The 288,358-nt window shown below is 39.1% G+C and overlaps 1 protein-coding gene and 1 long non-coding RNA gene across 3 annotated transcripts; both read right to left on the minus strand.

Annotated features, from left to right (window-relative positions):
* Nucleotides 1–68,388: 68,388 nt before the first annotated feature.
* Nucleotides 68,389–192,545, minus strand: LOC135228707 (uncharacterized). Of its 2 annotated transcripts, none has more exons than XR_010319496.1 (4): nucleotides 192,128–192,544; nucleotides 174,945–175,092; nucleotides 167,636–167,810; nucleotides 68,389–68,578 (listed from the first exon to the last, which is right to left on the minus strand). It is a non-coding gene; the product is annotated as an uncharacterized LOC135228707 (long non-coding RNA). The 2 variants fall into 2 exon arrangements; XR_010319497.1 differs by lacking the exon at nucleotides 68,389–68,578 and adding an exon at nucleotides 151,288–153,084 and having other exon boundaries at nucleotides 192,128–192,545.
* Nucleotides 192,546–243,290: 50,745 nt separating this feature from the next.
* LOC100674698 (olfactory receptor 2T33-like) lies at nucleotides 243,291–245,379 on the minus strand. The gene has a single exon (XM_023542651.2). It carries the CDS (start codon nucleotides 244,377–244,379, stop codon nucleotides 243,447–243,449), a length of 933 nt encoding a protein of 310 aa, XP_023398419.2. The 5' UTR covers nucleotides 244,380–245,379; the 3' UTR covers nucleotides 243,291–243,446.
* Nucleotides 245,380–288,358: the final 42,979 nt, after the last annotated feature.

Below are 288,358 nucleotides of genomic sequence, written 5' to 3' on the forward strand. Positions count from 1 at the left end.
TATATTCTATAGTTCTCTATATTCTACATTCTTCTATATTCCATACTCTATATTCTACATTCTTCTATATTCTGTATTCTATATTCTACATTCTAAATTGTATATTCTATGTTCTTCTATATTCTTTTATATTCTATATTTTTCTATATTCTATGTTCCATCCTCTGAACTCTATATTTGATGTTCCATATTCTATGTTGAATATCCTATTTCTCTATGTACTATATTTTCTGTATTCTATATTCCATATTCTACACTCTACATTCTATATTCTTCTATATTCCATATTCTATATTCTTCCATATTCCATAATCTTCTATACTATATTCTATAGTCTAAATTCTATTCTGTATTTTTCTATATTCTGTATTCCATATTCTGTGTTTAGTATTCTATATTCTGCATTTTAATTCTATATTCTTCTTCTATATTTTTCTATTCTGTGTACTATATTTCATGCCCTGTATTCTATATTGTATAATCAGTGTTCTACCTTCTAAATTTTTCTATATACTATATTTTTCTGTATGCTATATTCTATGTTCCATATTCAATACTCTGTATTCTATATTCCTCTATATTCTGTATTCTATATTTTATGTTCTACATTCTATATTCCCTCATCTTCTATATTCTATAATCTGTATTCTTCTATATTCTATATCTTTATTCTATATTTTATATTCTATGTTCTAAATTCTATATTCTGTATTGTAGTCTTCTATCATCTATATTCTTCTATAACGTATATTCTATATTCTTCTGTATTCAATATTCTAATTCTATTTTCTGTATTCTTCAGTTTCCTGTATTTTATATTCTTCTATTTTTTTATATTCTATATTATCTATTCCTCTATATTCTATATTCTTTTTTATTCTGTGTTCTATGTTCTATATTCTGTATTCTTCTATGTACTATATTCTTGTGTATTCTATATTCTATATTCCACATTGTATATTCTATATTTTTCTATATTCTATAATCTATATTCTTCTATATTCTATATTTTGTATAATAAATTCTACATTCTATATTCTACAGTCTACATTCTATATTCTAAATTATTTAATATTCTTTATTCTTCTCTCTTGTATATTCTGTTCTATATTCTATATTCTACACTCTACAATCTATATTCTATATTGTCCTGTATTCCATATTATATATTCTACTTTGTATTGTCTATATTCTTCTATATTATATAATCTATATTCTTCTGTATTCTGTATCCTCTATTCTATTTTCTATATTCTAAATTCTATATTTTCTGTATTCCAAATTGTATATACTTCCACACTCTATATTCTGTACACTATATTCTGTATTCTACTATATTGTACATTTTACATATTATATTCTATATTTTATGTTCCATATTGGTCAATATCGTATATTCTGTATTCTATACTTTTCTATATTTTATATTTTACATTCTATATTCCATAATCTTCTAAATTCTATAATCTATATTCTATATTTATTATTATATATTCTGTAGTCTACATTTTACACTATATATTCTATACTCTTATACATTTTTATTCTATATTTTTCTATATTCTATATTCCATACTCTGTATTCTGCATTCCATATTTGATGTTCTATGCTCTGTATTTTTCTATATGCTATATTGTTTTTTATTTCATATTTCATATTCTATATTGTCCATTCTATTCTCTTTTCTTCTACATTCATTATTCTATATTTTACATTCTGTATTCTATAATCTTATATAATCTATATTTTTCTATATTCTTTAGTCTATATTTTATATTCTGTATTTTTTATTCTATATTCTATTCTTTATATTCTAGTCTACATTCTAAATTCTTGTATATTTTTTGTTCTCTATTCTTTATTCTATATTTTATAATCTACATTCTATCTTCTAAATTTGCCCATATTCTATATTATTTTCTATATTCTATAGTCTGAATTCTATATTCTTTATTCTATTTTCTGTCTAAACTCTACAGTCTATATTTTGCTATATTGTATATTTTTGTATATTCTATATTTTTCTACATTCTGTTTTGTATTCTTCTATACCATATATTCTATATCCTATTTCCTGTATTCTATAAACCATATTTTTCAACATTCTATATTCTATATTCAATTTTTTGCATTTTACATTCATATTCTTCTACATTCTATATTCTGTATTGTATAGTCTTCTATCATCTATATTCTATAATGTATCTTCTTTTTTCTTTATACTTCTATATAATATATTCTAATTCTTCTATATTCTATATCATTCTATATTCAATATTCTGTATTCTATATTCTATTTTCTTCTATATTCTATATCCTTCCATATTCTGAAATAGTCTGCATTCTATATTATTCTATATTCATCTATATTCTATATTCTTTTATATTCTGTGTTCTATGTTCTATATTCTTCCATATACTCTATTCTTTTGTGTTCTATATTCTATCTTCCATATTCTGTATTCTACATTCTATATTCTTCCATGTTCAGTATTCTATATTCCTCTATATTTTATATTTTACACTCTACATTCTGTATTCTACATTCTTCTATGTTCTATAATCTGTATTGTTCTATATTCTATATTCTACAGACTACATTTGATAATCTAAATTCTTTATATTCTTTATTCTTCTCTATTCTGTAATCTATATTCTACATTCTATATTTCATTTTCTTCTATATTCTATACTCCAAATTTTGCTATATTCTATTTTCTTCTATATTCTATGTTCTGTATTCTTTATTCTACATTCTAAACTCGATATTTTATATTGTTCTATAATCTACATTCTATATTCTGTTTTATATTCCATATTCTATATTTTTATATTCTATAATCTATATTCTTCTACATTCTATATTCTTCCATATTGTATATCCTATATATATTTGTCAATATTCTATATTCTATCTTCTGTCTATAGTCTACATTCTATTGTCTGTCATCTATATTCTATGTTCTTCTATGTTCTATATTCTAAATTTAGTCTATATTCTATATTATTCTATACTTTTATATTCTGTATTCTATATTCTTCTGTAATGTATATTCTATAATCTGTATTCTTCTATATTCTATATTCTTTTATGTTTTGTATTCTATCTTCCATATTCTGTGTTCTATGTTCTGTAATATAAATTTATTCTATAATTTATCCTATAAATACTATATTCTTCTATATTCTATATTTAATATTCTATATTCTAAATTCTTCTATATTCTACATTCTACAGTCTATATTCTATGTTCTTCTATATTCTATATTTTCCTATATTCTATACTCCATACTCTGTATTCTATACTCGATGTTCTATATTTTTCTATATACTGTATTTCTGTATTCTATATTCTGTATTCCATTTTTCATATTCCCTATACTATATTCTGCATTCTATATTCTATAATTTCCTGTATTCTATATTCTATTTTCTATTTTTGATATTTTTACATATACTATGTTTTTGTGTATTTTATATTTCATATTCTATATACCATATTCAACATTCTATATTCTTCCATATTCCATATTCTCCTATATTTTATATTTTACATTCTACATTCTGTATTCCATAATCTTCTATATTGTATAATTTATAATCTTTTATATTCTATAATCTATATTCTTCATTTTATATTCTGTATTCTATATTATACATTTTATATTCTTCTGTATTCTATATTCTAAATTTATATTCTATTTTCTTCTGTTCTGTGTTCTTTATGCTATATTCTTCTATAATGTGTATTCTATATTCTTCCTTATTCCAAATCCCTTATATACTATATTCTTCTATTTTTAAATTTCTTTTATATTCTGCAGTCTATCTTCAGTGTTCTATGTTCCATATTCTGTATTTTGAATTCTCTATATTCTATAATCTATGTTCTTGTGTATTCTATATTTTTGTATATTCTACATTCCATAGAATATATACAATAGAAGACTATATAATACAGAATATGGATTATACAAGAACATATAATACGGAATTTGGAATATAGAATGTAGAATACAGAATATAAAATATAGGATAAAGACTATAGAATACATATTACAGAATATAGAAAATTATGGAAGGTAGAATGTAAAATATAGAATACACTATATTCTTCAATTTTCAAAATTCTTTTATATTCTGTATTCTATCTTCAGTGTTCTATGTTCCATATTCTATATTTGAAATTCTCTATATTCTATAATCTATGTTCTTCTATATTCTAAATATATATTCTGTATTCTATATTCTTCATTCTTCCTTCTATATTCTACGTTTTTCTATAATCTGTATTCTCTATTCTTTTATACTGTATATTCTGTATTTTACATTCTATATTGACTTCTATTTTCTATATTGTGTTTTTATACTTTATTTTATATTCTATATTTTGTATTCTATTCTTGTGTATTCTATATTTTCTATATACTATATTCCATACTGTGTTCTATATTCAATGTTCTTTTTCTATATTCTATATTTTTGTATATAATTTTCTGTATTCTGTATTCTACATTCTATACACTATATTCTTCCATAGTCTGTATCATATATTTTTCTATATTGTATATTCCATAACCTTCTATATGCTATAATGTATATTCTATATATTATGTATTTTTATTCTATATTTTATATTGTATATTCTGTATTCTATATTCTAAATTCTGTATTTTTCTATATACCATTGTCTGTATTCTATATTCAATGTTTTTTTCTGTTTTATAGTTTTATAATTTCCTGTGTTCTATATTCCATATTGCGTATTCTGTATACTATATTCTACATTCTATATTCTCTTATATTCCATCTTCTATATTCTGTATTTAATTCTACATTCTATATTAGAGAATCTTCTATATTCTGTAATCTATATTCTTCTATATTCTATGTTCTTTATTCTATATTTTATATTCTGTATTCTACTTTGTACATACTCTATTCTATATTTATCTCTATTTTATATTTTTCTACGTTCTCTATTCCATACTGTATTCTATATTCCATATTGTTTTATAGTCTATATTTTTATATACAATATTCTTCTGTATCCTACATTCCATATTCTATATTCTGCATTCTATACTCTTCTACATTCTATATTCTTCTGTTATAATCTATATTCTTCTATCTGCTATATTCTATATTGTACATTCCAAATTCTATATTCAATATTCCAGTCTTCATTCTATATTCTAAATTTTTCAATATTCTTTTTTCTTCTCTATTCTCTATTCCATATTCTATGTTCTCCATTCTACATTCCATATTCCATTTTTTCTATATTCTACATTTTATATTCTAAATTTTTCTGAATTGTATATTCTTGTATATTTTTTATTGTATATTCTGCCTTCTAATCTCTATATTCTATATTCTTCAGTAATCTAATATTCTCTTGTATTCTCTATTCTACATTCTATATTCTTCTATAGTTTGTAATCTATATTCTTCTACTTTCTCTATACTCTTCAGTAGTGTCAAGATTCTATTCTACGTTCTATCTTCTGTAGTCTGTCATGTATATTCTTTATTCTTCTATATTCTTTATTCTATATCCTATATCATCTATATTCTAAATTTATGCTGTTTTTCTATATCCTGTATTCTATATTTTTCAATATTCTATTCTTCTATAATTATATTCTACAATCTCGTTTTCCATATTCCATAATCTTCTATAGTCTGTATTCTTCTATATTTTTTCTTTTATATTCTGTACTGTATCTTCTATGTTGTGTTCTTCTACCTACTATATTCCTCTATATTCTATAGTCCATATTCTCTAGTCTATGTTCTAAATTCTTCTATATTCTGTATTTTATCTTGTATTTTCTAAATTCTATATTCTATGTTCTATATTCTTTTATATTCTATTTCTACATTTTTCCATATTCTAGGTTCTATATTCCATATTTTTCAGTATGTTATATTCTATGTTCCATAATCTATATTCTATTCTATATTCTATATTTTACATTCTACATTCCATAATTTTCCATATTCTATAATCTGTATCCTATAGTCTTTATACTATATTTTATATTCTGTATTCTACTTTCTGTATTCTAAATTCTGTATTCTATGTTCTTCTCTAATCTATATTCTGTATTGTATAGTCTTCTACTGAGTATATTCTAGAATGTATAGTCTATATTCTTATGTATTCTATATTCTAATTCTTCTATATTCTCTATTCTTCCATATTCTGTGTTCTACATTCTACTATATTTTTTCTTGTATTTTCTATAGCCGTCTATATTCTAAATTTATATTTGATATTCTTCTATATTCCATGTTCTATATTCTTCTGTAATGTATATATTCTTCCATATTCCATATTCTTGTACATTGTATATTCTACTGTTTTCTATATTCTTTTATATTCTGTATAGTACCTTCTGTGTTCTGTGTTCTCTGTTCAATATTCTTCTGTATACTATATCCTTCTATATTCCATATTCTAAATTCTGTATTCTATATTTTCCTATATCCTATATTCCATACTCTCTATTCTATATTTGATGTTCTATATTATTCTCTATACTATATTCTTCTCTATTCTCTATTCCATATTCTATATTCTAAAATCTTCTATATTCTACATTCTATATTTTTCTATGTTCTATATTCAATCTTCTATTTTCTATATTTTTACATATATTTTTGGGTATCCTATATTCCATATTTTTTATACTGTATTCAACATTCTATATTCTTCTATATTCCATATTCTATATTTTCCTGTATTCTATATTTTACATTCTACATCCTATATTCCATAATCTTCCATATTGTCTAATGTATAATCTTCTATATTCTATAATCTATATTTCTCTTAATTCTTCACTCTATATTTTGCATTCTATATTCTGTATTCTACAATGTACATTTTATATTCTTGTGTTCTATATTCTAATTTGTATTGTTTTCTTCTATAGCCTGTATTCTGTATGCTATATTCTTCTATAATGTATATTCTATATTCTTCTTTATTCCAAATACTCTATACACTATATTCTTCTATTTTCAAAGTTCCTTTATATTGTGTATTCTATCCTCAGTGTTCTATGTTCCATATTCTATATTGTTTTAAATTCTCTAGATTCTATAATCTATGTTCTTCTATATTGTATATTTTTGTATATTCTGTAATCCATACTTTGTATTCTATATTCTTCTACATACAATTCTCCTATATACTATATTGTATTTTTCATATACCATATTCTATATTCTACATTCTGCAATCTATATTTTAAATTCTTCTATATTCTATATTCTCCATTCTAAATTCTATATTCTTCCTTATTCTATATTCTATATTTTTCTATATATTTTTCTGTATTCTATATTTCATATTCTACATTCTTCCTTCTATATTGTATATTCTTTCTTTTACACCCTATATTCTATATTCCATTATCTTCTATATGCTATAATCTATATTCTTCTATATTCTGTGTTCTTTATACTTTATTTTATATTCTATATTTTGTATTCTACATTCTGTGTTCTATATTTTTCTATACTCTACATTTTCTATATTCTACATTCCATACTGTGTTCTATATTCAATGTTCTTTGCTATATTCTATATTTTTCTATATAATTTTCTGTATTCTATATTCTACATTCTATACACTATAGTCTTCATAGTCTGTATCATATATTCTTCTATATTGTATATTCTGTATTTCACATTCTACATTCTATATTCCATAATCTTCCATATTCTATAATGTATACTCTCTACATGATGTACTTTTTATTCTATATTTTTCTATCTTCCATTGTCTGTATTCTATATTGAAAGTTTTCTATTTTTATAATTTTCTGTATTCTATATTTCATATTGCATATTCTGTAAACTATATGCTTATATTCCATCTTCTATATTCTATATTTAATTCTACATTCTATATTCCAGAATCTTCTTTATTCTATAATCTATATTCTTCTATATTCTTTGTTCTCTATTCTTTACTTTTTATTCTATAGTCTGTATTCTACGTTGTACGTACTCTATTCGATATTCTATATTTATCTGTTCTATATGTTCCTTTATTCTTTATTCCATACTCTGTATTCTATACTCCATATTCGATGTTCTGTATCCTATATTCTGTAGTTTTTATATCCAATATTCTTCTGTATTCTATATTCTATAGTCCATATTCTATATTCTACATTCTGCATTCTATATTCCATATTGTTCTATACTCTTCTACATTCTCTATTCTTCTGTTATAATCTATATTCTTTTATCTGCTATATTCTATGTTCTAAATTCTATACTCAATATTCTACAGTCCACATTCTATATTCTAAATTTTTCAATATTCTTTATTCTTCTCTATTCTCCATTCTACATTCCATTTCCTTGTATATTATATATTCTACATTTCTCTGAATTCTATATTCTATATTTTTTATTGTATATTCTACCTTCTAATCTCTATATTCTATATTCTTCTGTAATCCAATATTCTCTATTCCATATTCTCTATTCTACATTCTTCTATATTTTGTAATCTATATTCTTCTACTTTATTCTCTATTCTTCAATAGTGTATATCCTATACCCTATATTCCCTATTTGTCAATATTCTATTTTCTTCTCCATTCTATCTTCTATATTCTGTAGTCTGTCATCTCTTTGCTTTACTCTTCTATATTCTGTATTTTATATCCTGTATCTTCTATATTCTAAATATATACTGTTTTCCTATATTCTGTGTTCTATATTTTGCAATATTCTATATTCTTCTATAATTATATTCTACATTCTATTTTCCATATTCTTCTATACTCTATATTCTTCTATTTTCTTTTATATTCTCTATTGTACCTTCTATGTTCTGTGTTCTTCTATATACTATATTCCTCTATATTCTATAGTCCATATTCTATGTTCTACATTCTTCTACATTGTGTATTTTACATTCTACATTCTAAATTTTTATTCTTCTATGTTCTATATTCTTTTATATTCTATGTCTATATTTTTCCATATTCTAGGTTCTATATTCCGTACTCTGTATTCTATATTGTATATTCAAATTTCTATGTTCTATATTCTTTATATATTTTTCTGTATGTTTTTTTTATAGTCTATGCTCCATATTCTATATTCTACATTCTGTGTTCTATGTTCTTCTATATTCTGTATTCTTCTATATTTTACATTCTACAATTTTCTATATTCTATAATCTGTATGCTATAGTCTTTATTCTATATTTTATATTCTGTATTCTACATTCTATATTCTAAGTTCTTCTATAATCTATATTCTGTATTGTATACTCTTCTATTGTGTATATTCTTCTATAATGTATATTCTCTATTCTTCTGTATTCTATATTCTAATTCTTCTACATTCTCTATTCTTCCTTATTCTGTATTCTTCAATATTCTGTGTTCTGCACTCTACTATATTCTTTTTCTTGCATTTTCTATGGCCTTCTATATTCTTCTATTTTCTAAATTTATATTCGATATTCTTCTGTATTTTGTATTCTATATTCTGCAATGTATATTCTACAATCTATATTCTTGTTTGTATTCTTCTATATTCCATACTAAAAGCATATTCTTAGTATATTCTATATTCTACTATTTTCTATCTTCTGTGTTCTGTGTTCCATGTTTAATATTCTTCTGTTTTATATCTTTCTATATACTATATTCCATAATCTAAATTCTATATTCCATATTCTACATTTTAAATTCTATGTTCTTCTATATTCTATATTTTCCTATATCCTATATTCCATACTTTCTATTCTGTATTCGATGTTCCACGTTCTATATTCTATACTTTATACTATATTCTTCTGTATTCTATATTCCATACTGTACATTCTATATTCTAAAATCTTCTATATTCTACATTCTCTATTCTAGATGCTACGTTCTATATTCTTCTATATTCTTCTATATTTGTCTATACACTATGTTCTATATTAATTCTTCTATTTCCTATGTTTTTACATATACTACATTTTTGTGTATTCTGTATTCCATATTCTTTAACTGTATTCAACACTCTATATTCTTCTATATTCTATATTCCATAATCTTCTATATTGTGTAATTTATAATCTTCTATATTCTGTTATCTATATTCTCCTAAATTCTTCATTCTGTATTTTGCACTCTATATTCTACATTGTACGTTTTATATTCTTATGTATTCTATTTCAAAATTTATATTCTATTTTCTTCGATATTCTGTATTCTTTATGCTATATTCTTTTATAATGTATATTCTATAATTTTTTTATTCCAAATCCTCTATAAACTATACTCTTCTATTTTCAAAGTTCTTTTATATTCTGTATTCTATCTTCAGTGTTCTGTTAACCCTGACCCTAACCCTGACCCTAACAACCCTAACCCTAACCCCAACCTTAACCCTAAACTTGATCCTAAAACCCTGACCCTGAACTTGACCCCGACCCTGACCCCAAAACCCTGACCATGACCCTGACCCTGACCCTAAAACTCTGACCCTAAAACCCCGACACTGACCCTAAAACCCCGACCCTGACCCTAAAACCCCGACCCTGACCTGACCCTGACCCCTGACTCTGACCCCTAACCCTGACCCCTAAAACTGACCCTAACGCCTAACACTGTACCTAACCCCTAACCCTGACCGAACCCCTAACCCGGACCCTAAACCCTAACCACTAACTCTGACCCGAACCCCTAAACCTGACCCTAACCCCTAACAATGACTCTAACTCCTAACCCTGACCCTAACCCGGACCCTAACCTTGACTGAAACCCCTAACCCTGACCCAAACCCCTAACCCTGACCCTAACCCCAACCCTAACCCCTAACACTGACCCTAATCCCTGACCCTGAACCTAACCCCTAACCCTGACCCTAACAGTAACCCCTAGCCCTAACTGTAACCCCTAACCCTAACCCTAAAACCTAACACTAACCCTAACCCCTAACCGCTAACCCTAACACCCTAACCCAAACCTAACACCCTAACCCTATTCCTAACACCCTAACCCTAACCCTAACTCCCTAACCCTAACCGTAACCAACCCTAACCCTAACACCATAACCCTAACCAACCCTAAGCCTATACTGTTCATTATATTCTTCATTAATATACTTTATTATTATATTTTTCACTATCATATTCTTCATTATGATATTCTTTTATATTCTTCATTCTTACATCCTTCATTCTTACATCCTTCGTGATTACATCCTTCGCAATTACATCCTTTGTTATTAGATTCTTCATTGTTACATTCTTCATTATTATATTCTTCATTACTATTTTCTTCATTATTATATTGTTCATTATTACATTCTTCATTATTATATTGTTTATTATATTCTTCATTATTTTCTTAATTATATACTTCTTCATTGTTATAATCTTCATTATATTCTTCCTCATTATTATATTCTTTATTTTTATATTCTTCATTATTTTTTCATTATTAAATTCATTATTACGTTCTTCACTGTTACGTTCTTCACTTTTACATTCTTCACTATTATATTCTTGATTATATTCTTCATTATTTTCTTCATTATTATATTCTTGTTCATTACTATGCTCTTCATTATTATATTCTTCATTATTCTATTCTTCATTATTTTAATCCTCATTATTCTATTCTTCATTATTCTATTCTGCATTAATATATTCTTCACTATTACATTCTTCATTAATATATTCATTATTACATTCTTCATTATTACAGTCTTCATTACTAGTCTTCATCATTACATTCTTCACTATTATATTCTCCATTATTATATTCTTCATTACTATATTCATTAGTCTTCATTATATTCTTCTTCATTATTATATTCTTCATAACTATATTGTTCATTATTATATTCTTCATAATTATATTCCTCATTATTATTTCTTCTATATTGTAATATTCTTCATTATCTACTTTTTAATTATTTTGTTCTTCATTATTTTATCCTTCATTATTATATTCTTCATTATATTCTTCACTATTGTGTTCATTATTGTATTCTTCATTATTATATTTATTTTCTTCTTCATTATTACATTCTACATTATTATATACTTCTTTGTTATTATATTCTTCATTATTGTATCCTTCATTATTATTTTTCATTATTATATTCTTCATTATTATATACATCCTCATTATCATATTCTTCTTTATTGTATTCTTCATTATTACATTCTTCATAATTATGTTCTTAATTATATTCTTCATTATTGTATTCTGCATTATTATATTCTTCGTTATATTCGTCATTATTACAGTCTTCATTACTATATTTGTCTTTATATTCTTCATTATTAAATTCTGCATTATTGTATTCTTATATTCTTCATTATTATATTCATTTATATATTCTTCATTATTATATTCTTCATTATTATGTTCTTCATTAGTATATTCTTTGTTATTATATTCTTCATTATTGTATTCTTCATTATTATATTCTTTAATGTATTCTTCATTATGTTCTTCATTTTTATTGTCTTCATTATATTCTTCACTATTCTTTATTATAATATTCTACATATTATATTCTTCATTATTTTATTCTTCATTATTAAATACTTCATTACTAAATTCTTCATTATATTCATTATTATTCTTCATTATTATATACTTCTTTATTATATTCTTCATTATTTAATTCTTCATTACTGTATCCTTCATTACTATATACTTCATTTTTATGTTCTTCACTATTATATTCTTCATTATTATAGTCTTCATAATTATGTTCTTCATTATTATATTCTTCATTTTTACATTCTTCATTGTTATATTCTTTGATATTATATTCTACATAATTATATTCATTATTATATTCATTATTATATAATTCTTCATTATTATAATCTTCATTTTTGTATTCTTTATTATTGTATTCTTCATTATTGTATCCTTCCTTATGTTCTTCATTATTATGGTTTTCATTATTATATACTTCAACATTATATTCTTCATTATTATATACCTCATTATTATATTCTTTATTGTATTCTTCATTATGTTCTTCATAATTGTTCTTCATTATTATATTCTTTACTTTATAGTCTTCATTATATTCATTTTTATATTCTTCGTTATTATATTGTACATTATATTCTTCATTATTGTATTCTTCATTATTATATTCTTCATTTTTATCTTCATTATTGTATTCTTCATTGTTATATTCTTCATTATTATATTCTCCATTATAGCATTCTTCATTATTATACCCTTCATTATTATATTCTTCTTCATTGTTATATTCTCGTTGATTATCTTCTTCATTATTATATTCTTCATTTTTACATTCTTCATTATTATATTCTACATTATTCGTCATTAGTATATTCATTATATTCTTCATTGTTATATTCTTCATTATTATATTCTTCCTTACATTGTTCTTCATTATTATATTCTTCATAATTATATTCTTTATTATATTCTTCATTATCGTATTCTGCATTTGATATTCTTCATTATTGTTCTTCATTATTATATACTCCTTCATTCTATTGTTCTTCATTATTATATTCTTCATTATTGTATTCATTATATTATTATATTCTTCATTGTTATATTCTTCATTATTTTATTCTTCTTAGTATATTCTTCAGTATTATATTCCTCATTATTATATTCTTCATTATTATATACTTCCTCATTATTATATTCTTCATTATTATATTCCTCTTTATTATTCTTCCTTATTATGTTCATTATTATATTCTTCCTCATTATTTTTTATTCCTTATTATATACTTCATTATTCTTCATTTTTAGTCTTTCTTATATTCTTCATTATTATATTCTTCATAATATTTTTCATTATATATTTCTTCATTATATTATTCTTCATTTTTGAATACTTCATTACTATATTCATCATTATTATATTCTTCCTTTTATATTCTTTTCATTATTTTCTTGAATATTATATTCTTCATCTTTATATTCTTCATTATTATATTCCTCATCATTATATTCTTCATTATTTTATTCTACACTATTATATTCTTCATTATTTTATTCTACATTATTATATTATTCATTACTATATTCCTCATTATTAAATTCTTCATTATTACCTTCTTGACTATTATTTTTTCATTATTATATTCTTCATTATATACTTCAATACTATATTCTTCACTATTCTTCATTATTATATTCTTGTTCATTATTATATTGTGCTTCATTATTATAGTCTTCATTATTATATTCTTCATTATTTTCTTCATTTTCTTCTTCATTATTTTCTTTGTTATATTCTTCGTTAGTATATTCTTCATTAGTATATTCTTCTTCATTGTTATATTCTTATTCATTATTATATTGTTCTTCATTATTACATTCTTCATTCTTACATTCTTCATTATTATATTCTACATTATTCATCATTATTTTTTCTTCATTATATTGTTCATTGTTATATTCTTCCTTATATTCTTCATAATTATGTTTTTCATTATTATATTCTTTATTATTATAGTATTCATTGTATTCTTCATTATATTATTATATTCTGCTTCATTATTATATTCTTCTGCATTATTATATTCTTTATTTTTATGTTCTTCCTAGTTATATACTTCATTCTATTCTTTCTTATAATATTCTTCATTATTATATTCTTCATTATTGTATTCTTCATTATGTTTATATTCTTCATTTTTATATTCATCTTCGTTAGTATATTCTTCATTATTATCTTTATTATATTCTTCATTATTATATTCTTCATTATCTTCATTATATTCTTCCTCATTATTATATTCATTATTATATTCTTCACTATTATATACTTCATTATTATATTCTTCATTGTTTTATTCTTCATTATTGTATCCTTCATTATTACATTCCTCATTATATTCTTCATTATTGTATTTTTCATCATTATTACATTCTTCATTAATATATTCTTGATTATTATATACTTCATTATTATATTCTTTATTATATCCTTCATTATTATGTTCATTATTATATTCTTCCTCAATATTATATTTTTCTTCATTATATTCTTCATTATCATATACTTCATTTACTATTCTTCTAAATTATATTCTTCACTGCTATATCCTTCATCATATTCTTCATTATTATATTCTTCATTAATGTATTCTTCATTATTATATTCTACATTATTATGTTCATTATATTCATTATATTATTCTTTATTATTATGTTCTTCATTATTATATTATTCATTGTTATCTTCTTCATTATTATATTCTTCTTCATTAATGTATTCTTCATTATATTCTACATTATTTTCTTCATTATTATTGTCTTCATTGTTATATCCTTCATTATTATGTTCATTATATTCTTCATTATTATATTCTTCATTACTATATTCATCATTATTACATTCTTCATTATTATATTCTTCTTCATTACATTCTTATCATATTCTTCATGATTATATTCTTCAGTATTTTAGTCGTCATTATTGTATTCTTCATTATTATATTCTCTTTCATTAATGTATTCTTCATTATATTCCACATTATTTTTTTATATTCTTCATTATTATATACATCTTTATTATATTCTTCATTATTATATTGTTCATCATTACATTCTTCATTACATTTTTCATTATTATGTTCTTCATTACTATATTCTTTTTCTATATTCTATATTTTTATACAATTTTCTGTATTCTTTATTCTACATCCTATACTCTATATTCTTCTGTAGTATATGTTCTTATATATTGTATTATTTTTTACTTTCTACGTTCTATATTCCATAATATTCTGTATTCTATAATGTATATTCTCTATATTATGTATTTTTATTCTATATTTTGTAGTCTATATTCGGTATTCTACATTGTATATTTTAAATTCTATATTGTTCTATATTCTATTGTCTGTATTCTATATTTAATGTTTTCTATATTGTATATTTTTATAATTTTGTCATCTCTTCCATTTTGCATATTCTGTAAACTATATTCTACATTCTATATTCTCTTATATTCCATCTTTTATTTCCTGTATTTAATTCTACTTTATTCCAGAATATTCTATATTCGATGATCTATATTCTATGTTCTTTATTCTATATTTTATATTCTATATTCTACTTTGTACATACTCTATTCTATATTTATCTCTATTCTATATTTTTCTGTATTCTATATTCCATACTCTGTATTCTATATTCTATGTTGTATATTCTATAATTTTTATATCCTATATTTTTCTGTATTCTACATTCTATATTCTACATTTTGCATTCTATATTCTTCTATGTTCTGTATTCTATACTCTTCTACATTTTTATTCTACATTCTATATTCTGTTATAATCTATATTCTTCTTTCTGCTATATTGTCTATTGTAATTCTATATTCAATATTCTACAGTCTACATTCTATATTTTAAACTTTTCAATATTCTTTATTCTTCTCTATTCTCTATTCCATATTCTATGTTCTCCATTCTACATTCCATTTTCTTCTATGTTCTATATTCTACATTTTATATTCTAAATTTTCTTGAATTCTATATTCTTCTATATTCTATATTTTTAGCGTATATTCTACCTTCTTATCTCTATATTCTATATTCTTCTGTAATCTAATATTTTCTTATATTCTATTCTACATTCTATATTCTTCTATATTTTGTAATCTATATTCTTCTACTTTATTCTCTATTCTTCAATAGTGTATATCCTATACCCTATATTCCCTATTTGTCAGTATTCTGTTTTCTGCTACTTTCTGTCTTCTATATTCTGTAGTCTGTCATCTATATTCTTTATTCTTCTATATTCTGCATTCTATACCCTATATCTTCTATATTTATGCTCTATGTTTTCCTATAATCTGTATTCTATATTTTTCAATATTTTATATTCTTCTATAATTATATTCTACATTCACCTATTTTCCATATTCTATATTCTTCTATAATCTATTTTCTTTTGTTATTTTATGTTCTATGTTCTTCTATATACTATATTCCTCTATATTCTATAGTTCATATTATATACTCTACGTTCTAAATTCTCCTATATTCTACATTCTAAATTTTATATTCTTCTATGTTCTATATTCTTCTATATTCTCTTTCTATATTTTTCCATATTCTAGGTTCTATATTCCATACTCTGTATTCTATATTGTACATTCAAAGTTCTATGTTCTATATTCTTTATTTTTCTGTATACTATATTTTTCTGTATGGTATATTCTATGTCCCCTATTCTATATTCTATATGCTATATTCTACATTCTATATTCTGTATTCTTCTATATTTTATTCTACATTCCATACTTTTCTATATTCTATACTCTGTATTCTATAGTCTTTATTCTATTCTGTATTCTACTGTCTATATTCTAAATTCTGTATTCTATGTTCTTCTATAATCTATATTCTGTACTGTATAGTCTTCTATTGTGTATATTCTTCTATAATGTATATTCTATATTCTAATTCTTCTATATTCTCTGTTCTTTTCATATTCTGTATTCTACCTTCTACTATATTCTTTTTCTTGTATTATCTATAGCCTTGTATATTCTATATTCTTCTATATTCTAAATTTATATTCGATATTCTTCTGTAATATATATTCTATAATCTATATTTTTGTTTATATTCTTCTCTGTTACATATTCTCGTATATAACATATTCTACTATTTTCTGTATTCTTTTACAGTCTGTTTTCTATCTTCTGTTCCAGGTTCAATATTCTTCTATATAGAATATCCTTCTATATTCTATATTTGATATTCCACATTCTAAATTCTATGTTCTATTCTCCTAAATTCTTCATTCTATATTTTGCATTCTACATTCTGTATTCTACGTTGTACCTTTTATATTCTTCTGTATTCTATATTCTAAATTTATATTTTATATTCTTCTATATTCTGTATTATTTATGCTATATTCTTCTGTAATTTATATTCTATCTTCTTTATTCCAAATCCTCTATACACTATATTCTTCTATTTTCAAAGTTCTTTTATATTCTGTATTCTATCTTCAGTGTTCTATGTTCCATATTTTATATTCTATATTTTAAATTCTCTTTATTCTATAATCTATATTCTATATTTTTGTATATTCTATAATCCATACTCTGTATTCTATATTCGATGTTCTGTATTCTTCTACATACAATATTCTTCTATATTAAATATTTTATATTTTAAATTCTTCTACATTCTATGTTCTGTATTTTATATTCTACATTCAAAATTTTATGTTCTGTTCTTCCATACTCTATATTTTCTATATACTATATTTTTCTCTATTCTATATTCCATATTCTACATTCTTCCTTCTATATTCAATATTCTTCTATATTCTCTATTGTATATTCTTCTATATTGTATATTCTATATTTTACATTCTATATTCCATTATCTTCTATATTCTATAATCTATATTCTTCTGTATTCTGTGTTCTTTATACTTCATTTTATATTCTATATTTTGTAATCTACATTGTATATTCTATATTTTTCTATACTCTATATTTCCTATATTCCGTTTTCCATACTCTGTGTTCTATGTTCAATGTTTTTTTCTATATTCTATATTTTCCCATACAATTTTCTGTATTCTATATTCTACATTCTATACTCTATATTCTTCTATGGTCTGTATCATATATTCTTCTATATTGTATATTCTCTTTTTTACATTCTACATTCTATATTCCATAATCTATATTCTGTAATGTATATTCTCTATATTATGTATTTTTATGCTATATTTTATATTCTATATTCTAAATTCTATATTTTTCTATATCCCATTCTCTGTATTCTATATTCAATGCCTCTATTCTATATTTTTAATAATTTTCCATATTCTATATTCCATATTGCATATTCTGTAAACTATATTCTACATTCTATATTCTCTTATATTCCATCTTCTATATCCTATATTTAATTCTACATTCTATATTCCAGAATATTCTATATTCTTCCATATTCTATATTCTATATTTTGTATTCAAAATTCTGCATTCTACTTTGTACATACTCGTCTATATTCTGTATTTATCTCTATTCTATATTTTTCTATATTCTCTATTCCATATTCAATGTTCTATATTCTATATTTTTTATATCCTATATTCTTCTGTATTCTAGATTCTATATTCCATATTCTATATTTTTCTATGTTCTGTATTCTATACTCTTCTACATTCTTATGCTACATTCTATATTCTTCTGTTATAATCTATATTCTTCTTTCTGCTATGTTCTATATTGTACATTCTAAATTCTATATTCAATATTCTACAGTCTACATTCTATATTCTCAATTTTTCAAAATTGTTTATTCTTCTCTATTCTCTATTCCATATTCTATGTTGTCCCTTCTCCATTCTCCATTCCTTTTTCTTCTATATTCTATATTTTTTACTGTATATTCTACCTTCTAATCTCTATAGTCTACACTCTTCTGTAATCTAATATTCTATTCTCTATTCTACATTCTATATTCTTCTATATTTTGTAATCTATATTCTTCTACTTTATTCTCTATTCTTCAATAGTGTATGTCCTATGCCATATATTCCCTATTTGTCAATATTCTGTTTTCTTCTACTTCTTCTCTTCTATATTCTGTAGTCTGTCATCTATGTTCTTTATTCTTCTATATTTTGCATTCTATATCCTATATCTTCTATATTCTAAATTTATGCTGTTTTCCTATATTCTGTATTCTGCTTTTCAATATTTTATATTCTTCTATAATTATATTCTACATTCTCCTATTTTCCATATTCCATATTCTTCTATACTCTATATTATTTTTTCTTTTAAATTCTCTATTGTATCTTCTATGTTCTGTGTTCTATATACTATAGTCCTCTTTATTCTATAGTCAATATTCTATATTCTATGTCCTAAATTCTTCTATATTCTATATTCTGTATTTTATGTTCTATATTCTACATTCTAAATTGTATATTCCTCTATGTTCTATATTCGTTTATATTCTATTTCTATATTTTTCCATATTCTAGGTTCTATATTCCATTTTCTGTATTCTATATCGTACATTCAAATTTCTGCTCTATATATTCTTTATTTTTCTATAGGGTATATTTTTCTGTATTGTATAATCTATGTTCTATATTCTATATGCTATATTCTACATTCTGTATTCATGAACAGGCCCGAATAGTGGAGCCCCGCACGCACGAACAGGCCCAAATAGCAGAGCTCCTCAGGCTCGAACAAACCCGAATAACGGAGCTCCGTAGGCACGAACAGGCCCGAATAGAGGGCCCCCGCAGGCAAGACGAGGCCCGAAAGGACACTGCCGCAGTCAAGATTAGGTCTGAATGGAGAATTCCGCAGGTAAGAATAGTCCCGGATGGAGGGTCCCGCAGGCTAGAATAGACCTGAATGGAGATTCCTGCAGGCAAGAATAGGCCAGAATAGGGGAGCCCCGCAGGCAACAATAGGCCTGAACAGAGTTCCGCAGGGAAGAATAGGCCTGATCGAAGAGTATCGCAGGCAAGAATAGGCTCCAAAAGAGAGTCCCGCAGGGAAGAATAGGTCCAAACGGAGAGTGCCGCAGGCGAGAATAGGCCAGAACGAAGAGTCCCCCAGGCCTGATAGGCCCGAACAGAGTCCAGCAGGCAAAAATAGGCCTGAATAGAGGAGCCCTGCAGGCAAGATTAGGCCCGAAGAGAGTCCAGCAGGCAAGAATACGCCTGAACGGAGAGTCCCGAAGGCAAGAACAGGCCCGACCAGAGTCCCGCAGGCAAAAATAGGCCCTAATAGAGAAGCCCCGCAGGCAAGAATAGGCCCGAATAGAGTCCCGCAGGCAAGAAGAGGCACAAACGGAGAGTCCTGCAGGCAAGAATAGGCCTGGAGTGTGCTGCACGCAAGAATAGGCCTGAACGGAGATTCCCGCAGGCGAGAATAGGCCCAGAGTCCAGCAGGAAGTATATAGGACCAAACAGAGGAGCCCTGCAGGCAAGAATAGGCCCAAACACAGTCCCATAGGCAATAATAGGCCCAAAAAGAGGAGCTCCGCAGGCAAGATTAGGCCCGAACAGAGAGACCCGAAGGCAAGAATAGGCCCGAGTACAGGAGCCACACAGGCAAGAATAGGCCAGACCAGAGTCGCACAGGGAATAGGCCCAAATAGCGGAGCCCCGCAAGCACGAACAGGACCGAATACCGAAGACCCGTATGCATGAACAGGCCGGAATAGAGGAGCCACGTATGCACGAACAGGCCCAAATAGCAGAGCTCTGCAGGCTCGATAAGGCCTGAAAAACGGAGCTCCATAGGCACTAACACTACCGAATAGAGGACTCCCACAGGAAAGAGGAGGCCCGAAAGGAGACTCCTGCAGCCGAGAATAATAAAGAACAGAGAGTTCCATAGGTGAGAATAGGCCCGAACGGAGAGTCCCGAAGGCAAGAATAGGCCCAGAGAGTCCCGTAAGAAAAGACCCAAATGGAGAGTCCCGCAGCAAGAATAGGCCCGAATAGAGGAGCCCCGCAGGCAAGAATAGGCCTGAAAAGGGGCACTCCTCAGGCAAGATTAGGTCCGAAAGAGAGTCCAGCAGGCAAGAATAGGTACGAATGGAGTGTCCCGCACGCCAGAATAGGCCCGAACGGAGATTTCCGGAGGGAAGAATAGGCCCGAAAAAGAGTCCCGGAGGCAAGAATAGTCCTGAGTAGAGAAGCCGTGCAGGCAAGCGTATGCCCAAACAGAGTCTGGCAGGCCATAATACGCCCGAACGGAGAGTCCCGCAGGCAAGAATAGGCCCAAATAGAGGAACCCTGTAGGCAAGATGAGGGCCGAGTAGAGTTCTGCTCGCAAGAATAGGCCCGAGCAGAGAGTCCCGCAGGCCAGAAAGGCCCAAACGGAGAGTCTCGCAGGCAAGAATAAGCCCAGAGAGTCCCGCAGGCCAGAATATGAAAGAATGGAGAGTCCCCCGTCCAGAACAGACCCGAAGAGAAGTCACGCTGGCGAGAATACTCCCAAACTGAGAATCCCACAGGCCAGCATAGGCCCAGAGAGTGTTGCAGGCAAGAATAGACCTGAACGGAGAGTCCTGCAGGCCAGAATTGCCTGAAAGGAGACTCCCGCAGGTCAGAATAGGCCCAAACTGAGATACCCGCAGGCAAGCCTAGGCCCAAAAAGGGGAGCCCTGCAGGCAAGAACAGGCCTGAACAGAGTTCCGCAGGCAAGAATAGGCCCAGAGTCCCGCAGCCAGAATAGGCACAAATAGAGGAGCCCCGCAGGCAAGAATAAGCCCAAACAGAGTCCTGAAGGCAAGAATAGGCACGAGTAGAGGAGCCGTGCAGGCAAGAAGAGGCCCGAACAGAGTCCGGTAGGCGAGAATAGGTCCGAACGGAGAGTCCCGCAGGCCAGAATAGGGCCGAAGAGAAGTCACGTAGGCGAGAATACTCCCAAACTGAGAATTCCACAGGCCAGCATAGGCCCAAAGAGTCCCGCAGGCAAGAATAGACCTGAATGGAGAGTCCCGCAGGCCAGAATTGCCCAAAAGGAGAGTCCTGCAGGTCAGAATAGGCCCAAACTGAGATTCCCGCAGGCAAGCATAGGCCCAAAAAGGGGAGCCCCGCAGGCAAGAACAGGCCTGAACAGAGTTCCACAGGCAAGAATAGGCTCGAACGGAGAGTCCCGCAATCAAGAATAGGCCCGAACGGAGATTCCTGCAGGCAAGAATAGGCACGAGTAGGGGAGCCGTGCAGGCAAGAAGAGGCCCGAACAGAGTCCGGTAGGTGAGAATAGGCCTGAATGGAGAGTCCTGCAGGCCAGAATAGGGCCGAAGAGAAGTCACATAGGCGAGAATACTCCCAAACTGCGAATCCCGCAGGCCAGCATAGGACCGAACAGAGAGTCCTGCAGGCAAGAATAGACCTCAATGGAGAGTCCCGCAGGCTAGAAAGGCCCGAACGGAGAGTCCCGCAGGCCAGAATAGGGCCGAAGAGAAGTCACGCAGGCGAGAATACTCCCAAACTGAGAAACCTGCAGGCCAGAATAGTCCCAAATGGAGAAACCCACAGGCCAGAATAGGCCCAAATGGAGATTCCCGCAGGCAAGCATAGGTCCGAACAGAGTCCCGCAGGCCCAAATAGGCCCAAACGGAGATTCCCAGAGCAAGAATAGGCCTGAACAGAGTCCCGCAGTGAAGAATAGGCCCGAGTAGAGGAGCCGTGCAGGTAAGAAGAGGACCGAACAGAGTCTACAGGCAAGAATAGGCCCAAATGGAGAGTCCCGCAGGCAAGAATAGGCCCGAACGGAGATTCCTGCAGGTAAGAATAGGCATGTACGGAGTCCCATAGGCAAGAATACGCCCGAGTAGAGGAGACGTGCATGCAAGAAGAGACCTGAACAGAGTCCCGCAGGCAAGAATTGACTCGAACGGAGAGTCCCGTAGGCAAAAATAGGCCCAAATGGAGATTCCTGCAGGCAAGAATCGACCCGAACAGAGTCCCGCAGGCAAGAATAGGCCAGAATAGAGGAGCCCCGTAGACAAGAATGGACATGAATAGAGTCCCGCTGGCAAGAATAGGCCCAAACGGAGTGTCCCGCAGGCAAGAAAATCCAAATGGAGAGTCCCGCAGGCGAGAATAGACCCGAACGGAGAGTCCCGCAGGCAAGAATAGGCCCGAGTAGAGGAGCCGTGCAGGCAAAAAGAAGCCATAACAGAGTCCCGCAGGCCAGAATAGCCCCAAACGGAGAGGCCTGCAGGCAAGAATAGGCCCGAACGGAGAGTGCCGAAGGCCAGAAAGGCCCGAACGAAGAGTCCCGCAGGAGAGAATAGGCCCGAACGGAGAGTCCGCAGGCAAGCATAGGCCTGCACAGAGTCCTGCAGGCCAGAATAGGCCCGAACGGAGATTCCCAGAGGCAAGAATACGCCCAGAGTCCCGCAGACAAGAATAGGCCCAAGTAGAGGAGCCGTGCAGGCTAGAAGAGGCCCAAAAAGAGTCCCACAGGCAAGAGTACGCTTGAACGGAGAGTCGTGCAGGCGAGAATAAGCCCGAACGGAGAGTCCTCCAAGCCAGAATAGGCCCGAACGGAGATTCCCACAGGCAAGAATAGACTCGGAGAGTCCCGTAGGCAAAAATAGGCCCAAATATAGATTTCTGCAGGCAAGAATAGGCCCGAACAGAGTCCCGCAGGCAAGAATAGGCCCAAATAGAGGAGCCCCGTAGACAAGAATAGGCCCAAACAGAGTCCCGCTGACAAGAATAGGCCCGAACGGAGAGTCCCCCAGGCAAGAATAGGCTCGAACGGAGAGTCCCGCAGTCAAGAATAGGCCCGAACGGAGATTCCTGCAGGCAAGAATAGGCACGAACAGAGTCCCGCGGGCAAAAACAGACCCGAGTAGAGGAGCCATGCAGGCAAGAAGAGTCCTGAATAGAGTCCCGTTGGCAAGAATAAGCCCGAACGGAGTGTCCCGCAGGCAAGGAAATCCTAACGGAGACTCCCGCAGACGAGAATAGGCCCTAATGGAGAGTCCCGCAGTCCAAAATAGGCCCTAACGGAGATTCCCGCAGGCAAACCTCGGCCCGAACAGAGTCAGGAAGACCAAAATAGGCCCGAACAGAGATTCTGGAGCAAGAAGAGGCCCGAACAGAGTCCCCCAGGCAAGAATAGGCCCGAACGGAGAGTCCTGCAGGGAAGAATAGGCCCGAACAGAGGAGCCCCGTAGGCAAGAATAGGCCCGAGTAGAGTTCCACCGGCAAGAAAAGGTCCAAAAGGAGAGTCCCGCAGGCCAGAGAGGCCCGAAGAGTCTCGCAAGTGAGAATAGGCCTGAACAGAGAGTCCTGCAGGTCAGAATAGGCCCGAGAGTCCCGCAGGTGAGAATAGGCCGGAAGGGAAGTCCGGCAGGCGAGAATACTCCCAAACTGAGAATCCCACAGGCCAGCATATACCTGAACAGAGAGTCCTTCCTGCAGGCAAGAATAGACCTGAACGGAGAGTCCCATAGGCCAGAAAGGCCTGAAGAGCGAGTCCTGCAGGCGAGAATAAGCCCGAACGGAGAGTCCCACAGGCCAGAATAGTCCCAAACGGAGAGTCCCGCAGGGGAGAATAGGCCCGAAGGAAGTCTCGCAGGTGAGAATACGCCCAAACTGAGAATCCCGCAGGCCAGCATAGGCCCGAAAAGAGTCCTGCAGGCAAGAATAGACCTGAACGGAGAGTCCCAAAGGCCAGAATAGGCCAGAATAGAGATTCCCGCAGGCAAGCACAGGCCCAAACAGAGTCCTGCAGGCTAGGATAGGCCCGAACGGAGATTCCCGGAGGCAAGAATACGGCTGAAAAACAGTCCCGGAGGCAAGAACAGGCCCAAGTGGAGGAGCCATGCAGGCAGAAGAGGCCCGAACAGATTCCTGCAGGCAAGAATAAGCCCGAATGGAGGAGCCCCATAGGAAAGAATAGGCCCGAATAGAGTCCCGCTGGCAAAAATAGGCCCGAGTAGAGGAGCCATGCAGGCAGAAGAGGCCCGAACAGAGTCCCCAGGCAAGAATAGGCCCGAACGGAGAGTCCCGCAGGCAAGAACAGGCTCAAACGGAGAGTCTTGCAGGTAAGAATAGGCTCGAATGGAAATTCCCGCAGGCAAGATTAGGCCCGAATAGAGATTGCTGCAGGCAAGAATAGGCCCAAACAGAGTCCCGCAGGCCAGCATTGGCCCGAACGGAGAGACCTGCAGGCAAGAATAGACTCGAACGGAGAGTCCCGCAGGCAAAAATAGGCCTATATAGGGATTGCTGCAGGCAAGAATAGGCCCAAACAGAGTCCCGCAGGACAGAATAGGCCCGAACGGAGAGACCCGCAGGCGAGAACAGACCTGAACAGAGAACCCGCAGGCAAGAACAGGCTCGAACAGAGAGTCCCGCAGGCAAGAATAGGCTGTACGGAGATTCCTGCAGGCAAGAATAGGCACGAACACAGTCCGGCAGGCAAGAATAGGCCCGAGTAGAGGAGCCGTGCAGGCAAGAAGAGGCCCAAACAGAGTCCCGCAGGCAAGAATATGCCTGAATGGGGATTCCTGCAGGCAAGAATAGGCCCGAATAGAGGAGCCCCGTAGGCAAGAATAGGCCGGAATAGAGGAGCCGTGCAAGAAAGAAGAGGCCCGAACAGAGTCGAATAGGCCCGAATGGAGAGTCCCCCAGGCAAGAATAGGCTCGAACGGAGATTCCCGCAGGCAAGAATAGGCCCGCACGGAGATTCCTGGAGGCAAGAATAGGCCCGAATAAAGGAGCCCCGCAGGCAAGAATGGGCCCGAACAGAGTCCCGCAGGCAAGAATAGGCCTGAATGCAGAGTCCCGCAGGGAAGAATAGTCCTTAATAGAGTCCCGCATGCACGAACAGGCCCGAATAGCAGAGCTCCACAGGCTAAAACAGGACCAAATAAAGGAGCTGCATAAGCTCAAGAGGCCCAGATAGAGGAGCCCCGGATGCAAGAGGAGACCCGAAAGGAGACTCCCACAGGCAAGATTAGGTCCGAACGGAGAGTACAGCAGTCAAGAATAGTCCAGAACGGTGAGTCCCGCAGGCGAGAATAGGCCCGAAGGCAAGTCCCGCAGGCGAGAGTAGACCCGAACAGAGAATCCCGCAGGCAAGAATAGGCTCGAATGGAGAGTCCCGCAGGCAAGAATGGGCCCGTACGGAGATTCCTGCAGGCAAAAATAGGCACGAACAGAGTCCGGCAGGCAAGAATAGGCCCGAGTAGAGGAGCCGTGCAGGCAAGAAGAGGCCCAAACAGAGTCCTGCAGGCGAGAATACGCACAACCTGAGAAACCCGCAGGCCAGCATAGGCCCGAACGGAGAGTCCTGCAGGCAAGAATAGACCTGATCGGACAGTCCCGATGGCCAGAAAGGCCAGAACAGAGAGTCCCGCAGGCGAGGAAAGACCTGAACGGTGAGTCCCGCAGGCGAGAACAGGCCCGAACGGAGAGTCCCGCAGGCCAGAATAGGCCCGAACGGAGATTCCTGCAGGCAAAAATAGGCCCGAACAGAGTCCCGCAAGCAAGATTAGGCCCGAGTAGAGGACCCGTGCAGGCAAGAAGAGGCCCGAACAGAGTCTCACAGGCGAGAGTAGGCCCGACCGAAGAGTCCCACAGGCAAGAATAGGCCCAAATGGAGAGTCCCGCATGTAAGTATAGGTCCGAACAGAAAGTTGCAAAAGCAAGAATAGGCACGAAAGGAGAAACCTCTAGGCAACAATAGGCCCGAACAGAATCCTGCAGGAAAGAAGAGGCCCGAACAGAGTCCAGCCGTCAAGAATAGGCCCGAATGGAGAGTCCCGCAGGCAAGAATAGGCCCGAACTGAGATTTCTGCAGGCAAGAATAGGCCCCAAAAGAGTCCCGCGGGCAAGAATAGGCCTGAATAGAGGAGTCCCGCAGGCAAGAATAGGCTCGAACCGGGAGTCCCGCAGGCAAGAACAGGCCCAAATGGAGATTCCTGCAGGCAAGAATAAGCCCGAATAGAGGAGCCCCGAAGGAAAGAATAGGCCCGAATAGAGTCCCGCTGGAAAAAATAGGCCTGAGAAAAGGAGCCATGTAGGCAAGAAGAGGCCCGAACAGAGTCCCCAGGCAAGAATAGGCCTGAACGGAGAGTCCTGCAGGCAAGAATAGGTTCGATCGGAGAGTCTCGCAGGCAAGAATAGGCTCGAACGGAGATTCCCGCAGGCAAGAATAGGTCCAAACGGAAATTTCTACAGGTTAGAATAGGCCCAAACAGAGTCCCGCAAGCAAGAATAGACTCGAACGGAGAGTCCCGCAGGCAAAAATAGGCCTGAATAGAGATTGCTGCAGGCAAGAATAGGCCCAGAGTCCCGCAGGCCAGAACAGGCCCGAACGGAGAGACCCGCAGGCACGAATAGGCCCGAAGGGAAGTCTCGCAGGCAAAAATACGCCCAAACTGAGAATCCCGCAGGCCAGCCTAGGCCTGAACGGAGATTCCCGCAGGCAAGGATAGGATTGAACAGAGTCCCGCAGGCAAGAATAGGCCCAAGTAGAGGAGCCGTGCAGGAAAGAAGAGGCCCGAACAGAGTCCCGCAGGCAAGAATAGACCCAAATGGAGAGTATCGCAGGCAAGAATAGGCTCAAACGGAGAGTCCCGCAGGCAAGAATAGGCCCGTACGGAGATTCCTGCAGGCAAGAACAAGCATGAACAGAGTCCAGCAGGCAAGAATAGGCCCGAGTAGAGGAGCCATGCAAGCAAGAAGAGGATCAAACAGAGTCCCGTAGGCAAGAATAGGCCCGAATGGAGATTCCTTCAGGCAAGAATAGGCCTGAATAGAGGAGCCCCTTAGGCAAGAATAGGCCCGAGTAAAGTCCCACTGGCAAGAAAACGTCCAGAGAGTCCCGCAGGCCAGAAAGACCCAAACGGAGAGTCCCGCCAGTGAGAATAGGCCCGAACGGAGAGTCCTGCAGGTCAGAATAGACCAGAAAGGAGAATCCCGCAGGCGAGAATAGGCCCAAAGGGAAGTCCCACAGGCGAGAACACGCCCAAACTGAGAATCCCACAGGCCAGCATAGGCCGGAACGGAGAGTCCTGCAGGCAAGAATAGACCTGATCAGACAGTCCTGGTGGCCAGAAAGGCCTGAACAGAGAGTTCCTCAGGCGAGGAAAGACCCGAACTGGCGAGTCCCGCAGGCGAGAATAGGCCTGAACGGAGAGTCCCGCAGGCCAGAATAGGCCTGAACGGAGATTTCTGCTGGCAAGCATAAGCTCTAACAGAGTCCCGCAAGCAAGAATAGGCCAGAGTAGAGTCCCGCTATCAAGAATAGGCCCAAACGGATAGTCCCGCAGGCCAGAACAGCAAAGAATGGAGAATCCCGTAGGCCACAACAGGCCCGAATAAAGGAGCCCCACAGGCAAGAATAGGCCTGAACAGAGTCTCACAGGCAAGACCAGGCCCGAATAGAGGAGCTCCGCACTAACGAACAGGCCCGAGTAGCAGAACTGGGCACGCATGAACAGACCGTGTAGCGCAGCCCTGCACGTACGCTCTGGCCCGAGTAGAGAGGGCATGCACGCATGAACAGGCCCGAATAGCAGAGCTCTGCAGGCTAGAACAGAACCAAATAAAGAAGCTCCGTAAGCACAAAAGGGTCTAATAGAGGAGCCCCGCATGGAAGAGGAGACCTGAAAGGAGACTCCCGGAAGCAAGATTAGGTCCGAACGGAGAGTTCAACAGGGAAGAATAGTCCTGAACGGAGAGTCCCACATTCAAGAATAGGCCCGAATGGAGAGACATGCAAGCAAGAACAGGCCCGAACAGAGATTCCTGCAGGCAATACTAGGAATCCTCCGGTGGCACACTGCATGTACGTCACTTCTCCGAAGACAAGGCCGAAATCAGGACATCCAGAGCCCAAGCAGTCCAGAGTCTGCAGATGGCAGCATAGGGATCACCTCTTTGCCACGTACAGGAGGGAGGCCTGGGCCCTAGACTGGCTCCACTAGAGCTCCATGACCTCAGCTAGTTTCCCTGACCTTTGGCCCGTGCCTTCGTGAGTGTGTGATCCCTAGATACACTTCTCCTTCAACCACTCTGAATCCGCTACCCGCGGATACCTGAGCGTGGGCATTAACATCTATCACTGCCTGGAGTGTCACAGGTCACTAGGTGTCTAGGTTCAGGATGACCTTGGCTGTCTTCTGCCCAAGCAAGGAGCCTAATCATTCAAAGGCAATGAGGACACGTGGTCACTGGGCGATATCCTGTCTTTCATCTGAACACTGGTCCACATGAGGGTAAAGTGGCCAGGTAGGCCAGGTGAAGGCTGAGTGCGGGGCCTAAGGCTTCTTTCCCAATCACCATGGAGACAGCCACCGGAAGGCTGGGCGGAACTTCTGACAGGGACGTGTCACAAACACTGAGCCAAAGGAGAGGTCCAGCCTAACAGGCCAGTTTCCCAGAGCCCTCCATTTTACCCATGGACGCACAACGGCCTCTTCTGTTTTGGGCCACAAAATCAAGGGCACCCAGGGAATCATTCACAGTAGGCAACCACTGATGTGGACATGTTCAACCCACTGAGACAGCAGGCAGGTACCTCTTTTCGACTTACGCTAGGATATCAGTAGGCAAGGTGCCCTTCCTCAGCATCTATGGCCCCTCTCTGTATGTTATCATTCAGAGAAATCTCTTCGTTCTACCCCTGAGACACATCACAAGTATGAGGGGCCAGAGAGAGAGCCTGGAGATGAAACGGGGGAGGCTTCTGGCTGGACCGCTTCCCCGTGGGTAGACAATAGCAGGTAGTCTCTCTGGAAGCTCTCAGCTTCTGTTGATTGACATGGGCAATACAGTAGGGGCGGACCCTGGCCAGGTGGAGCTTGTGGGCAGATTTAACCTCTCCGGCGACGAATAATTCTGCTGCAGCTTTGTTTGGTGAAAACCTCCCCCCGCCACCTCGGAAGGGCAGAGAACATTGACTCACACCTGCCAGGGGCCTTTCCTGGGACTAAAGATCCCAAACTGGTCTCGATGTCGTCACCCTCTCAGCACACACCTTTCCTGCACACATAATCCTGCCTTTCTCCGTCAGTGCCTTATCCTACTCGGAAACAAAGAATGCCACTCAAAAAGGCCGGTGCCGGGGGGTGGAGCCAAGATGGCGGACTAGGCAGACGCTACCTCGGATCCCTCTTACAACAAAGACACGGAAAAACAAGTGAATCGATCACATACATAACAAGCTACGAACCCTGAACAACAAACACAGATTTAGAGACGGAGAACGAACTAATACGGGGAAGCAGCGATTGTTTCCAGAGCCTGGAGCCAGCGTACCAGTCAGGTACGGCACAAGCACAGAGAGCGGCTCCACCCCCCTGAACTAACCCTGGGAGGGGGACCAGCCGGTTCCACAGGCGGCGTGGGACGCAGCCGGTAGGAGAAGTCCCCGGGAGGCAGTGACTGGTCTTGGAGCAGAAAGAGCAGCGTCCGAGCCAGGGAACCGTCCCGCAGGGATTTGGACTGGACGCAGGTACGGCATAAGCACAGAGAGTTGCTCCACCCCCCTGAACTAACCCTGGGAAGGGGACCAGCCGGGTCACGCAGGCGGCGTGGGACGCAGCTGGTAGGAGAAGTCCCTGGGAGGCAGCGACTGGTATTGGAGCGGGGATAACAGCGTCCCAGCCGGAACACTCGGTCACGGCACAAGCACGGGGACCTGCTCCACCCATCTGAACTAACCCCGGGAGGAGGCCCAACTGGTTCTCGGGGGCGGCACGGCCACGCGGCTGGAGGGACAAGAAGTCCCCGGGAGGCAGCGACTGATTTTGGAGTCGAGGGTGCACCGTCCCAGTAGGGGAACCTTGACGCTGGGCGTGGGGCTGGAAGCGGAGGATCTGACCATGACTCCAGCGGGCCAGACCCCCCAGGGGCAATCTCCACACAGCCAGCACACATAGGCGACGCGCCCCACGGGAGTCGCAGATATAATAGTCATTCCAAGCAAGACAAGCAACTCCGGCTATATTCTGAGGTGCTACTCTCCTATCTCTCTGTTCCCTCCCCCACCCTCCCCAGGCGGCTTCATTAACATCTGAATAGCCTGAGCCAGAGGGAGAACTCTGATAGGGATCTGACTGCATTTTTTTTTTAGCGAATTTTCTGGAAAAACTAGTTTCCCAGTGATGGCTCGGAGACAACAATCCATATCAAACCACTTAAAGAAGCAGACCATGACAGCTTTTCCAACCCCCCAAACAAAAGAATCAAAATCTTTCCCAAATGAAGATACAATCTTGGAATTATCAGATACAGAATATAAAAAACTAATTTACAGAATGCTTAATGATATCACAAATGAAATTAGGATAACTGCAGAAAAAGCCAAGGAACACACTGATAAAACTGTTGAAGAACTCAAAAAGATTATTCAAGAACATACTGGAAAAATTAATAAGTTGCAAGAATCCATAGAGAGACAACATGTAGAAATCCAAAAGATTAACAATAAAATAACAGAATTAGACAACGCACTAGGAAGTCAGAGGAGCAGACTCGAGCAATTAGAATGCAGACTGGGACATCTGGAGGACCAGGGAATCAACACCAACATAGCTGAAAAAAAATCAGATAAAAGAATTAAAAAAAATGAAGAAACCCTAAGAATTATGTGGGACTCTATCAAGAAGGATAACCTGCGGGTGATTGGAGTCCCAGAACAGGGAGGGGGGACAGAAAACACAGAGAAAATAGTTGAAGAACTCCTGACAGAAAACTTCCCTGACATTATGAAAGACGAAAGGATATCTATCCAAGATGCTCATCGAACCCCATTTAAGATTGATCCAAAAAGAAAAACACCAAGACATATTATCATCAAACTCACCAAAACCAAAGATAAACAGAAAATTTTAAAACCAGCCAGAGAGAAAAGAAAGGTTTCCTTCAAGGGAGAATCAGTAAGAATATGTTCTGACTACTCAGCAGAAACCATGCAGGCAAGAAGGGAATGGGACCACACATACAGAACACTGAAGGAGAAAAACTGCCAGCCAAGGATCATATATCCAGCAAAACTCTCTCTGAAATATGAAGGCGAAATTAAGGTATTTACAGACAAACACAAGTTTAGAGAATTTGCAAAAACCAAACCAAAGCTACAAGAAATACTAAAGGATATTGTTTGGTCAGAGAACCAATAATATCAGATATCATCACAACACAAGGTCACAAAACAGAACGTCCTGATATCAACTCAAATAGGGAAATCACAAAAACAAATTAAGATTAATTAAAAAAAAATACACATAACAGGGAATCATGGAAGTCAATAGGTAAAAGATCACAATAATCAAAAAGAGGGACTAAATACAGGAGGCATTGAACTGCCAGATGGAGAGTGACACAAGGCGATATAGAACAATACAAGTTAGGTTTTTACTTAGAAAAATAGGGGTAAATAATAAGGTAACCACAAAAAGGTATAACAACTCTATAACTCAAGATAAAAACCAAGAAAAACGTAACGACTCAACTAACATAAAGTCAAGCACTATGAAAATGAAGATCTCACAATTTACTAAGAAAAACGCCTCAGCACAAAAAAGTATGTGGAAAAATGAAATTGTCAACAACACACATAAAAAGGCATCAAAATGACAGCACTAAAAACTTATTTATCTATAATTACCCTGAATGTAAATGGACTAAATGCACCAATAAAGAGACAGAGAGTCACAGACTGGATAAAGAAACACGATCCATCTATATGCTGCCTACAAGAGACGCACCTTAGACTTAGAGACACAAACAAACTAAAACTAAAAGGATGGAAAAAAGTATATCAAGCAAACAATAAGCAAAAAAGAAGAGGAGTAGCAATATTAATTTCTGACAAAATAGACTTTAGACTTAAATCCACCACAAAGGATAAAGAAGGACACTATATAATGAGAAAAGGGACAATTGATCAGGAAGACATAACCATATTAAACATTTATGCACCAAATGACAGGGCTGCAAGATACATAAATCAAATTTTAACAGAATTGAAAAGCGAGATAGATACCTCCACAATTATAGTAGGAGACTTCAACAGACCACTTTCGGAGAAGGACAGGACATCCAGTAAGAAGCTCAACAGAGACACGGAAGATCTAATTACAACAATCAACCAACTTGACCTCATTGACTTATACAGAACTCTCCACCCAACTGCTGCAAAATATACTTTTTTTTCTAGCGCACATGGAACATTCTCTAGAATAGACCACATATTAGGTCATAAAACAAACCTTTGCAGACTCCAAAACATCGAAATATTACAAAGCATCTTCTCGGACCACAAGGCAATAAAACTAGAGATCAATAACAGAAAAACTAGGGAAAAGAAATCAAATACTTGGAAAATGAACAACACCCTTCTGAAAAAAGACTGGGTTATAGAAGACATTAAGGAGGGAATAAGGAAATTCATAGAAAGCAACGAGAATGAAAATACTTCCTATCAAAACCTCTGGGACACAGCAAAAGCAGTGCTCAGAGGCCAGTTTATATCGATAAATGCACACATACAAAAAGAAGAAAGAGCCAAAATCAGAGAACTGTCCCTACAACTTGAACAAATAGAAAGTGAGCAACAAAAGAATCCATCAGGCACCAGAAGAAAACAAATAATAAAAATTAGAGCTGAACTAAATGAATTAGAGAACAGAAAAACAATTGAAAGAATTAACAAAGCCAAAGGCTGGTTCTTTGAAAAAATTAACAAAATTGATAAACCATTGGCTAGACTGACTAAAGAAATACAGGAAAGGAAACAAATAACCCGAATAAGAAATGAGAAGGACCACATCACAACAGAACCAAATGAAATTAAAAGAATCATTTCAGATTATTATGAAAAATTGTACTCTAACAAATTTGAAAACCTAGAAGAAATGGATGAATTCCTGGAAAAACACTACCTACCTAAACTAACACATTCAGAAGTAGAACAACTAAATAGACCCATAACAAAAAAAAGAGATTGAAACGGTAATCAAAAAACTCCCAACAAAAAAAAGCCCTGGCCCGGACGGCTTCACTGCAGAGTTCTACCATACTTTCAGAGAAGAGTTAACACCACTACTACTAAAGGTATTCCAAAGCATAGAAAATGACGGAATACTACCCAACTCATTCTATGAAGCCACCATCTCCCTGATACCAAAACCAGGTAAAGACATTACAAAGAAAGAAAATTATAGACCTATATCCCTCATGAACATTGATGCAAAAATCCTCAACAAAATTCTAGCCAATAGAATCCAACAACACATCAAAAAAATAATTCACCCTGATCAAGTGGGATTTATACCAGGTATGCAAGGCTGGTTTAATATCAGAAAAACCATTAATGTAATCCATCACATAAATAAAACAAAAGACAAAAACCACATGATCTTATCAATTGATGCAGAAAAGGCATTTGACAAAGTCCAACACCCATTTATGATAAAAACTCTTACCAAAATAGGAATTGAAGGAAAATTCCTCAACATAATAAAGGACATCTATGCAAAGCCAACAGCCAATATCACTCTAAGTGGAGAGAACCTGAAAGCATTTCCCTTGAGAACGGGAACCAGACAAGGATGCCCTTTATCACCGCTCTTATTCAACATCGTGTTGGAAGTCCTAGCCAGGGCAATTAGGCTAGACAAAGAAATAAAAGGTATCCGGATTGGCAAGGAAGAAGTAAAGTTATCACTATTTGCAGATGACATGATTATATACACAGAAAACCCTAAGGAATCCTCCAGAAAACTACTGAAACTAATAGAATAGTTTGGCAGAGTCTCAGGTTATAAAATAAACATACAAAAATCACTTGGATTCCTCTACATCAACAAAAAGAACACCGAAGAGGAAATAACCAAATCAATACCATTCACAGTAGCCCCCAAGAAAATAAGATACTTAGGAATAAATCTTACCAAGAATGTAAAAGACCTATACAAAGAAAACTACAAAGCTCTACTACAAGAAATTCAAAAGGACATACTTAAGTGGAAAAACATACCCTGCTCATGGATAGGAAGACTTAACATAGTAAAAATGTCTATTCTACCAACAGCCATCTATACATTTAACGCACTTACGATCCAAATTCCAATGTCATATTTTAAGGGGATAGAGAAACAAATCACCAATTTCATATGGAAGGGAAAGAAGCCCCAGATAAGCAAAGCACTACTGAAAAAGAAGAAGAAAGTGGGAGGCCTCACCTTACCTGACTTCAGAACCTATTATACAGCCACAGTAGTCAAAACAGCCTGGTAGTGGTACAACAACAGGCACATAGACCAATGGAACAGAATTGAGAACCCAGACATAGATCCATCCACGTATGAGCAGCTGATATTTGACAAAGGACCAGTGTCAATTAACTGGGGAAAAGATAGCCTTTTTAACAAATGGTGCTGGCATAACTGGATATCCATTTGCAAAAAAGTGAAACAGAACCCATACCTCACACCATGCACAAAAACTAACTCCAAGTGGATCAAAGACCTAAACATAAAGACTAAAACGATAAAGATCATGGAAGAAAAAATTGGGACAACCCTAGGAGCCCTAATACAAGGTATAAACAGAATACAAAACATTACCAAAAATGATGAAGAGAAACCCGATAACTGGGAGCTCCTAAAAATCAAACACCTATGCTCATCTAAAGACTTCTCCAAAAGAGTAAAAAGACCACCTACAGATTGGGAAAGAATTTTCAGCTATGACATCTCTGACCAGAGCCTGATCTCTAAAATCTACATGATTCTGTCAAAACTCAACCACAAAAAGACAAACAACCCAATCAAGAAGTGGGCAAAGGATATGAACACACATTTCACTAAAGAAGATATTCAGGCAGCCAACAGATACATGAGAAAATGCTCTCGATCATTAGCCATTAGAGAAATGCAAATTAAAACTACGATGAGATTCCATCTCACACCAACAAGGCTGGCATTAATCCAAAAAACACAAAATAATAAATGTTGGAGAGGCTGCGGAGAGATTGGAACTCTCATACACTGCTGGTGGGAATGTAAAATGGTACAACCACTTTGGAAATCTATCTGGCGTTATCTTAAACAGTTAGAAATAGAACTACCATACAACCCAGAAATCCCACTCCTACGAATATACCCTAGAGATACAAGAGCCTTCATACAAACAGATATATGCACACCCATGTTTATTGCAGCTCTGTTTACAATAGCAAAAAGTTGGAAGCAACCAAGGTGTCCATCAACGGATGAATGGGTAAATAAATTGTGGTATATTCACACAATGGAATACTACGCATCGATAAAGAACAGTGACGAATCTCTGAAACATTTCATAACATGGAGGAACCTGGAAGGCATTATGCTGAGCAAAATGAGTCAGAGGCAAAAGGACAAATATTGTATAAGACCACTATTATAAGATCTTGAGAAATAGTAAACCTGAGAAGAACACATACTTTTGTGGTTACGAGGGGGGGAGGGAGGGAGGGTGGGAGAGGGTTTTTTATTGATTAATCAGTAGATAAGAACTGCTTTAGGTGAAGGGAAAGACAACACTCAATACATGGAAGGTCAGCTCAATTGGACTGGACCAAAAGCAAAGAAGTTTCCGGGATAAAATGAATGCGTCAAAGGTCAGCGGAGCAAGTGCGGGGGTCTGGGGAACATGGTCTGCGGAGACTTCTAAGTCAATTGGCAAAATAATTCTATTATGAAATCATTCTGTATCCCACTTTGAAATGTGGCGTCTGGGGTCTTAAATGCTAACAAGCGGCCATCTAAGATGCAGCAATTGGTCTCAACCCACCTGGAGCAAAGGAAAATGAAGAACACCAAGGCCACACGACAACTAAGAGCCCAAGAGACAGAAAGGGCTACATGAACCAGCGACCTACATCATCCTGAGACCAGAAGAACTAGTTGGTGCCCAGCCACAATCGATGACTGCCCTGACAGGGAGCACAACAGAGGACCCCTGAGGGAGCAGGAGATCAGTGGGGTGCAGACCCCAAATTCTCATAAAAAGACCAAACTTAATGGTCTGACTGAGACTGGAGGAACCCCGGCGGCCATGCTCCCCAGACCTTCAGTTGACACAGGACAGGAACCATCCCCGAAGACAACTCATCAGAAATGAAAGGGACTGGTCAGCGGGTGGGAGAGAGACGCTGATGAAGAGTGAGCTAATTATATCAGGTGGACACTTGAGATTGTGTTGGCAACTCTTGTCTGGAGGGGGGATGGGAGGATAGAGAGAGAGGGAAGCCGGCAAAATTGTCAAGAAAGGAGAGACTGAAAGGGCTGACTCAAGAGGGGGAGAGCAAGTGGGAGTAGGGAGTGAGATGTATGTAAACTTATATGTGACAGACTGATTGGATTTGTAAACGTTCACTTGAAGCTTAATAAAAGTTATTAAAAAAAAAAAAAAAGGCCGATGCCAGGGAAATCGAGGAGACACTGCCATTTTGCAAATGTTTGCTGTCTACATGTCCCCGCCTCCAGTGCAAGGCTGCATATGCGGCCGGGCTCCGAAGGCAAGGCTGAAATCCTGGCAGCCTGGGCCCCAGCAGTCCAATGGTTTATGGACGTGGGGACACGGATGACCTGTTTGCCACATACAGGAGAAATCCTTGGGCCCTTCACTGGCTCGCCATTCAGCTCCACGACGTCCACTACTGGCCCTGGCCTTTGGCCGGTACCCCATTGAACGTGTGATCCGGAGCGATGTTTCTCCATCCATCACAATCATTCTGCCACCAGGGGATATGTGAGTGTGGGAGTCACCATTTGTCACTGGCAGCAGCGTCACAAATCACTAGACTTCCAGGTACCCGCAGACCTAGGCTGCCTTCTGCCTCAGGCAAGGTCCCGAATCCTATATCCCAGAGGCTGACCCCTGGGCACTGGCAGACATTCATTTTGATCAACACAGAGGTCTGAGTGAGGGTCAGCAGGCCAGGTAGGTGAAATGAAGGCCAGGTGGGTGGGACTAAGGCTTCTTTGCCATCACCATGGAGATAGTCCCCCCACCGCAAGAGTGGGCGCAGCTTATGATGGGCCTGGTGACAAGACTCAGCCAATGGCAGAGATCCAGCCCGCCAGGTAGATGACACAGGGCCCTCCATTGTGACCTATGACACCTAGTGGCCACAGGATTTGAGCACACCCTGGGAAAGGCTACGCAGGCACAAGGGAGCCCCTGGTGCGGACTGCTTCAGGGCATTGGCAGAGCAGGCCAGGGTCCAATTTTCCCACTTTCCTCAGGATATCAGTACGCAAGACATCCCCACTCAGCATCTCTTGCCTCTCTCTCTGTGTCTCTCTCTGTATGTGTTCATTCTACGAAATCTGTTCCTTCTCCCCCCCAGTCATCTCACAGCTTGGAGTGCCTGACAGAGTGCCTAGAGACGAAGGAGGAAAGGGGGAAGGCCTCTGGCTCTACTGGTTGCCCATGGGCAGAGAAGATCTGGTAGTCTATCTGGAAGGTCTAGAGAGTAGTGATTGACTGGGGAGCTTACATCACGGTTGGACTGTGGCCGGGTGAACCTTGGTGACCTGTGGCAGCCTCTCCGGAGACTACTAATTCCGCTGATAACATTGTATTCAAATACCCGGCTGAGTGCCATGGGCAGAAAACATTGACACATACCTGCCAGAGGCCTGTCCTGGGTGTGAAGAGTCCACCCTGGTCTCCAGCGACTCATCATCTCAGCACACACTTTGCCTGCACACATGGAATCCGCCTCTCTCCACGAATGCCTTCTCCTGCTAGGAAACACAGGATGTCACTCAGCCAAAGGAGAGCACAGGCAAAGTCAAATGAAGCCCCCATTGTCAAGATCTTGCTTCTGCTGGGCCACAGCCCCCGGTGGCACACTGCATGCGCGTCACTTCTCCAAAGAGAAGGCCGACATGCAGGCATCCAGGACCCCGGCAGTCCAGAGTCTGCGGATGGCAGCATACTCTGCGGATGGTGGCACCTCTTTGCCACGTACAGGAGGGAGGCCTGGGCCCTAGACTGGCTCCGCTAGAGCTCCACGACCTCAGCTATTTTCCCTGACCTTTGGCCCGTGCCCTCGTGAGAGTGTGATCTCTAGTTACACTTCTCCTCCGACCACTCTCGATCCGCCACCTGTGGATACCTGAGCGTGGAAATCAACATCTATCACTGGCTGCAGTGTCACAGGTCACTAGGTGTCTAGGCTCAGGCTGACCTTGGCTGTCTTCTGTCCAGGCAAGGAGCCTAATCCTTCAAAGGAAATGAGGACACGTGGTCACTGGCCGACATCCTTTCTTTCATCCACACAGCGGTCTAGATGAGGGTCGAGAGGCCAGGTAGGCCAGGTGAAGGCTGAGTGCGGGGCCTAAGGATTCTTTCCCAATCACCATGGAGACAGCCACCAGAAGGCTGGCCGGAACTTCTGACACGGACGGGTCACAAACACTGAGCCAATAGGAGAAGTCCAGCCTAACCGGCCAGTTCCGCACAGCCCTCCATTGTACCCATGGACACACAACGGCCCCTTGTGTCTTTGGCCACAAAATCGAGGGCACCCAGGGAATAACTTCACAGTAGGCAACCCCTGATGTGGACATGTTCCACACACTGGGACAGCAGGCAGGTACCTCTTTTCCACTTACTCTAGGATATCAGTAGGCAAGGCACCCTTCCTCAGCATCTATGGCCCCTCTCTGTATGTGTTCGTTCAGAGAAATCTCTTCGTTCTACCCCTGAGACACATCACAAGTATGAGGGGCCAGAGAGAGAGCCTGGAGATGAAACGGGGGAGGCTTCCGGCTGGACCGCTTCCCCGTGGGTAGACAATAGCAGGTAGTCTCTCTGGAAGGTGTGAGCTTGTGTTGATTGACATGCGCAATACAGTAGGGGCGGACCCTGGCTAGCTGGAGCTTGTGGGCAGATGCAACCTCTCCGGCAACGATTACTTCCACTGCTGCTTTGTTTGGTGAAAACCTCCCCCCCCCCTCCGCCAACTCGGATAGGCAGAGAACATTGACCCACACCTGCCAGGGGCCTTTCCTGGGACTAAAGATCCCAACCTGGTCTCAACGTCGTCACCGTCTCAGCACACACCTTTCCTGCACACATAAAATCCTGCCTTTCTCCGTCAGGGCCTTATCCTACTAGGAAACAAAGCATGCAGCTAAAAAAGGCCGATGCCAGGGAAATCGAGGAGACACCGCCATTTTCCAAATTTTTGCTGTCTACATGTCCCCGCCTCCGGTGCCAGGCTGCATATGTGGCCGGGCCTTCAAAGGAAATGAGGACATGTGGTCACTGGCCGACATCCTTTAACCAGCACTGAGTCCCTGGTCAGCATCCTGGAGTCCTGGCAAGAAGAGCCAGGCACCTCCAGGAGCATCTGGAGGAGGAGACAGGGGCTGAAGAGGCTACCACACCTACTGGTGCTGCTACACATGTGGGAGACCTGGCTGCAGAGGGTGCAGGCATGGCCTCAAGGTCAAAGGAGAAAGCACCTGAAGACGTGCTAGGACTCTTAGACTGAGAGAAGCAGGGTGTCTGGACTGCAAAATATGCACCCTTCAGGGAAGAACTTCATTCAGGCTTCTTAAACCCACCTCACCTGGAAGATCCATCCTTTTAGCCTTGTGCCCCTTCCATACCCCATCTAGTACATGGACAGATCCAGCCCTAGAGCACCAGGGTGGAACAAGCCCCAGGATAGCTGTCCGAAGACATGAGGTCCACTCCAAATCTCCCCCCGCCAAGGAGAGAAGAGGACAAGATTCATCTGCAGATGAGGTCTCAGGGCCCTGGGAATGAGCACAATGTTTGTAAGGAAAGAGAAATGGGATTTCAGGGAGACATGGAAGTCTGAGAAAGAGCCTCTGTAAAGATAACTCTAAGGGAGGTGTGATTGTCAAGGTGGGCTGGGCACTGAGTTCTTTGTAGTAGAAGGTACCAGACAGAAGCCAGACTCTGGGGGGAACCTGCCTGCCGGTGAGCAGTGAGCATAAAACCCTAAACCAATGAGAATCGAATCCCTTCCCAGCAGCTTCTGCACAGATCAGTGATGTTTACTTGGTCTTTCTCTTTTCTGTGGTCTAACCTGATCTGTCCTGAGATCAGACAGTTGGAATAGAAAAGCCTGACTGAGATGAAACGAGCAAAGAGAGGACCAGGCTTCCTAAATCTGCTGAAGACAGAACACAGATAACCAAAGGTGAGGATGGAAAGAAACAGATTGAGTTCCAAGTCCCATCCACAGTATCCCAGGGCCTGGGAATCCCTGGAAGTGCCAGAGGTGTGTACTCCCTGGGAGATGCGACCCCAAGTGTCAGAGAAAGCCCTATGGAGCAAGGAAGGGAGGGCAGGGCCTCTAGGATGGGCACTTCCATACAGGCTGCCCATGTGAATTTCTCAGAGTGACCGTGACAGATCCTGAGAGGGACAGTTTGAGGCAAAGGAAAGTAAGTTTTCTGAAGAGGGGTGAATTCCACAGTCTCCTGATAATGAAAGAGAAATCCCGTCCTGCTCAGAGGTACTGAGTAGGAGGGATTGTGAATTCCCATCCTGCACAGAGGTTGGCTGGGAAGTTCAACTGTCTAAAGACAATGTGGCCAAAGTCTTCTTTATCTTTCAAAGATATATCTTTAACTTCCTGCAAATTCAATCCTGGAAAAAAGCCTAGAATATACAAGCGTGGGTTTTTCAGGAGAGCAACAAGGGGAGAAGGTGATAGTGGCATATCAGAGAAGGAGAACAATAGTCTAATGGTCCCTGTGTCACTTAATGAACCAAACATGGTGTCCAGCATTCTTCCTTATCTGTAGACATGTAAATGCAGTAGATGTTTTAGCAATAACTGAATTAATCCTCACAGAATTCTTTTTGGCCATTTCGAGGTATAGAGACCAGAAGAAGTCATTAGTTACAAGAGCAAGCAATAATTCGCTGGTCTGAATTTTGTTCAATTTCTGTGTTTGCCCTTCATAGATTCATAAAAGTCTCTGAATCTGGCATTGAAGACAGTGTTTTCTCTATTGTTATGGATTGAATAGTGTCCCCCAAAATGTGTGTCAACCTGGCCAGACCATGATTCCCAGTATTGTGTGGTTGTCCTGTATTTTGTGATCTGATGTGATTACTTATGTGTTGTAAATTCTAACCTCTGTGATGTTAACGAGGCGGGATTACAGGCAGTTAGGTTAATGAGGGAGGACACAATCTACAGGATTAGGGTGAGTCTTGAGTCAGTCTCTTTTGAGATACAAAGAGAAAAGTGAGCAGAAATGAGAGGGACCTCATATCACCAAGGAAGAAGTGCCTGGAGTGGAGCACGTCTTTTTGACCCAGCGTCCACGCGCTGAGCATTTCCTAGGCCAGGGGAAGATAGATGACAAGGACCTTCCCCCAGAGCCACAAAGAGAGAAAGCTTTCTCCTAGACCTGGTGCCCTGACTTCAAACTTCTTGCTTCTTAAACTGTGAGAGAACGAGTTTCTGTTTGTTAAAGCCATCCACTTCTGGTATCTCTGCTATAGCCACACTAGATAACTAAAAAACATATATATAAAATAGTAAAAAAAAAAAGTTTCAAATACACACACATACACGTATGATGTTACTAAACTTTAAAAGGTTTTACATTCTTATAACAAATTTAACAATAGAGATTTGTATACAGAAGTTGTAATAAGAGCCATCCCCACATAAGTATATTGTACCTGCTCCCCCAAAGTGTCCAGTGTCCAAAGATACATATGTACCCTTTTACACACTTCTTTTTGTCGGGACACATCTAAGTACATTCATTTGTGTCTTTTTATGGAAATTAGGTCACACTCTACCCATGTTTTTCTCTGAATCACTCTTCACTTGACAATTTTTCATGGTTCCTCTAAAGCAGCAGACATGGAAGAAGCACTCTTTTTGGTTCTTCTCATTTTTAACTCCCACCACTCTTCTGTCAGTTTGTTGTAGTGTGGTGGCTTGCATGTTGCTGTGATGTTGGAAGCTATGCCACCGGTATTTCAAATACCACCAGGTTCACCCATGGTAGACAGCTTTGAGTGGAGCTCTGGATTTAGACAGACTAGGAAAAAGGACCTAGTGATCTATTTCTAAAAGAAACTGGCCAGTGAAATCTTACAAATAGTACTGGAACACTGTCTGATTGAATGACAGAGGATAACCCCTTAGGTTGGAAAGCACTCAAAATATGAGTAGGGAAGAGCTACCTCCTCAAAGCAGATCCCACTTTAATGATATTTGCTGATGGGGCACAACTCATAATGAGAAGAAACTGACGCAAATATCCTTTAATAATCAGAATGTGGAATGAAGGAAGTATGAATCTAGAGAAATTGGAAGTCATCAAAAATGAAATGGAATGCATAAAGGTCAGTGATCCAAGGCATTAGTGAGCTGAAAGAGCTTGGTTTTGGACATTTTAAACTAGACAATGATATGTTCTACTATGCCAGGATTGAGATACTGAAGAGAACGGCATCATATTCATTGATAAAAAGAACATTTCAAGATCTGTTCTGAAGTACAACACTACAAGCAATAGGATAATATCCACAGGCCTACCAGGAAGACCAGTTAATAAGACTATTATTCAAATTCACACACAAATCATGAATGTGAAAGATGAAGAAGTTGAAGGTTTTTACCAAGTTCCGCAGTTTGAAACTGATCAAACGTGATGCATTGATCAATCAAGATGTACTGATAATTACGTAACTGGAATGCGAAGTTGAAAACAAAGCAGACAAATCAGCAGTTGGAAAATAAGGTATTGATGATAGAAATGACAATGAAGCTTACATGATAGAATTTGGCAAGACCAATGACTTATTCATTGCACATACCTTTCATCAGGAACATAAACGGTGACTATACTCGTGAACCATTCCAGGCAGAATAGACAGGAATCAAATTTGTGGAAGGTGATGATGGAGAAGGTTAATATCATGAGTCAGAATCAGGCCAGGGGCTGACTGCAGAACAGATGATCAGTTGCTCATATTCATGTTCAAGTTGAAGCTGAAGAAAATTAAAACAAGTCCATGAGTCAAAGTATGCCCTTGAGTATATCAAACCTGAATTTAGAGACCATCTCAAGAATAGATTTGATGCACTGCACACTAATGATCGAAGACAGATTAGTTGTGGGATGATAGCAAGGACATCCTATATGAAAAAACAAAAAGTCATTAGAAAGACAGGAAAGAAAGCAAACACCAAAGAGGATGTCACAAGAGACTCTGAATCTTGCTCTTGAATGTACAGTAGCTAAAGAGAATGGAAGGAAAAATAAAGTAAAAGAGCTCAATAGAATACCTGAAAGGGAAGCTGGAGAAGACAAAGTATGATAATATAATGTGAACAGATCTGGAGTTAGAAAACCAAAAGGGAAGAAAACACCTGGCATTTATCTCAAGCTGAAAGAACTGAAGGAAATATTCAAGCCTCTAGGTGCAATACTGAAGGGTTCTATGGGCAAAATATCGAACAACAGAGGAAACATCAAAAGAAGATGGAAGGAATACACAGACTCAGTACACGAAAAAGAATTGGTCGACGTTCAACCATACCAGGCGGTAGCATAGGATCAAGAGCTGATGGTACTGAAGGTAGAACTCCAAGCTGCACTGAAGGCATTGGCAAAAAACATGGCTCCAGGAATTGATGGCGTACCAAATGAGATGTTTCAACACAGGGACGCAGTGCTGGAGGCGCTCACTTCACTATTTCAATATATGTGGAAGACAGCTACCTGACCAAATGACTGAAAGAGATCTATATGTGTGCCCATTCCAAAGAGAGGTGGTCCAACGCAATGCGGAAATTATCGAGCAATGTCATTAACATCACACGCAAGAAAACTTTTGCTGAATATAATTTAAAAACAGTTGCAGCAGTACACAGACACGGAACTACCAAAAATTCAAGTTGGATTCAGAGGAAGACATAGAACGTGGGATATCATTTCTGATGTCTGATGGAAATTGGCTGAAAGTAGAAAATATCAGTAAGATGTTTACCTATTTTTGTTTACTATACAAGCACACTCAGCTGTGTGGCTCATGACAAATTGTGGATAGCTTAGCAAAGAATGGGAATTCCAGAACACTTAACTGTATTCATGCAGAATATCTACATAGACCAAGAGGCAGTCATTTGAGTAGAACAAGGGGATACTGTGTGGTTTAAAATCAGAAAGTTATGTGTCATGGTGGTATCCTTTCACCATACTTACTCAATCTGTATGCTGAGCAAGTAATCTGAGAAGCTCGTCTGTAAGAAGAACATGGCATTAGTTTTGGAGAAAGATTCACTAACAGCCTATGATATGCAGCTGATACGACCTTGCTTGCTGAAACTAAAGAGGACTTGAAGCAGTTACTGATGAAGAGCAACCACTACAGCCTTCAGTATGGATTACACCTCAACATAAAGAAAACAAAAATTCTCACAACTGGACCAGTAAGCAACACCATGATAAACAGAGAAAATACTGAAGTCATCAAGCATTTCATTTAACTTGAATCCATAATCAATGCCCACAGAAGCAGCAGTCAAGAATTCAAACAATGTATTGCACCGGGCAAATCTATTGCAAAAGACCTCCTTAAAGTGTTGAGAAAGAAAGAAGTCACTTTGAGGACTAAGGTGTGCCTGAGCAAAGCCATGATATTTTCTATCACCTCACATGCTTGAGCAAGTTAGACAATGAACACGGAAAAACAAAGAAGTGATTCATTTAAAATATGGTGTTGGCAAAGAATACTGAATATACCATGGACTGCCAGAAGAATAAACAAATCCATCTTGGAAGAAGTACACCCAGAAGGCACCTTAGAAGCAAGAATGGCGAGACTTCGTCTCACGTGCCTTGGACATATTTTCAGGAGGGACCTGTCCCAGGAGAGGCTCATCATGCTTGGAAAAGCTGAAGGTCAGAAAAAAAGAGGAAGGCGCTCAACAACATGAACTGACGCAATGGCTGCAAGAATGGGCTCAAACATAGCAATGATTGTGAGGATGGTTCAGGATCAGGCGGTGTTTCATTCTGTTTTACACAGGATCGATGGCATCTAACAGCCACAACTAACATATGTATGCATATATATATGCATGTGTGTGTGTGTGTGTGTGTATACCCATTGCTGTCGAGTCGGTTCCAACTCAGAGTGACCCTACAGGACAGAGTAGAACTGCCCCACAGAATTCCCAAGGAGCGCCTGGTGGATTCGAACTGCTAACCTTTTGGTTAGCAGCTATAGCTATTAACCATTATGTGACTAGGGTTTCCATATATATATATATATATATACACACACACACATACGCACACTCATATATATGTGTGTATATATATATATTCTCTTCACTAGTTTTGCACCTCTAGAGATCCCAGGCGAAGACATTTGGTACCTACAGTGGTTCTAGAGGAACCGAATCTTAAGGATGAGTTTTCTGAATTGATTCTCAAGTCTGGCTAGTCTTAAAGACACTGATGACTGTCTCCAGGAGTAAACAGGCTATTGCTAATCCGTGGTGGGAGGTGACAATAGAAATACGCAAAATACTACTACCACTGGATCAAATATTTGTGAGAGACAAGGCTCTGCCTGATTACATATTTGATACTTTTCTATAATTTTGTCAGAATAAGAATAAGGAAGCTGCTTGGTTGGTCCTGCTTTTGCTAGCCACACTGGTGAATGAAAGAAATGGACTCAAAGCTCAAGCACCACATACAAGATCTGAAAGCTGCCACTTGTGCCCAGAAAGAAAACCGTATTTCTTATAGTAACAAGGCTAATGCTGCCAAAAATAAACTCAGCTTCTTATCATAAGAGTGACTGAATTAAAGCGCCAGTGGAATATCCAACCTCAAATGGTGTCTGAAGTTAGAGTGAGGGCACTGATTGGGAAGAAATGGGATCCTTAAACTTGGGATGAGGACATATGGGCAGACAGTCACGAAGCGGGGGACGACAAACCTCCAATTTCTGTTGAATCGGTCTTCCTAACAGAACCAGACCTCTTACTCCCATCTGAAGAGATTCTCTAACTTTTGCCTGTTAAGGCACCCTTCCCAGTAAAACAATTATCCCTTCCACCTCCATCTGATGAGATTCTCCCAGCTGTGCCTAAAGTGTCTTGTTTGAGTTGTCTCCTGGGGTGGTGTCTGGGGCATTGCCTGGGGCATTACCTTGGGCAGATGCCTTATAAGACACGGCTGAACATCCCACTGCCACCACCCATTTTTGCTTCTAGACCTATACCTAGACTTCAGTCCCAATAAGCCCCAAAAGGTGAACTATAAAGTGTGACCCAGGAGAAGGTATGCTAAACTCCAAAAGAACTGCTTGATTTTTCTAATACATACATACAGAAACCTGGTGAATATGTGTGGGAATGGCTATTATGGGTGTGGGATAATGGTGCAAGCAACATAAAGGTGGATTAGTCTGAGTTTATTGATATAGACCCAGGAAGCATAGATCTTCATTCAGTGTTTCAGCTTGAGAGGTTAGAAAACAATCTCAGTTTATTTGGCTGGTTTACTGAAGCATGGATTAAGTGGTGGCCTACAATAAATCAAGTAGAAATGGCAGATCTACCATTGTATAATCTAGGAGAAGGTATCCAAAGGATGAGGGAAATTGGCATGTTAGAATGGATTTATTAGGCTGGACCCTCAGACCCACACACGGAGTGCCCAGAGGGCTCTCTTTTTACCATAGCAGTGAGGTAAAACTTTGTGCAGCAAGCCCCAGGTTTATTGAAGACTTCTGTGGTTGCTTTTTTATGTAAGTAAGAGTCCACAGTGAGAACTGCCCTAACTGAATTAAGACACCTAACTACAATGCAGTTGACTGGAACCCATGGTGGTAGCAGCCAAGTGGTGGCACTCAATCAACAAAGACAAGGTGGGTGTGGTTACCATAACAGACAGTAGAGTCAAAGCAGTACTCAGAATAGTCTGCTCACATGGATTTATGGCATTGGCTACTTAGTCATAGTGTCCCTGGGAGTGGAAGAGCTGGGAAATGTACATCTCCTGGTACCTAGTGTCTTAGATATCTAGTGCTCCTGTAACAGAAATACCACAAATGAATGACTTTGACAAAGAAAATTATTCCCTCACAGTCTAGGAGGCTCTATAAGTCCAAATTCACGGTGCCAATTCCAGGGGAAGGCTTTTTCTCTCTGTCACTCCTAGGGGAAGGTCTTTGTCACCAATCTTCCCCTGGACAAGAAGGTTCTCAGCACAGGGATCCTAGTTCCAAGGGATGCACTGCTCCTGACACTTCTTTCTTGGTGGTACTGAGATCCCCCTCTCTCTCTGCTCTTTTCTCTTTTGTATCTCAAAAGAGATTGACTTAAAACACAACTTAATCTTGTAGATTGAGCCCTGCCTCCTTAACATAACTGCTTCAAATCTTCGCTCATTAACATCATAGAGGTAGGATTTACAATACATTGGAAAATCGCATCAGCTGACAAAATGGTGGATAATCGCACAATACTGGGAAGCATGGCCTAGACAAGCTGATATATACATTTTGGGAAGACAGAATTTAATCCGTAACACCTAATATGCAGCTATCGACCTGTTAATGCCTTTTTCTCCATACCTGTTTCGAAGTATCACCAGAAACAGTGTGCCTTCTCTCTGACCTAAGTATATAAGGACCAAATAATGTAGAGGAATCTCTGTTACATTTTCTCCATCTTACCGTTATTTGGCCTCATAGGCAGACCCAGTCACTTAATTGCACGGCAGAAGGAAGAGATTAAAGCCCCAACATTCTTGCCAGTGGACCAGGAAGGTAGCTGCTCAGACATCAGAGAGCCTCAGAGAGACAGAGACCAGGCGGCTCAAGAGAGGGATACCATAAAGTTGTTTTTCATACCCCCCTCCCACTCCCACAGTTGCATATGCTTTGCTGTGACCCTAAGAAGTAGATCAATCCTTTGAGAACTGCATTATGGGTTAGAACACCAACAAGGTCCCAGACTGAGTGACACTCCCATAGATTACATCCAAATATCACTGCAAAGTCTTCAAAATCTGAACTGACATCTGAGCCACAGCATACAGAAGTTGGGAAAGAACCTGCAGCCTGAACATAACTGGGTCAAGTGATTGCTAAAATAAACATCAACATCTTCTGTAAGATTGAAGTAAGACACAGGCTTGGAATCATAGCAAAAACTTTAAAAAGCCACTTTAACCATGCTCAAAGAAGTAACAGGCACACCTTAGAAAAATAGAAAAATACATAGAAACCATTCACAAATGAAAATTTTAGACAGGAAAAATAGAAAAATAGAGATAAAAAATTCACTTGATCAGCTCTACAGCGGAATGCTGCTCACAGACAAAAGGATCAATGAGATGAAAATAGTTAAATTGAAAATATCCAATCTGAAAACAGAGAACAAATATTGAAAAAAAAAATGAACAGAGCCTCAAAATAATCCAAAAATATCTAACATTTATTTATTGGAATTCCATAAGGTATAGAGAAAATATGTGGTGTAGAAAAAAGTATCTGAAGAAATACTGGCTCAACACTTTCCCAATTTGTTGAAAGACATAAACTTACAGATTCAACAAGCTATGCAAACTCCAACAAGTTAAACTCACATAATTTTATGCCCAAATGCCTTACTGTCAATTGTGGAATAACAAGGACCAAGAAAATATCTTCAAAGAAGCTAGAGAGAAAACAACTCATTTCACACAGGAAAAACAATTGGAATGACTCTGTATTCATCATCAGAAGCCATGGAGGCCAAAAGGCTCTGAAAACAATATTTTTTCAACACTGAAAGAAAAGAAACATTAACCCAGTGTTCTATAGGCCGTTATTTCCTTCATGAGTAAAGGAAAAATACTGACATTCTCAGGTGAAGGACGCTTAAGAGAATTCATCGCCACCAGACTTGTTGTAAATGAAACACTAAAGGAAGTTCTTCAGGTGGTAGACTTGGAATTTCAGGAATTATGGAAAGCAACAAAGTGGAAAGTACCTTCTGAAGTTCGACCTTCAGCCAAAGATTAGACAGTTCTATACAACAAACAATAACACATGTGAAGAAAGTGTTTCTTAGTTCAATCACGTGTATGAGACCAAAAGTGCAAAAACGGCCCAAAAGCACATAAAAGAGGGCAGGATGGAACAGGAATCATGGCGGATGGAAACGGGGAACTGGAGCATAGAAGAAGAGAATATTGACACATCATGAATATTGCAACCAATGTCACAAAACAATTGTGTATAAATGGTTGAACAAGAAAGTAATTTGCTCTGTAAAGTTTCAAATAAAGTACAATAAAAAATTTAAAAAAAGTGGTAGGTATCTGGGTAAACATATTATGCCAACCCTGCTGTCACTGCACAACATGGCGCAGGAGTCCCCTCTTTGGAAAGACTTTCTAGCCTATTGGAAACACTTTGTAATATACTCTTGGTGGTAAATTAGTATTAGAGGATGGGATTAATTTTGAAAATATGAGATGTCTGTACTCATGTCTGGTGAATAAACTGGATAATAACATTTTCAGAGCGAAATGAGATGTTCTAAAGAAAAATTGGCCTGAATTCCCACGTGGGCCATGAGCCTAATCTGAAGGCCTTTCCCAGAGAGGCATTTCAGGCACTTCTAGAGCAGCAGGAGCACTGGGGAATGCATGTATCAACCTCCCCCAGGGCCTTCTCTGAGGGGTAAGTACCTGCTTTAGTACTAAGCTTAAAAAAGCTTAGTGGTTCATAAATAGTCATTCTGCATAAGGTCTTCAGGTTCAAGTCTGTAATCCAGCTGGGATTCAGTGTGTGTTGCATCTCTGCATCAAAAGAACATGCTTCTAGAAGCAGAATGCCAGGAGAGAGGCGGTTGGGCAGTTGGAGGTGGGGGGTGCTGCGCAGACAGGGGTGCTGGAGGGAGGCACAATATAGTCATTCTGCAGGAGGTCTAGTCATTCTGCATAAGAATTAGGATGCTTCTGTCAATGCACAATAGTTTACATGCCGGACATAAACAAAGTTACTGAAGGACAAACTTGAATAGTAAACCCAGCCACGTCCTGTCAATCCTTACCTGAGAGGGTCTTCATGAGGACTTCCGGGGATGGAGAAGGACTCAGTAAACGCTGATTTATTTTACCTCTTCCTAAAAAAAAAAAAAAAAAAAAATTTAGTTTTTTTCCTCAAGAAACAGGAACTGGTGTTAAGATGTCAGGTGTCAAACCCCAAACTCCTCTGCTGGTCTGTATCTAAAGTGTATAATAAAACTGGGAACCAGGCAATCAGCCGTGAGCAGACAGACCCAGGAGTATTCCCAGTGCCCCACATCTTTGAGCTCTAGTGAGATCCTGTTCTTAGTCACCACATCAGCAGAGAAGCTGAAAGACTGAAATTCCGTGTTTTAAGGCAACTTGGGCTTCAAAAAAAAAAAAAAGCAGGCACTTATTGCTAAAGTCGTATTTCTCTGTGTTAATTTATGATCCTTAACTCAAATCTGGAGTTTGGAGCTCATTTTGATAACTCCTCATTAGTCTGCATAGACTAGAGTCTGCTCACAGTCAGTGATGACAATGGATGAAACAAAGTCCCTAGCCCAGAGGAGGGACTGCTCCCCATATTTGGGGCAATGCCCCTGGGGAGCATCGGCGAGGTGCACTGTGGCCTCTGTGGCTTTGCCTTCTGCTCCTGGAATTGCACACTGGGGGCCTCCATATATGGACCCAGAGTCCGTGGGTGGCCACAACTCCCACCCTTCGGGGTCATCGTCCGGACGCACGTTGCGATATGCTTCCTGCCCTCCTTTCCAGCATAAGCGCTGTGATCAGGCGTGGCAGAACCAGTTCCCAGGTCCAGACACTAGGCCTTGCCCTACATGGCCTTAGGCTTCCCCTAGTCCTGGGGGAACCCGAAACCTGGCGGGACCTGGCTGGGTGGGCTTGGGCCTGTCTCAAAAGGCTCATGGCGCACGCAGTTTCCGCCTCCTTGGAGCCTGCGGGCTTGCGGTGGGCAGCCCGGCATCTCCTGCCTCCCTCGGGCGCCCTCTCTGAGCAGCAGCTCCCCTCCCCCCACCCCGCCAACCGCCCAACAGTCACACTGCCTGCTTTCTGCTTCTAGAAGCCTGTTCTTTTGACGCACACATGCAGCACACACAAAATCCCAGTGGGATTACAGACTTGAACCTGAAACGCACAACTTTAAAACTACTAGATGGGGGGGGGCGGGTATTGGCAGTGAAAAAAGGAAAAAAAAATAAGAAAAAGAGCAATTACAAAAAAAGTATTAGAAGACCGTATCCTCACATTATGGACTCAAGAAGGCTGCGGATACACAACTGTGTAGATAGCATACTGTTGTCTCTTTCTTTGCAAATAAGTCTTAAATGAGGGAATTTGGTACCGGGAATAGTTGCAGAGCCTGACTTTGGGGAAATCTGGGATTGATGAATTGCCTTGCATGAGGCTACAAGCCCTGATAATCAATATTTAAAGATGAGATTCGAGCAACCTAGAACATGCATCAGAATTTTTTCTAAGTAAATTAGCACCAGAAGACGCCTTTAACCACTAAATAAAATGGGTCAGTAGTTCAAGATCTCCCTACAAAGAATATGGCAGACCTAGATCGTTTCCAGTCAGGTTCCAGCAAACATGCAAGAAACAGTAATTTTAATCTTGTACATAGTCAACAGAGATTAGAAAACCATGAGATACTCCCCTAACTTGATCCTTAAGGCTAGTTTAAAAATGATAACAAATTAGAGAAGGAAGGTAGAAGAAGAGTTAGAGGACAAGCACACTCAGTAACTGAGATGCAAAACCCTACGTAAGATGCCAGCAAAGGAAATCCAGCAAAGGATAAACCACGTAACATGCCATGATCAAGGTGGTTTATTGTAGGCGTACAAATTTGAGTGAACATTAAAGATTTAGTAATTTCATTCACCACATGCACAGGTGAAAGAAGAGAAGACATATGCTCACCTCAAGAGATGGGGACAAAGCAGGCTGATAAAATCCAATCACACGGAGAGATAAGGACTAGGAGCAAACATGGAACAGAAAAGGAGTTCCCGAACGTGGAAAACTACAACTAGCATGATAGTTCATGGTGACGTGTGGGACATTCTCTTTAAAATTAACAAACAATAAAATATGGATGCTTTCTATCATTATTTGTGTTAAACATTTAACACTGGAAGTGTAAGCTAGTACAAAAAGAGAAAAAGTATAACTGCTATTCATAGATTATAAGACTGTCTCCTTTGAAAACCGTAGAAAATACTGGAATTAATAGTAATCATAAATAAAAAATAAATTGAAATTTCAATGCATCAGCATCAAGCTGACTCTGTCATAGCTCTTAGGTGAAAGCAAAGGACACTGATAGGGAAAGAGCAGGTTCGGGTGGGCTAGACCAAGAAGGGAAGAAAATTATTCTGCACTGGGCTGAACTTATAAGCACGGGTGTGTGTGTTAGTTACCTAGTCCCTCCATAACAAAAAATATCACAACTGGATGGCTTTAAAGAACAGAAATTTATTTTCTCACAGTTTAGCAGGCAGTAGTTCGAATTCAGGGCATGGCTGTAGTGGGAAGTCCTTCCTTGTCTACCTCAGCTTCTAGTAGATGCCAGCAATCATTTGTGTTCCTGGCCTTCTGGAAGCATCTGCTTTCTTTGTCTGTATTCCTTTTCACCTGTTTGTGTCTGTGTGTATTCTGCTCCTTTTATAACTAAGAAGAGTTAGGCTTAGGACCCACCCTACATTGGTATGACCTCATTCACATAATAAAAGCAGGTCCCCTATTTCCAAACAAGGTAAGATTTATGGGTACAGGGGTTAGGATTTCCACATACATTTTGGAGGGACACAATTCAATCCCTAACAGTCGACTTACCAGATATTCTGGATTGAGAGTACTCGCATGAACAGCTGAGAGTGGTTCCAATTCTTTGCTACATTCGTTGGCTGAAACTTGTCTCAATGGTCACCCATAGGAATGCTGGAGCAATTTATTGTGTAGGACCTGGCCAACCATTCCTAATCATGTCCATTGTGTGGAAAACACACACTCCCATCACCGAAGCCTTGAGAAATTCATCGATAGAAACGGAATGGTGGTTGGAACCAAGAATTCTTTCATAGCCTAGATAACAAGGTGTAGCTGTTAGATATCCACATGGAGATGTCAGGTAATAAAACTTCACCCCACATGGAGATGTCAAGAATAATACCAACAGCTAATGTTCATTGAGTACCTACACTGGTGCCAGGCACTCCTGTGCTTTTTCTTTCATGTTTGCTTTTCATGATGGCCATATGAGGAATGTACCGTTATAATGCATAAAGAGGTCAATACAGAGAGTTACGGTGACATTTGAATACATGAGTCTGGACCCAGGAGGAGTTTGAATGGATGGAGGTATAAACCTCACGTCCTTAGCTACAAATAGACAGCAGTAAACTCACTGAGGCATCCTAGAGAGAGGGTGTCAGTAGAGAGAGGAGCAGGCACCAAGCCCAAGGGTACTCGGGTATCTAGAAGCCTGCCAGGTGAACAGCAGCCAACAAGCCTCTCTGAAGTCCAGTGTGGTTCCTGGAGGGCTGTCTGTACTTGCTCTCAGCTGCATTTCCCCAGTGCTCCTCCCTCCTGCACTGGGTTGTCCCCTTCATGACGACAGGGACAGTGTGTACCTTTCACCACTGTATCTGCATAACATAGACTACTTCTGGCCCATGGAATATACTGACTGAATGAAAAATAAACAAACGATAAGGACATAAAATCCTTCGTAGTTGATACCTTGGAATACATTAAGGGGCTTCATGAGTAAGAGGGAGAAAAACTGATCAGGGCTGCTTCTGAGACCATCTCTTAGGTGTAAAGAGTGTTAAACAATAATTAAACAAAGAGATTTAATGGCAGAGATGTATGTTAAAAAAAATGTAAGTATAGGTTAAAGATTACTAGAAACACGCACATTTATTATTGCAACTATAGTTAAATCGTTAAAAAACATATACTACATCCACACAGAATATTATAAAGTATTTAACGCCCTCACTAAAAAAAAACAAAAAAAATTTATCATGAGAAAAGACTAATGAAGAACAAAAGTATCAGGATATAATATCTGTGTTAATGCACATAACTGTGTGTGCTAATACACACATAAAACCAGTTGCCATTGAGTAGTCAGTTCTGATTCATGATGACACCAGTGTGCCAGGGTAGAACTGTACTCCATAGGGGTTTCAGTGGCTGAGTTTTCGGAAGTAGACTGCCAGACCTCTCTTTCATAGCAATTCTGGGTGGCCCTGAACTCCAACTTTCTCTCAGCAGCTCAAGATATTAACTATTTGCATCAACCAGAGACTCTAATACACATACATGCCAATGTAAGTAAGATAATAGACATATCAGAACGTTAATAATTTATTCTATGCATTACGTATGTTTTCTTGTTATTTATTGCATACTTTCCCATTGCTTCCAAGTTTTTGAGGAATAGAATGTACTTCTGGAAAAATTCATGAGAGATTTTTAAGTAATGAAATAATCAACAGAAACAGAATGAGTAAATCTGTGGCAAGGCAGCCCATGAACCCAAGATTACTGTAACACTGGTATGAAAAGCAGAATTGTGGAGTCCTGAAGCTCAGTGGTCCCATGCATCCATCAGGAAAGAGGGAAGAGCAAATAAACAAGGAGAAAATACAGTGAGCCAGAGGAGTGGGAGCCCTCTGTTGTGGGCACAGTTTTCTCATGAAACTTTAGATGGACACAATGGGTGGGATTATCCACTTCCATCATACAAACATTTTTATTACCCTTGATTTTAACAGAACTATGTTATAAAAACAAATGATAAAATAAAGTATAATAAAAGAATAAATCTCATCAGTGGACTACTATCATTTTCCCCAGCCACTGAGGAGGGCAGGAGACACACAAGGGAAAGAAGATAGAGCAGTGTGAAGAATCATGCTATGTGGGGAGGAGAGTGTTTCCGAGACAGGCCTTAGCTGCTACCACCTAGGGAAGTAGGCAGCCGTGCATAACCAACTGGAAGAAATGGCACATTATTTCTGAGACCTACTCCAGCTCATAAGCAATTATGGATAACATGGGGAAGAATGAGATTTCCAGGACACTTAATTGTTCTCATGAGAAACCTGTACATAGAAAAAGAGGCAGTCATCTAAACAGAACAAGGAATACTGCATGGTTTAAAGTCAAGAAAGGTGTGCATCACTGTTGTATCCTTTCACCATACCTATTCAACCTGTATGCTGAGCAAATAATCCGAGAAGCTGGACTGTCTGAAGAAGAATAAGGCGTCAGGATTGGAAGAAGAGTCATTAATAACCTGAGATATGCAGATGATACAATCTTGCTTGCTGAAAGTGAAGAGGCCTTAAAGCATTTACTGATGAAGATCAAAGACTACAGACTAACAGCCTAACAACTGGACCAATAAGCAACATCATGATAAACGGAGAAAATGTTGACATCATTAAGGGCTTCATTTTACTTGGATCCACAATAAACACCCACTGAAGCAGCAGTCAAGAAATCAAACGACACATTGCATTGGACAAATCTGCTGCCAGGGACCTCTTTAAAGTGTTCAAACGCACAGATGTCACCTTGAAAACTAATGTGCGCCTGACTCAAGCCATGGTGTTTTCAGTCGCCTCATATGCACACGAAAGGTGGGCAACGAATAAGGAAGACCAAAGAAAAATTGAAGGCACTGGATTACGGTGTTTGCAAAGAATATTGAATATACCACGGACTGCCAAAAGAATGAACAAATCTGTCTTGAAAGAAGTACAGCCAGAATATTCCTTAGAAGCAAGAATGGCGAGGCTTCATCTCACATATTTTGGACACGTTGTCAGGAGAGATCAGTCCCTGGAGAAGAGAGTCATACTTGGTAGCAAGTGGCCACAACAATCGGCTCAAACATAACGTCGACTGTGAAGGCAACAATAGGTAGTTTAACATACATTTTGACCCATACGAATTAAAATTTAAACAATTATTTCATGCCTTTTTGTAGCGGTTTCAGAATTTACAATTAAAATAAATGTAAACAATTAATAGAAAAAATCTCTGAAAATAAAATTTAATTTTTTTAAGTCACTGCTCCATAGCCCAAATCTAAATGGCTTGATATAAAGCACTGGTCTTTGTGATTCACAAAAAGCAGGTGCCAATTCCTGAACAAGAACCGAAGTGACAGGAGAAACTCCCCATGCTGTTATAGCCCTGAGCATGGGCCCTAATCCAATAATCTGTCCTCATTAATTGCTTTTCATTTCATCTCTGTGAAAGGGGAGGGAGAAGGTGAGAGAGGGTTACATGTGCCTATTCTGTTCTTTAGCAAATAGATCACTGCCAGGAACAAGTATTCATAAGAGTCTACAAAACATTAAAGTACAAATAAGGAGGAAAACGTCCTAGTATGTATATGTATTAGGTGGCACAAAGAGTTAAGTGCTCAGCTACTAACTGAAAGGTTGGCAGTTTAAATCCACTCAGCTGCCTTGGAAGAAAGGCCTGGCAATCTACCTCCAAATGGTCACAGCTATTGAAAACCGCATGGAGGGCAGTCCTACTCTGAAAACTCACCGGATCGTCATGAGTGAAAATCTACTCAACGGCAACTGGATTGGTAATCTATATATGGCATAAATGTTAGGAAAATTAGTTTCTGAACATATACACGGCATATAGAATACACTGCACATTAGTATTATGTGCCAAAACCCACTGTCATCAAGTCGATTCTAACTCATAGTGACCCCAAAGGACAGAGTAAAACTGCCCCATAGGGTTTCCAAGGCTGTAAGTCTTCACTGAAGCAGACTGCCACATCTGTCTCCTACAGAGAGGCTGGTGGGTTCGAAACACTGACCTTTCAGTTAGCAGCCAAGGTCTTTAACCACAGAGCCACTAGGGCTCACTGCTATCATGTACAGTGATTACATAAGCAAATTCTGAAACAAACTGCCTGGGTTTAAATCCTAACTCAATTTATCAGCTGGGTGATCTGGGCACATTACTTTACCTCTCACTGCCTCAGTTTCCCGTTTCTAAAACGGGTCTTATTCAAAAGGTTGTCACGCAGGTTAAATAAAACACACAAGGCACTTAGAAAAAGGCCTTACACACAGAATGAACACAATAAATGTTAGCTTTCATAATTATTAAGGGAATACAAACAGCTTAGTTGAAGAAACTTCCATTGAGAAAGAGTTGTGTTCCAAAATTCATGTGTAAAGTCATTTACATCAACTGTTAAAGTTGTATGTTTAGATTCAAGTGATTACTGAGGTATGTTATGATCTTGAACAGAGTTCTGGGGACTATACAGGCTGACTCTGCATGCCCTTCTCCTGCACATCCATTCCATCTCCCTTGGAGCCCAGACATCATGTTATCAATTAAACCCCTCCCACACTGGTGGTGTACTGTTTAAGAGCTATGGCTGCTAACCAAAAGGTCATCAGTTCAAATCCACCATGCGCTCCTTGGAAAGTCTATGGCACAGTTCTGCTCTGCCCTACTGGGCTGCTATGAGTTGGAACAGACTCAGTGGCAATGGGTTTTTAATGGGTATGAGTCAACTCTTCAGTGCTTAAAGACATACCAAAAGCAACCACGAACACAAAAGTATAGTAAAAAGTTCTTATTTCAGAATAGCAAAACCTTTTTCTAACACAGTGGTGAATTAGGGTGGACTGTGGATCAAGAGGAGCCCTGGTGGCATAGTGGTTAAGAGCTCAGCTGCTAACCAAAAGGTCAGCAGTTCGAATCCACCAACTAGTCCTTGGAAACTCTATGGGGTAGTTCTACTCTATGCTATAGGGTCTCTATGAGTTCAAATCAACTAGGGTCTCTATGGGTTGGAATCAACTTGATGGTGACAAGTTTGGTTTGGTTTGGATTGAATTATGACCCTAAAAAACGTGTGTCTCAACTTGGTTAGGCCATGATTCCCACTATTGTTTAGTTGTCCTTCATTTTGTGATTGTAATTTTACTCTAAGAGGATTAGGGTGGGATTGTAACACCACCCTCACTCAGGTCACCTTTCCCTGGGGTGTGGCCTGCACCACCTTTTATCTCTCAAGAGATAAAACGAAAGGGAAGCAAGCAGAGAGTTGGGGGCCTCAGACTATCAAGAAAGCAGCACCAGGAGCAGAGCATGTCGTCTGGACCCAGGGTCCCTGCACCTGAGAAGCTCCTTGACCATGGGAAGGCTAAGGACAAGGACCTTCTTCCAGAGCCGAAAGAGAGAGAAAGCTTTCCCCTAGAGCTAATGCCTTGAATTTGGACTATTAGCCTACTTTAATGTGAGGTATTAAATTTCTCTTGGTTAAAGCCATCCACTCATGGTATTTCTGTTATGGCAGCACTAGATGATGAAGACAGTGGGTCAAGGTGGAAGGGGTGGATGAAGAACAAAAAAACAAAAATGGACAACAAGAGAAATATAAGAATTCAGAGAACTGTGAAAATTTAATTCCTGAATATACTTTCTTTCTCCTCCCTATAACTGGAAGGACTTTTCTCATATACAGCATATATAAGTAAATCCTTGCAATATTTAAAACACTTAGATTTTTGAAAACTCATTCTCTGAAAACTCATGGTGACCCCATTAATTTGTGGCTTAAAAACAACTCAGAACTAAAAAGAAGCATAAATAAATAAATAAAGGCACTGCTGTCATTTGCAGGTGATGTTCTTTTCTTGTTATCCACAACCCACACACTTGGGAGTTAATTTTCCAGGGTCAGTGTTCATAGACCATCCTCTTTCTCTTACCACCACCCCACCACCCTTAATTATTTAGAAAAGGCAGGGCCAGTCAGTGCTCCAAACATCAAGTTTTCTCTCCAAAATGCCAACTCACACTTGGGGAGCAGGCTACATTCTCAGCTATCAGCACTTCCACTAGCCCCTGCAGATAAGGAACATGTCTCCACTGAACTGTTCATTGTAATTAAAAAAAAAAAAAAATTAAAAAACTGTTTCTTAAAACAAACAAAAAAAAAAACCAGGCATTTCCCTATTACCCACCCACCCCACTCTCCCACACCCAGTGCTCCCCTCACCACACACACACTCAAATATTTCATACCAAGGGTGTGTCCCAAGCACGGGGTCTGGCTCCCCTCTTCTTTTACACCCCTTGGAGGCCTCTGGAGAAACCATACCTTTGGTTGGCAATTCCCTGAACCCTGCCTATTCAAGCTGGCACTTATTCAAAAAGGCAGGTGAGTCTTCAAGTCAGGTTTTTAAAAGGAGTTTAAGAGGAATCAGGTGATATGCCTACTCACCCTCAAGTTTCTCAAAGGTAATAATTTCTTGAGATGTTTACAATGTCTCAACTATGGGTTAATTAAATCCCTTAGGATGGTGGGCATAGGAAAATCCTCCATCTCAATGCCCCCCATTTTGAAAAAAAAGAGGGGGAATCTTCAAAATTACGAATTTGAATTTCTACATACTTGATTGAACTAAGGAGTAAGTTCCTCACGTGTGTTATTCTTGGTCTGAGCCCTGGTGGTGCAGTGGTTAAGAGCTCAGCTGCTAACCAAAAGGTCTGCTGTTTGAATCCAACAGCTGCTCCTTAGAAACCGTATGGGGTAGTTCTACTCCGTCCTATAGGGTTGCTAAGAGTCAGAATTCACTGGATGGCAATTGGTTTGTTTGTTTTTCAATCTTTGGCTGAAAGGTGGACTTTGTTATCAATTTATTAAATCAAATGGTAATTTGCTGGATATTTCTCATACAGGAACTTATGATGTCTTCAAATCCAGCCAATCAGGTTTAGGAACAGAGAAACTTCTCTACCTTAGCCTCCCTGCCACTCCCACACCTTTTTCATTGATTTCCATGCCCTGTTTAAGTAACATCATTCATCACTTCTCACTGTCTAGGTTATCTGAGCCAATTCATGGCAGTCAATTCCACCTGAGCCCTAGGATACCCTCATTTACATACTCTGCCCTGTTGTTCTTTCACCAATGGCTGTCTTCACATCTCCCCTTGACTGTCTACTAGGCATCTCAAACTTAATGTGGTTCAAATAAAATTCTTGGTCCAAGTGTCTTATCTACCTCCCAGTCTTCCTTATCTCAGCAAATGTTCACTATCCTCTGGTTGTTCAGGACAAAAACCTAGAAATCATCCTTGATTTCTCTCCTTTATTCAAATCTTGCATCCAGTCCATTGACACATATTCTGGACTCTTGGCTCTACCTTAACATAAATCCTGACTCTATCCACTTCTCACTACCTCCACCTTACAGCCACCATCATCTCTTGGTTAAAACTGGACTCCGTGCCACTGATCTTCCCTCTTACAGTCTACATAACAGCATCATCTCAGTGGCTTCTCATGGCAATTAGGAAAAATTCCCAAACTCTTCCCATGGTCTTTCATGATGCGGGGCTTGCCCACCACACTAACCTCATTTCCTAACAGTCTTCCCTCGGTTCACTCCACACTAGCCATGACTTATTTCCTGAGCTTCCTCAAAACATGCCAGAACACTTGGTTATTTAAGGGCCTCAGAAACAACTCTTTCCTTTATTGGCAATATCCTCCCTCCAGAACTTCATACAGCTATTCTCTCCTTTGATATAGGTCAGTTATCTCCTCAAATATCCTGCTCCCATAAGCCTTTACTATTAATCTAAAACAGCTCACCCCACTCATTCCCTCACATGCAACTCTGTCTTATTTTCAAAATATTTAGCTCTCCTTGACGTTTTTTGTTAATTATTACCTGTAAATGTATTTTTTGTGGTTGAGAATATATGCAGCAAAATGTACACCAACTCAACAGTTTCTACCTGTACAATTTAATGACATCGGTTACATTCAAGTTGTGCAACCATTCTTACCCTCCTTTTCTGAGTAGTTCCTCTGTCATTAGCATAAACCCACTGCTCCTTAAGGTTCCTATCTAATCTTTTCAGTAGCTGTTGTCAATCTGATGCCATATAGACAGTCCTTAAAAGAGCATATGCTCAAGGTAGACCATTTTTATTAGTTAAGTAGCTAATGTTCTGGAGCCCTCGTGGCACAGTGGTTAAGTGATACGGTAGCCAAGCAAAAGAAGAGCAGTTTGAATCCACCACCTGCACCTTGGAAACTCTATGGGGCAGTGCTATTCTGTCCTACAGGGTCTCTGAGTCGGAATCAACTCAACAGCAACATTATGGTGTTTTCTTTTTTTTACTTCAGTTTTAAGATGATTCAAGGGAATACTTTTGGTGTAATGTTTAAAGATTATCTCACGGCAATAGTTTCAGGAGTTCATTCACCCTCAATGGCTCCAAAAAGTCTAGGGTTCATGAGAATTTGAAATTCTGTTCTGCATTTTCCCCCTTTTCATCAGGGCTTTTCTATGGACTCTTTGATCCAAATGTTCAGCGACAGCAGCCGGGAACCTTCTGGTTCTTCTGGTCTCATGGCATGCTAGATGTTCTTTTAAAAAACATGAGTGGATGCTGGAGATTATCAAATACTTATTTTATTACACCTATTAATATAACCACATTTATTTTTCCTGTACATATGGCAAATTATACTGATTCATTTTTGACTGTTAAACTAACCTTGAATTCTTGGGATAGACCCAACTTGGTCATAATATATTCTTCTTTAGAGTATTGCTGGATTTGTTTTGCCTATTTATTTTTATATTTTGCATCTATGTTCATCAGTGACATTGGCCTGTAATTTTCCCATCTTGTGCTGCTCTTGTCAGGTTTCGGTATCAATATTCATTCTACAAGCTGTATAAAATGAGTTTGGGTATATGTTTCATTTTATATTGAAGAATTTGTGAAATATTTCTTGAATATTTGGCAGAATTTGCAGGAAAAGCCATCTGACATGAAGTTTTCTTTTTGAGAATAGTTTGAGCTCTAATTCAATTCTATGAACAGTTGTGGAATTACTTTTGCTTCCTGTTTCTTCTTGAATCGTTGTTATTAACTTACATGGTATGATACGTTTGCCTACTTTACCTAAATTTGCAAATTTATTGGCTAATACGGTTCATAACATTCTCACATTATCTTTAAGTTCTGCAAGATCTGTAGTCATTTTCTTTCTAATTCCTGATATTCGGTATTTATACCTTCATTCTTTTTCACTTGATCAATCTTGCCTAAAGTTTGTCAATTTTACCAGCATTTTCTAAGAATCAACTTTAGTCTTCGTTGATCGTCTGTTGCATGTATGCAATCATTAATAGAAACAAAAATTCCTATGAATGTTTGTTTCTGGTTTTTTTCCCAACATTTTGAATGGATGTTTAACTCACTTATTTTTCAAGATTTGTTCTTTCCAATTATATTTTTAAGGCTATAAGTTTCCTATATTATATTGTCTGTACTGCACCAATTTTTATATGCACTATGTTCATAATTGTTCACTTCAAAATATATTCTAATTTTCATTATGATGTCTTTTTTAACACATAGTATTTTAAAATATCCAAGCACATGGAGATTTTGTATTTTCTTTTTCTAAGATGTTTTTTTTTTTTTAATTATGGTGTACTTACATAGTATCCTCTATATTATTGCAGACTCTTGAAATTTGTTGAGACTTGCTTTATAACACAGTATACAGTCAATTTTTATAAACACTATGTATGTGCATGAGATGAATGTATATTCTTTAGTGGTTAGATAATGCACACACATACACATATATAAATTTGGTATTTTTATAGATGTTAAATCTTCTGTATCCTTGATAATTTATGGACTTCTATGTTTCTGAGGGGTGTGTTAAAAATCTATTATGATGCATGATGTCAAAAGGAGCCCCAGTAGTGCAGTGGTTAAGCCCTCAGCTGTTAAACCTTTTGATTTGATCCACCAACTACTCCACAGGAGAAAGATATGACACTTTCCTTCCATAAAGATTACAGCCTTAGAAACCCTTTGGAGAAGTTCTACTCCATCCTATAGTCACTATGACTCAGAATTGACTCAACAGCACACAAGAAAAAATGTACGCTGTGATGGAAACTGAGGAGTACGAAGCTCAAAGAATTGGTCCTACCTCCAGGGTCAAAGGATGAAGGACAGAGAAAACAGCAGAGACATCCAAAAGCTTGGAAAAAAGGAGGCTGAGAGGACGATGGTTAGTGGTTTAAGGGCTTTGAAGGGCTACCACATATACTGAGGAATCTGGAGTGCAATGTTCTTGCCTAAGGATGAAGACATGCTCATAAAGACCGACAAAGCTTTAGGCTTGCACCTCTGGCTGATCTTTGGGCTCCATGGGGGCAGGAAGTGAAGGCTAAGGCAGAGTTTTAGGCACTCTTGCTTAGCATTGAAAGGACACGCCAGTTCAGAGCCAATCTGCAAAGACTGGGATAATGTTACTTTTTCTTTTTGGCTACAAGCATTTAAAGAAAGCACTGTCAAGTCACGAACTGACTGCTGAGATAACAGAACAGAACCTCGGTGTCCACACATGAGAAGACATACAATCTTTCCAGAAATAGTTTGGAAACATCACTAAGCAAATGGATGACTGGCCCTCAAGAACTAAAAAAAAAAAAGCAAACCCTAATGACTGGAGAGAATCTGATTTCCAGAGTTACATTATAATATTTAAGATATCCAGTTTTCAACACACTATTTTAAGTCATAAAAAGAAAAAGAAAAGGATGGTTCATTTGCTAAGAAGAAAGAAAGAAGAGAAATGAACAGAAAGCATCCCTAAGGAAACACAGATATTGGGATTACTAGACAAAAATTTTAAACCAATTGTCTTAAATTTCCTCAAAGACCTAAAGAAACCATAGACAAAAAAAAAAGGAAACCAAGAGAAGAATGTATGAACAAGTAGAAAATATTAATAAAGAAATATTATACAAAAGAACCAAATAGAAATTATAGAGGTGAAAAGTAGAATACCTGAAATAAAATTTTCGTTAGAGGAGCTCAACAGCAGATTTGTGCGAGAAAGCAGGAAAATGTGAACTTGAAAAAGCACAACTGAAATTGTTCTAACTGAGGAGCATAAGGGAAAAGAATGAAGAAAATGAACAGAGCCTAAGGGACCTGCGGGACAACATCAAGCATACCAATATACTCATTAAGGGAGTCCCAGAAAGGAAAGAAAGATGAAAGGACAGAAAGAATATTTGAAAATGTAATGACTGGAAGTTTCCCAAATGTCATCTAGATATCCAAGAAGCTCAATGAACTCAAAGGACAATAAATACATAGATATCCACAGACAGACATAATCAAAATGTCAAAAGATGGAGACAGAAACTTGAAAGCAGCAAGAAATAAACGGCTCCTAATGTACAAGAGAGTCTCAACAAGTTTAACTGTTGATTTTTCATCAGAAACCATTGAGACAAGAAAATAGCGGGATGATATATTTGAGATACTGGAAAAAAAATACAGAAACAAAACTATGAACCAAGATGTCAATATCTAGCAAAACTATCTTTCAAAAATGAAGGGGAAATTAAGACATGCCCAGATACACAAAACCTGAGGGAGTGTGTTAGCAGCAGAACTGCCTTATGAGAAATGCTACAGGGAATCATTCTGGCTGGCATGGAAGGTCACTAGACAGTAACTGGAAGCCATAAAAAGAAACAAAGACTCCGTAAAGGTAACTACTTAGATAAAACAAAGTCAGTAATATTTTTATATCACGCCTCTCTTTTTTTCATATATGATTTAAAGCACGAATGCATAAAAATACTTACACATCTCTCTTAATGGACACACAATGTATAAAGATGCAATTTTTGTAACAGCAACGTAAGTAGCGCAGGTAACTGAGCTGAATAAAAGCAGAATTTTCTATACTGTTGAAGCTAAATTTGTATTAATTAAAAGAAGATTGTTATAAATATAAGATATTAACTGTAATCCTCATGGTCACCACTAAGAAGTTAAAAAAAATATAAGGAAAGGAAATAAGGAGAGGATCAAAATTGTACACATGAAAAAAATCAGTCAAACACAAAAGTGGACAGTAGTGAAGAAAATGAGAAACAAAATACATATATGACCTACTACAAAGTAGAAGATATAAGTCCTTCCTTACCATTAATTGCTTTAAATATAAATAGATTAAATTCACAATTGGGATCATTAAATTCACAATTGGGAACTTTGTTGGACCATGATTCTCAGTGCTTTGGCAGTTATGATGTAGTTTAGTAGTCGTATAACGATGCAATCACTTCCATGATGAGATGTGATATAATGTGATTACCTCCATGATGGGATCTGCTGTGAGTAGCCAATCAGATGTAAGGGAGTTTCCTCGGGGGTGTGGACTGCATCCAATATAGGTGGACTTTCTGGCAAGGCTCTTGAGCTTTTGCTCACTCTGAATCCTGCAGCTGGCTCCTCTTCATCTGATCTCCAGTTTTTGGGACTTGAACTCTCAGCTTACCTTCCAATTTTGGGATTCATCAGCCTCCACAGTCTGTGAGCCGCGGCCTGCCAGCTTACCTGCCGATCTTGAGATTTGTCAGCCTTTGCAGCCTGTGAGCCACAGACCTGTTGTATGACCTGCAGATCTTGAGTTCTGCAGTCCCTGCATCTATGTGAGTCAGGAGAAGCCACCAGCCTGACCCATGGACTTGAGACATACCAGCCTCTACAATCTCGTGAGCCATTTCCTTGATATAAATCTATTTATATATGAATACATATATATATATATCTCACTGGTTTTGCTTCTCTAAAGAACCCAGCCTAAGATACCAATTAAAAGACAAACACTGGCAGAATGAATAAAAAAATCATTCAATTGCTATCAAGCTGATCTGACTCATGGTGACCCCTCCCTCCATGTGTGTCAGAGTAGTACTGACACACAAGTGTGTCAGTTCAATGGCTAATTTTTCAAAAGTAGATCGCCAAACCTTTCTTCCGAAGTGTCTCTGGGTGGACTTAAACCTCCAACATTTTGGTTCGCAGCTGAATGCATTAACCGTTTGCACCTCCCAAGGACTCTATGTTTATTTCTTTATTACTTGTCTTTATACTATATACATACATACACACATACACACACATACATACACAGACACATAGACATCCATGAGTGGTTCATACAGACGCCTTGGACTTCAACTAGCAGGGCTCTAGTAATTATTCATAGAAAAGTACTGATACCAATTACAAATGCATATTTGTCCATTTCCCCTTTCAGATTTATTAGTTTTTGTATTTTGGAGCCCTGTTGTTAAATATGTACACATTTAGGATTGTTGTATCTTTTTGGAGAATTGAACCTTTATTATGTTATGTCCCTACTTATTCCCAGTAATACTCCTTTTTCTGAAGTATAATTTGTCTGATATTAATATAGTACTGCAGTAGAACTGGATAATTTTCAACCATTTCAAGAGGTAGCATAAGATCAAGAACTGATGGTATAAAAGGAAGAAATCGAAGCTGCATTGAAGGCATTGGTGAAAAAACTATCCTCTCTCCACCATCTTCACTAACTTTGACACCAACTGTCCCTCACACAGCACTCCCTACTTCTCTGCTGGGTTCAATAATTCATTGCAATGGCCACACAGAGCTCACAGTCCATATTCATGATTATGGGGTTTATTAGGGAAGTAACAGTTATAACTCAGGCTCAAAGACACTCAGAATACAGTTCTTCTATCAGGACAGCCTCTTCCCTCCTGTGCTCATAGGTGTGCCTCTGCCTGGCCTTGGGCCTCTCTCCAAAGGCACTCAGCTTTCCTTCTCCCTGGGCCATCATCTCCTATAGCTGGGTCCCTGTTGCTCGGTCTCTCCTGCCATGGCATCTTACCGTCTTCAGGATTCCAGCTTCCTCTCTCTATCTCAGTCTCCTGCTTCTAGGAGCTTCTCAGTGCAGGGATCTCAGGTCCATAATATATGCTCAGCTCCTGGCTGTTCTTCCTTGATGGGAGTTGAATCCTCCTCTTTGCTCTGGAACTGGTTCTCTTTGAAGGGAAAACTAAACAATCCCCTTGGTGAGCCACAATTACCCTATCACACAGTCCTGCCCAAGTACCAGGGTAGATGTTATAAGACCATGGCTAGAAAGGCCACACAAAGTAAACAATCACATCACAGTACCTTGGACTCATTTTTCAAGTGAACTATCAAAAAACCCATCGGAACGGATTGGTAAAGAACATAATCAATAGCAAGAACATTTTCATAATTATGTTTTCTGTATTTGGAAGAAATCTATACCACTATTCTTATTTTGCCAATTCACAGGGATCACAGAGATTAGTGGTAGATATTGCAGTACCAGAAAACTCTCTGGTGAAACAGTCTGTGAGCAGTCTTACAAACATGGATATTCCACCAGAGTCAAAAGAGTGACGTTACATTAATCATCAAAGAGAATATTTCAAGATCTAGCCTGAAGTACAATGTTGTCACTGATAGGCTAATATCCATACACTTACAAGGAAGACCAGTTTATATGACTCTTCAAATTTATGCACCAACCACCAATGCCAAAGACAAAGAAATTGAAGATTTTAAACAACTTCTGCAGCCTGAAATTGATCAAACATGCAATCAAGATGCATTGATAATTACTGGTCATTAGAATGTTAAAGTTGGAAACAAAGAAGGAAAAGTAGTTGGAAAATACAGCATTGCTGATAGAAATGATGCCAGAAATCTCATGAAAGAATTTTGCAAGACAAGTGACTCATCCACTGCAAATATTTTTTTTCACCAACATAAACGGCAGCTATACACATGGACTTTACCAGATGGAATACACGGGAATCAAACTGACTACATCTGTGGAAAGAGAAGATGGGAAAACTCATATCATCAGTCAGAACAAGGCCAGGGATCGATTGTGAAACAGACTGTCAATTGCTCATATGGGAGTTCAAGTTGAAACTGAAGAAAAGTAGAATAAGTCAAAAGGGCCAAAGTATGACCTTGAGTATATCTCACCTGTATTTAGAGACCACCTCAAGAATACATTTTATGTGGTAAACACTAATGACTGAAGACCAGGTGAGTTGTGGAATGACATCAAGGACATCACACATGAAGAAAGCAAGAGGTCCTTTAAAAGACAGGAAAGAAAGAAAAGACCATAATGGATGTCGGAACAGACTCTGAACGTTGCTCTTGAATGTCGAGTAGCTAAAGTGAAAGGAAGAAATGATGAAGTAATAGAGCTGAACAGATGATTTCAAAGGGTGGCTTGAGAAGAAAAAGTATTATAATGACGTGTGAAGATCTAGAGATGGATAACCAAAAGGGAAGAACACACTCAGCATTTCTCAAGCTGAAAGAACTGAAGAAAAAATTCAACCCTTGAGTTGCCATTAATATCAAATGACGCAGGAAGCATCAAAAGAAGATGAAAGTAATACCCACAGTCACTAAGCCAAAAAAAATTCGTCGACCTTCAACCATTTCAGGAAGTAGCATATGATCAGAAACCGATGATACTGAAGGAAGAAGTCCGTGCTGCACTGAAGGAATTGGTGAGAAAAAAAAGCCTCCAAGAATTGATGGAATACCAACTGAGATGTTTCACCAAATGGATGCAGCACTGGAATCGCTCACTTGTCTGATCTCAAGAAATTTGGAATACAGCTACCTGGCCTATGAACTGGCAAGGATCCATATTTACGCCTATTCCTAAGAAAGGTGATCCAACCAAATGTGGAAATTGTCAAACAATATCATTAATATCACATGCAAGTAATATTCTGCTAAAAATCATGCAAAAGTAGCTGCAGCAGTACACTGACAGGGAACTGCCAGAAATTTAAGCAGGATTCAGAAGAGGACATGGAAGGAGGAATATCACAGCTGATGTCATATTGATTCTGGCCGAAAGCAGAGAATACCAGAAAGATGTTTAAACCTGTGTTTTATTGACTATGCAAAGGCATTTGACTGCTTGGATCATAACAAACTATGGATAACATTGCGAAGAGTGGGAATTCCAGAACACTGAATTGTGCTGATGAGGAACCTGATCAAGAGGTAGACGTTCAAACAGAAAAAGGTGATACTGCGTGGTTTAAAGTCAGGAAAGGTGTGTGTCAGGGTTGTATCCTTTTACAATACTTATTTAATCTGCAAATAATCTGAGAAGCTGGACTATACAAAGAACACGACATCAGGATTGGAGGAAGACTCATTAACAACCCGCATTTTGCAGATGACACAACCCTGCTTGCTAAAAGATGAGAGGACTTGAAGCACTTACTGATTAAGATCAAAGACCGCGGCCTTCAGTAGAGATTGCACCTCAACATAAAGAAAACAAAAATCCTCACAACTGGACCAATGAGCAACATCATGATCAACGAAGAAAAGATTGAAGTTGTCAAGGATTTCATTTTATTTGGATCCACAATCAACACCCATGGAAACAGCAGTTAAGAAATCAAAAGATGCATTGCCATCAGGCAAATCGGCGCAAAAGACCTCCAGAGTGTTGAAAAGCAAAGACATCACCTTGAAAACTAAGATGCAACTGATCCAAGCCACAGTGTTTTCAGTGGCCTCGTATGTGTGGGAAAGCTGGCCGATGAATAAGGAAGACCGTAGAAGAACTGATGCCTTTTAATTGTGTTGGTGAAGAATTCTGAATATACCATGAACTGCCAAAAGAACGAAAAAATCTATCCTGAAAGAAGTATAACCAGAATGTACCCTAGCCTAGAAGCAAAGATGGCTAGACTACATCCTACATACTTTGGACCTGTTTTCAGAAGGAATTAGTCCATGGAGAAGGATATCATGTACTATTTCTTTGGACTATCTAAGACGTCAAGAATAAAATCTCATGGTCCAAATTAACGTTTTTACTTACTAATTTTCAAATGTAGCCCTGGTGGAACAGTGGTTAAGAGCCTGGCTGAAACTAAAAGGTCTCAACCAGCCTCTCCTTAGAAACCCTACTGTGCAGTTCTATTCTGTCCAATAGGGTCACTGTTAGTTAAAATTTAATCCACAGCAATGAGTTATTTAATTTTCAAATATAAATTTTTTTGTGTTAATGTCTAAATTCTAAAGTAAATTTTATTTTATAAACTTCCGGTTTTATAAATTTATTTTTTATTATTCAAATTTATTGTTATGGCAGAATCAAATTTAAAAAGTGACATAATTTTCAATCCAGGCAAAATGAAATGGCAATAACTAAGTGCAGTGCAAAAATGGAAGCCTGCAGAAGATAAAAAGAAAATGATTTGTGAATCCCTGAACACTATTCCAAAATTCGTTTTTAGAATGTAATAAATCAGAAGAGACTTTTTCCATTAAAGGTACGTGCTTAATGGGTGGGAATCATCCTACTAGTACCACTAGTGCTGAAATTAACGATGGCAATACAAATATAACAGAATTTGTTCCAAATTCTGAAACTATTTCTTGCTGTAGTAAAAAAAAAAAAAATTAGTAATGATCTAGAAAGTGAAACTAAGAATATTAAATTGTCACATCTGCAGACCCCATAAATAACAGGAATGCAGATCCTGCCTTGTGGAATAATTTTCTTCCAATGAAGTAAATTACTGGATCAAAAGAGGCCCAAGTGATTGTCAACATCACAGTTGTCCTCTTGTAAATTTGTGTTGAAAATTCCTGGATGGTAAACAAAGTTCTGTAGCCAGAATTTTTTCCAGAGTGCAAAGTTAATGATGAAAATTATAAGAGGGAGTGGCTGCTGAAATCTCCATCAGTCAGCTCCCTGTATTGTTTTGTTTGCAAACCTACCAACCAAACAAACCTGTCATCCTCATTTAATTCTTGAATTGTTACAGATGAATTTAGCAATTGGTGCAAATTGAATAGGATCAGTAAACATGAAAATAGTTCAATTCACAGAGATCATGTTGTCATATTTAAACCAAACACATTGTTCTGGCTTAATTTATGAACTGGAATCACAAATTAATGAACATCAGTATTGAAAAGCCATTTTGTAATGTGTCGTTGTTGTCATAACAATCACTGAATGGGGACTATCTTCGTGAAAAAGAAATGAAGTCTTTGGGTCCCCACGAAATGGAAAATTTTAAAGTTGGCTTCAACTTGTTGCTCATTTGATCTATTTTTAGCAAGTCACATCTCAAAATACGGTAACACAGGAAAGGGCAATCCATCCTATAATTCTAAAATAATGTGTAAAAATTTATAATCTTGATAAGTGATGAAGTTCAATCAACTACTGTCAGTGAAATAAGTATAGCTCGATATTTTATTTTGTCTGTGGATTCCGCTTCTGAGCCTTCTCATACAGGCCAGCTAAGTATTGTTTAAAGATCCGTATCTCCAACAAATAGAAAACCTGTGTGGTGATTTATCACATTTACTAGCTTAAAAAATCATACTGGTAAAGACATTGCAAAGCAAGTGTTTCACTAATTATGTGAAGTTTGCAAAATTGATTTTTCTAAGTGCAGAGACCAATCCTATGACAATGCTGCCATTACGTCACTGCATTATAAAGGCATACAACAGAAAATTCTGGAATGAAATTAATATGCCCTTTTCATACCAAGGTGCTGCACATTCACTTAATTTTGTAGGATGTTTTTTTATCACAATAGATTTTTTTTGTCTAAAAGCAATTGATGTTTTTTCTAATATTCAGTTACTTTACAAACTTTTTGCCAGCTCTACTCACTGATGAGCTATTCTTAAAACACATTCAGGCAATGATTGAGCATTAAAATGTCTAATACACATTGGGAAGCACATGCTATAGCAACAAGTACAATTCTAGGCGCCACACAGAATATTGCTGAAGACCAGATACAAAAAGGAAACACCAAAACAGAAGCTAAAATCATCGGTGCCTTAGTCATCTAGTGCTGCCATAACAGATACCATAAGTGGATGGCTTTAACAAAGAGAAATTTATTTTCTCACAGTCTAGTAGGTTACAAGTCCAAATTCAGGACGTCAGCTCCAGGGGAAGGCTTTCTCTCTCTGTTGATTCTGGAAGAAGGTCCTTGTCCTCCATCTTCCCATGGTCAAGGAGCTTCTCGGGCGCAGGGACCCCGGGTACAAAGGACATGCTCTGCTCTTGGTAGTATGAGGTCCCCAACTCTCTATCCTTCATCTCCTGAGAGATAAAAGGTGGTGCAGGCCACACCCTAGGGAAACTCCCTGTATCTCGGATCAGGGAGGTGTTAAAATCCCACCCTAATCCTCTCAACATAAAATTACCATCACAAAATGGAGGACAACCTCACATGGTCTATCCAAGTTGATACACACATTTTGGGGGGACATAATTCAATCCATGACATTCTACCCTTTGACTCCCCCAAAATCACATTCTTGCAAATGGAAAACATATTCATCCCATCACAAACCAAAACCAAACCCACTGCCGTCCAGTCGATTCTGACTCATAGCGACCCTATAGGACGGAGTAGAACTGCCCCATAGAGTTTCCAAGGAGCGCCTGGCAGATTCGAACTACCAACCTTTCGGTTACCAGCCGTAGCACTTAACCACTATGCCACCAGGGTTTCCTCATCCCGTCATAGCATAGAAAAAGTCTTAAATCAAGTCCAAGTCCAAAATTCAAAAATCTCTCTTCATCTGTGAAATCTAGGACACAAGTTATCTGCTTCCAAAGGTACAATGGCATAAAAGGAACAAGCTAGACACTTCCATTACAAATCGAAGAAACTTGAGGGAAAGAAGGCATAACATGCACCAAGCGAGTCAGGAGAACACATCGCATTAGCCCTCAAAGACATCGCAAACCAAGTGTTTCACTAATTAGGCGAAGTTTGCAAAATTGATTTTTCTAAGTGTGGAGACCAATCCTATGACAATGCTGGGAAATGTCACTGCATTATAAAGGCATGCAACAGAAAATTCTGGAATGTAACGAATACGCCATGTTCATACCAAGGTGCTGCATATTCACTTAATTTTGTAGGATGTATCACAATGGATTTTTGTCAAAAAAATGATTTTTTTCTTCTATTCAGATATTTTACAAATTTTTTGCCATCTCTATTCACCGATGAGCTGTTCATAGGCAATGATCAGCATTAAAATGTCTTTCTAATACCCACTGGGAAGCACGTGCTATAGCAACGAGTGCAATCCTGGAATCACACACTCAGATTCTAGGTGCCATAGAGAATATTGCTGAAGACCAGTCACAAAAAGGAGACACCAGAACAGAAGGTTAAAACGTCGTCAACAAAATGTGAACACAGACCATATATTTACGTTTGTTATGTATAATAACATATTGCATCATTTTCATTTGACGAGTCAATTCTCCAAGATTCAGTAGTAAATTTACAGACATGCATGGATCTCTACCAGCTATTAACAAGATATTTACATAAGAGAATATTTTGAAAACACAATAAAACAAACACTGCCAAATACTGATTATCAAGCAGTTTATTGTTGCAGAAGCATTAAAAAAAACAAGTAAATGACAGAAATGCTCCAGAAGTATTGAGTGCCAGGGATCAATTTCACATAACCATCATCACTGACACACTTGAATCTTGCATCCTTCTTAACGTGAATATAACTGATGAATAATTCCTGAAGGTACCCAATAAATTAGCACAGCCTTATCCTGATGAGGAAACCCTGGTGGCACAGAGGATAAGTGCTACGACTGCTAACCAAGAGGACGGCAGTTCAAATCCACCAGGCGCTCCTTGGAAACTCTATCAGGTAGTTCTACTCTGTCCTGTAGGGTCAGCATGAGTCAGAATTGACTCGACGGCAGTGGGTTTGGTTTTCATCCTGATGACTTAAGACAAACCTTTATGGAGAAGTGCTACAATTTCATTCTTACATTAGAATTAAGTTTAGAGATTCAAGACAAATTTTACTCATGTAGGTATGTAAACCAAAAAACCAAACCCATTGCTAGTGAATTGATTTCAACACATAGCAATGCTGTAGGACAGAGTAGAATTGCCCCCACAGGGTTTCCATGGAGCAGCTAATGTATTCGAACTGCCAAGCTTTTGGTTAGCAGCTGAGTTCTTAACCACTGCACCACCAGTGCTCCAAATATACTCTGGCCCAGTAGTTCAAATGCAACAGCTGCTCCTTGAAAACCCTATGAGGCAGTTCTACTCTGAACTATAGGGTCATTATGCATCAGAATCGACTCCAACCCAACGGGTTTGTTCTGCCTACTGCCTCATCCCTATTTCATTTTCTCAGAGATAAGTTTCTGTGATAGTGTCAGATTCAGGAATGTGATGAAAAATGTCTCTTGTAGAGGGTGGGGCCAAGATGGCAGAGTAGTCAGATGCTTTATGTAGCCCCTCTTATAACAAAGACCCAGAGAAGTAAATCGATTATATATGACAATCTAGGAGCCCTGAACATCAAAGGTGAAGTTACAGAATTGGACTTAGTGGCGGGGGAGGGGAATATGGTTCAGAAGCAGTGAGAGTTTGACAGACCGACCTGGCAGAAACCAGCACCCTGCAGGCTGGATCGGATGGCATGTGCGGTGACACAAGCAGTGACGCTCGGGACATGTTTTCCACATCAGAAGAGACCGAGTGGTGGAAAGTCTACACAAGCCTCCAGAACCAGTGAAAAGCAGTGCTAAGTTGGCAAAAGATAAGTACATGCATCTAAAATGCCACACAAATCAAAAATCATCCCCTTTGGGAAGAACATCTCTCCTATTTACCTGCTTCCTCCCTCTCTGTTTTTAGTCTTGGACCAGGTTCGGCTATTTCTGGGTCCTCTGGGCCAGAAGTAGGAACTATCACATGCCCTGGAGCAGGAACAAACAACAAAAAATAATCTGCCAGCTTTCCTAAGCCAGGAACTCAGGGAAGGCACAGACATAAGGGGTCCAAGGACTCTGAATGCCTTTCACCCTTGCATAGACCTGTGTGGGCCCATTTCAACAGCGTAGGCCCTCATTAGCACACTACAACAGGGTATATACCTGAAGCCTATTTTCAACTGTATCAGTTATAAAGTGGAGTGGCAGATTCGTGATATTTGACAACGTTCTGCCAATGAAGCAGGGTCCTCACCTACCCACATCAGTGACCTGAGGGTTGGTGGCTCCACCCATGCCACCTAGCCACCCAATTCAGGAGTCTGAGAATAAGTGGTGAATCCCAGTCCTTACAACCGACAGCATTGGGTGACCATGGTCTGGCTGCAAAACCCACCCACCTATGTGCTCTAGGGAACAGGGACAAGCTTTCCTCCCAGACACTCAGGGGCAGTCATTCCCCCCACAGTAGCCAGACACCTGTACCTACACCAATCAACCCTGTCTATGTAGGACTGTAGGTGAGAGCCTACACCACACACTTCGTGACCGACTACCTGGACACCTGAGCTGAATCCATACAAGAAAACTAAAAGGGCGCCTAGGCTCACATACTTAGTAACAGTTCTGATCACCTGGTGACAGGATGTAAGAGCTTCAAAGGTGCCAGTAATCAAACTAGCTCACCCAAGCAGCCTATTTGGGCATATCACAATGAAACAAGAAGCTAGGACGCAGTACACCAAAAAAGAAACAACAACAACAAAAAAAAACCAAACCCAGTGCCATCAAGTAGATTCCGACTCAGTAAGCAAACATAAAATAAATGAATATAATAACTTATTGATGGCTCAGAGACAAGTGTAAATATCAAATAACACAAAGAGGCAGACCATGATGGATTCAGGAAGCTCCCAAAACAACAAATCAAGAAATCTTCCAAATGAAGAGAAATTCCAGGAATTACCGGAGGTAGAATTTAAAAGATTAAGAGACTGAGCTCTTCAAGAGATCCAGGAGGAGATCAGGCAAAACGAAGAACAAGCCAAGGAACACACAGATAAGACAATAGAGGAACTTGAGAAGGTTATACAAGAGTATAATGACAAATGTAACAGGCTGCAAGAGTCCATAGAAAGATAGCAAGCAAATCCAAAAGAGTAACAATAAAATTTCAGAATTAGACAACTCAATAGAAAATGAGAGGAGCAGAATTGAGGCACTGGAAGTCAGAATTAGTGAGACTGAAGATAAAGCACTTGATGCCAACTTATTTGAGGAAAAATCACATAAAGTAATTTTTTTTTAATTGAAGAAACTCTAAGAATTATGCGGGACTCTATCAAGAGTGATTGGAACACCAGAATCGGGGCGGGTGGTGGAGGGATAACAGAAAACACAGTGAGAATTGTTGAAGACTTCTTGGCTAAAAACTTCACCAATCTTGTGAAAGATAAGAAGATATCTATCCAAGATGCTTACTGAACCCCACGCAAGGTAGATGCCAAGATAAAGTCACCAGGACATATTATAATCTTGCTTGCCAAAACCAAATATAAAGAGAGAATTTTAAGAGTAACTAAGAGTAGCTAGGGATAAACAAAAAGTCACCTATAAAGAAGGGTCAGTAAGACTAAGCTCGGACTACTCAGCAGAAACCATGCAGGCAAGAAGGAATATACAAAGCCCTGAAGGAAAAAAAAAAAAATTCCCTGCCAAGAATGATATATCCAGCAAAACTGTCTCTCAAATATGATGGTGAAATTAGGACATTTCCAGATAAGTAGAAGTTTAGGGAATTTTTAAAAACCTAACCAATATGACAAGAAATAATAAAGGGAATTCTCCAGTTAGAAAATCAATAACATCAGCTAACAACCCAAGACTAGAACACGGGACAGAACTACCAGATATCTAGCCACATAGGGACATCACAAATAAATCAAAGCTAAAACACTGAAAATATAGAAACCGAGACATTGATCTGTAAAAGATGACAACATTAAGACAAAAAAGAGGGACTAAATAATGTAGTCATAGATCTTTCATATGGAGAGGAAGTCAAGACGATATAAAGAAATAAAAGATTGGTTTAAATTTAGAAAAACAGAGGTAAATGTTAAGGTAACCCAAAGGAAACTAACAATCCTACACATTAAAATAAAAAAAAAACAAGGACAACAAAATTTTCGGCAAATACAAAAGCAACAACAAGGAAAAAGATGAAAGACTAAAAAGAAAAACGATTCAGCACAGAAAAAAATAAATTAGCAGTAAATACAAAGGCAACAAAAATGAAGAGGATGGAAAGAAAATGCACAAAGAACAACGACTTAACAGAGAAAATTAAGTGGAATAAGGAAAATGTCAACAAGACATACACAAAAAAGACGAAAATGACAGCACTAAACTCAAAACTATGAATAATTACAATAAATGTAAATGGTTTAATTGCACCAATAAGGAGACAGAGAGTAGCACAATGGATTAAAAAACATGATCCGTCTGTATGCAGACTGCAAGAGACACACCATAGACTCAAAGACATAAAAAAACTAAATCTCAAAGAATGGAAATATATATATATATTAATCTCTGATAAAACAGGCTTTAAAGTAAAATCTGCCAAAAAGGAAAAGGAAATACACTATATAATGATTAAAGGGTCAATAAAAAAAAATTTTTTTTTTATACCAGGAGGACAAAATCATAATGAATACTTATATACCCAAAGACAGGGCTCCAAAAGACATAAAACAAACTCAAACAGCATTGAAAAGAGAAATAGCTCCACAATAATAGTAGAAGACTTCAACATACCACTTCTGATGACAGACAGGATATCCATAAAGAAGCTCAATAAAGACGCGGAAGATCTAAATACCACAATCGGCCAACTTGATCTCATAGACTTAAACACAACACTTCACCCAATGGTAGTCAAGTAAACTTTCTTTTCTAACGCTCATGGAGCATTCTTGAGAATAGACCACGTATTAGGCCACAGAGCAAGCATTAACAGAATCCAAAACATCAAAATATTACACAGCATGTTTCCTGACCATAAAGCCATAAAAGTCAAAAGGCTGTAGTTATCATACATTTTAATTTCTTACATATTTTAAACCCAATAAAGTCTATTCTTATTATGTTATGCAGTCAGCAATCCTCTATTTTTACCCATTTCATTAACTTCCATTCCTTCTTGCATCTTAAGCCTTTCACCTTATTTTCTTTCTGCTTGAAGAATACCTTTGGAATTTTCTTTAATGTGGGCATGCTGATGTTAACTTATCTAGGTTTTGTTTGTCTGAAAACAAAAGGTCTTTGCTCATTCATGATGTTTTCCTCAGCATAGAGTTCTGGGTTGCCATGTATTTTCTCTCTATAATTTAAATATATCATCTTATTGTCTTAGGGTTTTCACTATTTCTGTAGAGAAGTTATCAGTCAGTTTTTTTGTCCTTTAAAGATAATCTCTTCCATTCTTTATTTGTTTTTTGTGGGTTTTTTTGTCTTTAGCTTCAGCAGTCCTACTATGAATTTCTTTGTATTTACCCTACATGGGTCTTATAAGGAAACCCTGGTGGCGTAGCGGTTAAGTGTTATGGCTGCTAAGCAAAACGTCAGCAGTTCGAATCCACCAGGCGCTCCTTGGAAACTCTGTGGAGCAGTTCTACTCTACCCTGTAGGGTCGCTTTGAGCCAGAATCGACTCGACGGCCGTGGGTTTTTTTTTTTTTTTTTTGGTTTGGGTTTTGTAAGTCTTCTAGGATCTGTGACTTGATATCTTTAATCATTTGAAGAAAATTCTCAGCCATAATCTCAGTTTTTCTGCCTCATTCTTTTTCTTCCTTCTTAAAGTATCTTATGCTAGATATTCTCTTTATATTCTCTGTATCTTATTCCTTTTTATATTATATCCATTTTTTCTTTTGTCTGTGCCTCTATTTTCTTCCAACATATCTTCCAGTTCACTAAATCTCTCTTCAGCATTTTTAATCTGCTGCTATATACATACATTAAGATTTTAACTTCAGCTATAGTTTTCAGATGACTTTCTAAGTTGATCTTTTTCGTAGTTTCTAGTTTTTTTGCCAAATTTCTAAGTCTTGCCTTTATTTCTATGAACATAATAGAGTTATTTCAGTGTCTTTGTCTGATAGCTCCAATATCTAGTTTTTCTGTGGATCTCATTCTGTTATTTGTTGTTTCTACAGGTTTCACTCTTTTTTTTTCTTTTTTAAAAAAATTGTTGATTATATTAGAGAGGCGAGGCCCAGATGGCAGAGTAGTGAGACGCTGCCAGTGATCCCTCTTACAAAAAAGACATGAAAAAACGAGTGAAGCGATTATATTTATGACAAGCTAGGAGCCCCGAACATAAAAGGCAAAGTTAGAAAACGGACTCAATGGCAGGGGGAGGGAGAGACTATTCAGAAGTGGAGAGGAGTTACTGGACCTGAATAGCCAGGAACTCTCAGGCACCATTCCCTGGAGTGACTGCAGTGGGGCTGGCAGTAGCGTTCCAGAGGTGTTTAGCTCAGGGAAAGACAGCAAGTTGCACAGACTACTCACACCTGCAGAACAAGAGAAGAACGGCACTCTCAGCAAAAGCTAATTACTTGTGCTTATTTTACCACGCCCCCAGCCCCCAAGCCGGCTTCAGTGGCTGTCAACTTCCCTGGGCCTGAGATAGGCCCTGGTACCACTCTGAGCCATTTTTCCATCCTTGAAGAAGGTATAAGTTCACAACTGGGGGAAAGATAATCTGCCAGCTCAATTAAGCTGGGGAGCTCAGGACAGAAGTATCTCTTGTTCAGGCACAAATAGTCCATGGGCTTTGAATACCTTTCACCCCAGCATGGACCTGTGTGGGCCCATTTCAGGAGAATAGGCCCTTGTTGCCAGACCGCAACTGTTTCAGCTGGATGGTGGAAAGATGGGTGTTTCATGTTTGACACTGCTATTCCTATTAAACAGGGTCTTCACCTACCCACATCAGGGGCCTAAGGACTGGTGGCTCCACCCATAATACCTAGCCACCTGTGACAGGGCTCCAGGGTTAAGTAGTACCACCCAGAACTTACAACCAAAAGCATTGGGTACCCATCGCCCTTCTGCAGAACCCACCCGTGTGCTCTACAGAACAGGGATGCACTTTCCTTACAGACACTCAGAGCACAGCTGTCAGCCCCCTGCCTTGATCAGAGCCTGAACCCCTACTGCAGCCAGATACTTCTGCCTACACCAATAACCCCTGCCCCTCTAAGACTGTAGGACAGAGCCTGTACCTTACACTTTATGACCAACTACCTGGGCACCTGAGTTGAATCCATACAAGAAAAGTAAATGAACTCCTAGGCTCATACACCTGGTAACAGTGCTAGCCATCTGGTGATAGTACATTAGAGCTTCAAAGGTGAAAGTAATCAACCTAGCGCACTCAAGCAGCTTATTTGGGTATACCAAAACTAAACAAAGCAAGAAGCTAGGATACAAAAAGCAAGCATAAAATAAACTAATACAATAACTTACAGATTGCTCAGAGACAACAGTCAATATCAAATCACATAAAGAGGCAGACACAGGAGCAGGACCAAGATGGCTGACTAGGTAGAAGCTTCCGCTTATCTCTCTTGAAACAAAGACTTGAAAAAACAAGTGAATCAATTACATAAAGGACAATCTACAAACCCTGACCATCAAACACAGAACTAAGGAGTTGACCTGAGTGACAGGGGAGCAAAAAGCCACACTGCAGCAGGGACCGCTTCCGGAGCCAGTGTCCCACGCCACAGCCTTGAGCCCTCACGGTTCCCTGGTCCCAGAATGGTGGGGCTGATTGTGGCTTACTGAGACAGGGAAGCACGGATGTAGGCCTAACCTCAGGAAGAACCTCGGAGGAGACCCAGGCAGCACACGCAGGCTCCACACAGACGCAGCTGACAGGGAAACGAAAAACCATGGGGAAGCAGCGACTGGTTTTGGAGCCTGGAGTGCAGCGTCCCAGAAAGGAAACCTTGGTGCTGGGCTTGGGACTAAGTGTGGGGGAGCTGATTGTGGCTTCCTGAGACGGTGTGAGCATGGATGCAGCCCTAATCCTCTGGGACAGTCTCATCAGGGATCCAGCCAGCACACACAAGCTACACAATGCTCTGGAATCTCAGAAAAAACAGTCCTCACCAAACAACATGAGTAAACTTTGTATATTTTGCCAGGCTACTCTCTTCTATATATCTGATTCCACCCCTCATTGCCCCAGCCAGCTTCATTAATATTGGAATTCTCTGTGCTAGAGAGTGAAGTGCACTGCTGGATTTTTTTTCTTCTTTCTTTTCTAACCCATTCCCCTGGCCTGAGAAAAGCAGCATTTAACAATCAAAGAAAAAATCCTTCCCTGACTTCCCTAAACTGGAATAACAATACAGAATCAACTCCATCCAGGCATTAAGAGACCCACAGTCTCTAGCTTTCACCCTACAGGCAACTAGGTGGCTATTATAATGCAAAGGCGATTCTGATAGAGATCTCACCATAATTATTTTAGCTCAGCACTGGAAAGACAAGTTTTGGAGGTCAGATACCTCTCTACCTACTAAACAGAGCCCTCGCTGATCCACACCAGCGAACTGAGGGCTGAGACTCCACCCACACCACCTAGCCACCTGCTAGAGGGGTCTGAGAATAGTGACGTCTACCCAAGCATTGGGTGCCTAAGATACAGCTGCAGAGCCCACCCACCAGAGCGCTCTAGAGAATACAACCACACCTACCTCACTGACACTTGAAGGAAGGCTGTCAGCATCCTGCCCTCCTCGAAATGTGACCCCCTGCCACTAACAGAAACTGGTGCATACAACCATCACCACTACTCCTCTAAGATAATAGGTGAGAGCCTACACTACACACTATGTGACCAGCTATCAGGACACCTGAGCTGATTCTATTCAAGAATAGAGAATGGACTCATACACTTATATACCTGGTAACAGCTCAGGAAAGCTGGTAACAGGATGTAAGTGGTTCAAAAGCTACAGCAATCACGATACCACAATCTAGTAGCCCATCTGGGTGTATTGTAACAAAACAAAACAAAAAGATAAGACTCAGTGAGCAAATACAAGAAAAAACACTACAATACCTTATAGATGGCTTTGAGACAGCAGTCGACATCAAATCACATGAAGAAGCAGACCATGATTGCCCCAAATCAAAGAATCAAAATCATTCCCGGATGTAGATACATTCCTAGAATTGCCAAATGTAGAATATAAAACAATTGTATACAGAATGCTTCAAGACATCAGGAATGACCGCAGAAATGAAATAAGGAAATCTACAGAAAAAGCCAAGGAATACACGGATAAAGCAGTTGAAGAAATCCAAAAGATTATTCAAGAACATAGTGAAAATATTAATAAGCTGTAAGAATCCATAGAGAGACAGCATTCAGAAATCCAAAAGATTAACAATAAAGTCACAGAATCAGAAAACTCAATAGGAAGTCAGAGGAGCAGAATCAAGGAACTGGAATACAGAGTGGGGGAGCTGGAGGATAAGGCAATTGACACAAATATAGTTGAAGAAAAATCAAATAGAATTTAAAACTATGAAGAAACCCTAAGAATCATGGGGGACTCTATCAAGAATAATTTGCGTGTGATTGGAGTTCCAGAACAGGGAGGGATAACAGAAAATACAGAGAGAATAGTGGAAGATCTGATGGCAGAAAAATTCCCTGGCATTGTGAAAGATGAAAAAATATCTACCCAAGATGCTCAACGAACCTCATACAAGATAGATCCCAAAAGAAAATCACCAAGACATATCATCAAACCTGCCAAAACCAAACATAAAGAGAAATTTCAAAAGCACCCAAGGATAAACGAAAAGTTACCTACAAAGGAGAATCAATAAGTTTGCACTACTCGGCAGAAACCATGCAGGCAAGAAGGCAATGGGATAACATTGAGCACTCAAAGAGGTAAAACTGTCAGCCAAGAATCATATATCCAGCAAAACTCTAAAACATGAAGGTGAAATTAAGATAGTTACAGACAAACACAAGCTTAGAGAATTTGCAAAAACCAAACCAAAACTGCAAGAATTACTAAAGGAAATTCTTTGGTCAGAAAATCAATATCAGATACCAACACAACACAACATCACAGAACAAAACATCCTGATATCAACTCAGATAGGGAAATCACAAAAACAAAATAAGATTAATTTAAAAAAATTGCTCAAAACATGGAATCATTGATGTGATTATGTAAAAGATTACAATAGTTAAAAAAGAGGGACTAAATACAGGAGGCAGAGATCTTACATATGGAGAGGAAACCAAGGCGATACAGGGTTAAACAACTTAGGTTTTTACTTAGTCAAACCGGGGTAAATATTAAGGTAACCACAACGAGGTCTAACAATTCCATACTTCAAAACAAAAACCAAGATAAACATAACGACTCACCAACATAAATTCAAATACTATAAAAAGGAGGAACACACATTCTACAAAGAAAAACTCAGCACAAAAAAGTAAATGGAAAAATGAAATTGTCAAAAACAGGCATCAAAATGACAGCACTAAACTCACACTTATCTCTAATTACACTTAATGTAAATGGGCTAAATTCACCAATAAACAGATAGAAAGTTGCAGACTGGATAAAAAAACACGATCAGTCTGTATGCTGCCTAAAAGAGACACGCTTTAGACTTAGAGACACAAATAAACTAAAACTGAAAGGATGGATAAAAATATATTAAGCAAACAACAATCAAGAAAGAGCAGGAGAGGCAATATTAATTTCCAACAAAATAGGATTTAAAGTTATATCCACCACAAAGGATAAAGAAGGACACTACATAATGATTAAAGGGACAATTTACCAGGAAGATATAACCGTATTAAATATTTATGCACCCAATGATAGGGCTGCAACATTCATAAAACAAATGTTAACAGAATTAAAAAGTGAGATAGACACATCCACAATTATAGTAGGACACTTCAACACAACATTCTCGGTGAAGCATAGGAAATGCAGTAAGAAACTCAGTAGAGACACGGAAGATCTAATTGCTACAATTAAACAACTTCACTTCATAGACTTATACAGAACACTCCACCCAACAGCTGCAAACTATAATTTCTTTTCTAGTGCACATGAAACATTCTCTAGAATAGATCACATATTAGGTCATAAAACAAGCCTTTGCAGAACCCAAAACATTGAAATATTACAAAACATCTTCTCTGAACAAAAGACCATAAAAGTAAAAATCAATAACAGAAAAACCAGGGAAAAGAAATCAAATGCTTGGAAACTGCACAATACCCTGCTCAAAAAAGACTGGGTTATGGAAGACCTTAAGGAGGGAATAAAGAAATTCACAGAATTCAACGAGACTGAAAACCTTAAGGAGGGAATAAAGAAATTCACAGAATTCAACAAGACTGAAAACACTTCCTATGAAAACCTTTGGGACATGGTGAAAGCAGTGCTCAGAGGTCAATTTATATCAATAAAGGCACACATATTAAAGAACAGCCAAAATGAAAGAACTGTCCCTACAACTTGAACAAACACAAAGAGAGCAACAAAAGAAACTGTCAGGCACCAGAAGAAAGCAAAAAATAAAAACTACAGCAAAATTAAATGAATTAGAGAATAGAAAAACAATTGAAAGAGTTAAGAAGGCCAAAAACTGCTTCTTCGAAAAAATTAACAAAATTGATAAACCATTGGCCAGACTGACTAAAAAAATACAGGAAAAGAAACCAAGAATCCAAATAAGAAATGGGATGGGCCATATCACAACAGATCCAACTGAAATTAAAACAATCATATCAGATTACTACAAAAAATTGTACTCTAACAAATTTGAAAACCTAGAAAAAAATGGATGAATTCCTAGAAACACACTACCTACCTAAACTAACACAAACTGAAGTAGAACAACTAAATAGACCCATAACAAAAAAAGAGACTGAAAAGGTAATCAAAACACTCCCAACAAAAAAAAGCCCTGGTCCTGATGGCTTCACTGCAAAGTTCTACGAAACTTTCAGGGAAGACTTACCACTACTACTGAAGGTATTTCAAAGCATAGAAAAGGACGGAATACTACCTAACTCCTTCTATGAAGCCAGCATAACCCTGATACCCAAACCAGCTAATGACAACAGAAAAAAAGAAGATTACAGACCTATATCCGTCATGAACATAGATGCAAAAATCCTCAAGAAAATTCTAGCCAACAGAATTCAACAATATACAAAAAAAATAATCCACCATAACAAAGTAGGATTTATACCAGGTATGCAAGGTTGGTTCAATATTAGAAAAACAATGAATGTAATCCACCACATTAAAAAAAAGACAAGAACCACATAATTTTATCAATTGATACAGAAAAGGCATTTGACAAAGTCCAACACCCAATCATGATAAAAACTCTCAGCAAAACAGAAATAGAAGGAAAATTCCTCAACATAATAAAGGGTATTGATACAAAGCCAATACCCAGCATCATCCTAAATGGAGAGAGCCTGAAAGCATTTCCCTTGAGAACGGGAAACAGACAAGGATCCCCTTTATCATCGCTCTTATTCAACATTGTGCTAGAGGTCCTAGCCAGAGCAACTAGACTAGACAAAGAATAAAGGGCATCCAGATTGGTAAGGAAGAAATAAAATTATCTCTATTCTCCAACGACATTATGTTATACACAGAAAACCCTGAGGAATCCTCAAGAAAACTATTAAAACTAATAGAAGGGTTCAGCAAAGTTTCAGATTACAATATAAACATACAAAATCAGTTGGATTCCTCTATATCAACAAAAAGAACACTGAAGAGGAAATCACCAAATGAATACCATTCACAGCAGCCCCCAAGAAGATAAAATACTTAGGAATAAACCTTACCAAAAATGTAAAAGAGCTATACCAAGAAAACTACAAGGTACTACTGCAAAAAACCAAAAGGGACCTACGTAATTGGAAAAACATACCTTGCTCATGGATAGGAAGACAACATTGTAAAATTGTCCATTCTACTAAAAGCCATCTATAGATCCAATGCACTTCCGATCCAAATTCCAATGACATTTTTTAAAAAGATGGAGAAACAAATCACCAACTTCATATAGAAGGGAAAGAAGTCGTGGATAAGTAAAGCATTACTGAAAAAGAAGAAGAAAGTGGGAGGCCTCACTCTACCTGATTTCAGAACCTATTATACAGCCACAGTAGTCAAAACAGCCTGGTACTGGTACAACAGACACATAGACCAATGGAACAGAACTGAGAATCCAGATATAGATCCATCCACATATGAGCAGCTGATATTTGACAAAGGCCCAGTGTCAGTTAATTAGGGAGAAGACAGTCTTTTTAACAAAAGGTGCTGCCGTAACTGTATATCCATCTGCAAAAAATGAAACAGGAACCATACCACACACCATGCACAAAAACTAACTCCAAATGGATCAAAGACCTAAACATAAAATCTAAAACGATAAAGATCATGGAAGAAAAAATAGGGACAACCTTAGGAGACTTAATACATGGCATAAACAGAATACAAAACATTACCAAAAATGACGAAGAGAAACCAGATGACTGGGAGCTCCTAAAAATCAAACACCTATGCTCATCTAAAGACTTCACCAAAAGAGTAAAAAGACCACCTACAGACTGGGAAAAAGTTTTCAGCTAAGACATCTCCACCCAGTGCCTGATCTCTAGAATCTACATGACTCTGCTAAAACTCAACCACAAAAAGATAAACAACCCAATTAAAAAATGGGCAAGGGATATGAACAGGCACTTCACTAAAGAAGACATTCAGGCAGCTAACAGATACATGAGAAAATGCTCTCGATCATTAGCCATTAGAGAAATGCAAATCAAAACTACAATGAGATTCCATCTCACTCCAACAAGGCTGGCATTAATCCAAAACACACAAAATAATAAATGTTGGAGTGGCCGTGGAGAGACTGGAACACTTATACAGTGCTGGTGGGAATGTAAAATGGTATACAACCACTTTGGAAATCAATTTGGCACTTCCTTGAAAAGCTCGAAATAGAACTACCATACAACCCAGCAATCCCACTCCTCGGAATATATCCTAGAGAAATAAAAGCCTTTACACAAACAGATATATGCACATCTATGTTTATTGCAGCACTGTTTACAATAGCAAAAAGATGGAAGCAACCAAGGTGCCCATCAATGGATGAATGGATAGATAAGTTATGGTATATTCACACAATGCAATACTACACATCAATAAAGAACAGTGATGAATCTGTGAAACACTTCATAACATGGAGAAACCTGGAAGGCATTATACTGAGTGAAATTAGTTGCAAAAGGTCAAATATTGTATAAGACCACTATTATAAGATCTTGAGAAATAGTTTAAACTGAGAAGAACATATTCCTTTGTTGTTACGAGAGGGGGGAGGGAGAGATGGTAGGAGAGGGGTATTTACTAAAGAGATAGACAAGAACTACTTTGGGTGAATGGAAGGACAACACTCAACACAGTGGAGGTCAGCACAACTGGACTAAACCAAAGCAAAGAAGTTTCCTGAATAAACTGAATGCTTCGAAGGTCAGCAAAGCAGGGGCAGGGGTTTGGGGACCATGGTTTCAGTGGACATCTAAGTCAACTGGAATAATAAAATCTATTAAGAAAACATTCTGCATCCCACTTTGAAGAGTGGCATCTGGGATCTTAGATGCTAGCAAGCAGCCATCTCAGATGCATCAATGATTCTCAACCCACCTGGATCAAGGGAGAATGGAGAACACCAAGAACATAAGATAATAACAAGCCCAAGAGACAGAAAGGACTACATGAACTAGAGACTACATCATCCTGAGACCAGAAGAACTAGATAGTGCCGGGCCACAACCAATGACTGCCGTGACAGGGAACATAACAGAGATCCCTTGAGGGAGCAGGAGAACAGTGGGATGCAGACCCCAAATTCTCATAAAAAGACCAGACTTAATGGTCTGACTGAGACTGGAAGGACCCCAGTGATCATGGCCCCCACACCTTCCTTTCACCCACTATGGGAACCATCCCCAAAGCCAGTTCATCAGACATGGATTGGACTAGACAATGGGTTGGAGAGGGATGCTGGTGAGGCATGAGCTACTTGGTTTGGGTGGACACTTGAGACAATGTTGGCATCTCCTGCCTGGAAGGGAGATGGGTGGGCAGAGGGGCTTAGGAACTGGCAAAATGCTCACGAAAAGAAAGAGTGGAAGGAGGGGGTGGGCTGTCCCATTGGGGGGAAAGTAATTGGGAATATGTAACAAGTTGTGTATAAGTTTTTATGTGAGAGACTGGCTTGATTTGTAAACTTTCACTTAAAACACAATAAAAATTATTAAATTAAAAAAAAAAGAAGCTGACCCATGATTGCTTCAACAAGCTCTCAGAACAAAGACTCAAGCAATCTTCTGGATGAAGGTGCAATCCTGGAATTACCAGATGCAGAATACAAAAGATTAATATACAGAACTCTTAAAGACATCAGGAAGGAAATGAGGCAAAATGCAGAACAAGCCATGGAACACAAAGATAAAGCAGCTTAAGAAATTAAAAAGGTTACTCAAGAACATAATTAAAAATTTAATAAGCTGCAAGAAACCACAGAGAGACTGCAAGCAGAAATTCAGAAGATTAACAATAAAATTACAGAGTTAGAAAACTCAATAGAAAGTAAGAAGAGCACAACTGAAGAACTGGAAGGCAGAATTACTGAGATTGAAGATAAAACTCTTGGGACTAATATATTTGAAGAGAAAGCAGATAAAAGAATTTTAAATGAAGAAATCCAAAGAATCATGTGGGACTTTATCAAGAGAAATAACTATGAGTGATTGCAGTACCAGAACAGGGAGGGCTAACAGAAAATACAGAGGGAACTGTTGAAGATTTGTTGGCAGAAAACTTCCCTGATATCATGAAAGATGCTCATCGAATTCCACATAAGGTAGATCTCAAAAGAAAGTGACCGAGACATATAATAATCAAACTTGCCAAAATCAAATATAAAGAGAATTTTAAGAGAGGCTAGGGATAAAGGAAGTCACCAACAAAGGAGAGTAAATAACAATAAACTTGGACTACTCAGCAGAAATCATGGAGGCAAGAAGGCAATGGGATGACTTACACAAAATATTGCAGGAAAAAAATTGCCAGCTATGAATCAAACCATAACCCCGGCCCTCTGGCCTTCTGGCCCTCTGGCCTTAGCCCTCTAACTCTAGCCCCTAAGCCCTGAGCCCCAAAGCCCCTAAGACCCTAAGCCCTTAGATCCTAACCCCCAAGGCCCTAAACTCTAACCCTAACCCAAACCCTAACCCCTATACCCTAAACCCTACAACCTAAACACCTATACCCCCAAACACTACACACCAAAACCCTACACTCTAAACCCTATACTCTAAGCCCCAAACCCTAAACCCAAACCTCAAAACCCAAAGCCCAAACCCTAAACCTAACTATAAACCCTAAACCCTAACACCTAACCCTAACCCCTAACCACCCTAACGACCCTAACTCTAACCCTCGAACCATAACCCTCTAACGCTAACCTGAAACCCTAACCCGAAACCCTAACCCTCTAACTCTAACCCTCGAACCCTAACCCTCTAACCCTAGCCCTAAACCTAACCCCAACCCCCAACCCCAACCCCAAACCCTAAACCTCAACTCCCTAGCCCTAAACCTAAGAATGAGCCTAAGCCTAACCTTATCACTTAACCCTAAACCCTAAACCATAACACTTAAAACCCTAACACCCTTAGCCCGAACACATTTAACCCTAACACCCTAAATGCCAAAACCCTGAACACTAACACCCTTAACCCCAACCCCTAAACCCTAAACTTAAACGCTAAACCATCTAACCCTCTAACCCTAATACCCTAACCCTAAACCCTTACCCCAGCCCCCAGCCCTAACCCTCACTCTAAGCCTTAAACCCTAAACCTTAAGCCCTAAACCCTAGGCTCTAAGCCCTAAGCCCTAAACCCTAAGTCCTAAAACCCTAAGCTCTAAGCCCTAAGCCCTAAACCTAACCCTCTAACCCTAAATCCTAAAACCTTACCCCAAACCCCTAAACCTGAACCTCTAAACCCTAGCCCTAACCCCTAACCCTAAACCTCTAAACCATACCCCTAATCCTCTAACCCTAAACCTCTAACCCTAACCCTCTAACCCTAACTCTGTAACCCTAACCACAACACCAACCCCAACCTCTGAACCCTGAAACCATAACCCCCAACCCGCTAACCCTAAGCCTCTGAACCCTAAGCCTAAAACCTCTAACCCTAAACCCTAACCTTCACCCCCTCACACCCTCACCTTCTCACTCCCTCAGTCTACAATCTTCTCAACCTCTAACCCCCTCACCCTCTAATCCCTCACCCTCTAACTCCCTCAATCTCTAACCCTCAACCCTCTAAACCTCAACCCTCTAACACCCACCCTCTAACCCCAAACCACATATCCCAAACAAACCCAACACCAACCCCAACCATAAACCTAAACCCTAACCCCTAAAACCTAACCCAAACCCTAATGACTAAACCCCAAAACCCTACACCCCAAACTGCAACCCCTAACACCTAACCTGTAACTCCAAAGTCTAACCTCAAACCCTAAACCTAACCCTAACACCTAACCCCAACCCAAAAACCCTAACCAAAAAACCCTAACCCTAAACTCTAACCCCAAACCCTAACAACCCTAACTCTAACAACCCTAACCCTAACGTCCCGAACCTCAAACCCTAACCCTTTTTGTTAGCAGCCGTAGCACTTAACCACTAGCCACCAGGGTTTCCATGAGCAGTCACAAGAATAGACATATGCAAACCCGTGTTCACTGCAAAATTATTCACAGTAGCAAAAAGATGGAAACAACCTCAGTGCTCATCCACAGAGGAATGGATAAACAAACTACGGTACATACACACAGTGGAACACTACACGACAATAAAGACCAATGATGAATCTCCGAAACATCTCACGCCATGGATGAATCTGGAGCGCATCATACTGACTAAGTCAATCACAGAACGACATATACAGTAAGAGACCACTATCATAAAAACTCATGAAAAATTTACACACAGAAACAATCCTTGATGTTCACCAGGGAGACAAAGAGGGTAGAGAAAAGCCAACTAAACAATAACCAAAAAAACCAAACCCACCGCCGTCGAGTCGATTCCAGCTCATAGCGACCCTATAGGACAGATGAGAACTGCCCCATAGAGTTTCCAAGGAGTGCCTGGTGGATTCGAACTGCAGACGTCTGGTTAGCACCGGTGGCTCTTAACCACTACGCCATCCGGGTTTCCTACCAAACGACAGATATGTGGTAACGCCGGTGAAGGAAGAGACAGCACACAAGACTGGGGAATCAACCTCAGCCTCACTCTAACCCTAACCATAACCCTAAACCACTTGTGCCCTAGCCTAGTAACCCCAGCCCTAACCCCAACCCCCAACCACCTAAAACCTATACCCCTAAACCTAACTCCCAAACCTCTAACCCCCAAACCAGGACCCCTAACACCAAACCCTAACCCCTAACCCTAATCCTCTAACCCTTCTGCATCTCTGGGCCTCTCGACTCTCTATTTCCTCCCTCCAAATCCTACTAACACTCAGTGGAATTTTGAAGTTTGAGCTGTGCTTTGCTTCTTGTTGTCTCTACCGGTCCCATTAAGGCACTGCATCATTTGCTCTGCTTCACTATTGAGTTCCAAAACCATGGCTTAGAATCGCCTGACACTGAACTTCAGCGATTCGGCGCAAGGCCAGCGAGAGGACGCGCGCACCGCCGGTTCTGTTCTGCCCACCAGGCCCTCCAAGCACAGGAACCTCCTGGACCTAAGCCGGGATGACCTGGGTACCGCTCCAGTGGCAATAGCAGCTTTTCTTCCCGAGAGACCCAACTCCCCAGGGCGCTCTCTCAGTACTCCCATTAATGCTGTTATTATCCTAACCCACTCCTTCTGCGAGACCTAGTGGGTCCTCGACCAGGCCCAGCCTTCACGACACGCACCCCCCCCCCCGCCGTGGTCACGTAGAGGAACCTGCAGGACCGCGCCCTCCCCGCCCAAGCTCTGCCCCTCCATACCCTGATGCCCTGCAGGCCTCTACTAGGTCCCTGCCCAGGGGAGAGTTGTCGCCCCGCACGGGGTGGTGGGACACGAGGGAACATTCGGAAACCACCCCCCAGGCACGAAGCCCACTACCCGTATTGAGACCACGTGAGCAGCGCTGCCCCGCTGACTTGAGCCTGCAGGGCATCACTCACGTTTGTCAGCTTCTCACCGCCCTCTGGGCTTGGGGTCCCAGAGCAGCCAATCCCCCCAGGGCGCGGGGCGGTCCGTCCGCAGGGGCTGGAAGATCGGGTTGGTGCCCATGGCCGGAGCGCTTAAAACCCTTATAAACCCTCACAAACCGTCAGCTCCAGACCTTCAAATGTCAGCCCGAGACACACCTAATCTCCTCCAACCTAAAAAAAAAAAACCACACCTGTTGCCATCCAGTCAATTCTGACTCATAGCGACCCTATAGGACAGAGTAGAACTGCCCCACAGAGTTTCCAAGGAGCGCCTGGTGGATTCAAACGGCCAACCTTTTGGCTAGCAGCCTTAGCACTTAACCACTACGCCACCGGGGTAACCCACTAAACCCACTGCCACCAGGGTAGAGGCTCCAAATCCCGCCAGTTTGAGGACCCCTCAAATCCCCTCAGCACCAGAGACCGTCCACAGCGACCGGTACACAGCGCCGCACAAATGTTTAAGGTAACAAATGACCTGGTTGCTCAGGACCCCTTCCTGCTACCCCCACTCCCGCCACCCAGAGGGAGAGCAGGACCCGGCATCCACACTGTTAACACACACTGAATCGCTGCTTACACAAGGAATAGGATTCCCGCGCTGCTCAACAGATTCCCAGGACCCCTTCCTTTCCAGGTGGGGCCCCGGCCGCGCCGACGCCCCAGCCCCGAGAGTAGACCAGCTGGGCGCGGGCGCGGGGTGCCTCAGCCTCCCAGGCACAGCGCCCAAAACAGTAAGGGGCAGCGGGGCCTTGGGCGGGGGATCCCTCTCTCCCCGCCCCTGGCACCCTACGGAGTCTGGTGGGGGTGGGACGATGAACGGGGGCGAGTGCCCCGCCCTCAGTCTGGAGTCTCACCCCCCCGGGCGAACTCTGGGCCTTTGTTTCCCCCCGGCACAGGGAGCAGGTGGTGGGTGGGGGGCAGGGGCCCATCCCCCAGCTTGGCCCGCAAACCCGCCCCGGGCAGAGTAGGGACCTTGGCGCAGCACTGGACACGGCCTTTCTCCCCAAGCCCTTCAAGCCCCAGGCCCAAGGGCACTCCGCAGCTGGATCCGCGGCTGGACCCCCCCCCGCAAATCCATGGGGATGCAAATTTCGCAGACCAGCTGCGTCTCCCGGGCCAGAGGCTCCCTCTCGCAGCCCTTAGAGCGGCTGCGTCCGCCCGGCCCCGCGCCGCACCCGCCCCTGGGGATCACTCGGGACGGGGTATGGTGGAGGGGGCGATGTGAGCTGCTAACCCAACGTCCGGACTCTCCAACCTCTGGAGCCCACGGGATGCTGGCACTGGAAACCGCCCTCCTGGCGCCTTCCCTCCACACCTTGGAGGGGCCGGGCTTGTTCAGTCTGGGAGCGGGTCCCTCCACCCAGCTGCCGGAGTTTCATACCTTTCAGAAAACACGGCAGGGAAAGCAGCACGAACACCACCCTCTCTAAGGCGCGCCATCCAGCCCGGGCCCCTCACCACCCGTCCCAGCGCTTCCGGGAGTAACTGGCTGGAGGGCGAGGAACATGGCTGCCGGCCCCCCCCAAGCGGCCCGGGTAGGGGGTGGGCGTGGGGGGGTTGGGCCTCCAGAGGGGACGGTGGGGTCTAGAAGCAAGGACAACGCCAAGGTGTATGGGTTGAGGAGACCAGAGACGTCAGGAGAGGGCCCTCTCGCGTACAGAGTTAAGTATTGGAGGTGCAACGGTTAGGTGCTATGCTAACTGAAAGGTGGGCCATTGGAACCCACCAGCTCAGGGGTTGAAAAGATCTGGAGATGGGCTCCCATAAAGATTCTAACCAAACAAAATCCAAACCAGTTGCTGTGGAATCAATTCTGACTCAGAGTAGAACTGCCCCATAGGGCTTCTAAGACTATAAGTCTTTACAGAAGCAGACTGCCATGTCTTTCTGCCAGGAACCAACTGGTGGATTCGAACTGTCCACCCTTTGGTTAGCAGCTGAGCTCTTAACCAGGGGGCCACCAGGGCTGCACCATGAAGGCTGCAACCTAGGAAACCTTGTGAGGCAGTTCTAAGTTGTCATACAGGGTTGATATGAGTCAGAATCTCTTGATGGCACACAACCATGATTGTACTAAGAAAAATTCCTGCAAGCATCTGTCTACATGACCCCTGAAGCACACATGCATGCACGCTATCAAAGCAGTGCGGCCAAAGACAGGATATTGGAATAGAGACATTATAGAGTGGACAGTGAAAAGTGATTTCTGAGGGGCATGCAGCTCAAGCGGAGGAGGTAGCATACAACTAAATGCCCTTCTCCTTCTATTGTTCAATGGTCTTCAGAAAGAATGTGTCCCAGGAATTAACTGTAGCCCAGGAGAACTTGAAGACAGCAAATACAGAGGACTGGTCAGGATGCTTCTGCAGTGGTCAGGGTGAGGAGTGATGGTGGTAGTGCAGGTGGGAACAGTGGGCAGGCTTGAGGTGAACTTTGGAGCTTGAGCTGCCAAGAATTGCTGGTGGATCAGATGTATGGGATGAGGGGAATGGAGAATCAAAGGTGACTTCTAGAATTCAGGCTACCATGAGAGCATGGTCACCAGAGCCATTCTCTACCATGTGGAAAACTATGGAGGAACAAACTTGAGAAAATGACCAAAAGATTTTTTTCTGGACATGTTAGATTTGGATGTCTGAGGTCATCCAAGTGTGGAGAACAGTTCCCAGCTGTGGATACCACTCTGAGGTAGAGTAGTTTTCCAGGTTCTAAGAATTTGAAGATCATCAGCCTATAGCTGATTTGAAAGCCACTGGTGGTGCAGTGGTTACGTATTTGGCTGCTACCAAAAGGTCTGCAGTTTGAATCTACCAGTCGCTCCTTGGAAACCCTGTGGGGAAGTCCTACTCTGTCTTATAGGGTCCCTACGAGTGAGAAACCACTCGATAGCGACTTTTTTGTTTTGCTTTGTTTTAATACTAAGCTCAGAAAAGTTGTGTGTCAGGGTTGTATTTTTTCACAATACTTATTCAAGCAGTTCGAATCAACCAGCCACTCCTTGGAAACCCTATGGGTCAATTCTACTCTGTCCTTTAGGGTCGCTATGAGATAGAATTGACCCAACAGCAATGGACTTAGAACTTGGACTTAGAGGAGCCCTTCTTTGTCAAAGCTGAAAGTTTTACTTCATACTTTTTAAAAACCGCCATGTCTCATGCTACACAGCTACCCTTACAGGAGCATTTTTGGTGCTAACTTGACTTGTCCTTGGTGAAGGGCTCTGTATTCATTTTCTAGGGCTGCCATAGTAAATTACCAAAAACTGCGTGTCTGTAAAAAAACATATAATCCATACAGTCCAAGAAGCTGGACTATATGAAGAAGGAGGGGCACCAGGATTGGAGGAAGACTCATTAACAGCCTAGACATGCAGATGACACAACCTTGCTTACTGAAAGTGAAGAGGACTTGAAGCACTTACTGATGAGGATCAAAGACTTCAGCCTTCAGTATGGATTACACTTCAACATAAAGAAAACAAAAATCCTCACAACTGGAACAATCAAAAAAATCACAATAAACAGAAAATACTGAAGTTGTCAAGGATTTCATTTTACTTGGATCCACAATCAACACCCATGGTAGCAGACTTCGAGAAATTAAATGACATATTTTATTGGGCAAATCTGCTACAAAAGACCTCTTTAAAGTGTTAAAAATCGAAGATGTCACTTTCAGGACTAAGGTGTGCCTGAACCAAGGCATGTATTTTCAATTGCCTCATATGCATGCTAAAGCTGGACAATGAGTAAGGAAGACAAAAGAACTGAAACTTGAATTATGTTGTTGGTGAAGAATAATGAATATGCCATGGACTGCTAGAAGAATGAACACACCTGTCTTGGAAGAAGTACAGCCAGAAAGCTCCTTAGAAAGGTGGGTGGCAAGACTTGGTCTCACGTACTCTGGACATATTATCAGGAGGGATCAGTCCCTGGAAAAAGACATCCTGCTTGGTAAAGTAGAGGGTCAGTGAAAAAGACAAAGATCCTCAATGAGACCGATTGAGATGGTGGCTGGAACAGTGGGCTCAGACATAGCAATGAGAAAGGCCCAGGGCTGGGCACTGTTCCGTTCTGTTGTACATAGGGTCGCTATGAGTTGGAACTGACTGAACAGCACCTAACAACAACATCATAAACTCACTAGATCTCCTGGGGATAGAATGTCATATTCACTGTAGAATAGATAGAGTCTTTTTGTTTGTTTGTTTACCATATTTAGTAATACTATGATTTACATTTGATAACTTCCACAATCTGTTGGATCGCTTTTCTTTGGAATGGACACAAACGTGCGTCTCTTGCAGCCTGTTGGCCAGGTAGCTAGCTTCCAAATTTCTTTGCATAGTGGAGTGAGCATCTACAGTGCTGCATCTGTTTGTTGAAACAACTCAGTGGGTATTCTGTCAGCTCCTGGAGCCTTGTTTTTCGCCAGTGCCTTCAGTGTAGCTTGGACTTCTTGCTTCACTACTACCAGTTCTTCATCATATGCCACCTCATGAAATGACTGAAAGTTGACCATTTCTTTTGGTACTGTGACTCTGTGTATTCTTTCCATCTTTTGTGTGTGTGTGCTTTAAGTGAAACTTTACAAATCAAGTCAGTCTCTCATACAAAAATTTGTATACGGCTTGCTATGTACTCCTAGTTCCTCTCCCACTAATGAGACAACACACTCCTTCTCTCAGCCCTGTATTCCCCGTGTCCATTCAGCCACTTTCTGTCCCCCTCTGCCTTCTCATCTCCCCTCCAAACGGGAGCTGCCCACATAGTCTCATGTGTCCACTTGAGACCAGAAGGTCATTCCTCACCACTATCATTTTCTATCCTATAATCCAGTCCAATCCCTGTCTGAAGAGTTGGCTTTGGGAATGGTTCCAGCCTTGGGCCAACAGAAGGTCTGGGGACCATGACCTCCAGGGTTCCTCTAGTCTCAGTCAGATCATTAAGTCTGACTTTTTTATGGGACTTTGAGGTCTGCATCTCACTGCTCTCGTGCTCTGTCGGGGATGCTCTGTTTCGTTCCCTGTCGGGGCAGTCTTTGGTTGTAGACGGGCACCATCTAGTTCTTCTGGTCTCAGGCTGATGTAGTCTTGGATTTATGTGGCCATTTCTGTCTTTTGGACTCATAATTACCTTGTCTTTGGTGTTCTTTATTCTCCTTGCTCCAGGTGGGTTGAGACCAATTGATGCAACTTAGATGGCCGCTAGATAGTGTTTTTAAGACTGCAGATGCCACTCACCAAAGTGGGATGCAGAATGTTTTCTTAATAAATTTTATTATGCCAATTGACCTAGATGTCCCCTGAAAACATGGTCCCTCAACTGCTGCCCCTGCTACTCTGGCCTTTGGAGCATTTGGTTTATTCAGGAAACTGCTTTTGATTTAGTCCAGTTATGCTGACCTCTCCTTTATTGTATGTTGTCTTTCCCTTCACCTAAAATAGTTCTTGTCTACTATCTAAATTTGCAAATATCCTTCTCCCTCCCTTTCTCCCCACCCTCATAACCATCAAAGAATATTTTCTTCTCTGTTTAGACTATTTCTTGAGTTCTTAAAATAGTGGTCTCATACAATATTTGTCCTTTTGCAACTGACTAATTTCACTCAGCATAATGCCCTCCAGATTCCTCCAAGCTATGAAATATTTCACGGATTCATCATTGTTCTTGATCTGTGTGAAGTATTCCATCTTGTGAATGTACCACAATTTATTTATCCATTCATCTGTTGATGGGCACCTTGGTTACTTCCATCTTTCTGCTATTGTAAACAGTGCTGCAATGAACATGGTTGTGCATGTATCTGTTCATATAAAGGCTCTTATTTCTCTAAGATATATTCCAGGGAGTGGGATTGCCATACCCTATTGTAGTTGTATTTCTAGCTTTTTAAGGAAGTGCCAGATTGATTTCCAAAGTGGCTGCACCATTTTAAACTCCCACCAGCGGTGAATAAGTGTTCCAGGCTCTCTACAACCTCTCCAACATTTATTATTTTGTGATTTGGGATTAATGGAAGCCTTGCTGGAGTGAGATGGTATCTCATTGTAGTTTTGATTTACATTTCTCTAATGGCTAATGATTGTGAGCATTTCCTCATGTATCTGTTACCTGCCTGAATGTCTTCTTCGTTGAAGTGCCTGTTCCTATCCTTTGCCCATCTTTAAAATGGGTAATTTGTCTTTTTGTTGTTCAGTTTTTCCAATATCATGTAGATTTTAGAGATCAGAGGCTGATCGGAAATGTTATAGCTAAAAACTGTTTCCCAGTCTGTAGGCAATCAGTTTACTCTTCTGGTGAAGACTTTGGATGAGCGTGTTTGATTTTTAGGAGTTATCTAATTTTTCTTTGGGTGCCCTGTACATTGTTAGTAATGTTTTTTGTAATGTTTATGCTATGTATTAGGGCTCCTAGTGTTGTCCCTGTTTTTTCTTCCATGATTTTTATCATTTTAGATTTCATATTTAGGTCTTTGATCCATTTTCAGTTAGTTTTTGTGCATGGTGTGAGGTATGGATCTTGTTTCATTCTTTTGTGGAGGGATATCCAGCTATGCCAGCACCATTTGTTAAAGAGGCTATCTTTCCCCCATTTAACTGACTTTGAGCCTTATCAAATATCAGCTAATAAGTGAATGGATTTATGTCTGGATTCTCAATTCTGTTCCATTGGTGTATGTGTCTGCTGCTGTACCGGTACCAGGCTGTTTTCACTACTATGGCGGTATAAGTTCTAAAATCAGGTAACGTGATGCCTCCCACTTTGTTCTTCTTTGTCAGTAATGCTTTATTTATCTGGGGCCTCTTTCCCTTCCATATGAAGTTGGTGATTTGTTTCTCCATCACATTAAAAAATGTCCTTGAAATTGGGATTGGAATTGCAGCATATCTATAGATCGCTTTCAGTAGAAGAGACATTTTTACAATGTTCAGTGTTCCTATCTATGACCAAGGTATGTTTGTCCACTTATTTAAGTGTCTTTTGATTTCTTGTAGTAGTGTCTTGTAGTTTTGTTTGTATAGGTCTTTTATGTCTCTGGTTACAATTATTCCTAGTATTTTATCTTCTTGGGGGCTACAGTAAATGGTATTGATTTGGTGATTTCCTCTTTGATGATCTTTTTGTTGGTGTAGAGGAATCCAACTGATTTTTGTATGTTTATCTTGTATCCTGATATTCTGCTGAACTCTTCTATTAGTTTCAGTAGTTTTCTTGAGGATTCTTTAGAGTTTTCTCTGTATAAGATCATGTCATCTGCAAACAGAGATACTTTTATTTCTTCTTTACCAATCTGGATGCCCTTTATTTCTTTATCTGGCCTAATTGCGCTGGCTAGGACCTCCAGCATACTGTTGAATAAGAGTCGTGATAAACGGCATCCTTGTCTGGTTCCTGATCTCAAGGGAATGCTTTCAGACTCTCTCCATTTAGGGTGATGTTGGCTGTTGGCTTTATATAAATGCCCTTTATTGTGTTGAGGAATTTTCCTTCTATTCCTATTTTCTGAGAGTTTTTATCATGAATGGGTGTTGGACTTTGTCAAATGCCTTTTCTGCATCAATTGATAAGATCATGTGGTTCTTGTCCTTTGTTTTACCTATATGGATTACTTTGATTGTTCCAGTGTTGAACCATCCCTGCATACCTAGTATGAATCCCACGTGGTCATGGTGAATTATTTTTTTGATATGTTATTGAATTCTATTGGGTAGAATTTTGTTGAGGATTTTTGCATCTAAGTTCATGAGGAATATAGGTCTGTAATTTTTTTGTGTGTGTGTGTGGTGTCTTTACCTGGTTTTGGTATCAGGGATATGCTGGCTTCATAGAATGAGTTTGGGAGTATTCCATCTTTTTCAATGCTCTAAAATACCTTTACTAGTAGTAGTGTTAACTCTTCCCTGAAAGTTTGGTAGAACTCACCAGAGAATCTGTCAGGGCCAGGGCTTTTTTGTTGTTGTTGTTGGGAGATTTTTAATTTTTTTTAATTACCTTTTTCAGCTTCTCCTTCTGTTATGGGTTTATTTAATTGTTCTACCTCTGTTTCTGTTAGTTTAGGTAGGCAATGTGTTTCTAGAAATTTATCCATTTCTTCTAGGTTTTCAAAGCTGTTAGAGTATGATTTTTCATACTAATCTGATATGATTCTTTTAATTTCAGTTGGGTCTGTTGTGATGTTGGGTAATTTGCTTCTTCTCCTGTTTTTCTTTTGTCAGTTTGGCCAATGTTTTAGCAATTTTCTTGATTTTTTCAAAGAACCAGCTTTTGGTCTTGTTAACTCTTTCCATTTTTTTTCTGTTCTCTACTTCATTTAATTCTGCTCTACTTTTTATTATTTAATTTCTTCTGATGCCTGAGGGTTTCTTTTGTTCCTCTCTTTCTATTTGTTCAAGTTGTAGGGATAATTCTTTGATTTTGGCCCTTCTTTTTGGATGTGTGCATGTATTGCTATAAATTGACCTCTGAGCACTGCTTTACCTGTGTCTCAAAGGTTCTGGTAGGAAGTGTTTTCATTCTCATTGGATACTGTGAATTTCTTTATTCCATCCTTAATTTCTTCTATAACCCAGTCGTTTTTGAGCAAGGTATTGCTCAGTTTCTGAGTGTTTGATTTCTTTTCCCTGCTTTTTTTTTTTTGTTGTTTTTGATTTCTACTTTTATAGCGTCATGGTCAGAGAAGATGCTTTGCAATATTTTGATGTTTTGGATTCTGTTAAGGTGTGCTTTATGGCCTAATATGTGGTCTCTCCCAGAGAATGTTCCATATGCATTGGAAAAGAAAGTATACTTGGCTGCTGTTGGGTGGAGTGTTCTGTATATGTATGTGAAGTCAAGTTGGTTGATTGTGGCATTTAGATCTTCCATGCCTTTACTGAGTCTTTCTGAATGTTCTGTTCTTCACCAAAGTGGTATGTTGAAGTCACCTAATATTGTTGTGGAGCTGTCTATCTCACTTTACAATGCTGTTAGAGTTTGTTTTATGTATCTTGAATCCCTGTCATGGGGTGTGTGAATATTTAATATGGTGATATCCTCCTGGTATATTGTCTGTTTAATCATTATATAGTGTCCTTCCTTATCCTTTTTGGTGAATTTAACTTTAAAGTCTATTTTGTCAGAAACTATTGCCACTCTTGCTCTTTTTTGATTGTTTTTGCTTGATATATATTTTTTCCATCCTTTGAGTTTTAGTTTGTTTGTGTCTTTAAGGAGTGTCTCTTGTAGGCAGCATATAGATGGATCGTGTTTTTTGATCCATTCTTTCACTCTCTGTCTCTATTGGTACATTTAGTCCATTTACATTCAGCGTAATTACGGTAGTTATGAGTTTTGTGCCATCATTTTGATATCTTTTTTTGTATGTTGTCGAGTTTCTTTTTTCTGCTTAATTTTTTGTACTGCGTAGTTTTTCTTTGTATATTGCCTTTTCCTCTTATTCATTGTTGATTTTTTTTTTCTGAGTTGTTATGTTTTTCTTGTATTTTGTTTCGATGTGTAGAATTGTTAGTCTCCTTTTTGGTTACCTTAATATTTGCCATTATTTTTCTAAGTTTAAACCTAACTTTTATTTCTTTCTTTCCCTTTGACTATCTCTCTGTGTGAAAGACCTATGACTACATTTTTCACTCTCTCTTTATTATTTTAGTATTGTCATCCTTTACATAATAACATCACTGTTTCCCTGTTCTGAGCATTTTTTTATCTTGATTTATTTTTGTAATTTCCCTACCTGGGTTGATATCTGGTTGCTCTGTCCTGCATTCTAGTCTTGGGCTGATATCTGATATTGTTGATTTTCTAACCAGAAAACCCTCTTTAGTATTTCTTGTAGGTTTTTTTTTTTTTTTTTTTTTACAAATTCCCTAATCTTCTGTTTATCTGGAAATGTCCTAATTTCACCTTCATATTTGAGAGACGGTTTTGCTGCATATATGATTCTTGGCTGGCAATATTTTTCCTTCATCACTTTATATAAGTCATCCCATTGCCTTCTTCCCTGCATGGTTTCTCTCGAGTAGTCTGAGCTTATTCTTATTGAGTCTCCTTTGTAGGTGACTTTTCATTTATTCCTAGCTGCTCTTAAAATTCTCTCTTTGTCTTTGGTTTTGGCAAGTTTGTTTATAATATGTCTGGGTGACTTTCTTTTGAGATCTACCTTATGTGGGGTTCAATGAGCATTTTGGATAGATATCTGCTGCTCATCTTTCATAGTATCAAGGAAGTTTTCTGCCAACAAATCTTCAACAATTCTCTCTGTTTTTTCTGTTATCCCTCCCTAATCTGATACTTCAATCACTCATAGATTATTTCTCTTGATAGAGCCCCGCATAATTCTTAGGGTTTCTTCATGATTTTTAAAAATAATTTTATCTGATTTTTCTTCAAATATATTGGCGCCACGTTATTTATCTTCAATCTCACCAATTCTGCTTTCCATTTCTTCAATACTGTTTCTCTGTCTACTGAGTTGTCTAATTCTGTAATTTTATTGTCAATCTTCTGAATTCCTGATTGCTTTCTTTCTATGGATTGTTGCAGCCTATTAAATTTTTCTTTATGTTCTTGAGTAACCTTTTTAATTTCTTCAGCTACTTTATCTGTGTGTTCTTTGGTTTGTTCTGCATTTTGCCTGATCTCCCTGATCTCTTGAAAGTTCTGTGTATTAACCTTTTGTATTCTACATCTGGTAATTCCAGGAAAACACCTTCATCTGAACGATTCCTTGATTCTTTGTTTTGAGAGATTGTTGAAGTGATCATGGTCTGCTTCTTTATGTGATTTGATATTGACTGCTGTCTCTGAGCCATCTATAAGTTATTTTATTTTTTTACTTTTGCCTACTGTATCCTAGCTTTTTGCTTTGTTTTGTTTTGATATGCCCAAATAGGCTGCTTGAGTGAGTGAGCTTGATCATTTACAACTTTCAAGATTTAACGTCCTGTCACCAGATGGGTAGAGCTATTACCAGGTATATGAGCCTAGGAGTCCATTCACTTTTCTTGTATAGATTCAGCTCAGGTGTCTAGGTAGTTGGTCATCAATTGTAGATCATCAAGTCCTATAGTCTTAGATGGGGAGGGGTGATTGTTGTAGACACAGGTATCTGGTTGCAGCAGGGGGTCACACTCTGAACAAAGGCAGGGGGCTGACAACCATCTCCCAAGGGTCTGTGAGGAAAGTGCACCTCTGTTTTCTATACTGCACAGGTAGGTGGGTTCTGCAGTCAGACCACAGGCACCCTATGCTTTTGGTCGTAAGGACTGGGAGGCACCTGTTATCCTGGACCCCTGTTGTGGGTGTCTAGATGATGTGGGTGGAGCCACCAGTTCTCAGGCCCCCAATGTAGGTAGGTGAGGACCCTGTTTAATAGGCAGAGCAGTGTCAAACATCAAAAACACACCTCTCCACCACAAGGTGAAACAGTTGGAGTTGGATACCCAGCACATACACCATTGCAGTAACAAGGGCCTAATCTCCCGAAATGGGCCTACACAGGTCCATGCAGGGGTGAAAGGTATTCAAAGTCTGTGGACCATTTGTGCCTGGAAAGGAGCTTCTTCTGTCCTGAGCCTCCCAGCTTAGTGAAGCTGGCAGATTATCTTTTCCCCCAATTGTTAATTTATTCCTTCTCCAAGGCCAGGAGAAGGGCTCAGGCTGCACAGCAACACCTATCTCACGTGCAGGGAAATCTACAGCTACCGAAGCTGTCTTGGGGGCTGAGCGCACAGTAAAACGAATGCAAGTACTTAGCTTTTGCCAACAGCACTGTTCTTCTCTGGTTCCAGAGTTGTGAGTAGACTGTGAGACTTGCTGTCTCCCTCTCAGGAAACTACATCCTGAATGCTACTGCCAGCCCTACCACTGTCCCTCCAGGGGACTGTGTCCAAGGGGTGCCATTTCTCACCAAGTCAGGTCCGGCAACTGCTCGCCACTTCTGAGCCGTGTCTCCCTCCCCCAGCCACTCAGTCTGATTTCCTAACTTTGCCTTTGATGTTCAGGGCCCTTATCTTGTCATGTATAAAATTGTTCCACTTGTTTTTTCAGGTCTTTTTTTGGTTTTTGTTGTAAGAGGGATCACTGGAAGTGTCTGACTACTCCGCAGTCTTATCTCCACCTCTCTCTATCTTCTTCTGATGCTTTCTGCATCATTTAATATTTTCCCTGTAGAATCCTTCAATATTGCAATACAAGGCTTGAATTTTTTCTTCAGTTCTTTCAGTTTGAGAAATGCTGAGCATGTGCTTCCCTTTTGGTTTTCTAACTCCAGGTCTTTGCACATTTCATGATAATATTTTACTTTGTCTTCTTGAGGTGCCCTTTGAAACCTTCTGTTCATCTCTTTTGCTTCATCATTTTCTTTTTGCTTTAGCTACTCTACATTCAAGAGCAAATTTCAGAGTCTTTTCTGACATCCATTTTGGTCTTCTTTTTTTCTTTCCTGGCTTTTTAATGACCTCTTGCTTTCTTTTTTTTTCTGACAGATATACATATATATTTTATTTTACATTTTTATTGTCATACTTTAGATGGAGGTTTACAGAACAAACTAGGTTCCCATTAAACAATTAGTACACATATTGTTTTGTGACACTAATTACCAACCCCACAATATGTCAACACTCTCCCCTTCTTGATCCTGGGTTCCATATGACCAGCTTTTCTGTCCCCTCCTGCCTTCTAGCCCTTGCCCCTGGGCTGGTGTGCCCCTTTAGTTTTGCTTTATGGGTCTGTCTAATCTTTGTCTGAAGGGTGAACTTCAGGGGTGACTTCATTACTGAGCTAAAAGTGTGTCTGGGGGACATACTCAGCATTTCTCCAGTCTCTGTCAGGCGAGTAATCTGGCCTTTTCTGTGAGTTAGAATTTTGTTCTACATTTTTCTCCAGCTCTCAGACCCTCTATTGTGATCCCTGTCAGAGCAATGACCTCTTACTTTCTTCAAGTATGATGTCCTTGATGTCATTCCACAACTCATCTGGCCTTCAATCATTAGCCTTCAATTCATCAAATCTATTCTTGAGATAGTCTCTAAATTCAGGTGAGATATAATCAAGGTTGTACTTTGGCTCTCGTAGACTTGCATATGAGAAATTGGTGGTCTGTTCCATAGTCAGCCCCTGGTCTTGTTCTGACTGATGATATTGAGCTTTTCCATTGTCTCTTTCCACAGATGTAGGCATTTGATTCCTGTATATTCCATCTGGTGAAGCCCATGTGTATACTCACCATTTAAGTTGTTGAAAAAAGGTATTCGCAATGAAGAAGTCATTGGTCTTGCAAAATTCTATCATGCTGTCTCCAAGGCCAGATTTTCCAACTACTGTTCCTTCTTCTTTGTTTCCAACTTTCACATTGCAATCATCAGTAATTATCAATGCATCTTGATTGCATGTCTGATCAAATTCAGACTGCAGAAGTTGGTAAAAATCTTCAGTTTCTTCATCTTTGGCATTAGCAGTTGGTGCATAAATTTGAATAATAGTCATGTTAACTGCTTGTCATGGATTGAAATGTGTCCCTAAAAAATATCTGTCAACTTGGCTAGGCCATGATTCCCAGTATTGTATGATTGTCTACCATTTAGTCATCTAATGTGATTTCCCTATGTGGTGTAAATCCTATCACAATGATGTGATGAGATGGATTAGTCGCAGTTATGTTGATGAGATCTATAAGATTAGATAGTGTCTTAAGCTAATACCTTTTGAGGTATAAAAGAGATAAGCAAGCAGAGAGATATGGGGACCTCATAACACCAAGAAAGCATCCCCAGTAGCAGAGCATGTCCTTTGGACCCAGGGTCCCTGCACCTGAGAAGCCCCTTGACCAGGAGAAGATTGATGATGGAGACCTTCCCACAGTGCTGACAGAGAAAGTTTCCCCTGGAGCTGACACCCTGAATTTTGAATTCTAGCCTACTAGACTGTGAGAAAATAAATTTCTCTTTGTTAAAGCCACCCACCTGTGGTATTTCTGTTATAGCATCACTATATGACTAAGACACTGGTCTTCCTTGTAGGCATATGGATATTATCCTATCACTGACAGCACTGTACTTCAGGATAGATCTTGAAATGTTCTTTTTGATGATGAACTCTCTTTGATTTGGCACAGTAGTCCATAAAAAAAAAGTCCATATGATTGTCCAATTCAAAATGGTGAATATCAGTCCATTTCAGCTCACTAATGCCTAAGATATTGATGTTTATGTGTTCCATTTCATTTTTTAATGATTTCTAATTTTCCTAGATTCATACTTCATACATTCTATGTTTCTATTATTAATGGATGTTTGCAGCTGCTTCTTCTCATTTTGTGTCATGCCATATCAGCAAACGAAGGTCTCGAAAGCTTGATTCCATGCATGTCATTGAGGTCAACTCTACTTTGAGGAGTGTGTGCGGTTTTGTTCTTCTGTAACTTGTATCTTTTAAAATAAATCTTATAAAGCTTTTGTTTAATTGAATGGTTTTAAAAATTCATCTAAAATCATTGCTAAGCTTTCTGTTACAATTCTTCAATTGCATTTAATTTCTATTAGGTTTTCTGTTTAGACTATTGTATAACCTTCAATAATAATTTTTATATCAATTCACAACCATTATAATTCCTTTTTCTTTTTTGGGGGGGTGTTTAAATCTGAAATATAATTATGAATAGAAGTGTTAATAGCAGATATTATTTTCTCATTTCTTCTGTTAAATAAAGGTTTGAACTTAAAACTGTTGATCTGTTTCATCTAAAAAATTGCATCTTTTTTTTTAAGAAATAAACTATTAGTCTTATTTTGTTTATTTATTATATATATATAACTATATATGTCTCTCTTTACTCTCTGGTTCTTTTTAAGATTTTTTATTGTATTCATGTACTGAAGTTTCACTACATTATATCTTGATTCAGATTTATTTTTACTTTGCCCTCTTGGAATATCTTTGCCTTCCCTAATCTAAGGATTGATATGTTTCATTGTTTTTAGTCACTAGTTCCCCTAATGTTTTTTCCTATATTTTTGAAGGGACAGAATTTCTCCACGTTTTGTGACTATATGTACGTCATATTTACAATCACGTTTTTAAAATGATTTTGCCTACGAGGTAGCTAATATTTTCCTAAATTAAAGAAGTGGGGAAAACAGCACAATACAGAAATAATGAATGCCACATCACATCAGTTATTTGATGCCATGTCTTATGACTGCCAATGGAACATATTGTTTTTTTATCCATGTCTCCCTGTTTATGTGCTAGTATCCTGTCCTCTGAACTCATTTCAAGGGCTGTGTGCCTGACCCGGAAGCAGCTTTCAGCATTTTCCCCAGGTCTAAATAGAAGAGGATGTTTTTTCTTCTGTAAAAATAAATCCAAATAGGTTTTTTTTTGTCCCTTTTATTTTTATTTCATCCATTGAAAGAGAAATAAATATTTATTTGTAGTCTATTTACAAAACTTTTTCACCTGTCTTTATTTTTAATTTTCCCCCATAATTTTGTGATATGGGTATTAGCATTTATTACATTATACACAAAAAGAAAGGACAAGGAGAAAAAATTCTGATGATAGTTTCAGAGAAGAAACAAAATTGGGAGAAACAAGCCTTAAATCTGGACCATGACCATACATGGGAGGTAAAACTTTTATTCACCACCTTTACTGGGTGACACCTAAAATATTTCAGGATTTCTGTCAGGATTAATTGTAGTTTATACTTCACACAACCTCTTAAGGTTGATATCACCACTGACATTTTATACATGATACAATTGATACGAGGAGATTTTAAGTAGTTTTCCCTAAATGTCCAGCTAAATTATATATATATAAAACCTTTTAAAATACATACCCTGGAAACCAAACCCATTGCCATAGAGTTGATTCCAACTCACAGCTACCCTATATTATCTCTGAACTATTTGGAACTGGTGAATCTAAAGGATAGTACAATTTTTAATGGCATAGAACAGAAAGAGAGAGAGAAAGGAAAGAAGTAAAGGAAGGGAGGGAGAGAGGAAGAGAAAGAGAGACGGAGGAAGGAAGGAAGGTTGGAAGAAAGAAACGAAAGTTATTAAAATAGAAATTCTCTGTATAGTAGAGGATCAACAATATATATAAAAGAATTTTTATTCCCAGATGAAATTGTTTTAGTGTTAAAAATTTATTCATTTAAACAAATTCTTGTGTTTATATTTCGTCATATGTCCTGGCTCTAACATATTCTCATTCAACAGCGAGTTATTCTAAAACAACCCAAATCTAATGAATGATAGAAGAAGACATATACACTATCACAGAAAAATGGCTTCTCAGAGCCTCCTAACGAACTCCAATTAAAGTATTGCTCCCAATTCAAAAGTATCTGTTCTTAGGAGATTTTGCTTACAAAGAAACACCCATGTTGTCTCCTTAGTAAGTCAGGGTGTACATATTATGTAAAGGAATATCCTCCAATGGCTTCCAAGTTTGAAATAAATTACATATCATCATGACGTGTATTGCCTTGCATTGTTGTTAGTTCCCTCAAGTCAGTTCCAAATCATAGTGGCACTATGTACAACAGAATGAAATACTGCCAGGTCCTGTGTCTTCTTAAAAAAAAAAAAAATTTTTTTTTTTTTTTTGGGTCTTCCTTATTCATTGTCCAGCTTTCACGTGCATATGAGGCAATTGAAAACACCGTGGCTTCGATCAGGGACACTTTAGTCTTCAAGGTGACATCTTTGCTTTTTAACACTTTAAAAATTTCTTTTGCAGCAGATTTTCCCAATGCAATGCATCATTTGATTTCTTGACTGATGTTTCCATGGGTGTTGATTGTGGATCCAAGTAAAATAAAATCCTTGACAATTTCAATCTTTTCTCCATTTATCATGATGTTGCTTATTGCTCCACTGATGAGGATTTTTGTTTTCTTTATGTTGAGGTGTAATTCATACCTAAGTCTTTATAGTCTTTGGTCTTTATCAGTAAGTGCTTCAAGTCCTGTTCAGGTTCAGCAAGCAAGGTTGTGCAATCCGCATATCACAGGATGTTAATGAGTCTTCTTCCAATCATGATGCTCTGTTCTTTACACAGTTCAGTTTGTTGGACTATGTGCACTGCATACAGATTGAATAATTATAGTGAAAGGATTCAACCCTGATGCACACCTTTCCTGACTTTAAACCATGCAGTAGTAGCCCATTGTTCTGTTTGAATGACTGCCTCTTGATCTATGCAGAGGTTCCCCATGAGCACAATTAAGTGTTCTGGAATTCCCATTTTTTGTGATGTTATCCATAATTTGTTATGATTCACAGAGTCAAATTCCTTTGCATAGTCAATAGAACACAGGTAAACATCTTTCTGATATTCTCTGCTTTCAGCCAGGATCCATCTGACATCAACAATGACTTACCTGTTCCCACGTCCTCTTTTGAATCTGGCTTAAATTTCTGACAGTTTCTGTCAATGCACTGCTGCAGCCACTGTTGAATGATCTTCAGCAAAAATTCACTTGCATGTGATATTGACGATAATTTCTGCATTTGGTTGAAACACCTTTCTTTGGAATAGGCATAAATATGGATCTCTTCCAGTCAGTTGGCCAGGTAGCTGTATTCCAAATTTCTTGGCATAGACAAATGAGCACTCCCAGTATTGCATATGTTTGTTGAAACATCTCAATTAATATTCCATCAATTCCTGTAGCCTTGTTTTTCTCCAATGCCTTCAGTACTGCTTGGACCTCTTCCTTCGGTACCATTGCTTCCTGATCATATACTGCCTCCTGAAATGGTTGAACATCTACCAATTCTTTTTGGTGTAGTGACTCAGTGTATTCCTTCCATCTTCTTTTGGTACATTCCGAGTCGTTCAATATTTTCTCTGTAGAATCCTTCACTATTGCAACTTGAGGCTTGAATTTTTCCTTCAGCTCTTTCAGCTTGAGAAATGCTGAGGGTGTTCTTCCCTTTTGATTTCTAACTCCAGATCTTTGTATATGTCATTATAATACTTTGCTTAGTCTTCCGTAGCTACTCTTTGAAATCTTCTGTTTAACTCTTTTACTTCATCTTTTCTTCTGTTCTTTTTAGCTACTAGATGTTCAAGAGCACATTTCAGAGTCTCTTATGACATCCATTTTGATCTTTTCTTTCTTTCTTGCCCTTTTAATGACCTCTTGTTTTCTTTGTATGTCTGATGTCCTTGATGTCACTCCACTGCTCATCTGGCCCTCAGTCATTAGTGTTCAACGTGTCAAATGTATTCTTGAGACAGTCTCTAAATTCAGGTGGGATATACTCATGGTCATAGTTTGGCTCTCATAGACTTGTTCTAATTTTCTTCAACTTCAACTGGAACTTGCATATGAGCAGTTGACTGTTCTGTAGTTGGCCCCAGCCATGTTCTTACTGATGGTATTGAGCTTTTCCATCATCTCTTTCCACAGATGTAGTCAATTTGATTCCTGTGTATTCCATCCGGTGAGGCCCACGCTTATACTTGCTGTTCATGTTGTGGAAAAAAGTTATTTGCAATGAAAAAGTCGTTTGTCTTGCAAAATTCTATCATGTGATCTCTGGTAACATTTCTGTCACCAAGGCCATATTTTCAACTACCGATCCTTCTTTGTTTCCAATTTCTCATTCCAATCACCAGTAGTTATCAATGCATCCTGATTGCACATTCCATAAATTTCAGACTGTAGAAGTTGGTAAAAATCTTCAATTTCTTCATCTTTGTCCTTAGTGGTTGGTGTGTAAATTTGAATAGGTTGTATTAACTGGTATTCCTTGTAGGCGTATGAATATTATGCTATCACTGGCAGGGTTGTACTTCTGGATAGATCTTGAAATGCTCTTTTAAGTGATTAGTGCACAGCCATATTCATTGCAGCACTGTTTACAAGCAAAAAGATGGAAACAACCAAGATGCCCATCTACAGATGAGTGGATAAACAGATTATGGTATATTCACATAATGGAATATTAAACAGTGATAAAGAACAATGATGAATCCATGAAACATCTCATAACATGGAGGAATCTGGAAGGATTTATGCTGAGGGAAATTAGTCACAGGAGGACGAATATTGTACGAGACCATTTTTATAAGAACTCAAGAAAAGATTTAAATACAGTAGAAAACATTCTTTGATGGTTGCCAGTGTGGGGAGGGATGGAGAAGGGTTTTCACTAATTAGATAGTAGATGGAATTATTTTAGGTGAAGGGAAGGACAACACACAATGCAGGGGAAGTCAGCACAACAGGACTTATCCAAAGGCTAAGAAGTTTCCAGGATAAGACCAAACATTTTGAGGGATAGAGTAGCAGGGGCGGGGGTCTGGGGACCATGGTTTCAGGGGACGTTTAGGTCAATTGGCATAACAAAGCATATTAAGAAAACGTTGTGCATCTCACTTTGTTGAGTGGCGTCTGGGGTCTTAAAAGCTAGCAAACTGCCATCTAAGGTGCATCAATTGCTCTCAACCCATCTGGAGCAAAGGAGAATGAAAAACACCAAAGACGCAAGGAAAATATTAGCCCAAGAGACAGAAAGGGCTACATAAAGCAGAGACTCCATCAGCCTGAGACCAGAAGAACCAGATGGTGCCTGGCTACCACCAATAACTGCACTGAAAGGGAACATAGCAGAGAATCCCCGATGAAGCAGGAGAAAAGTGGGATGCAGACCTCAAATTCCAGTAAAAAGACCAGACATAATGGTCTGACTGAGATGGAGGTACCCCAGAGGTCATGACCCCCAGACTGTCTGTCAAAACTAAAACCATTCTTGAAACCAACTCTTCAGACAAAGATTAGACTATAGGACATAAAATGATACTGGTGAGGAGTGTGATTCTTAGCTTAAGTAGACACATGAAACTATATGGGCAGCTCCTATCTGGAGTCAAGGTGAGGAGGGAGAGGAGAACAGGAGCTGGTTGAATGGACACAGGGAACACAGGTGGAGAGAAGGAGTGTGCTGTCACATTGTAGTGAGAGCAGCTAAGGTCACATAATAATGTGTACATAAGTTTTTGTATGAGAAACTGACTTGGATTGTAACTTTTCACTTAAAGCACAATAAAAAAAAGAAAAGAAAATCTAGTATAGACTCATAAACAACTTTTATGACCTTCGGGAGATGATGCTTTTCTTCTAAATTTATATCCTAAGATTTGCTGAAGCAGTGCATCTGCTCCCGTTGAGGAGCTCTATTTCTTCCTTGGGTGTTCTGTGCACAATAATGCCAAAGCAAGCTTTCTCGAAGTCAGGTATCATTACCTGGATCTTCTGCTCAGAAATCCACGATGAATTATCATTGCCAATTACTAGCTACACAAAGTTATTTTAATTCACATATATACACATATATATATATATCTTCAGTTTCTCTACTATGCATTCCTTTCTACCCATTCACGCAATTTCCAAAGTTCTAGTTAACCAGACCTTTTACTGGAGCATCTATATGACATGGTCATTGTAGCTGCAGTGACTCTGCTCAAGCTTTCCGCAAAGAAGAAGTGCATTCTGTCACTCTGGTTCCCTGATGCCTGGCTGACACAAAGTATTGCACAGTGGCACCTTCTCTTACTCATTTCTCTTTTTTTGAATGTTTTTTTCTTGTATTTAAAATTCAAGTTATATGATGATTAAATAATAGAAATGTTATAAATTTAAAAAGAAACAGTATAGAGAGTATAAAGAGATTAAGAATGAGAGCATGAGATGAGACAGTGAAAGATTTCAGGCCCTTCCCACCTCCCTGTCACAGCTGGCAACGCCCAATAATCTTTGGTTTCTATATATTTGCTTATTTCATATAAGTAAGATCATACAGTAGTTGTTCTTTTCTGACTTTCTTCAATCAGCATGATGTTTTCAAAGCCTAGCAAGAATTTTCAAATTCCAACTATAGCTAACCTCAGTTTCTGCTATCATGCTCAGTTCTGAATCCTTTCTCCAACTAGTGTACCCCCTTTGTCTTTTCTGTTGCTGCCCTGTTCTGCCTTTCAGTGGCTGAGCCCTGCTTTCTGCTCCCTCCTTAGTCTCTGTATCCCTCTAACACACTGCTGGCAGGTTCCGTCTCTGGATCTTGTCCCTGAAGCTTTCCCTCCATCCAACACACACGACCTAGCTCTATCTCTTTCTGGATCCTGAAGTCTACGGTCTTTCCCACATATTCACGAACATACACAGACCTTTAGGTTGACGTAGGCAACCCACCCAGACACACCCAGTTAAGGCGGTTGTGTGCTGTCTGTCTGAGGTTTCTGGCATCAGGTTCTCAGATACGGACATCTCATTCTGCCTCACGCTGAAGGAGTTCCTCTAATAAGGACAAGGGCTTCTATTCCGAGAAAAGCAATTTTAATCCTCTACTGTAGCTTGGTTAAGAAGGGTACAAGAAAGAGGTATACATGTAAGAGTCTTAACTAAATATACGCATTCTTCTCTTTAAGTATAACTTCTCCGTAAAACAGCCTTTCAGTAAAAGAGGTTGAAAAGAGGTGAGCATTGCTCTCGTTTGAGTGCTTACACCCCAAATTGACTAAGAAAATCACCCTCATAGAAAACTTCTTTCAATGACATCACACATTTATTATGAAGTTTCAGGGGAATGAGGTCATTTCTAAGTTCCAAAGGAACAAATTCATTGGAATTCAATAAATGTGGAATTAAAGAAAAATAACTTCTTAAAAAGTGAACTACCATAAACAGTGCCACTTTACAATGGAGACTTTGTCTTCCACAGCAGTGCCCCCAAAGGGTGGTGGGTCTCTGGGGAAGAAGAAACCATGGGGTCTGCAGAGGTGGAGGATGTGGTGATGGAAAGGCCTCCAGGGGTCCCTATGACCAAAGCTTTGGGCTCACAGGTGAGGATAAGGACCCTGAAAGCTCAACTAAATCTACTCTCTATTCTCAGAGGTCTCTATCCAAGAGGAAAATGCCCAAGAGTCAACAACATCCCAAGCAAAAAGCCCAAGTTCCAGGCCCAGGAAGATTCCAAAACCATCCGAGAGCTCTTTTCCTTCATCTTCCACCGAGCAGACCTCTCATTCCTCCAGCTATGGGGCAACTTCAGAGAAGCGATGGGTCAGGTGCGCATATTTCACCAAGGTGCGCACGGTCAAGGGGGTGGCGGTCGCCTGGCTGACCAAAACCTCCTTTGTTCCCGTGGGCAAGATGCCCCAGGTCTTTGAGGCCGAGCTCTCTGAGGAGAGCACCATCGGCTTTGCCCCCAGTCTGGCCAACACTGACTCCCTGGTCAGCAACCTGGAGCCCTGGCAGGAGGGGCCCCAGGCCTATACCCAGGAGCCCACTGACCAAGGGGAGGAGGATGGGGAGAGCCCCCGCGCAGCCACCCCGGAGTGGCTGGTGACCCGTGAGCACAGCTTCCGCTGCGTGGCCTGCTGCTGCGTGTTCGAGTCCTGGGAGGCCCTCGTGGCCCACTCGGTGCATGGTGTGAGCCAGGGCTTCAGCTGCCGGGTCTTCTTTAAAGAGCTGCTGGAGAGGCAGCTGCCAGGCTCAGTCCAGCGCAGGCCCCAACGCTGCCACCAGCTGGCCAGGCGTTACCTGATGGCCTCCAAGAAGAGGGAGTTGAGAGGGAAGGGAGCGGTCTGCAGGCGCCTGGAGGAGCAGCTGGAGAAGCAGAGAGAAGAACTGAAGAGGCTTAGGCACCAGCTGGACAGGCTGCAGAGGCAGGCCAGGCTGCAGAAGGCGCAGCACCAAGGCCAGAGGAGGATGCGCCTAAAGACCTGCTAGCACCCTGGGACTAGGAGGAGCAGGGCCTTTGGGCTGGAAACGTGGGCCCTTCAGGAGAGACCTCCATTCAGGTTCGTTTAATCCAGCTCCCCTGGAAGATCATACTCTCCTTCCCCTGTGACCACCACCCTTCCTCCTCAAGGGCACAAAGAGCTCCAGCCCTAAGGGGGATCTGGATTGAAGAAGCCCCAGATAGCTGACCACAGATGCCAGGTCCCCTCAGAGCCTCCCCTGGCCCAGGAGAGGACAGGACAGGCCTCATCTTGAAGGTGAGGTCTTGGGACCCTAAGGATGAGCACAGCGTAAGTAGGGAAAGGGAAATGGGATTTCAGTGGGACTTGGGAGGGTAAGGGTGACCCTGGTGAGGTGTGATGGTGAAGAGGGTATCAGTGAGTTCTTTGGAGGAGAAGGAATCAGAGAGATGGCAGGGTGTCAGGAAACCTGCCTGCAGGTGAGCAGTGGGCATAAAGCCCTAAACCAAGGACTCTGGGTCCCTTCCCAGCAGCATACAGGCAGAGAAATAGGTAGGGCTTGGCAGGAGGAGAGAAGGGCCCGGTGAAGGAAAATGAATTCACCCCAGCCATGTCTTCTGGTCTCCTAGGGTGAATTTGGGGTTCTGATTAGGATGCATTGTTGTTGCCTCATTAGGGGAATGTAAGTGGGAGGTGGTGTAGAAAAATCCCCCTGAGAGTTAACCATTTCTGGATAAGAGTTGATCCAGTGTTTGCAGGGTATTTCTTGTAGAGCATGTCCTCGCGTAAGGGGTAGAGCTTTGGAACTTTTTCTTCTCCTTTAAATAAAGCTCTACATTCCAGTTCTTGACACGTCAATAAATCTTGTTATTTTTTTTCCCCCCTGTGGTCAAATCTGACCTGTCCCGAGGTCAAAGAACTGGAAGAAAAAGGCCGTCTGAGATGAAAGAAGCAAAAGAGAGGAGAGGCTTCTTAACCTGGGGAGAACAGCGAGAACACATTTGACCAGAGGTATGGATGGAAGAGGCAAATTCAGGCCGAGACTCAACAGTGGACAAAAAAGACCAAGTCTCAGTCACAACATCAAATCCCAGGTGTGGGGAAGCCCTGGACATGACAGGGATGTATCCATCTCTCTGGGCGATGAGACCGCAGAGGGCAGAGGAAAGGAGGGCAGGGCCTCTAGGATGGGCACCTCCATCCACAGTCTGTCCTGTGTGTATGCCTCAGAGTGACAGAGACAGCTCCTGTGAGGGAGAGGGTCACAGGCAGAGAAGAGCCATGGTGTTCAGGCCAGGTAAATTCTGCAGTCTCCTAAGGATCCAAAACAAAAAATCAGAGATTCTCAGAGGTATCAGGGTGGGAGGGGTTGGCATTCCCAGGCTGGGGAGAGGCTGGCTGGGGAGGTGCTGCTTTCTGAAGTCTTTTGATCAATGTCTTAATTCTTAAAAGCTACCTTCCCAGTTGATGTCCTCTTTTATGCTCTAGGCTCAGACCTGAAAACGGCCTCGAATGCACAAAGGCGGGTTATACAGTGGGTCAAGGCAGGGAGGAGGTGGTACCAGCACATCCAGGAAAGAAAATTTTCTGGAGCATCATGAGTTACCTAGTGAATCACACATGGTGTCCAGCCTTCTACATTTAGCTGTAGACATGTGCTTGCAAACGTGTTTGAGGGGTAACTCTACTGACTTCCCCAAATTATTTTTGGTCATTTCCAGTTATAGAGACCAGAAGAGCTCACTGGTTCCAAGAACAAGAAGAAATGCACTGGATCTCATTACTACTGTCTGTTGTGTGCTCTCCTTCCAGTGATTAAAATCTTTTGTCTGTCATTGTAGAGAATTTTCACCTATTTAAAATATCTAACAAAACATGTTAAAATATACATGTATCTATGATGTTTATCAATTTCCAAGTTCTGAAATTGTTTTTTATTACATTTTTAAGATTACAGATTTGTATGACAAAAAAGTTCCATCAGGGTCCCACCCTCATATGTAATTTGCTCCCGCTCCCACAAGGTATCCAATGTTAATAGACACATGTGCATCCTTCCCTACGTTTCTCTGCAGGGACACATATACACAGTCACAGGTACACAAGGACATCTGCTGGGGTGTTTGCTTTTATGGAAACTTGGTCTCACTCTACCCACATTGCTCTTGCCCCTTCTTTCACTTGACATTCTACCTTGATTCTCTGTAAGTCATTAGATATGGCACTAACACTATATTTTTGGGTCTTTAACTTACATGAATAATTTAAATAGATGATATCAACTCAGTACACTTTATCTGGACTTATACATGTTGTTGTTAAAAGCTATCAATTCAGTTCTGACCCACGGTGACCCTAGGTACCACAGAACAAAACTCGGCCCCATCATTGCAATCCTAATAATAGTTGCTATATTTGAGCACACTGTTGCAGCCACTGTATCAATCTCATTAAGGGTCTTCCTCTTTTTCCCTAGACCTCTGCTTTACTAAGCATGATGTCTTTTTCAAGGGACTGGTCCCTCTTGATAACATGTCCAAAGCCATCCTTACTTCTAAGGAATATCCTGGCTTTCTCTGCTCAAGACAGATTTATTCGTCCATACACAACACCACTAAAATGGAAACATTATCATCCATGCTTTTTAAGTCCACTCTTCCTGCATGTTCTAACTCTCCTCCCCCTGTTCTTTCCCACAAGTGAATCCAAGGTAATTCAGGTTAACAATGTGGTAAGTAGTCTCTCTTATCCTTGCTTAAACAAGCACATACAGACTTACATGTATCCTCATCTTCTCATTTATACACACACATAAACATCAACAGGTATTCAAGCATATTCAAAGAATTGGTATTGTTTAACCCAGATGTGCTCATTTTATATACACTTCTCTGTACCTTGATTGTTTCAGTAATACTTCCATAATACTTCATAGAGATTTCTCCCACTCAATTACTACAACTCTTTTTCATTCTAATGACTCCCTGTTTTACTGATGATGTAGCTTTACCATAAGTTATCTATCATTCCACCATCAATGGACAGTCAAAGTTTGGTCATATTAATAATAACTATCCTTTCTATACTATAGGATTTGTTTCTGTGGAATAGACTCCACAGAGTGAGATTTCCAATTCAAAGAATGTTAAAAGTACAGAGCCATGGCCATGTCGTTCCCCTAGAGGCTGCCATAATGCACATTTCCAGCCATGTCTCGGGGTATCCTTCTCCCCACAGCCCAGCAAGCTATAGGTGGTGCTGATTTTTAAATGTGCCAGTTTCACTGGCAGTTTGATATTTTCTTAACTTGGACTATGTTTATTGGGCATGTGGATTTACTCTGAATGATCTGTTTGAATTCACTGCTCATTGTTCAAGTGCTTAACTTTTATCCTTCTGTGTAAAATGGAAATTGTTATTAAGCCTTGTCATCTCCATTTCACATGATTTTCCAAATCTATCATTTGTGTATCACATTTTTGCAAGCTTTGTCCTCCAGAACGATCACTTGAGTCAGCACCATTTATTAAATAAATATAATTTTCTTGAAATACGACCTTCGTAAGTTATTGTGACTTCTTAACAGATTTTCTGTTTCATTGGTCGACTTCTCAGTTTCTATGCTATGTAATATCAATTTCTTCTGTTACCCGAAGAGGTAGACACCTGTCACTACCCTGCTTTTTCACGTTTTACTTTGGTAAAACCGCCCTGGTTTTGCAGCGATTAAGTGCTCAACTGCTAATCCAAAGAAAGTTTGGCAGGTCGGACCCACCAGGTGGCTCCAAGGGAGAAAGACCTGGTGCTCTGCTCCCATAATGATTACGACCTAGAAAACCCTATGGGGCAGTCAGATGGGATCGCTTTGAGTCAAAAATCATCTCCAAGTCTCGTAACAACAGGAATATTCTTTGTTATCTACTGTACTATTTGTAGCATATGATTACTGTATACAGTTCAAAAACAACTATCTTAGTATTCCGGCTAAAAATGCATTCCACTTATATATTAGCTTTAAGGACCTCCATTTAATTGACAAGACGTTCCATTTGAAAATATGGCATATTTTTGCATATATTCAGGTTTCATTTTATGTACTTTAATACACTGTTTTCCCTCATAGAGGTCCTTTGCTGCTCTGGTTAAAACAATGTTTTGCTAAATATTTTACACTTTTGGACACAGTGTGGTACAGTCAAGTACTAGGGGAAAGAAAACGGTCTGCCCTTCCCACCCTTGCCAATTTTAGACCCTTATTCTATACTGGAGAGAAACCATTGATTTTGATGCATTTGTCTTTTATGCAGGTATGTAATTATATCATCATTATTTTAAATATCTCTTTTAATACTTGTACTAGTTATTTAAATTTTCTAGTTTATTCCTTCACCTAAAAACTATGTTGAGTGATAGCAAAATTTTTGTCTAGTTCCAAATTTAACGGAATGGGTTTAATATTTTTCCATTTATCTCACACCTGATAAGTTTGGGGATAATTTGTTATGCACCAATAGATAACTAATACTCTGACCTACTGACCTTTATGGTAATCTACACACAACTTGTTTCTGACAGTTAAGTACTTCCACCTGGCCTCTGTTCAGCTGGGATACCATGATTTACATTGCTACTAGGCAGCCCAGCCTCCACTAAAACCTGAGCCTATACAGAATTGTTCTTGTTAGCTGTCATCAGGTCATTTTTGACTCATGACAACCCCATGTGGGCATAGTAGAAGTGTTCAATAGGGTTTTCAAGGCTGTGATCCTTTAAAAGCAGATCGTCAGGACTGTCTTCTGAGGTGCCTTTGGGTAGGTTCAAACCACCAAACTTTCAGCTAGTATACAACACTTAACTGTTTGTGCCACCCAGGGACCCCCTGCAAAGGATACAAATTGGTAAGCTTCATGTTGCTGGTGCTCCCCTCATCTCCACATTCCTTATTCTTTTGATGAAATGGGTGTCCTTCAGGACCTCCAAGAAATGGTCTTATAGAAGACTAACTCAGACATGCCCACATATTGGAGGCTTTTATTCCCTCTTCCACCACCTGACACAGTAGGTCTGGCATTTCGATTTCATGGAATTTGGGCCGTTGCCTTTTTCAACCTTCCAAAAGCAATCCCACAGCATATTAAACCCATTTCCAGAACCTTGCTACGGCAATAAATCCTTGTCAACAAACTTTCCTTGACCCAACTTTATATTAAACTCCCCTTGACTCAGCACCTTCAGCACTCGTCCCTCAGCACAGCCCCGTCTTGCTCACACAAGGCAGCCAGGTCTTGCAGCTCCTTCAGTGTACAGTCCCTTCCCCCTCAACCACAACCAGCCCTTCCGCCGGTGGCTGTGCTGGTATCTGACAGCTAAGCATCTGGACAAATGCATGGGACACTATCTGAGGATTCTGCAAGGGAAACTGTTGAAGGTGGATTGGGGGGGGCGGGAAACCAGAACACAGAGTATGAACATTCCAGAGGTTGAAATTAAATGAGCCCAAATCCCAGAGCTGCACATCCGTTGTGGACAGAAACAGCTCCAAAAGAAGCCCTCTCTCATATAAATGGGATAGAGGGTCCGTAAAGGAGAGAGACGGGCAGGTGGGCAGACACCTGAAACTCTGGCAGAGGAGAATCCTTCTCTCTGACCAGAGTATGGAAGGGCCAATGAGTGTAGAGGAATCTCCAATATATTTTTTCTCTCTCTCTGCTGTTAACTGGAACCTAGTCAATTCTACCTCAAAGGCTGAGACTTTTCAAAACCAGATAGCCAGGCTTGTCTTCTGAGGTGCTTCTTGACAGGTTCAAACTGCCAGCCTTTTGGCTGGTTGTCCATCCAGTGCTTTGGCCCCATAGGTAGAACCAGTCACTTATATGCACGACAGAATGAAGAGATTAAAGCCCCAGCATTCCTGCCAGTGGACCAGGAAAGCACTCCTTCAGAACTCAGACAGCAGCAGAGAAATAAAGAGAGGAGACTGTGCAAGAAAGAGATTCTGCAGACTTGCCAGGAACTCCTGGTTCACCCGCCAGATGCATCTGCATTGCCCTGACTCTAAGAAGCATTATCAAATCCTTTAAGAGGCGCCCTATGGGTTAGAACGCCATCAAGGTTCCAGACTGAGTGGGGCTCACATAGATTAGATCTGAATACAGCTGCAAAGCCTTCAAAAATTGAACTTACATTAGAACCATAGAATACAGAAGATGGGACAGAACTTGGAGCCTGAACATAACTGGGTCAATAGACTGCTAAAAAAAAAAAAAAGAAAAGAAAAAAATTCTCATAAAAGTAAGCCGGACTTGTAGTCTCGAAATCATAAGATACAGATTTTAAAATGCTATTCTAATCATTCTCCAAGAAATAACAGGGACACTTTTTAAATAAGTGGAAAGATAATAGGTACTATTTGCAAAGGAAAATTTTATATGGTAGAAATAAAATTCATTTGATAGTTTCAACAGCAGAATGGTGATGACAGAAAAAAATAGATGAGTTTAAATATTTACCCTGAAAAGAGAGAAAAAATATGGAAAAAAATGAACAGAGCCTCAAGAATTAGAGAAAAAGCCTGTTTATTTATTAGAACTCCAGAAGAAGTGGAGAAAATGTGTGCAGTAGGAAAACATATTTGATGAAATACTGGGTGAACAATTTCCAAATTTGATGAAAGACGTGAACTTACAGATTCAGAAGGTCAGCAAACCCCAACAGGTTAATCCTAAAGAATTCTATATGAAAATATCATATTTTTATGCAAATATTGTGTTATGTGTTTTTTCCAAATCACAAGCTCCCCTCCCCGCAAACCAGCATATTTGCAAGCATGCTATGCTAGTTTTTTACACCAACATATAAAAAAAATAAATAAAATTAGGCACCATTCTCATAAGAGTACCCGGGAAGAGGGAAGGCTCAGTTGGCAAAAAATATCTATAATGTGTGCATTATTTGCACAAAAATACAGTACATCATAATCAACTGCAGAATAACAAAGATCAAGAAAATACCCAGGAAGAAGCTAGAGAGAAAACAATACATTTCACATGGGAAAAATAATTTCAGTGACTCTTTCTTCATTATCAGAAAACCACAGAGGCCGAAAGGTTGTGAAAAAACATTTTTTCAACACTGAAGATCAGAAACATTACCCCAGATTTCTATATCCAATCATTACCTTCAGGAGTAAAGAAAAAACAGTGCCATTCTTAGGGAAGGAAAACTGAGAGAATTCATCGCCACCAGACTTCTTCCAAATGAGACGCTAATGGAAGTGCTTCAGGAGGTAGACTTGGAATTTCACCCATATTTCAGGAAAGCAGAAAACATGGGAACTATGTGGGTAAATATACTGTGTTAATACTGTAGTCACTGCACAACATGGCGCTGGACATGATTCTTTGGAAAGTTTTTCCAGCCTCTTGGAAACGCTTGGGAATATACTCTTGATGGAAAATCATTGTTAGAGAATAGAATTAATTTTGACAATATCTGAGAGATGTCTGTAGGCAAGTCTGGTGAATAAAATGGGAACTAAATTTCGGGACCCAAAATCAGGTGTGGTAACAAAAAATGAGTCTCAATTCCGATGTGGCCATGAGCTGGCTCTGAAGGCCGGCCTTCCCCAGAGAGGCGGTTCAGGCACATTGGGAGCAATGGCTTGTTGTTCTTGTTGCTAGGTGCGATCGAGCGGATTTCTGAGTCATTGCGGCCCAGAGTGAAGGCAATACTGTCCCAACAGGGTTTCCTGAGTTGTAAACCTAATGGAAGCAGGTTGCCACATCTTTACACCTTTGAGCCTTTGGGTGGGTTCAAACCACTGACCTTTTGGTTAGCAGCCAAGCACTTAAACTTTGTACCACCAGGGCTCCTTGGAATAATGGCAGCACCACAGAATTGGGTACAAACTTCCCCATGGGCCTTGCCCGAGAAGTAACCTCTTTGCTGAAGGACCAAGTTTAGTTTTCATACATAGTCATTGTGTACAAAGTCTCCATAAGAATTAGAGTGCTTCCTTGAATGGACAACATTTTACATGCCCTCCATGAAGAAAATGCCTCAAGGGCAAAGTTTAAGAGTAAACCAAGGCATTTCCCATAACTCCTTACCTGAGAGCGTCTTCGTGAGGATTTCCTAAACACATGGAAAAGAACATAGTAGACACTGCCTTCTTTTACCTCTTCCCTCCTAAACAAACAGAAATCTTTGCTGAGATGTCAGGTGTCAAGGCCCAAACTCCTCTTCTTATCCTGTATGTAAGTTCTGTGATGAGACCAGGACCCAGGCAATATTTCCCATCTTTCAAAGTTTCGAGGTCCAGTGAAATCCTGTTACAAGTCACTAGATCAGCCCAGGAGCTGGAAGACTGAAATTCCTGGTCCTCTGACAAGTGGGAACGGCAGGGTGGGATTGGGCAGAGCCTCCTTGACCATCACTTGCCCCAACAGGCTCTGGAGGCTGCTTCATGTTATAAGTCAAAGGCCCAGTCGCATAAGAGCAGCGAAAGGCTTTTTCCATTGAAAGAAGAAATGGGCTCAGGAGCAGCAGGTTTGAGGCCATTCAGCTTCTGTCAGCTTTGCGGCTTCGGACATCTTGGCCGCTGGTTGCCTTCACAACTGGGTCTTTATACCTCTCCACCTCTCTCTCCCTCCCAGTTTTCTCCCAGTACCATGGGCTGTGGCTTCTGCTAGTTTTAATGATTTCAATGTTTCAGTAGCTCCTGGCCCACTCAGAGGAGGCAGGTTTGCAGGGTGTGAGGGACAAACCCATAGTGTTGCTTAGGTGTCCTTCAACAGAAACACTCCTGAGGTGACAAGCTGTCCTGACTGATCTTGAGACCAAGACAGAGAGAAACTCAGTGAGAGGGTCATTGGCTTCTGGAAGTGTCAGCACTCTCAGAGACATGTCCTGGGGTCATGCCCAATTGCAGGAAAAATGAAGTGGCTCTGAACCTCGGTGTGTTGACCGTCTAGTACATAGGACCCAGAAGCCTCTGGAGGATTCTCAGTCTTAGTCTAACCGAGCACTGGGGAAATCCTCACAGGGTGGGAGCAGTGATATTCTTGGGCATCTTTATTCTAAAAATCTCAGAGCAGTTGATACAGTCTTGTGAAGTGGGAAAAGAGAAAGCCTGGGACCACAGGAGGGTGGCAAAAGGAGGCTCCTATCACTCACTCCCTCTGGGATCTTGTTCAGGTTTTTGTTTTATAATGCAACTTGGGCTCCTGGCAGGCACTTACTGCCAAAGTTGTATTTCTCTGTTTTAATTTATGATATCTAAGTCAAATCTGGAGTCTTGAGCTCATTTTGATAATTCGTCTTTAGTCTGTGCAAACAAGAGACCGCTCACACCCATGATGAGAGCAGAGGAAATAAATTCCCTAGCCTAGACCAGGGCTGGCTCTCTGGCTCCTCAAACTAAGAGTACCACACTTGGGGAGCTCTCCTAGGGCAGCGCAGGTGGTGAGTCCAGTCTGGGGCCCTGGGAGGGGGATGGGGTGGGTGCCAGGCAGTGTGGCCTCTGTGGCTTTGCCTTCTCCTCCTGGAAGTGCATCTCGAAGGCCTCCACATTCGGATCCTGACGCTAACCACAAGTTCCTATCCTTCTGTGTCCATTGTCTGCACCCAAGTCCCCATATGCCTCCTCTGCCCTCCTATCCCATCATATGCGCTGTGATCAGGCTCATGTGTGTACCCTGGGTCTTGCCCTCTATGGCCTTATGCTTCCCCTAGTTCTGTTGGGACCTGCCAGCCTGGTGGGTCTGAGGTCCAGGTGGGGCTGGGTGGGCTGGGACTGTCACAAAAGGCTCCTGAAGCCAGCTCTTTCCTGCTCCCCACCAGCTTGTGGTAGGGCTGCCTGGGACCTCACGCCTCCCCCGGGTGCCCCTCTCTGAGCATCCCTGCCGCCCCCTCCCCTAGTTCTTGAGGCGCCTTCTCTTGACGCACAGATGCAACTGGGCACCTCACCGCACTGAACCCGAAGTCGGTTCTCAGCTAGATTGAAGACCTGAACCTGAAATGCACAACCTTAAAACCACTAGAACTAATAACTCGTTGTTGTCTAATCCATTCCGACTCATAGGGACCATAAAGGACAGAGTAGAACTGCCCTATAGGGTTTCCAAGGAGCAGCCGGTAGACTTGAACTGCCAACCTTTTAGTTACCAGCTGTAGCGTTTAACCACTACTCCACAAGGTTTCCTAAAACTGCTAGATAGGTGTGAAATGAAAAAAAAAAAGTAAATAAAAAAATTTTAAGAAAAAGAACAATTACATAATATGTAAAAGAAAAAAAATAATGAAACAAAAAAACAACTACAAAAAAAATCACGTAATATGAGACTGTAACCTCACATTATGGACTCAAGGAGGCTGGGTTGTATCTTTCTTTGCAAATAAGTCTTAGATAAGGGAATTGGTACCAGGAGTAGATACACACTCTCACTTCAGGAAAATGGAAAATCTGGGATTAATTGACCTGGATGAGGTGGAAAACAGTGATAACCACATGATATTTAAAGATGAAATCCTAAAAGCCTAAAACATGCAGTGGAAATTTCTCTAAGTAAAGTAGCATCAGAAGAGGCCTTTAATCACTACACAAGATGGGTCAGTAGTTCAAGATCTCCCTACAAAGATGGAATCAACTCAATGGCCAACTGGTTTTGGGTTTGGTAGATCACTTTCAGGCAGGTTCCAGCAAACACGCAAAAAACAGATCATTTCAATCTTGTACACAGTCAATAAAGAAGAGAAAACTATGAGATGCTTCCCAACTTGTTCCCTAAGGCTACTTTAATATTGATACCAAATTAGAAAAGGAAGGTGTAAGAGGAGTTACAGGACAAGCACACTAAGCAATTGAGATGCAAAAACCTACAGAAAATGCTGGCAAAGAAATCCGGCAAGGTATAAAGCACGTAATACGCCATGATCAAAGGGGTTTATTTAAAGGATGCAAGCTTGAGTGAACATTAAAGGTTTAATAATTTAATTCACCACATGTGTAGGTTAAGGAAGAAAAGACATAGGTTCACCTCAAGAGACGGTATAAAATCCAACCACACTGAGACATAAGAACTCTGAGCAAACATGGAACAGAAAAGGAGTTCCCGAATGTGGAAAACTACAACTAGCATGATAGTTCCTGGTGAAATATGGGACATTCTCTTTAATATTCATTAGCAATAAAATAAGGATGCTTTCTCTCATTATTTCTATTAAATATTTAACACTGGAGTACAAAAAGAAAACGTATAACTCTTATTATTCATAGATTATAGGAATGTCTCCACAGAAAAATTTAAAAACCATAGAAAATATTAGAATTAATATTAGTTAATCATAAATACAAAGTAAAAAATAAAGTGAATGTCTATGCAGCGGCATCAAGACAACTCTGTCACAGCTCTCAGTGAAAGCAGAGGACACTGACAGGGAAACAGCGGGATTCAGGTGGGCTAGACCACGGAGGGGAGAGCACTATTTTACACTGGGCTGGATTTATAAGCACAGGTATGTGTGTTAGTTACCTAGTGCTGCCGTAGGGAAAAAAAAAAATAACACAGTTGGGTGGCTTTAGAGAATAGAAATTTATTCTCACAGTTCAGGAGGCTACCTGCCTGAATTCAGGGTATGGCTCATGTCTACTCCAGCTTCTAGCAGCTTCTAGCCACCCTTTGTGTTCCTGGTCTTGTAGATGCGTCTGCTCCGTTGTCTGTCTTCCTCTCCCACTGAGTGTGGCTGTGTCTATTCTGCTGTTTTTATAACTCAGAAGGGACTAGGTTTAGGACCCACCCTACACTGGTATGGCCTCATTAATATAATTTTAAAATCCCCTATATCCAAATCAGGTCACATTTACAGGTAGGGTGGTTAGGATTTCAACATACGTTTTGGGGTTATACAATTCAGTCCATAATAGTGCCCTCACCAGATACTCTGGACTGAGAATATTAGCATGAGCAGCTGAAAGTGGTTCTATTTTTTTTTCGCATTAGTTGGTTGTAGCTTGTCTCAATGGCCACTCATATGAACTTTCGAGCAGCTTATGAAGACCCTGGCCAACCTTTCGTAACCATGTCCATTGTGTGGAAAAACACACAGACTCCCATCACTGAAGCCCTGGGAAATTCATTTATAAGTGTGCAATGGAGTTGGGACCAGAATTGTTTCGTGGCCTTGATAACATGGAATAGCTGTTAAGATATCCACATGGAGATGTCAGGTAATAATACTAACAGCTAACACTTACTGAGTACATGCACTGGTGCCAGGATTCTTGTAAGGGCTTCTCCTTTCCTAAGATATTTGTTCTGCATGATAGCCCTATGAGGAATGTACCATTATAACGCACATTTTATACATGAAGAGGCCGATACAGAGATTTAAGCTGATGTTTTGTATTTGAGTATAAGTCTGGACCCAGGAGGAGTTGAAATGGCTGGAGGTGTAAATCTCACGACCTCAGCTACAGACCGATGGCTGTGGACACACTGAGGCATTCCAGACAGAGAGTGTCAATAGAGAGAGAGGACTAAACACCGAGCCCTAGGGCACCCTGACGCCTACAAGCTGGCCAGGTGAACCACAGCCAACAAAGCTCTCTGAAGGTCAGTGTGGTTCCTGGAAGGTGGTCTGTCCTTTCTCTAGGCCAAATTTCCCCACTGCCCCTCCCACCCGCACTGGCTTGTCCCCTTCCTAATGGCAGGGACAGTGTGTAACTTTCACCACTGCCCAAGATCCCAAGGTTACAATAACATTGGTATGGAAAGCAGAATGATGGAGTCAGGAAGCCTGGTGGTCACATGCAACCAGTTGGAAACAGAAAAGAGCAAATAAAGAAGGGGAGAAGACTGTGAGCCAGAGGGGTAGGAGAAATGAATATTTCCTGAGTGCTAAATAAGGCTGGGCGTCTGCTAGTGGCATGTAGTTCCTCATTTAAACTTCAGAGGGACACAATGGGTGGAATAGACATTGCTATCCACTTTCATCATGCAAACGTTTTATTTCCTTTGATTTTAACAGTAACTTCTTATAAAAACAAATGAGAAAATAGAGAAGAGAATAATAAAAGAATACATCTCATCAATTCAGTACTATCATTTTGCCTCAGCAGCTACACATTTTTGTTGTTGATGTAAATATAACACACAACCTTTGCCAAATGAACGAGTTGTACAGGTGTACACACTATTGACAGGAATTACATTAATCGGCTGTGCAACCCTACCCTTAATCTGTGTGATTTTTCCATCATTGTAAACAGAAACTCAGTTTCCATATGCAATAAAAAAAAATGTGCAATAGCACCTCTTTATTCCCTCCCTCCTGCCCCTGGGAACCCCTATAAACTTTCGTCTCTGTACATTTGCCTGTTTTTGTAAAAGGCATGCTTCTTAATTTGAAAGTTCATGACAAGCTACAAGGGAGAACTCATGTGGAAGCAGAAGTTATTTGCAATACATACATCCTACTACAAACTTGGTTCTAGAATATACAAAGGATGATTCATAAAGAAAAAAAAGAGAATTCAATAGAAAGACAATACTTGAATGCTCTATGAAAGATTTCTGTATGGCCAACATACATATGGAAAGGGACTACATCAGTTATCAGAGGAATTCTAATAAAAACTCACAATGTGATCCTAACCCTGCACACCAGAATGGCTAAAATAAAAAAAAAAAAAAAAGGAAATACCAACTATTTGGTAGAACATGGAGCAACTGGAATTCTAATCTACTGCTAGTGAAAGTGTAATTTGGTACAACCACTTTAAAAATGCTTTGGCCATATCTACTAAAGCTGTGAACATCCATATATTCTATGACCCAGCAATTCTACTTCTAGATACATACCCAATAGAAATGGGTACATATGTTCACCAAAACACATAAGTCTAAGCATCTGCTAAGGAATGAACACCCTCCTTCTGAATGCCTAACTTTTGTTTTTAATTGTTCTTTAGATGAAGGTTTACAGAGCAAAGGAGCTTCTCATTAAACAGTTAGGACATATATTGTTTTATGACATTGGTTACCAACTCTAAGACATGTCAACACTCTCTCTTCTTGACCTTGGGTCCCCTATTACCAGCTTTCCTGTCCTCTCCTGCCTTCTAGTCCTTGTTCCTGGGCTGGTATGCCCCAGGAGTCTCATTTTGATTTATGGGCCTGTCTAATCTTTGGTTAAGGGTGAACCTCAGGAGTGACTTCATTACTGAGCTAAAAGGATGTCTGGGGGTCAGATTCTCAGGGTTTCTCCAGTCTCTGTCAAGCTAGAATTCTGGGGTTTTTTTTTTTTTGGAATTAGGATTTTGTTCTACATTTTTCTCCAGTTCTGTCCTGAGTGCCTCACTTAAAAAGCACTATTCTCGTCTGTTCTAAGGTGATGGCCATATATAATGATAAGCTTATAAGGAAAAGTCTAGAGCTTTCTGTGAAATGCAGCAGCAAATCTCTAGAGGCTCATGTTCTTATAGCTTCTGTTCCCTCTGGAGCTTCTGCTTCTGTCTGTCCTTCTGCTGGGCTGCACCACATGGAACCAGTTATAAAATTCAGCCTCATCTTATAAATTCACAGGAGTCCTACTCACACAAAATTTTTATTGGCTATGAGAACAGGTGTGTAGATTAGGTATAGAAGGGATTTCTATTGCAGCAAAGCAAAACCTTAAAATGAAATGGCTGGGAATGGCGGGCCTCCTTCTGTAAAAATGCTTTTCTAGTGGGATATGGGAAAATGCAGTTAAGATATGGCTTATGCAAAAAGGCAAAAAGGAGTGCTTGCAGCAATTTGGTAATCATTTAGATCACCTGTAAAAATATTTTCATCCTTTTTCTCATAGCTTACAGGAAACGAAATTCCAAAAGGATCACATATTTAAAAGTAAAATATGCCACCATACAAATTTCAGAAGAAACTATGAGAGATTTTGTTTTGCTTTTTGTTGGTAAAGGAGAAAGATTATCTAAAAATCCCAAAGCTGTGAAGGCTAAAACTGGTAAGATACAGATATAGATGTTTGGCATATGAAAAACTATATGAAGAATGCAAAAATACAGGCAAAAATCTGAAGAAAAATTCGTAGGCTAAGGATTTGAATAGACATTTCTCCAAAGAAGATATAGAAATGGTCAATAATCACATGAAAAGAAGCTCAACCTCATTAGTCATTAGGGAAATGTGAATCAAAACCAAAACGCACTATTATTTCAAAACCACTAAGATGGCTCAAATCAATAGGATGGACAACAGAAGTGGTGAGGATGTGCAGAAACTGGAAGCCTCATACATTGCTGGTGGACATGTAACATGATCCAATCGCTTTGGAAAACAGTTAGGTCCTTGCTCAGAAAGGTAAACACAGAGTTAACACGCAACATAGCAATTCCACTCCTAGGTATGCATCCAGGACAACTGAAGCATGTTCACATAATAACTTACAAAAGCATTTTCATAGCAGAATTATTTATAAATAGCCAAAATGTGGAGAGAATCCAAAAGTCATGAACTGACAGATAAACTGTGGTATACTCGTAAAATGGAATATTACTCAGCCATTAAAAGGCATCAGGTACTAATACATGGCACAACATGGACAAACCTTGAGAACATTATGCTAAGTGAAAGAAGCCAAACAGAAATGACCGCATGGTGCATGATTCCATTTACATGAAATATCCAGGACAGACAAACCAACACAGACAGAAAGTAGATTAGCAGTTGCTACGTCTTGGAGGAAAGGAGTAATGAGGATGACTACTAATATGTAGGGCGTTTATTTACAGGATACTGAAAATATCCTGAAGCTAGACAGTGGTGATTGTTGCACAACTCTGTCCATATACTAGCAACCACAGAATTGTGCACATTATAAAAGGCAATGTTATGGTGGGTGAATTATATCTCAATAGAAATATTTGTGACTCCCGAAAGACTAACATTTCAATTAAATATACAGAACCTATAAATCAGTAGGCGAAAACAACCCAATTTTACCATATCTCTCTCCAGCCAAAGTGAAGGGGGTACATTCTATTAATACATCTTATTTTTTTATCTCTTCATTAAAAAGTTCTGTTCTCGTTATATATAACTAGTCTCCATTTCTAATCATACATAACTAGTCTCCATTTCCTTATGCCTGTTTTCACTATTGTAACTACATAAAGAGAGCACTTCCATGGTTTTTATAAAAACCCACCCACTCATTCAATCCGACATATCATTTTTGGAAGCTTCTTAGGTGCCAGGAACTAGGACACTCTGACCAACACAGCAGACAAGGTCCTGCCTGCATGGGCCTTCTATTTTTGTGGAGCAGTCAGATGATAAACCAGCCAAACAGTATGTAATGTTACCTAACATCAGGAAGGAGACGTATAATTTTGGAGGTGTCCCAAGCTGTGTCTCTCTCATGAAGAGTTCCCTCTTGCCTCTGAACCCAGTGGAAAGTAAACACTTTGAAGGAACTGTGAGGTCAGTAAGTGTGAAAAAAGACATTTCATCTCAGTTTCATTTTGTTGGTTTTACCTGCTACACTGTCAACATTTTTTTAAACACTACCCTGCAGCTGATATCAACCACCCCCTCAAAAAGCAAAAACAAAACCCGATGCCATGGAGTCGATTCCGACTCACAGTGACCCTGTAGGACAGAGTAGGGTCTCCAAGGAGTTCCTCGTCTTAGGACACAAATAATGGACACAAATAATTCTTGTTTATGAGAATCTGAAAGTTGTTCACTGTGGATGTGTGAGGGACTCAGTAACACTTGCAAAGATTTCCATGTGGGTGTGGTGCTCAAGTGTGAGCATCGGGGGGAATGGACCCCATGTGCACTTTGCAGCCTTCTGCAGATTATGACACAACAAACATTCCCTCTTCATCGTCCTGCATCTTGTAAGAGGACAGAGGCAATTGTTAGGCAGAACCATTTGAAAATGCATGGCAAGAAATTTTATTGAAACATTAAATTCAAAATAAAATCTTCCTATGTTTTTCAACCTTCCCTACCTCATTTCAAAGAGGTAGTTGGACTCACAGAGTTAAAGCCCTGAAACTTCGAGACTCTGAAGAGTCTGTTGTAAGAGTCTCAGCTCATTGGAGTAATCACACTGAGTGAACTGGAACCCAGGGGAAAAGTGGGAGTCAGACAGCAGAGACCTACACATTGGGAAGGGGTGAGGCCTGCTTCTTGATAATGCCCTGGGGTAGGTGGAAGCACCTCAAAGGGTAATGCAGGCACACAAGTAGACAAACCACGTTATGGTGTTCCCAGCCCTGCCAAGGTTCTCATGCTCCATCTGGGAATGGAAGCAGCAGAGACAATGCTTCTAGAGAGATCACCCACATAGGCTGAGGCGATGGGTGTGTTAAAGATCTCCAAACCTTGGTCCTTATTTAGACCCCGGGGTACCCAGAAAATAAACCAACACCAAATATACCCCTACAAAGAAGTAAGGTTAAAATTTTACCCAATTTTGTAAGCCGAGAGCTCTGAGTTGGAATTCAGTTTATTTAAAGAAATATCAAGTTTTCTTGCACACATGAATTTGTGCTGATTCACACTTACAATTCATATTACTCATTCATCCATGAAGTCAGCAAACATTTACACTATAACAGCTATATGTGAGACCCTATGGCAGTTGCTCTTGATGATGAAATGACTCAGAGAATTTCCCTCAATGCCCGGTGAGAGAAACAGCCAAGTTAACAGTTGTATCAGTCATGTATTGCTGTGTAACAAATGACCGCAAATTGTCGTGTCTTAAAAGAGCCACAATTTACCAGCTCACAATTTTTCAAGTTGTCAGTCTGGAGCTCTTCTGATCTGGGCCAGCTACAGTGGCTCACAGCACGGCTTCCTACTGTGTCTTCAATTTGCTTCCAGGTAGCTGGGAGCCAGTTCATAACATCAAGTCAGTGAAACCGCTAGATCCTCCCTCCATTGGTCTTCCATCATCTAGCAGGCTGGCATGAGGATGTTCCCATGAGTTCTCAGGGTTTAAGAGCAACAAAAGGGAAGTCTCAATGTAAAGCCTTTCAACTCTCTCATTTTTTCAGGTTTTCTACCATCCCAATGTCCAAAACAATAAAGTCAGCCCCAACTAAGGGATGGAGAAAGACTCCTACTGCTAATTAAAGGCGCTCCAGCGTCTCATAGAAGTCATGGGCACAGAGAGAGGATGAATGTGTAGACATTTCTTACCTCAAGCACAACAAGTAAATGCAATTGTATTTTTTGCTGCAGTAAAGGGTTTTGCAGGTACAATGGAGTAGGGAGCAAGAAGTGAACAAATCTACCAGGAGGATATTTAGGGAAGAGCACAACCAGGAAGTGATGCCTGAACCCAGTTGGGAATATGATTGGATAGTTAAGGGGTGACAAAAGGCCTGGGTCCAGGAAGCCCCATGTCTTCTCCAGAGAGAAGTCTGAGGAGACAGGCTGAAGCCACTGAGGCATCTGAAACATTTCTGACCAGATGCAGATCATCTTTTGTTCTACTGTTTTCCAACCACTCATCCCTATTTATAGTTTGGAGTCATACAAGAGTAGACCCTTGTTTGCACTCACGGAGTTTGCACTCCACTCCCAAGCTGCTTCCATCTCTTTCTTCCTTAACTCGCCAATCCTACCTTCATATTCAGAAAAATACAGACCCTTATGCTGACATATACAACCCACCCACACACACAGTTGATGTGGTTGTGTCTTGGCTACTGAGATTTGTACCATCGGACTCTCAAATATGGACATCTCTTTCTGCCTCACACTGAAAGAGTATTTCTCATAATGACATGGTGAGAGCTTTCTGTTCAGGGAAAGGCAATTTTAAAGGAGAAGTTTTAAATAATACATAAATATACAAATTTGCTCTAAGTATAATTCCTTGAATAACAGGTCTTCCCTTAATGGCCACATAAACCAGGGACTCCATCAGCCTGAAACCAGAAGAACTAGGTGGTGTGCAGCTACAGTCAATAACTGCCCTGACAGAAGATACTTGCAAGTTATAAAAATGATGGTACCCTCAAATACAGCCCTTATACTGAAAGAAAAGACCAATATGAATGTCAGAGATACTCTGAAACTTGCTCTTGAACGTAAAGTAGCTAAAGCAAATGAAAGAAATGATGAAGTAGAAGAGCTGAAGAGAAGATTTCAAAGGGCGGCTCGAGAAGACAAAGTATGATAATGACATGTGCAAAGACTTGGCGTTAGAAAAACAAAAGGGAAGAACATGCTTGGCATCTCTCAAGCTAAAGGAACTGAAGAAAAAATCCAAGCCTCGAGATGCAATAGTGAAGGATTGTATGGGCAAAATATTGAACAACACAGGAAGCATCAAAATAAGATGGAAAGAATACACAGGGTCACTGCACACACACACACACACACACAAAAGCATGGGTCGATGTTCAACCATTTCAGGAGGCAGCATATCATCAAGAACTGATGGTATTGAAGGAAGAAGTCCACGCTTCACTGAAGGCATTGGCAAAAAACAAGACTCCAAGAATTGACAGGTACCAATTGAGATGTTTCAACAAACAGATGCAGCACTGGAGGTGCTCAATCGTCTATTCCGAATAATTTAGCCAACCGATTGGAAGAGATCCATGTTTGTGCACATTCCAAAGAAAGTGATTCAACAAAATTCAGAAACTATCAAACAATATCATTAATATCAAAACCCTGTAAAATTTTGCTGAAGATCATTAAAAAGAAGTTGCAACAGAAATTCAAGTCAGATTCAGAAGAGGATATGGAATGAAGAATATCATTACTGATGTCTGATGGATCTGGGCTGAAAGCAGAGAATACCAGAATACCAGAAAGATGTTTCCATGCGTTTTATTGACTATGAAATGGCATTATACTGTGTGAATCATAACAAATTATGGGTAACACTTCAAAGAACGGAAATTCTAGAACACTTAAGTTTGCTCATGTGAAACCTGTACATAGACCACGAGGCAGTTTTTCAGAGAGAACAAGGGGTACTATGTGGTTTAAAATCAGGAATAGTTTGTGTCAGGGTTCTATCCTTTCATCACATTTATTCAATCTGTATGCTGAGCAAATAATCCAAAAAGCTGCACTCTATGAAGAAGAACGTGGCATTAGGTTTAGAGGAAGATTCATTAACAACCTAAGATATGCAGATAACACAAACTTGGTGAAAGTGAAGAGGACCTGAAGCACTTAGCGGTGAATATCAAAGACTACAAACTTCAGTATGGGTTGCACCTCAACATAAAGAAAACAGAAATCTTCACAACTGGACCAATAAGCAACATCATGATAAACAGAGAAAAGATTGAAGTTATCAAGGATCTCATTTTATTTGGTTCCCCAGTCCACGCTCATGGAAGCAGCAATCAAGGAATCAAATGATGTATTGCAAATCTGTTGCAAAAGAACTCTTTAAGGTGGTGACAAGCACAGATGTCACTCTGGAGGCTAAGGTGTGCCTGACACAAGCCATGACATTTTCAAACGCTTCATACGCATGTGAAAGCTGGACAATGAATAAGGGAAACCGAAGAAGAAATGCTGCCTTTGAATTATGGTGTTGGTGAACAATATTGAATATACCACAGACTGCCAGAAGAACAAACAAGTCTGTCTTGGAAGAAGTACAGCCAGAATATTCCTTACAACACAGATGGTGAGTGTTTGTCTCACATACTTTGGACATGTTATCAGGGGAGACCAGGCCCTGGAGAAGGACATTATGCTTGGTAAAGTAGAAAGTGAAAAAGAGGAAGAACCTCAGTGAGATGGATTGACACAGTGGCTGCAACAATGGGCTCTAGCATAATAACAAGTGTGAGGATGGCACAAGACTGGCCAGTGTTTTGTTCTGCTGTATATAGGGTCACTATAAATTAGAACTGATTTGATGACACCTAACAACAACAATATGCTGTTCAGCTCACTGCCTGTCTCTTAGTTTGCTGTACTGTGGTGGTTTGGACGTTGCTACGATGCTGGAAGCTAGGCCACCAGTATTTTAAATACCAAGATGGTTATCCACGGTGGACAGGTTTCAATGGAGCTTCAAGACTAAGACAGACTAGGAAGAAAGACCTGGAGATTTACTTCTGAAAATTAGACAATTAAACCCTTACAGATCACAAGAGAATACTGTCCAATTCACTTGCTTTGGACATGTCATCAGGAGAGATTAATCAGTCCTAGAGGAGGATATCGTGGTTGGTGAAGAAGAAGGCCAACAAGGCCGTAGGAGACCCTTGGTGAGATGGACTGGCACATTAGCCATAATGATGGAATCTAAACTGCTGGCAGTTGTGAGGATGACACAGGACCTGGCAACCTTTAGTTCTGTGTTACCTAAGTTCACCATTAGTCGGAGTCACCTCAATGGCAGCTAGCAAAAAATTACTGTTTGAGAGGAGAACTGAGACATGAACTTGATACAATATACCAAATATTAAAATGTTCAAAGATCTCATGTTTACTAAAAAAGAACAGGAATTAAAAATACAACGTTCAAACAGCTAGAAGGAAAAAGAAAATTTCATCATTCCAATAAAAAAAGAAACAGGAAAGGCAGAATAATAATAATAAAAAAGAACAGTGAATATGAAGTATAATATGGGAATTATGTCTAAATGTATGAGTAATAGCAAGAAAAAGGGATTAATACCTTAGGAAAAAACATGTACACTCAGCTTAGACTTGCAAATCCAGCCATATCTTATTTATAAAACAAAATTAAAACATAATGACAGAAACTTTTAAATTATGTAAATGAAGAAATTTCTACTGTCTAATGACTACAGGAACAACCCTCTGCCAGATACTGTTGATACAGAAATGATTAAGATTCCTTGCAGTCTCGAGAGAGAAACAGCCCAGTTAACAAACCAGTTATCAATTGCTGTATAACAAATGACCCAAAAATGAAGTGCCTTAAGAGAACTAGCAGTTACTTCGCTCACAGCTTTGCAGGTTGGCAGTTTGCGGTTCTTCTGGTCTGGGGCAGACTCAGCCGCTCTTGGCTGGGCTCCCTCATGTATCTGGAATCAGCCACGATGTCAGCGGGAGGGCAGAGGGTCTGAATTCTTCTCAGCTGGATTCTCTCTCTAATGATCTCTTGTCATTTATTAGGGTGGCCTGGGCTGTTCCCATGGGTTCTCAGTGTTTGAAGAGCAGCAAGAGGGCAAGGAGGAGCCCTGGTGGTGCAGTGGTTAAGGGCTCAGTTGCTAAAGGAAAGGTAATCAGTTTGTACCCACCAGCTGCTCTGTGGAAGAAAGACATGGCACTCTCCTTCTGTAAAGATGACAGCCTTGGAAATCCTATGGGGCGGTTCTACTCTGTCTTTCAGGGTCACTATGAGTTAGAATATACTTGAGAGTGATGGGTTTGGTTTTTGGTAAGGGAGCAAGCCACGATGTGTCTAATTATATCCGGTCTCTGCTTCTATTAGTCTTTGTACTCTCCCAAAGACCAAAGCAATCATAGATCAGTCCAAATTCAAGGAGTGGAGGAAGAATCTTGCTCTTGAGAAAGGGAGCTTTAAGTCATATAATATGTATGGATACATACATATTAGAACATGTGGCCATTTTTGCTATCCATCACAACATGTAAATGCAATCAAGTTTGTCCCTAGTTCTGGCAGAAGCGTTTCTTAAATACAATAGAGTATGGAGCAGGGTGGGAAATTCTACCAGGTGTAGGGTTGGAAAGGCTTCCACCAGGAAGTGATGCTTGACCTAAATTTTGAAATATGAGTGGATGGTTAGGAGATTTTCTTTTTTATATATACTTCCAACCACTTGTCCACATTCTACCATCTGTAGTCACACAAAACGAGCCCTCTGCTCCCATGTTGACATCTTTCATTTTCCTTCAAATCCTCAGGCTCTCCTCTACCTACCAAGCACAACTTCCCAAACCCTGCCTTAAAATGTTTCAATAATTTGTTTGTTCCTTTTCTAATTGCCCCCGGACAAAAAAGGAGATCAAGCAGAGGACAGTGGACCTTTCCCCGAGGGCTCTCCTAAGCCTCCCAGGCAGGTCGACCATAGACGTCTGGAGTCTCTGTGCTCCTCTGTGATGATGTAATCCTACCCTTTTTAGTGGCTCCAAGGGAGAAGCATGTGGACAGGCCAAGAGGCTTCACAGGGTTTAGAGTCAGGAGGTCAAGAGAGAGTGGCCTAGACACCACCACTGAGTGATGGTACCTCCAGGCAACAGACCGAAAACTCCATTCTGCACGGATGGCTACGAAGGGTGAGTCTTTTGGAAGAGTCTTCTTTTATTTCATCAATAGATATATATTGAGTATCTCCTATGGGTGAGGCTCTGTCTCACTTTCTGCGACTGCCAAAAACAAGGCAGACCCCATCTTTGTCCCCAAGTTATTTACAACCCATTTGGAAGACACAAATTGGAAAATGAGCATCTCCTATGACTCAGTGCTACGATGGAGGATTACTAGATCCTCTGAATACATAAAGCAGGAGCACAGACTGGGTACCTTGGAGGAGGAACCAGTCAACAGGAAGGGAGAGAACGTCTACTAGTCAGAGGGAACAGCCTGTGTGAAGCCAAAGTGGCAAAGGAGGCCTGAGAGGTGTTCAGAGTGGACATTGTGTTTCTAGGGCTGGAGAGATTTGATTCAGGGCCAGAGAAGAGGTTTGGGAGAAACAGCGACTCATTATACTCTTCTATTCCCTCAACTCACAGTTTCCTTCCTCTTGGATGTTGACTTCTTTAAGTGAACATTTCAATTCATTTTTAAGATATAATTTCCCTCCTCCCAGCCTCCTAGCCTCTCCCACAACAGTTGCCATATTTTTTCGTAGTGTGGTGTTTAGATTCAAACTCGGCCCTTGGAACTGAGCGATGTCAGCGATGATGTCACACAAGGGTTACTGGAAGCCTTGGTGCTCACTCAGATCCCAAAGGCTCTTTGGAGAGGTTGTCGGTATGAGGTCTCCTGTGGGAGAGCGACTTTGGATACCAAATTACAAACGGTTCTGCCTAAATCAAGGTCCCCAACTTGTGAGAGTTTGGGACATCATCTCTACGTGGGAGGAGGAGAAACATCTTGCCGGTGACCATCCTTCGTGGTTCATCTTCACCCGGCCAGGATGGAGCGGCAATACATGAGGAAGAGGCCTTTCTCTAAGGCCCGAGGTAAGGGTGGGAGAAAAATTCAGTCTGTGCGATGGGTGCTGGGCAGCAAGAGGTCTGATTCACCCTGGAAACAAGGACCACAAGGGATCACCGAGGCTCTCACCTGAAAAAACTTCCAGTCAATTAGTAAACAGTAAGAAATTATACTGTGAATAAATAAATGAAGGCATAAATATGTGAGTGAAGTATAGAATTCTGCTGTCATCTGAGGGGCTTTCCAGAACAGTAGCAGACAAGTCGAATCTGTGAACTCTCCTGCTTTGTTAGTGGAAAGAACGCAGGTGGGCAACTGGGGCAGTGGGTATAGGACCAGGGAGAAGTGTGGTTACAGAGACTTGTACTTAATTTTTTCATGAGACTGAATTAATATATCATTTGAATTAAAAAACAAATATCAAATTTATCAGGAGGTTTTGGGAGTGGGTGGTGTGATGGAGCACAGTACCACACATTCATTCAGAGTTCCCAGTCAATGTAAGCTGCCACAGTCCTCAGCCTGGACTCAGGCAGAAGGTCCAGGAAGGCCCTGCCCCTCTAGCTCTGGGGATTTCCCTTCTCCTCCAAGGTCTCCTGACCATCTTTTCCTAAGGGTTTAACAGTTCTTCTAGGTAAAGACAGCTATAGTCTAGATCTTTTTTTTTTCCTCTTGTAATTGCAAAGTTTAATTTGTTTAATTGTGTTGAAAATATACATAAAACATAACTGAATAATTTCTAATGTATGAGTCAGTGATACTCATTACATTCTTCAAGTCATGTAACCATTCTCAATATCCTTCTCCAAACTTTTCTGCAACCATTAACATAACCTCAATGCCCCAGTGGAAAAACTTCCCCTTCCCCCTGCCCACAACTGGCAAAGATCAATAATCTTTGCTTTCTATATATTTGCTTATTTCATATAAGTCAGATCGTACAGCATTTGCCCTATACTTAGGGCAAATACTAACTTATTCCATTTAGCATGATGTTTTCCAAGTCTAGCAGGAAAGAATTTTAAAATTCCAACTATAGCTAACCTCAGTTTCTGCTATCATTCTTAGTTATCCATTCTTTCTCCGACTAGTGTGCCCCCCTTTGTCTTCATGGTTGCTGCCCCATTCCGCCCTTCAGTGGCTGAGCCCTGCCTTCTGCTCCCTCCTTGATCTCTGTATCCTTCTAACCAACTGCTGGCATGTTCCATCTCTGAATCTTGTCTCTCTCTCGAGCTTTCCCTCCATCCAACGCACCTGACCTAGCTCCATCTCTTTCTGCATCCTGAACTCTGCAGTCCTTCCCACAGATTCAGAAACATACACAGACCTTTAGGTTGACATAGACAACCCACTGAGACATACACAGGAGAGGTGGTTGTGTGTTGTCCATCTGAAGTTCTCGCATCAAGGTTCTCAGATATGGCCATCTCTTTCTGCCTCACTTCATCTACTAAGGACTGGGCTTCTATTACGAGAAAAACAATTTTCATCTTCTACTGTGGCTGGGTTAATAGGGGTGCAAGGAAGAGGTACACATGTAAGAATCATAACCACATATACACATTCTTCTCTTTACGTATAACTCCTCTATAAAAAGCCTTTCAGTAAAAAGAGGATGAAAAGAGGTGACCATTGCTCTGGAGTGTTTACCCTCCAAATTTACTAAGAATATCACCCGCATACAAAACGTCAAGAAACACATTTATTATGAAGCTTCAGGGGAATGAGGTCATTTCTAAGTTCCAAAGGAACAAATTCATTGGAATTCAATAAATGTGGAATTAAAGAAAAATAACTTCTTAAAAAATGAACTACCATAAACAGTGCCACTTTACAATGGAGACTTTGTCTTCCACAGCAGTGCCCCCAAAGGGTGGTGGGTCTCTGGGGAAGAAGAAACCATGGGGTCTGCAGAGGTGGAGGATGTGGTGATGGAAAGGCCTCCAGGGGTCCCTATGACCAAAGCTTTGGGCTCACATGTGAGGTGAGGACCCTGAAAGCTCAAGTAAATTACTCTCTATTCTCAGAGGTATCTATCCAAGAGGAAAATGCCCAAGAGTCCACAACATCCCAAGAAAAAAGTCGAAGCTCCAGGCCAAGGAAGATTCCAAAACAATCCAAAAATTCTTTTCTGTCATCTTCCACCGAGCAGACCTCTCATTCCTCCAGCTACGGGGCTGCCCCAGGAAAGCGATGGGTCAGGTGCGCATATTTCACCAAGGTGCGCACGGTCAAGGGGGTGGCGGTCGCCTGGCAGACCAAAACCTCCTTTGTTCCCGTGGGCAAGATGCCCCAGGTCTTTGAGGCCGAGCTCTCTGAGGAGAGCACCATCGGCTCTGCCCCCAGTCTGGCCAACACTGACTCCCTGGTCAGCACCCTGGAGCCCTGGCAGGAGGGGCCCCAGGCCTGTACCCAGGAGCCCACTGACCAAGGGGAGGAGCATGCTGAGAGACCCCGCGCAACCACCCCGGAGTCGCTGGTGACCCGTGAGCATGGCTTCCGCTGCGTGGCCTGCTGCCACGTGTTCGAGTCCCGGGAGGCCCTGGTTGCGCACGCGGAGCATGGTGTGAGCCAGGGCTTCAGCTGCCGGGTCTTCTTCGAAGAGCTGCTGGAGAGGCGGCTGCCAGGCTCAGTCCATCGAAGGCCCAGACGCTGCCACCAGCTGGCCAGGCGTTGCCTGTTGGCCGCCAAGAGGAGGGAGGTGAGGGAGAAGAGAGCGGTCTGCAGGTGCCTGGAGGAGCAGCTGGAGAAGCAGAGAGAAGAACTGAAGAGGCTGAGGCACCAGCTGGACAGGCTGCAGAGGCAGGAGGCCAGGCTGCAGAATGCGCAGGCGCACCACCGAGGCCAGAGGGGAAAGCGCCTGAAGACGTGCTAGAACCTCGGGATTAGGAGGAGCAGGGCCTTTGGGCTGGAAACGTGGGCCCTTCAGGAGAGACCTCCATTCAGGTTCGTTTAACCCAGCCCCCGTGGAAGATCATACCCTCCTTCCACTGTGACCCCAACCCTCCCAACCCAAGTGCATAGAGAACTCCAGCCCTAGGGGGATCTGGATAGAAGAAGCCCCAGATAGCTGACTGCAGACACCAGGTCCCCTCAGAGGCTCCCCTGGCCCAGGAGAGGACAGGACAGGCCTCATCTGGATGGTGAGATCTTGGGACCCTAAGGATGAGTGCAGTGTAAGTTGGGAGAGGGAAATGGGATTTCAGTGGCACTTGGGAGGATGGGAGGGGCCCTGCTGAGGTGTGATGGTGAAGGGGGTGTCACTGAGTTCTTTGGAGGAGAAGGAATCAGAGAGATAGCAGGCTGTTGGGAAACATGCCTGCAGGTGAGCAGTGGACATAAAGCCCTAAACAAACAACTCTGGGTCCCTTCCCAGCAGTATAGAGGCAGAGAAAGAAGCAGGGCTTGGTAGGAGGAGAGGAGGGCAGGTTGAAGGAAAATGAACTCACCCCAGCCATGTCTTCTGGTCTCCTAGGGTGAATTTGGGTTTATGATTGGGATGCGTCCTTTTTGCCACATTGGGGGAATGTAAGTGGGAGGCGGTGTAGAAAAATCCCCCTGGGTGTTAACCATTTCTGGATAAAAGATGATCCAGGACTTGCAGGATATTTCCTGTAGAGCATGTCCTAGGGGAAGGGGTAGAGCTTTGGAACTTTTTCTTCTCCTTAAAATGAAGCTGTACATTCTGGTTCTTGACAAGTCAAAGAAACTTGCTAATTTTCTTTTTGTTTTCCTGTGGTCAAATCTGACCTGTCCTGAGGCCAAGAACTGGAAGAAAAAGGCCCTCTGAGGTGAAAGAACCAAAAGAGAGGACAAGCTTCAAACCCAGGGAGAGCAGCGAGAACACAGGTGATCAGAGGTAATGGTGGGAAGGGGCAGATTCAGGCCCAGACTCAACAGTGGACAACAAAGCCCCAGTCTCAGTCGCGACATCAAATCCCAAGTCTGGGGAAGCCCTGGACATGACAGGGGTGTATCCATCTCCCTGGGAGATGAGACCAAAAGTATCACAGGGAACCCCCCAGGGGCAGAGGAATGGAGGGCAGGGCCTCTAGGATGGGCACCTCCATCCACAGTCTGTCCTGTGTGTATTCCTCAGAGTGACAGAGACAGCTCCTGCGAGGCAGAGGGTCAGAGGCAGAAAAGAACCAAGGTGTTCAGACCAGGTAAATTCTGCAGTCTCCTAAGGATCCAAAACGAAAAATCAGAGATTCTCAGAGGTATCAGGGTGGGAGCGGTTGGCATTCCCAGTTTGGGAGAGGCTGGCTGGGGAGGTGCTGCTTTCTGAAATCTTTTCATCAACATCTTTCTTCTTAAAAGCTACCTTCCCAGTTGATGTCCTCTATGATCTAGGCTCAGACCTGAATGGGGCCTAGAATGCACAAAGGCGGGTTATCCAGTGGGGCTAGGCAGGGAGGAGGTGGAAGCAGCATATCCGGGAAAGAGAATCTTCTAGAGGCGCATGAGTTACCTAGTGAATTGCACATGGCGTCCAGCCTTCTGAATTTAGCTGTAGACGTGTGCTCGCAAGACGTCTTTGAGGGGTAACTCTACTGACTTCCCAAAATTATTTTTGGTCATTTCCAGTTATAGAAACCAGAAGAACTCACTGGCTCCAAGAACAACAAGAAATCCACTGGATCTGATTATTACTTTCTGCGGTGTGCTCTCCTGCCAGTGATTCAAATCTTTTGTCTGTCATTCTAGAGAATTTTCACCTATTTAAATATCTAACAAAACACGTTAAAATATACATATATCTATGATGTTTATGAATTTCCAAAGCTCTGAAATTGTTTTTTATTACATTTGCAAGATTACAGATTTGTATGACAAAAAAATTTATGTCAGGGTCCCACCCTCATATGTAATTTGGTCCTGCTCCCCCAAGGTATCCAATGTTAATAGACACACGTGTATCCTTCCCTACACCTCTCTGCAGGGACACATATACACAGTCACAGGTACACAAGTACATCTGCTGGGGTGTTTACTTTTATGGAAGCCTGGTCACACTCTACCCACATTGTTCTCACCCCTTATTTCACTTCATATTCTACCTTGATTCTCTTTAAGTCATTAGATATGGCACTGACACTATATTTTTTGATCTTTTAACTTACATGAATAATTTAAATAGATGATATCAATTCAGTACACTTTATCTGGACTTCTACATGTTGTTGTCAGAAGCTATCAAGTCAGTTCTGACTCACAGTGGCCCTTTGCACCACAGAACAAAACACCACCCGGTCACGTGCAATTGTAATAATCTTTGCTATATTTGAGCACACTGTTGCAGCCACCGTATCAATCTCACTGAGGGTCTTCCTCTTTTTCACTGGACCTCTGCTTTACCAAGCATGATGTCCCTTTCCAGGGACTGGTCCCTCCCTCTTGATAACATGGCCAAAGCCATCCTTGCTTCTAAGGAATATTCTGGCTTTCTCCCTTTAAGACAGATTTGTTTGTCCATACATAACACTACTAAGATGGAAACATTATCATCCATGCTTTTTAAGTCCACTCTTCTTGCGTGTTCTAGCTCTCCTCCCCCTGTTCTTTCCTGCAAGTGAATCCAAGATAATTCAGCTTAAGAATGTGGTAAGTAGTCTCTCTTATCCTTGCTTAAACAAGCACACAGACTTATACACACTCATAAACATAAACAGGTATCCAAGCATATTCAAACAATTGATATTGTTTAACCCAGATGTGCTCATTTTATGTACACTTCTCTGCATGCACCTTGATTTTTTCAGTAATACTTCAATAATACTTCACAGAGATTTTTCCCACTCAACTACTACAACTCATTTATTGATGATGTAGCTTTACCATAAGTTATCTATCATTCAACTATCAATGTACAGTCAATGTTTGGTCAACACTAATAATAACTATCCTTTGTGTACTACAGGATCTTTTCCTGTGGAATAGACTCCATAGAGTGAGATTTCCAGTTCAAAGTATGTTTCAAAAGTACAGAGCCATGGCCGTGTCTTTCCCCTACAGGCTGTCCTAAAGCACCTTTCCAGCCATGTCTCAGGGTATCCTTCTCCCCACAGCCCAGCCAGCTATAGATGGTGTTGATTTTTGAATTGTGCCAGTTTCACTGGGACTTTGATATTTTCTAAACTACCAGTGTTTTTGAGCAACTTGGACTATGTTTATTGGGCATGTGGATTTGCTGTGAACGATCTGTTTGAATTCCCTGTTCATTTCTCAAGTGCTTAACATTTATCCTTCTGTGTAAAATGGAAATTGTTATTAAGTCTTGTCATCTCCATTTCACATGATTTTCCAAATCTATCATTTGTGTATCACATTTTTGCAAGCTTTTTCCCCCAGAACGATCACTTGAGTCAGCACCATTTATTAAATAAATATAATTTTCTCAAAATACCGCCTTTGTATCAATGGTTATTGTGAGTTCTTAGCAGATTTTGTTTCATTGGTCGACTTGTCAGTTTCTATGCTATGTAATATCAATTTGTTCTGTTATCTGAAGAGGTAGACACCTGTTAGTATCCTGCTTTTTCATGTTTTTCTTCTCTATACCTTTTAAAGCAGCCGCAGTGTTACAGTGATTAAGTGCTCATCTGCTAATCCAAAGAAGGTTTGGCAGGTCGAACCCACCAGGGGGCACTGAGGGGAAAGACCTGTTGTTCTGCTCCCATAATGATCACAGCCTAGAAAACCCTCTGGGGCAGTGAAATGGGATCACTATGAGTCAGAAATGGACTCCAAGTCTCCTAACACCAGCAACATCCTCTGCTATCTACTGTACTATTTGTAGCATATCATTACTGTGTACAATTCAAAAACAACTATCTTAATATTCCGACTGGAAATACATTCCACTTATATATTAGTTTTAGGGACCTCCATTTGATTGACCAGACTTCTCATTTGAAAATATGGCATATTTTTTGCATATATTCAGGTTTCATTTTATGTACTTTAGTACATTAGTTTTCGTCACAGAACTCCTTTGCTGCTCTGGTCAAAACAATGTTTTCCTAAATATTTTACAGTTTTGAACACAGTTTGATCCAGTCAAGTAGTAGGGGAAAGAGAACGGTCTGCCCTTCTCACCCTTGCCAATTTGAGACCCTCATGTCTATACTGGAGAGAAATCATTGATTTTTGTATATTTGTCTTTTATTCAGGTATGCAATTATATCATCATTCTTTGAAAAATCTCTTATTATACTTATACTAGTTATTTAAATTTTCTAGTTTATTCCTTCACCTTAAAACTATGTTGAGTGATACCAAAATTTTTGTCTAGTTCCAAATTTATCAGAATGAGTTGAATATTAATTTTCCATTTATCTCATACCTGCTAAGTTTGGGGACAATCTATTATGCCCCAATAGATAACTACTACTCTGACCTGCTGACCATTATTGTAATCACACACAACTTGTTTCTGACAGTTAAGTACTTCCACCTGGCCTCTGTTGAGCTGGGATCCCATGATTTGCATTGCTACTAGGCAGCCCAGCTCCCACTAACAACCTGAGCCTATAGACGATTGTTGCTGTTAGTTGTCATCAAGTCATTTCTGACTCATGACCACCCCATGTGGGCATAGTAGAACAAACTGTTCAACAGTGTTTTGAAGGCTTTCATCCTTTAGTAGCAGATGGCCAGGAATGTCTTCCAACGATCCTCTGAGTAAGTTCAAACTGCCAAACTTTCAGATAATAGTCAAGCACTTAACTGTTTGTAGCGCCCAGGGACTCCCTTCAAAGTATACATATTGGTAAGCTCTATGTTGCTGGTGCTCCCCTCATCTCCGCATTCCTTATTCTTCTGATGAAATGGGTATCCTTCAGGACCTCCAAGAAATGGTCTTAGAGAAGACTAACTCAGACATGCCCACATATTGGAGGCTTTTAATCCCTCTTCCAACATCTGACACAGCAGGTCTGGCATTTCAATTTCAGAGAATGTGGGCCATTGCCTTTTCTAAGCTTCCAAAAGCAATCCCACAGCATATTAAACCCATTTCCAGAACCCTTGCTACGGCAATAAATCCTTGTCAACAAACACTCCTTGACCCAACTTTATATTAAACGCCCCTTGACTCAGCACCTTCAGCACCCACTCCTCAGCACACCCCTGTCCTGCTCACACAAAGCAACCAGGTCTTGCAGCTCCTTCAGTGTACAGCCCCTCCCCACCAACCACAACAGCACTGCCCCCGGTGGCTGTGCTGGTATCTGACAACTAAGTACCTGGACAAATGCATGGGACACTATCTCAGGACTCTGCAAAGGAAAGTGTTGAAGGTGGATGGGGGCGGGGCGGAACCAGAACATAAAGCATGAACATTCCAGAGGCTGAAATTAAATGAGCCCAAATCTCAGAGCTGCACACCCGTTGTGGACAGAAATAGCTCCGAGAGAAGCCCTCTCTCATATAAATGGGATAGAAGGTCCGTAAAGGAGAGAGACAGGCAGGTGGGCAGGTGGGCAGACACCTGAAACTCTGGCAGAGGAGAATCCTTCTCTCTGACCAGAGTATGGAAGAACGAAATATTGTAGAGAAAGCTCCATTACATTTTCTCTCTCTCTGCTGTTAACTGGCACCTAGTCAATTCTACCTCAAAGGGTGAGACTTTTCAAAAGCAGATCGCCAGGCTTGTCTTCTGAGGCGCTTCTTGACAGGGTAAAAACTGCCAGCCTTTTGGCTGGTTGTCCAGTGCTTTGGCCCCATAGGTAGAACCAATCACTTATGTGCACAACAGAATGAGGAGATTAAAGCCCCAGCATTTCCGCCAGTGGGCCAGGAAAGCACTCCTTCAGAACTCAGAAAGCAGAAGAGAAAGAGAGAGAGGAGGCTGTGCAAGAAAGAGATTCTGCAGACTTCCTATGAACTCCTGGTTCACCCGCCAGATGCATATGCATTGCCCTGACCCTAAGAAGCATTATCAAATCCTTTAAGACCCGCACTAAGGGTTAGAACGCCATCAAGGTTCCATACTGATTGGCGCTCACATAGATTAGACTTTAATACAGCTGCAAAGCCTTCAAAAATTGAACTAACATTTGAACTACAGAATACAGAAGATGGGACAGAACTTGGAGCCTGAACATAACTGGGTCAATTGACTGCTAAAAAAAAAAAAAATTCTCCATAAAATTTTTGTAGGACTTGTAGTCTCGAAATCATAAGACACAGATTTTAAAACGCTATTCTAATCATTCTCCAAGAAATAACACGGACACTTTTTAAATAAATGGAAAGATAATAGGTGCTATTTGCAAATGAAAATTTTACATGTTAAAAGTACAATGGTAGAAATCAAAAATTCAGTTGATATTTTCACAATAGCAGAATGGTGATGACAGAGAAAAAACTAAATACTTGAAATAGATCAGTAGAAAATATCCATTCTGCAAACAGAGAGGAAAATATGGAAAAAAATGGACAGTGCCTCAAGAACTAGACAAAAAGTCTATTTATTGGAACTCCAGAAGAAGAGGAGAAAATGTGTGGTGTAGAAAATAGTGTTTGAAGAAATACTGGCTGAACAGTTTCCAAATGTGGTGAAAGACATAAACTTACAGATTCAAGAAGTTCAGCAAAGCACAGCAAGTTAAAGAATTCTATGCCCCAATGCCGAATTTGCACAAAAATATTCTGCGGGTTATGGTTTTTTTTGCCAACTCAGTGGGCCTTACCCCACATCCCAAGTATATCTGTAAGTACACTACTCTTTTTTTTTTTTTTTAACAGCAGCATGTAAAAAGAAAAAAACAGTGTACTGTACTTACAGACATACCCGGGAGGGGAAAACAGTTGACATACATATATATATAGAACATGTGTTATTTGCATAAGAATACTATACATCATAATCAACTGCAGAATAACAAAGGTGAAGAAAATACTCAGGAAGGAGGTAGAGAGAAAACAACACATTTCACCTGAGAAAAACAATTTGAATGACTCTGTATTCACTATCAGAAGCCAAGGAAGCCAAAAAAATAGATTGTGAAACAACATTTTTTCAACCCTGAAAGATGGAAATATTAACCCAGAATTCTATGTAGCATGTATCTATGCATCATTACCTTCAGGAGTAAAGCACAAATAATGCCATTCTTAGGGGAAGGAAAACTGAGAGAATTCATCACCACCAGACTTCTAAGTGAAACACTAAGGGAAGTACTTCAGGTGGTAGACTTGGAATTTCAGTTGTTATTTAAGGAAAGCAGAAAACGTGGAAACTATGTGGTTAATATACTACGTCAACACTGTAGTTATTGCACAACATGGCGCTGGACAAGCCTCTTCGGAAAGTTTTTCCAGTCTCTTGGAAACGCTTGGAAATATGTCCTGGCAAATCATTATCAGAGAATGGAATTAATTTTGACAACACCTGAGGGATGTCTGTAGTCAAGCCTCGTGAATAAACTGGAAAATAAATTTTCTGACTGAAACTAAGGTGTGGTAACAAAACATGAGCCTCAGTTCCCACGTGGCCATGAGCTGGCTCTGAAGGCCAGCCTTCCCCAGAGAGGCATTTCAAGCACATTGGGAGCAATGGCTTCCTGTTGTTATTGCTAGGTGCCATCAAGTGGGTTTCTGAGTCATTGTGGCCCAGTGTAAAAGGAGAACTGCCCCGATAGGGTTTCCTGGTTTGTAATCTTAATGGAAGCAGTTCGCCAGGTCTTTACTCCTTAGAGCCTTTTGGTGGGTTCAAAAAACTAACGTTCGGTTAACAGCCGAGTGCTCAAACTTGGCACCACCTGGGCTCCTTGGAGCAATGGCAGCACCACAGAATTTGGTAGAAACCTTCCCATAGGCCTTCTCTGAGAGGTAACCCCTTGCTTAAGGACCAAGTTTAGGTTTTATACACAGTCATTCTACATAAAGTCTAGATAAGAATTACAGTGCTTCCTTGAGCGGAGAATATTGTATATGCCCTCCATAAACAAAATGTGTCAAGGGCAAAGTTTAATATTAAACCAAGGCATTTCCCGTCAGTCCTTACCTGAGAGGGTCTTCGTGAGAATTTCCTGAGACTCTTGGAAAAGGACTTAGTAGACACTGCTTCTTTTTACCTCTTCGCTCCTGAACAGAAACCGCTGCTAAGAGGTCATGTGTCAAGCCCCAAACGCCTCTTCTTATCCTGAATGTAAGCCGTGTAATAACACCAGGAACTAGGCATTCAGCTGGGTGAGGAAACCCAGGAGTATTTCCTGTCTTCAACACCTTCCAGTTCCAGCGAAATCCTGTTACAAGTCACTAGATCAGCCCAGGAGCTGGAAGACTGAAATTCCTGGTCCTCTGACAACTGGGAAGGGCAGGGTGGGGTTAGGCAGAGCCTCCTTGACCATCACTTGCCCCAAGAGGTTCTGGAGGCTGCTTCATGTTATAAGTCAAAGGCCCTTCCAGCCCAGGCACATAAGAGCAGGGGAAGACTTTGTCCATTGAAAGAAAAGACGGGCACAGGAGTGGCAGGTTTTAGGGCACTCAGCATTGGTCAGCTTTGCGACTTCAGGACATCCTGGCTCATGGTCGCCTTCACGACTGGGCCTTTATAGCCTCTTCACCTCTCCGTCCTTCCCAGTTTTCTCCCAGCACCATGAGCTGTGGCTTCTGTTAGTTTCAATGATTTCAGTATTTCAGTAGCTCCTCACCCCGCTCAGGGGAGGCAGTTTTGCAGACTGTGGGACACAACTCCACAGTGCTGTTTACGTGTCCTTCAGCAGAAACACTTCTGAGGGTACAAGTTGGCCTCAAAGATTCTGAGACCCAGGGAGGGAGAAGCCCAGGGGGAGGGTCACTGGCTTCAGGAAGTGTCAGCACTCTCAAGGGTCATGTCCCTGGGGTCATGCCCAACTGCAGGAAAAACGAAGTGGGCTCTGAGGCTCTGTGTGTTGACCGTCCAGTACACAGGCCCTGGAAGCCTTGGAAGGATTCTGTCTTAGTCTAACCCAGCACTGGGGAAATCCTCACAGGGTAACAGCAGTGATATGCCTGGGGATCTTTATTCTAAAAGTCTCAAAGCAGTTGATACAGTCTTGTGAGGTGGGAGATGAGAAAGCTTGGGACCACCGAGAGAGGGTGGCAAAAGAAGGAAGACTTTATCACTCCCTCTGTTCAAGTTTTTTTTTTTTTTTAATTCCAACTGGGGCTCTAAACAGGTCTTTGTTGTTAAAGTTGTATTTCTCTGTGTTAATTTATGATCCTTAACTCAAATCTAGAGTTTCGAGGTCATTTTGATAATTCCTCTTTAGTCTGTGGAGACAGGAGTCTGCCTTCAGCCAGTGGTGAGAGTGGAAGAAATAAAGTCCCTAGTCCAGACTGGGGCAGGCTCTGCTGCTCCACAAACTAGGGGTGCGGTCCCTGAAGAGCCCTTCTGAGGACAGCACAGGAGGGGCGTCCCGCCTGGAGAAAGGGCAGAGGGGGGTGGGAGATTGTTTGTGTGAGCAGTGTGGCCTCTGTGGCTTCACCTTCTCCTCCTGGAAGTGCAACCTGGGGCCCTTCACGTGTGGAGCCAGAGTCCGAGGGTGACCACAACTCTCCCACCCTTTCTGGTTCACCCTCTGGACCCAAGTCCCCATACGCCTCCTCTGCCCTCCTATTCCAGCATAAGCACTGTGACTGGGCTCAGGGGTGTACCCTGGGACTTGACCTCTGTAGCCTCAGGCTTCCCCTAGTTCTGGTGGGACCAGTGAGCCTAGCGGGTCTGAGTTCAGGGCAAGGCTGGGTGGGCTGGGACTCTCGCGAAAGGCTCCTGCAGCCAGCTGCTTCCTAATGCACATGAGATTGTGGTGGGGCAGCCTCCGAGCTGGCACCTCCCCTGGGCGCGCCTCTCCACACAGCCCTGCCCAGTTCCCTCCCCCCCGCCCCCGCAACCGCCCAACCACCTCCTCCTGCCTCCTAGTTCTAGAGGAGTGCTCTTTTGATGCGTATTTGCAACTGGCACCGCATGGCCCTGCACAGAGTCAATCAAGCTAATGACCTCAACCTGAAGGGCACAACTTTGAAACTGCTAGATACCTGGGAAATGAACAAAAAAAAAAAAAAAAAGAGGAGAAACACTTAACAACAGTTACAAAAAAAGTTATATGGGACTGTATTCTCACATCATGGACTCAAAGATGCTGGGTTGTATTTTTGTTTGCAAACAAGTCTTAGATAAGGGAATTGGTGCCAGGAATAGATGTAGAGTCTGACTTTGGAAAAATGAGGGAAAATCTGGGATTGATTAATTGACGTGGATGAGACTGAAAATAGTGATAACAACATAACATTTAAAGATGAAACCCTAGCAGCCTAGAACATGCAGTGGAAATTTTTCTAAGTAGCACCAGAAAAGACCTTTAATCACTACACAAAATGGGTCAGTAGTTCAAGATCTCCCTAAGAAAATAGGAGGCCGAGACCACTTTCATTCAGGTTGCAGCAAACAAGCAAGAAACAGAGCATTTTAATCTTGTGCAAAGTCAGAAAAGAAGAGAAAAAGATGAGATGCTCCTCTACTTCATCCCTAAGGCTAGTTTAATATTGACACCAAATTAGACAAGGATGGTAGAAGAAGAGTTACAGGGCAAGCACACTAAGTAACTGAAATGCAAAAACCTACATAAAATACTGGCAAAGGAAATCCAGCAAAGTATAAACCATGTAATATGCCATCATCAAGGGGGTTTATCGTCAGCATGCAAGCTTGAGTGAACATTAAAGATTTAATAATTTAATTCACCATAAGCATAGATGGAAGAAGAAAAGACATGCTCATCTCAAGAGATGGGGACAAAGCAGTTGATAAAATCCAATGACACTGAGAGATAAGGACGCTGAGCAATCATGGAGCAGAAAAGGAGTTCCTTAAGTTGGAAAAATACAACTGGCATGATAGTTCATGGTGAAATGCGGGACATTCTCTTTAAAATTAATTAGCATTAAAATAAGGATGCTTTCCCAATTTGAAGACTGGCGTCTGGCGTCTTAAACATTAGAAAGCAGCCATCTAAGGTGCATCCATTGGTGTCAACCCACCTGGATCAAAGGAGAATGAAGAACACCAAGGACACGAGGTGATCACGAGCCCAAGAGGCAGAAAGGGCCGCATGAATCAGCTACTACATCATCCTGAGACCAGAAGAACTAGATGGTGCCCAGCTACAACTGATGACTGCCCTGACAGGGAACACAACAGAGAAACCCTGAGGGAGCAGGAGAACAGTGGGATGCAGACCCCAAATTCTCATAAGACCATACTTAATGGTCTTACTGAGACCGGAAGGATCCCAGTGGTCATGGCCTCCAGACCTTCCGTTGCCCCAGGACAGGAACCATTCCCGAACCCAACTCTTCAGACATGGATTGGACTGGACAATGGGTTGGAGAGGGATGCTGGTGAGGAGTGAGCTTCTTGGATCAGGTGGACACTTGAGACTGTGTTGGCATCTCCTGCCTGGAAGGGAGATGAGAGGGTGGAGGGGGTTTAGAAGCTGGTGAAAAGGACACGAAAAGAGAGAGTGCAGGGAGAGAGCAGGCTGCCTCATTAGGGGGAGAGTAATTGGGAGTGTGTAGCAAGGTGTATACGCGTTTTTGTGTGAGAGACTGACTTGATTTGAAAACTTTCACTTAAAGCACACAAAAAAATATTAAAAAAATAAGGATGCTTTCTATCATTATTTATATTAAATATTTAACACTGGAGGCCCAAGCTAGAACAAAATGACAACAAAAAGAAGGAAAAGCTGCAACTGCTATTACTCATAGATTACAGAAATGCCTCCACAGAAAAATTAACAAACCATTGAAATTAATGCTAGTCAATCATAAATATAAACTAAAAAATAAACTGCATTTCTATGCATCAGCATCAAGCCAACTCTGTTGTAGCTCTTAGTGAAGGCAGAGGACACTGATAAGGAAATAGCAGGATTCGGGTGGGCTAGACAAGGAGGGGAGAACACTATTTTACACCAGGCTTCATGTATAACCATGGGTATGTGTTAGTCATCTAGTGCTGCCATAAGAAAAAAATAACACAATTGGGTGGCTTTAAAGAACAGATATTTATTTTCTCACAGTTCGGGAGGCTAGAAGTAGGAATTCAGGGCATGGCTCGTGTCTACTTCAGCTTCTAGCAGCTTCCAGCCACCCTTTGCGATCCTGGTCTTGTAGATTATCTTCCCCTTTGTCTGTCTCCTTCTTCCCCTGTTTGTGTCTGTGTCTATTCTGTTCTTTTTGTAACTCAGAAGGGATTAGGTTTAGGACCCACCCTACACTGGTATGGCCTCATTAAAGTAATTTTAAAAATCCCCTATTTGCAAATCAGGTCACATTTATAGGTACAGTAGTTAGGATTTCAACGTACCTTTGGGGTTACACAATTCAGTCCATATAGTACCCTCACCAGATATTCTAGGCTGAGAGTACAAATATGAGCAGCTGAGAGTTCTATTTTTTGTCTATATTAGTTGGCTATCACTTGTCTGAGTCCACCCATATAAACTTTGGAGCAACTTATTATGAAGGACCAGGCCAACCTTTATTAGCCATGTCCATTATGTGGAAAAACGCACACATTCCCATCACTGAAGCCCTGAGAAATTCATCCATAAGGGTGGAATGGGGTTGGGACCAAGAATTGTTTCATGGCGTTGATAACATGGCACAGCTGTTAGACATCTACGTGGAGATGGCAGGTAATAATACTGACAGCTAACACTTACTGGTGCCAGGACTCCTGTGAGGGCTTCTCCTTTCTTAAGATACTTGCTCTGCATGATACCCATGTGAGGAATGTATCATTATAAGGCACATTTTACAGATGAAGAACTCGGTACAGAGAGTTACGCTGACATTTGAATAGAAGTCATGAACCAGGAGGAGTTGAAATGGATGGAGGTGTAAACATCACATCCTCAGCTACAGACAGACAGCAACCGACTCCCTGAGGCATCCTAGAGAGAGGGTGTCAGTAGAGAGAGAGGACTAAGCACTGAGCCTGAGGGCACTCTGACATCTAGAAGCCGGACAGATGAACGGCAGCCAACAAAGCTCTCTGAAGTCCAGTGTGGTTCCTGGAGCATGGTCCGTCCTTTCTCTGGACTGCATTTTACCAGTCCCCTTCCCACCCGCACTGGGTGTCCCCTTCACAATGGCAGGGACAGTGTGTACTTTCACCACTGCGTCCACATGATGTAGACTATTCCTGGCACATGGAATCTTTATCTGAAATTCCACAGCACATCTCTAGAGGCTCGTGTTCTCATAGCTTCTGTCGCCTCTGCAGCCCCTGCTTCTGTCTGTCCGTCTGCTGGGCTGCACCACATGGAACCAGTTATGAAATTCAAGCCCATCTTACACTTGCCAAGGTCCTACTCACACAAAATTTGTATTAGCTTAAAAAAAAAGGTGTGTAGATAAGATACACAAGGGATTTAATTGCAGAAAACAAACCTTAAAATGAAATGGCTGGGAATGGTGGGCCTCCCTTTGTAAAAAGGCGTCTCTGTACAGACTACGGGAAAATGCAGTTAAGATATGGGTCATGGGAAAAGGAGCGTTTGTAGCAATTTGGTAATCACTCAGACCACCTGTAAAAATGTTTTCATCCTTTTTCTCATACCTTACACAAAACAAAATTCCAGATGGATCGAATATTTAAAATTAAAATATGCAACCATAAAAATTTTAGAAGTTTTTATTTTCTTTTTATTGATAAAAGAGAAAGACTTTAAAAATCCCAAAATATGAAGGCTAAAACTGTTAAGATCTATAGATCTTTGGCATATCAAAAAGTACATGAAGAGAGTAAAAATACAGGCAAAAAGCTGAAAAAAAGTTTGCAGGCTAAGGATTTGAATAGAGATTTCTCAAAAGCAGATACAGAAACTCTCAACAAGCACACGAAAAGAAGCGTAACCTCATTAGTCATCAGGGAAATGCAAATCTAAACTAAAGTGCACTATTATTTCAAAAGCAGTAAGATGGCTAAACTCAACAGGATGGACAACAAGTGTCGGCGACGATGTGGAAAGGCTGGAATACCGCTGGTGGAAATGTAAAATGATCCAATTGTTTTGGAAAATGGTTTGGCAATTCTGCAGACAGTTAAACAGAGAATTACCATACAACACTGCAATTGCACTCCTAGGTCTGCACCCGGAGAATCAAAAGCATGTTCACATACAAACTTACACAGAGGATTCCTAGTAGTGTTATTCATGACAGCCAAAATGTGGAGAGAACCCAAATGTCATGACCTGATAGACAGGATGTGGTATATTCATAGACTGGAATATTACTCAGCCACAAAAAGGCACCAAGTACTGATACATGCCACAACATGGACGAACCTTGAGAACATTACGCTAAATGAAAGAAGCCAAACACAAATGACCGCATCGTGCATGATTCCATTTACATGAAATGTCCAGAACAGACAAACCAACACAGACAGAAGTAGATTAGTGGTTGCTATGGCTTGGGGGAAAGGAGTAATGAGGATGACTGTTAATACGCCTTTATTAACAAGGGCCTTTGTTTACGGGGCACTGAAAATATTCTGAAGCTAGACAGTGGTGACCGTTGTGCCAAGTCTGCCCATATACTAAAAGCCACGGTATTGTGCATATTTTCAAAGGCAGTGTTACGGCAGGTGAATTGTATCTTAATAGAAGTATTTGTGATTCCTAATAGACTAACTTTTCAATTAACATATAGAACCTATAAATCAGTAGGGAAAAAACAATCCAATTTTAAAATGTCTCCCTCCAGAGCAAAGGGAAGGGGGTACATTCCATCCGTACAGCTTATTTTTTTATCTCTTCATTATTCAAGTTCTATTCTCATCTTATGTAACTCTAAATTATACAAATAATTGTCTCCATTTTCCTTATCCCTGTTTTCACTATTTAACTAAATAAAGACAGCAACACAGTGTTTTTTTATAAAAACCCACCCACATTCACTCAAATAATTTTTTAGCACTTCTTAGGCACCAGGTACCAGGATACTCTGACAAACACAACAGACAAGTTCCTGCCTGCATGGGCCTTCTATTTTTGTGAAGCAGGCAGATGATAAACCAGCCAACCAGCTCTTAATGTAACCTAACATTAAGGAGGGAAACGTAATTTTGGAGCTATCTCAAGCTGTGTCTCTCTCACAAAGATTTCTCCAAATCTAGTGAAAAGTAAACACCTCGAAGGAACTCTGTGGGGCCAATAAATGTGAAAAAGCCATCACATTTCAGTTTTGTTTTGTTACTTTCTCACCTGGTACCTTGTCATTACTTTTTAATAACACTATTATGGAGCTGACATCAAACTCTCACCACTTGGCTGAAAGAAAAAACCAAACCTGTAGCCATCTAGTCAATTCTGACTCAGAGACCCTATACGACAGAGTAGAACTGCCCCATAGGGTTTCCAGGGAGCAGCTGGTGTTAGGACACAATTCCTTCTTATAAGAATCTGAAAGCTGTTCACTGTGGATGTGGGAGGGACTCAGTAACACTTGCAGAGATTTCCACATGGGTGGGGTGCTCTAGTGTGAGCATCGGGGGAATGGACCCCATGTGCACGTTGCAGCCTTCTGCAGATTATGACACAAAAACATTCACTCTTCATCATCCTACATCTTGGAAGAGAACAGAGGGAATTGTTAGGCGGGACCCTTCGAAAATGCAGGGCAAGAAATTTTATTGCAACATTAAATGGAAAATAAAGTCTTCCTACATTTTTCCTCCTTCCCTACCTCATTTCAAGGAGATAGCTGGACTCACAGTGTTGAAGCCCTGAAACTTCAAGACTCTGAAGAGTCTGTGGTAAAAGCCTCAGCTCACTGAGGTGATCACACTGAGTGAACTGGAGCCCAGGGGAAGAGTGAGAGTCAGATAGTAGGGTCCTAGACATTGGGAAGGAGTAGGACCTCCTTCTTGATAGTGCCCTGGAGTAGGTTACAGCACCTCAAAGGCTGATGCAGGCACATAAGTAGACAAACCCTGTTATGCTGTTGACAGCCCCACCAAGGTTCTCATGCTCCAGCTGAGAAGGGAAACAGCAGAACGAATGCTTCTAGAGAGATCACCCACATAGGCTGAGGCAACGGGTGTGCTGAAGGTCTTCTCCAAGCACTGGTCCTTCATTAGACCCTGGGAATTACTGCATATCTGGATGAGGGAGTACCCTAAAAGTAAGTGAGGTTAAAAACTCCCCTCAATTTTGTAAGCAGGTAGTTCTGAGCCTCAATTCATTTTATTTTTTAAAAAATCATGCTTTTTTTCATACATGATTTTGTGCAGACTCACACATACAATTCGTATTACCCATTCATGCATTAAGTCAACAAAGATTTCCTGTATGAACAGCTACATGTCAGACCCTAGGCCAGATGCTCTTGGTGATGAAATGACTTAGAGAAGTTGCCTCACTGCCTGGTGAGAGAAACAGCCAAGTTAACAGGTGTATCAGTCACGTATTGCTGTGTAAGAAATGACTCCAAAATATAGTGTCTTAAAAAAACAACCATTTACTAAGCTCACAATTTTGCAGGTTGTCAATTTGGGGTTCTTCTGATCTGGGCCAGCCACAGTGGCTCGCAGCAGGGCTTACTCATGTGTCTACAATTTGCTTCCAGGTCACCTGCGAGCCAGTTTGCCTCAAATCAACTCAGTGAAACCGCTGGATCCTCTTTCCAGTGGTCCCTCATCATTCAGCAGGCTGGCCTGGGGTCATTCCCACAGGTTCTCAGGGTTTAAGAGCAACAAAAGGGCAAGCCTCAATGTAAAATCTTTTCAATTCTCTCCTTGTATCATCTCTGCTACTATTCCAAGGGCCGAAGCAACTGTATGGTCAGCCTTCAACTAACAGGTGGAAAAAGACTCCTCCTGCTAATGAACGGTACTCTGGAGTCTCATAGAAGGCGTGGGCACAGAGAGAGGAAGAATGTGTAGTAAATGCAATTGTGTTTTATGCTGTGGTAAAGGGTTTCCTGGGTACAATGGAGTACAGAGCAAGAAGTGGACTCATCTACCAGGAGAAGATTCAGGGAAGACTACAACCAGGAAGTCATGCCTGAACCAAGTTGGGAATATGACTGAATAGTTAAGGGATGAAAAAAGGCCGAGCATCCAGGAAGCCCCAGGTATTTTCCACAGGCTTCAGTAAAAAGGGAAGGATGGCTTGATGAGAAAAGTCTGAGGAAACAGGGTAAAAACACTGGGGCATTTGTTACATTTGTGAACAGGCACAGATTATCTTTTGTTCTATTGTTTCCCTACCATTCCTGCCTCTTCTGTCCTTTGGGGTCACACAAAACAAGCCCCTACCATCCCCATGTGGAAACTTTTATTTTCCTTGGAGAAGTCTCCTCCTTCCTCATCACCACCCCAACCTTCTTAATTTCTTCCTCAAATGGTCTCCCCATTTGCTGGTTTCTCTTCTAAATGGCCTCCTAAACAAAAACAGAGTCTGTCATGGGATTTCCCCAAGTCAACTCCCAAACTTCCCATTCTGGCTGACCACAAAATTCCTGAGTCTTAGGGCTTTTTGGTAAGTCATAAACCTCATCTGTTCCAGTGGGGTCAGTTTTCTTCACCTCCATGCTTCACCAGGGAGAGTAGGCCAGCAGATGGGAAGGGAGAGAACATCTCCTAGTCAGAGAGCAGAGCCTGTGTGAAGACTCAGAGGCTAAGGAGACCTAAGAGGGGCTCAGAGTGGACATTTTATAACCAGAGCTGGAGAGACATGATTCCAACAGAGTCAAATGAGAGGACTGGGAGAAAGCAGCTGCCCATGATACTGTTATCATTCCCTGTGCTCTCTTTACCCACCAAGGGATAGTAACCCCTTACACGGCACGGAAAAGTTTCAATTCATTTTTAGTATCTAATCTCCTTCTTCCCACATTGGCACTAGCACTTCTCAAGCGCCTACCTGACAGTTTCATGTTTTTCTGGTTGCCGTGTTTAGCTCCAAACTGGGCCCATGGAACTCAGCACTGTCAGCAATGATGTCACACAGGATTACGGAAGCCTTGGTGCTAACTCAGATCTCAGCTGCTTTTTGAAAAGGGTGCCGACCTCAGGTCTTGTGGGAGAGAAACTGTAGCTACTGAATCAAGGAAATTCAGGAGCAAGACAGAGTCCCCAGGTTATCAAAGCTTCCTGCTGGGAGAAGGGATAAAGGTCCTTCAGACCATTATGTTTGGACATCTTCACCCAAGCAGGATGAAACAGTGACACACGAGGAAAAGGCCTTTCTCTAAGACTCCAGATAAAGGTGAGGAAAAGTTGTCCCAGATTGATGAGTGCTACAGAACAAAAGGTCTGACTTCCACCAGAAAAGAGAGCCACGGTAGGACAAGATGAAGGATTTGGGATGAATGGATAAGGTCATAAGGAAGATTCTCCTGAGAAAGCACTTTCTGTCATTTAGTAGATAATTAACCAAAGTTTATTTTGTCAATAAGAAATGTAGGAATAAATGAGGGATGAAATGAAAGAATTCAATTGTAAGTTTGAGAGCTTTCCAGAATAGCTGCAGACAAGGCACTCTTTTGTTCTGGATCTGAACATGGTGGAAAGGAAGGAAGCCAGTGGGCAACTGGGGCAGAGAGTATAGGATGGTGGAAAGGGTGGGTTGCAAGAAGCGTACTTCATTATTATATTTTCTAATGAGATGGAATTAATATACCATGTGAAGAACTAAGGAAATTTCTCAGGAGGTTCTGGGAGTGGTAGGTTGAAGAGGCCAGAACCCACATCATTGAGGGCAGAAGAAGGGCTGTAGACTCCTTCCTAGATCCAGGAACTCCCCTTCCCCTCCTGTGTCTCCTGCCCACCTCCCTCAAGAGCCTAACAACCCCTAACCACAAAGATGGCTACAGGATAGAATTTTTTATTTTCCTACTTTTCTTAACCTGAGCTTCATCTAGGATCAGTCATTTATCACTCTTTTCAGGCCAGTTTTGCTGTCCTCCTCCACCCAGTGCTGCCCTCCACTGGCCCTGCTTCCTGCTGCTTCCTGGTTTTCTGACTGGCCTCTAATACCCTTTGAGAGATCCCCCACCCCATCTTCTGTCTGTCACTGGAGCTTACACTCCCCTCCCAAACTCCTTCTCTTTCTTCCTTAACTCGCCAATCCTTCCCTCAAACTCAGAAAAAAACTGACCCTTAAACTGACATATACAAGCCCCGCCCGCCCACACAGGAGGCATGGTTGTGATTCAGCTACTAAGGTTTGTGCCATCAGACTCTCAAATATGGACATCTGTTTCTGCCTCACGCTGAAGGACATGGTAATGGGCTTCTGTTCAGAGAAAGGCAATTTTAATCTCCTGGTGTAGGCTAGTTAACGGTACGAGGAGAAGTTTTAAATCACACAGAAAAGTACAAATTACGCTGTCTCTTTAAGTATAATTCCTTCTATGAAAATCCTTCCCTTCAAAGGAGGATGAAAACAAGTTACAAAGAGGAGACTGATTCTCCTGTTTCAATGTTTACACTCTAAATTTACTAAAAAAAATAACTTTCATAGAAAACAGTTTTTAGAGAAACCATGTATTATCATGAAGGTGCAGAGCATGAGGTAACTTCCATATTCCACAGGAGCAAATTCACTTCCATCCAACAAACGCAAAAAAAAAAAAATTTTTTTAATGTGGCGATCCTCTGTTTATATTATAAACTATCACAGGATAAACCTTCGGCTGCTAACTAAAAGGTTTGGCAGTTGGAATCCACCAGCTGCTCCTTGGAAACCCTAAGGGGAGTTCTACTCTGTCCTATAGGGTTGCTATGAATTGGAATCTACTAAAAGAAAACTGGGAGTTTTATTTTTAAATCAATGTATTATAATTTTTTGAAAAACGATAGACTTTTGCTATAAGGTAGTACCATCACTGAAATTTTCTGGAGGAGACTTTATTGCCCAGAGTAAATTCCCTAAAGTATGGTCTGTGCCTGGGGAAGAAGAAAGAAACCATGGGGACTGTGGAAGTGGAGGATGGTGGTGATGGAGAGGCCTCCAGGGATCCCTAGACCAGAGACTTAGGTCACAGTTGAGACACCAGAGCCCAGAGGGCTCATGTAAATTAACTCTCCATTATTGCAAGTCTCAACCCAAGAGGAAAGTGTCACTCAGGGTAGAACATGAGAACAAAAAGCCCAAGTTCCAAGCCCAGGAGGATTCCCCAAGTATCAGCAAGGCCTTTTGCATCAGCTTCCACTAGGCAGAATTCTCACTCATCAAATTACTCCAGAGATCCATAGGTCAAGTATGAGTATTCTACCCAAGTGTGTAAGGTCAAGGGGTTAGCTACGGTCTGGCGGACCAGACCAAAACATCTCACACCCCTGTCGGCAAAAGGCCCCTGGTCTTGAGGCTGAGTTTTTGAAGAAAGTGAGTGCCATCAGGTCTGCCCTCAGTCTAACCAACACTGAGTCCCTGGTCAGCATCCTGGAGTCCTGGCAAGAAGAGCCAGGCACCTCCAGGAGCATCTGGAGGAGAAGACAGGGGCTGAAGAGGTTACCACACCTACTGGTGCTGCTACACATGTCAGAGACCTGGCTGCAGAGGGTGCAGGCATGGCCTCAAGGTCAAAGGAGAAAGCGCCTGAAGACGTGCTAGGACTCTTAGACTGACAGAAGCAGGATGTCTGGACTGCAAAATATGCACCCTTCAGGGAAGAACTTCATTCAGGCTTCTTAAACCCACCTCACCTGGAAGATCCACTCTTTTAGCCTTGTGCCCCTTCCACGCCCCCTCTAGTACATGGAGAGATCCAGCCCTAGAGCACCAGGGTGGAAGAAGCCCCAGGATAGCTGTCGAAGACATGAGGTCCACTCCAAAGCTCCCCCCGCCAAGGAGAGAAGAGGACAAGACTCATCTGCAGATGAGGTCTCAGGGCCCTGAGAATGAGCACAATGTTTGTAAGGAAAGAGAAATGGGATTTCAGTGGGACATGGAAGTCTGAGAAAGAGCCTCTGCAAAGATAGCTCTAAGGGAGGTGTGATTGTGAAGGTGGGCTGGTCACTGAGTTCTTTGTAGTACAAGGTACCAGACAGAAGCCAGACTCTGAGGGGAACCTGCCTGCCGGTGAGCAGTGGGCATAAAACCTTAAACCAATGAGAATCGAATCTCTTCCCAGCAGCTTCTGCACAGATCAGTGATGTTTGCTTGGTCTTTTCTCTTTTCTGTGGTCTAACCTGATCTGTCCTGAGATCAGAGAGTTGGAATAGAAAAGCTTGACTGAGATGAAACGAGCAAAGAGAAGACAAGGCCTCCTAAATCTGGTGAAGACAGAACACAGATAACCAAAGGTGAGGATGGGAAGAAACAGATTGAGTTCCAAGTCCCATCCACAGTATCCCAGGGCCTGGGAATCCCTGGAAGTGCCAGAGGTGTGTACTCCCTGGGAGATGCGACCCCAAGTGTCAGAGGAAGCCCTATGGAGCAAGGAAAGGAGGGCAGGGCCTCTAGGATGGGCACTTCCATACAGGCTGCCCATGTGAATTTCTCAGAGTGACCGTGACAGATCCTGAGAGGGAGAGTTTGAGGCAAAGGAAAGTAAGTTTTCTGAAGAGGGGTGAATTCCACAGTCTCCTGATAATGAAACAGAAATCCCGTCCTGCTCAGAGGTACTGAGTAGGAGGGATTGTGAATTCCCATCCTGCACAGAGGTTGGCTGGGAAGTTCGACTGTCTAAAGACAATGTGGCCAAAGTCTTTTTTATCTTTCAAAGATATATCTTTAACTTCCTGCAAATTCAATCCTGGAAAAAAGCCTAGAATATACAAGTGTGGGTTTTTCAGGAGAGCAACAAGGGGAGAAGGTGATAGTGGCATATCAGAGAAGGAGAACAACAGTCTAATAGTCCCTGTGTTACTTAATGAATCACACATGGTGTCCAGCATTCTTCCTTATCTGTAGACATGTAAATGCAGTAGATGTTTTAGCAATAACTGAATTAATCCTCACAGAATTCTTTTTGGCCATTTCCAGGCATAGAGACCAGAAGAAGTCATTAGTTACAAGAGCAAGCAATACTTCGCTGGTCTGAATTTTGTTCAATTTCTGTGTTTGCCCTTCATAGATTGATAAAAGTCTCTGAATCTGCCATTGAAGACAGTGTTTTCTCTATTGTTATGGATTGAATAGTGTCCCCCAAAATGTCTGTCAACCTGGCCAGACCATGATTCCCAGTATTGTGTGGTTGTCCTGCATTTTGTGATCTGATGTGATTACTTATGTGTTGTAAATTCTAACCTCTGTGATGTTAATGAGGCGGGATTAGAGGCATTTAGGTTAATGAGGGAGGACACAATCTACAGGATTAGGGTGAGTCTTGAGTCAGTCTCTTTTGAGATACAAAGAGAAGAGTGAGCGGAAATGAGAGGGACCTCATACCACCAAGGAAGAAGTGCCTGGAGTGGAGCACGTCTTTTTGACCCAGTGTCCACGCGCTGAGAATTTCCTAGGCCAGGGGAAGATAGATGACAAGGACCTTCCCCCAGAGCCACAAAGAGAGAAAGCTTTCTCCTAGACCTGGTGCCCTGACTTCAAACCTGTTGCTTCTTAAACTGTGAGAGAATAAGTTTCTGTTTGTTAAAGCCATCCACTTGTGGTATCTCTGCTATAGCCACACTAGATAACTAAAAAACACATATATAAAATAGTCAAAAAAAAAAAAAGTTTCAAATACACACACATACATGTATGATGTTATTAAACTTTAAAAGGTTTTACATTCTTATAACACATTTAACAATAGAGATTTGTATATAGAAGTTATAATAAGAGCCATCCCCACATAAGTATATTGTACCTGCTCCCCTGAAGTGTCCAGTGTCCAAAGATACATATGTACCCTTTTACACACTTCTTTTTGCCGGGACACATGTAAGTACATTCATTTGTTTGTTTTTATGGAAATTACGTCACACTCTACCCATGTTTTTCTCTGAATCACTCTTCACTTGACAATTTTTCATGGTTCCTCTAAATCAGCAGACATGGAAGAAGCACTCTTTTTGGTTCTTCTCATTCTTAACTCCCACCACTCTTCTGTCAGTTTGTTGTAGTGTGGTGGCTTGCATGTTGCTGTGATGTTGGAAGCTATGCCACCGGTATTTCAAATACCACCAGGGTCCCCCATGGTAGACAGGTTTGAGTGGAGCTCTGGATTTAGACAGACTAGGAAAAAGGACCTAGTGATCTATTTCTAAAAACAAGTGGCCAGTGAAATCTTACAAATAGTACTGGAACACTGTCTGATTGAATGACAGAGGATAACCCCTTAGATTGGAAGGCACTCAAAATACAAGTGGGGAAGAGCGACCTCCTCAAAGTAGATCCCACTTTAATGATATTTGCTGATGGGGCACAACTCATCATGAGAAGAAACTGATGCAAATATCCATTAATAATCAGAATGTGGAATAAAGGAAGTATGAATCGGGAAATTGGAAGTCATCAAAAATGAAATCGAATGCATAAAGGTCAGTAATCCAAGGCATTAGTGAGCTGAAATAGCTTGGTTTTGGACATTTTAAACTAGACAATGATATGTCCTACTATGCCAGGATTGAGATACTGAAGAGAACGGCACCATATTCATCGATAAAAAGAACATTTCAAGATCTTTTCTGAAGTACACTACGAGCAATAGGTTAATACCCACAGGCCTACCAGGAAGACCAGTTAATAAGTCTATTATTCAAATTTACACACAAATCATGAATGTGAAAGATGAAGAAGTTGAAGGTTTTTACCAAGTTCCGCAGTTTGAAACTGATCAAACGTGATGCATTGATCAATCAAGATGTACTGATAATTACGTAATTAGAATGCGAAGTTGAAAACAAAGCAGACAAATCAGCAGTTGGAAAATAAGGTATTGATGATAGAAATGACACTGAAGCTTACATGATAGAATTTGGCAAGACCAATGACTTATTCATTGCACATACCTTTCGTCAGGAACATAAACGGTGACTATACTCGTGAACCACTCCAGGCAGAATAGACAGAAAACAAATTTGTGGAAGGTGATGATGGAGAAGGTCAATATCATGAGTCAGAATCAGGCCAGGGGCTGACTGCAGAACAGATGATCAGTTGCTCATATTCACGTTCAAGTTGAAGCTGAAGAAAATTAAAACAAGTCCATGAGTCAAAGTATGCCCTTGAGTATATCAAACCTGAATTTAGAGACCATCTCAAGAAGCGATTTGATGCACTGCACACTAATGATCGAAGACCAGATTAGTTGTGGGATGATAGCAAGGACATCATATATGAAAAAAACAAAAAGTCATTAGAAAGACAGGAAAGAAAGCAAACACCAAAGAGGATATCACAAGAGACTCTGAATCTTGCTCTTGAATGTACAGTAGCTAAAGAGAATAGAAGGAAAAATAAAGTAAAAGAGCTCAATAGAATACCTGAAAGGGAAGCTGGAGAAGACAAAGTATGATAATATAATGTGAACAGATCTGGAGTTAGAAAACCAAAAGGGAAGAAAACACCTGGCATTTCTCAAGCTAAAAGAACTGAAGGAAATATTCAAGCCTCTAGGTGCAATACTGAAGGATTCTATGGGCAAAATATCGAACAACAGAGGAAACATCAAAAGTAGATGGAAGGAATACAAAGACTCAATACACCAAAAACAATTGGTCGACGTTCAACCATATCAGGAGGTAGCATAGGATCAAGAGCTGATGGTACTGAAGGAAGAACTCCAAGCTGCACTGAAGCCATTGGCAAAAAACATGGCTCCAGGAATTGATGGCGTACCAAATGAGATGTTTCAACACAGGGACGCAGTGCTGGAGGTGTTCACTTGTCTATTCCAATACATTTGGAAGACAGCTACCTGAACAAATGACTGAAAGAGATCTATATGTGTGCCCATTCCAAAGAGAAGTGGTCCAACGCAATGCGGAAATTATCGAGCAATGTCATTAACATCACATGCAAGAAAAATTTTGCTGAATATAATTTAAAAACAGTTGCAGCAGTACACAGACAGGGAACTACCAAAAATTCAAGCTGGATTCAGAGGAAGACATGGAACGTGGGATATCATTTCTGATGTCTGATGGATCTTGGCTGAAAGTAGAGACTATCACTAAGATGTTTACCTATTTTTGTTTCCTATGCAAGCACACTCAACTGTGTGGCTCATGACAAATTATGGATAGCTTACCAAAGAATGGGAATTCCAGAACACTTAACTGTAGTCATGCGGAATATCTACGTAGACCAAGAGGCAGTCATTTGAGTAGGGCAAGGGGATACCGTGTGGTTTAAAATCAGAAAGTTATGTGTCATGGTGGTATCCTTTCACCATACTTACTCAATCTGTATGCTGAGCAAATAATCTGAGAAGCTGGTCTGTAAGAAGAAGAACATGGCATCAGTTTTGGAGAAAGATTCACTAACAACCTATGATATGCAGCTGATACGACCTTGCTTGCTGAAAGTAAAGAGGACTTGAAGCAGTTACTGATGAAGAGCAACCACTACAGCCTTCAGTATGGATTACACCTCAACATAAAGAAAACAAAAATTCTCACAACTGGACCAGTAAGCAACACCATGATAAATAGAGAAAATACTGAAGTCATCAAGCATTTCATTTAACTTGAATCCATAATCAATGCCCACAGAAGCAGCAGTCAAGAATTCAAACAATGTATTGCATTGGGCAAATCTATGGCAAAAGACCTCCTTAAAGTGTTGTGAAGGAAAGATGTCACTTTGAGGACTAAGGTGTGCCTGAGCAAAGCCATGATATTTTCTATCACCTCACATGCTTGAGCAAGTTAGACAATGAATACGGAAAACCAAAGAACTGATTCATTTAAAATATGGTGTTGGCAAAGAATACTGAATATACCATGGACTGCCAGAAGAATAAACAAATCCATCTGGGAAGAAGTACACCAAGATTGCACCATAGAAGCAAGGATGGTGAGACTTCGTCTCACGTGCCTTGGACATATTTTCAGGAGGGACCTGTCCCAGGAGAGGCTCATCATGCTTGGAAAAGCTGAGGGTCAGAAAAAAAGAGGAAGGCGCTCAACAACATGAACTGACGCAATGGCTGCAAGAATGGGTTCAAACATAGCAATGATTGTGAGGATGGTTCAGGATCAGGCAGTGTTTCATTCTGTTTTACACAGGATCGATGGCATCTAACAGCCACAACTAACATATGTATGCGTATATACCTGTATGTGTGTGTGTGTGTGTGTGTGTGTATATATATATATACATACATATATATACCCATTGCTGTCGAGTCGGTTCCAACTCATAGTGACCCTACAGGACAGAGCAGAACTGCCCCACAGAGTTCCCAAGGAGTGCCTGGTGGATTCGAACTGCTAACCTTTTGGTTAGCAGCTATAGCTATTAACCATTATGCAACTAGGGTTTCCATATAAAAAAAAAATTTTTTTTTTATATATATATACACACATACACACACATATATATACACACACTCTTTTTTTTATATATATACGTGTGTATATATATATTCTGTTCAGCAGTTTTGCATCTCTAGAGATCCCAGACTAAGACATTTGGTACCTACTGTGGTTCTAGAGGAACCAAATCTTAAGGATGAGTTTTCTGAATTGATTCTCAAGTCTGGCTAGTCTTAAAGGCACTGATGACTGTCTCCAGTAGTAAATAGGCTATTGCTAATCCATGGTGGGAGGTGACAATAGAAATACGCAAAATACTACTACACCTGGATCAAATATTTGTGAGACAAGGCTCTGCCTGATTACATATTTGATACTTTTCTATAATTTTGTCAGAATAAGAATAATAAGGAAGCTGCTTGGTTGGTCCTGCTTTTGGAGCCACACTGGTGAATGAAAGAAATGGGCTCAAAGCTCAAGCACCACATACAAGATCTGAAAGCTGCCACTTGTGCCCAGAAAGAAAACCACCATATTTCTTATAGTAACGAGGCTAATGCTGCCAAAAATAAACTCAGATTCTTATCATAAGTGTGACTGAATTAAAGCGCCGGTTGAATATCCAACCTCAAATGGTTTCTGAAGTTAGAGTGATGGCACTGATTGGGAAGAAATGGGATCCTGAAACTCGGGATGAGGACATATGGGCAGATAGTCAGGAAGCGGGGGACAATGAACCTCCAATTTCTGTTGAATCGCTCTTCCTAACAGAACCAGACCTCTTACTCCCATCTGAAGAGATTCTCTAACTTTGCCTGCTAAGGCACCCTTCCCAGTAAAACAATTATCCCTTCCACCTCCATCTGATGAGATTACCCCAGCTGTGCCTGAAGTGTCTTGTTTGAGTTGTCTCCTGGCATGGTGTCTGGGGCATTGCCTGGGGCATCACCTTAGGCAGATGCCTTATAAGACACGGCTGAACATCCCACTGCCACTGCCCATTTTTGCTTCTAGACCTATACCTAGACTTCAGTCCCAACAAGCCCCAAAAGGTGAACTATAAAGTGTGACCCAGGAAAAGCTATGCTAAACTCCAAAAGAACTGCTTGATTTTTCTAATATATACATACAGAAACCTGGTGAATATGTGTGGGAATGGCTATTATGGGTGTGGGGTAATGGTGCAAGCAACATAAAGGTGAATTAGTCTGAGTTTATTGATATAGGCCCAGGAAGCATAGATTCTTCATTCAGTGTTTCAGCTTGAGAGGTTAGAAAAGGATCTCATAGTTTATTTGGCTGGTTTACTGAAGCATGGATTAAGTGGTGGCCTAAAATAAATCAAGTGGAAATGGCAGATCTGCCATTGTATACTGTAGGAGAAGGTATCCAAAGGCTGAGGGAAATTGGAATGTTAGAATGGATTTATTAGGCTGGACCCACAGACCCACACACGGAGTGCCCAGAGGGCTCTCTTTGTACCATAGCAGTGAGGTACAAATTTGGGAAGCAAGCCCCAGCATTATTGAAGACTTCTGTGGTTGCTATTTTATATAAGTAAGAGTCCACAGTGAGAACTGCCCTAACTGAATGAAGACACCTGACTACAATGCAGTTGACTGGACCCCATGGTGGTAGCAGCCAAGTGGTGGCACTCAATCAACAAAGACAAGGTGGGTGTGGTTACCATAACAGACAGTAGAGTCAAAGCAGTAATCAGAACAGTCTGCTCGCATGGATTTATGGCATTGGCTACTTAGTCACAGTGGCCCTGGGAGTGAAAGAGCTGGGAAATGTACATCTCCTGGTACCTAGCGTCTTAGATATCTAGTGCTCCTGTAACCGAAATACCACAAACGGATGACTTTAACAAAGAAAATTATTCCCTCACAGTCTAGGAGGCTATAAGTCCAAATTCAGGGTGCCAACTCCAGGGGAAGGCTTTTTCTCTCTGTCACTCCTACGAGAAGGTCTTTGTCACCAATCTTCCCCTGGACAAGAAGGTTCTCAGCACAGGGATCCTAGGTCCAAAGGATGCACTGCTCCTGACACTTCTTTCTTGGTGGTACTGAGGTCCCCCTGTCTCTCTGCTCTTTTCTCTTTTATATCTCAAAAGAGATTGACTTAAAACACAACTTAATCTTGTAGACTGAGCCCTGCCTCCTTAACATAACTGCTTCAAATCCTCGATCATTAACATCATAGAGGTATGATTTACAATACATTGGAAAATCACATCAGCTGACAAAATGGTGGATAATCGCACAATACTGAGAAGCATGGCCTAGTCAAGCTGATATATACATTTTGGGAAGACAGAATTTAATCCGTAACACCTAGTATGCAGCTATCGACCTGTTAATGCCTTTTTCTCCATACCTGTTTGGAAGTATCACCAGAAACAGTGTGCCTTCTCTCTGACCTAAGTATATAAGGACCAAATAATGTACAGGAATCTCTGTTACATTTTCTCCATCTTACCATTATTTGGCCTCATACGCAGACCCAGTCACTTAATTGCGCAGCAGAATGAAGAGATTAAAGCCCCAACATTCTTGCCAGTGGACCAGGAAGGTAGCTGCTCAGACATCAGAGAGCCTCAGAGAGACAGAGACCAGGCGGCTCAAGAGAGGGATACCATAAAGTTGTTTTTCATACCCCTCCCCACTCCCACAGTTGCATATGCTTTGCTCTGACCCTAAGAAGTAGATCAATCCTTTGAGAACTGCATTATGGGTTAGAACACCAACAAGGTCCCAGACTGAGCGACACTCCCATAGATTACATCCAAATATCACTGCAAAGTCTTCAAAATCTGAACTGACATCTGAGCCACAGCACACAGAAGTTGGGAAAGAACCTGCAGCCTGAACATAACTGGGTCAAGTGATTCCTAAAACAAACAACATCGACATTTTCTGTAAGATTGAAGTAAGACACAGTCTTGGAATCACAGACAAAAACTTTAAAAAGCTACTTTAACCATGCTCAAAGAAGTAACAGGCACAACTTAGAAAAATAGAAAAATACATAGAAACCATTCACAAATGAAAATTTTAGACAGGAAAAACAGAAAAATAGAGATAAAAAATTCACTTGATCAGCTCTACAGCGGAATGCTGTTGACAGACAAAAGGATCAATGAGATGAAAACAGTTCAACTGAAAATATCCAATCTGAAAACAGAGAACAAATATTGAAAAAAAATGAACAGAGCCTCAAAAAAATTCAAAAATATCTAACATTTATTTATTGGAATTCCATAAGGTGTAGAGAAAATATGTGGTGTAGAAAAAAGCATCTGAAGAAATACTGGCTCAACACTTTCCCAATTTGTTGAAAGACATAAACTTACAGATTCAAGAAGCTATGCAAACTCCAACAAGTTAAACTCACATAATTTTATGCCCAAATGCCTCATTGTCAATTGTGGAATAACAAGGACCAAGAAAATATCTTCAAAGAAGCTAGAGAGAAAACAACTCATCTCACACAGGAGAAACAATTGGAATGACTCTGTATTCATCATCAGAAGCCATGGAGGCCAAAAGGCTGTGAAAAAAACATTTTTTCAACACTGAAAGAAAAGAAACATTAACCCAGTGTTCTATAGGCTGTTGTTTCCTTCATGAGTAAAGGAAAAATATTGACATTCTCAGGTGAAAGACGCTTAAGAGAATTCATCGCCACCAGACTTGCTCTAAATGAAACACTAAAGGAAGTTCTTCAGGTGGCAGGCTTGGAATTTCAGGAATTATGGAAAGCAACAAAGTGGAAAGTATCTTCGGAAGTTCGCCCTCCACCAAAGATTAGACAGGTCTATAAAACAAACAATAACACATGTGAAGAAAGTGTTTCTTAGTTCAATCATGTGTATGAGACCAAAAGTACAAAACCAGCCCAAAAGCACTGAAAAGAGGGCAGGACGGAACAGGAATCATGGCGGATGGAAACGGGGAACTGGAGCATAGGAGAGGACAATATTGACACATCATGAATATTGCAACCAATGTCACAAAACAATTGTGTATAAATGGTTGAACAAGAAAGTAATTTGCTCTGTAAAGTTTCAAATAAAGCACAATAAAAAATAAAAAAAAGTGGTAGGTATCTCGGTAAACATATTATGCCAACCCTGTTGTCACTGTACAACATGGCGCAGGACTCCCCTCTTTGCAAAGACTTTCTAGCCTATTGGAAAAACTTTGGAATATACTCTTGGTGGCAAATTAGTATTAGAGAATGGGGTTAATTTTGAAAATAAGAGATGTCTGTACTCATGCCTGGTGAATAAACTGGATAATAATATTTTCAGAGCGAAATGAGACGTTCTAACAGAAAAATAGGCCTGAATTCCCACGTGGGCCATGAGCCTACTACTCTGAAGGCCTTTCCCAGAGAGGCATTTCAGGCACTTCTAGAGCAGCAGGAGCGCTGGGGAATGCAGGTGTCAACTTCCCCCAGGGCCTTCTCTGAGGGGTAAGTACCTGCTTTAGTACTGAGCTTAGTGGTTCATAAATTGTCATTCTGCATAAGGTCTTCAGGTTCAAGTCTGTAATCCAGCTGGGATTCTGTGTGTGCTGCATCTCTGCATCAAAAGAACATGCTTCTAGAAGCAGAATGCCAGGAGAGAGGCGGTTGGGCAGTTGGGGGTGGGGGGTGCTGCGCAGACAGGGATGCCCGAGGGAGGCACAATATAGTCATTCTGCAGGAGGTCTAGTCCTTCTGCACAAGAATTAGAATGCTTCTCAATGCACAATAGTTTACATGCAGGACATAAACAAAGTGACTGAAGGACAAAGTTGAATAGTAAACCAAGCCGCTCCCTGTCAATCCTTACCTGAGAGGGTCTTCATCAGGACTTCCGGGGATGGAGAAGGAAACAGTAAACGCTGATTTATTTTACTTCTTCCTTCCTCAAGAAACAGGAACTGGTGTTAAGATGTCAGGTGTCAAGCCCCAAACTCCTCTTCTGGTCTGTATTTAAGCTGTATAATAAAACTGGGAATCAGGCAATCAGCCATGAGCAGACAGACCCAGGAGTATTTCCAGTGCCCCACATCTTTGAGCTCCAGTGAGATCCTGTTCTTAGTCCCTAGATTAGCAGAGGAGCTGAAAGACTGAAATTCCGTGTTTTCAGGCAACTTGGGCTTCAAGCAGGCAGTTATTGCTAAAGTCGTATTTCTCTGTGTTAATTTATGATCCTTAACTCAAATCCGGAGTTTGGAGCTCATTTTGATAACTCCTCATTAGTCTGTGTAGACAAGAGTCTGCTCACAGTCAGTGATGACAATGGAGGAAACAAAGTCCCTAGCCCAGAGGAGGGACTGTTCCCCAAATTTGGGGCAATGCCCCTGGGAAGCATCGGCGAGGTGCACTGTGGCCTCTGTGGCTTTGCCTTCTGCTCCTGGAATTGCACCCTGGGGGCGTCCATATGCAGACGCAGAGTCCCTGGGTGACCACAACTCCTGCCCTTCGGGGTCATCGTCCGGACGCACGTTGCGATATGCTTCCTGCCCCCCTTCCCAGCATAAGCGCTGCGATCACACGTGGCAGAACCAGTTCCCAGGTCCAGACCCTAGACCTTGCCCTCCTTGGCCTTAGGCTTCCCCTTTTTTTTTAGTCCTGGGGGAACCCGCAAGCCTGGCGGGTGCGAGGTTAGCACCCGGCTGGGCGGGCTTGGGCCTGTCTCAAAAGGCTCATGGCGCACGCAGGTTCCGCCTCCTTGGAGTCTGCAGGCTTGCGGTGGGCAGCCCGGCATCTCCTGCCTCCCTCGGGCGCCCTCTCTGGGCAGCAGCTCCCCTCCCCCCGCCCCGCCAACCACCCAACAGTCGCACTGCCTGCTTTCTGCTTCTAGAAGCGTGTTCTTTTGATGCACACATGCAGCACACACAGAATCCCAGCTGGATTACAGACTTGAACCTGAAACGCACAACTTTAAAACTACTAGGCTGGGGGGGGGGGTATTGGCAGTGAAAATAGGAAAAAAAAATAAGAAAGAGAACAATTACAAAAAAAGTATTAGAAGACTGTAACCTCACATTATGGACTCAAGAAGGCTGCGGATACACAACTGCGTAGATAGCATACTGTTGTCTCTTTCTTTGCAAATAAGTCTTAGATGAGGGAATTTGGTACCGGGAATAGTTGCAGAGCCTGACTTTGGGGAAATCTGGGATTGATTAATTGGCTTGCATGAGGCTACAAGCCCTGATAATCAATATTTAAAGATGAGATTCGAGCAATCTAGAACATGCATCAGAATTTTTTACAAGTAAATTAGCACCAGAAGAGGCCTTTAACCACTAAATAAAATGGGTCAGTAGTTCAAGATCTCCCTACAAAGAAAATGGCAGACCTAGATCGTTTCCAGTCAGGTTCCAGCAAACATGCAAGAAACAGTCATTTTAATCTTGTACATAGTCAACAGAGATTAGAAAACCATGAGACACTCCCCTAACTTGATCCTTATGGCTAGTTTAAAAATGATAACAAATTAGAGAAGGAAGGTAGAAGAAGAGTTAGAGGACAAGCACACTCAGTAACTGAGATGCAAAACCCTACATAAGATGCCAGCAAAGGAAATCCAGCAAAGGGTAAACCACGTAACATGCCATGATCAAGGCGGTTTATTGTAGGCATACAAATTTGAGTGAACGTTAAAGATTTAGTAATTTCATTCACCACATGCATAGGTGAAAGAAGAGAAGACATATGCTCACCTCAAGAGATGGGGGCAAAGCAGGTTGATAAAATCCAATCACACGGAGAGATAAGGACTAGGAGCAAACATGGAACAGAAAAGGAGTTCCCGAACGTGGAAAACTACAACTAGCATGATGGTTCATGGTGATGTGTGGGACATTCTCTTTAAAATTAATAAAAAATAAAATAAGGATGCTTCTATCATTATTTTTATTAAACATTTAACACTGGAAGTGTAAGCTAGTACAAAAAAAGTATAACTGCTATTCATAGATTATAGGACTGTCTCCATTGAAAACCGTAGAAAATATTGGAGTTAATAGTAATCATAAATAAAAAATAAATTGAAATTTCAATGTGTCAGCATCAAGCGGACTCTGTCATAGCTCTTAGGTGAAAGCAAAGGACACTGATAGGGAAAGAGCAGGTTCGGGTGGGCTAGACCAAGGAGGGAAGAAAATTATTCTGCACTGGGCTGAACTTATAAGCACGGGTATGTGTGTTAGTTACCTAGTCCCTCCATAACAAAAAATAACACAACTGGATGGCTTTTAAAGGACAGAAATTAATTTTCTCACAGTTTAGCAGGTAGTAGTTCGAATTCAGGGCATGGCTGTAGTGGGAGGTCCTTCCTTGTCTACCTCAGCTTCTAGTAGATGCCAGCAATCATTTGTGTTCCTGGCCTTCTAGAAGCATCTGTCTTCTTTGTCTGTCTTCCTTTTCACCTGTTTGTGTCTGTGTGTATTCTGCTCCTTTTATAACTAAGAAGAGTTAGGCTTAGGACCCACCCTACATTGGTATGACCTCATTCACATAATAAAAGCAGGCCCCTTATTTCCAAACAAGGTCAGAATTACAGGTACAGGGGTTAGGATTTCCACATACATTTTGGAGGGACACAATTCAATCCCTAACAGTCGACTTACCAGATATTCTGGATTGAGAGTACTCACATGAACAGCTGAGAGTAGTTCCAATTCTTTGCTACATTCAGTGGCTGAAACTTGTCTCAATGGTCACCCATAGGAATGTTGGAGCAATTTATTGTGCAGGACCTGGCCTACCATTCCTAATCATGTCCATTGTGTGGAAAAACACACACTCCCATCACCGAAGCCTTGAGAAATTCATCGATAAGAACGGAATGGTGGTTGGAACCAAGAATTGTTTCATAGCCTAGATAACATGGTGCAGCTGTTAGATACCCACATGGAGATGTCAGGTAATAAAACTTCACCCCACATGGAGATGTCAAGAATAATACCAACAGCTAATGTTCATTGAGTACCTACACTGGTGCCAGGCACTCCTGTGCTTTTCCTTTCATGTTTGCTTTTCATGATGGCCATATGAGGAATGTAGCATTATAATGCATAAAGAGGTCAATACAGAGAGTTACGCTGACATTTGAATATATGAGTCTGGACCCAGGAGGAGTTTGAATGGATGGAGGTATAAACCTCACGTCCTTAGCTACAAATAGACAGCAGTAAACTCACTGAGGCATCCTAGAGGGAGGGTGTCAATAAAGAGAGGAGCAGGCACCAAGCCCAAGGGTACTCGGGTATCTAGAAGCCTGCCAGGTGAACAGCAGCCAACAAGCCTCTCTGAAGTCCAGTGTGGTTCCTGGAGGGTTGTCTGTCCTTGCTCTCAGCTGCATTTCCCCAGTGCTCCTCCCACCTGCACTGGGTTGTCCCCTTCATGAGGACAGGGACAGTGTGTACCTTTCACCACTGTATCTGCATAACATAGACTACTTCTGGCCCATGGAATATACTGACTGAATGAAAAATAAACAAAGGATAAGTACGTAAAATCCTTCGTAGTTGATACCTTGGGATACATTAAGGGGCTTCATGAGTAAGAGGGAGAAAAATTGATCAGGGCTGCTTCTGAGACCATCCCTTAGGCGTAATGAGTGTTAAACAACACTTAAACAAAGAGATTTAATGGCAGAGATGTATGTTAAAAAGATGTAAGTATAGCTTAAAGATTACTAGAAACATGCACATTATTGCAACTATAGTCAAATCGCTAAAAAAGATATACTACATGCACACAGAATATTACAAAGTAATTTAATGCCCTCATTAAAAAAAAACAAAAAAAAATTACCATGAAAAGACTAATGTTGAATGAAAATATCAGGATATAATATCTGTGTTAATATACATAAATGTGTGTGCTAATACACACATAAAACCAGTTGCCACTGAGTCAGTTCTGATTCATGATGACACCAGTGTGCCAGAGTAGAACTGTACTCTATAGGGGTTCCAATGGCTGAGTTTTCGGAAGTAGGCTGCCAGACCTCTCTTTCATAGCAATTCTGGGTGGACCTGAACTCCAACTTTCTGTCAGCAGCTCAAGATATTAACCATTTGCATCAACCAGAGACTCTAATACACATACATGCCAATATAAGCAAGAAAATAGACATATCGGAACGTTAATAATTTATTCTATGCATTACGTATGTTTTCTTGTTTTTTTTTTTTTTTTGCATACTTTCCCATTGCTTCCAAGTTTTTGAGGAATAGAATGTACTTCTGGAAAAATTCATGCGAGATTTTTAAGTAATGAAATAATTAACAGAAACAGAATGAGTAAATCTGTGGCAAGGCAGCCCAGGAACCCAAGATTACAGTAACACTGGTATGAAAAGCAGAATTGTGGAGTCCTGAAGCTCAGTGGTTCCATGCATCCATCAGGAAAGAGGGAAGAGCAAATAAACAAGGAGAAAATACAGTGAGCCAGAGGAGTGGGAGCCCTCTGTTGTGGGCACAGTTTTCTCATGAAACTTTAGATGGACACAATGGGTGGGATTATCCACTTCCATCATACAAACATTTTTATTACCCTTGATTTTAACAGAACTATGTTATAAAAACAAATGATAAAATAAAGTATAATAAAAGAATAAATCTCATCAGTGGGCTACTATCATTTTCCCCAGCCACTGAGGAGGGCAGGAGACACACAAGGGAAAGAAGATGGAGCAGTGTGAAAACTCATGCTAAGTGGGGAGGAGAGTGTTTCTGAGACAGGCCTTAGCTCCTACCACCTAGGGAAGTAGGCAGCCATGCACAACCAACTGGAAGAAATGGTACATTATTTCTGAGACCTACTCCAGCTCATAACAAATTATGGATAACATGGGGAAGAATGAGATTTCCAGGACACTTAACTGTTTTTACGAGAAACCTGTACATAGAACAAGAGGCAGTCATCTAAACAGAACAAGGAATACAGCATGGTTTAAAGTCAAGAAAGGTGTGCATCACCGTTGTATCCTTTCACCATATGTATTCAACCTGTATGCTGAGCAAATAATCTGAGAAGCTGGTCTGAAGAAGAATAAGGCATCAGGATTGGAGGAAGACTCATTAATAACCTGAGATATGCAGATGATACAATCTTGCTTGCTGAAAGTGAAGAGGCCTTAAAGCATTTACTGCTGAAGATCATAGACTACAGACTAACAGCCTAACAACTGGACCAATAAGCAACATCATGATAAACGGAGAAAATGTTCACGTCATTAAGGGCTTCATTTTTACTTGGATCCACAATAAACACCCACGGAAGCAGCAGTCAAGAAATCAAACGACACATTGCATTGGGCAAATCTGCTGCCAGAGGCCTCTTAAAGTGTTCAAAAGTACAGATGTCACCTTGAAAACTAATGTGCGCCTGACTCAAGCCATGGTGCTTTCAGTCGCCTCATACGCACACGAAAGGTGGGCAATGAATAAGGAAGACCAAAGAAAAATTGAAGGCATTGAATTACGGTGTTTGCAAAGAATATTGAATATACCACGGACTGCCAAAAGAATGAACAAATCTGTCTTGAAAGAAGTACAGCCAGAATATTCCTTAGAAGCAAGAATGGCGAGGCTTCATCTCACATATTTTGGACATGTTGTCAGGAGAGATCAGTCCCTGGAGAAGCAGGTCATACTTGGTAACAAGTGGCCACAACAATCGGCTCAAACATAAAGCCGACTGTGAAGGCGACGATAGGTAGTTTAACATACATTTTGACCCATGTGAATTAAAATTTAAACAATTATTTCATGCCTTTTTGTAGGGGTTTTAGAATATACAATTAAAATAAATGTAAACAATTAATAGAAAAAATCTCTGAAAATAAAATTTAATTTTTTTAAATCACTGCTCCATACCCCAGATCTAAATGGCTTGATATAAAGCACTGGGCTTTGTGATTCACAAAAAGGAGGTGCCAATTCCTGGAGGGGGGATGGGAGGATAGAGAGAGTTGGAAGCTGGCAAAATTGTCACAAAAGGAGAGACTGGAAGGGCTGACTCATTAGGGGGAGAGCAAGTGGGAGTACGGAGTAAGGTGTATACAAACTTGTATGTGACAGACTGACTTCATTTGTAAACGTTCACTTGAAGCTCAATAAAAGTTAATATAAAAAAAAAGCCCAGCCCTGACCAATGTTTGCTTAAAAACTTTGAAAGTTTGTTCCTCTCTAAAATAAAGCAGGGTCTAACTTTAAAAATAAATAAATAAATGTAAACAATTATTAGAAAAAATCTCTGAAAATAAAATTTAATTTTTTTAAATCACTGCTCCATACCCCAAATCTAAATGGCTTGATATACAGCACTGGTCTTTGTGATTCACAAAAAGCAGGTACCAATTCCTGAACAAGAACTGAAGTGACAGGAGAAACCCCCCATGCTGTTAGAGCCCTGAGTATGGGCCCTAATCCAGTGATCTGTCTTCATTAATTCCTTTTCATTTCATCTCTGTGAAAGAGGGGAGGGAGAAGGTGAGAGAGGGTTACATGTGCCTATTCTGTTCTTTAGCATCCAGTTCACTGCCAGGAACAAGTATTCGTAAGAGTCTAAAAAACGTTAAAGTACAAATAAGGAGGAAAACCTCCTAGTATATATATGTATTAGGTGGCACAAAGAGTTAAGTGCTCAGCTACTAACTGAAAGGTTGGCAGTTTAAATACACTCAGAGTTGCCTTGGAAGAAAGGCCTGGCAATCTACCTCCAAATAGTCACAGCTATTGAAAACCGTATGGAGGGCAGTCCTACTCTGAAAACTCACGGGGTCATCATGAGTGAAAATCTCCTCAACGGCAACTGGATTGGTAATCTATATATGGCATAAATGTTTGGAAAATTAGTTTCTGAACATATACACGGCATACAGAATACACTGCACATTAGTATTATGTGCCAAAACCCACTGTCATCAAGTCGATTCTAACTCACAGTGACCCCAAAGGACAGAGTAAAACTGCCCCATAGGGTTTTCACTGAAGCAGACTGCCACATCTGTCTCCTACAGAGAGGCTGGTGGGTTCGAACCACTGACCTTTCAGTTAGCAGCCAAGTTCTTTAACCACAGAGCCACTAGGGCTCACTGCTGTCATGTACAGTGATTACATAAGCAAATTCTGAAACAAACTGCCTGGGTTTAAATCCTAACTCAATTTATCAGCTGGTTGATCTGGGCACGTTACTTTACCTCTCACTGCCTCAGTTTCCCATTTCTAAAATGGGTCTTATTCAAAAGGTTGTTACGCAGGTTAAATAAAACACACAAGGCACTTAGAAAAAGGCCTTACACACAGAATGAACACAATAATTGTTAGCTTTCATAATTATTAAGGGAATACAAACAAACGGCCAGGTTGAAGGAACTTCCATTGAGAAAGAGTTGAGTTCCAAAATTCATGTGTAAAGTCATTTACATCAACTGTTAAAGTTGTATGTTTAGATTCAAGTGATTACTGAGGTGTGTTATGATCTTGAACAGAGTTCTGGGGACTATACAGGCAGACTCTGCATGCCCTTCTCCGGCACATCCATTCCATCTCCCTTGGAGCCCAGACATCATGTTATTAATTAAACCCCTCCCACACTGGTGGTGTATTGTTTAAGAGCTACAGCTGCTAACCAAAAGGTCATCAGTTCAAATCCACCAGGCGCTCCTTGGAAAGTCTATGGCACAGTTCTGCTCTGCCCTATAGGGCCGCTATGAGTTGGAATAGACTCAGTGGCAATGGGTTTTTAACGGGTATGAGGTAACTGTTCAGCGCTTAAAGACGTACCAAAAGCAACCACTAACACAAAAGTATAGTAAAAGGTTCTTATTTCAGAGTAGCGAAACCTTAGTTTCTAACACAGTGGTGAATTAGGGTGGACTGTGGATCAAGAGGAGCTCTGGTGGCATAGTGGTTAAGAGCTCAGCTGCTAACCAAAAGGTCAGCAGTTCAAATCCACCAACTAGTCCTTGGAAACTCTATGGAATAGTTCTATTCTATGCTATAGGGTCTGTATGAGTTCAAATCAACTAGGGTCTCTATGAGTTGGAATCAACTTGATGGTGACAAGTTTGGTTTGGTGGGTGTCATGGATTGAATTATGACCCTAAAAAATGTGTGTCTCAACTTGGTTAGGCCATGATTCCCACTATTGTGTAGTTGTCCTCCATTTTGTGATTGTAATTTTACTTTAAGAGGATTAGGGTGGGATTGTAACACCACCCTCACTCAGGTCACCTTTCCCTGGGGTGTGGCCTGCACCACCTTTTATCTCTCCAGAGATAAAACGAAAGGGAAGCAAGCAGAGAGTTGGGGGCCTCAGACTATCAAGAAAGCAGCACCAGGAGCAGAGCATGTCCTCTGGACCCAAGGTCCCTGCACCTGAGAAGCTCCTTGACCATGGGAAGGCTAAGGACAAGGACCTTCTTCCAGAGCCGAAAGAGAGAGAAAGCTTTCCCCTAGAGCTAATGCCTTGAATGTGGACTATTAGCCTACTTTAATGTGAGGTATTACATTTCTCTCGGTTAAAGCCATCCACTCATGGTATTTCTGTTATGGCAGCACTAGATGATGAAGACAGTGGGTCAAGGTGGAAGGGGTGGATGAAGGACAAAAAAAGAAAAACGGACAACAAGAGAAATATAAGAATTCAGAGAACTGTGAAAATTTAATTCCTGAATATACTTTCTTTCTCCTCCCTGTAACTGTAAGGACTTTTCTCATATACAGCATATATAAGTAAATCCTTGCAATATTTAAAACACTTAGATTTTTGTAAAACTCATTCTCTGAAAACTCATGGTGGCCCCATGAATTTGTGGCTTAAAAACAACTCAGAACTAAAAAGAAGCATAAATAAATAAATAAAGGCACTGCTGTCATTTGCGGGCGATGTTCTTTTCCTGCTATCCACAACCCACACACTCGGGTTAATTTTCCAGGGTCAGTGTTCATAGACCATCCTCTTTCTCTTACCACCACCCACCACCCTTAATTATTTAGAAAAGGCAGGGCCAGTCAGTGCTCCAAACATCAAGTTTTCTCTCCAAAATGCCAACTCGCACTTGGGGAGCAGGCTACATTCTCAGCTATCAGCACTTCCACTAGCCCCTGCACATAAGGAATGTGTCTCCACTGAACTGTTCATTGTAATTAAAAAAAAAAAAAAAAAAGTAAAAAACTGTTTCTTAAAAAAAAAAAAACCAGGCATTTCCCTATTACCCACCCACCCCACTCTCCCATACCCACTGCTCCCCTCACCACACACACACTCAAATATTTCATACCAACGGTGTGTCCCAAGCACGGGGTCTGGCTCCGCTCTTCTTTTACACCCCTTGGAGGCCTCTGGAGAAACCATACCTTTGGTTGGCAATTCCCTGAACCCTGCCTATTCAAGCTGGCACTTATTCAAAAAGGCAGGTGAGTCTTCAAGTCAGGTTTTTAAAAGGAGTTTAAGAGGTGCCAGGTGATATGCCTCCTCACCCTCAAATTTCTCAAAGGTAATAATTTCTTCAGATGTTTACAATGTCTCAACTATGGGTTAATTAAATCCCTTAGGATGGTGGGCATGGGAAAATCCTCCATCTCAATGCCCCCCATTTCGAAAAAAAAAGAGGGGAATCTCCAAAATTACAAATTTGAATTTCTACATACTTGATTGAACTAAGGAGTAAGTTCCTCACATGTGTTATTCTTGGTCTGAGTCCTGGTGGTGCAGTGGGTAAGAGCTAAGCTGCTAACCAAAAGGTCTGCTGTTTGAATTCACCAGCTGCTCCTTAGAAACCATATGGGGTAGTTCTACTCAGTCCTATAGGGTTGCTAAGAGTTAGAATTCACTGGATGGCAATTGGTTTGTTTGCTTTTCAATCTTTGGCTGAAAGGTGGACTTTGTTATCAATTTATTAAATCAACTGGTAATTTGCTGGGTATTTCTCATACAGGAACTTATGATGTCTTCAAATCCAGCTAATCAGGTTTAGGGAGAGAGAAACTTCTCTACCTTAGCTTCCCTGCCACTCCCACACCTTTTTCATTGATTTCCATGCCCTGTTTAAGTAACATCACTCATCACTTCTCACTGTCTAGGTTATCTGAGCCAATTCATGGCAGTCAATTCCACCTGAGCCCTAGGATACCCTCATTTACATACTCTGCCCTGTTCCTTCACCAATGGCTGACCTCACATCTCCCCTTGAATGTCTACTAGGCATCTCAAACTTAATGTGGTTCAAATAAAATTCTTCGTCCAAGTGTCTTATCTACCTCCCAGTCTTCCTTATCTCAGCAAATGTTCTCACTATCCTCTGGGTTGTTCAGGACAAAAACCTAGAAATCATCCTTGATTTCTCTCCTTTATTCAAATCTTGCATCCAATCCATTGACATATTCTGGACTCTTGGCACTACCTTAACATAAATCCTGACTCTATCCACTTCTCACTACCTCCACCTTACATCCACCATCATCTCTTGGTTAAAACTGGACTCCATGCACCGATCTTCCCTCTTACAATCTACATAACAGCATCATTTCAGTGGCTTCTCATGGCTGTTAGGAAAAATTCCCAAATCCTTCCCATGGTCTTTCATGATGCGGGGCTTGCTCACCATACTAACCTCATTTCCTAACAGTCTTCCCTCGGTTCACTCCACACTAGCCATGACTTATTTCCTGAGCTTCCTCAAACGTGCCAAAACACTTGGTTATTTAAGGGCCTCAGAAACAACTCTTTCCTTTATTGGCAATATCCCTCCCTTCAGAACTTCATACAGCTATTCTCTCCTTTGATATAGGTCAGTTATCTCCTCAAATATCCTGCTCCCATAAGCCTTTACTATTAATCTAAAACAGCTCACCCCACTCATTCCCTCACATGCAACTCTGTCTTATTTTCAAAATATTTAGCTCTCCTTGACATTTTTTGTTAATTATTACCTGTATTTTTTCTGGTTGAGAATATATGCAGCAAAACATACACCAACTCAACAGTTTCCACCTGTACAATTTAATAACACTGGCTACATTCTTGAAGTTGTGCAACCATTCTTACCCTCCTTTTCTGAGTTGTTCCTCTGTCATTAACATAAACCCACTGCTCCTTAAGGTTCCTATCTAATCTTTTCAGTAGCTGTTGTCAATCTGATGCCATGTAGACAGTTCTTAAAAGAGCATATGCTCAAGGTAGACCATTTTTATTAGTTAAGTAAGCTTATGTTCTGGAGCCCTCATGGCACAGTGGTTAAGTGATACGGTAGCCAAGCAAAAGAAGAGCAGTTTGAATCCACCACCTGCACCTTGGAAACTCTATGGGGCAGTGCTATTCTGTCTTACAGAGTCTCTGAGTTGGAATCAACAGCAACAGTTTGGTTTTTTCTTTTTCATACTTCAGTTTTAAGATGATTCAAGGGAATGCTTTTGGTGTAATGTTTAAAGATTATCTCACGGCAATAGTTTCAGGAGTTCATTCACCCTCAGTGGCTCCAAAAAGTCTAGGGTTCATTTGAAATTCTGTTCTGCATTTTCCCCCTTTTGATCAGGGCTTTTCTATGGACTCTTTGATCAAAATGTTCAGCGACAGCAGCCGGGAACCTTCTGGTTCTTCTGGTCTCATGGCATGCTAGATGTTCTTTTAAAAAACATGAGTGGATGCTAAAGGTTATCAAATACTTATTTTATTACACCTATTAATATAATCACATTTATTTTTCCTGTACATATGGCAAATTATACTGATTCATTTTTGAATGTTAAACTAACCTTGAATTCTTGGGATAGACCCAACTTGGTCATAATATATTCTTCTTTAGAGTGTTGCTGGATTTGTTCTCCTATTTATTTTTATATTTTGCATCTATGTTCATCAGTGACATTGGCCTGTCATTTTCCCATCTTGTGCTGCTCTTGTCAGGTTTTGGTATCAATATTCATTCTACAAGCTTTATAAAATGAGTTTGGGTATATATTTCATTTTATATTGAAGAATTTGTGAAATATTTCTTGAATATTTGGCAGAATTTGCAGGAAAAGCCATCTGATATGAAGTTTTCTTTTTGAGAATAGTTTGAGCTCTAATTCAATTGTATTAACAGTTGTGGAATTACTTTTGCTTCCTCTTTCTTCTTGAATCGTTGTTATTAACTTACATGGTATGATACGTTTGCCTACTTTACCTAAATTTGCAAATTTATTGGCTAATACGGTTCATAACATTCTCACATTATCTTTATGTTCTGCAAGATCTGTAGTCATTTTCTTTCTAATTCCTGATATTCGTTTTTTATATCTTCATTCTTTTTCACTTGATCAATCTTGCCTAAAGTTTGTCAATTTTACTAGCATTTTCTAAGAATCAACTTTAGTCTTTGTTGATCGTCTGTTGCATGTATTCAATCATTAATAGAAACAAAAATTCCTATGAATGTTTGTTTCTGGTTTTTTCCCAACATTTTGAATGGATGTTTAATTCACTTATTTTTCAAGATTTGTTCTTTCCAATTATATTTTTAAGGCTATAAGTTTCCTATATTATATTGTCTGTACTGCACAAATTTTTATATGCACTATGTTCATAATTGTTCACTTCAAAATGTATTCTAATTTTCATTATGATGTCTTTTTTGACTCATAGTATTTTAAAATATCCAAGCACATGGAGATTTTGTATTTTCATTTTCTAAGATGGGTTTTTTTTTTTTATGGTGTACTTACATAGTATCCTCTATATTATTGCAGACTCTTGAAATTTGTTGAGACTTGCTTTATAACACAGTATACAGTTAATTTTTATACACACTATGTATGTGCATGAGATGAGTGTATATTCTTTCATGGTTAGATAATACACACACATACACATATATCAATTTGGTATTTTTTTACATGTTAAATCTTCTGTATCCTTGATAATTTATGGACTTCTATGTTTCTGAGGGGTGTGTTAAAAATCTATTATGATGCATGATGTCAAAAGGAGCCCCAGTAGTGCAATGGTTAAGCACTCAGCTGTTAAACCTTTTGATTTGATCCACCAACTACTCCACAGGAGAAAGATATGACACTTTCTTTCCATAAAGATTACAGCCTTAGAAACCCTTTGGAGAAGTTCTACTCCATCCTATAGTCACTATGACTCAGAATTGACTCAACAGCACACAAGAAAAAATGTACAATGTGATGGAAACTCAGGAGTACGAAGCTCAAAGAATTGGTCCTACCTCCAGGGTTAAAGGATGAAGGACAGAGAAAACAGCAGAGACATCCAAAAGCTTGGAAAAAGGGGGGCTGAGAGGACAATGGTTGGTGGTTTAAGGGCTTTGAAGGGCTACCACATATACTGAGGAATCTGAAGCGCAATGTTCTTGCCTAAGGATGAAGACATGCTCATAAAGATCCTGACAAAGCTTTAGGCTTGCACCTCTGGCTGATCTTTGGGCTCCACAGGGGCAGGAAGTGAAGGCTAAGGCAGAGTTTTAGGCACTCTTGCTTAGCATTGAAAGAACGCGCCAGTTCAGAGCCAATCTGCAAAGACTGGGATAATGTTACTTTTTCTTTTTGGCTACAAGCATTTAAAGAAATCACTGTCAGGTCATGAACTGACTGATGAGATAACAGAACAGAACTTCAGTGTCCACACATGAGAAGACATACAATCTTTGCAGAAATAGTTTGGAAACATCACTAAGCAAATGGATGACTGGCCCTCAACAATTAAAAAAAAAAAAAAAGCAAAACCTAATGACAGGGGGGAATCTGATTTCCAGAGTTACATTATAATATTTAAGATATCCAGTTTCCAACACACTATTCTAAGTCATAAAAAGAAAAAAGAAAAGGATGGTTCATTTGTTAAGAAGAAAGAAAGAAGAGAAATGAACAGAAAGCATCCCTAAGGAAACACAGATATTGGGATTACTAGACAAAGATTTTAAACCAATTGTCTTAAATTTCCTCAAAGAGCTAAAGAAACCATAGACACACACACAAAAAAAGGAAACCAAGAGAAGAATGTATGAACAAGTAGAAAATATTAATAAAGAAATATTATACAAAAGAACCAAATAGAAATTATAGAGCTGAAAAGTAGAATAGCTGAAATAAAAATTTCATTAGAGGAGCTCAACAGCAGATTTGAGCAAGAAAGCAGGAAAATGTAAACTTGAAAAAGCACAACTGAAATTGTTCTAATTGAGGAGCATGAAGGAAAAAGAATGAAGAAAATGAACAGAGCCTAAGGGACCTGCGGGACAACATCAAGCATACCAATATACTCATTAAGGGAGTCCCAGAAAGGAAAGAAAGATGAAAGGACAGAAAGAATATTTAAAAACGTAATGACTGGAAGGTTCCCAAATGTCATCTAGATATCCAAGAAGCTCAATAAACTCAAAGGACAGTAAATACATAGATATCCACAGACAGACATAATCAAAATGTCAAAAGACGAAGACAGAAACTTGAAAGCAGCAAGAGATAAGTGACTCCTAAGGTACAAGAGAGTCTCAACAAGTTTAACTGTTGATTTTTCATCAGAAACCATTGAGACAAGAAAATAGTGGGATGATGTATTTAAGGTACTGGAAAAAAAATACAGAAACAAAACTATGAACCAAGATTTCAATATCTAGCAAAACTATCTTTCAAAAATGAAGGTGAAATTAAGACATGCCCAGATACACAAAACCTGAGGGAGTGTGTTAGCAGCAGAACTGCCTTATGAGAAATGCTACAGGGAATCATCCTGGCTGGCACGGAAGGACGCTAGACAGTAACTTGAAGCCATAAAAAGAAACAAAGACTCCGTAAAGGTAACTACTTAGATAAAACAAAGTCAGTAATATTTTTATATCACGCCTCTCTTTTTCTCATATATGATTTAAAGCACAAATGCATAAAAATACTTACACATCTCTCTTAATGGACACACAATGTATAAAGATGCAATTTTTGTAACAGCAACGTAAGTAGGGGAGGTAACTGAGCTGAATAAAAGCAGAATTTTCTATACTGTTGAAGCTAAATTTGTATTAATTAAAAGAAGATTGTTATAAACATAAGATATTAATTGTAATCCTCATGGTCACCACTAAGAAGTTAAAACATATAAGGAAAGGAAATAAGGAGAGGATCAAAATTGTACACTTGAAAAAAATCAGTCAAACACAAAAGTGGACAGTAGTGAAGAAAATGAGAAACAAAATACGTATATGACCTACTACAAAGTAGAAGACATAAGTCCTTCCTTATCATTAATCGCTTTAAATTTACATAGATTAAATTCACAATTGGGATCATTAAAGTTGTGTGTCAACTTTTTTGGACCATGATTCTCAGTGCTTTGGCAGTTATGATGTAGTTTAGCAGTCGTATAACGATGCAGTCATTTCCATGATGAGATGTGATATAATGTGATTACCTCCATGATGGGATCTGCTGTGAGTAGCCAATCAGATGTAAGGGAGTTTCCTCAGGGGTGTGGACTGCATCCAATATAGGTGGACTTTCTGGCAAGGCTCTTGAGCTTTTGCTCACTCGGAATCCTGCAGCTGGCTCCTCTTCATCGGATCTCAAGTTTTTGGGACTTGAACTCTCAGCTTACCTTCCAATTTTGGGATTCATCAGCCTCCGCAGTCTGTGAGCCACGGCCTGCCAGCTTACCTGCCGATCTTGAGATTTGTCAGCCTTTGCAGCCTGTGAGCCACAGACCTGTTGTATGACCTGCAGATCTTGAGTTCTGCAGTCCCTGCATCTATGTGAGTCAGGAGAAGCCACAAGCCTAACCCACGGACTTGAGACTTACCAGCCTCTACAGCCTCGTGAGCCATTTTCTTGATATAAAGCTATTTATATATAAATATATATATATATATATATATATATATATACACCTCACTGGTTTTGCTTCTCTAGAGAACCCAGCCTAAGATACCAATTAAAAGACAAACATTGGCAGAATGCATAAAAAAATCATTCGACTGCTATCAAGCTGATCTGACTCATGGTGACCCCTCCCCTCATGTGTGTCAGAGTAGTACTGACACACAAGTGTGTCAGTTCAATGGCTAATTTTTCAAAAGTAGATCACCAAGCCTTTCTTCCGAAGTGCCTCTGGGTGGACTCAAACCTCCAACATTTTGGTTAGCAGCTGAATGCATTGACCGTTTGTACCTCCCAAGGACTACAACATGTATCTATGCTTATTTCTGTATTACTTCTCTTTATACTATATACATACATACACACATACACACACATACATACACACACACATAGACATCCATGAGTGGTTCATACAGATGCTTTGGACTTCAACTACCAGGGCTCTATTAATTATTGATAGAAAAGTACTGATACCAGTTATAAATGCGTATTTGTCCATTTCCCCTTTCAGATTTATTAGTTTTTGTATTTTGGAGCGCTGTTGTTAGACACGTACACATTTAGGAGTGTTGTATCTTTTTGGAGAATTGAACCTTTATTATGTTATGTCCCTACTTATTCCCAATAATACTCCTTTTTCTGAAGTATAATTTGCCTGATATTAATACAGCCACTGCAGTAGTACTGGATAATTTTCAACCATTTCAATAGGTAGCATAAGATCAAGAACTGATGGTATAAAAGGAAGAAATCGAAGCTGCATTGAAGGCATTGGTGAAAAACTATCCTCTCTCCACCATCTTCACTAACTCTGACACCAACTGTCCCTCACACAGCACTCCCTACTTCTCTGCTGGGTTCCATAACTCATTGCAATGGCCACACAGAACTCATAGTCCATATTCACGATTATGGGGTTTATTAGGGAAGTAACAGTTATAGCTCAGGCTCAAAGACACTCAGAATACAGTTCTTCTATCAGGACAGCCTCTTCCCTCCTGTGCTCATAGGCGTGCCTCTGCCTGGCCTTGGGCCGGCCTCTCTCCAAAGGCACTCAGCTTTCCTTCTCCATGGGCCATCATCTCCTATAGCCAGGTCCCTGTTGCTCGGTCTGCCTGCCATGGCATCTTACCATCTTCAGGGTTACAGCTTCCTCTCTCTATCTCAGTCTCCTGCTTCTAGGAGCTTCTCAGTGCAGGGATCTCAGGTCCATAATATACGCTCGGCTCTTGGCTCTTCTTCCTTGATGGGAGTTGAATCCTCCTCTTTGCTCTGGAACTGGTTCTCTTTGAAGGAAAAATAAACAATCCCCTTGGTGAGCCACAATTACCCTATCACACAGTCCTGCCCAAGCACCAGGGTGGATGTTATAAGACCATGGCTAGAAAGGCCACACAAAGTAAACAATCACATCACAGTACCTTGGACTCATTTTTCAAGTGAAGTACCAAAAATCCCATACGAACAGATTGGTAAAGAATATAATCAACAGCAAGAACATTTTCATGATTATGTTTTCTGTATTTGGAAGAAATCTATAGCACTATTCTTATTTTGCCAATTCACAGGGATCACAGAGATTAGTGGTAGATGTTGCAGTACCAGAAAACTCTTTGGTGAAACAGTCTGTGAGCAGTCTTACAAACATGGATATTCCACCAGAGTCAAAAGAATGACGTTACATATCATCAAAGAGAACATTTCAAGATCTAGCCTGAAGTACAATGTTGTCACTGATAGGCTAAAATCCATACACTTACAAGGAAGACTAGTTTATATGACTATTCAAATTTATGCACCAACCACTAATGCCAAAGATAAAGAAATTGAAGATTTTAAACAACTTCTGCAGCCTGAAATTGATCCACCATGCAATGAAGATGCATTGATAATTACTGGTCATTAGAATGTTAAAGTTGGAAACAAAGAAGGAAAAGTAGTTGGAAAATACAGCATTGCTGATAGAAATGATGCCAGAAATCTCATGAAAGAATTTTGCAAGACCAGTGACTCATCCACTGCATATATTTTTTTTCGCCAACATAAACGGCAGCTATACACGTGGACTTTACCAGATGGAATACACAGGAATCAAACTGACTACATCTGTGGAAAGAGAAGATGGGAAAACTCATATCATCAGTCAGAACAAGGCCAGGGATCGATTGTGAAACAGACTGTCAATTGCTCATATGGGAGTTCAAGTTGAAACTGAAGAAAATTAGAATAAGCCAAAAGGGGCCAAAGTATGACCTTGAGTATATCTCACCTGTATTTAGAGACCACCTCAAGAACACATTTTACGTGTTGAACACTAACGACTGAAGACCAGACGAGTTGTGGAATGACATCAAGGACATCACACATGAAGAAAGCAAGAGATCCTTTAAAAGACAGGAAAGAAAGAAAAGACCAAAACGGATGTCGGAAGAGACTCTGAACGTTGCTCTTGAATGTCGAGTAGCTAAAGTGAAAGGAAGAAATGATGAAGTTTTGAGTATTGAGACGCCACCAGTGATCCCTCTTACAAAAAAGACACGAAAAAACAAGTGAAGCGATTATATTTATGACAAGCTAGGAGCCCTGAACATCAAAGGTAAAGTTAGAAAATGGACTCAGCGGCAGGGGGAGGGAGAGACTATTCAGAAGTGGAGAGGAGTTACTGGACCTGAATAGCCAGGAACCCTCAGGCACCGTTCCCTGGAGCGACTGCAGTGGGGCTGGCAGTAGCGTTCCACAGGCGTTTAGCTCAGGGAAGGACAGCAAGTTGCACAGACTACTCACACCTCCAGAACAAGAGAAGAACGGCACTCTCAGCAAAAGCTAATTACTTGTGTTTATTTTACTACGCCCCCAGCCCCCAAGCCGGCTTCAGTGGCTGTCAACTTCCCTGGGCCTGAGATAGGCCCTGGTACCACTCTGAGCCATTTTTCCATCCTTGAAGAAGGTATAAGTTCACAACTGGGGGAAAGATAATCTGCCAGCTCAATTAAGCTGGGGAGCTCAGGACAGAAGCAGCTCTTGTTCAGGCACAGACAGTCGATGGGCTTTGAATACCTTTCACCCCAGCATGGACCTGTGTGGGCCCATTTCAGGAGAATAGGCCCTTGTTGCCAGACTGCAACTGTCTCAGCTGGACGGTGGAAAGATGGGTGTTTGATGTTTGACACTGCTTTGCCTATTAAACAGGGTCTTCACCTACCCACATCAGGGGCCTAAGGACTGGTGGCTCCACCCATAATACCTAGCCACCTGTGACAGGGCTCCCAGGGTAAGTAGTACCGCCCAGAACTTACAACCAAAAGCATTGGGTACCCACTGCCCTTCTGCAGAACCCACCCGTGTGCTCTACAGAACAGGGATGCACTTTCCTCACAGACACTCAGAGCACAGCTGTCAGACCCCTGCCTTGATCAGAGCCTGACCCCCTACTGCAGCCAGATACTTCTGCCTACACCAATAACCCCTGCCCCTCTAAGGCTGTAGGACAGAGCCTGTACCTTACACTTTATGACCAACTACCTGGGCACCTGAGTTGAATCCATACAAGAAAAATAAATGAACTCCTAGGCTCATATACCTGGTAACAGTGCTAGCCATCTGGTGATAGTACATTAGAGCTTCAAAGGTGAAAATAATCAACCTAGCGCACTCAAGCAGCTTATTTGGGAATACCAAAACTAAACAAAGCAAGAAGCTAGGATACAAAAAGCAAGCATAAAATAAACTAATACAATAACTTATAGATTGCTCAGAGACTACAGTCAATATCAAATCACATAAAGAGGCAGACGCGGGGGCAGGACCAAGATGGCTGACTAGGTAGAAGATTCTGCTTATCCCTCTTGAAACAAAGACTCGAAAAAACAAGTGAATTGATTACATAAAGGACAATCTACAAACCCTGACCATCAAACACAGAACTAAGGAGTTGACCTGAGTGACGGGGGAGCGAAAAGCCACGCTGCAGCAGGGACCGCTTCCAGAGCCAGTGTCCCACGCCGCAGCCTTGAGCCCTCGCGGTTTCCTGGTGTCAGAGTGGTGGGGCTGATTGTGGCTTACTGAGACAGGGAAGAACAGATATAGGCCTAACCCTCAGGACCAACCTCGGAGGGGACCCAGGCAGCACATGCAGGCTCCACACAGACGCGGCTGACAGGGAAACAAAAAACTATAGGGAAGCAGCGACTGGTTTTGGAGCCTGGAGTGCAGCGTCCCAGAAAGGAAACCCTGGTGCTGGGCTTTGGACTAAGTGTGGGGGAGTCGATTGTGGCTTCCTGAGACGGTGTGAGCATGGACGCAGCCCTAACCCTCTGGGACAGTCTCAGCAGGGATCCAGCCAGCACACACAAGCTACACAATGCTCTGGAATCTCAGAAAAAACAATCCTCACCAAACAACATAAGTAACTTTGTATATTTTGCCAGGCTACTCTCTTCTATATATCTGATTCCACCCCTCATTGCCCCAGCCAGCTTCATTAACATTGGAATTCTCTGTGCCAGAGAGTGAAGTGCACTGCTGGATTTTTTTTCTTCTTTCTTTTCTAACCCATTCTCCTGGCCTGAGAAAAGCAGCATTTAACAATCAAAGAAAAAATCCTTCCCTGACTTCCCTAAACTGAAATAACAGTACAGAATCAGCTCCATCCAGGCATTAAGAGACCCATAGTCTTTGGCTTTCACCCTACAGGTAACTAGGTGGCTATTACAATGTAAAGGCAATTCTGATAGAGATCTGACCATAATTATTTTAGCTCAGCAGTGGAAAGGCAAGTTCTGGAGGTCAGATACCTCTCTACCTATTAAACAGAGCCCTCGCTGATCCACACCAGGGAACTGAGGGCTGAGACTCCACCCACATCACCTAGCCACCTGCTAGAGGGGTCTGAGAATAGTGATGCCTACCCAAGCATTGGGTGCCTAAGATACAGCTGCAAAGCCCACCCACCAGAGTGCTCTAGAGAATAGAGCCACACCTACCTCACTGACACTTGAAGGAAGGCTGTCAGCATCCTGCCCTCCTCGAAATGTGACCCCATGCCACTAATAGAAACTGGTGCATACAACCATCACCACTACTCCTCTAAGATAATAGGTGACAGCCTACACCACACACTAGGTGACCAGCTATCAGGACACCTGAGCTGATTCTATTCAAGAATAGTGAATGGACTCATACACTTATATACCTGGTAACAGCTCAGGCAAGCTGGTAACAGGACGTAAGTGATTCAAAAGCTACATCAATCACAATACCACAATCTAGTAGCCCATCTGGGTGTATTGTAACAAAACAAAATAAGAAGATAAGACTCAGTGAGCAAATATAAAAGAAAATATTACAATATCTTATAGATGGCTCAGAGACAGCAGTTGACATCAAATCACATGAAGAAGCAGACCATGATTGCTTCTACAAACCCCCAAATCAAAGAATCAAAATCATTCCCAGATGTAGATACATTCCTAGAATTGCCAAATGTAGAATATAAAAAAATTGTATACAGAATGCTTCAAGACATCAGGAATGACCTCACAAATGAAATAAGGCAATCTACAGAAAACACCAAGGAATACGCGGATAAAGCAGTTGAAGATATCCAAAAGATTATTCAACAACATAGTGAAAAAATTAATAAGCTGTAAGAATCCATAGAGAGACAGCATTCAGAATTCCAAAAAATTAACAATAAAGTTACAGAATCAGACAACTCAATAGGAAGTCAGAGGAGCAGAATCGAGGAACTGGAATGCAGAGTGGGGGAGGTGGAGGATAAGGCAATTGACACAAATATAGTTGAAGAAAAATCAAATAGAATTTAAAACTATGAAGAAACCCTAAGAATCATGGGGGACTCTATCAAGAATACTTTGCATGTGATTGGAGTTCCAGAACAGGGAGGGATAACAGAAAATACAGAGAGAACAGTGGAAGATCTGATGGCAGAAAAATTCCCTGGCATTGTGAAAGATGAAAAGATATCTACCCAAAATGTTCATCGAACCTCATACAAGATAGATCCCAAAAGAAAATCACCAAGACATATCATCAAACCTGCCAAAACCAAACATAAAGAGAAATTTCAAAAGCACCCAAGGATAAATGAAAAGTTACCTACAAAGGAGAATCAATAAGTTTGCACTACTCGGCAGAAACCATGCAGGCAAGAAGACAATGGGATAACATATATAGAGCACTGAAAGAGGAAAAACTGTCAGCGAACAATCATATATCCAGCAAAATTCTAAAACATGAAGGTGAAATTAAGATATTTACAGATAAACACAAGCTTAGAGAATTTGCAAAAACCAAACCAAAACTGCAAGAATTACTGAAGGAAATTCTTTGGTCAGAAAATCAATAATATCAGATACCAACACAACACAAGGTCACAGAACAAAACATCCTGATATCAACCCAGATAGGGAAATCACAAAAACAAAATAAGATTAATTAAAAAAATTGCTCAAAACAGGGAATCATTGATGTGATTATGTAAAAGATTACGATAGTGAAAAAAGAGGGACTAAATACAGGAGGCTTAGAAATTACATATGGAGAGGAAACCAAGGCGATACAGGGCGAAACAACTTAGGTTTTTACTTACTCAAACCAGGGTAAATATTAAGGTAACCACAACAAGGTCTAACAATTCCATACTTCAAAATAAAAACCAAGATAAACGTAACGACTCACCAAAATAAATTCAACTACTATAAAAAGGAGGAACACACAATCTACAAAGAAAAACTCAGCACAAAAAAGTAAATGGAAAATGAAATTGTCAAAAACAGGCATCAAAATGACAGCACTAAACTCATACTTATCTATAATTACGCTTAATGTAAATGGACTAAATTCACCAATAAAGAGACAGAAAGTTGCAGACTGGATAAAAAAACACGATCAGTCTGTATGCTTCCTAAAAGAGACACGCTTTAGAGTTAAGAGACACAAATAAACCAAAACTGAAAGGATGGATAAAAATATATCAAGCAAACAACAATCAAAAAAGACCAGGAGAGGCAATATTAATTTCCAACAAAATAGACTTTAAAATTAAATCCACCACAAAGGATAAAGAAGGACGCTACATAAAGATTAAAGGGACAATTTACCAGGTACATATAACCGTATTAAATATTTATGCACCCAATGATAGGGCTGCAACATTCATAAAACAAATGTTAACAGAATTAAAAAGTGAGACAGACACCTCCACAATTATAGCAGGAGACTTCAACACAACACTCTCGGTGAAGGATAGGAAATGCAGCAAGAAGCTCAATAGAGACACGGAAGATCTAAGTGCTACAATTAAACAACTTCACTTCATAAACTTATACAGAACACTCCACCCAACAGCTGCAAACTATAATTTCTTTTCTAGTGCACATGAAACATTCTCTAGAATAGATCACATATTAGGTCATAAAACAAGCCTTTGCAGAACGCAAAACACTGAAATATTACAAAACATCTTCTCTGAACAAAAGACCATAAAAGTAAAAATCAATAACAGAAAAACCAGGGAAAAGAAATCAAATGCTTGGAAACTGCACAATACCCTGCTCAAAAAAGACTGGGTTATGGAAGACCTTAAGGAGGGAATAAAGAAATTCACAGAATTCAACGAGACTGAAAACACTTCCTATGAAAACCTTTGGGACATGGTGAAAGCAGTGCTCAGAGGTCAATTTATATCAATAAAGGCACACATATTAAAGAAGAGCCAAAATGGAAGAACTGTCCCTACAACTTGAACAAACAGAAAGAGAGCAACAAAAGAAACTGTCAGGCACCAGAAGAAAGCAAAAAATAAAAACTACAGCAAAATTAAATGAATTAGAGACTAGAAAAACAATTGAAAGAGTTAACAAGGCCAAAAACTGCTTCTTTGAAAAAATTAACAAAATTGATAAACCATTGGCCAGACTGACTAAAGAAATACAGGAAAAGAAACCAATAATCCGAATAAGAAATGGGATGGGCCATATCACAACAGATCCAACTGAAATTAAAACAATCATATCAGATTACTACAAAAAATTGTATTCTAACAAATTTGAAAACCTAGAAAAAATGGCTGAATTCCTAGAAACACACTACCTACCTAAACTAACACAAACTGAAGTAGAACAACTAAATAGACCCATAACAAAAAAAGAGATTGAAAAGGTAATCAAAACACTCCCAACAAAAAAAAGCCCTGGCCCTGACGGCTTCACTGCAAAGTTCTACGAAACTTTCAGGGAAGACTTACCACTACTACTGAAGGTATTTCAAAGCATAGAAAAGGACGGAATACTACCTAACTCCTTCTATGAAGCCAGCATAACCCTGATACCAAAACCAGCTAAAGACAACACACACACAAAAAGAAAATTACAGACCTATATCCCTCATGAACATAGATGCAAAAATCCTCAACAAAATTCGAGCCAGTAGAATTCAACAACATATCAAAAAAATAATCCACCATAACCAAGTAGGATTTATACCAGGTATGCAAGGTTGGTTCAATATTAGAAAAACAATTAATGTAATCCACCACATAAAAAAAGGACAAGAACCACATAATTTTATCAATTGATACAGAAAAGGCATTTGACAAAGTCCAACACCCACTCATGATAAAAACTCTCAGCAAAATAGGAATAGGAGGAAAATTCCTCAACATAATAAAGGGTATTGATACAAAGCCAATACCCAGCATCATCCTAAATGGAGAGAGCCTGAAAGCATTTCCCTTGAGAACGGGAAACAGACAAGGATCCCCTTTATCACTGCTCTTATTCAGCATTGTGCTAGAGGCCCTAGCCAGAGCAACTGGGCTAGACAAAGAAATAAAGGGCATCCAGATTGGTAAGGAAGAAATAAAATTATCTCTATTTCCAAAGACATCATCTTATACACAGAAAACCCTGAGGAATCCTCAAGAAAACTAATAGAAGGGTTCAGCAAAGTTTCAGATTACAATACAAACACACAAAATCAGTTGGATTCCTCTATATCAACAAAAAGAACATTGAAGAGGAAATCATCAAATGAATACCATTCACAGCAGCCCCCAAGAAGATAAAATACTTAGGAATAAACCTTACCAAAAATGTAAAAGAGCTATACCAAGAAAACTACAAGGTACTACTGCAAAAAAAACAAAAGGGACCTACGTAATTGGAAAAACATATCTTGCTCGTGGATAGGAAGACAACATTATAAAATTGTCCATTCTACTAAAAGCCATCTATAGATACAATGCACTTCCGATCCAAATTCCAATGACATTTTTTAAAAAGATGGAGAAACAAATCACCAACTTCATATGGAAGGGAAAGAAGTCGCGGATAAGTAAAGCATTACTAAAAAAGAACAAAGTGGGAGGACTCACTCTGCCTGATATTAGAACAAATTATACTGCCACAGTAGTCAAAACAGCCTGGTACTGGTACAGCAACAGACACATAGACCAATGGAACAGAATTGAGAATCCAGATATAAATCCATCCACATATGAGCAGCTGATATTTCCCAAAGGCCCAGTGTCAGTTAATTGGGGAGAAGGTAGAGTTTTTAACAAAAGGTGCTGGCGTAACTGTATAGCCACCTCCAAAAAATGAAACAGGACCCCTACCACACACCATGCACAAAAACTAACTCCAAATGGATCAAAGACCAAAACATAAAATCTAAAACGATAAAGATCATGGAAGAAAAAATAGGGACAACATTAGGAGACCTAATACAGGGCATAAACAGAATACAAAACATTACTAAAAATGACGAAGAGAAACCAGATAACAGGGAGCTCCTAAAAATCAAACACCTATGCTCATCTAAAGACTTCACCAAAAGAGTAAAAAGACCACCCACAGACTGGGAAAAAGTTTTCAGCTAAGACATCTCCACCCAGTGCCTGATCTCTAAAACCTACATGACTCTGCTAAAACTCAACCACAAAAAGACAAACACCCCAATTAAAAAATGGGCAAAGGATATGAACAGACACTTCACTAAAGAAGACATTCAGGCAGCTAACAGATACATAAGGAAATGCTCTCGATCATTAGCCTTTAGAGAAATGCAAATCAAAACTATAATGAGATTCCATCTCACTCCAACAAGACTGGCATTAATCCAAAACACACAAAAAAATAAATGTTGGAGAGGCTGTGAAGAGACTGGAACACTTATACTCTGCTGGTGGGAATGTAAAATGGTATACAACCACTTTGGGAATCAATTTGGTGCTTCCTTAAAAAGCTAGAAATAGAACTACCATACAACCCAGCAATCCCACTCCTCGGAATATATCCTAGAGAAATAAGAGCCTTTACACAAATAGATACATGCACTTCCACGTTTACTGCAGCACTGTTTACAATAGCAAAAAGATGGAACCAACCAAGGTGCCCATCAATGGATGAATGGATAAATAAATTATGGTATATTCACACAATGGAATACTGCACATCAACAAAGAACAGTGACGAATCTGTGAAACACTTCATAACATGGAGAAACCTGGAAGGCATTATGCTGAGTGAAACTAGTAGCAAAAGGTCAAATATTGTATAAGACCACTATTATAAGATCTTGAAAAATAGTTTAAACTGAGAAGAACATATTCCTTTGTTGTTATGAGGGGGGGAGGGAGGGAGGGTAGGAGAGGGGTATTTACTAAAGAGATAGACAAGAACTACTTTGGGTGAATGGAGGAACAACACTCAACACAGTGGAGGTCAGCACAACTGGACTAAACCAAAGCAAAGCAGTTTCCTGAATAAACTGAATGCTTCGAAGGTCAGCAAAGCAGGGGCAGGGGTTTGGGGACCATGGTTTTAGGGGACATCTAAGTCAACTGGCATAATAAAATCTATTAAGAAAACATTCCACATCCCACTTTGAAGAGTGGCATCTGGGATCTTAAATGCTAGCAAGCAGCCATCTCAGATGCATCAATGATTCTCAACCCACCTGGATCAAGGGAGAATGGAGAACACCAAGAACATAAGATAATAACGAGCCCAAGAGACAGAAAGGACTACATGAACTAGAGACTACATCATCCTGAGATCAGAAGAACTAAACAGTGCCGGGCCACAACCAATGACTGCCCTGACAGGGAACATAACAGAGATCCCTTGAGGGAGCAGAACAGTGGGATGCAGACCCAAAATTCTCATAAAAAGACCAGACTTAATGGTCTGACTGAGACTGGAAGGACCCCAGTGATCATGGCCCCCACACCTTCCGTTTACCCACTACGGGAACCATCCCCAAAGCGAGTTCATCAGACATGGGTTGGACTAGACAATGGGTTGGGGAGGGATGCTGGTGAGGCGTGAGCTACTTGGTTTGGGTGGACACTTGAGACTATGTTGGCATCTCCTGCCTGGAAGGGAGACGGGTGGGTAGAGGGGCTTAGAAACTGGCAAAATGGTCACAAAAAGAAAGAGTGGAAGGAGGCAGTGGGCTGTCCCATTGGGGGGAAAGTAATTGGGAATATGTAACAAGTTGTGTATAAGTTTTTATGTGAGAGACTGGCTTGATTTGTAAACTTTCACTTAAAACACAATAAAAATTATTAAAATAAAAAAAAAAGAAGCTGACCCATGATTGCTTCAACAAGCTCTCAGAACTAAGACTCAAGGAATTTTCTCGATGAAGGTGCAATCCTGGAATTACTGGATACAGAATACAAAAGATTAATATACAGAACTCTCAAAGACATCAGGAAGGAAATGAGGCAAAATGCAGAACAAGCCAAGGAACACAAAGATAAAGCAGCTGAAGAAATTAAAAAGGTTACTCAAGAACATAATTAAAAATTTAATAAGCTGCAAGAAACCATAGAGAGACTGCAATCAGAAATTCAGAAGATTAACAATAAAATTACAGTTAGAAAACTCGATAGAAAGTAAGAAGAGCACAACTGAAGAACTGGAAGGCAGAATTACTGAGATAGAAGATAAAACTCTTGGGACTAATATATTTGAAAAGAAAGCAGATAAAAGAATTTTAAATGAAGAAATCCAAAGAATCATGTGGGACTTTACCAAGAGAAATAACTATGAGTGATTTCAGTACCAGAACAGGGAGGGCTAACAGAAAATACACAGGGAACTGTTGAAGATTTGTTGGCAGAAAACTTCCCTGATATCATGAAAGATGCTCATCAAATTCCACATAGGGTGATCTCAAAAGAAAGTGACCAAGACATATAATAATCAAACTTGCCAAAATCAAACATAAAGAGAATTTTAAGAGAGGCTAGGGATAAAGGAAGTCACCAACAAAGGAGAGTAAATAATAATAAACTTGGACTACTCAGCAGAAATCACGGAGGCAAGAAGGCAATGGGATGACTTATACAAAATATTGAAGGAAAAAAATTGCCAACCAGGAATCAAACCATAACCCTGGCCCTCTGGCCTTAGCCCTCTAACTCTAGCCCCTAAGCCCTAAGCCCCAAAGCCCCTAAGACCCTAAGCCCTTAGGTCCTAACCCCCAAGGCCCTAAACTCTAACCCTAACCCAAACTCTAACCCCTATACCCTAAACCCTAAACCCTAACACCTAACCCCTAACCACCCTAACCTTAACGACCCTAACCCTAACCCTAACACTCGAACCCTAACCCTTTAACGCTAACCTGAAACCCTAACCCGAAACCCTAACCCTCTAACTCTAACCCTCTAACCTTAACCCTCTAATCCTAGCCCTAAACCTAACCCCAACCCCCAAACCCAACGCCAAACCCTAAACCTCAAATCCCTAGCCCTAAACCTAAGAATGAGTCTAAGCCTAACCCTATCACTTAACCCTAAACCCTAACACTTAAAACCCTAACACACAAAACTCTAACACCCTTAGCCCTAACACATTCAACCCTAACACCCTAAATACCAAAACCCTAAACACTAACACCCTTAACCCCAACCCCTAAACCCTAAACTTAAACGCTAAACCATCTAACCCTCTAACCCTAATACCCTAACACTAAACCCTAAACCCTAACCCCAGCCCCCAGCCCTAACCCTCACTCTAAGCCTTAAACCCTAAACCTTAAGTCCTAAACCCTAGGCTCTACGCCCTAAGCCCTAAACCCTAAGTCCTAAAACCCTAAACTCTAAGCCCTAAACCTAACCCTCTAACCCTAAAACCTTACCCCAAACCCATCCCACACCCCTAAACCTGAACCCCTAAACCCTAGCCCTAACCCCTAACCCTAACCTCTAAACCATACCCCTAATCTTCTAACCCTAAACCTCCAACCCTAACCCTCTAACCCTAACTCTCTAACCCTAACCACAACACCAACCCCAACCTCTAAACCCTGAAACCCTAAGCCCCAACCCTAACCCTCTGAACCCTAAGCCTAAACCCTCTAACCCTAAACCTTAACCTTCACCCCCTCACACCCTCACCTTCTCACTCCCTCACTCTATAATCTTCTCAACCTCTAACCCCCTCACCCTCTAACCCCTCTCCCTCTAACTCCCTCAATCTCTAACCCCCAAACCTCTAACACCCACCCTCTTACCCCAAACCACATATCCCAAACAAACCCAACACCAACCCTAAACCTAAATCCTGACCTCTAAAACCTAACCCAAACCCTACCGACTAAACCCCAAAACCCTAAACCCCCAAAACCGTAAACCCCAAACTGCAACCCCTAACACCTAACCTGTAAATCCAAACTCTAACCTCAAACCCTAAACATAACCCTAACACCTAACCCCAACCGAAAAACCCTAACCCAAACCCTAACAACCCTAACCCTAACATCCCTAACCCCAAAACCCTAACCCCAAACCCTAACGACCCGAACTCTAACAACCCTAACCCTAACATCCCGAACCTCAAACCCTAACCCTTTTTGTTAGCAGCCGTAGCACTTAACCACTAGCCACCAGGGTTTCCATGAGCAGTCATAGGAATAGACATATGCACATCCGTGTTCACTGCGACATTATTCACAGTAGCAAAAAGATGGAAACAACCTCAGTGCTCGTCCACAGAGGAATGGATAAACAAACTACGGTACATACACACAGTGGAACACTACACGACATTAAAGACCAATGATGAATCTCCGAAACATCTCACACCATGGATGAATCTGGGGCGCATCACACTAAGTCAATCACAAAACGACATATACACTAAGAGACCACTATCATAAAAACTCATGAAAACATTTACGCACAGAAACAATCCTTGATGTTCACCAGGCAGACGGAGAGTGGGCAGAGAAAAGCTAACTAAACAATAACCAAAAAAAACAAACCCACCACCGTTGAGTCGATTCCAGCTCATAGAGACCCTACAGGACAGATTAGAACTGCCCCATAGAGTTTCCAAAGAGCGCCTGGTGGATTTGAACTGCAGACCTTTGGTTAGCACTGGTGGGTCTTAACCACTATGCCATCAGAGTTTCCAACCAAACGACAGATATGTGGTAACTCTGGTGAAGGAAGAGACGGTACACAAGACTGGGAATCAACCTCAGCCTCACTCTAACCCTAACCATAACCCTAAACCACTTGTGCCCTAGCCTAGTAACCCCAGCCCTAACCCCAAGCCCCAGCCACCTAAAACCTATACCCCTAAACCTAACTCCCAAACCTCTAACCCCCAAACCTGAACCCCTAACACCAAACCCTAACCCCTAACCCTAATCCTCTAATCCTTCTGCATCTCTGGGCCTCTCGAGTCTCCGTCTATTTTTTCCCTCCAAATCCTACTAACACTCAGTGGAATTTTGAAGTTTCAGCTGTGCTTTGCTTCTTGTTGTCTCCACCGGTCCCATCAAGGCACTGCATCATTTATTTGCTCTGCTTCACTATTGAGTTCCAAAACCATGGCTTAGAATAGCCTGACACTGAACTTCAGCGATTCGGCGCAAGGCCGCGAGAGGGCGTGCGCACCGCCGGTTCTGTTCTGCCCACCAGGCCCTCCGAGCATGGGAACCTCCTGGACCTAAGACAGGACGAACTGGGTACCGCTCCAGTGGCGACAGCAGAAGCTTTTCTTCCCCAGGGACCCAACGCCCCAGGGCGCTCTCTCAATACTCCCATTAATGCTATGATTATCCTAACCCACTCCTTCTGCGCGACCTAGTGGGTCCTCGACCAGGCCCAGCCTTCACGACCCGCACCCCCCTGCCGTGGTCACGTACAGGAACCTGCAGGGTCGCGCCCTCCCGCCCAAGCTCTGCCCCTCCACACCCTGATGCCCTGCAGGCCTCTACTAGGTCCCCGCCCAGGGGAGAGTTGTCGCCCCGCACGGGGGGGGGGCCACGAGGAAACATTCGAAAACCACCCCCCAGGCACGAAGCCGACTGCCCGTATTGAGACCGTGTGAGCAGGGCTGCCCCGCCGACTGGAGCCTGCAGGGCATCACTCACGTTTGTCAGCTTCTCACCGCCCTCTGGGCTCAGGGTCCCAGAGCAGCCAATCCCCCCCGGGGGGGGGGCGGTCCGTCCGCAGGGGCTGGAAGATCGGGTTGGTGCCCATGGCCGGAGCGCTTAAAACCCTTACAAGCCCTCATAAACCGTCAGCTCCAGACCTTCAAATGTCAGCCCGAGAGACACCTAATCTCCAACCTAAAAAAAAAAAAACCACACCTGTTGCCATCGAGTCAATTCTGACTCATACCGACCCTACAGGACAGAGTAGAACTGCCCCACAGAGTTTCCAAGGAGCGCCTGGTGGATTCAAACTGCCAACCTTTTGGCTAGCAGCCTTAGCACTTAACCACTATGCCACCAGGGTAACCCACTGAACCCACTGCCACCAGGGTAGAGGCTCCAAATCCCACCAGTTTGAGGAACTCTCAAATCCCCTCAGCACCAGAGACCGCGTCCACAGCGACCGGTACACAGCGCCGCACAAACGTTTAAGTTAACAAACAACATGGGCGCTCAGGGCCCCTTCCTGCTACCCCCACCCCCGCCACCCAGAGGGGGAGCGGGACCCGGCATCCACACTGTTAACAGACACTGAGTCGCTGCTGCTTCCACAAGGAGTAGGATCCCCACGCTGCTCCACAGATTCCCAGGACCCCTTCCTTTCCAGGTGGGGACGGGGCCGAGCCGACGCCCCGGCCCCGAGAGTAGACCAGCCGGGCGCGGGCGCGGGCGCGGGGTGCCTCAGCCTCCCAGGCACAGCGCCCAAAACAGTAAGGGGCAGCAGGGCCTTGGGCGGGGGATGCCTCTCTCCCCGTCCCTGGCACCCTACGGAGTCTGGTGGGGGTGGGACGACGAACGGGGGCGAGTGCCCTGTCCTCAGTCTGGAGTCTCACCCCCCCGGGCGAACTCTGGGCCTTGGTTTCCCCCCTGGCAGAGGGAGCAGGTGGGGGGCGGGGGGGGCAGGCGCCCATCCCCCAGCTTGGCCCGCAAACCCGCCCCAGGCAGAGGAGGGACCTTGGCGCAGCCCTGGACACGGCCTTTCTCCCCAAGCCCTTCAAGCCCCCAGGCCCGAGGGCACTCCGCAGCTGGATCCCGCGGCTGGACCCCCCCCCCCCGCAAATCCATGGGGATGCAAATTTCGCAGACCAGCTGCGTCTCCCGGGCCAGAGGCTCCCTCTGGCAGTTCCTAGAGTGGCTGCGTCCGCCCGCCCCCGCGCCGCGTCCGCCCCTGGGGATCACTCGGGATGGGGTACGCTGGAGGGGGCGATGCGAGCTGCTAACCCAACGTCCGGACTCCCCAACCTCTGGAGCCCCCGGGGTGCTGGCACTGGGAACCGCCCTCCTGGCGCCTTCCCTCCACACCTTCGAGGGGCCGGGCTTGTTCAGTCTGGGAGCGGGTCCCTCCACCCACCTGCCGGAGTTTCATACCTTTCAGAAAACACGGCACGGAAAGCACCACGAACACCACCCTCTCTAAGGCGCGCCATCCGCCCGGGCCCCTCACCACCCGTCCCAGGGCTTCCGGGAGTAACTGGCTGGAGGGCGAGGAACATGGCTGCCGGCCCCGCCCAGCGGCCCGGGTGTGGGGGGCGGGCGTAGGGGGGTTGGGCCTCCAGAGGGGAGGGTGGGGTCTAGAAGCAAGGACTACGCCAAGGTGTGCGGGGTGAGGAGATGGGAGACGTCAGGAGAGGGCCCTCTCGCGTGCAGAGTTAAGTATTGGAGGTGCAACGGTTAAGTGATTGGCTAACTGAAAGGTGGGCCGTTGGAACCCACCAGCTCAGGGGTTGAAAAGATCTGGAGATGGGCTCCCATAAAGATTCTAACCAAACAAAATCCGAACCAGTTGCTATTGAATCAATTCCGACTCATAGTGACCCTATAGGGCAGAGTAGAACTGCCCCATAGGGTTTCTAAGACTATAAGTCTTTACAGAAGCAGACTGCCATGTCTTTCTGCAAATAACCAACTGGCGGATTCGAACTGTCCACCCTTTGGTTAGCAGCCAAGCTCTTAACCACGGGGCCACCAGGGCTGCGCCATAAAGACTGCAACCTAGGAAACCTTGTGAGGCAGTTCTAAGTTGTCATACAGGGTTGATATGAGTCAGAATCTCTTGATGGCACACAACCATGATTGTACTAAGAAAAATTCCTCCAAGCATCTGCCTACATGACCCCTGAAGCACATATGCATGCACGCTATCAAAGCAGTGCGGCCAAAGACAGGAAATTGGGATAGAGACATTATAGACTGCACACTGAAAAGTGATTTCTGAGGGGCATGCAGCTCAAGCGGAGGAGGTAGCATACAACTAAATGCCCTTCTCCTTCTATTGTTCAATGGTCTTCAGAAAGAATGTGTCCCAGGAATTAACTGTAGCCCAGGATGACTTGAAGACAGCAAATACAGAGGACCGGTCAGGATGCTTCTGCAGTGGTCAGGGTGAGGAGTGATGGTGGTAGTGAAGGTGGGAATAGTGGGCAGGCTTGAGGTGTACTTTGGAGCTTGAGCTGCCAAGAATTGCTGGTCAATCAGACGTATGGGATGAGGGGAATGGAGAATCAAAGGTGACTTCTAGAATTCAGGCTACCATGAGAGCATGGTCACCAGAGCCATTCTCTACCATGTGGAAAACCATGGAGGAACAAACTTGAGAAAATGACCAAAAGATTTTTTTCTGTACATGTTAGATTTGGATGTCTGAGGTCATCCGAGTCTGGAGAACAGTTCCCAGCTGTGGATACCACTCTGAGGTAGAGTAGTTTTCCAGGTTCTAAGAATTTGGAGATCATCAGCCTATAGCTGATTTGAAAGCCACTGGTGGTGCAGTGGTTATGCATTTGGGTGCTACCAAAAGGTCTGCAGTTTGAATCTACCAGTCGCTCCTTGGAAACCCTGTGGGGAAGCTCTACTCTGTCCTGTAGGGTCCCTATGAGTGAGAATCCACTCGATAGCGACTTTGTTTTGTTTTGTTTTAATACTAAGCTCAGAAAAGTTACATGTCAGGGTTGTATTTTTTCAAATACTTATTCAAGCAGTTCGAATCTACCAGCCACTCCTTGGAAACCCTATGGGTCAATTCTACTCTGTCCTTTAGGGTCGCTATGAGATAGAATTGACCCAACAGCAATGGACTTAGAATTGGACTTAGAGGAACCCTTTCTTTGTCAAAGCTGAAAGTTTTACTTCATACTTTTTAAAAACTGCCATGTCTTATGCTACGTGGCTACTCTTACAGGAGCATTTTTGGTGCTAACTTGACTTGTCCTTGGTGAAGCGCTCTGTATTCATTTTCTAGGGCTGCCGTAGTAAATTACCAAAAACTGAGTGTCTTTAAAAAAACATATAATCCATACAGTCCAAGAAGCTGGACTATATGAAGAAGAAGGGGCACCAGGATTGGAGGAAGACTCATTAACAGCCTAGACATGCAGATGACACAACCTTGCTTACTGAAAGTGAAGAGGACTTGAAGCACTTACTGATGAGGATCAAAGACTTCAGCCTTCAGTATGGATTACACTTCAACGGGAAGAAAACAAAAATCCTCACAACTGGAACAATAAAAAAATCACAATAAACAGAGAAAATACTGAAGTCGTCAAGGATTTCATTTTACTTGGATCCACAATCAACACCCATGGAAGCAGACTTCGAGAAATCAAACGACATATTTTATTGGGCAAATCTGCTACAAAAGACCTCTTTAAAGTGTTAAAAATCGAAGATGTCACTTTGAGGACTAAGGTGTGCCTGAACCAAGCCATGGTATTTTCAATCGCCTCATATGCATGCTAAAGCTGGACAATGAATAAGGAAGACAAAAGAACTGAAACTTGAATTATGTTGCTGGTGAAGAATAATGAATATGCCATGGACTGCAAGAAGAATGAACACACCTGTCTTGGAAGAAGTACAGCCAGAATGCTCCTTAGAAAAGTGGGTGGCAAGACTTGGTCTCACGTACTCTGGACATATTATCAGGAGGCATCAGTCCCTGGAAAAAGACATCGTGCTTGGTAAAGTAGAGGGTCAGTGAAAAAGACAAAGATCCTCAATGAGACAGATTGAGATGGTGGCTGCAACAGTGGGCTCAGACATAGCAATGAGAAAGGCCCAGGGCTGGGCACTGTTCCGTTCTGTTGTACACAGGGTCGCTATGAGTTGGAACTGACCCAACAGCACCTAACAACAACATCATAAACTCACTGGATCTCCTGGGGATAGAATGTCATATTCACTGTAGAATAGATAGAGTTTCTTTGTCTGTTTGTTTGTTTGTTTACCATATTTACTAATACTATGATTTACATTTAATAACTTCCACATTCTGTTGGATCGCTTTTCTTTGGAATGGACACAAACGTGCATCTCTTGCAGTCTGTTGGCCAGGTAGCTAGCTTCCAAATTTCTTTGCATAGTGGAGTGGGCATCTACAGTGCTGCATCTGTTTGTTGAAACAACTCAGTGGGTATTCTGTCAGCTCCTGGAGCCTTGTTTTTCGCCAGTGCCTTCAGTGTAGCTTGGACTTCTTGCTTCACTACTACCAGTTCTTCATCATATGCCACCTCATGAAACGACTGAAAGTCGACCATTTCTTTTGGTACTGTGACTCTGTGTATTCTTTCCATCTTTTGTGTGTGTGTGCTTTAAGTGAAACTTTACAAATCAAGTCAGTCTCTCATACAAAAATTTGTATACGGCTTGCTATGTACTCCTAGTTCCTCTCCCACTAATGAGACAGCACACTCCTTCTCTCAACCCTGTATTCCCCGTGTCCATTCAGCCATTTTCTGTCCCCCCCTGCCTTCTCATCTCCCCTCCAAACTGGAGCTGCCCATGTAGTCTCATGCATGCACTTGAGACAAGAAGGTCTCTCCTCACCACTATCATTTTCTATCCTATAATCCAGTCCAATCCCTGTCTGAAGAGTTGGCTTTGGGAATGGTTCCAGTCTTGGGCCAACAGAAGGTCTGGGGACCGTGACCTCCAGGGTTCCTCTAGTCTCAGTCAGATCATTAAGTCTGATTTTTTTATGGGACTTTGAGGTCTGCATCTCACTGCTCTCGTGCTCCGTCAGGGATGCTCTGTTTCGTTCCCTGTCGGGGCAGTCTTCGGTTGTAGACGGGCACCATCTAGTTCTTCCGGTCTCAGGCTGATGTAGTCTTGGATTTACGTGGCCATTTCTGTCTTTTGGACTCATAATTACCTTGTATCTTTGGTGTTCTTCATTCTCCTTTGCTCCAGGTGGGTTGAGACCAATTGATGCATCTTAGATGGCCGCTTGATAGTGTTTTTAAGACTGCAGATGCCACTCACCAAAGTGGGATGCAGAATGTTTTCTTAATAGATTTTATTATGCCAATTGACCTAGATGTCCCCTGAAAACATGGTCCCCCAACTGCTGCCCCTGCTCCTCTGGCCTTTGGAGCATTTGGTTTATTCAGGAAACTGCTTTTGATTTAGTCCAGTTATGCTGACCTCTCCTTTATTGTATGTTGTCTTTCCCTTCACCTAAAATAGTTCTTGTCTACTATCTAAATTTGCGAATATCCTTCTCCCTCCCTTTCTCCCCACCCTCATAACCATCAAAGAATATTTTCTTCTCTGTTTAAACTATTTCTTGAGTTCTTATAATAGTGGTCTCATACAATATTTGTCCTTTTGCAACTGACTAATTTCACTCAGCATAATGCCCTCCAGATTCCTCCAAGCTATGAAATATTTCATGGATTCATCATTGTTCTTGATCTGTGTGAAGTATTCCATCTTGTGAATGCACCACAATTTATTTATCCATTCATCTGTTGATGGGCAGCTTGGTTACTTCCATCTTTCTGCTATTGTAAACAGTGCTGCAATGAACACGGTTGTGCATATATCTGTTCATATAAAGGCTCTTATTTCTCTAAGATATATTCCAAGGAGTGGGATTGCCATATCCTATTGTAGTTCTATTTCTACCTTTTTAAGGAAGTGCCAGATTGATTTCCAAAGTGGCTGCACCATTTTAAATTCCCACCAGCTGTGAATAAGTGTTCCAGTCTCTCTACAACCTCTCCAACATTTATTATTTTGTGATTTGGGATTAATGCCAGCCTTGCTGGAGTGAGATGGTACCTCATTGTAGTTTTGATTTACATTTCTCTAATGGCTAATGATTGTGAGCATTTCCTCATGTATCTGTTACCTACCTGAATGTCTTCTTCGTTGAAGTGCCTATTCCTATCCTTTGCCCATTTTTTAAATGGATTATTTGTCTTTTTGTTGTTGAGTTTTTGCAATATCGTGTAGATTTTAGAGTTCAGATGCTGATCAGAAATGTTATAGCTAAAAACTGTTTCCTAGTCTGTAGGCAATCAGTTTACTCTTCTGGTGAAGACTTTGGATGAGCATAAGTGTTTGATTTTTAGGAGTTATCTAATTTCTCTTTGGGTACTTGTACATTGTTAGTAATGTTTTTATTACAATCCCACCCTAATCCTCTTTAACATAAAATTACAATCACAAAATGGAGGACAGCTACAGAACACTGGGAATCAGGGCCTAACCAACTTGATACACACATTTTTCGGGGGGGACATAATACAATACAAGACATCCACCTTTTAGTATATTTTGGGGACTGGCTCTTTTAGTCAGAAATAGGTTGAATAAAAGTGCTTACTTACCAATAGTTAACCAACAGTTTTGATGATGGATCCCCAGTTGAATATACATAATCACACTGACGTCATTTGCGGTGCCTCAGCAAGTCCCACTTGCCTTCATAACACTGATCTCTAGAACAAAACACAGCTCTGTAAGCAAGTCAGTTAAAAATAAAGGCATTGGATATTGAACATCACTAAAGACATAAGTGCATATTGGTTCTGTGCTGGTTGCCAGAATCTAATTCTCTTAATTAATTCATATTTTTTGTAGATATTTTTCTTGCTCCATATACCCAGAGCTCTGTGTACATATAATGAACATTCTACACGTAGTTTTCTCACAAATATTAGCCAATATCATTCATTTTTTTGACCATTCACTCAATGTTCAAGAATAAATTGAAGTATAGGAAACATTCTTATGGTTATTTAACTCTAAGGATGAAGAAATTGCATAGTGGGTCTTGGCTCACTTTAGAAATTCTCTACCTGATGCAGTTCCACACAGCAACACGGACCTTCATCTCAGCACAGGAAGAAAGACAGCTTTGTCTCAATATTTGCAAGGGCTCTTCACCTTCTACTAAGGTAAAAACTCTTCAGCCTGCCAAGAGCATTGTTCAAGAATTGGCTCCAAATCTCTCCTTGAAAACTACAGTGAAAAATCTTATAAAAATGTTAAGTTTTATTATTAGGCAAACCACTATTTCATCAAATCATCATCTCTATATAAATTTCTCACCACTTTTATGTGGCTTAAGGCAACAATCAGGTGTGTAATAATGTGTGTATCATTACATTTCAAATTATAAAGTGATGTTCCAATGGTTTAAAGAGTTGGAGGGACTATTGTGGCTAGGGAATACTGAATCAAAAAATATTTCGACATGAAAGTTTCAACAACAAATATGTTCCATAACTGTAGGCGTACTTGTAGGTAAATGTTTAATGTAATAGTTTGGACGGTTAAAAAAGACAAAAACAAATAAAAACACATTAAACAGCAGAATAAGTCAATAGATGTCTCTTATCATGACAGATAGAAACAGAAAACAAAGAATAAAAAATAAGTGCAGCAGAGGTTACCAGCATTATGTAAAAGAGCTGAGCATCTTGACGCTGAAATAAAATAGCTAGATGCTTCAAAATGTGCATCCAGCAGCTTTTCCCTTTAGCAGGTATTGCAATTTCTGATTTATTGGAATTAAACTAGTTGTCCATGTCATTCATGTATTATTTTAATGCAATAAATTATTTTACAAGTCTCATGCTGTAGAAAAAATGCTTAAATCATTACATAAACATAGCTTTGCTCACAACTCTTCGCATTCTGAATCCATTATTTTTCCCTTTACCACTTCCTAAATAGCTTTGAAAATCTTCACAGTGCTGTAAACCCAAGTTCTAGTCCCACCACCATTTTATGTGATACTGATCACTCTGTGCCCCTGTGAAGTCTTTTTTTTTTTTTACATCCTATAGCACTATGGTCACTATTGTCGACTCAACATGTTTACTGCCTTATTGAGCTCTTTACCTGTTGTTGAAGCCCTGTTATTTACTTTTAAATGTCTTTCTTATTTCTCTACCTTAACACTGAAAACAGTGCTTCATTTTAATTGCTGTTGTTGTTTTCTTTTATTGTATTTCTTCTTGTCCACTCAGAGTTCAGGCATGATTAAACATATGGGTAATTACATTTTTGTGGAGACAGAATGGGATTTAGAATCAAGTTTCAATTACTTGGGTTTTACTTCCTTCATTGACTAGCTGTATATTGGCAATACTTACTGACTATAAAACTTAATTTCAACATTTGTAAAACAGGTTACAAGCTATCTATGCTTTTTTTAGATATATACATTTTTTAAAATTTCAAAATATAAATTCACCAAAAATGATGTTAACATTTAGATTTTTCTTGTGATAAAAAAACTAAACCAAACCTGTTGTCATCAAGTTGATTCCAACTCATACCGACTCTATAGGACAGAGGAGAGCTGCCCCTTAAGGGTTTCCAAGGAGTGCCTGGTGGACTTGAACCATCGGCCTTTTGGTTAGCAGCCAGGTTGTAATCCGCTACATCACCAGGACTCCTTTCTTGTAATAAGTCAGATAAATTGATAAGCTTATATTCCAGCTATGTATTTAGTGCATGAAATATGTCAAAGAGAATTATGTAATGTTTAAAATTTTAAAATGTAAATTGATCAAAAATTATAATAAATTCTAAATAAGTAAGATAAAATGACAGCTCCAGATCTCAGTAGGGGTTTAAATGCCTTTGAGACCAGTTGGTTCTCCTGTTTTCACCCATTCTCAATGGCACAAACTCAGCATCAGTCTCTGAATAGTGATTATGATACTAACACAGTAGACGGTCAGGAGTGGTCGGGCTACTATTTTCACGTTTTGCTGGCTAATAGATTTAAATTATCTTTACTGTCTAATATTTCTTATCTTTTACTTTTGGAGAACGAAGTCAATTGTTCATGTCGTATTATGTATGGTACAGCCCAGAGTGTTTGTAGTGTTCAATACTTCAAATTTCTCACCACTTTCATCATTACTTTTTTGTATAGGAAACTCAGGAATGAAATATTTAAACTGTCCAGCAATGCTTACCTTGTAAGTATAAAGTGGGAGCCATTATAACCTTAAGGGAAATATCATTGATACAATGTTGGCTTTTTAATTAGGCAGATTTGTATTTGTAATCCCACTCTGCCCTTTATTGGCTGATGACTTTAAGTATGCTTCTTTACTTTCCGTAGCCTTGATTTACTCACCCACAAAATGGGATGATAACCCTCATCTGGAAAGAATATATATATATATATATATATATATATATATATATATATATGTATGAAACTTACTTCTGACAATGGATGAAACAAAGCCAATACTAACAAATATTGCTATTTTTTCTACCTGCCTTCTTTACTCACTCCAAGCTTCTAGACAGTTTGCTCAGATACGTTTCCTTCCTTCCTTTCTTCTTTCTTTCTATGCTACCTCTTTTTGTTTCCCTTTCAGTTTCATTGTGAATTCACAAACGCTAGGTTGAATTTCAGAGTTTATATGCTATTGGGGGTATGCATCTAAGTAAGCAAATTTACCTTCCTGAAATATGGATAATTCCTGCACTGCCTGCCTCACATGGCATGCGAAAGTTATTTAAAATAGTAAGAAAATATAAATATGTTACTTATTATCTATTGAATCCATACATCAAGCTAGATAATTTAACTGTCATGTTGAAGTGATAAATTTATAAATATAGATGGTAATATTTTGTTATTAATGTAAGAAGAGTAAGTTAGAAACCTCATATGAAGAGCAGGTGAGGATTTCAAAAGGATTGGTTCTCAGAAGGGTAGGACTAGAACAGTAATAAACAAACAAAATGTAAAATATGTTCATAGCAGGAACATACAAAAGGTTGCTCCTACAACAGTGTTTAAAATAGAATAATGTATATTGGATTAGACAATCATTTATGGGAATAAGAAGATTAAGAAAATTTATCCTTACCTGCAAAATCTTAGAACCAAAAAACCAAACCAAACCCAGTGCCGTCCAGTCAATTCCTACTCATGGCGACCCTATAGGACAGAGTAGAACTGCCCCATAGAGTTTCCAAGGAGTGCCTGGCAGATTCAAACTGCCAACCCTTTGGTTAGCAGCTGTAGCGCTTAACCACTATGCCACCAGGGTTTCCACCAAATCTTAGAAGCAGCAACATATTCATCATATTTCATCCAGAATATTCATGATGTCCTGCAGTCATGCATTTGAACTCATTTTTGCAGAAACATTCATTTTTATAGCTACTCACCTTCCTGGTGATTACGTCATTGGCTCCTAAAGACCAGAAAAAGAACCAAATGCAATTTGGCTGTCTGGACTGGGTCTCAACGAAGACTCTTAAAGTTAAACAAATGAATAAAAATATCTTAAATAAATAATATCTGCTATGCGCAACTGCTCGTGTGTGGTACCAGGAAAATAAACACTAATCAAGGTAATTTAATTCTCAGTGAAATGAAACCTCATATGGAAACATGGGAATTTTACTCTCCCTTGATAATTACATCATCTAGAATCATCTCATGTGAGATTTTTATCATAAAGAAAGGGTTCATGGAAAGGAAATGCCTGACTGGAGCCCGCTGTGGATTATTCTTAATTGCCTCTCCACTCTCACATTCCCAAAAGGAAGGAGGATATCAGGGCTTAATATGACTCAAGTACAGCATGAGAAAATGGAATATGTTTACAAATGTCAACACAACTGTTTGTAAAATAATTAGATATTTATTAAATCATTTTGTGAGAAACGAAGTGGCTCTGATCAGACTTAAATAAATGGGTTGACTAATTTTTTTTGTAGTTGTTAATATTTGAATGTACCATGCAACTAGGTTGATGGAAGTTGCATATAAAAGTTATCCAAATCACTCAGTAGGATCATTTCAAAGAATCTGAAAAAAGTTAGGAAAATAAATTTGAAATACTGTGGCACTATGAGTCAACCAGAATTATAGAGCATTCAGTTAATTGGAGTAGAAAAGAACTGAAGGTATCATTTTCAAATCGATTGTTGTTGTTAGGTGCCATCAAGTCTGTTCTGACTCATAGCCAACCTATGTATCACAGAACAAAACACTGCCTGGTCCTGTGCCATTCTTACAATCGTTACTATGCTTGAGCCCATTGTCGCACCCACTGTGTCAATCTATCTCTTTGAGGGTCTTCCTTTTTTCCCGCTGATCCTGTACTTTACCAAGCATGATGTCCTTCTCCAGGAACTGATCTTTCCTGACAACATGTCGAAAGTATGTAAGACACAGTCTCGCCATCCTTGCTTCCAAGGAACATTCTGGTTGTACTTCTTCCAAGACAGATTTGTTCCTTCTTTTGGCAGTGCATTCAATATTCTTTGCCAACGCCACAATTCAAAGGCGTCAATTCTTCTTTGGTCTTCCTTATTCATTGTCCAGCTTTCACATGCATATTAGGCTATTGAAAACACAATGGCTTGGGTCAGGCACACCTTAGTCTTCAAGGTGACATATTTGCTTTTCAACACTTTAAAGAAGTCCTTTGTGGCAGATTTGCCCAATGCAATGCGTCTTTTGATTTCTTTCTTTTTTTTTTTTTTTTAATTTTTATTGTGCTTTAAGTGAAAGTTTACAAATCAAGTCATTCTCTCACACAAAAACTTATATACACCTTGTTACATACTCCCAATTGCTCTTCCCCTAATGAGACAGCCTATTCCCTCCCTCCACTCTCTCTTTTCATGTCCATTCCTCCAGATTCTAACCCTCTCCTCTTCCCTCCAGACAGGAGATGCCAACATAGTCTCAAGTGTCCACCTGATCCAAGAAGCTCACTCCTCACCAGCATCCCTCTCCAACCTATTGTCCAGTCCAATCCCTGTCTGAAGAGTTGGGTTTGGGAATGGTTCCTGTCCTGGGCCAACAGAAGGTCTGGAGGCCATGACCACCAGGGTCCTTCTAGTCTCAGTCAGACCATTAAGTCTGGTCTTTTTACAAGAATTTGGAGTCTGCATCCCACTGTTCTCCTGCTCCCTCAGGGGTTCTCTGTGCTCCCTGTAAGGGCAGTCATCAGTTGTAGCTGGGCCCCGTCTAGTTCTTCTGGTGTCAGGCTGAGGTAGTCTCTGGTTTATGTGGCCCTTTCTGTCTCTTGGGCTCATAATGGCCTTGTGTCCTTGGTGTTCTGCATTCGCCTTTGATCCAGGTGGACTGAAACCAATTGATGCATCTTAGATGGCCGCTTGCTAGGGCCGAAGACCCCAGATGCCAGTCTCCAAAGTGGGATGCAGAATGTTTTCTTAATAGATTTTATTATGCCAGTTGACTTAGATGTCCCTTGAAACCATGGTCCCCAAACCCCTGCCCCTGCTACTCTGGCTTTCGAAGCGTTCAGTTTATTCAGGAAACTTCTTTGCTTTTGGTTTAGTCCAGTTGTGCTGACCTTCTCTGTATTGTGTATTGTCTTTCGCATCACCTAAAGTTGTTCTTATCTACTATCTAATTAGTGAATACCCCTCTCCTTCCGTCCCTCCCTCCCCTCTCTCTTAACCATCAAAGAATATTTTCTTCTCTGTTTAAACTATTTTCTCAGTTCTTATAGTAGTGGTCTTATACAATACCTATTCCTTTGTAACTAATTTCACTCAGCATAATGCCTTCCAGGTTCCTCCATGTTATGAAATGTTTCACAGATTCATCACTGTTCTTTATCAATGCGTAGTATTCTGTCGTGTGAATATACCATAGTTTATTTATTCATTCATTCATTGATGGGCACCTTGGTTGCTTCCATGTTTTTGGTATTCTAAACAGTGCTGCAATGAACATAAGGGTGCATATATCTGTTCCTGTAAAAGTACTTATTTCTCTAGGAATATTCCAAGGAGTGGGATTGCTGGATCATATGGTAGTTCTATTTGTAGCTTTTTAAGGAAGCGCCAAATTGATTTCAAAAGTGGTTGTACCATTTTACATTCCCACCAACCATGTATAAGTGTTCCAATCTCTCCACAACTTCCCCAACATTTCTTGTTTTGTGTTTTTTGGATTAATGCCAGCCTTGTTGGAGTGAGATGAAATCTCATTGTAGTTTTGATCTGCATTTCTCTAGTGGCTAATGACCATGAACATTTCCTCATGTATCTGTTAGCTACCTGAATGTCTTCTTTAGTGAAGTGTCTGTTCATATCTTTTGCCAATTTTTTAATTGGGTTATTTGTCTTTTTGTAGCTGAATTTTTGCAGTATCATGTAGATTTTAGGGATCAGGCACTGATTGGAAATGTCATACCTAAAAACTTTTCCCCAGTCTAGGTAATCTTTTAACTCTTTTGGTGAAGTCTTTGGATGAGCATAGGTGTTTGATTTTTAGGAGCTCCCAGTTATCTAGTTTTTCTTCTGCATTGTTTATAATGTTTTGTATACTGTTTATGCCATGTATTAGGGTTCCGAACAGTGTCCCTATTTTTTCTTCCATGATCTTTATCCTTTTAGATTTTACATTTAGGTCTTTGATCCATTTTGAGTTTGTTTTTGTTCACGGAGTGAGGTATGGGTCTTGTTTCATTTTTTTGCAGATGGATATCCAGTTATGCCAGCATCATTTGTTAAAAAAACTGTTTTTTCCCCATTTAACTGTTTTGGGGCCTTAGTCAAATATCAACTGCTCATATGTGAATGGATTTATGTCTGGATTCTCAGATCTGTTCCATTGGTCTATGTATCTGTTGTTGTAGCAGTACCAGGCTGTTTTGACTACTGTGGCAGTATAATATGTTCTAAAATCAGGTAGAGTGAGGCAGGCCTCTCACTTTATTCTTCTTTTCCAGTAATGCTTTACTTATCTGGGGCCTCTTTCCCTTGCATATGAAGATGGTGATTTTTTCTCCATCTCATTAAAAAATATCATTGGACTCATTAGACATGGATTGGACTGGACAATGGATTGGAGAGAGAGATGATGAGGAGTGAGCTACTTGTATCAGGTGGACACTTGAGACTATGTTGGCATCTCCTGTTTGGAGGGAAGACGGGAGGATAGAGAGGGTTAGAAGATTACAAAACAGTCACGAAAAGAGAGACTGGAAGGAGGGAGCGGGCTATCTCATTTTGTAGTAAGGTGTATATAAGTTTATATTTGAGAGACTGACTTGATTTGTAAACTTTCACTTAAAGCACAATACAAATTATTTTTAAAAAGCTGGAATTTGGCTCGGAATTGCATTAAATCTATGGATCGCTTTTGGTAGAATAGACATTTTTATAATGTTAAGTCCTCCAATCCATGAGCAAGGTGTGTTTTTCCACATAGGTAGGTCTCTTTTGGTTTCTTGCAGTAGCGTCTTCTAGTTTTCTATGTTTAGGTATTTTACGTCTCTGGTAAGATGTATTCCTAAGTATTTTATCTTCTTCAGGGCTATTGTAAATGGTATTGATTTGGTGATTTCCTCTTCGATGTTCTTTTTGTTGGTGTAGAGGAATTCAACTGATTTTTGTATGTTTATCTTGTATCCCGATACTCTGCTGAACTCTTCTATTAGTTTCAGTAGTTTTCTGGAGGATTCCTTAGGGTTTTCTGTGTATAAGATCATGTCATCTGCAAATAAAGATACTTTTACTTTTTCCTTGCCAATCTGGATGCCCTTTATGTCTTCATCTAGCCTAATTGCTATGGGTAGGACCTCCAGCACAGTGTTCAATAAGAGTGGTGATAAAAGGCATCCTTGTCTGGTTCCCTATCTCAAGGGGAATACTTTCAGGCTCTCTCCATTTAGGATGATGTTGGCTATCGGTTTTGTATCAATGCCCTTTATTATGTTGAGGAATTTTCCTTCTATTCCTATTTTGCTGAGAGTTTTTATCATGAATGGTGTCGAACTTTGTCAAATGCCTTTTCTGCATCAATTGATGAAATCATGTGATTCTTGTCTTTTATTTATATGATGGATTACATTAATGGTTTTTCTGATGTTGAATCATTCCCACATACCCGGTATGAATCCCACTTGGTCATGGTGAATTATTTTTTTGATATGTTGTTGAACTCTATCGGCTAGAGTTTTTTGAGGATTTTGGCATCTAAGTTCATGAGGGATATAGGTCTGTAATTTTTGTGTGTGTGTGTGTGATGTCTTTACGTGGTTTTGGTATCAGGTAGCTTCATAGAATGAGTTTGGGAGTATTCTGTCCTTTTCTGTTCTCTGAAATACCTTTAGTAGTAGTGGTGTTAACCCTTCTCTGAAAGTTTGGTAGAACTCTTCAGTTAAACTGTCCGGGCCAGAGCTTTTTTTTTTTGGTGGGGGGGAGTTTTTTGATTACCTTTTTCACCTCGTCTTTTGTTATGGGTCTGTTTAGTTGTTCTACTTCTGTTTGTGTTAGTTTAAGTAGGTAATGTGTTTCTAGGAATTCATCCATTTCTTCCAGGTTTTCAAATTGTTAGAGTACAATTTTTCAGAGTAATCTGATATGATTCTTTTAATTTCAGTTGGGTGTGTTTTAATATCGCCCATCTCATTTCTTATTCGGGTAATTTGGTTCCTCTCCTGTTTTTTTTCCTGTTTTTCTTTTGTCATTTTGTCTAGTGGTTTATCAATTTTGTTGATTTTTTTCAAAAAAACTAGCCTTTGGTCTTGTTAATTCTTTCAATTGTTTTTCTGTTTTCTATTTCATTTAGTTCTGCTCTAATTTTTATTATTTGCTTTCTTCTAGTACCTGTGAGTTTCTTTTGTTGCTCTCTTTCTATTTCTTCAAGTTGTAGAGATAATTCTTTCATTTTGGCCATTTTTTCTTTTTGTATGTGTGTATTTATTGATATAAATTGGCCTCTGAGCACCGCTTTTGCTGTGTCCCAAAGGTTCTGATAGGAAGTGTTTTCATTCTCATTGGATTCTATGAATTTCTTTATTCTATCCTTAATGACTTCTATAATCCAATCTTTTTTGAGCAGGGTATTGTTCAGTTTGCAAGTGTTTGATTTCTTTTTCCTGGTTTTCCTGTTATTGATTTCCACTTTTATGGCCTTCTGGTCAGAGAAAATGCTTTGTAATATTTCAATGTTTTGGATTCTGCTAAGGCTTGCTTTATGACCTAATATGTGGTCTATTCTAGAGAATGTTCCATGTGCACTAGAAAAGAAAGTTTAGTTGGTTGCTGTTGGGTGGAGTGTTCTGTATATGTCTATGAGGTCATGTTAGTTGATTGTGGCATTTAGATCTTCCGTGTCTTTATTGAGCTTCTTTCTGGATATCTTATCCTTCAGCGAAAGTGGTGTGTTGAAGTCTCCTAGTATTATTGTGGAGCTATCTATCTCACTTTTCAATGCTGATGGAGTTTGTTTTATGTATCTTGCAGCCCTGTCATTGGGCGTGTAAATATTTAATATGGTTATAGCTTCTTAGTGTATTGTCCCTTTAATCATTATATAGTGTCCTTCCTTATCCTTTATGATGGATTTAACTTTAAAGTCTATTTTGTCAGAAATTAATTTGCTACTCCAGCTCTTTTTTGATTGTTGTTTGCTTGATATATTTTTTCCATCCTTTGAGTTTTAGTTTGTGTTTCTAATTCTAATGTATGTTTCTTATAGGCAGCATATAGACGGATCTTGTTTTTTAATCCATTCTGCCACTCTCTGTCTCTTTATTGGTGCATTTAGTCCATTTAGATTCAGAGTAATTATGGATAGGTGTGAATTTAGTGCTATCATTTTCATGTCTTTTTTTGTGTGTTGACAGTTTCTTTTTCCCACTTGATTTTATGTGCTGAGTAGATTTTCTTTATATATCGTCCTTTCCTCATATTTGTTGTTGATTTTGTTTCTGCTGAGTCTCTATTTTTTTTTTAATGAGTAGGATAGTTTATCTCCTTTGTGGTTACCTTATTATTTACCCCTATTTTTCTAAATTTAAATGTAACTTTTATTTCTTTGTATCACCATATTTTCCTCTCCGTATGGAAGGTGTATGATAACATTTCTTACTCCCTCCTTATTATTCTAATGTTGTCTTCTTTTATATGATAAGATTGCTGTTAACGTTTCGAGTTTTTGTTTGTTTAATAATCTTGCTTTGTTTTTTTGGATTTCCCCGTCTGGGTTGACTTCTGGTTGCTCTGCCCAGTGTTCTAGTCTTTGGTTGATACCTGATATTATCGATTTTCTAGCCAAAGAACTCCCTTTAGTATTTCTTGTAGTTTTGCTTTGGTTTTTATGAATTCTCTAAACTTCTGTTTATCTGGAAATGTCTTAATTTCACCTTTATATTTGAGAGACATTTTTGCTGGATATATGATTCTTGGCTGGCAATTTTTTCCTTCAACTTTTTATATGTCATCCCATTGCCTTCTTGCCTGTGTGGTTTCTGCCTAGTAGTCCAAGCTTATTCTTATTGGCTCTCCTTTCTAGGTGACTTTTCCTTTATCCCTAGCTCCTCTTAAAATTCTTTCTTTATATTTGGTTTTGGCAAGTTCAAGTATAATCTGTCTTGGAGACTTTCTTTTGGCATCTGCCTCATGTTCAGTTAGACGAGTATCTTGGATAGATATCTTCTCATCTTTCATGATATCAGGGAAGTTTTCTGCTAAAAAATCTTCAACAATTTTCTCTGTATTTTGTGTTATCCCTCCCTGTTCTGATACTCCAATCATTCGTAGGTTATTTCCCTTGATACAGTCTGCCATGATTCTTAAGCTTTCTTCATTTTTTAAAAATTCTTTTATCTGATTTTTCTTCAAACATATGACTGCCAAGTGCTTTATCTTCAAGTTCAGAAATTCTGCCTTCCATTTGCTCAAATCTGCTTCTCTGGCTTTCTACTGGAGTTGTCTATTTCTTTAATTTTATTGTTAATTTTCAGAATTTCTGATTGCTGTCTGTCTATGGATTTTTCCAGCTTATGAAATTTTTCATTATGTTCCTGAATAATCTTTTTAATTTCTTCAATTGCTTTATCTGTATGTTCCTTGGCTTGTTCTGCACATTGCCTTATTTCCTTCTTGATGTCTTGAAAGGTTCTGCATATTAATGTTTTGTTTCTGCCTCTGGTAATTCCAGGAATGCACTTTCATCTAGAAGATCCCTTGATTCTTTGTTTTGAGAGTTTGTTGAGGTGATTATGGTCTGTTTCTTTATGTGACCTGAAATTGACTGTTTTCTCTGAGCCATCTATAAGTTATTGTATTAGTTTATTTTCTGTTTGCTTACTGTGTCATAGCTTCTTGCTTTGTTTTGTTTTGATATGCCCAGATGGGTTGCTTGAGTGACCTAACTTAATTATTTTCACTTTTGGAGCTCAGATGTCCTCTCACCAGATGGTTAGAGCTGTTATCAGGTAGATCAGTCTAGGAGTGCATTCACTTTTCTTGTATGAATTCAGCTCAGGTGTCTAGGTAGCTGATCATCAAGTGTGTGGTGCAGGCTGTGTCCTACACCCTTAGAGGGGCAGGGGTGATTGGTGCAGGTACCTGTATCTGGTTGTAGCAGGTGGCCATACTCTGAACAAGGCAGGGGGCTGAGAATCATCCCCCAAGTGTCTCTGAGGAAAGTGTGCCCCTATTCCCTAGAGTGTACAGGTGGGTGGGTTCTTCAGATGGACCATGGGCACCCAGTATTTTTGGTTGTAAGGACTGAGAAGTACCAGTTATCCTCGGATCCCTTTTGCGGGTGGCTGGGTGACCTGAGTGGAGCCATCAGTCCTTAGGCCCCTGATATGGGTAGGTGAGGACCCTGTTTAATAGGGAAAGCAATGTCAAATATCAAACACCCACCTCTCCACCACACAGCTGAAATAGTTGGTGTTTGTCAACAGGGGCCTATTCTCCTGGAATAGGCCTAGACAGGTCCATGCAGAGGCAAAAGGTTGTCAAAGTCCACGGACCGTTTATGTCTGATCAGGAGCTACTTCTGTCCTGAGCTTCCCTGGTTAATGGAGCTGGTAAATTATGTTCTTGTCCAACTGCAAATTTATTTCTTCTCAAAGCCCGTGAGGATGGGTCTAGGCTCTCAACAGGACCTATCTCAGGCCCAGGGAAGTCAGCCACTGAAGCCATCTTGGGAGTAGGGGGGTGGGGGGGCAGAGTGGGGGGTGCAGTGAAATATATGCAGGTAATTAGCTTTTGCTGAGAGTGCCGTTCTCTGGTTTCGGAGGACTGAGTAGGCTGTATGGCTGGCTGCTTCTCCCTGAGGAAACTGTGGCCGAACACTAGTACCAACCCGCCACTGCAGCTCCTGGGAATGGGGCCTGAGGGCTCCCCATGATTCAGGTCTGGTAACTCCTCTCCACTTCTGAACCATCTCTTCCTCCCCCTGCCCCTCAGTTCGTTTTCTTAGCTTGCCTTTGATACTCAGGGCTCCTAGCTTGTCATAAATATACTTGTTTCACTTGTTTTTTTCGGGTGTTTGTTGTAAAGAGGGCTCGCTGGAAGCACCTGTCTATTCTGCCAACTTGGCTCTGCCTCTGGAAATAGCATCTTTTGATTTCTTGATTGCTGCTGCTATGGGTATTGATTGTGTATCCAAATAAAATTAAATCCTTGACAACTTCAATCTTTTCTCTGTTTATCATGGTTTGTCTTATTGGTCCAGTGGTGAGGATTTTTTTTTTTTATGTTGAAGTGTAATCCATAACGAAGGCTGTAGTCTTTGATTTTCCTCAGTAAATGCTTCAAATCCTCTTCACTTTCAGCAAGCAAGGTTGTGTCATCTGCATAATGCAGGCTGTAATGGGTCTTCCACCAATTCTGATACCTCATTCTTCTTCATATAGTCCAGTTCCTCAGATTATTTGCTTAGCATAGAGATTGAATAGGTATGGTGAAAGGACACAACCCTGGCATTCACCTTTCTTGACTGTAAACCACTCAGTCTCCCCATGTTCTGTCTGAACAATTGCCTCTTGATCCATGTACAGGTTCCTGATAACACAATTATGTGTTCTGGAATTCCTTTTCTTCACAATGTTATCCATAATTTGTTATGATCCACACAGTCAAATGTCTTTGCATAGCCAGTATAACAAAAGTAAACATCCTTCTGGTATTCTCTGCTTTCAGCCAGGATCCATCTGACATCAGCAATGATATCCCTGGTTCCACTCCCTCTTCTGAATTTGGCTTGAATTTCTTGCAGTTCCCTGTTGTTATACTGATATTCAAATCTATTCATGTCCCGTTTATCTTACCATTAATAAGGACCAGTTATAAAAATATACAAATGGTCACCTAATGGTAATAGAAATATGATATTCAAGTCAGCTATTACAGAGACATCTTTGGTTTAGGGTCTGTCAAAACCAATATGCCTATTCTTCATAGGAGACACCTGTGATATCTCACTGGCTTCTAGTCATGCTTGTAGAGCAAGTCAAAATTTCACCCAAGCTTCTGTCAGTATTAATTATATAAAATATATATGGGTTGGAACGAGTGTATATCATCACCATTATCATCAGCAACAGCACTTTTTTTGCATTACCACTAAATCGGTTAAAATTTGTGTTAACTGGGTTAAAAAAAAAAAAACCTGAATTCAAACTCGTATAATAATTACAGGTGCATGAACCCCTTCTAGAATAAATAAACAATTGACCTAATTAGACAACATCTGGTTTAATTCATGCTCCGGAAATAATCATGACAAATGGGATTACTGTTATTGGTGAAATGGTTACGTTATATCCTTAGAACTGGGCTTGAACTCTATCCTAGTTGATTGACAATCCACAAGTTTCATTGACTTAAAATGTGGGGATATTTCTCATTTATAATACCTCTTGGGTGTGAGTCAAGTGCAAATCTGCTCTGTATTATCATCTTTTCTAATTTCATTTCTGGTTAGCAGCTCTTATGTTAGCCACTATCATGGCAAATGCATAGGAATATGGATGGAACCAGGTAAATGGCACTTATTTCTTCTGTTTGAATGTGGAATCTTTCACTTCACTCATATTCCATTTGCCCACCAAGTCATATGGCAAATCCTGACGTGAAAGAGATGAGAAATACCCCGCTACTCAGGATGCACCAAGGATAACCCTTTCCCTTGTTTCTAGGTATAGTGAATTAATCATATATTTCATATACCATTAGGTCTGTATTTGGCTTCCATATCATGTTCCTATATTAGTCATGGAATCGACTCAAAGGCCCTGGGTTGGGATATTAGTCAGAATTTTACTACAATAATGATGCATAAAAGACAACCACAAAATCTTAGTGACATGTAATAAAAAGTATTTCATGCAACTCTACAGATCAGCTAGGTTTTGAGTTCAGGTTGTTTCCATGCATCTCTTAATTTCCTTGGACAAGTTGAAGGGGCAGCAGACACTTGAGGCATGTTCATCTCATGGTAGAACTTCAAGCTTTCAGAGGAGAAGTCTCTTACACACTAGGCTGGGAAACACCACACTCACACTCATATCCACATTCCATTAACAAGTAACATGGCCAAGACTAGTGTCAGTGGGTCAGGAAATATACTCCTCCCATGGAGACACTGTAGGTCTATGTGTGTGGGGGGCAAGCAGGGGAATAATGTCAATATTTGGTGACTAATAATCTAATCTACGCAAGTTGCATTCACTCATCCAAGAAATACTTTCTGGATACAAATATTTTTTTCAGATACCAAAGCAGGATGTCAAAGTATATGCATTCTAGTTGTTGTTAGCTGCCATCAAGTTGGTTCCGACTTACGGTGACTTTATGCATCATAAAATGAAAGATTGCCATGTCCTGTAACATCTTCATGATCTTTGGTATTTTGAGTCCATTGTTGCAGCTATTGGGTTAATCCGTCTCACTGAGGGTTTCCCCATTTTGGTTGGCTCTCTACTTTACCAAACATGGTACCTTTTCCTAGCAATTGGTTTTTCCTGATGACGTGTTCAAAGTAAGCAATTTGAAGTCTCACCAGCTGTCATGGATTGAATTGTGTCCCCCCCCAAAATATCTGTCAACTTGCCTAGGTCATGATTACCTTGTATGATTCTATGATTGCCTATCATTTTATGATCTGATGTGGTTTCCCTGAGTGTTGTACACCCTATCACTATGATGTAATAAGATGGATTAGCAGAAGTTATGTTGATGAAATCTATAAGATCAGGTAGTGTCTTAAGTGAATCTCTTTTGAGATACAAAAAAGCAAAGTGAGAAGAGAGACATGGGAGCCTCATACCACCAAGAAAGGAGTGCTGGAGCAGAGCATGTCCTTTGGGTCTGAGATTCCTGCACTGAGATGCTCCCAGACCAAGGGAAGATTGATGACAAGGGCATTCCTCCAGAGCAGACAGAGAGAGAAAGCTTTCCCCTGGAGCTGACGACCTGAATTTGGACTTGTAGCCTACTAGACAGTGAGAGAATAAATTTTTCTTTGTTAAAGCCATCCTCCTGTGGTATTTCTGATATAGCAGCATTAAATGACTAAGACACCATCCTAATTTCTAAGGTACATTTTGGTTGTATTTCTTCTAAGGCTGAATGAGTAAACATTCATTCTATTGGGAGTCTATGGTATATTCAATATTCTTCATCAACACTGGAGTCTGCATGCATCAATTCTTTTTCTAGTAGTAGACAGAAATAGATACACATAATTACATATATATAGTTAGATGGTGCCTTGCTATCTGAAGAAAAATTTAAAGAGTGGGGTAAAAGGACAAGATAGTAACTGGTTCAGGGATGAAGTCTCTCTATCATTTCTAGAAGCAGACTGCTCAAAGCAAATGAACTGGCTAAAGCCCTAAAATAAGAGATGAGTTAGTATCCAAAGAAGAAACCTCAGCAAAATGTAGCTGTAATACAATGAAAGAGCCAAGTGATGTAATAGGAATTGAGGAGCACACAATAATGGAGGCCAGGTGGAGCTGGGCCTTGAGTTTAATTTTAAAAGCTTTCCATTCAACTCAGGTTTTTGTAAAATTGAATAGAACCTTAATAAAATCTACCATATTTTAAATGGATTATTCCATGTACTTTATGGTACAAAGATGGACGCAGTAAGACCATTTAGATAGATATTACAAAAGTACAGGTGAGTAAGTATGATGACTTGAACCATCAAGTATGGAAAATAGCAAAAGTAGCAAAGTCCTGAAGACAATGAGGAAATGCTGAATAATGCATTCTTTGAGAGAACAGTGGAGTCAGGGATGCTGCTAAAGCTTTGGTTGAATAAAGGCATCATTTATTAATAGGATGAAGACTGAGCAGGAAAATATCTTGGAGAGCCTAATCAACCTTTAAACTTCAAATACGTCAACTTTGAATACTTAGCATATATCCTCATGGAGATATTAATTTGGAAGTTGATATTCAACCATGGATTTCAGGGAAGAGATTCTATTTGGAGATACAAATTTAGTAGTTGTAAACATAGAGATAGAAATTAAACAATGACATAAATTAGATTTAGTCAAATGAGAAGTCTGTTTATTTAAGTAAGGACACAGCACTGTTCATTTATTACAAAATGTCAGGTATCTAGTAGGGGCTGTTACTTATTTTTTAGTACTACTCTAGCTACTATTGGGCCTTTACATACCTACATAAGTTTTAGAATTAGTTTGTCATTTTCTTTACAAATTTTGTTGTGATTTTTATTAGATTTGCATAGAATATATAAACAGTATTGGTGGAATTTAGTCTTCTTAACCATTAACTTTCTATATCTCAAGAATTATTGAGGTCTACTTTTTTTTTTTTACCTTCATGTCAATATTATAATTTTATCCATGAAATCCTTGAGTGGTTATGTGTGTTCACGAGTGTAGGAGTGTGTGCATGCATGTGTGCGTTCATATACATGCGTGTAAGTCTGTTCACAGATATACATTAACAAAATATAATCAATAAAATACAAAAAAAAAAACACTGAATAGAAAATACCTAAACTGGAAAGCTACTGAACCATTAAAATCCAAAGCAAATCGCTGTCATATAATTTTTATGTTACTTTTATCAAAATTTCGAGAAACTTGCAATTCTTATACTTTGTAATATATTTCAGACACAGGGCATAGTGAGGGTAAGGAGTTTCCAGGGGCAATCTCTAAGTTCAGCCTTTCCCTATCCCAAATTTCAAGATGAATAGATGTTGATGAGTCAGCAGAAATGTCTCCCCCTCTTGTCTGGCTTTCATATATGTGGCGCCTAAAAGCATTCTGTACCTTGTCTGCTGCACCCTTGGACTTGGACCCTGGGGCATGTGCCCTCCTCTGCCCCCCTTTTGCTATGCTTCTGTTTAGACAATGGAGAATATAAAATAGAACAAAACCATGTGATTAATAATAATCATACAAATTCTAGTTGCATGACCAAGAACAAGTTACTTAACCTCTCTGAGCCTCAACTTTGTCATCTGTACAATGGCAGTAGTAACAGTAACAGATTCAATAGAAGTAATAGGTTTTGATGTTGTGAGGATTAACTAGTTGCCATCCAACTGATTTCATCTCATGGCAAACCCATACTCTGTAGGGCTTTCAATTGCTCTGACCTTTTGGAGGTAGATCACTAGGTCTTTCTTCTGAGGTGCCTCTGGACAGATTGAAAGCACAAATATTTTGGTTAACAGCAAAGAGCTTAATAATTTGTGCAACTAGGGACTCCCTGTGAAAGTTAAGTGACTTATTATAAACAAAATGTGTAGAACACTGCTTGGTATATTGTAGTTGCTACTTAATTGTTATCAGAAATTGTTATCAATATATCTTGAATATTTATGGCATTATCACTGAAACATATGATAACAAAAAGAACACAAACATAAAGTTGGACAAGTCTCACTTATGCATATTATTTAATACCATAAATAAAATCCCAGAAAATGAATGCTATCAGTAGATAAAAAGATACTGTATTTTAAACATATATTTGTAATCACAAAATTCCTAAGATGGCCCTACAATAGGACCAGTACAATAATCCATTCATTAAAAAATATTAAGTAAGTGCATATTGTTTGTCAACTGCTGTTTCAGGTCCCAGAGAAACAGAAGTAAACCGTCAGACAAATCTCTGCCCATCAGAAATTTACATTCCAATGTAGAAATACACAAAAAATGCATATACAAATAGAGATACAGTAAAATTCAAAGTAATGCTAATGCTTACAAAATGAGCAAGACATTGAAGTAGAATGTTAATTTATAGGTTAAATTAGTTGGTCAGCAAAGTCCTTTCTTAAGAGTGATATCTGAGCAGAGATCTGAATGAAAGGGGAGAGACAACCAACAGGAAAATATGCAAAAAAAAAAAAAATACTAGGAGAGAGAACCAACCCCAGTCCAAAGGCCTGGAGGCAATGAAACAAAACAAGGAGGATGCACAGCAGAAATCAAGGGAGAGAGGGGTGCTCTGTAGTGAGGTGAGAGATATGTCCAAAAGATTATCATGGCAGCCTAAAGGACTTGGATTTATTTAAAATCTTTGAAAAGATTTGGTCAGAGAGACATGTCACCTGAGTAATGTTTTAAGAACTTCCCCCTGGTTGTTGTCTGATTAGACTCTAGAGGGAAAAATTGAAGGTTGGGAGAGCAGTTAGGAGGCCCTTGCAGTGTCTGAGCAAGCTGTAATGGCAGCCAGGCCCAGGGTGTTGGCAAGGGAGTAATTTAGAAGTGGGCAGATATGGAATCTATTCTGAAGATACAACCAACAGAAAGTGTTGTATATAAGATGTTAGAGAAAGAGAGAAGTCCATGAATACTCCAAATTAGAGAAAAACCCTGACATCACATCAGTGGGGGATAAACATTTTTGGTAAAAAATAATACAAATTCCCATAGAACACTAAATACAAACATACTAATTTTTTTAAATAGTCTAGAAGAGGCAGAAAAAAATCTGTAATATGATAAAATGCATACATAGTTTAAATGGAAAATAAAACACTGTTAATGTTTTCCATCAATGTTACAATCAAACATTGAGGATCAAATACTCAGCATTTTTCTTGGAAATTGTAGACCTGGATATCATGGCAAACAACACTGGATGAATGGACACAGGAAGGAGAAAGAAGGAGAGTGCTGTCACATTGTAGGGAGAGCAACTAGGATCACATTAACCATGTCTGTGTAAGTGTTTGTATGAGAAACTTACTCGAATTGTAAACTTTCACTTAAAGCACAATAAAAAGAATACTTAATATTAAAAAAAAGTATTGTTATCAATACACATTTGCTAAATATTTACTTCTGAAAAACTTCCATATACCATAACTTCCCCATTACCCTCACTCTGTTTATGATTTTTAAAATAAGCTTAAAAATTTCAATTTAGAACAATTTTATATCTTGCTATTATTATTTCTCTTAAAGTAAATTTATTGCCAATCGTAGCTTTTATAACAAAATATTAATTCCCTTTCCCTTGCAAATAATTCATTTGATTGGACTATACATATATATATATATACATTTTTTCTCAATGAGTCCATGTTTCAATTTCTTGTTTATAATTTCTTTTCTTAACCACTCCAAGCCTGTAAATACAATTTACAGAATGTAGTAGCAAATTTTGATATAAGACCCTGGATTCACTTTGGAAACCCTGGTAACATAGCGGTTAAGAGCTCAGGTGCAAACCAAAGGTTAGCAGTTCAAATCCACCAGGTGCTCCTTGGAAACCCTATGGAGCAGTTCTACTCTGTCGTATAGGGTTGGTAGGAGTCAGAACCCACTCGATGGCAACGGGTTTTAGGGAACTTACTTTATGCAACATAAAAAAAAAAAAAATTTTTTTTCAGAGAAAATATAGCCACCAATTTACATATTATTTAGGTCAACAGTTAGGTTATCAAACACTTATCATTTATTAGTCACTGTGCAGGTCATGGTGCCACGAATAGTGATGTTTATGGTCTCCAGATACCAAAAGAAAAATGAGTAGTGATGGTGAACATTTAGAAATTTATTTCATCTAATAAAAAGTAAATGTACTTTTTTTCTGATTTTTGATGCTCTACCCACTATCATCTGATGCCTATAGCCACGTTTTCTTAGCATTAGAAATATTTGTTTGTTTTTCTGTGAAAGTAATTTACAAGTGAGAACAACTTTCGTGAGGGAAGGGGTCATGTGCATCCTCTGAGGGAGGCTGAGGAATATACTCAGCATTGCATAATCCAGTATGTTGGCTGATGCCTTATTGTTTTCCTTGGCAATTTTATTGCATACTGACAGAAACGAAACAAATTAAGAGAACACTTTATTGTGATACACTCGGTGACTGTTTTTGAAAGCTGGAAGGATATATTTATTTTTACCTTTCAAATATTTTTGATATGAAAATAAAATGGCAGAAATCTTAATGAAAAGTATAATTTCTGAGATTATTTCCTTGTCTTTGGGACTCCTAACTAATTCTATAAAATATGAGAAGAAGAAAAGAATTTATTTTGTATTCTCCTATGTAATTTCCATCTATCCTATATCAGTATTTTTGAAGATTGGGTTACTTCAGAGTCTATGTCTTATTTTGTTAGAAAAAATTTTAAAAACTACCAAATTATTTTAACATTGGTCTTTACCACTTACACAAACCTAAATCCCCTTCAACGTTGAAATTTTACCATCTGTGTACTTAGCTACAGTCCCAAATTTCTCATTGGAATGACAAGATTTTGTTAATTTTAGATGAGTGGAATCACAAACATGAATTTTTGTCTAGAATGTGGGCAATTAGTTATAATATTCTAGTTTATGCTGTAGTATAACACCAGTGATTAAAAAAAACTCTATCATAAAACCACAATAGTGGATTTCTGGATCACGCTGCATGTTATCTTGGGATTTGTCCTCCCTCAGGGACACAGGCTGATGGTGCTTCTCTCATTGTGAAGCAACAGCAATTTATGGAAGGTGTAAAACCCAAAACCCAGTGCCGTCGAGTCGATTCCGACTCATAGCGACCCTATAGGACAGAGTAGAACTGCCCCATAGTTTCCGAGACGTAAAGAACATGGAATTTCACTCGCTGGCTCTTAATTCTTGCCGTGGGTTACACATGTCACTTGCACTAATGTTTCACAGTCCACACCTAACTTCAGAGAAAAGGGAAGTGCAATCTAAACTTGAGCCAGGAAGGATGAAGATCAGATGACTAACCCACATTCCTAATCAAGTAGTTCACCCTTCTGGGTCCCAACTCCTGTCCAAAGGAGACAACCAAATGTCCCATTCAGTCATGGAATAAGCTCAAAGCCCAGGATCTCTTGGTGATAAGCAGTCACCAATAAGGTCCATCTTTTATCTGATGACCTGTGAATTATCTAAATTTCCCAATTATCCAAATATCCAGCATGTCTTGGTTGGACAGGGACAGGATAACAGAAATAAACAGTGGTATTAAGAAAGAACGAATGAGATATCCACAGGAATCATGAGCTCCCAGAAGTTCTGAAATTCCATTAGGCAGACATTTAAAGGCCTACTATATTTCGGATGGGGAATAGTCACTGATAAGGCCACTTTTCCGCCTCCTTGAAGTAGTTTTCTCATTTATTTTTTTATAGCATTGCCCCTGGGTCTTCTCTCTGAAATTTGCTTTTTAAAAGATTCGTATTACCTTATCTGCCGTGACGAAAAACGCAACAAAAAACCCACTGCCATTGAGTTGATTCTGACTCATAGTCACCCTATAGGACAGAGTAGAACTGCCCCATAAAGTTTCCAAGGAGCGCCTGTAGACTCGAACTGCCCAGCTTTTGGTTAGCAGCCGTAGCACTTAACCACTATGCCACCAGGGTTTCCTATCTGCCATGATAATTGTGGAATATACTCTTAGGGTTGCTAAAGAGTTTTTTCAACTAACTTTCTGCCCATGGTGATTGGAGTCTGTGATAAAGAGACAATTTGACAAATATTTACTGCCTTCTGCCGATCACATGAGGAGCACACTTCTTCACTCCATCACGCATTAACCTAGTGATGTGATAAACTGCTCAGTCACATGTGGCTGAAAGTGTCTGTATACCACTTCCAAGCCTAGAGTTTCAGGGATATTATATTTTCATATTTCTCTATTGTTTCTTGCATCATCATGAGAAGAAAATGTCTCCAGTAGGTTGTCTCTTTCAAAAGCTTATTTAACTTTTCTAAGCCTAATTTCCTCATCTAAAAATCAGTTATCAGGAGAGAGATCACTAGCTATTTCAAAAGAGAGAACAGAATTCAGATAAGTACTTCAATAGGAGATGAAGGAATCAAGGAACCAAACAAGGGAAGCTGAATCAACCTAGAGACTCCCATCAGTATGTTGCTTCCAACACCCAGAAAACTGTTAAACAGCAGGACAAGATGGCTTCCAGGACCCCATGGGTGGGGCCCTCATGCAGAACCCAGAACCAAGGTGAGGACCAGCAGACAATATTTGAAACCATGGAGAGTGTGGCTATCTCATTGGAAGTGAAATCATGGCGAGCCACGGTTACTTCCAAGAACTATAGTTGAAGTGGGGAAAGAAAGAAGGAGAAATTTGCTGACTTCTGTCCTATAGCCTTTCTAATCTTCTGACAGTCTTACATTGTGATTTCGTACAAGAAATATGCTGGCAAAGGATCTTGGGAAATGTAGTTCTCCTTGGTATAGAGTCAAATATAGTCAGTGAAAGTATCTGAAAACCAAGGAGCATTACAAAACATGCTGGCTAATATGAAAAAATAAAAACCAATCATGTTGAGTCAATTACAACTCATAGCAACCCTATAGGGCAAAGTAGAACTGCCTTATAGGGTTTTCAAGGAGCAGCTGGTGGATTTGAACTGCCAACCTTTTGATAAGTGTCAGCTTTTAACCACTGCACCACCAGGACTCCAAGCTAATAATCCAAAAAATAGATCCTGTCTTATATGGTGTGTGTGAGCATCTTCATATCTAGAAATTTTTTTTCTTAAAATCTGCTTTGTTTAATATTTTATAGCTAAACCACCTTTCCTTTTAATTAATATTTGTCTTATGCATCTTTTTGACCTTTTAAATTTCATATATTTGTTGTCTTTATATTTAAATATGCCTCCTTAAAATTTCACTCAAGTAAAATTTTGCTGAAGATAATTAAAAAATGGCTGCAGCAGTACATCAGCAGGAAACTGCCAGAAATTCAAACTGATTCAGAAAAGGATGTGGAAACTAATGGGCCACAACTACCACAGCCTCCACCAGACTGAGTCCAGCACAACTAGATGGTGCCCAGCTACCACCACCATCTGTTCTGACAAGGATCACAATAGAGGGTCCAGGACAGAACTGGAGAAAAATGCAGAACAAAACTATAACTTACAAAAAAAGACCATACTTACTGGTCTGACAGAGACTGGAGAAATCTCTAGAGTATGGCCCCTAAGTGTCCTTTTAAATCAGTACTGAAGTCGCTCCTGAGGTTCACCCTTCAGCCAAAGTTTAGACACACCCATAAAACAAATCAAGACTAAATGTGCACACCAACGCAGGGGCAAGGAAGAGAAGGCTGGAGGGAACAGGAAAGCTGATAATGGGGAACCCAAGTTTGACAAGGGTAGAATGTTGACATGGTGTAGGATTGGCAACCAATGTCACAAAACAATATGTGTATTTATTGCTTAATGAGATATTAATTTGCTCTGTCATCTAAAGCACAATTAAAAAAAAAGAGAGAAAAATCAAAATATCCACCTGATAGCATTTGGGAATTACTATTATTTCCATCATTGCTATCACATAATAACAAAGACCTGTGCATTGTTAATTATAATTACAACGTTTATTGTGCACTGTCAGGAACAGTACCAAGTACTTCTCATACATTGTTCATTCCATGCCCGTATTAACCCCATGAAGTAGGTGCTATTATCACATCCAGAGTCCTGTGGATAGTAATGGGTAGGAATGTAAACCTAGGTTGAAATTCTTAACCACTGTTACATTAACTTCAGTTCTACTTCTGGCCACGGTGGTTCTGTTTTTGTATATTAATTGATTAAATGTATTGAGGAAGACTGACTGAGACTATAAACCCAGAGAGATAAATTTGAATATGTAAGTATATAGCCAATGGAAGGATTTCAAAGGATAATGGAATCAGGGTATCATAATGAAGAAAGATCTGGATCATTAGGATGGCAGACCAAAGAGTAAGAAACACTAACTCTTCAGATGAACTATGTGAGCACTACCCAACTGACACAATGGTAAGTTCCATCACTTGTCTTGTCAAAGAAGATATGACATACTGAAGCCATTTACAGCTGTATTTCTGTATGACTTGATTCTGATCCATTGGGCAGACAACCATGTATAATGACTCTGATCTACAAGAAATATGTGCTCTGTGTACTAGGCTTTGGGTACATAGATATATGTTCCCTTTCTTTTCTTTTTTTTAAAATAAGTTGTGGTTAAATAAATATTAAAATATAAAAAAATCCTCTTTTAAAAGAAAAAAAATAAAGAAAATGACATGGAAGGAGGGATATAATTGCTGACGTCCGGTGGATCTTGGCTAAAAGCTGAGAATACCAGAAAGATGTTTATTGTTATTGTTATTAGGTGCAGTGGAGTCGCTTCCGACTCATAGCGATCCTATGTACCACAGAAAGAAGCATTGTCCGGTCCCGTGCCATACTTACAATCGTTGTTATGCTTCAGCCCATAGTTGCAGACACTGTGTCAATCCATCTCATTGAGGGTCTTCCTCTTTTAAAAGCTGACCCTGTACTTTACCAGGCATGATGTCCTTCTCCAGGGACTGATCTCTTCTGACAATATGGCCAAAGTATGTAAGATGCAGTATCACCATGCTGGCTTCTAAGGAGCATTCTGGCTGTACTACTTCCAAGACAGATTTGTTTGTTCTTTTGGTATATTAAATATTCTTTGCCAACACCACAATTCAAAGGCATCAATTCTTCTTCAGTCTTCCTTATTCATTGTTCATCTTTCACATGCATATGAGGCAATTGAAAATACCACTAATGCTTGGAACCTGAAATATACGAAGTATGAATCTAGGAAAATTGGAAATCTTCAAGAACGAAATGGAACACATAAGCATCGATATCCTAGGCATTAGTGAGCTGAAATGGACTGGTATTGGCCATTTTGAATCGGACAACACATAGCCTACTATGACGGAAATGACAACTTGAAGAGGAATGGTGTTACATTTATCGTCAAAAAGAACAATTCAAGGTCTATCCTGAAGTACAGTGCTGTCAGTGATAGGATAATATTCATAGGCCTATAAGGAAGACCAGTTAATACAACTATCATTCAAATTTAGGCAGTAAACACTAAGAACAAAGTTGAAGAAATTGAAGATTTTTTTCAGCTTCTGTAGTCTGAAATTGATTGAACGTGCAATCAGGATGCATTGGTAATTACTGGTGATTGGAATGTGAAAGTTGGAAACAAAGAAGAACAATTGGTAGTTGGAAAATATGGCCTTGGTGATAGAAACAATGCCAGAGATTGAATGATAGAGTTTTGCGAGACCAATGACTTCTTCATTGCAAATACCTTTTTTCACCAACATAAACGGTGACTATGCACATGGACCTCGCCAGATGGAATACACAGAAATCAAAATGACTACACCTATGGAAAGAGACAAAGGAAAAGCTCAATATCATTAGTCAGAACAAGGCCAGGGGCTGACTGTGGAACAGAAAGATTTTTATCTGTGTTGATTATTGACTATTCAAAGGCATTTGACTGAGTGGATCATAACAAATTTTGGATAACATTGCAAAGAGTGGGAATTCCAGGACACTTAATTTTGCTCATGCAGATTCTCTACATACACCAAGAGGCAGTAATTGGAACACAACAATGGGACACTGCTTAGTTTGAAATCAGAAAAGATGTGCATCAGGATTGTATCCTTTCACCATACTTATTCAATCTGTATGCTGAGCAAATGATCTGAGATGGACTATATGAAGAAGGCAGCATCAGGATTAGAAAAAAACTCATTAACAACCTGCAATATGCAGAACACACAGCCTTGCCTGTTGAAAGTGAAGAGGACTTGAAGCACTTGCTGATGAAGATCAAAAACTACAGCCTTCAGTATGACTTACACCTCAAAATAAACAAAAATCCTCACAACTGGACCAGTAACCAACATCGTGATAAATGGAGAAAATACTGCCACTGTCAAGGATTTAATTTGACTTTGATCTACAATTAATTCCAATGGAAGCAGCAGTCAAAAAATCAAAGGACGTATTGCATTTGGCAAATTGGCTGCAAAAGCCCTCTTTAAAGTGTTAAAAAGCAAAAATGTCGCTTTGAGGACTAAGGTGCACCTGACCCAAGCCATTGTATTTTCAGTTGCCTCTTATGCATGTGAAAGATGGACAATAGTAAGGAAGACCAAAGAAGAATCGATGCCTTAGGATCATGGTGTTGGTGGAAAATATTGACCATAAAATGGACTGTCAAAAGAATGATCAAATTTGTCTTGGAAGAATTACAGCAAGAATGCTCCTTAGTAGCAAGGATGGCGAGATTTTGTCCCACGTAATTTGGACATATTATGAGGAGGAACCAGTCCCTGGAGAAGGACATCATGCTTGGTGAAGTAGAGGGTCAGCAAAAATGATGGATTAACACAGTGGCAGGAATAATGGGCTCAAACATAGAGGTGATAGTTAGGTTGGGGCGAAATGGGGCAGTGTTTCATTATGATGCATAGAGGGTCGCTCTGAGTAGGAACCGACATGAAAGAACCTAAGAACAACAATTTAAAATACTAAAAGGTTTTCTCCAGTCTAGATTCTTTGCTTGGAACATTTAGTCTATTTACATTTGCTGAAAAACTTATGTTTTTCAGCTTATTAGTGTTTTTATTTTAAATTAAAAAAAAAGTATATTATTCAATGTAGTGATTTTTAGTTACCTATCTTCTCCGTGTCTCCCCTTCATGTCATTCTTGTCTTCTTTGGATTGATTATTTTTTGCATTTCACGATTTCTTTGTATCATTTAAGACAATATGCACTTTACTTCTTTATGTTTAGTGATAATCTAGGACAATGTACCATACACTTAATTAATCAAAAACTAATTTTATTACAACTTCATCTACTCAAACAATAAAAGGTATTATATATTTTAACTCATATCTTCACAGCTATTGCTGTCTAACAAAACACCACAAAACTTGGCAGTTTAAAACAATAAGTTATTATCTCCCCAGGATTCTGGGTCGAGTGGGTTGGTTCCCTGCTGGAATGTCCATTTTGAAGTTGCAATCAGATACTGGCTGGAGTCATCTGAAAACCTATTGGGCTGGATGTCCAAGAATACTTCTTCACTCCCATGTCTAGTGCCGCAATGCTGCTCCATGGGACCTCTCTCTCCAGCAGACAGTTATGGGCTTTTTATGTGACCTACAAGTTCTTGACTGAGTTCTCAGCCACTCTACTTGGTGCCATTCACTGAGAAAGAATTTTCTGCAGATTTCCTGGACCTACTTGAGGAGCTGGGAGGTTAATTTCTAGCTAACTCAGACAGAATTGTGTTGTCCCTTACATTTCCTGGTTTATTCAGAGTTCTTCTGAATCCTCACCTTTAGGGGCCTTGTAGTTTATCTCCTGTTGTCCATGAAACACAGAGCCATGAAAGTTGATAAGGCATTGTTTTTTTTATTTCCTTTGACTAATACTCTGGTAAAGAAGCTACTTCCTTCTGCCTTATTTTTCTAATTACTGTTTTTATTTGTGTATGTGTGTGTCTGTGGTATATATATGTAGTTCTTTAATGCATGAAAGAAAAACTTAGATCCACATACCTATAATCTGTTTCCAAGTCTGTCTATCTATTCAACTAGCTCTGTGTGTTGGTTATGATACCTCATCTGCCATGTTTCCAGGCACTGAAGTCTCTGTCATGTTCTTTTCACATTACTAACTTAAATCTAATCTTGATTGTATATATTTTTTTAATTTTAGGAATGCTGTTTTTATAGACAGAATAGCTGTATATCAGAGAAGCTAACTTACCCAAGGTACATGTTCTTAGTTGACTGATCCCAGATGGCAACCCCTGGCCTTCTCACAGAAAAATCTAAGTGGTTTTTCCTCAACCACATTGTTTTTGATTTTTCACTTCTAGAACATCTTAAAACTTTAATCAAAGCCAAAGTGGTAAGACTTCTCTGTAATATAAAATAATTCTAAACAGATAATAATATTATTTTCAGAACAATGGTTCCAGATTATATGAAGTAGGGAAAGAGAATTATAACCCCTTTTATTCAAATGTAGTTGATATCTTTATTATGGGTTTTAGGTAACACATATATTCCCCTAAGCACTATTCCAGTGTGTGTGTGTGCATCCACAAAGCACAGCAGTTTAAAACAATTATTTATTTTGCAAATGAATTTGCAATTTCAGCAGGTTTCATCAGGGACAGCTCATCGCTACTCCATGCATCATCAGTGGAAGTGGCTCAACTGGGAGCTGAAAGATACACTTGCATGATGTGCCACCAATGACTGAAAAAAATGGCTTTGAATTTGGCTGGGCTCTCAGCTGGGGATGTGCACCAGAAGTCTTGGTTTCTCTCTTTGTCACAGCATGGGGATTATATAATTGCACTAACACAATTACTCTTAAGACACTTCTTAAAATAGGGAATGGGGCGGCATACAGTCACTTAAAATTCTGGTAGAAATTGTTGCCAGCTCCTTAATTAAGATTCAGTGTGATTCTCTGGGAATTATTCTACATGATTTTTGCCTCTGCTTTCTGAGTCACCCTTGCTCTACCATAAGAAAACTGAGTAGTCACCTCAATCAGCTTACTCCTTAGACCAAACTAGTGATATTTCTGTCAGAAAAACATGCTTGCAAACATTGCGAGTTTTCCATGAATCTTACTGGAATTTACTCCATTAGACAAAACCCACAACTACGAACCTTGGGCTTCCTGTGACTCTGCTGCACTACAGTGCCCTAAAACATTTTAGTAGTCCTATTTATTTTTAACTAAAGAGAATCTACAAGACTCTCAAGATTTATAGAAGGTCTTTTGTCTGTATGTTTATTTAAGGTACTGTGTCTTAAATCGTCCTGAAGCCTTAATAAATGATTTTAGAGTCACAACTTGTGTTGGATCTTTGGCCTGAGGCCCTTTCTTAATTTGAGACCTCTTTGCTGAGAGAAAGTTTTATTTTTGAATCCACTGTGTACTGACTCCTTTGTACACAATATATTTTTTTCTTCAGCTCATCTCTCTACTCTCAGGTTTTAACATAGGTCATGAAAAGCCAATTAGCATTTTTATATTCTGTCTGGAAGTTTCTTTAACAAATTTTCCCACAGCAACATTTTGCAAATATTTCTTGATACCTTCTTACGTATTTTATGTTTGATGGTCACATTGGGTCCTTATTTCATTTGAATTTAGTTTATCTTCATTATGTGATTTAGGATCTACGTTTTGTTTTCAAAAGGTATTATCCCCATCAAAATTAATGATTTCCATTATTTATCAAAAAATACAAATTATACACGTATCATATGCTATTTAGAAACTCAATCACTCATACTTATTGCCAAAGCCCTAATTTCAGAGCAAAAACACCACTGCAAGTTATGACAGGAGGACAAATATAATTTTTAATTAGTTTACCATATATAAAAATAATCATAATAAATTTACCATAATAAAAACAATGCAGCCAGATTGGCAAAGTAAGAGCCAAATAACTTGATACAACACAAAAGAAGAATTTAAATGGGATGAACAAAATAGCAAAACAATATTTTGGAAATGTAACCTGTATCCAGTTTGGTTGCTGCCCTTTTGGCAAATTATGCTCAGCATTGATATCACATAAAATGTTTTTCCAGCCACCTCCTCAAGGCCCCCTTGACTTCTTTATTTCTCACACTGTATATAAGGGGGTTCAAGACAGGTGTGAAGATGGTATAAAACACTGAGACCACCTTATCGTGGTCCTCTGAACCGTTAGATTTGGGCCTCATGTAGATGAACATGATGGTGCCATAGAAGAGTCCCACAACCGCCAGGTGAGAGGAGCAGGTCTTAAAGGCTTTTTTCCCAGCTCCAGCTGACCGCATGCAGAGCACTGCAGCCAGGATAAGGCTGTATGAGGCCAAAATGAGAGACAAAGGGATCAAGAGCATCAGAATGCAGCAGACATACATGAAAAACTCAAAAATCGTGGTGTGAGCACAGGCAAGGTGTACCAATGATGGTGCTTCACAAAAAAACTGATTGATTTCCTGTGAGTGACAGTAAGGGAAGCTCAAAGTAGCACCGGCCTGCATCAGCCCATCAATCCCTCCCAGGAGCCAGGAACCTGATGTCATGAGTAAACAGAGCTTCCGACTCATGAGAATGGGGTAGCGCAGTGGGTGACATATGGCCACATAGCAGTCATAGGACATGGCCGTTAAGAGGAAGCATTCACTCCCTCCCAGAGTGAGAAGCAGGAAGATCTGGACTCCACAGCCAGTGGGAGAGATAGACCTAGTGTCCATCAGGTAGTTGGCTGCCATTTTGGGAACGATGGTGGAGACCAGCATCATGTCCATGAAAGAAAGCTGGCTAAGCAGGAAGTACATGGGCATGTGGAGTTGAGGGTGCACATTAATGAGAATGATCATAAGGGCGCTGCCCATCAGTGAGGTGATGAAGATCATAAGCACCATGGCAAACAGGAATAGGTGGATCTGTGTGTGGTTAAAGAGCCCTAGAAGAATGAAGTTTATTCCTGTGGTACCGTTTGCATTGACCATGGCTCTACTGGTGCCTGAAAGACATAAGACTGATGCAGAAATGAGATTTGTTTAAAAGGAAGCTTGTGCATATCTTTATGAAAACTTGATCAAATGACTTGGGAAATCTCAGACTTGGAGGGCTAATTACTACTTTAATCTTTCACTTACAAACAAGATTTTTGTCATAGCATACTACTATCCATCTCTGCTGTTACTATACATTATTTTCTATTCACACAAAATTAGATAACACATACATATACAGTGGTACAAATTATACCTCTGTTGTTTTTTAATAATTTGTCAGTATGCCACACGTAATTTACTCATGGTGTTAAGAAATATTACTTATGCAATCCGAGTTCTTTATACTTTTGGTATTTCTATATTGAAGGAAATTCAGATTCATGCTCTGTAGTAGGTATTGAGGTGATATGCCTATAGTTATTACTTTTGCATGTATTTTAGATATTTGCTTAATGTATTCTCACTTGATTTTATTCAATATAAAGACAAATTAAAATTTCAAAATTTCAAAAAAATTACAACCAAAGAACTAAGTTTGATGGGGAAAAAACAAAAGCAAAAATTCTCTATTCCACACTTACATGCAGCCTGTGCTCTAAACACACTAGGCTTTCAGCCGCCACAGATTCTACTGTACCCATCACCACATCATTTATATTATCACGACTTGCATTCCGGATCATGGTGCCTACATCTCGTTAAGTTTAGAACCCCCTCAACATTTAAACTTTTATGTATTATGTTCTCAAACAATGCTGCTGATTTTAATTTAATATATCCATTCTAAGGGAGCCCTGGTAGCACAGTGGTTAAGCTTTTGGCACTAGCCAAAAGGTTGGCAGTTCAAACTCATCACCCACCCCTTGGAAACTCAATGGGGCAGGTCTATGCTGTCCTATAGGGTCAGAATTGACTTGACAGCACAGGTGTTTTGGTTTTATCCATTCAAAAAAAGTTAATAATTTCATAAATGAACATAATTCGTATTTTATGCAATTTTCATATAAATTTGAACATCAATAATCTTATACTTTTAAAAGTAGAAGACAAAAACTAATCCATTAATTATGACTTATCCGAATGATATTCTCATATAATGCACCTGAGGTCCAACATCTCCCACAGGTAAAATATACAGGTACTCATTCACTTTCAGAATAGCTTCTCTTTTCACTAGAATCTACAACTTCCATTTCTTTTACGTCTAAGTATTTTTGGTGGTAGAAATGGATGCACATGTAAATGGATTCACCTATTATACTTAGGTGAGTGGTGTCTTTTGCTCACAAATTCATATTGTCAAAGAGAGCTGTGAATTCAGGATTACCAACAGTATTATGTTTGGACTTCATTCATAATCTGTGGTGTAGTAAATCCTTTTTTAGTTTTTCTGTAACTTATTTGGAAAACATTGCAAATGTTGTGAATGGTCTATGATCTTCAGACCTTTAATACATATTAAAATTTTTTGATTCTTAGTATATACCAACAATGACTTTCATATCATTAAAATATGTAGATGTTCCATTTTTCAAAATTGATATAAATATGCTATAATAGTGAGCATATCATTCTTTTATGCTTTGTTCCCTCAAATATATATATTTTGAGTGAAATATATATATATTCCGTTTAATATATTGTTAACTACTGCCAAATTTTATTGCATCATATATATGCAATTTATATATATATAAATATAGATGTATATATATATATAACGTTTATTTAAGAATACTTAGCTTCTCTCCAATCTTTTGTTAGTATAACCCATATCCTTGTGCATGTGGCGATATTTTCTCAATATTTTACTAGAATATTTTGGGTTTAAGATAATTGCATCTCCACCTTTTATACTCCAGTCAACTGTCAATTTGTGTGATAATTCCTCCACATATTTTACTGTTAGATGCGATAATTAACAGCAATCATGTAAGTGTGAAAATAAATTTAAATTGCATGTCACTTAAGTTACATGGCAGAAACACTTTTAATCTATTCATCAACCTCTTGGATTTCTTCTGCAAACTGTGAATATCTCTTATTCATGGTTTCTAGATTGTTTGGCTTTTTCTTAATAATTTAAAGAATTTCCCATGTATTTTGTAATTTATATATTTAATTATATATATAATTTATATACCTTTATAACTTGTTATTTATATGCATTGTGAATATCTTCTCCAGTTGATTTTATATATTTGACATTTTTGTTATTTTGGACTGAAGTTTTGCATTTTATATTACATATATTTGGGATACTTATATGATATTAATAATTTAATATTAATGTTCTGCATTTCATTAATAGGCTACCATTTTAAACAATTTCAGTGTTATTTGGATCAAACAACTTGTTATTGGTATATAAGTTGTTTGAATCTGTGATCATTGTTGATTTAATATTACATTGTACTGTCTTTGCATGCATGAATATTAAACATATTAAACTCACAAAATGTATTGCTATAGTTCATCTTTTAATTTGTAGTCTCTGATTTTTTTTAAACAAAATAGGGATAATCAGTGTTCTTAAAGGCCATTAAAACATAGGTGTAAAGTAGTCTGTGTCTGTAGACTTTTTTTTTAAAATAATGTATTCACTTTCCTATTAGTTTCAGGTAAGCTGTGTTTTCCTATTACTTTTTAAATTCATATGACTTTCTATTTTTAAGGAAACATTTTCCTTTCCTAATCTATTTTCTTTGTTAGCATTTCTTACTGCATTGGGTGGATGGACAGGTCTGTGTCTCTGGCTGCCGCTGAACTGGAGGTCCTGACACGCAAAGTTCATTCACTTAAGCCTGCCCTGGGTCAGGGCACACTGGATATAGACATACGAGTTACGAGTTGCTTAAATAACATGAAGACTAGGAGTCAGAACTCTAAAGACCTGTCCATATTTTGTTCACAAATATGTGTGCTATTTGGGGAAGGTCACTTACTTTCCTATGAGCCACTCTCCTTGTTTCTAGACTGGGAAAATTCGCAGACTTTGGTAGACAGCTGTACTGGAGCACTGGTTTCATTTGTTTCCATCGGGGCTCATTCTCTGCTTTGGCGATTTGATAACCACCTGCTAAGGCCCTGAGCTTAAGGGCAGCTTTCCAATGTTTCTCAGATGCCAAGATTCAATGAATATGATTTTGATAGTCTTCTGTAGATTTAAATTTAAGATGAAATTATTTTAAACTAACAGTATTTGAATATATTATCATATCAGGCATTCTATTTGCTGGACGAACAGTTCATATAATGTGAAATATATGTATATTTCACATTTAATCAGCAAGAATTATGAAGTTCAGAAAAGTTACATGACTAATCTAATAATAAACATTTAAACTGGTAGCTGCATTCATCTGAAGGTTGTCTGAACATAGAAGTACATATTTAATGGCCAGGTTTCTGGAGTTTGAATACCCATGCCACTGTTTAGTAGTTGGATAAATTTGAGCAATATGCTTAAACCTCAGTTTCATTATGTGCAAAATGAGATGACATAATAGTATCTACTACAGGATTATTTGATAATTACAAAATAAAATGTATATAAGTACATTGGAGAATGCATGGACAAGAAGATAGCTCTATAAAGTTATTGATTATTATCATATTGTTATTGGTCTTCCATAGATGTTTCCTACCAAAATATTTTGGAAGAAAAATTAGTATTTTCCCATAATTCACATGTAATGTAATGTTACTTATTTCATATCAAAGAACAAAAATATCATTACATATCAGTCTTCATTTTTCAGCTTAAGTGACATGTTTTCTGTGTTCCTTTAGATTTTTCTGTCTGTCCTCTGTCTGTCTACCTTCTATGAATTTATTTCGAACATAGAGGAAACATTCATGACCATGGTAAATTTAATTATTCCAAGGCTATTAGGTTACTTGATTATTAATTTTACAAAGTGCTCTCATGCCTTTAATATTCAATGTTATAAGAATTGTAATAGATATCATGAAACTTGTCACAAATTCAATGTCTCAAAATTCAATCAAATTTTTTTAAAATAGTAGGTAAAAAGAGAAAATATTATCTGTATTTCACATCAGAAAGGCAGTTGTTCCCAAGTGATTTCAATTCTGTGTAATTCCACACTACCAAAGTAGAAGAGGGATATGCAGGTCAGATAAATTTCTAGTTGTCTATAATATTTCTGTACAATTTAAAACAGGATAAAAACGTGTTCCCATTTATTTTCTAGTTGTCCGTCCTATAGGGTCACTATGAGTCGGAATCGACTCGAGGGCATTGGGTTTTTGTATAAAGTGGGTAATTGCAGAAAGCTCAGGTTACTTTTAGATTCATTGTCACATTTTTCTGTCTACCTCAATGTGGTGTTCCCAGAATTAGCAAAGCTTCCCCTTTCTCAAAGTTACACTCTGTGTTACACACCCATCTGTCCAATATTCTGGCCTGGCACTAACATGTTCATTCCTTCAATTCAATCCAAAACAATTCCAAGCCAAAATGACTCTTATTTCACATCTGCATGATATAGATGGAGTAACTCAGACATAACAAGGATTTTTATAACTGTAGCAAACAATATCCCAAGTACTGTGTTAACCCTGGATATGCATTGCCTCATGCAATGTCACAACAATTAAATGAGGTAAACTGTCACTGTTTCAGATTTGCAGATGAAGGACTGGAGGGTTAGATTAATTTATTTTTCCCTGGTCTCAAAAGTAGGAAGCATGGGTCCAAAATCCTGGTCATGAAAGTAAACTCCCCACAGTTATTTTGGGCTTGCCAGCCAGTTTTTTGTTCCAATAATTATCTTAATAATAACAAAACTTTTTGAATAAAACAGACAACATAAATAAAGAAAAACAAACTTTTTGAATAAAACAAACAGCATAAATGAAGAATGGACCCTCAAACACATCGCTGTTGTTAGATGCCATTAAGTCACCTAACACACGGCTACCCTGGGCAAAATGCTGCCCAGTCCTGCGCCATTCCCATAATCGGTTGTTGATCGGACTACTGCCATCCATCGGGTTCACTTTGGCTGACTTTTCAGAAGTAGATCGCTAGCCTTTTCTTCCTAGTGCATCTCAGTCTGGGAAATCTGCTGGAGCTCACTGGAGCAACTGTGAGTTCTGTGAAGTTAGGCACCTCTCTTATAAACTGTGTGTCTCAGGTTAGTGTATTTAAAATGGGTAACTGTCTTACTTTGTAAAAATGAAAAAAGATAGTGCATGTAGAATGTTTAATTAAATTATTTATATTTAGTATGTTATCAAACATAAGTTTTATCTCTACACAAACTTTTTCCCAAAGAGAAATTCATGAATAGAGAATTTAATAGAATCAGATATATGCATCCATTTACCTTAGAGTCAGAGTGTTAACTAAGACTCAACTTTCCTAAAAGCTTAGTACAGATCGTCCCCGACTTAAGACATATTTGAGTTACAACGAACTGCCCTATGACTATCCTTTTTTTATCTTTGTACATCTTATTGTTAGTAATATGTACTACATATAACGTTGTAGCACGTAATTTGTTGATGTTATCATTCTCATGCCAATCCCAAAGACAAATAAAGATTGGATTTATAAAGATATTGATAATAGGAGGCAAAAATAATGAATATTTTTAAAAAATTAGATATTCTACTTATATCAGAACTGACTTATGACTGAGTCTTCAGGATGGAACCCTGTCTTACACTGGAAAATACCTGTAATATTATTTTCATAATTACAATTTGATAAAAATACATTAGTGCAATGTAAGTATGAAAGGATGTTCTTTCTCACTGGAAATTAATACATAGTTTAAACCAAATTTTTATAATTTCCATGCATTCAAACATTATGCACTCAATGTTTCTTTATGATATGCATTACCTGTAGGAATGCAGTGAAGATTAATCTCAGGGTAAAAGTGAAAATCCTTTATTAGTCAATTTGGCAATATGGAGTGAGAGCCAGAGAGCTAGTGTTGTCCCTTGAAGTATTGCCATATGTTGTGGATATCATTCTAAAATATGACTAAGAAAGAAGGGATGGGAGGAGACCCTGTAAACACAAAGGGCTTATTTTGCAAGGTTTTCCACAATGTGCATCCTGAACTATTATAGAACTAATAAATTTCCCATGGAACACAATATAACAGCTGGAACACTCTTAGATATCATGCTAATTGTATAAACAATATTTTTCAAATTGTAAAAAATGTATATGGAAGAATATAAAAGGAATGGTTATGATGTTATCAAGTGCAATCCAGGTGCTTTAATTTCTGTGGTTTCCAAATAGTATGATTGTGACATAGTTTTTTAAATTACACAAATTAAGTGGGCCACAACGAAAGCATTAGCGCATACCATCCCCTGTTGTAAGCACTCAGTCTAGGAGTCGTAGCACTAACCTGCATCAGAGGAGCCACCGTGCAGGAGGTGTGGAAATACTCTAAGCCTCTGGTTCCCAGATCACTGTTCGGATCCCCACCAATGCCTCTGTTGCCGGTATAAAATACAAGGCACCTGGCTAAAGCCTTAGGGATTCCTGAGCTTCAGGCTGCAGAAATGCTCATGGGAAAGCATTCGGAAGAATACAGATGACCACATACTCTCCTCATTTATTACCTCCATACAGGATTATTTTAAAATCTCAGGATATTTGATCTCTGAAGAAAATGGCCTGTTTTATCAACTTGCTAAAGTCAGGATGTGATTATTTTGAATTTGATGCTTGCCTTATAATATTATTAGTATTAAATGAGTTACGATGCATAAAGCACTTAACTCATGCCTGGAAAATACACTTAGTCCATAATCCTGTTAATCTAAACTTTCACAATAACTAATGTGTCAAGAAAGAGCTGGTAATGATGTGGGGAATAGAGTGTACTTTTAGACATGTCTTACCCAACAAGAGGCCATGACTGAATTGAACTTTTCCAGTCTTGAAACTTTCTAGCTATATATTTTGGGCCTGTTATATAACCTCTCTGAGCCTGAGTTTAATCATCTGTAAAAGGGGCATAATAATGCCTCTTCCATAGGATTATTTTTAGGGGTTAAACATGTTTAGGAAAAGAAGCCAGACATCAAAGAGAACTTATTTTCTGATTTAAAAGTTTCTACTCAATGGTGATAAGAAATAAGAGCTTCTATTTAACGGTGATAGAAGCCAGAATAATGATTGTAACTGTGGGCCTAAGGCATTAACATGAAAGTAGCATAAGAGATGACGAATGATGAAATGCTCCACCTGTGGTTTCCCTCAAGCTGTAATGATGACAGTTCCACACTTCCAGTTGTTAATTTCAAGTTTTAGCCCAATTCTGAAAGCTTCTTATTTCATAGTATTTCATATCCCATGTGTCCACAAAACTCAAATGTCTGCTTTCTCCCAGTCTCCTGAATCTGCCCAGTCTCTGCCTCTCCACTAATATCACCTTGGTCCAAGGTAATATCTTGTCACAGCTGGACTACTGCAATGGCTTTCTCCTGCCCACATCAGTTCTCTACCACAACTCTGCAACGGTAGCCAATTGTTTTAGGTTCAAAGCCACAGTCCTCACATCAATCTAATTTACACTGTAAGACCCGGCTCCAAAACATATACCTATTTTCTGTGTCTCACCAATTTACTCCTTGATCTTTTGTGACTATGCTGGGCATGTCCCCACCTCAGGGAATTCTCACTTGTTCTTTGCTCTTCCCAGAACATTCATCCACAGATATCCACTTGTCTCTTGTCCTTGACTCCTTTTACTTTTTGGCAAATGTTGCATTCTTGGTTCTCCCTTCTCTGTTTGCCTTAACATTGCAAATATCCTTTGTTTTCCCGATTCCAATTTTCCACTTAGTTCTTCTTCATGGTGATTAATACTTTTTGGTGAAAAACATACAGAGTTAAAGCATTAAAGCCCTTGTTCAATGAATGAATAAATAAATAAGTGGTTGTATGCATTTTGCTCTATATTATAGTTTGGTCATCAGATGTGTTTTCCTGATATTATGTATTATATGGTAAATTATATTTCATGTGCATTTTATTTCAGAATATTAAAAAAGGTACTAAAAATTTGTTATGACATGGGAGCATTGTGTAGACAGGGATTAAATCTATTGCTTTAGAAGATAAAGTTGATAATGGCAACCATTCTCTTGCTTTTACACAGCAAATCCACCCAGTTCCAATAACAATGCTTTAGTTATTTCTGAAAAGTGGAGAAACCAAGGCATTGTTACATTTATTTATTTTGTAAACATTTCTTTGAGCTTACGTCTCCCTAGACAGTAGGGTAATCAAATCATGTTGTTCAGTCTCAAACTATAAAGTGTTCCTAAAGTCATATTTTCTGTACAAATATCCATTTTCCCAGCACTCTTCTCATGGCCCCCATGACCTCCTTATTCCTCACACTGTAGATAAATGGGTTCAGAAGAGGTGTAATGATACTGTAAAATACCACCACCACTTTATCTTCCTCAGGGTAATGCAAGGAATGTGGCCTTGTATAGATGGAGAGAGTAGTCCCGTAGAATAGGCTTGCCACAATCAGATGAGAGGAACACGTGGAGATGGCTTTTGTCTGCCCTTTACCTGAGCTCATCTGGTACACTGCAATAAGCACTCGGGCATAAGAAGCCAAAATGGCTATGAATGGTAGTAGCAGAATGATAAGGCCACTAAAGAGGACAGTATACTCATACTGGGAGGTGTCCTGACACACCAAAGGCAATAGAGATGGAACTTCACAGGAAAAGTGATTAACGATCCGAGATCTGCAGAATGGAAGTTGAAATACATACAGTGTATGTATTAAAGCATTGATAGAACTACTGGCCCATGCACATGTGACCATGGACAAACAGATCGTCTTGCTCATGAGCACAGGATAATGTAAAGGGTGACAGATCGCTACGTATCTATCATAAGACATGAAACCAAGAAGAAGAGCTTCAGTTCCATCGAGAGTCAAAAACAGAAAGGTTTGAATCTCACAACCTAAAAAAGTAATGGTCTTACTATTTGACAGGAAGTTTGTCGCCATCTTGGGTACCGTGGTGGAGATGTACACCATGTCAATGAAGGAGAGTTGACTGAGGAGGAAGTACATGGGAGTGTGGAGCAGAGTGTCCAATCGCATGAGGTGGATTAGTATGATATTTCCCATCAAAGCCACTGAGAAGATGACAGTAATGACAACAAAGAGTATCTTGTTCATTTGGCCATATTGGAAAAGGCCAAGAAGTACAAACTCTGCTCCAAAAGTTTGATTTTCTGTCTTCATGGCTTAAATCAAAACAAAGCAGACCCTATCTGAAAACTCCATTAACAACACTGATTGACCTTTGAGAGAAAACAAAATGATTATTAAATGCAGTAGAATTCCCTTTAATCAGCTTAGGTGACTATGTCTCTCCTTGTTTTTATACAGGAAACCCTGGTAGTGTAGTAGTTAAGTGCTACACCTGCTAATCAAAAGGTCAGCAGTTTGAATCCACCAGGCACTCCTTGGAAACTCTATGGGGCAGTTCTTCCCTGTCCTATAGGGTACTATGAGTCAGAATCAATTCAACAGTAAGGGGTTTGGTTTTGGGTTTTTATGCACTGAATCTGTGTCTATTGAGCAATGGGCATTTTGAAAAATAAAATAAAATAAAAATAACATTTATTTAAAATTGATCACAGAATAAAAATATAATATGGGGATAAAACATTCAGATGATTTGCCAACATGAGTTATTATTCACCTTGTAAATATCTTCATGATGATAGACTAGAGACATGTTCACATGTTGTGAAAAAATCTTTCACTCGATTCCTTCATATATATAGTTTAGAATTGCACTGTTGATTAAACTTGGTATAATAGTCTTTAAAAAAAAAGTTTCTTGAGTCCATTTTTCAATTTTGAATTTGTATTGGCTATAGATTGTAATAAAAATTACATTAACATTTGTGGGTCAGGAATATTTTAGCTCTTCTAAATGAATTGGTGGTTATATAGATAACAACTGTAAGTGTAAACGGGAATTCATTGACAAAGCCCTCCAAAAAAAAACTACCATCCATCCATCCATCCATCCAACATCCATCCATCATCCATCCATCCATCCATCCATCCATCCATCCATCCATCCATCCATCCATCCATCCATCCATCCATCCATCTATCATCTATCTATCTATCATCTATCTACCTATCATCATGACCATCTATCATCTATATATCTGTTTATGTATATGCCAGACCTAAGGGATGGTTGGAGAATGAATCATTAAAATATAAGTTAACAATTACTCATCTAAATTTAACTCAAGAAGCATGTCAAGAATGGCATTTTTAATTTTACTTAGTCCTGTTATATTAATTGGTGAAATTTACATTTAAACCACACTTGGAAGAAGTGGCAATTAGTAAAGGTTTATCACTTGCTGCTCAATCAGAATATGAAATCAAAAGACTACTTGATGGCTTTTTTAAAATTCAGAAGTTTTGGATAATTCTTATTGCAGAGCAACGTTAAGACCTAGAAAATATTTTCAATTAAAAACTAGCCAACTTTAATATAAAATGCCTTGTTGTTGAGTTGATTCCGATTCACAGAGACCCTATAGGACAGAGTAGAATTGCCCCATAGGATTTCCAAGGAGTGGCTGGTAGACTCGAACTGCCAACCTTTTGGTTATCAGCAAAGCACAAAATTAACTGATAATAACAATTGTTGATTATACACATGCAAGTACTAATACAATTCTGGCATATAAAATTCAATGACTCATCATCAGTTATATTTACCGTTAACTTGGCTATACTTGGTCCAAGATGCAGTCACATGAGCAAACCAAAACGTAAGTCTTCATTCAGTAAATGCCTGACCTCAGATGCCGAAATGTAAATTAACCAGTTAGAACTTGCCTGCTGGGCTTAACCTAGTTCAAAATGTCCCATTAATCCCTTCCCCATCACCAAATGTGTTGAAAATGAAATTTCTACAAGATTAATCTAATTTGTATATGAGCTCATAAGCTATATTTGCTATTCATGAATTGGGAAGCTATTGTCTGAAACTTCCTATTCATGAATTGCAAATAAAGCTTATAAATTCATATGCAAATTTAATCTAGTAGAAATTCTATTTTTTACATTATCTATAGTCAGCCAAGTTCGTATAAACTAAGGCATACTTTTTTTTTTGAACTAACAATATCATGTTAGGAATTTTCATTGCACAAAAAATTTGTAGAAGTATAGTAAACTTAATATGTTTTACAGAAGCAATTTGGAATGGTGAGTACATGATAATAACAGATAAGGGAACTAAAAAATATCAGCTTGGTGAGATAATGTGCATGTATTCAAAATCAGTTATGAAAACTAGACAATTACACATTATATATAGAAATATATATGCATATGCATGTATGCATATATATTTCACTTGAAATAAAACAATTTACAAAATATTTTAATTCAACTGCAAAGATTCTCACCATGAATTTGTATTGCTTGAAATAGCTTACAGCCTTTCACCATTCCAATAATATTGTTGAATATGACTATGCCTCGAGCATAATACAAAGTGGCAAGGCAAAAATAAGAAAGAAACATTTTTTTCTACCCCAGTCAAGACTACAAGTGATGCCTCCAGGGCCATGCTGCCCAGTAGGAGTTGCACTGGGCCTTCAAACCCTACCCTTTTCTCGCTTTACGAAGACACGTCTCTCACCTTGCTCTTTTGTGATTGCTGTCCTGAGAAAATTTAAAATCAATATATGGCCAAATTAATCTCAGATAACATACCTGGATATTCAATATTTGCAGAGATCATCCAAATGTAATGTGGATAATCTAGCCAGCCCAGAAATTGCCCAAATCAAAGGAAATGGACATCCAAGAAAAATACTATTCACTCTACATAATTTATCAAATAAAACACATTCCTTTAAATAGTGTCCCTGAGATTAGTCTTATACTGAGCTTTTTGACACGAATTGCAGCAAAGTATTCAAGGCATTATAATATTTTAGGTTAAATTCAGAGTAATTAATGGCCCAAAAGAGCAATTTGAAATTTGAATGGTTGTTATTACTAGCAAGACTGCTTTACCTCCAGCAGACCATGTTTTTAAAACTGAAAAACAAGCCACTGTGCTGAAAAGCATATTCTTTTTCATTAGATATTTAGACATATAGATTATTTTACATATATAAAAATAGTTGAAAAATTTATTTTGATTGAGATATGTTGTCTTTTGTATAGAGATAATGTTTCAATCTCCTAGAAGACTGTTTTTGAAATAAATCACTAAACAGGGAGTTGGGAAACAGATCTGCAAAATTACATAGACGATTTTCCTGTCACCCCACTTGGGCACAGCATTAGAGAGACACAGCAAGTCTGTCTTTCAAAAATTTTTAAGTTAAACTATATTATTTGTTTGTCATATATATTAAAAAGTCACAGACAAAACTGCATATATTATGAAAATCAAGCTACTTGACACTTCTACAGGATGACAGAAAAATAAATTCACAAAGAAATCCAAAACTGTGAAATCTCTAATTTGAAACACATTTTAGGAAGTGTTACCATTCTATGAACTTGCAGGATTGCTTTTTTTTTTTTTTTTGCCTCAGCAAATAAGTCTTCAATCATTTACCATGAAAAAATTTAGTGGAAAAAAGAATCAAATGTTCAAACTCATTTTCTCGTCCTTATATAAGACTTTAAACCTCTTGGTGGACACAGGCTGGCTGCCTGATCAGGGTGGAATTCATATTGTGTTTCTCAGAGACCTTCCGGGAAAACTAGACCCCTAGTCCGTGATTAAGCACATTGTACAAATTACAAGTGATATTCTATTAGTCCTGGTGTCTGCATTCCTGGGGGGAGGGAGGGAAATGAACAAAGGGTCAAGCCTCAAAATATATTTGTTCAAGTGAAAAAAAAATCAAATAATTGATATTAGCTGATTGCTTTAAAAATATTTTTTTTAAAAGTTAGCTCTTTTACCTTTAAAATATGTATGTAGATTTTGACTCCATATAGTTAGTAATCAGCTAATATATAGTTTGGTTTTTTTTTCTATACAAAATATGCATGAAATACTGAGGGGTTATATAATACAGGTGATATTGTTAATGTGCTAAATTTTGCAATAATTTTATTCCCAAAATAGGAAGGTTGGCTTGAATGGAAGTAAGGGACTCCGATTTCTGAAAGTCCACAGATCAAATACAAATGCTGTAATCCCTAAGGGTTAAAGTGCCCACGTGTAGAGTAGAATTTAGATTTTGGCATGGTGCTCAATAATGTTGTTCTATTTCGATGAGATGTATTTAATCTGGAAAAATTGAAGTGAGTTGAAATTTTGCCCAGTCAATTCCCTTACCTGATTCTATGGGATGACATGAAATAGCTGCTGTGCTCAAGAATGGGAAAAGAAAAGTGCAATAACTTAAGAAAGTCGACGTGGGTTAGATTTTGGGAAGAAAATACACAGGTTTATTCTCTCATGTACAGACGGGATGTAAGTCACATCGTAAGATCTTATCTTCATTTTTCTCCAATTATAATATATATGTTATTTTATAATTCATAAATTATAATTTATAATAATTTTTTTTTATTCCTTAATTTGAAATATTTTGTCTCATTATTCTCTAAATCACCTTCCAGGGAAAACTCCAGGGGCCAAACAATCACTGAATCACTTTTAGGATGAAACACAGGTGTTTAGGAACCCTAATCTCAGATTTTACTGAACAATTGAGTCCTATGAATAGTCAACATTTCCTCACATCCAGTCACTTGTGGAAGGATTTCTAGAATGTCGAAGTGACATTTGTAAGTTCTGAATACTGTGAAACTTGTACAGTTGCTGGCATTTTCTTTAAGAACAAGAGAGCAAAAATGCAAATATAAAATTGATATGACTGTGGAAGAGGCCTGCACAGGTGAGAGGATCTGCAGTTCAAGTTTCTTATGTTTCAGTGAATATCTACCTCTGAAGTTAGGTTTGATACCTTCAAGTGGTGCTTGTTGTTATTGTTTTATTATTATTATCACTTGATATTGTGTGAGAAAAATATTTAAGTGTATTATACACAGATAGTTGTCAGCTACTTTGGATGGGTATGAGAACATGAAAACCTAGAAATCTTCCTGTGGCGTAAAAAGAGAAATATCTCTTAGGGGCCCATATATTAAATCAGGGAGTAAAAGTGGAGCGTGATGGTGGAAGGTAGGATGGGGGTGACTCACTCTGTCTGAATTGCAGAAGCAGGAATGTATTATTACTTGCTCTCTTGATTCATAGATTATCTACTCTAATAATAGCATCTACCGCTAATATTGTTTATTAAAAATTGAATTAGTTAACACATGCAAACAACTTACAATGTTGTCCAGCATGCTGCAAGACCTTAATAAATATTAGCTTAATGATGATTATTAATGATGATGCTGTTTTTACTGCCTTTTTGGATTATTATTTTACATAAACTAAGATAGATTCAAGGATGGAAGCATCTCCTCCACAGCTTTGCTCAAATGTGGACACAAATCCTTCTAAAAGCTTTCCCCATCCCAGTGTGACATGGTTCTACTAAAGTTTCAAGAGAAAAGTAAACAAAACTAGAACAAACTATCTACAGGGAGAATTACTTAAAATAAGCCCTGTACATACAGTCGCTCTCTCTGATAAGGTTCAAAGACCTAAAGTTTGGTATTGAAGAAATCTGAAGTATAAGAGAGTAATCAGTAAATAAACAGAGAGAGATAAATGAATGAAACAAATAAGCAGAGATATCAAGTCTGGTTCTCCAGAGCTCTAGTCAAAACCTGATTTTTGTGTGTTCATCTGACATCCTACAATTTTGTTGGATTTGTATATTAAATCTAATAATTTTTGTTTTTGTTGGTTTGTTGTGTGTGTGTGTGTATTCTTTGTTGTTGTTGTTAGGTGATGCCAAGTTTGTTGTGACTCATAGCGACTCCTGTGTACACCAGAAGGAAACACTGCTCTGTCCTGTGTCATCCTCACAATCATTGTTATGCTTGAGCCCAGAGTATTTCTTAGGATATTCTGTATATAAGATCATGTCATTTGAACAGGAACAAATTTACTTCTTTTCAAATTTGAATGCCATTTCCTATTTTTTTTTTTTTCCTAACTTTTCTGGCTAGTATTTACGTAATAATATGGAATAAGAGTTGTGAAGTCAAGCATCCTTGTTTTGTTCCTGATGTTACGGAAAAACTTTTAGTTTTTCACCAATGTGAGTGATGTCAGCCGTGGGCATTTCATAACTGTCCTTAATCAGATACAAGCAGTTTCCTTACATTTCTAGTTTGTTGGGTGATTTTATTATGAAAGGGTATTGGAGTGTGTCAAATGATTTTTCTGCATCAATTAATATAATCATTTTTGTTCATTCTCTTAATTAATTGGTATTTATGTTTAACCACCCCTGCATTTGTGGGATAAGTTTCACTGGGTCGTGGTGTATAGTCCTTCCAATACGCTGCCCTATTTGGTTTGCTAGTATTTTGTTGCAATTTGCTGCTGAATTTGGTTTGTTAGTATTTTATAGACGATTTGCTTCCATATTCATAAGGTATATTGTGATTTTTTTTTTTTTTTTTGCTTTGGTATCAGGGTGATAATGTCATTCTAGAATGAGTTGCCTTCTATTTTTTGGAAGAGTTTGAGAAAGATTATTGTTAATTTCTGTCTTTTTATAATTTCTATCTCCTTATTGGCAGTCTCTTTGTTAAGACATTATTTCACTGGTTACCTTTAGTCCTTTGTACATGGTATCCATTTGCACCTTGAACATATTTAATACAGTTTATTTATATTATTTCTCTAGTAATTCCAATATCTGAGTTGACTCAGGGATTGTTTCAAATTTGTTTATTTTTTCCTGTGAATGAGCCACGTGCTTCTGTTTATTTGCATGCCTAATATTTTGTTGTTGCTGTTGTGGAAAACTGAGCATTGTGAATTACAAACCATAATTATTAAAATTATTGACAATGGATTAAAAACAATCTTGTCAGTGATTATCTTAAATATTTCACAGAAAATGTATACTTTCTTCCAATACCGTTATTCATGCACTGTTTTAGCACTGGTTGGATTTTATCGTCATGGCTTATATCCAATTTTATATTTAGCACCAGGTAGTTTAGCAAGTCACTGCATTATTTATTATCAACAATTAGACTCTAAGAATTTCTCTTGTATTGCTGAATGGAATACAAATGATTAAACCCACATTGCAATAACACATTCATAGCTATACATGTACTTAAAATATGACCAAGCAATTTCAATCTTTGATGTATATACAAGATGATTCAGTTAATATGTTCTCAAAAAGCATTTGTGCAGGAAGTTTTATGGCAGTTTTATTCATGATAGCCAAACATTTCCTGCATCAGAACGGAAACAATTGCTCAGGAGCCATACAGCGGAATGCAGCTTTGTAATATAAATGATGGAGTTACAGAGACACACAAAAATATGGTTAAATCTTTTAAATATGTTGACTAAAAGAAGCCAGATATCAAAAAGAACTTTTTTTTTTTTTTCTGATTCCAAAGTTTCTACCCAATGGTGATGAGAAATAAGAGCTTCTGTTTAATGGTGATAGAAGTCAGAATAATGACTGAGTTTTTGGGGCCAAGAGGTCAACGTGAAAGTAGCACAAGAGATGCTGAATGATGAAAACGCTCCACCTGTGGCTTCCCCCAAACTATAATGATGACAACTCCATATTTCCAATTATTTAGTCCAAGTCTTAGCCCAATTCTGAATGCCTGTTATTTCGTAGCGTTTCATATCCCAATGTGTCCACAAAACTCAAATATCTGCTTTCTCCCAGTCTCCTGAATCTGGCCAGTTCCTCCTCCACTAATATCCTGAATCTGGCCAGTTTTTCCTCCTCCACTAATATCACTTTGATCCAAGACCATATTTTGTCACAACTGGGCTACTGCAATGGCCTCCTTGTGTTCACATCAATTCTATACTCACAACTCAGCAATGGTTGCCCAGCATTTTGGGTTAAAATCCAGAATCCTCATACTGATCTAATTTATACTACATGTTCTGGCCCCATTACATCTACCTATTGCCTAAGTCTCACCAATTTACTCCTTGATCTTTTGTGACTATGCAGGGCATGTTCCCATCACGGAAGTTCTCACTTGCTCTTTGTTCTTCCCAGAACACTCTTCCTCAGATGTCCACTTGATTCTCTTCCGTAACTCCTTTTAGTCTGACAAATTGTCACATTCTTGTTTCTCCCTTCTCTGTTTTACTTATAATTGCAAACATCTTTTAGTTTCCCTATTCCAATTTCCCACTTAGTTTTTCTTCATGGCAATTAATATTTTTTGATATACTGTAAAATTTATGCATTAATTTTATATATTGTCTTTCTCCTCACAATGATATGTAAACTTTAAGAGAGAAGACATTTATGTCAGTTTTATATTGCTCAATCCCATATCACCGTGCCTATAACAGCGTCACATACAAAGTTAAAGCATTAAAACTTTTGTTCGATGAATGAAAGAATGAGTGGATATATGAAATTTGCTCTATACTACAGTTTGATCATCATATATATTATCTAGATATTAGGCATTTTGCAATACATTATATTTTCTATGCATTTTATTTCAGCAAATTAAAGAAGAAAAAAATATTTGCTATGACATAGGAGTATTGCGTTTACAGGTAGTACATCTACTGCTTTAGAAGATAAACAACTTAGATAATGGCAACCATTCTCTTGCTTATATATCGTAAATCAGTCCAGTTCTAATAGTAATGATTTAGTTATTTCTGAAAAGAGGAGAAATGAAGGCATTTGTCTAATTATTTATTTTGTAAACATTTCTTGGAGCTTACATCTCTCTAGACAGTAGGCTAATCAAATCATGTTGTTCAGTCTCAAAGTATAAAGGGTTCCTAAAGTCATATTTTCTGTACAAATATCTATTTTTCCAAAACTTTTTCATAGCCCCCATTACCTCCTTATTCCTCACACTGTAGATAAATGGGTTCAGAAGAGGTGTAATGATACTGTAAAATACCGCCACCACTTTATCTTCCTCAGGGTAATGCAAGGTGTGTGGTCTTGTATAGGTGGAGAGAGTAGTCCCATAGAATAGGCTTGCCACAATCAGATGAGAGGAACACGTGGAGATGGCTTTTGTCTGCCCTTTACCTGAGCTCATCTGGTAAACCACAATAAGTACCCGGGCATAGGAAGCCAGAATGGCCATGACAAAAAGGACAGTATACTCATACTGGGAGGTGTCCTGACACACCAAAGGCATTAGAGATGGAACTTCACAGAAAAAGTGGTTAATGATCCGAGATGCACAGAATGGAAGTTGAAATACATGCAATGTATGTATTAAAGCATTGATAGAACTACTGGCCCATGCACATGTGACCAGGGACAAACAGATTGTCTTGCTCATGAGCACAGGATAATGTAAAGGGTGAGAGATTGCTACATATCTATCATAAGACATGAAACCAAGAAGAAGAGCTTCAGTTCCACGGAGACTCAAAAACAGAAAGGTTTGAATCTCACAACCTAAAAAAGTAATAGTCTTACTATTAGACAGGAAGTTTGCTGCCATCTTGGGTACCGTGGTGGAGATGTACATCATGTCAATGAAGGAGAGCTGACTGAGGAGGAAGTACATGGGAGTGTGGAGCAGAGTGTCCAGTCGGATGAGGTGGATCAGTATGATATTCCCCATCAAAGTCACTGAGAAGAGGCCTGCAGTGGTAACAAAGAGGACGGTGTTCATTTGGCCATATTGGAAAAAGCCAAGAAGTATAAATTCTGTTCCAAAAGTTTGATTTTCTGTCTTCATGTCTTAAATAAAAATAAAGCAGACAATACCTGAAAATTCAATGTAAACAACATTGAATGTCCTTCAAAAGAAAACAAAATGATTATTAAATGCAGTAGAATTTCCTTGAATCACTTCAGGTGACTATTTCTCCCCGTTTCTATACACTGAATCTGTGTCTGTTGAGCAATGGCCAATTTGAAAAAAAAAAATGATAAAGTTTTTTTTTTTTACTTCTTACAGAATAAAAATACTATCTGGAAATAAACATTTAGATGATTTGCCAACATGAATTTTTTCTCCCCTTTTAAATATCTTCAAGATGAGAGATTGGAGATGTGCTTACTTGGTATGAAAAAAAAAAAATCTTTCACTCCATTCATTTAAATAATTAAACATGACTGTGATGTTCAAATATGGTAAAATATTCTTACAAAAAGAATTTCTTTCTCCATTTCTCAATTTTGAAATTATATTTGCTATAAAAAATTTTTTTTTTATAGTTTGTAATAAATGTTATATTACCATTTGTATGTCAGGAATACTACAACTCTTATAAATGAATTGGTGGTTATTTTTATAATATCTGTAATTGTATGTGGAAATTTGTTGCCCAGGCAAAAAACAAATACGCAAGACCTTTAAGAAGGGCTGGAGAAAGAAACATTAAAATGTTACGTTAGCAATTATTAATCTAAGTTTAACTCAAGGAACATGTCAAGAATGGCATTTTGAATTCGACTTGGTCCTTTTATATTAATAGGGGAAATTAACATTTAAACTGCACCTGGATGAAATGTCAGTTAGTTAAATGTTATCACTTGCTCCTCAGTTGAGATATGGAGTCAAAAGGTATTGATGCCCCATTTAAATTTGAAAGTTTTAGATAATTGTTATTACAAAGATTGCTCAACAAAGTTGAGAAATTAAAATTATTTTCAGTAAAAACTAGTCAGCTTTAATATAAAGTGTGACAAATAACAAAATTAATTGACAATACCAACTGTTGATTATAAAAAATAATATAAATACAATTCTAGCATATAGAATTCAATGATCTATCATAAAGTTTTATTTATTGTTGACCTGACTATACTTGGTCCAAGGTGCAGTCACTTATGCTAAGCCCCACATCAGCAAACCAAACCTAAGTCTAGTTTCTGCAAATGCCTTACCTTCCCAGAAGCCAAAATGTGAGTTAACCAATTAAGACTTGCCTGCTGAGCTTAACCTAGTTCAAAACATTCCATTAATCCCATCCTCATCACCAGAACTGTTAAAAACAAAATTTTTACAGAATTAAATTTGTATAAGAACTCATAACCTGTAGTTGCTATTCATGAATGAGAAAGCTCTTGTCTGAGACTTCCCATTCATAAATTGCAAGTTAAACTTATGGGTTCATATACAAACCTAATCTTGTAGAAATTTTGTTTTTAACATATAGTCAGCCAAGTTGGTATAAACTAAGGCACATTTGACTATAAATAGTCATATCACTAAGTTATATAGGAAAGATACTACACACATTTCATATATTCTAAAAAGCTTTGATCCTATTGAACCGTCATTCTTCATTATAGGCCTTTCTCTAAAACAGCAAACACAGTGATATAAAATAATGATGGATGTTTGTATAATTCAGGAAAAAACAAAGACTTATTCTAACAACATTATGATTTTTTTGAATTTTCTAACCCATGAAATAGAATATGACAAATAAAAATAACACAAAAAAGAAAAAAAAAATTCTATTTAAAAGCTTTTCTGTTTTTGAAAATCTAATAAATGAAAAACACTCAACTTGCTAAAAGTGTTCGATAAATTGTATAAATTATAATTTATAGTTAGCAACATTCTAATACATTATATTTTTAATATTCTTAAAATTTTTTCACCTTAATAATAACAATACTCAATGACAATAAAATATTATTTAAATATGGTTATCCAAAAAACTGGCTTATGTTTTAAAAAATATCAAATGCAAACACATGTAACTGAAAGGACAAAATAAATGTCATTGCAAGCTAGTTCGCTGTAAACCAATTGATGTAAATACAATCTAAATTTCAAGATAGGTTATATATTTCAGACCATGAACCAATTTTTTAATAAAAATCTGAAAGAAAATGATCAAGTTAAAAATAAAAATTAAAAAAAAATGTTGATAAGAGAATGAAGAGGAGGAAATACAACATGTAAAATTTTATGGATATAAACGTGATAAAATAGCATGATAATTGGGTGGGATAGAAAAACAGGAAAGTAAGAATACAATAGCTGTAGAAGTTATAAGGAGTCTTGATTCTGGTGTAGTGATTATAGCACTGAGCTGGTAACTGAAAGGCAGGCGGTAGTTGGAACCCACCAGCTGCTGAACAGGAGGAGAAAGATGTGCCAGTCTGCTCCTGTAAAGATTTACAGCCTTGGAAACCCTGTGGGGCAGTTCTACTCTGTTCCATAAGGTCACTATGAGTTGCAATTGACTCCATGGCAGTGGGTTTATAGAAGTTATATAATTATTACATGACTATATATCATCAATAAATTATATACTCTGCCCATTGCCATGGAGTCAATTCCAATTCATAGTGACCCCTTGGGCAGAGCAGAACTGCCCCATAGGGTTTCTAAAGCTACAATCGGTACAGAAGGAGCCCTGTTTGTGCTGTGGTTATGTGTTTGGCTGATAACAGAAGAGTTGGTGGTTTGATCCTACTAGGTGCTTTGAGGGAGAAAGATGTGGCAGTCTGCTCCTATATGGTCACTATGAGTTGGAATCTACTGGATAAAAAAAAAAAAAAGCAGTGGGTTAATCTTTATGGAAACAGACTGCCACATCTTTCTCCCTTGAAGTTCCTGGTAGGTTCCAACCCCTGACCTTTGGGTTAAAACCCAGTGCTTAACAACTGTACAGCCAGGGCTCCTTCAATAAAATATGTAGGGAAGTCTGTTCTTTTTGTGAATTTGATCGTCTGTTCTATATTTTCTCCCACTCTGTCCAGGATTTTCTGTTGTAATCCCAGTCAGAGCAGAACCCTGGAGACTATGGCCCCTGGAGATCCTTCTAACTCAGAACTGAAGCCACCCCTGAAGTCTACCTTTCAGCCAAAGGTAAGACAGGCCTATAAAACGAACAGTATATGACATCAAATGGGCTACACCTGCCAAAAAACAGAGAGGAGAAGGCAGGAAGGGACAGGAAAACTGGACAAATGGAATGTGGGAATGTGGGGTGGAAAGGGGGAGAGTGCTGACACAATAGGGGCTGCAGCCAATGCCATGAAAAAAATTGTGTATAAATTTTTGAATGACAAAGTAATATAAACATACACATGGAAGGAAAAATTTATTAAAAAAAAGAAAATGGGAACACTGGCAACAATTTCCAATCTATTGGAAGGCTCATTTCACCAGGTGGGGGTCGTTATTTTGATTTTGTAGTTTTTACCCCCAAAAATTTCATGTAAAGAATTATAAATCTAAACAAGAACCCAAATTAAATTCTTAGAACAAATAAAAAATTTTAATATCACAAATAAAATCCAATTTACCAAAAATTAATAAAAAAAATGAAAAGGGCTGACTAAGTGGAAAAAATATACAAATAAGTGATACATCAAAAATGAAATAGAAGGCTTAAAATAAAGAAATAATCCAAAAATATTAAAACCTAGTTAAACAAAATAACTTTATTAAATTATTAGGCCAAAAATGTTGTGAGCAACGTTATCAAATATGCAGTACCATAGTTTTGATAAAACACGGTAGATCTTTTCAAAACTTGCTAATCATTTCTCACGACCTTTGATCATTTTCATACCTGTCGCAGTCGTTGAGTTAGGGCTGCTTACCAAAAGGTTTGCAGCTCGATTCCACCAGCGGCTCCTTGGAAACCATACTGGGCAGTTCTACTCTGTCCTACAGGGTGCCTTTGAGTCAGAATAGACTTGATGGCAACCGCTTTTTTTTTTTTTTAACTAAGAGTTTCATATTAGGAATTTTTCTTGTGTAATAAAAAAAAAAAAATTTCTTTTTTTTTGATTTATAGAAATACACTAAACATACAGGAGAAATTTGAAATGAAGGGCACATGATAAAAATGGAGAAAGGAACTAAAAACATCAACTTGTTGAGATAATGTGCATGTATTCAAAATCAGTTATGAAAACTAGACAGTTACACATTATATACACACATATATACATATGCATATAAGCATATATATTTCACTAAAAATAAAACAATCTATAAAATATTTTAATACAACTGCATAAGTTTCTCAACAGGTGTTTGTATTGCTTGAAATACTTTACATAGTTTACAACCTTTCACCTTTCTAATAATATTCCTGAACATGACTATGTCCTAAGCATAATGCAAAGTGGTAAGGCAAAAATAAGAAAGAAATGTTTTTTCTACCCGAATCAAGACTACTAGTGATAGCTGCAGGGCCACGCTGCCCAGTAGGGGTTGCATTGGACCTTCAAACCCTAACCCTTATCTCACCTTACCAAGAAATGTCTCTCACCTTGCTCCTTTGTGATTGCCGCCCCAAGAAAATTTCAATTCAGTGTATGGTCAAATCAATCTCACATAACTTACCTTGATACTCATTTTTGCAGAAATCATTCAAATGTAATCTGAATAATTTGGGCAGCCCAGAAATCATGCAAATCAAGGAAATGAGTGTGCAAAAAAGAAAAAAAATACAATTCACTCTACATAATTTATCAAATAAAACACATTCCTTTAAATAGTGTCCCTGAGATTAGTTTAATATTGATCTTTTTGATATCAATTGTAGTAAAGTCTCCAAGGTATTGTAATATTTTAGGTTAAATTCAGACTAATTAGGGGCCTAAAACAGCTATTTGAGATTTGAATGGTTCTTGTTATGAAGGAGACTGCTCACATCCAGCGGGTCATGTTTTTAAAACTGAAGAATAAGCTACTGCATTGAAAAGCACATTCTTCTTCATTAGATGTGTAGACATCCACATTCTTTTCCAGATATAAAGTAATTAATTTTAAAACTTATTTCAGTTGAGATATATAGTGTCTCATATAGAGGTATGTTTCATTTTCCCAGGAAATTTTATTTGAAATAAAACATTAGGTAAGACGCTGGGGAAGGGGTCTGCAAAATTAAACAGATTTCCCTGTCACCCCACTTGGGGATAGTGTTACATACTCACAGCAAGTCCGTCTTTCACAAAGTTTTAACTTAAATTATACTCTTTGTTGGTTATATATATCAAAGAGTCACAGAGACAAACTGCATATATTATGAATAATTAAGCTACTTTATTTGGCACCTCTATGGGGTGGCAGAGAAATAGATTTGAAAAGGAATCCAAAACTGTAGAAACCTCTAATCTGAAACACACTTCAGGAACCGTTACCACACTACGAGTGTGCAAGATGGCCTTTGTTTTTTTTTTTTTTTGCCTCAGACAATAAGCCTTCAATCATTTACCATGAAAAATTTTAATAAAAAAAGAAATGTTCAAACTCATTTTCTCATCCTTATATGAGGTTTTCAACCTCTTGATAGACATGGGCTGACTGCCTAATCATGGTGGAATTCATATTTTGTTTCTCAGAGGCCTTCTGGGGGAACTAGGTCTCTAGCCCACAATTAAGCACATTGTAGAAATTGTAGGTGATATTTTATGAGGCCTGGTGTCTACACTCCTGGGAGAAAAAAAAAAAGAACAAAGGGTCAAGGCTCAAAATATATTTGTTCAAGTGAAAAACAAATCAAATAACTGATCTTAACTGAATGTTAAAAAAAGAAAAACCAGTTAACTCTATTTTACCTTTAAAATATGCATGTAGATTTAGACTCCATGTAATTAGTAATTGACTAGTATTTACTTTGATTTTTTTCTGTACAAAATATTCATGCAATACTGAGAATTGTATAATGTAGGAGATATTATGTTAAATACTGCAATAATTTTATTCTCAAAATAAATAAGTTGGCTTGACCATAGAAGTAAGAGACTCAGCTTTCTGAAAGTCCACAGATCCAATATAAATGTTTCAGCCCCTAAGGTTTAAATGTCTCCAAGTTCATAGACAGGAATTTAGATTTTGGCATGATGCCCACTTAAATTTGTTCTATTTGAATGAGATATATTTAATCTGGAAAAATTAAAGTGAAGTGGGATTTTAACCAGCCAATTCTCTTACCTAATTCCATGGGATGACATAAGACAGCTGCTGTGCTCAAGTAGGAAAAAGAAATGTGCAATAACGTAAGAAGAAAGGTGACGTAGGTCAGAGTTTAGAGAGAAAATACATAGGTTAACTCTATCACACACAGAGATAGAAGTCACATCAGTAAGTTCTTATCTTCATTTTTCCTCAATTATAATTTATAACATAATTACTTCTTAATTTGAAATATTTTATCTCATTATTCTCTAAAACACCTTACAAAGAAACTCCAGTCGTCAAACAATCATTGATTCAGTCATAGGATAAAACATAAGCATTCTGGAAACCAAATCTCAGAGTCTAACTGAAGAATTGAGTCCTATGAATGGTCAACACTTGCCTCACTTTTGTTCACTGGTGGAAATAGACCTAGAATATCAAGGTGACATTTGTAAATTTTGAATAATGTGAAACTTGTGCAGTTTTTGGCACTCGATTTTAGAACCAGAAAATAAAAATGCAAATATAAAATCCATATGATCTTGGAAGGGGCCTGGACAGGTAAGAAGGTATTTGCTCTCTTGATTCAGGTATTAATTATTAACTTTCAAGTGTTACTGGTAATAGCATCTACCACTAATATTGTTTATTAAAAAGTAAATTAGTTAACACATGCAAACAACTTACAACATTGTCCAGCATGCTGCAAACACTCAACAAACAGCTTTAATGATGATTATTATTGATGCTGCTGTTTTTACTGCTTTTTTGATTATTATTTTACATAAACTAAGATTCAGGGATGGAAGCATTGCCTGCACTGCTTTTCTCAAACACAGGCACAAATCCTTTTAACAGCTTTCTACACCCCCGTGTTACATGGTTCTACTAAAAACTCAACAAACAAAAATAGAACAAACTCTCTGCACTGAGAATTACTTAAATAAACTCTATAAATATAGTTGCTCTCTCTGCTCAGGTTCAAAGACTCTCCCAACGAAATGATCACTGTTGAGGGCTGACCTCCTTCCAGCCAGGGGCAGCCTTCCTACCTAATAGCCAACACAGGGCAAATGAATGTTTTTGCCACCACCTGAGAAGCACTGAGTCTATACACATGGGTGCTTGGGCCCAAATAGTGAACCAAGAGAGAATCATTAAGTCTCTTTTCCTCCAAATTTAAGCTCTTTAAATTCATACAAATAAGGAAAAAAAAGAAAGAAAAGATCATCCAATTTTTTTGGATCAAGCTTAATGAGAAGTAATTTAAAATAGATTTAAAGCAAACGTGTCATGAAGAAAACTAATCAAGTGAATCAATTTTTCCCATAGGCATAATTAAGAAGTCATTGACATCTTTTTTCCCTTAAAATCCAGGTCAATTTGAAGTTTGGTGTTGAAGAAATGTGAAGCTCAAAAGGGTAATAAGTAAACAGAGAGAGAGAGAGATAAATAAATGAATGAACACATGCATGGATGGATGGATGGATGGATGGATGGACAGGCATACAGAAAGACAGACATATGAATGAATGAATAGATGAATAAGTAGTTAAAGAGACAGCTATATCAACAAATCACTAAATAGATGGATAAATAGATAAACAGATAAATAATAACAATTTGGCTTTCCAGAACTGTATTTTTGTGTGTTGATCTGATATCCTGCCATTCTGTTGAATTTGTATATTAAATCTAATAGCTTCTTTTTGTTTTTTATTTGTATTGTATATTTGTGGGTGTGTGTATGTGAGAGAGAGAGAATTCCTTAGGATATTCTATGTATAAGATCTTGTCATCTTGAATAGGAAAAATTTTACTTCTTTCCAAATTCAAATGCCTTTAAAAAAAATTTTAGCCTAACTTTTCTGTCTAGTATTTCCAGAAATATGTAGAATAAGTGTTATGAAATCAGGCATCCTTGTCTTGTTCCTGATGTTAGGGGAAAACTTGTAGTCTTTCACCAATGCGTGTGATGTTAGCTGTGGGTATTTCATAAGTGTCCTTAATCAGATACATGTAGTTTCCTTACATTTCTAGTTTGTTGAATGATTTTATTATGAAAGGGTATTGGATTTTGTCAAATGATGTTTCTGCATTCATTAATCAAATCATTTTCCTTCATTTTCTTAATTAATTGATATTTATGCTTAACAACTCTCGCATTTGTGGGATAAGTTCCACTGGGATGTGGTTTATGGTCTTTTCAATATGCTGCTATGTTTGGTTTGCTAGTATTTTGCTGCTGGATTTAGTTTGTTAGTACTCTGTTGAAGATTTGCATTCATATTCATAAGGGATATTGTGGGTTTTTTGGCTTTGGTATCAGGGTGATTATGTCATCGTAGAATCAGTTACAAAGTGTTCCCTACTATTTTCTTTTGCAAGAGTTTGAGAAAGATTAATGTTAATTTGTATTTGGTACTTTGTTATAATTTCTATCTCCTTATTGTTGTTGTTGTTTTTTCTAGGTGCGCTCGAGTCATTTCCGACTCATAGCCACCCTATGCACAACAAAAGGAAACACTGCCCGATCCTGTGCCATCCTCACGATCATTGTTATACGTGAGCCCATTGTTGCAGCCACCATGTCAGTCCATCTTGTTGAGGGCCTTCCTCTTTTTCACTGACCCTATTCTTTCCCAAGGATGATGTCCTTCTCCAGAGACTGATCCTTCCTGACAACATGCCCAAAGTATATGAGATGAAGTCTCACCATCCTTGCTTCTAAGGAGCATTCTGGCTGTACTTCTTCCAAGGCAGATTTGTTCCTTATTTTGGCACATCATGATATATTCAATATTCTTCACCAACAGATGCCAATTTTTCTTCAGTCTTCCTTACTCATCATCCAGCTTTCATTGCTTGGGTCAGGGGCACCTTAGTCTTCAAGGTGACGTCCTTGCTTTTTAACACTTTAAGGAGGTCTTTTGTAGCAGATTTGCCCACTGCTGCTTCCATGGATGTTGATTGCTGAAACAAGTAAAATGAAATCCTATTTTTTTTAGGTTTTATATTTAGGTCTTTGATTCATTTTGAGTTAGTTTTTGTTTATGATGTGAAGTATGGGTCCGGATTCATTTTTTCTACAGATGGACATTCAGTTTTGCCAGTGCCATTTGTTAGAGACTGTCTTTTCCCAATTTAACAAAATTTGGTCCTTCGTCAAAAATCAGCGGCCCATAGCTGGATGGATTTACATCTGTGTTCTAAATTCTCTTCCATCGGTCTGTGTGTTTGTCATTGTACAAATACCAGTCTGTTTTGATTGCCATGCCTGTATAGTAGGTTCTAAGATTCAGTAGTGCGAGGCCTTCTTTCTACCTTGTTCTTCTTTAGTAGCACTTAACTTATCCAAGCCTCTTTCCTTTTCACATTGGGTTGGTGATTAGTGTTTCCATCTCATTAAAGAATGCTGTTGCAATTTGGATCGGTCTTGCATTATATTTGTAGATCACTTCAGGTAGTACTGACATTTTTATGGTGTTGACTCTTCCTATCCATGAGCATTTTTTTTCTTCCAATTATATAGGTCTCTTGGTTTCTTCCAGTAGCATTTTGTAGTTTTCTTTGTATAGGTCTTTTATATCCCTGGTTAGATTTATTCCCAAGTATTTTATCATTTGGGGGGTTATTATAAATGGCATTCTTTTTGTGATTTACTTTTTGAAGTTCTCTTTGTTGATGTAGAGGAATCCAACTGATTTTTTATATGTTGATGTTGTACCCTGCTACTTTGCTGAATCCTTCTATTAGTTCCAGTAGTTTTTTTGTGGAATCCTTGGAGTTTTCTATGTATAGGTTCATTTCATCTGTGTATAGGGAAAATTTTGCTTCTTCTTTCCAATTTGGATGTCCTTTATTTCTTTCTCTTACTAGATTTCTTTAGTTAAGACTTTGAGTGCAATGACATTTTGGTTAGCAGCCGAGCACTTAACCAATGCACCACCAGGCCTCCTCTATGTCGTTACCTTGAAATTTACCATTATCTTCCTAAGTTTAAAACAGTCTTTTATTTACTGATATCGCTTTGGCTTCCTCTCCATATGAAAGTTCTATAACTACACCATTCATTCCCTCTTTTTTGTTTTGATGTCATCGTTTACATATTGATGTCTTTGGTTCCCTGTTTTTAGCCTTTTAGCTTTGTTTTATTTTTAAAATTCTTTATTTGGGTTGGTATCTGGGTGGTCTGTCCTGCATCCAAATATCAGATTATTGTTTAATGTTTTTGGTTCTCTATTCGAAGGACTCTCTTTAATATTTCTTATAAGTTTGGTCTGGTTTTTACAAATTCCCTTAATTTCTGCTTATCTGGAAATATTCTGATGTTGCCATTGTATATGAGAGACAGTTTTACTGAATATAGAATTGCTGACTGGGTTTTTTTTGTTTTTTTTTGCTTTCGACCTCTTATATAGGTCTTCCCACTGTCTTCTTGCCTACGTAGTTTTAGCTACATAGCTGGAGATTAGTTTTATTGGTTCCCCTTTGTAGATAGGTGACTTTATTTTTCCTTAGCTGATCTCAGGATTCTTTGTTTGTCTTTGGTCCTTTTTATTTGCATGTTTGTTTATAAGTCTTGGTGACTGTCTTTGGGCTCTATCCTGTATGGGGTTCATTGCGCTTCTTGGATGAGTATCTTCTTGTCTTTCATGATGATAGATAGCGAAGTTTTCTGCCAGGATTACTTTGACAATTGTCTCTGTGTTTTGCATTGTACCCCCGCCCCATCCATTGGATCTCTTATCATATGCAAGTTTTTCCTCTTGATAGTGTCCCACATGATTATTAGGATTTCTTCATTATTTTTTCCGATTTTTCCTCAAACAAAGTGGTATCAAGGGACTTTTCTTTAATTTCACTAATCTGTCTTCCATTGCTTCAATTCTGGTCCTATACCCTTCTTTTGAGTTGTCTGTTTCTGAAATTTTATTCTTAATCTTTTGGCTTTCTAGTTGATGTTTTTGTATGGTTTCTAGTTGTTTCGTTTTTATATTGTTTTCCTGAATTCTTTATCGCTTTTATGAGTTGTAAACAACTTGACAACAATGGGTTTTTTGTTTGTTTGTTGCTTTCTTCCATTTTGTCAGTGCCTTCCTTGATTTTGTCTATATTTTTCTTGGTTTTGCCTGTGTTTTCACAGGCTGTTTCTTACCCCCGGCAGTTTTTTTGTTATTTATTTCAGTCACTTGCTGACTCCATCCTGTCCTGCTTCTTTTTGTGATTTGATATTGTCTGTTGTTTCCGAAGCATCAAGAAATTATTATATCTATTTATTTACTGTGTGTTTGTTGAACCCTGAAATTTTGTTTTGTTTTGATATATCCAAGTAGGCTGGCCCTGTGTTTTGCTCTGGTCTCAAATTTTGCCATTTGGATGCTCTCACTACCTTTCTCAGGGTTGGTGGAGGAATGACTGCATGTGTGAGTGTGGGTCTCTCGTGGGGCTGTTGAGGATATAGGTGGTGTTTCTGTTGAGGTGGTGTGTTTGTCTGTCCAGCTGGACCCTGGCTGTGGGTGCAGTGGGTGATCTTCCTAGTTTTGGGGTTGGGTGCTGTGTGTGTGCTCTGCTGATTGCAGGGTGGTTGGGTTTGGGGTATCTGGGTTGTTGGTCCCCAGATGAGTTGTCTGGAAACTCTCATCAATGGTTCCAGGTGAGCAGGGTTATGTGGGGATGTTTAGAATTAGAATATAGAATACAGAAGAATATACAATATACATTATAGAAGAATATACACAGTAGACTATACAATACAGAATATAGATTATACAAGAGCATATAATACAGAATTTAGAATATAGAAAGTAGAATGTAGAATACACAATATAAAATGTAGAATAAAGACTATAGAATACAGATTATAAAATATAGAAAATTATGGAATGTAGAATGTAAAATATAGAAGAATACACTATATTCTATTTTCAAAGTTCTTTTACATTCTGTATTCTATCTTCAGTGTTCTATGTTCCATATTCTATGTTTCAAATTCTCTATTTTCTATAATCTATGTTCTTCTATATTCTATATATTTGTATATTCTATATTCCATACTCTGCATTCTATATTTGATGTTCTACGTTCTATATTTTTCTACATACAATATTCTTCTATATTCTATATTTCATATTCCATATTCTACATTGTATATTTTAAATTCTTCCATAATCTATGCTCTATATTCTGTATTCTACATTCTAAATTCTGTATTCTATGTTCTTCCATATTCTTCTATATTCTATATACTATATTTTTCTGTATTCTATATTCCATAGTCTACATTCTTCCTTCTATATTCTACATTCTTCTATATTCTGTATTCTATATTCTTCATAGTGTATATTTTGTTTTATTCTATATTCTTATTCCATTATCTTCTATATTCTATAATCTATATAATCTATATTCTTCTATATTGTGTTCTTTATGCTTTATTTATATTCTATATTTTGTATTCTACATTCTATATTCTTCTATATTCTATATTTTCTATATTCTATATTCCATCCTGTGTTCTATATTCAATGTTCTTGTTCTATATTCTATAATTTTCTGTATTCTATATTCTACATTCTATATTCTTCCATAGTCTGTATCATATATTGTTCTATATTGTATATTCTGTATTTTGCATTCTACATTCTATATTCCATAATCTTCTATATTGTATAATGTATATTCTCTATATTATGTATTTTTATTCTATATTTTATATTCTGTATTCTACATTCTATTTTCTATATTCCATTGATTGTATTCTATATTCATTTTTCTCTATAGTCTACATTTTTAATAATTTTCTGTATTCTATATTCCATATTGCATATTATGTATACTCTATTCTACATTCTATATTCTCTTATAGTCTATCTTCTATATTTAATTCTACATTCTATATTCCAGAATCTTCAATATTCTATAATCTATATTCTTCTATATTCTATGTTCTTTATTCTATATTTTATATTCTATATTTTGTATTCTACTTTGTACATACTCTATTCTATATTTATCTCTATTTTATATTTTTCTATATTCTCTATTCCATACCCTGTATTCTATATCACATATTCTATATTCTGTGTTCTATATTCTATGTTCTATATTCAATATTTTTTATATACTACATTCTTTTGTATTCTATATTCCATATTCTATATTCTACATTCTGCATTCTATATTCTATAGTCTTCTATGTTCTGTATTCTATACTCTTCTACATTCTTATTCTACATTCTATATTCTTCTCTTATAATCTATATTCTTCTATCTGCTATATTCTATATTGTATATTCTAAATTGTATATTAAATATTCTAGTCTACATTCTATATTCTAAATTTTGTAATATTCTTTTTCTTCTCTATACTCTATTCCACATTCTACGTTCTCTATTCTACATTCTATATTCCATTTTCTTCTATATTCTACATGTTCTATTCTAAATTTTTCTGAATTCTATATTCTTCTATATTCTATATTTTTTAGTGTTTATTCTACCTTCTAATCTCTATATTCTATATTCTTCTGTAATCTAATATTCTCTTGTATTCTCTATTCCATATTCTCTATTCTACATTCTATATTCTTCTATAGTCTGTAATCTATATTCTTCTACTTTCTTTCTTCTATATTCTTCAACAGTGTATATCCGATACCTTATATTCCATATTTGTCCATGTTCTATTTTCTTCTACGTTGTATCTTCTATTTTCTGTAGTCTGTCATCTATATTCTGTATTCTTCTATATTCTGCATTCTATATCCTGTATCTTCTATATTCTAAATTTTTGCTCTAGATTTTCCTATATTCCATATTCTGTTTTTCAGTTTTCTATATTCTTCTATAATTATACTCTACATTCTTCTATTGTCCATATTCCATATTCTTCTATACTCTATATTCTTTTTTCTTTTATATTCTGCATTGTATTTTCTATGTCCTATGTTCTTCTATATAGTATATTCCTTTATATTCTATGTTCTACATTCTAAATTCTTCTATATTCTATATTCTGTATTTTATATTCTACATTCTAAATTCTATATTCTCCTATGTTCTATATTCTTTTATATTCTCTTTCTATATTTTTACATATTCTAGGTTCTATATATCATACTCTGTATTCTATATTGTATATTCAAAGTTCTATGTTCTATATTCTTTATTTTTATATATACTATATTTTTCTGTGTAGTATATTCTATGTTCCATATTCTACATTCTGTATTCTTTTAAATTCTGTATTCTTTTATATTTTACATTCTACATTCCATAATTCTCTGTATTCTACAATCTGTATTCTATAGTCTTTATTCTATATTTTATATTCTGTAGTCTACATTCTATATTCTAAATTCTGTATTCTGTTCTTCAGTAATCTATATTCTTTCTTGTATAGTAGTCTACTGTGTACATTCTTCTATAATGTATATTCTGTATTCTATATCCTAATTCTTCTATATTCTCTATTCCATATTCTGTATTCTTCAATATTCTGTATTCTACATTCTACTATATTCTTTTTCTTGTATTTTCCATACCCTCGTATATTCTATATTCTTCTATATTCTGTATTCTATGTTCTCCTATATTCTATATTTCACATTGTACATTCTATATTCCATTATTTTCTATATTGTATGATTTATAATCTTCTATATTCTATACTTTCCTGTATTCTTCATTGTATACTTTGCATTGTATAATCTGTATTCTACGTTGTACATTTTATATTCTTCTCCATTCTATATTCTAAATTTATACTCTATTTTCTTTTATATTCTATATTCTTTATACTATATTCTTCTATAATGTATATTTTATATTCTTCTTTATTCCAAATCCTCTATACACTATATTGTTCTGTTTACAAAGTTCTTTTATATTCTGTATTCTATCTTCAGTGTTCTATGTTCCATATTCTATATTCTATATTTTAAATTCTCTATATTCTACAATCTATGTTCTTCTATATTCTATATTTTTGTATATTCTATATTCCATACTCTGTATTCTATATTTAATGTTCTATATTCTGTTTTGCCACATACACTATTCTTCTATATTCTATATTTCATATTCTACATTCCACATTGTATATTTTAAATTCTTCCATATTCTATGCTCTGTGTTCTATATTATACATTCTAAATTCTATATTCTTCCATATACTTCTAGTCTATATTTTTCTATATATTTTTTGTATTCTCTATTCCATATTCTATATTCTTCCTTCTATATTTTATATTCTACTATGTTCTGTATTCTATATTCTTCTATATTGTATATTCTGTATTTTAAATTCTATATTCTATATTCCATTATCTTCTATATTCTTCTATAGTCTGTGTTCTTTACCCTTTATTTTATATTCTGTATTCTACATTCTATATTTTTCTATACTCTATATTTTCTATATTACATATTCCATACTCTGTGTTCTATATTCAATGTTCTTTTTCTATATTTTTCTATACAATTTTCTGTATTCTATATTCTTCATTCTTTACTCTATATTCTTCTATAGTCTGTATCATATATTTTTCTATATTGTAAATTCTGTATTTTACATTCTACATTCTATATTCCATAATCTTCTATACTGTATAATGTATATTCTCTATATTATGTATTTTTTTCTGTATTTTATATTCTATATTCTGTATTCTACATTCCGTATTCTAAATTCTATATTTTTCTATATTCCATTGTCTATATTCTATATTCAATGTTGTTTGCTATATTCCATATTTTTTATAATTTTCTGTATTCTATATTCCATATTGCATATTCTGTAAACTATATTCTACATTCTGTATTTTCTTATATTCCATCTTCTATATTCTATATTTAATTCTATATTCGAGAATATTCTATATTCTTCTGTATTCTATGTTCTTTATTCTACTTTGTACGTACTCTATTCTACATTCTATATTTAAGTCTATTCTATATTCTATATTCCATACTCTGTATTCTATATTCCATATTCGATGTTCTATATTCTATATTTTTATATCCTATATTCTTCTGTATTCCACATTCTATATTCCATATGCTATATTCTACATTCTGCATTTTATATTCTTCTATGTTCTGTATTCTATACTCTTCTACATTCTATATTCTTCTGTTGTAATCTATATTCTTATACTTGCTATATTCCATATTGTACATTCTAAATTCTATATTCAATATTCTAGTCTACATTCTATATTCTAAATTTTTCAATATGCTTTATTCTTCCCTATTCCCTATCCCATATTCTATGTTCTCCATTCTCCATTCCATTTTCTTCTATATTCTATATTCTGCATTTTATATTCTAATTTTTTTCTGAATTCTATATTTTTATGTATATTCTACCTTCTAATCTCTATTCTTCTGTAATCTATTCTCTTGTATTCTCTATTCTACATTCTATATTCTTCTATATTTTGTCATCTGTATTTTTCTACTTTATTCTCTATTCTTCAATACTGTATATCCTATACCCTATATTCCGTTTGTCAATATTCTATTTTCTTCTACATTCTATCTTCTATATTCTGTAGTCTGTCATCTATATTCTTTATTCTTCTATATTCTGCATTCTATATCCTATATCTTCCAAATTTATGCTCTATGTTTTCCTATATTCTGTATTCTGTATTTTTCAATATTCTACATTCTTCTATAATTATATTCTACATTCTCCTATTTTCCATATTCCTTATTCTTCTATACTCTATATTTTTCTATATTCTTTTTTCTTTTATGTTCTGTATTGTATCTTCTATGTTCTTCTATATACTATATTCCTCTATATTCTATAGTCCATATTCTATATTCTACGTTCTAAATTCTTCTATATTCTATATTTTATACTCTACATTCTAAATTCTTTTACATTCTATTTCTATATTCTTCCATAATCTAGGTTCTATATTCCATTCTCTGTATTTTATATTGTATATTTAAAGTTCTATGTTCTATATTGTTTATCTTTCTATATACTGTTTTTCTGTATGGTATATCCTATGTTCCATATTCTATATCCTATATCCTATATTCTGTATTCTTCTATAGTATGCATTCTATATTCTTCTATATTTTACATTCTATATTTCATAATTTTCTATATTCTATATCCGTAACCAATACTCTTCATTTTATATTTTATATTCTGTATTCTACATTCTATTTTCTATATTCCAAATTCTGTATTCTATGTTCTTCTATAATCTATATTCTGTATCGTATAGTCCTGTAGGGTAGCCCGCATACACGAACAGGCCCAAATAGCGGAGCCCCGCAGGTATGGCGAAGCCCCGCAGGTAAGGCGAAGCCCGAAAGGAGAGTCCCGCAGGCAACAATAGTCTCGAAAGGAGAGCCCCGCAGGCATGAACAGGCCCGAACAGAGAGTCCCGCAGGGAAGAACAGGCCCGAACGGAGAGTTCTGCAGGCAAGTATACGCCCAAATGGAGAGTCCCGCAGGCAAGAATAGGCCCTAACGGAGAGTCCCACAGGCAAGAGTATCCCCTAATAGAGAAGCCCCACAGGCAAGAACAGGCCCAAATAGTGGAGCCCCGCACGCAGAAAAAGGCCTGAATAACGGAGCTCCACAGGCACTAAGAGGCCCGAATAGAGGAGCCCTGCAGACAAGAGGAAGCCTGAAAGGAGAGTCCCGCAGGCAAGAATAGTCCCAAACTGGGACTCACGCAGGCAAGAATAGGCCCGAATTGGAGCCCGGCAGGCAAGAAAAGGCCCTTACACAGTCCCGCGGGCAAGAATAGGCCTGAATAGAGGAGCCCCGCAGGCAAGAATAGGCTCGAATTGGAGCCTGGCTGGCAAGAAAAGGCCCTTACACAGTCCCGCGGGCAAGAATAGGCCTGAAGAGAGGAGCCCCGCAGGCAAGAATAGGCCCGAACAGAGTTCCACAAGCAAGAATAGGCCCGAATAGGGTAGCCTGGAGTCGAGAATAGGCCCCAACGGAGAGTCCCGCAGAGGGGAACAGGCCCGAAAGGAGAGTCCGGCAGCCGAGAAAAGGCTCGAACAGAGATTCCCACAGGCCAGAATAGAGGAGCCCTGTAGGCAAGAATAGGCCTGAACAGGGTCCCGAAGGCAAAAACAGACCTGAACGGAGAGTCCCGCAGGAAAGAACAGGCCCAAACGGAGAGTACTACAGGCAAGAATAGGCCAGAACGGAGATTTCTGTAGCCAAGAATAAGCCCCAACAGAATCCGGAAGGCAAGAACATGCCCTAATAGAGGAGTCCCGCACTTACCAACACGCCGAATAGCGGAACCCGCCACACAGGATCATGCACAAACACCGGAGCCCCGCAGGCACGTACACGCCCGAATAACGGAAGCCCGCAGGCTCAAACAGGCCCGAATAACGGAGGCCCGCAGGCTCAAACAGGCCTGAATAACAGAGCTCCGTAGGCACGAACAGGCCCGAATAGAAGAGCCCCGCAGGCAAGAGGAGGAAGGAAAGGATGCTCCCGCAGGCAAGATTAGGCCCGAAGAGAGAGTTCTGCAGGTAAGAATAGGCCTGAACGGAGATTCCCACAGACCAGGTTAGAGGAGCCCTGTAGGCAAGAATAGGCCTGAACAGGGTCCCGCAGGCAAAAATAGACCTGAACGGAGAGTGCCGCAGGAAAGAATAGGCCAGAACGGAGATTTCTGTAGCCAAGAATAGGCCCCAACAGAATCCGGAAGGCAAGAACAGGCCCGAATAGAGGAGCCCCGCACACAAGAACAGGCCGGAACAGAGTCCCGCAGGCAAGAATAGTCCCAAACAGAGATTGCTGTAGCCAAGAATAGGCCCGAACAGAGTCCGGAAGGCAAGAACAGGCCTGAATAGCGGACCCGCCACACAAGAACACACACGAATATCGGAGCTCCGCAGGCACAGCAGGCCCGAATAGAAGAGCCCCGCAGGCAAGAGGAGGAGAAAGGATGCTCCCGCAGGCAAGATTAGGCCCGAATGGAGGTTCCGCAGGCAAGAATACGCCCGAAGGGAGAGTCTCGCAGGCAAAAACAGGCCCTAACGGAGAGTCCTGCAGGCAAGAATAGGCCTGAACGAATGATCCCACAGGCAAGAATAGGACCGAACAGAGTGTCCCATAGGCATGAATGGGCCCTAACAGAAGGTCCTGGAGGCGAGAATAGGCCGGAAGGGAGAGTCCCGCAGGCCAGGATAGGCCCGAACAGAGATACCCGAATGCAAGAATAGGCCCAAATAGAGGAGCCCCGCAAGCAAGAATAGGCCCTAAGGGAGAGTCCCGCAGGGGAGAACAGGCCTGAACGGAGAATCCCACAGGCAAGAGGCCAGAATAGAGGAGCCCTGTAGGCAAGAATAGGCCTGAACAGGGTCCCGCAGGCAAGAATATAGAATGTTGAATACAGTATAAAGAATATGGAATATAGAATACACAAAAATATAGTATATGTAAATATATAGAAAATAGAAGATTGAATATAAAAAATATAGAATATAGAAAAATTTCAAATGTTTAATATAGAATGTAGAATATAGAAGAATTTAAAATGTAGACTACAATATGGAATATAGAATACAGAAGAATATAGTATAGAGAAATATAGAATATAGAACATCGAATAGAGAATAGAGAGTATGGTATATAGGATATAGGAAAATATAGAATATAGAAGAACATAGAATTTAGAATGTGGAATATAGAATATAGAAAAATTTAGAATATAGAATATGGAATATAGAAGGAAGTAGTACATAGAAGAAAACTGAACATAGAACACAGAACACAGAAGATAGAATACAGAATGTAAAAGAATATAGAAAATAGTAGAATATAGAATATACAAGAATATGGAATACAGAAGAATAAACAAGAATATAGATTATAGAATATACATTACGGAAGAATATAGAATACAGAATATAGAAGAATATTGAATATAAATTTAGAATATAGAAGAATATAGAATATAGAAGGCTATAGAAAATACAAGAAAAAGAATATAGTAGAATGTAGAATACACAATATGGAAGAATAGAGAATATAGAAGAATTAGAATATAGAATACAGAAGAATATAAAAAAATTATAGAATATACATTATAGAAGAATATACGCAGTAGAAGACTATACAATACAGAATATAGATTATACAAGAACATGTAATACAGAATTTAGAATATAGAAAGTAGAATACAGAAAATAGAATATAAAATATAGAATAAAGACTATAGAATACAGATTATAAAATATAGAAAATTATGGAATGTAGAATGTAAAATATAGAATACACTATATTCTTCTATTTTCAAAGTTCTTTTGTATTCTGTGTTCTATCTTCAGTGTTCTGTGTTTCATATTCTATATTTTAAATTCTCTATATTCTATAATCTATGTTCTTCTATATACTATATTTTTGTATATTCTATATCCCATACTCCGTATTCTATATTCTATATTTTTCTACATACAATATTCTTCTATATTCCATATTCTATATTCTACATTGTATATTTTAAATTCTTCCATATTCTATGTTCTGTATTCTACATTCTAAATTCTTTTCCTTCCATATTCTATATTTTTCTATATACTATAATTTTCTGTATTCTACATTCCATATTCTACATTCTTCCTTCTATATTCTATATTATTCTATATTCTGAATTCTATATTCTTCTATGTTGTAGATTCTGTATTTTACATTCTATATTCTATATTCCATTATTTCTATATTCTATAATCTATATTCTTCTATATTCTGTGTTCTTTATGCTTTATTTCATATTCTATATTTTGTATTCTACGTTGTATGTTCTTCTATATTTTATTTTTTCTATATTCTATGTTCCATACTCTGTGTTCTATATTCAATGTTCTTTTTCTATATTCTATATTTTTCTGTATAATTTTCTGTATTCTATATTCTACCTTCTATATTCTTCTATAGTCTGTACCATATGTTGTTCTATATTGTATATTCTGTATTTTACATTCTACATTCTATATTCCATAATCTTCTATATTCTAGAATGTATATTCTCTATATTATGTATTTTTTAGTCTATTTTATATTCTGTATTCTACCTTCTATATTTTAAATTCTATATTTTTCTATATTCCATTGTCTGTATTCTATATTCAATGTTTTTTCCTATAGTCTATATTTTTTAATAATTTTCAGTATTCTATATTCCATATTGTATATTCTGTAAACTATATTCTACATTCTATATTCTCTTATATTCCATCTTCTATTAAAAAAAATTTTTTTTATTCTATATTCCAGAATCTTCTATATTCTGTAATGTATATTCTTCTATATTCTGTTCTTTCTTCTATATTTTATATTCTGTATTGTACTTTGTACATACTCTATTCTATATTCTATACTTTTCTATATTCTCTATTAATACCCTGTATTGTATATTCCATATTCTATATTCCAAATTCTTCTATATTCCATAATCCACATTCTAAATTCTATGTTCTTCTAAATTCTATATTTTCCTATATCCTATATTTCATACTCTAGTCTATATTCGATGTTCTATGTTGTATATTCTGTATTTTTCTCTATACTATATTTTTCTGTATTCTATATCCCATATTGTATATTCTACATTCTATATTCTAAAATCTTCTATATTCTACATTCTGTATTCTATATTCTTCTATATTCTATGTTCTATATTCAATCTTCCATTTTCTATATTTTTACATATACTATGTTTTTGTGTATTCTGTATTCCATATTCTTGATAATATAGTCAACATTCTATGTTCTTCTATATTCCGTATTCCATATTCTCCTACATTCTATATTTTACATTCTACATTCTATATTCCATAATCTTCTGTATTGTATAATTTACAATCTTTTATATTCTGTAATCTATATTCTCCTATATTCTTCATTCCATACTTTGCATTCTGTAATCTGTATTCCACATTGTACATTTTATATTGTTCTGTATTCTATATTCTAAACATATATTTTATGTTCTTCTATATTCTGTTATCTATGCTATATTCTTCTATAATGTATATTCTATATCCTTATTTATTCCAATTCCTCTATACACTATATTCTTCTATTTTCAAAGTTCTTTTATATTCTGTATTCTATCTTCAGTGTTCCATGTTCCATATTCTATATTTTAAATTCTTTACATTCTATAATCTATGTTCTTCTGTATTCTATATTTTTTATATTCTATATTCCATACTCTATTCGATGTTCTATATTCTGTATTTTTCTACATACAATATTCCTCTATGTTCTATATTGCACATTTCATATTCCATATTCTACTTTGTGCATTGTGTATTTTAAATTCTTCCATATTCTATGTTCTATATTTTTCTACATACTATATTTTTCTGTATTCTATATTCCATATTCTTCATTCTTCCTTCTATATTCATCTATATTCTGTACTCTATATTCTTCTATATTGTATATTCTGCATTTTATATTCTATATTCCATTATCTTCTATATTCTTTAATCTATATTCTTCTATATTCTGTGTTCTTTATGCTTTATTTCATATTCTATATTTTGTATTCTACATTCTATATTCTTCTATATTCTATATTCCATACTCCGTGTTGCATATTCAGTGTTCTTTTTCTGTATTCTATACTTTTCTATATAATTTTCTGTATTCTGTATTCTTCCATAGTCTGTATCATATATTCTTCTATATTGTATATTCTGTATTTTACATTCTACGTTCTACATTCCATAATCTTCTATATTCTGTAATGTTTATTCTATACATTATGTATATTTTTATTCTGTTTTATATTCTATATTATTTTATATTCCATTGTCTGTATTCTATATTCAATTTTTTTCTATAGTCTATATATTTTATAATTTTCTGTATTCTATATTCCATATTCTGTATACTATATTCTGCATTCTATATTCTCTTATATTCCATCCCGCATATTCTATATTTAATTCTACATTCTATATTCCAGAATCTTCTATATTCTATAATCTATATTCCTTTATATTCTATGTTCTATATTTTATACTCTGAATTCTACTTTGTACATACTCTATTCTATAGTCTATATTTATCTCTATTCTATATTTTTTCTATTTCTCTATTTCATGCTCTGTATTCTATATTCCATATTCAATGTTCTATATTCTATATTTTTATATACTATATTCTTCTATATTCTACATTCTATATTCCTTATTCTATATTCTACATTCTGCATTCTATATTCTTCTATGTTCTGCATTCTATACTCTTCTACATTCTTATTCTATATTCTTCACTTATAATCTACATTCTTCTATCTACTATATTCTATATTGTACATTCTAAATTCTATATTCAATATTCTACAGTCTGCATTCTATATTTTAAATTTTTCAATATTCTTTATTCTTCTCTATACTCTATTCCATATTCCATGTTCTCCATTCTAAATTTTATATTCTATTTTCTTCTATATTCTACATTTTATGTTCTAATTTTTCTGAATTCTTTTATCTTTTATATTTTTATTGTATATTCTGCCTTCTAATCCCTATATTCTTCTATAATCTAATATTCTCTTGTATAGTCTATTCCGTATTCTCTATTCTACATTCTTCTATGTTCTATATTCTTTTATATTCTATTTCTATATTTTTCTGTAGTCTAGGTTGTATATTCCATATTCTGTATTCTATACTGTATATTCTATGTTCTATATTCTAAAATCTTCCATATTCTACATTCTGTATTCTAAATTCTACATTCTATATTCTTCTAGATTCTGTATTCTAGATTTTTCTATATTCTATGTTCTATATTCAATCTTCTATTTTCTATATTTTACATACACTATATTTTTGTGTATTCTATATTCCATATTCTAGATACTATATTCAACATTCCATATTCTTGTATATTCTGTATTCCATTTTCTCCTATATTCTACATTTTACATTCTACATTGTATTTTCCATAATCATGTATATTGTGTAATTTATAGTCTATATTCTGTAATTTATATTCTCCTATATTCTTCATTCTATAGTTTGCATTCTATAATCGCTATTCTACATTGTACATTTTATATTCTTCTGTATTCTATGTTCTGAATTTATCTTCTATTTTCTTCTCTATTCTGTATTCTTTATGCTATGTTCTTTTATAATGTATATTCTATACTCTTCTTTATTCCAAATTCTCTATACACTATATCCTTCTATTTTCAAAGTTCTTTTATATTCTGTATTGTATACTCAGTGTTCTATGTATCATACTCTATATTTTAAAGTCTCTGTATTCTATGATCTGTGTTCTTGGATGTTTTTCTACATTCTGTATTTTTGTATATTCTATATTCCATACTCTGTATTCTATATTCGATGTTCTATATTCTATATTTTTCTTCATACAATATTCTTCTATATTCTATATTGCATATTTTGTATTACATATTATATATTCTACATTCTATATTTTAAATTCATCTATATTCTGTATTCTATAGTCTATGTTCTTCCATGTTTTATCTTTTTATATACTATATATTTCTGTATTCCATATTCTACATTTGTCCTATATTCTATATTCTTCTATATTCTGTTTTCCTCTATATTGTGAATTCTGTACTTTACAATCTATATTCTATTGTCTTCTATATTCTATAAAATATATTTTATGTTCTGCGTCATTTATACTTTATTTCCTAATCTATGTTTTTTATTCTACATTATATATTCTATGTTCAATAATCTATATTCTTCTATATTCTATATTTCCTGTATTCTCTATTCCATACTGTGTTCTATATTGAATGTTCATTTTCTATATGTGGCAAACAGGTCATCCGTGTCCCCACATCCATAAACCACTGGACTGCTGGGGCCCAGGCTGCCATGATTTCGGCCTTGCCTTCGGAGCCCGGCCACATACGC

Source organism: Loxodonta africana, chromosome 26 (assembly GCF_030014295.1).
Source record: "Loxodonta africana isolate mLoxAfr1 chromosome 26, mLoxAfr1.hap2, whole genome shotgun sequence".
Lineage (NCBI taxonomy): Eukaryota > Metazoa > Chordata > Mammalia > Proboscidea > Elephantidae > Loxodonta > Loxodonta africana.

Excerpts from the sequence above, each read along its gene's own strand:
- LOC100674698 (XM_023542651.2), bottom strand. The coding sequence starts at position 244,379 with ATGGTCAATGCAAACGGTACCACAGGAATAAACTTCATTCTTCTAGGG.